This window comes from Vipera berus, assembly GCF_964194415.1.
Source record: "Vipera berus genome assembly, chromosome: 1".
NCBI lineage: Eukaryota > Metazoa > Chordata > Lepidosauria > Squamata > Viperidae > Vipera > Vipera berus.
Window position 1 is genome coordinate 121,586,995 of NC_138202.1, and position 288,358 is coordinate 121,875,352.

General features: G+C 42.8%; 5 protein-coding genes across 6 annotated transcripts in view; 1 reads left to right on the forward strand and 4 right to left on the reverse strand.

Moving 5' to 3' along the window:
• Window positions 1–48,736: 48,736 nt before the first annotated feature.
• Window positions 48,737–62,510, reverse strand: GMPPA (GDP-mannose pyrophosphorylase A). 2 transcript variants are annotated; one of them, XM_081341116.1, is made up of 13 exons: window positions 61,973–62,510; window positions 60,959–61,056; window positions 60,724–60,827; window positions 60,120–60,312; window positions 59,866–59,925; window positions 59,553–59,683; window positions 59,404–59,418; window positions 58,997–59,131; window positions 57,745–57,842; window positions 57,062–57,108; window positions 56,039–56,131; window positions 52,604–52,772; window positions 48,737–52,447 (listed from the first exon to the last, which is right to left on the reverse strand). In XM_081341116.1, the coding sequence occupies exons 1-13, from the start codon at window positions 62,010–62,012 to the stop codon at window positions 52,347–52,349; spliced, it is 1,284 nt and encodes a 427-aa protein (XP_081197242.1). In that variant the 5' UTR covers window positions 62,013–62,510; the 3' UTR covers window positions 48,737–52,346. The 2 variants fall into 2 exon arrangements, with proteins under 2 accessions (XP_081197242.1, XP_081197243.1); XM_081341117.1 differs by lacking the exon at window positions 59,404–59,418.
• Window positions 62,511–66,441: 3,931 nt separating this feature from the next.
• Window positions 66,442–73,195, reverse strand: SPEGNB (SPEG neighbor). Its single transcript, XM_081312511.1, has 5 exons — window positions 73,034–73,195; window positions 72,350–72,471; window positions 69,913–70,220; window positions 67,550–67,691; window positions 66,442–67,099 (listed from the first exon to the last, which is right to left on the reverse strand). Exons 2-5 carry the CDS (start codon window positions 72,469–72,471, stop codon window positions 66,961–66,963), a joined length of 711 nt encoding a protein of 236 aa, XP_081168637.1. The 5' UTR covers window positions 73,034–73,195; the 3' UTR covers window positions 66,442–66,960.
• Window positions 73,196–79,952: 6,757 nt separating this feature from the next.
• Window positions 79,953–219,224, reverse strand: SPEG (striated muscle enriched protein kinase). The gene is made up of 41 exons (XM_081343449.1): window positions 218,658–219,224; window positions 162,644–162,733; window positions 157,049–157,391; window positions 149,335–150,701; window positions 147,796–147,939; window positions 146,747–146,929; window positions 141,550–141,758; window positions 141,210–141,298; window positions 140,047–140,222; window positions 135,984–136,244; window positions 132,033–132,191; window positions 130,607–130,796; window positions 127,124–127,353; window positions 123,916–124,035; window positions 122,971–123,075; window positions 119,385–119,591; window positions 117,117–117,240; window positions 116,056–116,228; window positions 115,589–115,701; window positions 114,447–114,615; window positions 113,334–113,427; window positions 110,791–110,991; window positions 110,493–110,553; window positions 108,406–108,483; window positions 106,018–106,190; window positions 105,267–105,293; window positions 104,800–104,952; window positions 102,725–102,767; window positions 102,447–102,515; window positions 98,536–100,717; window positions 96,995–97,150; window positions 95,882–95,998; window positions 94,138–94,305; window positions 93,880–94,002; window positions 92,023–92,187; window positions 90,403–91,147; window positions 88,732–88,971; window positions 87,762–87,985; window positions 85,424–85,499; window positions 84,984–85,133; window positions 79,953–83,222 (listed from the first exon to the last, which is right to left on the reverse strand). The coding sequence occupies exons 1-41, from the start codon at window positions 219,088–219,090 to the stop codon at window positions 83,018–83,020; spliced, it is 10,335 nt and encodes a 3,444-aa protein (XP_081199575.1). The 5' UTR covers window positions 219,091–219,224; the 3' UTR covers window positions 79,953–83,017.
• An 8,873-nt stretch (window positions 219,225–228,097) lies between these two features.
• DES (desmin) lies at window positions 228,098–239,864 on the reverse strand. Its single transcript, XM_081313403.1, has 9 exons — window positions 239,249–239,864; window positions 235,578–235,638; window positions 234,198–234,293; window positions 233,194–233,355; window positions 232,938–233,063; window positions 232,279–232,499; window positions 231,617–231,660; window positions 229,941–230,023; window positions 228,098–229,569 (listed from the first exon to the last, which is right to left on the reverse strand). Exons 1-9 carry the CDS (start codon window positions 239,800–239,802, stop codon window positions 229,528–229,530), a joined length of 1,389 nt encoding a protein of 462 aa, XP_081169529.1. The 5' UTR covers window positions 239,803–239,864; the 3' UTR covers window positions 228,098–229,527.
• A 41,615-nt stretch (window positions 239,865–281,479) lies between these two features.
• The window catches only part of DNPEP (aspartyl aminopeptidase), a 25,334-nt gene continuing 18,455 nt past the window's right edge, over window positions 281,480–288,358 (forward strand). The window contains exons 1-5 of the mRNA XM_081315276.1: window positions 281,480–281,832; window positions 282,058–282,136; window positions 285,322–285,410; window positions 285,589–285,702; window positions 286,032–286,157. Coding sequence (XP_081171402.1) covers window positions 281,827–281,832; window positions 282,058–282,136; window positions 285,322–285,410; window positions 285,589–285,702; window positions 286,032–286,157 — 414 coding nt within the window. The 5' untranslated portion in view covers window positions 281,480–281,826. The remainder of the gene's footprint in view (window positions 281,833–282,057; window positions 282,137–285,321; window positions 285,411–285,588; window positions 285,703–286,031; window positions 286,158–288,358) is intronic.

Genomic DNA, 288,358 nt, shown 5'->3' on the forward strand with positions numbered 1-288,358 from the left:
GGCGCTGATCCTGGTGCTTCTGCTGACCCCTGACAGCACCAAAGAAGTGCCGATCAGCTGGAAAGCATCACTGATCCTGGTGCTTCCGTTGAGCCTGACAGCCCTGCAGCTCCAGCCGTCTCTCGCTCAGGTTTGTGCAGCGCTGCCACCAGTTCAGCTCATTCCCCTCCCCTGCTACCACTTTTCTAGGGTGGTTGCGTACCACCTGCCAGGTGCCAATGTACCACAGGTGGTATCCGTACCACTGGTTGAAAAGCCCTGGTCTAGTTGAATAATAATGCTGGTGTAATTCATTGCTATAGGAATCTTCCTGCTCCAGGTAGGGTGCACCATGGCTTCCACCTATCTGTCAAACAGTAAGCATGAGTCCAGGAGGACCCTGAAGCCACACATCTGCTCCAACAAGAGCACAATCACTTGACTAAGAAATAACACTGGAAATTATTGTGAATCCAGTAAACCAATACAACAGGTAGACCTCGTCTTACAACCATTCATTTACTAACTGTTTGAAGTTACAACAGAATTGAAAAAGTGTCTTAGTGACCGTTTTTCACACGTGCAACTGTTGCGGCATCCTCATGGTCACATGATCAAAATTCGGATGCTTGGCAACTGGCATGTAATCATGACAGCTGCAGTGTCCCAGGTCATGTGATCACCTTTTGTGAACTTCTGACAAGCAAAGTCAATGGGGAAGCCAGATTCACTTAACAACTGTGTTACTAACTTAACAACTGTGGCAAAAAAGGTTGCAAAATGGGGCAAAACTCACCGCAACTATCCTGCTTAGTAACTTAAATTTTGGGCTCTGTTGTGATTATAAGTCAAGGGCTACTTGTACTTTGTGTTGCTTGGCTTCAGTCTTAGTCAATTTCCAGATTCCATACAGCCTCCAGACCTCAAGAAGTCTTCCATGACATCACCAGCACGGTCCAAGGGGCACAGTACTGTAATGGAATATGGGAATCATTTGGGGGGGAATGGGAGAAGAGATGCTGCCTAGGAAACAATCAGACAAGACAAGCAGGAGCCCCCAAGGGCCTAATGGTCAGAGAAAGAAGCTTAGAAGAAATGAGCTGTGGTGGCAGTTCGATTCTCACCGGCTCAAGGTTGACTCAGCCTTCCACCCTTCCGAGGTTGGTAAAATGAGGACCCAGATAGTTGGGGGCAATATGTTGACTCTGTAAACCGCTTAGAGGGGCTGTAAAGAACTGTGAAGTGGTATATAAGTGTAAGTGCTCTTGCTCTTGTTATTAAGAAGGACTCACTCCACTGGCTCAAGCAATTAAAGCAGGTACTTTCAGACTTGCACAATTCTGTTAAGGTAGCCTTACAATACAGTAGCATTAGTTCATCTAGTTGTGTTTCTTGTTTACCCAGTACCTTACAGGTACTGATAATATCACACTCCAGTCTGATAGATGACCTCTCCTTGCAGCTTCATGAAACAGTTAATTGATGTATGTGGGTGGGTGTGGGTGTGGGTGTCCTCTGGCCCCATCAAGGTGCTGTCTACCACAGCCAGCACTGTTTCTATTCTATGCCCAAGCCTAGAGCTCTAACTGAAAAAGGTCTAGGTAAGCCACTTCTTCTAATTCATTCTATAACTACATCCCTACTATCCTCTCAACAGAAGAGAAATTTGGGATTTGTATGACAGTTGTCAAATATGGCCAAGGTGGGCTTCTTAAATTAAAGCTGTAGACATCGCTTCTCCTGCACAAAAATTCTTAAGTCTCTTAAGCCAGTTATGTCCCCAGGTTCCCACCTGATCTTTGAAGACGTTGGGGAGGGGGGGAGGAAGGACCAAATTCCATGTGGTAAAAGTGAAACTAGAGAGAAACCCAACCACTTCAAAATACAGAACAAAGCCAAGATAACATGGCAATATCTTGTCCATTATCCCAGACTTCTCACAAAGAGTCAAGGTTCTGTGAATGTGAGTGGTTCTGTCACATTGTGGTATTTTAATTTTGAAATAAGTCAAATAAACAGGGAATTATACCAAGTTTTCTTTTTTAAAGTACCCAAATGAAATGGAGAAAATAAACACCGAGAGATGTTATTCCCTCTCTTATAATAGTACAAACCCAAGCCTGTCCTGCAGAATTGATTGGCAATGTGTTCAGAAGAACCTGAAAAAAAAATTCATTCAAGTAATGGGACTCACTGCCACAGGATGTTGCAAAGGCCCAAAGCTGGTTGATTGGCTGGTTTCATTACTCACCCCTGCTGAACAACAATGACACCCAAGGTCAGTCTTAGTGTTTAGAAAATGCAGTTGTTCTGCGATTGAAGTGAAGCCCTGAAAGGCGTCTGGCCTCTGTGCAAGGCTTGAATAAATGTCCAACATATTCACCTGCTAAAAACTGATGGCCTGGAAATGCCATGAAATACATGAAGGGAAAAACTCCAAATAATAAAGGCTGTAGCTCAGCACAGGATAAGAACACTGAAATCTCATTGAAGCCAATGGCATTTTAGTATGCAGCACAGCAACCAAAAGCATTTTTCATGTCTTGGTGTGATAAGAGTTTCAGCAACCATTGAGATACTTGGGAGCTTCGGAAAAACAGCCTTAATCTATACAAGTTCCCGGGAATGTGATTTTTATCCCTTTTCTTTTGAAAAGGCTGAGATTTTCTGTTGACAGGTTGCGCTGGGCTATTCACTGTTTCCTCAAACTTTGCCCCTGTTTCTTCAACATTATTTTCATTTTTGTCATTCACATTTCATTTGATCCCTCCTTTAGCATCCTTTAATTATTCATTCCACCATTTCTTTGATATTAGTGTAACTCTTGTATTTCTTGATTCACTTAGTTTCTTTTACCTGCACTTAAGGCACACAAGAAGAGCCTTTGGGGCAGTTGCAGATGCCCCAGGTAAACCCATTTTTTGGGCAGGATTCACTCATTCTGCGCAGTTTCCTACCAAAATTTCACGCTCAAATAAATCCAGATTCTACACACACACATACAGAGGCAAAGCATCCTGTTTTTATTTTCTGAATTCCCCCTTTTCTTTGCCTCACAGCTTCAACAGAATGCCTGACATGAAGGTTAAGGAAGTATATGACATAAAAGTTTGTGACCTAGAATCTAGTGCGCAGCAGGACTGGGCCTGCCGTTGGATGACTGAGGCAACTGCAATATCCCATCCTTGGGGAAAATGGGAAACAAGTACCAGTACAAATTATTTTTGTACATTTATTGCTCCAGAGCTGAAAGGCATTTAGACTTGGTTGGTCTAAAGCAGGGGTTTGCAACTATGGCCCCTTTATGACTATGCTTGCTCAGGAATTTGGGAAGTTGAAGTCCACAGGTTGTAAAGGGGCCATAGTTGCCCACACCGGTCTAAAGTGTTTCATCCTTTGTTGTCTAGGGAGAAACATTTCTCACTTTTGCTTTAAGCAATCTAACCCCTCAAGTGAGCCTGTGCACCGCACACTGATATCCTATCATAAGAATAACTCAACTGCAGGTCCATCTACTCTAGCGTTCTGTGGACAACCTGTTGTATTCATGGAGGTCAGATTCCTAACCTGAAGGATGACAATCCTCTTTCACCTAGTAGATGGCATTGGAAAGACAATCATAGTACTGACACTGGCAATGAAGCCATCAAATCAACTTTTGCTTAGAGCAGGAGTCTAAATTAATTGATTGACAGCATACGTCTAGCCTCTCCTTCAAGGCAAGCTCACAGCTCTCTGTGCAATTCATTCCAATGTGGAACTGCTCCTATGGGTAGGAGCTTTTATTTTGTAATACTCCAATGGAATCTGAATATTGTAAAATAAAACACAATAACAACAAATACGGAACAACAAAGTAGAGGAGCTGGGCTTCTTTTCTGTGGCAGCCTTTCAGGAATCTGAAACATACTATCATATCTCTACACCACAAAAGTTTAAACAGTCCCATTCCCTTTCATCTCAATTCGTAGGAAGTAGTTGCTGGTTCCCTGATCATCCTTGTTGCCCTTCTAAGAAGTTGTTCCAATTCCTCTGAATCCTTCTTAAAATGTGCATCCAAAATTGGACATAATATATGAGTTGAGATCTGACCAATACAGAATCTATGAAGTTCTGGAAAACTATTATGATGCAGTCCAAAATTGCATTGGTCTGCACAACTATAGCACTATGCTAACTGATACTCAGTTATGAGTAACTGCTGCTTCAAAATCTTCTTCGTAAATCTTGTTACTATAGCTGTATATTTGATTTTGTTCTCTATGTGAGTTTGCATGTATCTTTACTAAATTTCATTCTGTTATGTATTTTCAGCCCATTTCTTTAACCTACAAATATTATTCTGGTATTATATACTGTATTTAAATAACATTAGGAATTAAATATCAGATACCACCTAGTCTGGAATTATTCCCTCCACTACTTCATCCAAGACCTTGACACCTCATTTCAGCTTAGGAAGGACCACCTATGAACATTCTAAGCATAATTTTCAAGCCATCTATGTATCCATTTAATTGTCTTCCTACTCAGTCTATATAACTAATACAATAATCAGAATCAAGGATACTTTATTAAATATTTTGCTGAAAATCAAGATATATTATATCTACATATAGCCACACTCTACTAAGGAAGTTAATTTAAGAACAGGTTTTGTATTGGACGAATCCATGCTAGCTTCCTGCAATAATAATAATAATAATAATAATAATAATAATAATAATAATAATAATAATAATAATAATTATTATTATTATTATTATTATTATTATTATTATTATTATTATTATTATTATTATTATTATTATTATTATTATTATTATTATTATTATTATCTGTTCTAATGTCTTTCCAGGTATTGGTGTATCAGCTTGGTTTATAGGCCTTTTGACCCTCCTTTCCTTCTTTTCAAAAATTTGCCATCCTCTAGTCATTTGGCACTGCATCCCTTCTCTGGGAGCTGTTAAAGATAATGGACCAACATTTGGACAACACATCAACAAGTTTCTTTAGTAGCCTAGGATGCAATTCATCTGGCCCTGGAGACTAAAACTCATTCAAAATAAATTGGTATTCCATTAACATGTTTCTATCAGTCTTGAGCTTCAACTCCATTCTTTGATTCTGCTATTCACAATTGCCTAGTGGAACAAATACATTCTGGTTGCAGAACACAGAATCAAAATAGGAGCTGAATAGTTGTGCTTTTTCTGTGATTCAGAATTTTGACAGTCCTCTCCATTAATTTGTTCTTGCCTTTTTAAAAGGGGTTTAAATTAGAGGCCATCACTACATTTGATGATAGCAAATTCCACCTTTTAGCAATGCATTGTGTAAAGAAGTAATTCCTTTTATCAGTCCTGTATCTCTCTGTGTTTAGGTTTAATAGAGTGCTAGCATTGTGCGGATGGGAGAAAACGTATCTTTATCCACATTTATCTATCTTTTCTATGCTGAGTTACAGGCAGCTTGGGAAAGCGTTTCCTGCATTTAATGAAGTGGATTTTAGCTGCTGAAAGCTCTTGCCATAATTATTTTGTTAGCCTTTAAGGTGCCACAATATTTTTTTTAGCATTCTGGCTGCAAGTGGATTGCCTCTGGACCTGATTAAGCATAGCTTTCTTTTCCTTATTTCTCAAAATAGGGAGCAAATGGCAAGCTGAAGATAGTGAAGCATATGGGCAGCTGAAAAGTTACTGAACGCAAGGGGTGGTCAGGAGATACCTGAACACGTCTCTTTTGAGTGCTTATCGGAAGAAATAGGCATGTGATGCTGGTGTGGGTAGCATCTATAGTCACACTTTAAACTTGTTTATACAGAAGTCCCACTGAGTTCAGTGGCAATTCCTTACCCAGCCAGTTCTGCTAAGACTGTTGTCTTCTTCTTCTTCTTCTTCTTCTTCTTCTTCTCATGTGGACCACTGATGTAAAATTTTCAAAAGGTTTAGTTCAGTTGCCTCAATTTTTCATGGAATTAATTTGCAAGAAAAGGCATATATGTTCTTGGTTCAGAGCTAATAAGCCTGTCTCTTATGAAGTATTAAACTAGAAATAGCAAGCTTTCTCCAAAATCAGAAAAGCCAGATTGGTAAAGCAGCATTTGAAATGAAAACAGCAGCATTTAAGTGCATTGTTTGTAATTAGAGTGAGAACAAAAGTTGCAGAAAGAAAAAAAGTGTTGTCCTAGCTTATGCTTTAGCAAAACAAGACTGCAAAAAAATGATTTGCTCCAAAGTATCAAAGCTAGCTTTGTACTTCTTCTCCCCCTCCCTAAACTCTTGGCAACTTATGGAAATTAATCATATTCTCATAGGATCAAAGACTGTATTAGCTTATCTAAATAATAGGACTAGCTAGTCAAATCTCAGTGTATTTTAATTTTCTTAAAGTGTATGTGTTGTGGGGTGGGTGGGTAGGGGGGGCAATGTATGCCATCCAAACCCCTTAGGTGCTGTAGAACACGATAGAAATTGGGCAAGCTTCAATTCAAAAATTGTTGAAGCTAGTACGGTGGCTTCACTGTTGTTAGAAAAGATTGTAGCTTCCTTCCCCCAACTAAAGCTCTCCAAAAATGCTCGTCTCCAATCAGCATTACCATGCAGGCAAAGGACAGGTTGCAATCCATAAAGATGTGCCAGTGGCTGCCCTAGATGAGGATGGGACATTGTCTTGATGTTTGACGTGAGCAGCAAAATATCTTGGCTTGAACCTGAGCTGGTTCAGGAAATGATATGTGCTGATAACAATAGCCATAGCACTTAGACGTATATACAGCTTGATAGTGCTTTACAGCCCTCTCTAAGAGGTTTATAGAGTCAGCATCTTGCCCCCAACAATCTGGGTCCTCATTTTACTGATCTCGGAAGGATGAAAAGCTGAGTCAATCTTGAGCCAGTCTGGATCGAAGTGCTGGCAGAGGGAATGCAGTTAGCCTGCAATACTGCATTCTAACACCTGCGCCACCCTGGCTTTTATCGCCACAATTCTGTTTACTCACATTGAAGGTAAAGTCAAAAGTGCTATTAGCCCACTTTTCAATGCTAAGAGTGCTTCAAGGAGAAACAGGATGAAGGGTTAGTGAAGTTAAGCATCTCCAACATTTGGTAAGATGGCATGTCTAAGAGACTTTGGGAAAGTGGAAAAGGAAGAAGGGCCACTTCAAAGACACTACAATCCAGCAAAAAGGGGGGGGGAGTGAGAATGAGACACAAAGTACGTGTACTTTCTATTTACATTAGGGATGAGTTGTGTGTTGTGCTTTAATAGACATATAATATCCTACCAGCAAGAAATACCTTTTCAAGTGTGTCTTATTTCCTGACTTTGCCAATCTCACATCTTTTACCTTAAACATACAGAAATTATTTTTCCTAAACTTCATCTGCAAAAGGCTAATAAAAATTGGTCTTCTGTTGTGTGCCCCCCAGAGTCACTTTGGGTAAGAGGGACAGTTGCAGTACATAAATTTAATTAACAAAAAGTAAAATAAAATAAATAAATAAAAAATATATAGTTAATTGGCTTTCATCCTAAGAGGTCTATATACTCCTGAAGTCAATAGTGATATTATCCCTTCACACACATACCCTTACTAGTTATATGTATCTTCTCAAACTATATCCTATAAATTCAGTGACAATCACTACATTTATAAGCATGTTTAAGACTAAATCATTCAGTCATGATGAAGTTGGAAAGTTTGCAAGAGAGGTAGCATTATTTATTTTCTTTTTCCTGTAATTGAGTTAGATTGGAGACCCAGAGAAGAGTGCACAATTGCAAGTGTGCCATATTAAGTGTCAGCTCTATAGACCTCTGGTCACTTCTATTGTCTTGTGTTATGTATGCAGGCACCTGCATAGCAACAGCCATCAGGGGGTGTTGGCCTGAACGGTTTTGGCGGGAAACCTAGTTTTGGCGGGAAACCTAGGGCCAAACCCATTGGCTGTCCGCCTACCTGGCTGGGTATTTAAGGAGGCCAGGTAACCCTCATTCTCCAGTACGCTACCCCCCCAATAAAGAGCTGAACACATACTCCGGCTGGTGTCTCTTCCTTGCGTCGGACCCACTACATTGCATCCTGAATTAATTTTCATCTTGATTTCTATGGTCTTGTGTTCTCTGCACTCTTGCGGTATGTCAGTCCTGCTGCCTTCCTGCTCCTTCTGCTGAGTGATATGGTTCTAGATATTTGCTCAGTGAAATGTAACAAATACAATGGATAAATCTGCAAAACTAAAATGATTGTGAGAATACCAGTAACAAATCTAAACACTCTTTCAAGTACTTGTGGGACCTTCCTTTTAATACAGATAGAAGATCATTTATATACAGTGTATACTATTTGATTAATGTACATTTTATCTTTCCACTCCAGTGGGTAGTCCAGGTGGCTAACAAGTTTTTTTTTAAGCAAAGCAATATAAATGCATAAATTAAAATGAACACTTCGGGGGATACTACTTTAGAGAAAGAGACCCTAAAAATGAAGAGAAGAGTCTCTTCTCACTGCAAAAATGCAGAGCCTTGAAGACTGTTTTGATGATGCTGGACTGAGAGGTTCACTCAAAATGCCTACCTTGTACCTTGACCAAAGCGACTCTTGCCAACCAAGCCAGGCTTTGAAGGAGACTTTAATTGATTATTCGAACCTAATCAGTTAACGTGGAACACTGATCCTGCTTTGATGTCTCCATTAAGAGTCCCAGATTAAGCAACATGTACAACCATTAATCCTTGGTTGCTTTAGGGGGGAAGGAACACAGCAGTAGAGAAGAAAAGACCAAAAGATGAATTTAGTCCCATTAAAAGGCTACTTTTTTTTCTTCCATTCTTTCTCTTTCTCCCAACAAAACACACACACACACACACACACACACATCTACCTACCTTCTTCATTGTACCACCTAGACAGATTGTTTTAGGAACAGAAGATTTGTTCTGATTCAGAGGCTTCAAAATCAGGGCCAAGTGCCCTTCACACAGAGACATTTCAGCCAGATGCAAACAGCTGGGCTCTTTCCCCTGTGAAAGAGCCTTGGTGGAGCAGTGGTCTAATGCCTCCTTAAGTAACACCAGCTGCCTGCAATTAGTGCAGGTTCGAGTCCCACCAGGCTCAAGGTTGACTCAGCCTTCCATCCTTCCGAGGTAGGTAAAATGAGGACCCAGATTGTTGGGGGCAATAAGCTGACTTTGTAATAATGCCGCTTGGGGTGTGTGTGAAAGCCCTAATAAGCAGGCATATACATAGAATGAAGGCTACTGCTAAGCTTGTAAGCCGCCCTGAGTCTTCGGAGAAGGGCGGGATATAAATGGAATTAAAATAAAAAATAAATAAAACTGCCTGTTTTGGAGCTGCCAAATCCAGGCAGAATTACTTTATCTAGGCTGTGCTTGTACTGTACTTGCCGCAGAAAGAGACTCTCACACATGCATGAAGGCCAGTCCAATGGGGCCACTAAGATGAAGATATTGCTTACTCTGCTCTGCTTTTCTCCCTTCAGATTCCATGTTTTCAGCTCCCTCTATGCAAAATGTCATCTGCAAACTGCTTTTCCATGTCCTGCTTTGATTAATTTCTTTGATACCAAGTTTGGACTGGAGCTTCTCGATCTGGTTATTTTTTCCATGCAGAAGTGTACCTCGTGTATGTGCCATTATTCATCCTATAAGGCAGTGTTTCTCAACCTCAGCAACTTTTAAGATGTGTGGACTTCAACTCCCAGAATTTCCTTCCCAGAAGAACAAGGACTCTGGGGATTGGGTATACTAGCTGTGAAGAAGTTCTGTCTAAAAGCTCATAAAAACTGGAGTCACCCTGAAGCTATGAAATTCAGGATCCAAAGAAAAGTCCATTTCAGTTCAAATTACAGACACAAAAAAACTAGACACATTTGTTTTTGTTCTGAATTTATGTTGCAATCAAGTCTGCAATTGCTCTAAAGACCCTGCTAGCAAGATCTGAGTAGGGATCAGCAATAAAGGAAGAAAGGGAGTTAGGATTTGCGCTGGGTTAACCAAGTGGGGCAGGAGACAACTGAGATGGCTAGTTGGCTATGGCCAAGACTGCATTAGCGATCTTCTTCCCCTTTCTCATCTAGTATTGCTCAACAGATACAACCATCTGGCCTGGAAAATGAGAGGGGTGAAATCCTAGTGGAGGGCGGCAGGTTTGACTGGGATAGAATGCAAGATGATAGAGCACCGAATGGCCTGCATTATCTTCAAGTGCAGAGATGGGAGGGGGAGAACCAAGTTACTGAATGCTGCCAGGTGCTAAAATCTCCTGGCAAATAGAAAGATAGAACAAGGGATTCATGACATGGCTGGAACCTTTCACATCAAGATGCTTATTTTCTATCTTATTTCCTATCTCCTATCTCATAGGGAAACATCAAAAAATGCACCCTTGGAAATCGGAAAGAACACTGTCAATTCTATTACTTGTTCTGCTATTTGCTGTGAATACTGTTACAAGTTGTCCTGTTCCTATATTTCTTTCAACACAGGTAGTCCTGTCTTAGTGACCATAATTGGGACTGGCAATGGTCACTAAGTAAAGCAGTCACTAAGTGAACCCCTGACTGTGCTTATGAACTTATGTCAGTTTTGCTTTGCTTTACAGACCTGCAAAGGTCTTTTCCATCACAGTCAAAACTGTGAATAATTGCTGTGTGAGGCAGTCTCTAAGCGAGGACTAGTTATATGGTCAGTATGTAAATGGAGGAGAATTGTGGCAACTGGTTACATCTCCTAATGTCCATGGATTTAACATAGATTGTATTCAACCCTGTCTGGCTTATGCACATGCAGAGACTCCTTTTGCGGACTCTGTGAAATGTCAGGATGTCAGGCTTCCTTTATTTGATGTTAGAACTTGAAGTTGCACAGGATACCAACCTCCAATAGATCAATTCATTGCAAGACAAGGAAAGCCATTAAGAAAGGAGAGCAGTGACTGCTAGGCATAACATAAAAGACTTATTTGTAGTGATTTCACGATTTAGTTATTTTCTCAGTGTAATGGGCTCTTGGAGCCCCATTTTTGGATAAAAGAAGGAGATCGGTACCTATCGTTTGTTACTGGAATGGACTTGACTGATTTCAGGCTGGTGTTTCTGATATTGCCAGACCCAGCTCTCTCAAGTCAACATCTTTAACTAAACAGTTCTTTTGGGTAGGATTCATATATTGAGCTAAACCATAATATACATTACTTGTTTGCAGTCCCCTGTGTTTTCAACTGGTTTGTAATTTGTGCATTTCATAGACTAATCATACTCTGGAGTAGCCAGTATAGAGAAGGAAATTAATCTCTTCAGCATCTCATACGGCCTTGGGAAGATTTATCTTCTGAAATGTATTTGCTTTGAAACTGGGAGAAATTGTAAATTGGCACAGAACCTTGGTGGTGAAAGGAAAACTCTTCTTCCAGTTCAAATGCTAGCTTTAGAAGAAGAGTTTTTTTGTAGGATCTCGATTGTTATTACTCCCTCCTCAATTGGACCTCATTCATATGTTTAATTATCTTCAGATGCCTTAACAATTCTATAGAGCTATCCGTAACAGCTAGTTACTATGGCTAAATTGTACCTCCAAGGGCAGAGGCAGTATACTACTTCACAAAACCATTTGGTTGGTAGAGCAGTGGGATAGAGAAAGGGCTGTCCCATTTGGGATCCTCCCAGGAGCATCTACCTCTCCAGGGTTAGAGCATAAGATGGCAAGACTATGCAAACTTCAGAAAACATCAGAATAGGTATTTTGGCTCCTCGCTCCCTGAGAGGTGAACACAGCACCTTGCTGAAGCCCAGGAGAAAAAAGAACAAAAAAGAACCGTAGGCTACTTTAATGAAGCAATTGGGAGATAAGTTGGGACTTAAGATTTTCCAGGGCAGAAATGAGGAAAATGTCAATAATCACCTGCCAGCTAGCATGAAAAACATAAAGTGGTGTGTCTGATCAGCCAAGAAAAAAAATGCCAAGTTTAAATCCAAGAGGATGCAGGCCTTCCTTATCAGGAAATAGGAGGGGTGATGCAAGAACTCCCACTGATAGGCCCTAAGACTGCCCAGAAGTCCTGAAAACTCACAGAATTCCAAAAGGAGAACCATTTTGCCTCAGTTTTAAGTTAATTAGTCAGAAATAAAGTAACTCAACCGGCTATGAGATTAAGCCAGTACACACCTGGAGGAAAGCTCTTATTAGTAATGAAATAGGCAATGTTTGATTTTTCCCAACCACAGCTCACAACCACGCTGAACTGAAAAAGGTCAGAGCAGATTTATGGATGAAAGGAGCGCAGGAGATAGAATTTGCATTTGAAAATTGGCCAAAGGAGATAATCAGTGACAAATGAGTCAAGAATGAATCTCTATATAGTTCCCAAGTTGGGGTACATATATCTAAAAGATTTTACAGTGCCCCCAACACTTGAATAAATGTTTATGTCTTTTACCTCCATGTGCGCTTCTTTGTCATGTTAATGAAAATAATTCCCAAGACCGATACTCATTGCCTGAACGCATAACACATAATTCCAGTTTCCTACCATTTGCTAAAATTAATGCATTTTTACCCCAGTGGGCCATTAATTAAGTATTAAGATGTGAGGATTGGTTTGCTAAAATTCAAAACATTGTTTCTTAGGCTCTGTACGAAGGCATCGTGAGGCTGTAATAATTGTCATTCAATTTAGGAAAAGAAGGTAAAGAAATTTCAATCTCAGAAAGGCAGCCTACAGCACTTCTGATATGAAGGAATGAACTGTTTTTTCAATCAATGAATACTTCTATTCAAAACCCAGCTTCTTCTGGACTTTTTGGGTGAGTTCTAGCTTTTTAGGCTCCTAACTTTTAAAATAAGAACTTCTGATTGAATTTGCATAACTTGTGAAACAAACTTGCCAAGAGGTTGACTATGGCTTGGGTCTACAATAGGCCAACTATTGCCAACACAAATATGTAAAATCAGAGTATCTTATATCCATGTCATCTTTTAACTAGTTGGCCTTCTTTTGCTTAGTTTTCCTGTTTATCCTGTTAAATGTCTTACAAAATAACCCATTTAAGAGTACCAGAAAAGGGTGTCAAAATTTAAAATGACCATTAGATGGCAGCAAAGCCAAAAACTTACAGAAAAACCAGACATTTCTGACATCTAGTGGTTATTGAGATTTTTGCAGTTTAGATCTAGATGCCATTAGGGCTTTTGTTTCTGCCGCTGGCCTCCTAGTTCAGGGGTCTCCAACCCCTGGTCCGTGGACCTGTACCGGGCTGCAGCATGCCAGCAACCGATCTGCACAAACAAGCAAAGCCCCATCTGCGGGATCCAGGCAGCACACAAAACCACGCACCCTCAGGTCCACAGAAAAACCTGTCCTCATGGAACTGGTCCCTGGTGCCCCAAAGGTTGGGTATCTCTCTCCTAGTTTCTGATATCTGGAGACAGCACTATGCTGACATGATCACACAGTATTGTGATTAGCTAGAAAACATGATTTTTATTACTTTTCTTGGAAACCCACCCATATCTTTCTTTTTCATCTCTGCTGTTTGATACATATGTGGCTTCATTGTAAATGGCTTGATATATATATATATATATATATATATATATATATATATATATATATATATATATATATATATATATATATATATATATATATATATATATATATATATATATATATATATATATATATATATATATATATATATATATATATATATATATATATATATATATATATATATATATATATATATATATATATATATATATATATATATATATATATATATATATATATATATATATATATATATATATATATATAAATGGAATGCAAAGTTTTTGCTTTGTAACTGGGAGACTTTTCATGCAAATCTATCAGTGGCGGGATTCACCCAGTTCGCACCACTTCAGCAGAACCGGTAGCTAATTTTTTGTTGCCCAGGCCCAGAATGGACTTCTGGAAGCAGCATCCACACAGAGAACCAGTTGTTCACATATCTGAATCCCACCTCTGAAATCTATGCTTATTGCAAACATTTTTTCCTCCACTGAGATCTTCCTGTTCTCTTGTGTTTATGGCTGGCTGTACATTGCTCAAGAAGTACTTGGGCTCCTGGGCAGCATGTGTTGGCTGGTCTTTGGGAAACACAGTTGGCTTTCATTTTACCTTTATTTCAGCTGACTGGTTGCTTAAACTACAAAGGACTCTCTCTAATTAGTCCATCTGTTACCTATGTGAGTTCACTTGGCCTGGTTTTATTGAGCACTCTCCTTATTACAACACTTCTTGGGCTCATCTGGCACCTAGTTTCCTGGAAAGAAGTGGAGTTATTACTCCCTCTTCAGCAAGAGGAGTTACAGTGAAATTAAACTGGCCATAGATTTAAGGCCCCAGGTGATAGCAAGGGCCTCTCCACGGCACTTGCCTTGGGAACTTCTTGAGGTGGAGAGACGTAACAACTCTGTGTAAATGCTACTGATGCCTCCAGATGACCAAGCTAACTGGTGTTCCACAACATCTGGATGGCCTAAGTTGGCTGTTAGCATCATGCATAAACCCTTTTGCTTAACTCTAACATAAAATACTACATACACTTTACAATCTGAAGCAAACAAACATATTCAAAATGAACAAGTATCAAATCATTTTTTTCTTGTTTCTCTCATACTTATACCCATCTCTCATTGTTCTATTGTTCTAAATTCAATGTTCTCCCTCTCTTTGGACAAATTTTTGACCTTATCCTTTTAATCCTTGATTTGTTTTTTGTCAAAATTTTTTGGGGGGTTAGGGAGGAGGGAGGGTTCTTTTCTTGGTTGTTTGGACGAGGGGGGCAGTCCAACTACCTTTGTTCAGGCTAGTGCTGAGGCTGATCGCGGAGGGGAGGAGCGGGGGTCGGCTGCTTCTGGGGCTTCAGGGCCAGTCGTGGGATTATCTATTCCCACGACGATAGGGAATGGCAGCAGGTGTAGGAACAGAGGGCCGTATCGATCTCAGGGAAGGCCTCTCCGCTGCTTACAAGCGGTGAGGCACTCCGACCCTCTGGTTCCGCCCCGAGGTCCCGGGAGTGAGGATGTGCAGCCTCCTGAGCTCCGGCTGGTGTATTTGAATGCCAGGTCAGTCGTTAACAAGGCCCCTCTCGTCCGAGACTTGGTCGAGGGGGAGCAGGCTGACCTGGCTTGCATCACGGAAACCTGGTTGGGCCCAGAGGGCGGTGTTCCTCTGGTTGATCTTTGCCCACCAGGTTTCCGGGTGCTGCACCGGCCTCGGGCTCAGGGTAGGGGTGGGGGAGTGGCTGTTGTTATGAGGGAGACCTTGTGTCCGCGGGAGGCCACCGTTCCCCAGATAGTCGGGTGTGAGTCTCTCTTTTTGAGATGCGGCCCTGGTGCGCAGTTGGGCTTGCTGCTGGTGTACCTTTCGCCTAGTCACGCAGCAGCAGCCCTGCCCGAGCTGCTCGATGCCCTCTCTGGGCTGGTGGTTGAGTTCCCGAAACTTATAGTTTTGGGGGACTTCAACCTACCATCTCTGGGAGGATCATCTGAGTTGGCTCGGGAGTTCATGGCTTCCATGACGGCCATGGACCTGACGCAAGTAATTTCGGGACCGACTCATGAGGGAGGCCACACCCTTGACCTTGTTTTCTTGTCTGGACGGTGGTTAGATGGTCTTGGTGGGGGCTCTCCAATTATTATGCCCCTGTCATGGACCGATCATCATCTCCTGCGGCTGGTCTTCCGCTTTGCCACCCCCCGCCGTGGGTGTTTGGAACCACTCAAATGGTACCGCCCCAGACGCTTAATGGATCCCCAGAGGTTCCAGGCGGCGCTGGGGTCCCCACCTGCCTCCCTTTCTCACAGCTCGGCCGAGGCCTTAGTGGAAGCCTGGGAAAGGACGGCCACTGAGGCCCTTGACCGAGTTGTACCCCTGCGGCCCCTGACCCGGTGCAGATCCCGTCGAGCTCCATGGTTCTCTGCGGAGCTCCGGGAGATGAAGCGTCGGAGACGGGGCCTAGAGAGCGGTTGGAGGTCCAGCCGATCCGAACCCGACCGATTGCGACTAAGAGCCTATATTAGGTCTTATCTCGCTGCAATTAGGGAGGCGAGGTCCAACCACTTCGCCACCCTTATTGCGTCCGCAGATAATCGCCCGGCTGCCCTGTTTAGGGTGACTCGCTCCCTCCTAAATCAGGAGGTGAGGGAGGATCCCTTGCAGGGACGTGCCGAGGAGTTTAACCAACATCTGTCGGACAAAATCGCTCGGATTCGGACCGGTCTGGACTCTGACTGGGCAGAGTCTGACGATCAGGACACGGGTGGTCTTGTCGATATCACCTGGGAGGAGTTTGATTCTGTGACTCCGGAGGAAGTGGACAGGATCATGGGGAGGCTGAGCACCACCACATGTTTACTGGACCCGTGCCCTTCCTGGCTGGTTTATGCAGCCCGGGAGAGGACACGCAGCTGGTTCCAGGCAGTTATATCGGCTTCTTTGAGTGAGGGTATCTTCCCCGCCGTCTTGAAGGAGGCGGTGGTGAGGCCTCTCCTCAAGAAGCCTGCCCTGGACCCGGCTGTATTGAACAACTTTCGTCCTGTCTCCAACCTCCGCTTTCTTGCGAAGGTTGTTGAGAGTGTGGTGGCGCATCAGCTCCCTCTGGTCCTGGATGAAGCGGATTATCTAGACCCGTACCAATCGGGTTTCAGGCCCGGGCACAGCACGGAGACGGCATTGGTCGCGCTGGTGAATGATCTCTGGAGGGCTCGGGACAGGGGGCATTCCTCTGTCCTAGTCCTATTAGACCTCTCGGCGGCTTTCGATACCATCGACCATGGTATCTTGCTGCGGCGTCTCAGGGGATTGGGAGTGGGAGGCACGGTTTTACAGTGGTTCTCCTCCTATCTCTTGGGACGTTCGCAGTCGGTGTTGGCAGGGGGGCAGAGGTCGACCGCCAGGTCTCTCATTTGTGGAGTTCCTCAGGGGTCGGTCCTCTCGCCTCTCCTGTTCAACATCTACATGAAGCCGCTGGGTGAGATCATTCGTGGCTTTGGAGTTGGGTATCATCAGTATGCTGATGATACCCAACTTTTCTTTTCGACCCCAAACCACCCCAGTGATGCCCTCACCGTGATGTCCCGTTGCCTGGAGGCGGTTCGGGTCTGGATGGGGAGGAACAGACTCCAGCTCAACCCCGACAAGACTGAGTGGCTTTGCATACCTTCATCCCGGGTTTATTCGGACATTCCACCTCTGGCTATGGGGGGTGAACTATTACCCCCCGTAGATAGGGCTCGCAACTTGGGGGTCCTCCTAGATTCACGGCTCACCTTAGAAGACCATATAGGAGCTGTGACTAGGGGGGCCTTCGCACAGGTTCGCCTGGTGCGTCAGTTGCGGCCCTATCTTAGCCGGGATGATCTATGCACGGTCACTCATGCGCTCGTGTCCTCTCGTCTGGACTACTGCAACGCTCTCTACATGGGGCTGCCCTTGAGGACCACCCGGAAGCTCCAACTGGTACAGAATGCAGCCGCGAGAGTGGTGTTGGGAGTCTCCCGATACTCCCACGTTACACCTCTGCTCCGTGAGCTGCATTGGTTGCCAGTTGTCTTCCGGGTGAGATTCAAGGTACTGGTAACAGTGTTCAAAGCACTCCATGGCATGGGACCGGAGTACCTCAGGGAACATCTGCTGCCGGCATCAAGCTCCCTGCGCCCTGTGCGTTCCCACAGAGAGGGCCTCCTCAGGGTGCCACCGATCAGAGAATGTCGATTGGTGGCCCCCAGGGGGAGATCCTTCTCTGTGGGCGCTCCGGAGCTGTGGAATCAGCTACCGGTAGAGCTCCGGATGGCGCCCGATCTTCGCTCCTTTCGCCGCGATCTTAAGACATTTCTGTTTGTACAAGCTGGCCTAGCCTGATGGGGATTGCTGGGGTTGTTTTATCTTTGGTCTTTTAATTTTTCTTGGGGTTTTTAGCACTGTATTTCCATTGTTTTTAACTAGGGCAATTGTTTAATCTTTTTTAATGTTTGTATTTGCTATTTTATTCTGCCCTGTGAACCGCCCTGAGTCCTTAGGGAGAAGGGCGGTATATAAATGTTATTAAATTAAATTAATTAAATTAATCCTTCTTCCAAACTTCATTCAAGTTTTCTATGCTTGATGACATTAAAGAGATCATTGTTGATTTCAGAAAATGCAGACACAGCCACACTTCTCTGTGCATAAATGATTCACCTGTGGAAATGGTTACCAGCATTAAATTCCTGGGTGTGCAGTTAACAAGTAGGCTGAGTTGGTTGCTCAACAGTGAGACACTGATGAAGCGGGCACAGCAGCGCCTGCATTTTCTGCATCGCATGAGAAAAGCACATCTTCCTTCTCCTATCCTTACCACTTTCTACAGGGGGACGATCGAGAGCAACCTGTCATACAGCATCACAGTCTGGTTTGGAAGCATCACTGCTTCAGACAGGAAGGTGGTGCAGAGAGTGGTGAGGATGGCCAAAAAGATCGTTGGCAGTTCCCTCCCTCCCATCCAGGACACAGCACAGAAGCGTTGCTTGAGCAGGGTCCATAAGAGTGTCTGGGACACTACACATCCTCTTCACAACCTGTTTTCCTTGCTATCTTCTGGGAGGAGGCTTCGTGGTATCCAAAACAGAACATCCAGATTCAGTCACAATTTAATTCCATACAGCATTAACCTTGTGAACTCTCAGGCTTCCTCCTTCCATTATATATTCAAGATGGACAGTGTTTAATATTCATATGTTATGTATATGTAGGGTGTCGGTCTACATATATGTTGTATATAGTATATATATGTTGTATATAGTAAGTTTAGGTGTGTGTCATATATCTGTTCATTTTGAGAGCAGGCAACTAAATTTCATTTTTGATGTGTGTCGCTGTGCTCACAGTAAACAAATGATAATAAAGTTATCTTATATTATCTTATTATTCTATTTGTACATATTACCCTCATCCACACTTTCCCTTTCCTCCCATTCTCTTATTAGTTTATTGTAAGATGCTTGGATTAAGAACCTACAGAGTTTCTTGGTTTTCTATTTTTATTTAGTTTTGTTTTAAATGTTTTAAAGTATCATTTGGTTTAAGCCAGCATACAAGTTTAATAAATAATGATAAATAAATAAATATTTGTCCATTTCATTTCTAGTGCCATTATAGTAATCATTTAATAATTTTTATTGAAATTTAAAATTATGTAGAAAAAAAACTAATACAAACCAAAGAGAATATAAATAAGAAAAAATAGAAAGTGGAAAAAGAGGGAAAAGGGGAGGGGAAAAGGGAAAACTACATAAAAGATAAAAATATATAAAAGAAATAATATAAGGGATGCCTTTAATATAAGGGATATAATATAAGTATACACATTTTCAATAGCTTAACACATCCTCTAATATTTCAACCAAACTCACTTCATCCATATCTCCTCTTTTATCTATTGCCAAATAATAAAACTTCATATTTCAATCTTAATCAGCAAAAGTCCATTAAGAGCTAACACACACACACACACACACATGTATGTATGTATGTATGTATGTATGTATATGTATATGTTTAGGGACGCGGTGGCTCAGTGGGTTAAGACGCTGAGCTTGTCGATCAGAAGGTCGGCAGTTTGGCGGGTCGAATCCCGAGTGCCGTGTAACAGAGTGAGCGCCTGTTACTCGTCCCAGCTTCTGTCAACCTAACAGTTCGAAAGCACATAAAAATGCAAGTAGAAAAATAGGGACCACTACGGTGGGAAGGTAACAGCGTTCCGTGCGCCTTTGGCGTCTAGTCATGCCGGCCACATGACCACGGAGACGTCCTCGGACAAGCGCTGGCTCTTCGGCTTTGAAACGGAGATGAGCACCGGCCCCTAGAGTCGGAAACTACTAGCACGCATGTGCGGGGGAACCTTTACCTTTACCTTATATGTATATGTATATACGTATAAACTTTAAACAAGTAAATCAGTTTTATAATTCTTTCCTGTAATTTACACTACCCCTTGTCACTTTCTCTAAAGCTCATTTTTCCATGTCTTATTCTTATATCTGAAAACCAATCTTTAAAACTTCATTTAAACTTAATCAAGAAAAATTCCATTAAGAGGTACTAGAAACACCAAATTGAAAATATTAATCCTTAATCCCTTCAAATTATGTCCCACAAATTATTTTCTTATCATCTTCTCTTGCTCTTCTCTCAATTATATCACTTTATCTAAAAATACAAAATTCTTTTTTCCCCATATCTTATTCATAAATATTTTTTTTAAACATTATTCAGTCCAAACAAGAAAAACCATAGAAAAACGAGGACTGTATACAGTTCAAGTTTGAACAGATATGCCCATTTTGTATACCTTAGTTTTAGCTTTAAGGGTCTTTATTATTCCTTTTTAGGTCATGCCCCCAAAACTAATTTCTTCTCCCTTTTGCTTTTCTCAGGAATTCCTTCAAACTTTAAAAACATCTCTTGTATAAATCCAAAGGAAGAAAATTGTCCAAATCACTTTTCTGAGTTAAGATCCATGTGTCCAAGTCATTCTCCTGGTTTATTATTTATGTGTCACTTAACTATTGAAATTCACCCATATTTCATTTGTAGATATAGTATTTGTCAATATCATTCTTATATCCTGTCAATTTAAAATCCATATTCAAATCCATATTCAAATTCTAATTTTCAGCTAAGAAATCTTTTTAAGCCCATTTTTTTGTATTCAACAGTCTAAATAGTAAATCCTGGATACCTTGCTGCCAAATATCCTTAAATTCTACCAGAGTTAAAATATTTTTCTCCATTCTGTATTAGTGAAAGTTCTTCTATAATTATAATCTTTAATTCTGGTTGACTCACGCAGCTTTCATGGTCTCTTCTGATTACATTTTTCTCTCATCCAGAACATTTCCCAGGAAGAAATCATTTTACACTTAAACTCAAAACTTACACATATTTAAATAGTATTTTAAGCAAATAAGAAATAATAACTTTTTAAAGACTTGTTTCCAATCAATCTGGCCCCTTAGTCTATTTAAAAACTTTCCAAAATCAGCATTCCAATCACACTTTTTGCTGCTTACTTCCAAATAAATAAAAGTTTTTCTTTAGCACCATCAGTTTTTAAACTTATATAAATCTTTCACTGAGGGTTGGAGGGAAATCACCTTATGTAATAAAACTTGTCTTTCTAGGGATTCTTAATGTCCAAAAAGCAATGTATAAGCCATTTCCAATAAAAGTGATTAAGAGGGGAAGTGGGTGAACCCACTGTCCTTATGAAAGACTCTAACTGCAGCTTGGTTAAAGCTATTTCTCCCAATTCCCAGAGCAATAAAACCCACTGGGGATTGCTACTTTTATGGTCCTGTCAAAAGGAACATCTGCAAGGAACACTCTGGGCGATCACAAGTCCTCTTCTTCTCCGGAGAGGAATTCAGGGAGCTGATTCTTTCAGCACTTCCCACTTGATTATTGGTTCTACTAAAAGCAAAGCTGTTTTAGTCTGCCATTACTCCCCATAGCCATCAATTTTTGGTTGATTAGTTGATTGATTGGTTATGTGCCATCAAGTGAATGTCAATTATTAGTGACTATATAGCTTTGATCCAAGATGATCTGTGCTCAACCTGATCTTTTATGTCTCTCAATGAGGCACCCATTGCTGGTCAGGCCCCAAACCAAGAATGGCATGTGGTGATTCTTCCAAGCTGAGTACTTTTTTTCTTTCTTTCACACCCATAGGCAAAATCTTACTAGACTGAGGATTCTACTATCTGCATCTACAATATACTCTGTGAACTATTAGGGAGGAACTGCTTCACCTCTTTCTCTCATATGCAACATCTGGACTGAGTTGCCTCTTACTCCTCTGGATTGCACCTCCTATCTCCTGGAAATCCATCTCCTCACTAATTCCATCACACTGTTGTCCTTATTGAGACCATCCACCTTGCTGCCAATCATCCTCTCTCTTTTCTTCCTTTCCCCCCATCATTAAGAGTTTTCTCCAGAAATATACGTAGCGCTACCCCTGAAAGGACCGCTGGAGTCTGGGTTCCCCTGGCCCTCTTGGTATGGCTGCTGGTCTACAGTGGTCCCTCACTTAGGCACCTCTGCTTGGCTGGAACATGTGATGAGGTGGTGGTCAGTCTCTCTCAGTAGACAGTTCATGTGCAGGGAAAGCATTCAGGTAGCTGGTTTCTTCTTCTTCTTCTTCTTCTTCTTCTTCTTCTTCTTCTTCTTCTTCTTCTTCTTCTCCTCCTCCTCCTCCTCCTCCTCCTCCTCCTCCTCCTCCTCCTCCTTCTTCTCTCTTGCTTGCCCCACAGAAGCCTCTCCTCTTCTATCTCCTTCTCTCCCTCAGGCTTACCTCATAAAAGCCTCTCCCTATTGTCGTCTCTCCCAGGCTTATCCCCCACAACCTGGGCCTCAGCAGAGCCTCCACTCTTCTCTGCCCTCTCTCTGACTCCTCCCCCAGGCATCTCCTAGCACTGCCTCTTCAGCTCACCCTACCCCTGCTACATATACATCTAAGAAAATAACAGTGGTTCATTTTAAGATTGCCCCAGTCTTTACGATTCTACAATCAAGGTGCAAATCTCTTCTATTTTGTTGGTACAAGCATCCACAATTCATTCTATCACAATAGTGCTATGAGGGATAGGGTGGGGCTGAGGATCGGCTTTTGCTACTACCTAATGCTTCCTTGCCACTCTTTTTTTTTTTTATTGAAAAAGTTTTAAAATACAATTTTCCTTTAAAAAACCCACCTTCCCCCTCCCTACTCCCCCCCTACCTCCCCCCAACCTCCCTCCCTCCTCCCCTCCCTCCATCCCCCCCTCCCCCCCCCGACTTCCCAGAGCTAAATACAAGGTATATATCTATAAAAAGGCAATCATAAGCATCCATATACTACCCACTATAAAATCTAAAATCCATTACTCTCTAGCTTATATAGGATAAGACACACCTTAACAATATTAACTATATATAAAAAACTAAAAGAAAAAAGAAAAAAAAACGAAAGAAGACTTATTCAAATGCTACATAAAACTTCTTAACCCTATACTTGTTCTGGATAAACTCAATCCATTTTCTCCATTCCATAATATAGCGTTCTTGCGAATGATCTTTCAAATAGGCCGAAATCTTCGCCATCTCTGCCAGGTCGGAAACCTTTAAAGTCCACTCTTCTATGGTCGGCAATTCCTCTTTCTTCCAATATTGGCCTATCAAAAGTCTTGCTGCCGTAATTAGGTTCAACATCAACTTAGTGTCCACAACTGTAGCGTCTGCAATTATTCCCAACAAAAAAAGCTGCGGACAAAACTTTATCCTCTGTTTAAAAATCTTCTGCATATTCCACCAGACTTTTATCCAAAAAGCCTTGACCTTCTTACATGTCCACCATATGTGAAAATATGTTGCATCTTCATCACCACACCTCCAACATTTAGGCTGGTAATTCGGATACATACTTGCAAGCTTTTTAGGATCTAAATGCCATCTATAAAACATTTTATAAAAGTTCTCTCTTAGATTTTGAGCTTGAGTAAATTTTACGTTCCTCACCCAAATCTTTTCCCACATGTCCATTGTGATAACTTCTTGGATGTTTTGGGCCCATTTTATCATACAATCCTTAACAAGCTCTGTCTCTGAATCAATCTCTATCAATGCAAGATATATCCGTTTGATATGTGCTGATCCCTGATTTCTAACTTGCTTTATCAAATTTTCATCAGTCATTGTAAAACCATTTTTCTGGTCTTCTTTCCACCTGGCCCGTAGCTGAATATATTGAAACCAATTTTGAACAACCTTCTCTTCTCGCAAGAGGCTATATGATTTCAAACACCAAACATTTCTTTCCAAAGTTAAAATCTCCTTGTACGTAGTCACATCATGTTTGAAGCCAGCATGAATATTTTCTATTGCGTGTTTTGGAATTGCCCACAATGGTATCTTGCAACTCAACTTATGTCTATACTTCTTCCAAACTCTCAGCAACGCCTGTCTTAAAATATGCACCCTAAACACATTGTCTACCTTCTTATCATACAACAAATATGCATGCCAGCCAAACCACAAATCATGGCCCTCAAGATTTAATAACCTCCCTTGCGTCAAATTAATCCAATCACTTATTCCTACTAATGCAGCAGCTTCATAGTATAATTTAAAATTAGGCAGTTTAAGACCACCTCTCTCACGAGTATCCTGCATAATCTTAAGTTTAACTCGTGGTTTTTTCCCTGCCCACACAAATTTATTGATACCACGCTGCCATTCCTCCAAATTAGAATCTTTCTTAAGGATCGGTATCATTTGAAACAAAAATAAAAATTTGGGCAGGACATTCATTTTCACTGCTGCAATCCGTCCCAACAAAGACAATTGCAATTTTTGCCAACTCTCCAATTCTTTTTGAATTTTCCCCCATAGTTTTTCATAATTATTTTTATATAGCTTTGTATTAGAGGGCGACAAAATCACCCCCAAATATTTAACCCTCTTAACAATCTCAAATCCATTTAATCCTTCTAAGAGAGCCTTCTGTGAAACTGTCATATTTTTAGCCAAAATTTTAGTTTTCTGTGTATTTACCTTAAATCCAGAAACCTTCCCATATTGTGTTATTATCTCCATCAGGTCCACAACAGAGTGCTCTGGCTGGGTCACTGTAACAACCAGATCATCTGCAAATGCTCTCAATCTATAATCCTGATCCCCAACTTGTATCCCCTTAATTTTTCCCGAACTCCGAATCTTAACCAATAATATCTCTAATGTTAACACAAATAACAAGGGCGATAACGGACACCCCTGCCTTGTGCCCTTCTCAATGTTACATGCTACTGTCAGGCTATTGTTAACTATGATTCGGGCAGTTTGTTTTTGATATAATGCCCTAATCGGCTGTAAGAAATTTTCCCCAAAATCCATTTTATCTAAAACTTTCAACAAAAATTGCCAATTCAATTGATCAAAGGCCTTTTCAGCATCTAAAAAAATTAGCGCTGCAGAGATCTGGTTGTGCCTTTCCAAAAACTCTAAAACATCAACTATATGTCTCACATTATTTTTCATTTGCCTACCACTAATAAACCCCGTTTGATCCCCATGAATCACCTGTTGCAGAACCCTCATCAGTCTATTAGCCAAAACCTTAGCAAATATCTTATAATCTGTGTTCAAAAGCGATATCGGTCTGTAATTTTTAACTTGAGTAGCATCCTGGTCTTCCTTCGGAATCAAAGAGATAAAAGCTGTTCTCCAAGACGGTGGCACCTTTCCCTCCCTCTGAATTGTCTGAAACAGTTCCTTTAACGGCTTTATCATCTCAAATTGTAAATTTTTATAATAGGCTGCAGTCAAGCCATCCGTACCTGGCGCTTTATCCAACTTCAATTCCTTAATTGCTGTAAGAATTTCTTCTTCTGTAATCAGTTGATTAATCCCCTCTTTTTGTACTTGCGTAAGAACTGGGATGCTAGCATTCTCCAAATATATATCAATATCTTTTACATTAATTTCCTCTTTAGTATATAATTTCGAATAAAAATCCACAAAAGCATCCTTAATAAGATTCTGTTGAAACACAACCCTTCCTTTATACTCAATCTTATCTATATTAGAGGCCCTTTGTTTTTTCCTCAGTCTATAAGCTAACCATCTGCCTGGCTTATTAGCGTTGCAAAAAGTATTATGCTTAGCAAACCGCAGATTGGTTGCCACTTGATCTGCCATTAATTTATCAAATTGTCCTCTTAGCAGTCTAATAGCCTCCTTAACCTTCACATCCTCTGGATTCAGAATCAAAGCCTTTTCTTTTTCCTTTATTTCATTCTCCAGTTCTTTCCTTCTAGTTTCCACTGCGCGTCTATGTCTATTATTCATATATATCAACACCCCTCTCATATATGCCTTGCTAGCATCCCAAACCATATCCATAGAGGTACCCTTATTCATATTAATCTCAAAAAAATCCTTCATCCGCTGTTTGCATTCTTCCACATTTCTCTGATTTCTAAACAAATTCTCATTTACACGCCATGAGCGCCTGTCTCTTTTCTCCTTATCAATCTCCAACCAAACTGGACTGTGGTCGGAAATAGTTCTTGCACAAATCTTCACCTTTTTAGTTCTCAAAAAAAAATCATTAGTCAACAAAATAAAATCAATCCTCGAAAAAGATTGGTGTCTATCAGAATAAAAAGTATAATCCTTCTCCTGCAAATGCCTCTCACGCCAAATATCTCTCAATTCCAGGTCGTCCTTCATTTCAAAAAAAGATTTAGGCAATCTAGCATGACTTGGAATGCGCTTAAAAGCTCCAGCCTTGTCCAACTGTGCATCCAAGACACCATTCCAGTCTCCCATAAGAATAAAAGATTTATAATCCAACTGGGTAAGCTTTGTGTGGAGTAAACTAAAAAAATCCGCTTGTTGTTGATTAGGTGCATATAATCCAACTAGAAGCGTCTTTTTGCCTTCTAACAACAGCTCAATCATAACATATCTTCCATGCTTATCTACTTCAATTAAGTCTGCTGTTAAGGCACTTTTAACATAAACAACCACTCCATTTTTCTTATTCTCTGCAGAGGCAACAAATTGCGTACCCAGTCTCGAGTTCAATAAATACTTTTGATCCAAAACTCTAATATGCGTTTCTTGCAAACATATAACATCTATCTTAAATTGTTTTAAATATTGAAAAACTTTCTTCCTCTTCTGCGGTGAATTTAGTCCATTAACATTCCAGGTTAGAAATTTAGTTGCCATGCATATCCTCCCAAAGCTCTTGGAGCACAGCTTTGATAGGGCTAATTTCTTTAGGCCGTGCTCCTCCCACAGCTTGCATACGTTGTGAAGAATCTGAAGACTTTTGCTGATCTTGTTCTTTTATTTTCTTTGCTCGTTTTAAAGCAGCACGCGTTACTCTTTGCTCTCTAGGATCATCCAAAGAAGTTGTATCTTGATCTACTCCAGGGCCACTTTCCTCTGTTTCATCCTCTTGATGTTCTCCTTCTCCCGATCCCTTTCCAGCTTCCAGAAGTGTTGATGGGGTTGCTTTTAAGACGTTATTGTAGAAATCACGCGCTTGCTTCACAGTAATCAGCCGATACCTTTTACCTTCATGCATCACCATCAGCCCATCTGGAATCTCCCATCTGAACCTTATGTCTCTTTGCTTAAGCTCATGCACGAGAAATGTATAGTCCTTCCTTCCCCTTAAAATCCTTGGAGGAATTTCTTTTAAAACCAAGACTTCTTGTTCAGCGATCACCACTTTAGCATCATAGGCAGCTTGTATAACTTGATCTCTAATCTCTCTTTTTGCAAAATAAACCACCACATCTCTAGGCAATTTTCTCTGTCTGGCAATCCATGAATTCACCCGAAACACTTTATCCATAGCTGCTCTTATTTCAGATGCTGGCTGGTTTAATACCACTTCAAGAGCCTCAGAAATCAGCTGCTTTAAATCTTCTTTAATGTTCTCTTTTAACCCTCTGATTCTAACAGCAAACTGCATCTGGTAATATTGAGCTAGGCTTAACTCCCTTTCCATTTTGTCTCTTGCATTTTCATTCTCCCGTGCTTTTACTTCTAATATAGCGTTCCTTTGAGCCAGATCATCCATTTTTTCATCTAATTCTTCCACACATCCCGCCACTTTATGCACTGAAGACAAAATGTCTACCTTCATCACGCTGTACTTCTGTTCCATCCTCTCTTCCATTCTCTCCTCCAATTTCTCCAATTTCTCCTCCATCTGTGCAAATTTATCACCGATTGATTGATTGATTGATTCCAAAAGTTTATCCAGAGCATCTCGTAAATCCTTCGGTGTCAGCACTTCAGAAGGGTGCAACGCCTGTAGTGATGATTGTTGCACCGGCGAGGATCCACCGCTCCGAAGAGTTTTAGGGGGAGGTTTCGCCGCCATCTTTTAGTCCTCAATTATGACGCACTTTCACTTAAAGTTTAAAAAGTCCAAAAAGCTAGAAAGTATAGTAAAATAATCCTCTTCACCTTTCCCTCTTGCACCGCTCTGCCTGCTCCTTTAAATCATAGTTCTTTCCTCAGGCAGGGATGGTTCGCAGACGCCTGGCTCTGCTCCAAGAAGTTCGGAGCAGAGACGCCGGCCAGCTGGGAGCAGCCCAGGCTTCGGGGGAGTTCAATCCTTCAGCCGCCCAAGCTCCAAGCTCAGGCGGCCCCGGAGAACTCTACCCCTACCTGAGACCTCACCCCCTCCTCTTCTCCCGAGGAGGGGGCTTCAATTTCGCCCGAACAGCTGATCGGCGCTGTTTCGGGCGAAAAAACAAACAGCTGAGCCGCGGGCAGCCCGGGAAGGCTGTCTTCGGCGCCGCGCCGCCACCGGAAGTCCTTCCTTGCCACTCTTATCTTGGGCTTGTACAGCTACAAGCAATCTCCCAATCTTGGCCCGATTTTCAGTGGTCCAATTAGGACATTTTAGACTTCATGGTCTTATGCAGCTTCCCCCTCTTGAGATGATAATTTGCATTACTTTTACAAATTTCACTGCATTACCTAATTTGCAGTACAGTCAGCCAGACCTGTTACACTTTGGATCCCTGCTGCTCATTCTCCTGAGTGAAACCATGGGTCTCTGTCCCAAAGCCCTCTTCCAAATCATTCACCACTGGGTCTGCAATGTTGTACGTAGCAGTCTTCTAAAATGCTAGATAAACCAGAAAGCCATCTTCATAAAAAATATACCCATGTTCTTATATCAATCAATGACAGCCCCTAAGTTAAACAGTTTTTCTATCACCTAGGTGCCTGACAGATGGAAAAAGGCCAGCCATTTTGTACTGGGCAATTCCTTTTATAAGTTTATTCTACTGCCCACACCATTGGAATAAGGAACTGGCCATTGTTCCAGCAGATGGAAGGATTGTAAGTGGACTTTTGTAAAAGAGCTGACAAAGGAACAGAATTAACTTGCAGGTGCAAGTGCAATGTTGATATTAAAACCATTAGAATAAATAATTGGGGGGAAAAACAAAGTTGATTATTCTCTGAGGCATAAATCTAAGCCAGTGACTCTGCACCAGTTGCTCTTTCTCGGCTTATCTATTGTATGGATAAAGACAGGAGACTGGTAGGTTTATTCATAGATGCAAACACATTCACATGTGTACACATCCCAAAGCAAATATGAGATTAAAGAAATCTTTCATAGAGATGTTCTAAATACATGGCACCACATTTCAACAGCATGGAGGAAAAGCTGAGCCAAGAACAGCTGCTAAGAATTGGTATGGTGTGCTTTATTTTGTCACAAATCTTTTATAGAAAAGATTATTTAATTGTAGGGACTCTGGCATGTTGCTAGCAGGCACACAGGTTTCCATAAAGGCTTCCCCAAATGCCCCCAAATAATAACACTGTGTTTGTTCTGCTCAGCAACTTTCCTACTCCCCTTTTCAAGGTATGAGGAACAAGTGATTTCAGCCTTGAAATCTAGAGCTGAGAGAGGAAATGAAAAAGAGGGAGGTTTTTTGTGGTTGTTCAGTCTGAGACTGATGCCTGAGCTAAAGCAACATAGATATTGTAATCTAAGTACTTACTATATTGGGGGGGGGAAGAGGTTAGTTAGTTAGGGGTAGTGTCAGGGCTGCCATCTTCAGCAAACTCTGCTTCACTGGCATCCTTCCATAAAATGAAAGGGAGGAGCAGGCAACTGGAAAAGTAAGAAATGGGCATGGGAATGAGCAGGAAAAGGGGAGGGGGTGACAGGGTGACAGGAACAAGAGGTGTCGATCTGGGCTAAACCGACAGATCAAGGATGAAGCCTGAGAATGGAATGCAAAACTACACCAATCTTCAAAGCCATTCCCAAAGCATCAAAAACAAATGCTATTGGACAAATGATAAACTGGTCAAGTGGGAGGGCCAGAGGAAGGGGAAAATTACAAACTTTGTGCGAGAATACTCAGATCCAGCTTTGCTTTTGCTGTAAGCACTTGACTTTAGTAAAAGTACCTTTCACTTCAAAGAATGGAGTCAAGGGTCTTTCTTCCCTAAATGTCTAAGTCGGGACAAGTCTGACATCAGGCTAGAAACTAGGAGACCATGAATTAAACTGCAGGGACTAATCCAGCCAGTTGCCAGGAGACAATACTGACTTGAAGGCACATATACATACAGGTGAAACTCGAAAAATTAGAATATCGTGCAAAAGTTCATTTATTTCAGTAATGCACCTTAAAAGGGGAAACTAATATATGAGATAGACTCATTACATGCAAAGCAAAATAGTTCAAGCCCTGATTTGTCATAATTGTGATGATTATGGCGTACAGCTCATGAAAACCCCAAATCCACAATCTCAGAAAATTAGAATATTACATGCAATCAATAAAACAAGGAGTGTACATAGAACAATATCGGACCTCTGAAAAGTATAAGTATGCATATGTACTCAGTACTTGGTTTGGGCCCCTTTTGCAGCAATTACTGCCTCAATGCAGTGTGGCATGGAAGCTATCAGCCTGTGGCACTGCTGAGGTGTTATGGAAGACCAGGATGCTTCAATAGCGGCCTTCAGCTCTTCTGCATTGTTCGGTCTCATGTCTCTCATCTTTCTCTTGGCAATGCCCCATAGATTCTCTATGGGGTTCAGGTCAGGCGAGTTTGCTGGCCAATCAAGCACAGTAATCCCACGGTCATTGAACCAGGTTTTGGTGCTTTTGGCAGTGTGGGCAAGTGCCAAGTCCTGCTGGAAAATGAAGTCAGCATCCCCATAAAGCTCGTCTGTGGAAGCAAGCATGAAGTGCTCCAAAATCTCCTAGTAGACAGCTGCATTGACCCTGGACTTAATGAAGCACAGTGGACCAACACCAGTCGGTGACATGGCTCCCCAAATCAACACAGACTGTGGAAACGTCACACTGGACTTCAAGCATCTTGCAGTGTGTGCCTCTCCATTCTTCCTCCAGACTCTGGGTCCTTGGTTTCCAAATGAGATGCAAAAGTTGTTCTCATCAGAAAAGAGGACTTTGGACCACTGAGCAACAGACAAGGTCTGTTTTTCTTTAGCCCAGGTGAGACGCTTCTGATGTTGTTTGTTGGTCAGGAGCGGCTTGACAAGAGGAATACGACATTTGAAGCCCATGTCCAGGATCCGTCTGTGTGTGGTGGCTCTTGATGCACTGACTCCAGCCTCAGTCCACTCCTTGTGAAAGTCCCCAACACTTTTGAATGACCTTTTCCTGACAATCCTCTCCAGGCTGCGGTCATCCCTGCTGCTTGTGCACCTTTTTCTTCCACACTTTTCCCTTCCACATAACTTTCTATTAATGTGCTTTGATACAGCACTTTGGGAACATCCAACTTCTTTTGCAATTACCTTTTGAGGCTTTCCCTCCTTATGGAGGGTGTCAGTGATGGTTTTCTGCACAACTGTCAGGTCAGCAGTCTTCCCCATGATTGTGATTCCTACTGAACCAGATTGAGAGACCATTTAAAGGCTCAGGAAACCTTTGCAGGTGTTATGGCTTAATTAGCTGATTAGAGTGGGACACTTTGAGCCTAGAATATTGTACCTTTTCACAATATTCTAATTTTCTGAGATTGTGGATTTGGGGTTTTCATGAGCTGTACGCCATAATCATCACAATTATGACAAATCAGGGCTTGAACTATCTTGCTTTGCATGTAATGAGTCTATCTCATATATTAGTTTCCCCTTTTAAGGTGCATTACTGAAATAAATGAACTTTTGCACGATATTCAAATTTTTCGAGTTTCACCTGTACATAACAAAAAAAATGCACTATAGAGATGTCTGACTAAAATACAGTTAAAAGAGAACAATATACAATATTGAAGTGACTAATATTGGGTTACAACAGAAATGGCCCTTTTCTTAATACTGCTCATGCAGTTTCAGATTGTAGCACTATTTTGGGCAGGATCTCTTAATTTCCCAAAGAAGCTGCTTAAAGTCAGAGAGCAAACTGGGGCCTCTTATAGCTGTTTGAAAGGCTGTCAGGACAGGGAAAGCAGGAGAGCAAATGGATTACTCCATGGTCAGCCAAAGTGGGGGTGAAGAATTGGTAATGGTAACAATAATTGACAACTTACCTCAGGGACTGAAGGAAAAGCAATATATATATATATATATATATATATATATATATATATATATATATATATATATATATATATATATATATATATATATATATATATATATATATATATATATATATATATATATATATATATATATATTATTTTATTTTAATCCCATTTATATCCCGCCCTTCTCCGAAGACTCAGGGCGGCTTACAATCTAAGCACAAGTCAAATGTGCTTAGCAATAGCCTTCATTCATATATTGTACTAATAGGATTGGTTCGGCTTGACTTAGCATGTTGTGTGAACCTAACCAGTTGTAGTTTGTTTAATAAACTATGGCTGAGCAAACTAGCATGATGTATGAACTCAGAGAGACCTCTCAAAAGGAAGATATTGAGTAATAATAGGATATTCATCAGCAAACATCTAGCAAATAGTATAAAATGTGATCATAGATCATCACTCAGACCTTGCTCCCAAAATTCCCATACACACCACCCAACAAAACATATTCAAATGCACAAGGACTTTCAAGTTATTACCTGACAAGTTGCCAAGACAGGAAGTTGATAATTTCCTGACTTTGCCTGTGACAAGCTGCAAGATGGGGATATTTAACCTCTGTATCTAATTAAAAAGTCATGCCTAGAATATGTCTTCTAACAATCTTTCTGATCTGTGGCCACATAAATCTAGATAACTTTTTCTTTCCATCTTATTTTTGAGCACACCCTTAATCAAAAAACAATCCTCTAGGATGGGGGAGACAACTCAGACCAGAGATGATGAACCTATGTATCAAAGAAGACACAGCATGATGTTTTGGGTTACATACCAGCAGACTCAAGTTAGGCATTTTCAGAATTTTTGACATGCCAGGCCCAAAAGTTCACCATCACTGACTTAGACTTGAATTTCAATCATCTCTAATTAGCATCATCAGTGGCTTTGTGTTGCAACCATTGCATAATACATCTGGTGAGTACCAATTTGCATATCATTGTTTTAAGGAAAAAAAGTACCAATTTGTCTATCTCTATCTTCCTAGTTTTACATCATTTTATACAGAGGGCATTTGAGGTATCTTGTTATTTAATCAGTACTTTCCTCAGCAAACAATTGGCTAAAGCCTTCACAGCCTTACCACCAATAGTGAATATGTTTAGCAAAATCTCTTTTTCCTCTAACATTATAAAGGATTGCTTTCTCTGGCTAACTGCAGGCTCCTGTGAAATTGAAACAACCTGTTTCCTGGATAGCAATAAAATAAATCGGATCCACCCTGTTGCTTCATGTCTACAGGCCAAATTAGACAAGGTGAATGAGAGTTACAATAGTCACTTCTGTTTCTTCATACATCTGTCTGCACTCACAAATTTGGATACCTTTGTATGATTTTTTTTCCTATGTTGCTACAAAGTGTATATAACCACATACAACAAATCAGAAATGGATCTCCCCCCTCCCCCCCTCCAGAATTCAATAACTGGATAAATAATGAAAGAGGTAAAAATACAGAGAGTAATGTCAGTAGTGTAGTCAATTTTCATGTCTTTTTCCTTGTTTGTTTCAGTCACTACTGTGGTGTTTTCCACTCTTGCATTCTTAGTGACGCCTGTATTTCAGATGGTAAGTCTCTGAAGGCCAGGGGACTGAAATTGCTCTCACATTCCTCACTCATCCTGATATACCAGTAGAATCATCAGTACTGACCTGATATACTTGCACTTTCTATGTTCATACGTCTCATTTGTCCCCTTGTTGACAGTACCATAAGTAGCAAACCAAGGGAAGGGCCAAACTGTTGGCCTTGAGAGATGATGTGGGGCAAGGTTCCATGAGCACTTTTCCCTTAACAAGTTTACACTTCTGGTTATTCACCATGGGAAAGCAATTCTCACACACCAAGGCTGGTGCCTGTGAAAGGGGCCTTAGTCCAGTCTTGAGAGAGAGGAAACATGCAGTGTTGCAAGAAAACAGGGAGCTCCTTCTTCTCATTCTCTCCTCACCCTCCCTCTGCCTCTGGCTGCCACTCCATTAACTCCACTGGGATCAGTCGATAGCAGCGTAATTGTTCCCTGCTAAAAACGCATTCCCGCTGTTTAGAAAGGCTAATCCAGAAGCTGCAAAGGTCAAGTGCTGACATTTCCCAGTGCGGTTCCTAATGCAGAAGCAGAGCCACTGGAGTGGGGGGAGGGAGCCCCAAAGGAATCAGTTCCACAGATGGGTGTCATAAGCATGCAGGCAATACTTTTCACTCCACAGTTTTGGGAGCAACAGCCTGCTTCTCTGACAGCCTCTGACAAAAGTTCTCTGTGTTCCAGGAAAGTGTTTCTCAATCTTGACAACTTTGAGCTGTGTGGACTTCAACTCCCAGAATTCCCCAGCCAACAATGACTGCATGAAGTTCCGGGTGAAGTTCAGAATGCTGGCTGAGGAATTCTGGGAGTTGGACATCCACGCAGCTCAAAGTTGCCAAGATTGAGAAATACTGCTCTAGGAAAATTGAGTTATGCTTGGTATTTGGCAATTTGGGTTACTAAAGAGATGATGATGATGGTGATGAAGAAGAAGAAGAAGAAGAAGAAGAAGAAGAAGAAGAAGAAGAAGAAGAAGAAGAAGAAGAAGAAGAAGAAGAAGAAGAAGAAGAAGAAGATGATGATGATGATGATGATGATGATGATGATGATGATGGGTCAAAGGATAAGCCTGGGTGTCTAAAATCTGCTCCTTTGTCTTAGGAATGCTTTGTTTACCCAATGTTCCTTCTAAACATATTGAAGGAAGATTGGCTGTGACTCCATCACATTTTACCATAAAGCTGGACAAATGAATGATCAGCCACACCTATAAATGCTATGGACTGCTTTGATTTCAAGAGCACATACTTTCCTGGCAATAATTGCAAGATCAGCTGCTCCATCAGTGCCACTGAAATGTTGCTTTTACAAATAACTATCATTTGGTAGACTGATTTGTTTGATAATTTAAGAAATTTATATAGCCATCTATCTACCCAAGGAACTCCAAGGGATGGACAAGACTCAGAATCATCTATAGGATCCATTAAAAGGAAACTTGACTGTGGCCCCTAAAAACCCGATTATTAATTCATCAAACAAACCACATCCACACCAGAGCTCTAGCAATATCCATCAACAATTTATCATTATCTCAGGTGACCCACAGGTGTCACTTCAGAGAAGTACAATCAGAAAATCAAGGGAAGTTACAATCCTGTATCCTCCTGGGATATTGTGCTGTTAAATTGCAGGTGGCTTGGTTATGGGTAAGCATCCATAGAATTGCATTGAAAGAGTCTCTGTGTATCAAGAGGTGAAGGCAGCTACTTATTTCTTCATCCACCCCTCCTCTGGCTTATCTCAGCTTCTGCTGAAACCTTTTGCTCTTAATGGAACAAGGAAGGGGAAGCCATCAGAGAGTGGATTTCTGCGCACCCCTTTCATAGCAGCTCTGCTTTGGGTCCCATGGCCAGAAGGGAGGAAGGCTGAATAATGGAACTGTCAGCCCCATCTTTTGAAAAGGCTCAAAACCTTCTTTGTACATAAAGTCTGAGTGCTTTTTGCAATATTTTTAAGCTGTTTTATTATTTTGGTGGGGACATTTCCCCCCCCCTTACTCTATCCTTGTTTCATGGCCCTCCATAAGCTCCATAAGAGCAAAACTGGGCTCCCTGCTGTTCCCATGTGGTTGAGGACAAGACTTGCTTGGCTTTGATTAATCCCTCCCACTTCAGCAGAGCCCTTCCTCTGCACCTCTAATCTGTGAGGTAGCCTATGTCTGGACACAAGTCCAGTGCTCTTTCAGAAGAGCGCTAAGCCTATGTTCAAAAATAGCGTGACTGGCAGGTCCTGTGCATTGCTAGCTGTTCAGCAACTTGACAGGTAGCAAAACAGGCCACTCCAAGTGCCCACCCATCCTTGCCCATCTTAACCTGGTCCACATTGGTGGAAACACTTGGTGTGAGGAAAAAGTGAAGCCGGGTAATGCACCAATCACTTCCTTTAATTCATTCCACATTTAAGCAGTAAGGATAGCATCGGTTGGAGCCCTTATTCCTGAGTCAATATAGGACTTGCAATTGGGGCAGCAAATTTATGTAGCTCGAGGACTGGTGAATTGCACTCTAACTCAGCCATCTGGCTGTTCCCTTATATTTCATGATTATACCAGGGATGATGAGAATCAATAAAGCTGCTTGTTCAGGGGTGAGAAGGAAAGCAAGTAGTACAGAATTTAACTGTGTTTTCTGCTCCTGTATAGCTTGCTATACACAAAAATAAATAATACAATATATCAAAATTTGAAAGGTGCTTTATCCATTCTTCACTTGATTTAATCAATGTCCATTTCAGTTCCTCCTTTGTAATGACTCTGCATTCATCTAACTCAGGTATGTGCAATAAAGAGGTTGTGGGCTATTTCTGTGAGCCCCAAAGCCCCCAACATGTTCTCTGTCCTCAATGAATTGAAGTGAAAGGTGCTACTGTTTGGGGGGGGGGAGTAAATCTAAAAAACAAAGAACACCCCCCCCCCCTTCAATCACTTGGAAATGCCAGCTTTGTGGCCTGCTCTCTCCTAATTTCAGGAGCAGCAGGATCATAGATGGCTATAATATGCTTCATGCACAACATAGAATATCTTTGAACAGTGTCTTCATTATGAAGACCTTCAGACATAAAGAATTTTCATGAAAACACAGATGAGGGGCCTTATAGGCCTGGAGTCAAATCTTCAGTCACGACACTTGCAAGGTTAGGTAAAGAGAGCCCTGGCTCGCCACCTCATTTATTCCACTGAATTGTTTTGAGTATGAAAAAGGAGGAGAAAAGTGTAGCTCTATATTCTTGGAATAAAAGTACTGTAGATATAAAGCTTCTTTTGAGCTGAATGTCACTAGTGGGGATTTCACAACACAGCCAAGTAAAGTTCTTGGCCACCAAGTTTAAATGGTTTGCCATTTCTTTTAGGAATTATTTCCCAAAAAGACTTCAAATTACAGTCTTCAAATTTCCCATTGCAGGACTGGGCTCTGTTTGAGCTTTTCAAAATCACCTCAGTCACTTTATAATGTAAAGTAATGTAGCTTCTTATCTCTGGAAGCTGCTTGTGTCCATATGGCTGGCTGATCATGGGTTAAAAAAAAAACACCTTTGTGTATTTGTGTTGGGGGGGGATGTGGGGAGAAATGGAATATAATTTGATGCTATTTGAAACCTCTGTGGTTGTCTGTATTAGTTATCGGTTTAAATGTTTATGGGATTCCATATACTATATTTATATTTGCTATGCAAAGCAAGAAGGGGGGAAAAAAGAACACCGGGTTTGTTTTTAAAATTATTAACCTATGACAAACATTTCCTCTCTGGAATGGCGGAGTGGGGAGTGGGGGGGGGCTGTAGACAAGGATGGCTTTTCCTCAGTATCGCTTTCCTTCTCTGCCTTTACTCCGGTATGAACTGACCATCTGAAGTATCAACACTGCAATACGTGGCGACAAAAACATAATGCCGGCTTGGGGAGGGGGGGACAGGGGGGTCATTGGGGGCCCTTTTCTTGCCCCTCCCCCGCACGCCTTGTCCCAGGCGCACCCTCTCCCCGTCGCCTGCGGCTCAGCCTCGAGGCGACGAGTCTCTACCGCACAAGAGCAGCCGCCGCTTCAGCAGGCTTCCCTGTTTTCCCTGTGGTTCCGTTTCTTCTAGGTCAGGGGTCAGGGGTAGGCAACCTCGGCTCTTTTATGACTCATGGACTTCAACTCCCAGAATTCCTGAGCCAGCTTGGCTGGCTCAGGAATTCTGGGAGTTGAAGTCCATGAGTCATAAAAGAGCCGAGGTTGCCTACCCCTGCTCTAGGTCCTTCTCAACTCTCCCCTTTTCCCTCCCAGTTGTTTGGCCAGCCCTGCCGGGCGACCTCCTCTCAACAGCCGAGAGAAGTCAGGCAGCTCAGGCGGAGGCGTCTGAAGCGAAAGGCTATCGGATAAGGAGTCCTGGGTTAGCTTGGTGCAGGGGACGACGTGAGCGAACTGGCGCCGCTTGAGATGGGCTGGCCTGAGCACGCTTGGGCGCTGTTAAATTTCGGAGAGGCTCCCTACTTCTCAAACGATCCCCCCCGAAAGACGCGCTGCTCTTCTAGGGAAGCCGTCGGAGAAGGAAGCCCCGGGCTTGTGTTGGCTTTTATATCCTGCCCAGCCTCTCCCCTTTTCCTCTGCCCTCCCCTTTGCTGTGAGATGCAAAGCACCGACCCACACACCGCACCCAGACCGCTGGGGCAATCCTGCTTCAAGGTCTCGGTGAGGTCATGCCCTCTGTACAATTGGAAAGGCTGACTCAGTTGCCCATCTCATTCCTAGATGGGGGCAAAGACGTCTGCCACTTGTGGGGACCTAGTCAAAATTTCTGCCACCCTTTCCAGTCCCCCCTCCCATAGGGACACATTGCAATCATTCTTGACTTGGATCCCAACTGGCACGTGCACTGCACAAAATCTCCTAGGGAGCATAGCTTATCCAGCAGGCAGAGACTGATGCCCCCTGCTTGCTGTCATGGCAACCAGCCTCTGTCAGCTTCGGGGTCAGTGGGGGCCTGGTGATCATTGTCCTGGTGATCATCTCTGGTAAACTATTGCTGGCAGAAGATCTGCCGCAAGCCACTCCATTCGTATCAGGAGCATTGTACATTCTTTTGGGTAGCCCAGGGGTAGGCAACCTTGGCTCTTTTATGACTCGTGGACTTCAATTCAGGCTGGCTCAGGAATTCTGGGAGTTGAAGTCCACGAGTCATAAAAGAGCCAAGGTTGCCTACCCCTGGGGTAGCCAAATCAAAGAGCCCCCCCTTCCCAATTCTCCAGGGAAGGCATTCTGCAGAGGCTAGAAAGCTGGGACATACCACTCCGTGGCGAGTCCACATTTCACTGAGCTGTTCTGGGAGGTGATTCCCAGCCCCTCACAACCAGTTCCCAAAGGGTTAACTTATCTGCACTGTGTGCCAAGCGCCAGCCAGGAATTTCACTTTTATGGGCTGAATTGGGCTTGGAAACTATTTGGGAGCAAATGTGAGCACCCCAATTATTCCTGGGGAGATAAACGCAGTGGCTGGTGCCTCATTAACATTCCCCAGCCTAGGCAGCTTTAGATGGGAGTCTGCTGGTGCAATGTACATTGATAAAAGAAAGCAGCTGGGAGACACAGCAGCCACTGCACTCCAAGCTTTGTAAACACATGCACATACACAATATAGCCACATGGATTAAGTCATGCTCATGTATCCACACCTATTGCTTAGTGCAAATGGACTCACACATCAGCCTTTTTCCCATATGTCTAGCTGAATCACGAGGAGAAGAGTACATAAGCATCTGTGGGGTGGGCAAATGGCAAACCATTTATGATGCAAATGTCATCTGCAAACACCTAATAGTGGTATTTGTGTGATGACATTCCATATGGGGGTTATTATGCTTAGCTGTGAATGTCACTGGAAGTATACAGTGAACAGCCTATCCCGTACATACTGTATGCCTGTGTGAAATCTTACCAAATCAGCAGTATTCTAAGTTCAGGCACTGGGGGCAGAAATTTAAAATCCCCCATTTTCAAAAGTGAAGTGATTGAACTTCTTCTCAGGAGCAGGGTACGGTAGCAGATTATGCACAAGCAGGAAAGGGTGGCTTCCTCCAGTCTGTGAAACGGCAGGCAGGACTCACTTGCCTGAAGGGTAAATTGGTTCTTCCCTTATGGCCCCCCTCGCTTCAATCTTTCTCTTCATCACTCTTCTTCTGCCTGCTGCTGCTTTGCTTGATTCCCTCCTCCAACCCGCTTCTTGACACTGCCATTTTTCCTGCCTCCACTCCACCCTCTGGTCACAGAAGTAGCCAAGAGGCTGGTTTGATTTGTTGTGACAGTGAAGCACCAAATTCTCAGTGGGGACCTGTGAGCCTCTGGCGTCTCCTTATATCTTGTCCCCACCATCAGTCTGGGTAAAGTCATGTTGGTCATGGGTGGAAGGCCAAGGTCCAGGATGACCCAGAGGTAGGAATGGCTTCTGAAGGGGCAGGGGCTGCTTGTTGCAAGGAGAAAAAGATGAGGTCCACAGTGGGGGAATCAACAAAGTGGACTGTGCTATTCTGCCTTCCAGATCCCCACCTTTATTCACAAGGGTAGCAAGCAAGGAGGAACGTTTGAACTAAAGAGGCTTCCCCCCCACACACACACACACACACCGAAAGATGCAGTACTCGGACAGGGTACTCAGCCTGGGCTATGGGGGACAGGAGCCCCACTGCTTCGCCACTCCTTCTGTTCCAGTTAGTGGTGGCCCAGTCTCCAGGGGCCAGCTAATGGATTCTGCTTTCCTGAGTACAGCCTATTGATCCAGCAGTAATTAAAGTTGCTCCAAATTCCTACTCAGATTCAACTTTACGCAGTTGGGATGTGTGCAAAACACACCTTGTCTAGGGGGGGCGGGGGAGAAAGCTGATCCTGTGTTTCCTTGGATCTGCAGGAAGCATGACCTAACTCTGTTCCTGCAACCCTTCTACAGCTCTTAGGTCGTAATTTCCAGAACGCTGGCTTTACGTCTGTGGATTTTATTCCAGAGTGAAGACTTTGGGAATTCTTTCCTGTCTGGAAGAGGTCAGCATGGTTCCTTATGTTCCTTGAACCCCATGGACTGGGAGAGATCCCCCTGCCCTGAACCCTGGTCTGATTCACATGCTATATATATTCACAAACATGCTGGAAGTAGGAAGATGTAAATCCTTACATAGATTTACCAGCCTGCAAAGTGTTTTGTGATTATTACAACCACAACCTCATTTTTTTTTCCTCTGAGGAGCTCACGGCTGTAAATGTTTCTCTTCACAATAACCCTGTGAGGTCGATTTGAAAAGGAATGATTTGCTGTGCCCGGGGGGGGCAAGCTGTCTTCCTATCGGAGAGCTGTTGCCAACTGCACAGCCCTGAAAAAGCCAACTATTTCAGGAAAATTGTGTTCCCTGATGCGGCCATTGCTTCTGCTGTTTCATATGAATGCTCCTGAAAACCCTTGGGGAAACCTGCCCATATGGAGCGGCTATGAAAGACAGCAACATGGAGCACCAGCTAAAAAAAGAGGTGACTTTTGACAAAAGGAACAAAGATGTCATGAATTTCATTCTAATAAGCATTAAGAAAAATAAGAGTTCTCCCGGAACAAAAGCAAGCTGACAGGAGGTGTCATGGATGGGGAACAGTTTGAGGAGAACCTCATCCAAAATTCTCCCAAGAGCCATTCTTTAAAATCTTAATTTGGAGTGAGTCATTGTGTCCTTAAGGCTTGTGTGGCAAAGTGTTTTCTCCAATGGGACAATTAAAGCCAACTGAGAGGGATACAATCCAAGAGCAGGCAAGGGATCCACAATTGAGGGATCAAATGGGTGCCTCAAAGGTGGGGCATTGTGTGTGTGTGTGTGTGTTGGGTGGGCTCTCTGGAATTGGCTCTTCATTGAAAGAGGAAAGGAGAAACCATGATTTATTACCTGTTTTGCAATGGGATAGGTTCCCCCTTTTTGCTGAGGTTGAAACCTTAAAGCAGGTGATAAAGTTAGTCCTCTCTAAGTTGTATAGAAACCCCACCACCACCCCCGCAGTCCTTTCTATTGTGGCCAAGACACATAATGTTTCTATCCACTATCTCCCCCCCCCAACACACACACACACACACACACACACACACACACACACACACACACACACACACAGTTTACTCTTCTTTCAGAATAAGGGGGATTGAAGTGAGAAGTATTTTGGCAGAGTAGAGCAAGGGGAATCTGAGGAATGTGAATGAAACTTGGAAGAGATGGAAGAGTCATACCTCACCATTCCCCAATATATACCCATCCTGTTCTACTGTCCCTTCACGCAACCACTTATCATGCAGAGGGATGCCTGTCCCAGAGATGCCAGCCTCATTGGGGGCAAGCACGCATTGTTTCTGTGTGGCAGCCAACACAGCACTCAGCTCCAAGGACGATGTCTCCTCCAGACACAAAGCAAGGGCATTTGTCTGGTTGCCTTCCATGATGGAACCTCCCTCCATGGGCCAGCTCTCTTCTAGGAGATCCTGGGGTTGGCCTAGATTCCCTCTGCTCCAATTCAGCAAGTGTCCTTTGTGCCCTCTGCTGCTTTTCCAGCCAAGCTGGAGCTTGAGGACTTTCCCTTCAGTTGGTTAGAGCAATGTTTCTCAACCTTGGTAACTTTTAAGATACGAAGACTTCAACTCCCAGAATTCATGCTGGCTGGGGAATTTTGGGAGTTGAAGTACATACATCTTCAAGTTGCGAAGGTTGAGAAATACTGAGTTAGTTAGAAGATGGAAAGAAGGGAGGGAGAGAGAGAGAAATTTTTTTTTTTTGAGGCTGGTCATGGATGGCTTCTCACTGTTCTCAACAGCTGGAAGACTGCAGGAAGCTTGTAATGACACAGCCCCACAGCTAGATGAGAATCAATTAATTGTTTGGATCCTTTTTGTGTGTGGGTGCAGTTAAAGGTGGGATTGGGGCAAACCATTCCCACTGTCACCCTGAACTACCTATTCCCTCTCCCCACCTCAAATTGTGCCGTCGAAAGTGTTGAGCATCATTCTGTTTTCCTCCATGGCAATTAATACCAGATGACTACTATCCTTGTGTGGTTTTGAGCTTACAATCACTCGCAGAGAGCCCAACTGGAGAAATACAGCCCTTGAGCTCTTCTTAATCATCTTGATTGTACAACAAGGCTGGTTAAAGTGTGTTAAGGAATAACTAATCTGTACTGGGAATTAGAGGGTGTGCCTAAGAAAGATGTCTGCTTCTATCCTTCACTCTCGAATAATATGTCCAAAGAAGGTTAGTTGTATAACCCCAGTTAAATTGTCATATAAACCAGGGACCAAGGAGAAACAAAATAGCATGTGGGGTTTGTGTGTGTTTGTGTGTATGTGTGTGGGGGAGGAGAAAGAGGGAGAGACAATGCACACAAGAGAAGCAGGGTGGTTGTGTTGTGCCATTGTGTAAGTAAAATTCAATACTCAACGAAAAATCTAATGTTTAGCGAATTGGCTAATAAAAATCTTAGTATGGCGATACTGCCCTCTGCTGGCACTTTGTAATATTGCCAATTCAAACCCGGTTTAGAAACTCATCTGGTACATAAAAGCAAAGGGAGAAAAGAAGCGAAATGAATTAGATGGGAAAGCATTTGCCTGTGAATTGAGGTGAATTTAATAGAATGGGGGAAAAATTCTTCTGATAAGCACAAAAGAAATTGCTGAAAACAAAGGAATGAGCAGATATTCTAAGTCGCTGCTGAAAAGCATAGATTAGCCTGAAAATTAGACATGGGGGTGGAGATGGGAGCTGCTTCTCAGATGAATTAATTCCTTTTTGTATCTCTTAAACAGATCTTCCCCCTCCCGTTGTCTTCCCTTTCCATTTACCAGTTCCCTTCTCCACCCAGTTTTCTCCTTTCTCTTTCCATCACTTTACAGAGCGGCTTTCATTTTCCTCCCTGCATCTCCACTTGGTTGGGTTTTGGTTTTTTTTCTCCTTCTCCTCCTCTTTGAGTGGTGTGCAAGCCAGAGTGTTTGGTTGGCTTATGGAGACGGGAATCGGTTGATTATGTAAATGGGGCATTTTATGTTGTAGGATATTCATTCTTTTTCTCTCCCCCTTTTTACAGCATATTCAGGCAAGAATACATGCATGCATACATGCACACGTGCAGACACAGTTACTTTCTATAGGATAGCTGGTTTTAGTTAAAGATGCTAACTTTAAGTCTGGTAAAGTGGGGAAGCTGGCCCTTGCTCACAAGATAGGAATGTTTGATAGATGAAAAGATCAACTTTCCATCTACTCTTCGTGGGGAGGGGGGCATCTTCCAGATAAATACTGCAAAGATAAATTAAGATGGCTGAGCGCTTAGTTTTTCAGAATTCCCTACTTTATTTGCTTTTCAATAAGTGTCCGTTAACCTGACATGATAGTCCTTAAAACATATCCAACTCTCCAGTTTTAGGATTCCTTGCCTAGCGTCATCTGATAAAAGAAAAAGAAACTATAGTAAGTAGGTGAAAGTTATACAAATTTATCTTTCACTATACTTTTTGTAGTTCAGAAAAAGTGATCCTTCCTTCCTTCCTTCCTTCCTTCCTTCCTTCCTTCCTTCCTTCCTTCCTTCCTTCCTTCCTTCCTTCCTTCCTCACACTCCAGAAGATGGCACTATAAGGCCAGAATATAAACCTTCCATATGGTTGGCAGTGACATGAGATTCACACACAGATTAAGTTATGAAACAGTTCTCTTCTGCACTGTTTTTATTGAGAAAGATAAATTTGCTCCTTCATATATATTAGAGCTCCAATGCCTTTAGCAGCTTCTCAAAATTTTGACATTCGAGACTGCAGTTTTCCCTAGCAGATGCATAGTACTGGAAGTTTCCCATCCTTGCTTTTTCCTATAGCTCTTGGACACAGCAAGGCAGTTCAATTATGCAGCAATATGTCATGTTATGCCATTCAGTTCCCAGTACAGAGACAATGTCAGGAGACAGACACTGACTCAGAACTGGACTGATGGTTTCTTGCAACCTAATGTGATTTTCTTGAGTTATGTTTACAAGAGAGAGAGAGAGAGAAAGAGAGAGATTCTGTGTTATACACAAGGGGAAATCCAAAGAAAGGAAGAAGAAATACTGCTTGGAATATCATGCATTGCTACCCCTGATCCTATCCTAGATTCCTACAATTCCCCTATCCCAGGGGTCTTCAAACTTGGCCCTTTTATGACTTGTGGACTTCAACTCCCAGAATTCCTCAGGCAGAGTGCCTGGCTGAGGAATTCTGGGAGTTGAAGTCCACAGGTCATAAAAGGGCCAAGTTTGAAGACCTCTGCCCTATCCCATTACAAATCAACAATACCCCCCCCCACCACCACCACAACTTTCTTTATAATGGTTGATTATGAAAAAGGGGAGGGCAAATGCCAAGACCTTTGTGTGGTTGTGGCCAAAGAATTCAAATTTTGTCTTAACATTTCAAAGTGTTTTTATTTCAAAATGTTTCAGCCTTACCAAGGTTTTTTCCTGCAAATTTAGACAATGACTGTTGAGGTTGGAGAAAGGGTTTCCTTCTGAAAATTTTTCCATGCAGATCACTGTGGTAGAAGCAACAACTTGTGGACAACCACTCCACTGCTAGCTGTGATTTACCGTATGAGTTCTGTTTTTGCTGATACAATCAGTTTGGGGGCAATTCTGCTAGATGTTTTTTCTCAGTCTTCAATCTATTGTCCAAAAGTCAGTGAAGAAACAAGCAGCAAAGAGGCTGGATGTTTCAGCAAGACAAGCAGGGCTTTTTTTGTCATAGAATGCTCAGAACGGAGTTCCGGCACCTTTTTCTGATGGAACCTTGTAGGGTAGGCAAGGCGGGTTGTATAACACGTGTGAGTTCCGGCACCTTTTTCTTTTACAAAAAAAGCACTGAAGACAAGTATTTACACCGTACCTCCAAATCAACCATGAAGTACGAGAACGATAAGGGCATGCAAGAGGAACTAAGAATCTCAAAGGTGCTTTTTCAAAAGGCAGCTGGAATTTGAAGATGTTTCACTTCCAAGAAGCTTCTTCAGTTCTGACCGACGATAACTGAGAATCTCCATAGGGCCTAAGAATATTTCTGAGCTAGGCAAGTTCTGCAAGGAAGAGTTGGAAAATGACCCAAAGCAAGGCTAGAATGACTCTCGCCTAGAAATACAAATCATTCGGAAATTATTGTTGTTTCAGCCAAAGGAAAGTGGTGACCTTCGAAGTGTCACAGCTGCTGTGCTGTGCTGTATTCACTGTTTTTTGTGTGCATTAAATGCACAAAAATCATCAAGTATGCATTCAAATTTACAGATAGATATTGAGATTAATTTTACTCAGTGGAAAAGTTGTGTGAGTTTCTGTTCACTTAGGGAGTCACTGGAATATACAAATCAATAAGGGGTACATAAACTGTTACATACCAGGGTGTGTCTGTCTCTGTGTGTGTGTGTCTGTCTGTCTGTCTGTCTTTCTGTGTGTAAACTCAAATCCATTTCAGAAGCTGCCCCCTTCTCCCCCACAGTGGAAAGAAGTGAGTGGAGGAAAATACAGTTGTTGGCAACTTTCCTTCCCTTATCCCTCTACCCTCTATCTAGGTTTTGTTTTCACAGAAAGCAAAGACAAAGCTGTTAGTTTTATTTGAAGGCTATTATTATTCGTTTATTTTTATTTCGCCCAGCTTCTTTGCAAATGCCTATGCTAGCTGGTCCTTTTTTTCAGGATGCTGGCAAATTGCCCCATCCTGATGGACTCTGGAATGAGCCATGGACTTAACTCTCTGTAAATACGCCTGGGACCAGAGCGCTGCTTTTCTTTTTATTAATGGACATGGCCAATTCTAAACACAGTAGCTGGAGCTATTCCCTCCTCCCCACCACCCGCCCCCATGCACTGTGCAGAATTTATCAACTCTGCATTTCATTATGCACTCTCCCACTGTTATAAGATCCCCATGGAACTCCTTACAATCTGCTTTAGATTTAACTATGCTGAATAATTTATCATCTGCAAATTTTGCTACATCCCTGCTCAATCCCTTTTCCAAGTCATTAATGAATGTGTTAAAAAAGCGCGGGTCCCATTATAGATCTCTGAGGCTCCCTACGGTTTATCTCTCTCTGCTGTGCAAATTGACCATTTATGCCTGCCTTCTATTTCCTATAATTCAGCCACTTGCTTATCCACAAAAGGATGTCTCCGCTTATGCCAGAACGACTTAACCTGATACAGGGGCCTCTGATGGCGGACTTTATAGCCTGCTTTATGAAAAGTCTAATTATACACATCTTTGCTCATGTATTCACTGACATTCGCTCAAGCTTTCAGCAAAGTTCTGAGCCACGTTCACCTCATTTCAACCCTGCTCTTTCCTCACTTGCTAGATTTTGCACCTGGAAATCAGTTTATATTAGTTTATAAAAATAATTGCTATTCCCTCCAGGTTTGGCCTACCCAGATAAGCCTTGGCCTGATTATCAGAAGCACCCAGAGAGCCTGGTGGGCACAACAAACCCTTCGCCACGTGGCCAGAGCTCAGAGCAGAGAGGGACTTGCCCACCCCAGCTCAATCCCTGGCATTTTATTTCTTTAATTCCTCCCCTCCCTGAGCCTTAGCGGTGTGTTAAGTACTTTATAATCCCCCTCCCCTCCAGTTTCACAGTCCAGCATTTTATAGAAGCCTGCATTTTAGGGAAGATAAAATTCACAATTCCATTAGCAGGGCAGAAGTGGCCAAGGATTAAAGCAGACCAGCTACCGAATAGGGCAGGGGTGGGCACTCATGAGGTGATAGGAAAGGGATGGGATGGGCTTGGGGAGGGTCAAAGGCCAAACTCACAACCAAGGACCCAAAGGCTCTGTCTGGGCAATGGGTGCAAGTAGGTCAACAGCTGCATTAGTCATTTCTGTCAAAATGCCTCTATGAGAAATAAAGGGGGAGGTGGTGGTTCCATATTCAAGGCCTCAACCAAGATACCCATAATGTTATCATTTGATCAAGGGTGATCTTCAGAGCTCCCTTCCTACACTTTCTCTTGCCAGCAACTACACTCCGTGACAATTACCCTGCAAGGTAGGCTGGGCTGAGAGTGCGACTGACCCAAATTCACCCAGTGATTTCTATGCAACCTGAAGCTGGCTCTCCCCGATGTCTGTCGACTTCATTACTGCTGATATTTAAGTCTTCGTATTGTTCCTTCTTCTATATTGAGTTATTACATTGAATGGCCTCTAATGATCGGAATGTGGGTAAGATAGGCTTGCACGTTATGTTCACGACGGCTGTTAGTGACAGGAACCATTCAGAAACTGGTTCTGAGTAACGTTTTGAGGGTGGGACCTCTGAGGGCGAATGGCAGGCCGAAGGCAGCTCCGTGTATGAAGCGGAGCTGATGATTGTGGCTGAAAGGAGGAGCCGATGGGTAGATCAACTCCTTTAACCATCTCTGATCAAAGAGGGGACTCGAGATCTCCCAGGCTGCACTTCATATGGTTGCTTCTCCTCAGGAGCCTGCACAGTAGGGGCTTCTGGGAAAACCAGGAGCCAAGGGAATTTGTCACATTTGCTCCATCCACAATCAGAGCCTTTCAAAGGACACCAAGCTTGCGCTTCCTTCGCTAATCACTTTTGGACATTGGTTATTAATTCTCTAAATAAGTTAGACACTTTCAAAATGGCAACCCTGAGTGCCTTCAATTCTTAATATAAACGCTGAGTGCCTTCAATTCTTAATATAAGAAAGTGAAACTATCTTCATAAGCTTTAAGAATTTAAAATAAACAACAAAATTCAAGTTACGTTTTTTGCTATAGAAAGTTTTAAGCGGGCGAAAGGCTCAGAAAAAATTAGAATATTTGATTTTGAATATTAAGACTTTGAAATTTTTTTAAAAAAATAAATGCATTTTTATGGGAAAGGAAAAAAAATAGTTTTGATATTGGAGACATAACAAGGTGACAAGTTCGGAGACATTTTTGAGAAATTGCATCAGGACCTTTAATCAATAATGTCAGCTGTGTTGTGTGTTCTTAGGGACGGTTTGTTCCCAGAAGAACTTGTTACAGAAAAAGATTTACAGCAATATTTATCTGAAAGCAACATGGACAACAATTTGTCATTACACATACAAAAAAAATCGGATGAGGCTTTAAAAATTAATACGAAATAAACATGCCAATCTCAAAGAGCAATTGGAAAGATTTCTTCTTGCTAGACCTATAAAAGAGGCTTTTTAACATTTTGGAAAAAATAAGAGACAAGGATCAATAATCTAAATGGACTAAAGAGTAAGATTATTTTACGCAAATGGAAAGAACAGAAACTTGGTTTATTTGATCAGGGTTAAAATGGGACATGTTATTTGGGGTGGGTGGTTTTTTTTTGGAATTTGCTGACATTTGGACTGGAAAAATGTTGTGTATTGAATTTGCTTACAATTGACATAGCACTTAGGCCTTTTCCTCTATACTGTAGTCATTTTATGTAATCTGATAGTATTTAAATTGCTTTATATCTAATGGTTGTTTTACTTAAAATATATGTGAGCTTGTTCTTCTTACAGGAGAATTTGTCCCTCTTGCTATCTTAAGTATCAATCTTTTGTTCATAGTAGGATACCGAGACCACTTTATGCCTTCTAAATGTGCATCTGCTGTTAAGATTTGAGATATGGTGAGAGTTATATCTGTTAATTAATGTTATCACTTTAGGGCAGTTTAGATTTTTTGCTAATACCCAGATTGGAGATGTTACTTATTGGATTTGCCTATAATTAAGAGTTATAGAATGAGGTGTTTTGTATCTGCTAATTAAGAGGAGTTGAAGAAATAATGAAATTGTTTATACTTGTCATGATTAAGGTGGGAAATCACTTTTTAAGGGGTTTTTTTCACCCTTTAATATTTTTTTGCCTTCTTGCACCTTTTATTCTATTTTTTTTTCTTTTCCTTTTTAGTTTGTATTATTATTATTATTACTATTGTAATTAAAACATCCTTAATAAAATAATTTTAAAAATGTTTTGAGGGTCACATTCCATTTTGATAAGGCCAAAGTTAAAGTAGCTAAGTATGTAGGTGTTATGTGTATGAATGCATTCGGAAATAATCAATAGAATTATTTGCATTTGCATGTCCTCTGCATGTCTACTCAGAAGTAAAAGCCAGGCCAGCCAGAAAAGTTCTGCAAACATATTCAAAATTCTTACTAGCTTCAGTGTGACTTCCAGTGAAGCAAGTTGTAACCTCTTTGTAGAAAGTAAACAAAAAACAAACCCTGGATGAATTATAAGCCACAGGTCTTTGTATCATTCCTTCTCCATTTTTCCATCCAGTACAAAGCTTCTATTTTCTTAGAGAAAATTTGGAGATATTGCTACTCAAACAATACAATCGATTTAGAGGTAAATCCAATTAAGTTGGATTATTATCACGTAAGAGAGTGGCAGGTTTTCTGCTTTCTTAAACAGAATTAAATAACACGAGCAGAATCGGAAAGCGCTGATTATATTTACAACTCTGATGCAGCTCCTGTAAAAAATAAATAAAAGCATCCTTCCCCACCATCTCCCCTTCTGACAACTGGCTTTACAACACAGCATCCTCGGGAATAACACATTAATGATGTGTGACTAATGCTGCAGGCATCAAGCCCTTCCCAAGGATTGCTAGGTTCATTTACCAATCGGCCTGTTCTATTTCTAGTCATTACTTAAGCTCTGAGGCCTCAGAGGCAAACAGAAGGCAAACAGGAACCTCATTCGAGTTGAGCCCGACTCCATCATGGGCTCCAGATAGCAGAAACTGCATTTCTTAAGGGATGTTTTTTGACATCCCAGTCTAGGCTTCCCAGGCACTTTCCAGGACTAACCAGACAAGACCTTGCTTAGCTTCAGAGCCCAAATGATATTCAGAGAGGTACTGCAGGTTGGAGGAGGGGAGCGATGAAAGATTACAGGAAGCAATTAGCTAAAGTTGCCAATTTACCATTATCGGGTTCCCTTTGCCATTAACCAACTATAAAGAAAATCGTGCTTCCAATAGTAGGAGAAAGATAAATTCTCTCTTGATAAATGGGTATCCGATGAACATGCCAGGGGCTCCGTAGTGGGACTCGAAGAAAAACCAGCAGAGATGGATCAGCCCAAACTGATCAAGGGACAGGTATTGATTTCAGCTGTTTGGGACCCAGGATTCTGTAGGGACAAGAGTTTGCTGAAAAACATCACTTTGAAAAATGCCACCTCAGAACATTTGGGCTGGTTAGTGGGCTTCGATTAGCTTATTACAGGGACTCAAAAAAGCCAGTCGACATTTGGTTAGCTTTAACCCAGAAAGAACTGAAGGTACAGGGTGAAACTAACCTCCCCCATCAGCCCTGACTTTCAACATGATGAGAGTTAAACCAGGGTGACCATTCATTCATATTCTCACTGCTAGCACAGAGATGATAACATGGAGAATCCTTGCAAAAACAGGGTTTTTTCTAGGCATGTTTGTTTCAACTTTCCTGCTTACAACATGGATAACACGGGGTGGGTGGGGGGGAAGGAAAGAGAGATACATTTCTCCCAACCCGCTATGTTTTTCAAAGGATATTTTTTCTCCAAATAATAATAAAAAAAGAAGACAGCTAGGTGCATTGCATTTGCAACCTCAGTTCTTTTATGGAAAGGTAAAACTGACGGGTAAGGACTTCTTTCTCCAGGGACACGAATGAAAGTTGGGCACAAAATGAATCTGTGTTGGGAGTCCCTATCTGCTTCCTTTCCCAAAAGCCTCTGAATAGTAGCAGCTCTTATTCCAGGCCTTATATGGGAAGCCATTCATTCCATTCACTGGGATGGAGGTAATATACCCAAAGCTTTCCACAATATAGGTTTATTATTGGTGACTTCTTACCAACACTTTCTCACTCATTTCAAAGTTTCAACTTGGCTTGCATTGTATTAGAACAGGGAAACAAATCAGTTCCTCCACCTTGTAAACAACCAGAGGCAGATAGAGGTCCGGCATCTGACAATTTCCTTAGTGCACAAGTTCACAAGGATGTGCGTGGGGGGGGGGGAGCGGGGGGAAGGGGACACAACATGGAAAGGAAGGGAGAATTGCAGGTCTTTTTGCCATGTGAGCTGCAATACTTGATCTGAAGCTGCCCCTAACTCTGTTTCATAGGTGGCATGAGGAATGAAGCTCTTGGGACCGATGGGATTTAACTGGAGGATGAACAAAGGCATTTGGCAGCCACGGAAGCCTGCAGAGATGCGTCCTCTCAGCTACACACCTTTCTCCGTCAATGGCCTTTAGTGAGGTAAAGTTCAGGCAGGCCTCTTCCTTGGAGAGGTTTACTGGCAGTCAAGTCAGGGGGAGAGGGGGTGAGTCAACTTCTTCCAGCCTTAGAAAGAGACTCATATTCATATTCCCATTCCCTGAAAAAGCCCAGAAGGACATTGCAGACGACACCAAAGCCATAGATCTTGGCCTACCCAGGTTGAATGAGGCTTGAGAGTAAGTCTGATGGTCACAAATTACACTATTATGACGCCCTTGAACTTTCTGTCTGGAAGTCACCAGTGGTGAATTCACGGCTCATTAAAGAATGATCTGATTCTTGAAGCTGCGGCTGAGTTCCTTGTGAGGAAGCACGATGGAGTTCAGGATGACCACTTCAGCGGGAATGGTCACATTGCATCCTGTTGGCGGGGTGGGGTGTGGGGAGAGGTTTAAAAAGGATTAGCTCAGAAAACAGGCTGGGGAGGAGCTGTAATCCCACAAGGGACTCCTGCTTAAAAAGGCAGGAGGGTCCCCACTGTTTATTGGGGAAGGGAGAAACAGGATGCAAAACTTACCCAGAATGGTGATAGATGGAGTCAGACGGCCATCTCGGAAGAGTGTCTCGCTGTTGATCTTTGCATAGGGATCGTTTGGATTGGGATCACTGGGGGTGCCCTCTACACGGGCCCAGCGTCCAATTGTGCTGTCCCAGCCGACAATGCTGTTAAGCACACATGTATGGTCCTATGGAAAAGAGAGTGGGGCATTCTATGGGGAGTCAGCCACACATTGCCCGGAGCTGCCAAAGTTCAGTTCTCCCACAAATCAGGCACACCGCAGCCCCTGCAACTTCTTTCCTTTTTGAAAGAACTGCAAACAACCGAAGCTTCCCAGGAAAGGCTACATCCCATGAAATTTCAGTGAACTTGTAGAAAAAAGCAAATTAAAAATCGGCTCCTTCCCAGCACTTGGGGCATTTTACAATTAATGCCTTATGTTACTGAACCACAGACTTTTGCTAGATCCAATAGAGATTATCCTTGGGTGCTGAAAAAGTAGTGCAGGGAACAACTCTCCAACAATTCAGTCCACGCATTTTAAAAAGAAACAGGCAAAAAGGACAGAGGCCAGAGGGGAAGAAAAAGGAGGAAAGACTTAGTTCATTGATACATCAGGCAGCTGGGAAGCAATTCAGCCTTTATGAATGCCCCCCCCACAGCCTGTGCAAAAGAGATTCCCGCCTCCAAAAGTGCAGTAGCAGACATTTTAAGGGCTTCAGTTCATTTCCTAAGACCCTTCATCTGATCCAGAGAATTGTAGGCCACAGAACCTGGGCCACTACATAGCGCTGCAGGCGATAGGCATCATCATCATCATCATCATCATCATCATCATCATCATAGTAATAGGCCCCTTGGGTGCAATCCCAAAACAACTAGAGCACCTCTTGGACACCATTGGCATTGACAAATTTACCATCAGTCAATTGCAAAAGGCAACCTTACTAGGAACAGCTTCCATTCTGCAACGATATCTATAATACTATCAATTCAAACATCCACATCTGCCTATCCCATGTCCTTGGTAAGGACTCGATTGCTAGACAAAAATGCTAAATCCAGTTTCAACATCTGGCTGACTGTGCAATGAATAATAATAATAATAATAATAATAATAATAATAATAATAATAATAATAATAATAATAATAATAATAATAATAATAATAATAATAATAATAATAATAATAATAATCTGTTAGCTTTGAAGAGGACCAACAAATCTCTTTGTTCATTCAGTGCAGTACTCTATTATAAACATTTACAGCACAGTAGCACCACCTGCTGGGCAGTAGAAAAATATGAAAAGCAAATACTCTAGATGCGGAATAGGACAACTTGCCACAAACAACTCACTATGGCCACCTCACCATGGCCAACTCACTGCGGGATAACCCATTGCAGGACAATTTATATCAGTGTAATTCTCATCCTGCAGTAAGTTGCCCTAGTTGTAGCAAGTCGCCTGTGACAAGTTGGCTGTGGTGAGTTGGCCTCAGCAAATTGTCATATAACCCTCTAGATGACTCGTTAGGAAAACCTGCTAGGTATAGCATTAATCCCAATGTAACATCCCCATGTGATACAAGGCAAGATTATCACTGTGTTACTGTATTAATACCCGATCTTTTCTTTGAGGTTTCAGGATACTGTAGGTTGTGATTCTCTCTTCATTTGTGCTTTTGAATAAGATTCCTCTCATTATGTGCTAACAACAACTTGTAGGTTGGACCAAGAAATAGGAACTGACCAAAAGACACCCAGCAGGTTTTATGGCTGAATGAGATTTGAACTAGGGTCTCCATGATTCCAGGCCATATTTCCAATGCTATGTTATATTGGTTCTGTGTATGGACCTGTCCAATTATAGTGGATTCCACCAATTCCAGGCAACATTGCTTACGGTTAGGAATGGCAACGGTTGCATCCAATACAAATAGTCCTCGTTTACTGACACTAATTAGGACCAGGAACTCCATTACTAAGTGATGTAGTCATGAGATGCAGGTTCATGTGACCATGCCAGCCTATGAAAGCATCTGTGGCAGTCCCAAGAGGCATTATTAGGCAAATCCTGTACGGCTGCAGCATCCCACGGTCATGTGATCACCTTTTGTGACTTCCTGCCAGCTTCCCCATTGACTTTGTTTGTCAGACGCCAGCAGCGAAGGACCCAAATGGCAAACATGTGATTGTGGGATGATGTGACACTGTAAACTGTGAGGCAGTTAACAGTACCAGATCGCAATCATATTTTAACTACAGGAATGCTGTGATAAAAGTAACTACTAGGACAAGTCTGGGTAAGTACCCCTCACCCAGTTCAGCCGTCGATTGCTGAACGAATGGATGTTAAACGAGTATGATCAGGCATGTAGTAGTCTGAGCAAAGCTGTGATCAAGAGTCTGGTGCAAAGCCTCTTATTAAATTTATTAATTTTTTTATGCCTCCAATCTCCCCTATAAGGCGGCTCTGGGCAGCTTACAGAACAAAACAAAAATAACTAAAATATTAAACCTACGCAGATTTAAGATGACAAAAACTATACTAAAACCAGAACTGAGAGAGGGACGGGACAACAATGCTCAGGAGGCATTTTTGTTGAGCCACCCTCGGTGCCTCCAGGTGGGACCATCTCAAAGCAGAATGTTCTAGCACTCGCAGCGCCATTTCACTCAACCTCTAACATATAAAGTGGGAGATGATGGATGATCTTTCCCCACATTTCTTAAACGGGACGCATGGAGAGGAAATGAAACTGGGGAAATGAAATTGCACTGTTTCGGAGAAGACAGGAGCTTTGTTTAATAACAGACCTGCCTTTCTTTTTTATCGTTTCGTAAGTGATCCAATATCTAAATCACCCCAGAACACTCACTAAGAAAACACACTAATATATATATATGCCTGATCATACTCCTTTAACATCCATTGGTTCAGCAATCGACGGCTGAACTGGGTGAGGGGTACTTACCCAGACTTGTCCTAGTAGTTACTTTTATCACAGAATTCCTATAGTTAAAATATGATTGCGATCTGGTACTGTTAACTGCCTCGCAGTTTACAGTGTCACATCATCCCACAATCACGTTTGCCATTTGGGTCCTTCGCTGCTGGCGTCTGACAAACAAAGTCAATGGAAAAGCTGGCAGGAAGTCACAAATATATATATATATTTAAGCATCAATGGGGCAACGCTTCTATAATCAGTGAAGACACGGCTATAAGTAAGAATTAGACTGAGGGGTTTGCCGTATGCTAAATAATAAATAAATAAATGAGGGATAAGGATTTAATTTTCCACAGATGACATGCCATTATTTGACTTGCAGGAAGTTTATGGGACGCCCAGCAACAATGATATAAAACGACTGCATAAATATCAATGCTAAAAATGCAAGTCATGCAAATGCCAGGTTCTGGCCCACGGGATTTTCAGAAAACACCTACCTGGAGAGACGCTCCGTGCAGAATGATGGATTCACGTACTCGCACTCCTGCACCAATGGTCACTCCTTTCCCAATGGAGACATTGGGGCCCAGCTACAGGAAAAAAAAACCATGGGAAAGACGCCAGTGGTCACTGACCTGGCAGGCAAGAGTCTCTCCTTAGCCCCCAGGCTTCTTCTGTCCTCAGGGGCAAAGACAGGGACTAAAACCTCTAAAACCCAGCCCGGCCCCACACATGCTAAAGTGAGGGTGGTGAGGGGGATTCTTTTTAAGAAGTCTCTAAGTGTCAGCTGAGGCTTAGCCCCCCACCCACCCACCCTTTAAACCCTCTACCAGTGCTTTTTAAAATCCTATTATTGGGAGGGGGAAAGGGAGGGGAAAGGAAAGACCAGTCATCACTTCCTGTCAGCACTTTTGAGGTAATCAAGGCAAGAAACCAAAACCACGAGTACTAATACCTTTATTGCGGACCTGGCCAGTCTGAAAGCACTTCTTCCTTTCCCTCCCTTTTACTACTTTCCAGAGAACTAGGAAGCTCCCTTCTGAGGCGCTTTCCCTGCCGGTTCCTTCTGTGAGCTGAGATAGTTTTGGTCTGAGTTTGCCTACACTCCTCTTCCTCATGTCTGCCAAGGTTATACTCTATTACACTCACACCCTCCCTCCCCAATCCCCTCAAAGCATCCTTCCCTTAATACTGCAATTAAGCTTGAGGGGAAAGAACTAATTTGTTTATACCAGGGGTAGGCAACCTTGGCTCTTTTATGACTCGTGGACTTCAACTCCCAGAATTCCTGAGCCAGCTGTGCTAGCTTAGGAACTCTGGGAGTTGAAGTCCACAAGTCATAAAAGAGCCAAGGTTGCCTACTCCTGGTTTATACCCATGCAAGCACACACAGCTGTAAATAACCTATTTGAGCACGGGGTGGGGGGGTGGAGGGAATGGCAGGCCTACCAAGACACTGTGACCCTGGGTCCTCATTCTTTTGTGGGAAGCAGCAGGTATCACCCAACCCACAGACTTACCACAGCACTGGCATCCACCGAGGCCGTTGGATGAATATAGACATTCCCTGTATGGAAAAGCAGCAGCAATTACTTCTGCTCTCCTCTCTCCTCCATGAGACATTTCCATTCTTCCGAAGGCTTTGCTAGAGGAGGTCACCTGCTTTACAATAGGGGCTTTCCAGCTCTAGCACTGAGTTATTTGGTGATCCCCTGGACACACACCTCTCAACATCACTTCTGAATGCCTTTCCCCACACAGGGATCAGCCGCTAAAATTACCTCACTACTGAAACTTGTAGCAAAGCAAGGAAGGTTCTTGCCAGAATGCTCAAGATTTTGGAACCAATTATATGGGGAAAAGCGAGACAATTCTCCAACTTAGGTAAAAAAAAAAACACTTTCAAAAACATTTCATCCAAAACAATCCAAACAACAATGTAGTATTAATAAATGAAACCCCCTCTGATCCCCCCAGGATCTGAGGAAAATATGCCAGACATTTTGGAGTCCTAGGACAGATATGATAGCTTAAGAAACTGATCTGCTATTATGGTCCCTCCAGCAAGACATCTACAGGACTGATGGAGCTGGATGAGAGGACAGCTTTACCCATAGGGACGACCAAAAGTGTGTGCCTTATTCCCGCCAACGGAATGTATTGCTGTTTTTGCCTCACAGTGTAATGTGGAAGGAGGAGATACCTCGGATGGTGGGCCCACCAGGATGGTTCTGGGCAAGTCTCTCCGGATGACACTGGCTGTAGCAGCTCAGATAAAGACGATTGGCATAGATGGCAGAGCTGGCAAAAAGAACATGGGAGCTATTATGTTTGGCCCCCAATTCTCAAACATCACACTTTACCTGTATTGCCAGCCTCATGTAGACAAAACAAGAAATCAAATGACTCTGATCAGGAACGAACACACACACACACTCAGTTATAAGAAAATGACATTCTACCTGGCACAGTATCCATATTTATATTCAAAAATTCAGATTTTCTTTCTTTTATGCTGGGGTCCTGCCATTTATCTGACAAGCCACAGATCTAAACCTGATGGATGCTAACCTACAAAACCAAGGCTTCAGTTAAAGTGATGCACATCTTAATTCATTTGGATGCTCTTCCTTTTCTACAGAAGATTTAGACAAGAAGCAAGAGAGAGATTTACAGGGGCAATATACAGCCCAGGAAACAAAATGAGCAGCCAGGCTCACCGTCTCTCATCTGCTCTGACTTGCTACTTCAAACAAAGGGAATGGTTTCTCTTACCACTGCAACACATATTTTTCATGGGCGCATTCTGAAGTCTCTCCCTCATTTGCATTATCTGCATATTTGCTCAAGGAAGAAATAGTTCAGTTTTATAAAACCCAAAGTTGTGTACAAGGCAGCTGAGTCAACCCTGTGTTCACAGATACACTCGGCTCCAATTTGCAACCACTGCCTGTCCACTTCATGTGCCACTGAATACAGGGAATCCTTAACTGATAACTACAGTTAGGACCAGAATTTCTGTCGCTGGGCAAGGTGGTTGTTAAGTAAGTCGCACCCAATTTTTACAACTTTTTTTTCCGCTTGCCATAGTTGTTAAGCAAATCACTGCAAAGGTTAACTGAATCGTGCAGTTGTTAAGCAAATCCAGCTTCCTCCATTGACCTTGTTTATTGGAAGCCAGCTGGGAAGGTTACAAACGACAAACACGTGACCCCAGAACACTGCAGCCATTGTAAATACACGCCCATTGCCAAGCGCCTGAATTCTGATCACGTAAGGGTGGGGATACTGTGTCGGTTGTAAATGCAGGGACTGGTTTAAGCCACTGTTTTCAGTACCACTGTAAAACTTCAAATGGTTGCTAAATGAATGGTTATAAGTTGAGGACGACCTTGTATGAGTCTGGGAACCGCTACCCCCTTGGGTGTCAAATAAAGCCCCTCCCTCTTCCTCACCCAGCAGATTTGATCTGGCTCCAGAATCCTTCCGTCCTGTAGGCAAAGAGGCGCCCCTGCCCAGCAAGGCCTGTAAAGATGTCTTGCTCCAGCCGGATGGCTTCAGCCCTTTGCCAACCGTTTGTGTTCTCCTCTCTGTGGGAATGAGACAAAGACAAGCTGAGGGGCAGCATATTGCTTCCTAGGAAGAGAGAGAGAGAGAGAGAGAGTACATATGCAACCAGAAAATGAAGCTCTCAAGCCATAGGAAGAATGAATTTGGGAGCAGCACAACTTCCTCCAGCAATTGGGAAACTGAAAAAAAAACACAACTAGATTTCTACCTAGTGTAAGTTCTACGGAACCAAAATGAACATCAATGACTCTTGAAAAATGCACATGCAGGATGAAGGGAGATGGACACTTACCCAAGGTACGAATACCTGCATGAGGGCAAAGGTTGGCAGGAAGAGGAGATGAACAGAAAGAGAGAGAGAGAGAGAGAGATGGTAGATGAGTGACCTGCCGTTATGCAGAGCAGGAAGGACCCAAACGTAACACTGGAAAGGACACTCACAAGAGCAGCTCCTGCTGGCTACGTTGGAAGACTTCCCCAATGTGATGGAAGATGGCTGGGGTAAATAGGTAGATGCCACAGTTGATGAGCTCGCTCACAAAAGTGCTGGGCTTCTCCACATAGTGCAAGACCTGGAAAAGGGGACATAGGTGGAAGTGACAAGAGCCTTGCCAATGTTGTGCACAGTGCTGAAAAAGATTCCTGGGATCTGGCATGCGGAAGGCAGGCCTTCCCTTTTCGGCTCACTAGTGGGCCCTGCCTCCTTCCCAGCCACCCCCCCCCCCCGCTTCTGCCTGGCTTCCTACCTTCATACCTCGTGTGTGTCAGCATTTGCCACAATACAGCCATAGTTCAGAGACTGCTTCCTATTGGCCTGCAGAAAAGAAGATTGGCATGGATGCACTGAGGGGACAGAAACATCGGAAGCTTCTGGGAGGTTTAAAAGAGGATCTTAAGGCCCCAGGCTCTCCTGCCTGGTACCCTGGGATTCCCCAGTTAACTGAGCCTCAGTCTCCCAACCACTCCCTCATGATTGACCCAGTTTGGGAAGGCAGGACTGTCTCCTACCGTGGTACCCAGCATGAGGAAGCTGTCGGAACTGCCACGCTGACGATGGAAGGCAAGCATCTCTTCGAGCGGGAATTCAGAGCAGACGTCAGCATTGAGCACAAAGAAGGCTGCAGGATTACCTGAAAGGATCTGGTCACGGAAGTGGTAGATACCCCCACCTGTGCCAAGTGCTGCATATTCCTGGAGATACCTACAGAAATTAGAAATGAGATGGCCATCGGAGCCTCCTACTTTCAAATACTGGAAGCTTATAGACTGACTACTTTTTATTTCAGGATAATCTTTCAAATACTACATCTATTTCATCTAACATGAGGCACAGTCCTCAGTCCTTAGGGGAAATTACATATGGATACATCCAAAGGAATGAAAAACTTGGAATCAACTGGTAAAACAAAATTCAGCTCCTGAGAGTGATCTGGCCTAGCATATCTGGAAAGGCTTAAGACAAGACAGATTGAATTACAGCTGTTTGCAAATAAGATAACAATGTATTGGCCAATGCAACAGGGCATTTTTTTAAAAGGCCAGACTATGCAGAACCGGTATGTGAGCACTGGATTTTTTACATTTTTCTTTACAATAACCACTGGCCACCCACCTGATAGGGATTTTGAACTCTTGCTGGGCAGACACCAGGAAGTGGTTGAGTGCCTCATTAGGTTGATAGAAACCAATCAGAAGAATCTCCTTCATGTTGGGTACCTGTTAGAAATGACATAGCTGACTTCACTTTCCTGCGTGCTTCATTGCCTGACTATGTTTGCTTAAGGTAAGGCAACAAACTGACAGGTGCTGCCCTGCCCTTCCAAGTTTAATCGGAATAACCCCCTTACCTTAGTGCATGCCTCAATGTGATGCTGTATCATGGGTACCCCTGCCACTGGGAACAAGGGTTTGGGCACTTCAAAGGACAAGGGCCGAAAGCGGGTCCCTGAAAAAGCAAGGCAATTCCACAATCAGGAGCCAACTCTCCCCAGAATTTGCCCTTCTTTTGGCCTGGCAATCTTCTGCCAGAAGCAGAGAACAGACAGTAAAACACCAAGGGGATTACAAAGTGGGAAAGGCATCATTGCTGGAAAAATATATATGCATCTTTTAGGTAGTTCTCAAAGAAACACGGACAGGATTGTGGAAATCAGTTCTGCACTCCACAGATTGCCCAGCATTTTAGGGAGCCCGTTAACCAAGGGGAGCCTATCCAGCCAAAACTGTGAAGAAGGGTTGAAGAAGCTGGGAATGTTTAGCCTGGCACAAAGAAGGTTCGGGGGAGACATTACAGCCATCTGAAGGGAGGTCCTTCCGAAGAAGAGGCCCAGTTGCCCTGGACAGGAGGAAAATCAGGGAAGAATAATAATAATAATAATAATAATAATAATAATAATAATAATAATAATAATAATAATAATGAGGATGATGATGATGATGATGATGATGATGATGATGATGATGGAAGGGACCTTGGAGGTCATCCAGTCCAACCCCCTGCTCAGGCAGGAAACCCTATACCATTTAAGACAAATGGCTGTCCAGTATCTTCTTAAAACTTCCAGTGTTGGAGCATTCACAGCTTCTGGAGGCAGGTTGTTGCCCTGATAAAGGGTTGGGGGATACCGGAGGCAGAAGTCAGCTAAGGGTCAAGTATACTCTTACACGTAAAAGCAGCTGGCTAAAGGAACACGTCAAACCCGCACATCGTAGGCTTGTTTTTTGGGGGCGCGGGGGGGGGGGCAGGAGAAGAGATTTCAGCAAATTGTGGACTCGCTTTTATTTCTGCAAAGGGGCTGCTCTACCGCCTCTAGCCCAAATGGGCATCAGCTTCCGGACGATGTCGAGGGGTATCAGCTCACCTTTCTGGGGACCCCCGATTAGGATCACGGCTTTCAGCATGGCCCACTTGGGTCTGGGGGGCGAAAAAGACGGTGTCAGATAGGCTCCTCGGCACTATCCCTAAGGCAAGACCCGCGAAGCGAGTTCACCCCGCTGGGACACGGCCTTCTGCTTCCGAGCACGTGAGAACGCCACGTCACCGGTTCCACCTCCTCACGGATCTAAGCTCAGACTCCGGGCGGAGTCGCAACCTTAAAGCCGCAGGAGAAGAGGCGCGGAGAGGGAGAATCGGGATTCTCCAGCCGAAATGCTAGGAAAGCGCAAAGCCTCCGCCTCTTTTCCCGCTCGCCGCCGCCGCCGCATCCCGCCTTTGCATTCACGTCCCCGCGAAGTACCGGGGCCGCGGCGCGACTCAGCCCGAAGCCCCTGCCACGACTCCAGATGACCCAAAATGCAGTGCGGGCACTGGCTTCGTTTCCACTACTAGCCGTTTTCGGGTTTTATTCCCTTTGGCCTCGACTCCTGGAAACTCAATAAACAATAACCCGGGACTACGTAGGTTTTGCCTGTTTCTGACTTCTCGTCTAGCCTGTCGATTTGGGGCTTGTCGGTGATTCCCCATCCCAAACATGTATCAGGAATAACCCTACTTAAAATGTTTTGGACTCAGCCAAAATAAGGTAGATGATGATGATGATGATGATGATAATAATAATAATAATAATAATAATAATAATAATAATAATAATAATAATAATAATAATAATAATAATAATAATAATAATAATAAAAAGTTGGAAGGGACTTTGGAGGTCATCTAGTCCAACCCCCTGCTCAGGCAGGAAACCCTATATCATTTCAGACAAATGACTGGCCAGTCTCTTCTTAAAAACTTCCAGTGTTGGAGCATTCACCACTTCTGGAGGCAGGTTGTTCCACTGGTTAATTGTTCTAACTGTCAGGAAGTTTCTCCTTAGTTCTAGGTTGCTTCTCTCCTTGACTAGTTTCCATCCGTTGCTTCTTGTCCTGCTTTCAGGTGCTTTGGAGAATAGCTTGGCTCCCTCTTCTTTGGGGCAGCCCCTGAGATATTGGAACACTGCTATCATGTCACCCCTCACCCTTCTCTTCGTTAAACTAGACATACCCAATTCCAGCAACCGTTCCCTATATGTTTTAGCCTCCAGCCCCCTAATGATGCCACCTGCTGTAGATTCCCCGTTCAAGAGGACTGATCAGGTTGACCTGGATCAAAGATGACACTGTTGGGTTTGGGCAGATTTATTTATTTACTTTATATCCTACCTTTATTATTTCTATAAATAACTCAAAGCCACGAAGTTATCTAATTACTTCTTCCTTCCTTTCTTCTTCTTCCTCCTCCCCTTCCTTCCTATTTTCCCCACAACAGCGACAACAACCCTATGAGGTGAGTTGGGCTGAAAGAGAATGACTAGCTGAAAGCCAGCTGGTGCTGATTTCTGTTGCTGAACTGGGGAGCACAATGAAGAATTGCTTTTCCCTGGATTGACTTCTCAGCCTTACAAGGTCAGGAAGACATAATAGTTTCCAAGCATGTGCAAATGGCTTTTCCTTCCCATGTTTAGCACTGAAGACAGATAACTGCCACATGTGAGATTGGGGGAAAGAGGAGAGGCCTGCAGCAGTTCTAGATGTGAGTCTGCTGTGTCCTTTTTCTAGGGTGTTTCTTGCCAAACTCTTATACACACACTCACACACACACACACACACACCCCAATAATTTGTCCATCAGCATTCTAAGGATATTTTCAGTTCTCAATGTTCTTGAGCTACCTCACTTTATCCCCAAGTCTTTAGCGGCTTGGAATGATGGTGAAATATTTGGGTTTCAGTGGGCTTCCTACTACAGTGGTGGTCAAAATTGTGGAAACCTTTTGGGAAAAGTGTACAGTAGAAATTTATTTATTTATTTAATTGAATTTCTATACCGCCCTTCTTCCGAAGGACTCAGGGCGGTGTACAGGGCAATAAAAGCACTACATACAAATGCCACCTTTGGTTAAGTTTCCACCAATTTTTCTTCTAATTTCTTTATAACTGTAGCCTTATTCACTTAATAATACTATTTTACATTGCTTTCTGGGCAACCAGTCAACTCTTTGCACCATTACTTTAATTTTATTACATTTTACAAGCTCACTAAATGAAAGAACACAAAAAACCCAAACAACTTGATAGCGATCACATAACACATTGACAAATGTCCTCCTCTCAGCTTCAATACATGACATCAATAACTGAATCCTACTGTGGCTCATTGCCAAAACAAGATGACACCTGATTGGCTCTCTTAAACACTCATGCTCATTGGCTACAATCAGATGAAGGAAAGCTACCTGATATCAACCTAAGCAAGTTGTGCTTCCTTTTTTCTGGCTATTTGGCTATAACCTTTCATAGAGTACAGTACAGATAATTGAACAAACTATGTTGCATTACATTCTTGATTAAATTATCTTTCCATTGATAAAAAGGGTTTTCACAATTTTGGCCACTACTGTACATTATTTAATGAATTGTTTGTAAGTTTTCGCATCCAGAGAAGACTAGCTTTGAATGGATATTCCAAGGCATCTAGGGTGTCCTGCAAGACAGATCACGTGATGTCAAGAACCATGAAGAAAAAGCTTGCAAGAGGACAAGGAAGAAATGTGCTATTCTGCCTATCCTGAAATGTCAGAAATAAATTCAAGGTGCTGAGGCTAGAGCCTTCTTTAAAACCTACCTTTAGTCTTTTCCCAACTGATTTATCTCCAAGACTTGGCAGGGCTTATCTGTAATAGATCATCCACTGGATAGTAACACAATCTAAAGTGTGTCATGAACGTTAAATCCCACTCTGCTAAGAGTCCTATAAAGCTTCATGAGTATGAGAGAAGTTGCTAAGTCTTTTCAGATGAGGCTTTTATTATGCAATTATCACTTTGCAAAATCAGGAATTTTTTGAAGTGTGCGAAGGGTTCTCCACTGCTAACTGTATGTTCTTGGTTCTGTGCTGGCTACATGAAATCTTTTAAGTAGGGAAAGCAGGAGAAGCTTTGCGTTGTCTTTGAATTAACAGCATTAAGAAACTATCTGTCAGGAAATCTGCTTCCGGATGCAAGTCAAGATCCTGGTTATCACTTTTAAAACTCTACATGGCTGGGGGCCAGGTTATCTGAAGGAACGCCTCCTTATTGCATCTACCTGATCCACCAGGGTAAGAAGGCAAGGCATATCACGGGTCTCATATAAAAGGGATTGTCATTTGATGGGACCATGAAAAAGAGCCTTCTTGGTGGTGGCCCCTTGATTGTGGAACATCATCCCCCCACCAAAGGGCCCCCACCCTACTTTTCCAAAAAGCCCTTAAAAAAGTGGTTTTGTCAGCTGGCCCCAAAACCCACTGGTGGAGATGGAGCTGATCAAATAGCTGATTTGATTGCGTTGCTGCCATGGGGGTGGGTGAGATGGGGTGTTTGTTTTTTTTAATGAGTTTGTATTATATACATTTTATATCAATGTGTTTAATAAAGAAAGAAAATAGATATGCACTCTTTGAAGCCAAGCTTTGTCAAGGAGCACTCATAACATGATTTGGAAGGAATAGAGTTCGTCTGCTCCACTTCCCCTCATTTCAGTCCTGTCAGGTGGACCAGATGACGAGGAAAAGTTGGAGACTGAAACAATGCCCAATATGGTCAGGAAGAGAGTTATTTATATCTCCAGAGCAGCTGACTGGAAAAGGGATCCTGCAGTGCTTCTGAGCAACGGCAGGAGGCAACATTGCCAAGAAAAAGAGGGTAGCCCCCCAGAAGGTGCCTTCTTCACTGAGAAGTCCCAAATGCTTTTGGTCTTCAGGAGCCTGCTGTAATCCACAGCCCTTTGCCCTAGATATTCTAGGGCTGCAACTCCCATCACCCCCAGCAAATACATACTAAGTGCACAGGTAGGGAAGGTCATAGAACATGGACTCGGAAGAAGTGTAAAATGTTCTGATGAATCTGCTGAAGTTGCTTATCCACAATGTAGGTTAAAATCTCAGCTAATATCATGGGCAACCATGAAGCATTTATGCAGAGTATTAATCCTAATTGATTCCTACAATACACTAAAATACACAAAACCCTGGTTTTCAAGCCACATTACATTACATAAAGCCAAGTCAAACCATTTCATAGCTCAGGGCAACATGGAAAACCAGTCCCAGCTATTAGGTTATTAGTAGCAGAGCGGATCCAATTCCAAAGCTAAGGAGGTGTACCAGTTCTTATCCATGGCAAAAGTTTTGTCAGGAAAAAAGGAAAAAACACTACAGCACTGGAACAGCTAAGGATGACTTCAGGTTGCCAGAGGTGTGGACTTGGACTGAGAAAAAAAAGTTATGAGGAAATGTTTAATGATAATAATGACTTGGTAGGCGGACAAAAATGCCAAATCCAGTAACATCTGGCTGACTGCAATGAATCATCGTCATCAAAACTCTCAAGACAGTATAAAGTCATTTGGTTTTATTTGTCAAGCAAGAAAATGGGCCCAGAAGAATATGGAGGCTTCTGGGATGGCTGACCTATCTTGTCAGCTCTGGGGAAAGACCACTGGTGTGTAATCTGCACTGCCCCTTTCATACCCCCACCTAGATGGCTTTTCAGTGAACATTGCTTATGACGTACTGATGGCAAAGCTATTGATAAGCTGATAGCCCTGCCTGCCCAAGAAATGGATTGAGTCCTGGAGCAAAGTGTGTGTGTGGTGGGGGGAGAGTTCTTGCCAGCAAGTCGGGGAAAGGTTGTACCCTTATTGAAGGTGTCCTGTCTGAGTGAGAGACCTAAAGCATCAGTGAGAGGTGTAGCTGGGCTCTGGGCTATTTCAGGGGAACAAAATATCCCTATTGCTCCAGTTTGTTTGTTTTTAATTGCATTCCCCCAGCTGTGAAAGCTGGGTTCAGGAGAGTTTCTTTGGGGGCGGATCAGACTGAGGCGACAGGAGCTCAGTTCACATCGAGGCGCGCAAAGGACTGATCCATGCCCAGGCTGTTCTCCACAAAGATCTCATACTTCCCAGCATCAGCTGGCGTCACTTTCTTGATGGTGAGAGTTGTTGAGTCACTGCCAATGTTATAGTACACTCTGCAGAGGAAGGAAAGGGAATCAGGACCCATTTTAAGACCTACAGTAGATAGAAATTTCTTCCTGACTTAATCAACAGCATATAAGAGTGCTTGCTTCTAGGGAATCAGCAGTTATCTGGACTAGGTTACCATCTCCTTCATGCCCTGTCAATGCAAAGGATCCTAAACTAAAGGTAACAAGCTCTTTTTAACCTGACAATCACTAGAGAAAGAACTGGAGAAGGAGGAGGAATAATGATCATACTATTGGAAGTTCACATTATACACTGTACTATACACTTTTAAGCTACGGCATCATCTATGCTTTTTCTCCGTGCCTAAACGTTACCGGTAAGGGCTTGTATGATGAAGGAAAGAAGATCAGAAGTTCTTATTATATCTCCATTCTAACTCGATTGCCTCTGATCTGAGGCTACCCATCCAGTACCCAGGGCTGGGCTTCACTCACCGATCATCCTCTTCAATATCCTCCCCATCCTTGGCCCAGCCAACATCAGGGGCTGGCTGCCCACTGATGTGAGCTGTCAAATTGACCGTGCTGCCTTTCTTGGCTTTCAAATTGTCCGGGCCTTTCTGTATCTTGGCAGGTACTGAAAGAGAGGGAAAAAAAGGTAGGATCAGAGCTGGGCCCTTTCACCAGACATCTACCTGGAGAGAACTTATCCTGGGACCCAGCACTCTAAAGCTGTGTGATGTGAGTCTTCTTCCACATGTTGGCGTTGCTTTTCTTGTAATGGTTGTTAACTGCTGAGTAATTGCAACTTAGCATCGACAGATCTCGTTAGGGATTGTATTGCAAAGAGAGCCACCATAGCCACTTCTCAGTGCATCAATCCGAAAAGATTTCTGCATACTTTGAGCTAATTACTTAGTATTTCCTCTCTCTTCCCTGAAGATGACAGTGGCTCTGGGCACAGAAAAAGGTGATAATCCACTTGTTGCCTGTGTAGTCTTCTTTTAAAAACAATTTAACTTGCATTCTAGAAGTGTGAAATAACCCTATTCAATACAACTCCCTTTATGAATTCTTCTGTCACTCTTATCTAAAACATAATAGAGTGGAACTGCTATAAAATACATTTGTCAAATGGTGCTTCTATTGCTAGTCTTTTCCGATAAATTGTTAAAAAAGTAAAAGGGAGAAGTAAGAGGTTGGCTGATAATTAACAAAATGCAATATTTTTGAACGTCCCTGTGACATTACTGAAAGAAACTATTGCCAGTTCGTATTAAGACCCATCCAAAAGAAATCCTGAGATTATTGAGATTGTGGGAAATAACTGCTAAGCTTTTCCTGGGGGTGAAAGAGTTCCTCTTTAGAGCATGGCTAGCCTTTCCTAAAGATAAGGCAGGATAGGAATCCTGCTCTGGGGTTGCTGCTTTCCCCACTAAGTGTTCCTGAAGGACACTTCCTAACAGTGAGAGCAATTAACCAGTGGAATGACTTGCCTCCAGAAGTTGTGGGTGCTTCACAACTCATCACTGGAGGTTTTTAAGAAGAGACTGGACAGCCACTTGTTGGAATGGTATAGGGCAGGGGTAGGCAACCTCGGCTCTTTTATGAGTCATGGACTTCAACTCCCAGAATTCCTGAGTCAGCTATGCTGACTCAGGAATTCTGGGAGTTGAAGTCCATGACTCATAAAAGAGCCGAGGTTGCCTACCCCTGGTATAGGGTCTCCTGCTTGAGCAGTGGGTTGGACTAGAAGACCTCCAAGGTCCCTTCCGACTCTGTTATTCTGACACAATGGAGGGAAGTAAATTACAATAGTAAATCTTATTTTCATTTTTTTCTACAATGTTTTAGGGGAGACCTGGGTTACCTTGGTCCACTCTGCAGACTTGAATTAGTCTGCAGCTATTCTGAGTTATCTGGCTGCTTAAAAAGATGGATTATGCAGTCCCTTTGTCTAACTCTATTTCTTCTCTCCATTGCTCTCTCTGTTCATCCAACCATTGCAACAGACAGGTGAATGATTATGGAGAAACTATTCTTGGGACTTATACTGTAGTTAGAACACCCTAGAATTTAGGATACCTTCTTGAGATTATCACTCCATTTTGCTTGGTCATATTCTTTTCCTAAGTAATAAAAACTCCCATTGAATTGTTGATGTATCCACCAAGGAGCTTTCAAGACTTCAGGTTCAGTGCAATAATATAGAAGAAGTAACACCGGAGTTAGTTGCCTTCTCTTCTTCTGTCGCATCTGGGCAACATTTAGTCATGTAGCACTCAAGGTATGACCACACAGCAGTTTCTTTAGTTAATTCAGAGTTGGAAAAGCAGGATATTACAGGATCTACATGCTTTGTAAGTATCAGCTTGTATAAATAAATACATACCTGTTTTGTTTGTAACGTTCCCTTCTGACTTAAGAATGATAGGTCATGTAAATCAAGACCTGACTGGAATATCAGTCTCAAAAACCAGCCTCTTCCCTTGGTGACTGAACTATTCCGAGAATTCAACAGCGAATTCTCCCACTGCCTATGCTGCATCTCAACAGGACCATGAATAGCTAGACAAACAACATAACTTTATTAGAGGGGAGGGGGTGAAAGGAGGGAAGAAGGAAGGCAGACAGGCTCTGTCTTGGCAGAGGCAGGGCTAGAGTTAGGAGTTGGCTTTTTGCATTATGATTAGACAGACCTGGCCTATGAATAGAAAATGGGTAGGGCTACAACTTGAAGCAGTAGAGTAGACAGTGAAGGATGCCAAAGTGACAGACTTTCTTAGAGAAGGTCTTCAATGCCCAGGGGATGCATGGCTCTATGTTTAGCAGGGAATGTGGGAAGAGAGTCGCATTACCTTCTATGAGGAGTCGAGCTGAGTCAGAGCACTCTCCAAAGGGATTCTTCACAGAGATGGTGTACTTGCCCAGGTCAGGAAGGCCTCCATCACGCACCACCAGGGCCACAATGTCAGGATCCTCAAAGATGTAGCGGTACTTGGGCCCGTCCTTGAGTTCCACACCATCTTTAGACCAGCGGATAAAGGGGTCAGGGAAGGCACTGATGCGACATTCTAACTTGGCCGCGCTCCCTTCTATCAGCATCACATCTTTGAGGTTCTGTAGTACCCGTGGAGGGCCTTTGTCTTTCAGTTCCTTGCGAGACCTGAGAGTGGAGAAGAGGAACTGGAACAAGCAAGCATGCAGAACTTTGCTCACAATCTTATAGCTCCATGTTTCCCCAGTCCAGTGGTCTCTGAATAAGTTAAAATTGCATCTCTCAGAATTTCCACGTAGCATGTTCATCTATTCTGTTGACTAGGAATTCTGGGAGTTGTAGTCTCAACAGATCTAAAGAATAACCTGCTGCCAAACTGTGTTCTCATTTCTCGTTCTCATGAATAGTGCAATAGCAAAGTGTCATGAAGAGTGATCTGCAAAAAAGGCAAATGATAACAGTTCCCGGGCAAAACAAATTATGTGGCCTTATGTGTGTGTGTGTTATATATATATATATATATATGTGTGTGTGTGTGTGTGTGTGTGTGTGTGTGTGTGTGTGTGTGTGTGTGTGAAATGCTTGTTAACTATTTGTTAGCAATCTAAAAAAAATTTATACACACACATACACACACACATATATATATGAATATTTGGAGGGGGTGAATTGAACACTTAGACAGCAACTTGTCTCTGCACTTAAAAATTAGCATTATTAAACTGCAGTTAATTGAGCAACATTATTTTGACACCGAATGCTTTGGATATAAGTGGGCAAAACCCAACTAATTATAAATCCTCTTGTTATATACCTGTTCTTCTCTGTTCCAGAGAATTAACACTAATAAAATTATGGGGGTAAATATTATTAATGAAGATTAGCTTAAATTTTGTTGGAGTTTGAGCTTACTCTTGAAATGGAATGGCCCAGTTTGTTTATTTTCTATGGATAAATCTAAGCCTGTAAGAGTGTTCAACAGTTATGTTGGGTGCTTAATTGTAAACAACTAAAACACTGGGTTGTGCAGAGGGATTGGGTGTGTGATGATAAGAGCTGGTCCTAAGGCTTCATCAAGGTGCTGCATTATAAATAAAGTATTCAGTCTAAATGCTGAGGCAAACTCTTCAAGGAAGCAAAGTCTGTGTAATCCTCTCTCGAGGTGATCGCTCTATAACAGGAAAAAATTAGGATCTTTATGTTGTTGAATCCCAGATTTTGGAGAATACACTGAATTGGATTCCTATCAGATTCCTATCCTTCATGTCATATCTCTAACACTAGACATAACATCACAGAATTGGGGGAAAAATGGAAAGGGTTTTGGAAATAATCCACTCTAATCCTTTGCTCATGGCAGGAATTGAGGTAATTCCTTTCTCTGAAAAATCTTCTTCTGTTACTACTACTTCTCTAGCAGCCCTTCCCCATCCATTTCATGACCACCACCTCTTTGTAGTCCTTCAACATCCAGTCACGACTTACCACAATTTTCCAATTATTTCCAAGCTATCTTTGTCATATACTAAGTCTCTCTCTTTCCTAGCTGAACTACTGAGGATAATATGTTCAGCTTCCCATACTGCATTCTCTCATCAAAATATACAAAAGACACTTTCGTCAAAACATCAAGAGATATAGCAGGCTATCAATCTTTCTTCTAAATTTCCCTTTCATGTGCCTTGTATTTGTTGATCTTCTTTTCCAAATGACTTTTGAGTCCAAAAGTATAATTCATACAAAGACAACAGTAGTCAATGATTAAAAAAAACTAATAATAGCATGAAAAAGCAAGGACTGCAAAGGGATCACTGATATAAATATCTTTCTCCAGAGTCTGAAAGTCTACAAAATGAGCAAGGGTGTAAGCAATGGGCTGGAATGCTTCACATTTGGAATGCCTCCTTTGAGAAGATTCCCTTTTTGGTTGTAAATTGCAAGAGGAGGAGGAACACTGAATTACAAGCTAACACAGAGGCAGGCAAAGCTGGAGGCAAGTCATCCCAAACTCTGGAGAATGATGACATTAAGAAGCAGCACCAACCTTGTCCTGGAATTGTTTCTTCATTTCTAAAATACTTATGTACCACCCTGTAGCCCAGAAATATATGTTATGGTTGCTGTAATTTTTAAAATGTGTGTGTGTGTGTGTGTGTGTGTGTGTGTGTTAAGAGAGAGAGAGAGAGAGAGAGACAGACAGACAGACAGACAGACAAAGTCCTCCCAGACTAATTTTTCAAGAACCCCTTTTCTTACTACCAGTGAAGATGTCATCTTTCACTGGCTACCTGCCTCACCTGTGTCCACGATAGGAGGACTGGATGCGAATGGCGGCATTCTGCACCTGAGGATCATTAATGTCCAGGGAGCATCCTGGTGGGGGAAGGGCTGCTGCTTTCTTGGGTGCAGCTTTTGACATCTACAGTGCAAAGGGGAGAGGAGGAGGAGGAGGAGGAGGAGGAGGAGGAGGAGGAGGAGGAGGAGGAGGAATGACATGTTAACATGGGAGAGAAAATCCCCATTGCCAAATGGTACAAACTCCAGCCCTCTCTTTGCTTCCATCACCGCTGACCCCTTCTGACTGTCTAGGGAGGACATTACATTTCCAAATATGTATCATCCCTGCACTGCCAAGAAATTCCAGTGGGTGCTGCCTTCCCAGATCCAGAGTCTTCCAAAAACATCAAACTGGAAGGGAGTGACCTTCCAGGTTAGAGAGCTTCCTTTTGACATTAATACTGCAAACTTAGCATAAATTTCCATGAGGCAAGGCTGGTGAGGATCCCATCTATCTCTGACATCATGAGGGCAAAATTTCCTTTTGAAGGAAGGAAGAAGGATAAGACAAGGCTCCATCCGGACCCCCAATTGGAGAGGAAGGTTCTCAGGTAGGCTAATGTTTGGGGGAGAGAGTCATTAAATTGGGGCAGAAGTCCTAATGATCTATTCTTTTTTCCACAAGAAAAGTTGGAATCTCTTACCGTCAATTCTACCAGTGTAGCTCTGCTGGGATGGAAAAGGCCACAAGCCTCTCATCCCACTCAAATTTATATCTCTGGAGGGGAGATCTCAAGTCTGTTCATGCCCCCAACTGCATTCCTGCCCAGGCATCTCCTTCTTTGGCTGGGGTGGGGGGTGGCAAGTGTGCCCCCTGCTCAGAGGGGAATCTTGGCACTCCCTTATATAGTCTGCTGCCAGGTACCTGTGAGAATTGGGGCCGCGCTGATTGCAACCCAGTGCTGTGTAATCACATTGACCAGCCCAGAGAGACTGGAGCAGCTGTACCATTCCCGTCCTTTGCTGAGAGACAGAGAAGAGGAGTGGCAGACTGACAAATACACACCCACTCCGGGTTGCTACCAATACATGCTGCTGTTGGAGGACCAAAAACACCGGACAGGAGCGAGCTCCAGTATTAGGATCAAGGGCTAGTCAAACAGCTTGTAAAAGTGAAGAGATCTACTCCAATGCACATATTTGATCCAGAAAAGTGATTGAAATGTGCCTTTCACAGATAAAATAAATGTCAATCTGCATTCATCACACTGAATTATTTCATTGGACAAGTCAGCCTCAACAAGTGGTAATAATTATGTTATTGCAACTCTCCCAGTTATGTACTGAAATATGAAGCTCTCAAATGGAGGGTGTTTCCATACAGTATCTTTGCATATTCAGGGTCAGTTCTCATGAGCCAGTTAGATCCAAAAGGGGATACTTTATTGCTGGCTCAGATGCTGGAGTCTGCCATTTTGGGGGAAAAAACTACTGTTTTTCCCTGAAGCCTTGCAGTTCAATAGAACATTGGGGCAATCTCTTCTCTCCTTGAGGGAAATTCTTGCTTCATTCTACATCCTGGCCTCTGCTTCCTCACAGAAATCAACCTGTGATAGCATTATTTTCACCTTTTTCAAAGTTGTTGGGGGAAAGGCTACCTTTGAAGGATTATGGAGCAGAAATAGTGATGACATAGTGGAATGACATAGGAGAGGCATGTGTGGTCAAAGGGTCTATCATGCAGAGCTTCAATATGTCTGTCCTTACATTTTATTCATTTATTCAATTTCTATAGCCACCCAATTCAACCACATGACACTTGGTTGCTTACAGTTCTAAAACTATAAAACAATTATATCATAAAAACATAAAAAACATACAGCAGCCAAGATAATTAACCAAGAAAAGTACCATAAACAGTAAAGCCAAGAAATGGGACCCTTAACACACCTGAACCCCAGGCCCAAGTACATAGCCAAGTTTTAAAGCCTTGAGAAAAACTAACAAGGTTGGGGCCATTCTAATCTCTAAGGAAAGGATATTCCACAAGGTAGGCTAGAGCAGAGAAGGGCTGTCTGCTGGTTCCCATCAGTCAATACCTTTGACTGATGGGATCTGCAGCATGTCCAATCTGCTAGATTGAATTGGATGTGTCTACATAGGGACACGGTGGCTCAGTGGGTTAGGACGCTGAGCTTGTCGATCAGAAGGTCGGCAGTTTGGCGGGTCAAATCCCGAGTGCCACGTAGCAGAGTGAGCGCCTGTTACTTGTCCCAGCTTCTGCCAACCTAGCAGTTCGAAAGCACATAAAAATGCAAGTAGAAAAATAGGGACCACTACGGTGGGAAGGTAACAGCGTTCTGTGTGCCTTTGGCGTCTAGTCATGCCGGCCACATGACCACGGAGATGTCCTCGGACAAACGCTGGCTCCTCGGCTTTGAAACGGAGATGAGCACCGGCCCCTAGAGTCGGAAACGACTAGCACGCATGTGCGGGGGAACCTTTACCTTTACATGGTCTACACATGGAAAAAGATGGTCCTCAGGTAACACAGTCCCAAACCATGTAGGGCTTAAAGATGACAACCAACATCTTGAATTGCACCTGGAAACACACTGGAAACCAGTACGATTCATGTAGTTATATTTAGGCAAGAAAAAACAAATGCACAGGTATACAATAGGTGATATCTGGCTCAATAGTAGTAACTGTGAGAGGGATCTTGGACTCCTAGTGGGCAATCACTTAAATATCAGCCAGCAATGTGGTGTAGCTGCCAAAAAAGCTAAAACAGTCCTAGGCTGCATTAACAGAGGGATAGAATCAAGATTATATGAAGTGTTAGTACCATTTTACAGTATAATGCCCTTGTAAGATCACACTGGGAATATTGCATCCAATTTTGGTTGCTACAATATAAAAAGATTTTAAGACTTTAGAGAAGAGTAACAAAGATGATTAGGGGACTGGAGGCTAAAACATACGAATAATAGTTGCAGGAATTTGGTATGTCTAGTTTAATGAAGAGAAGGACGAGGGGTGACATGATAGCAGTGTTCTAATATCTCAGAAGCTGCCACAAAGGAGAGGGGATCAACCTGTTCTCCAAAGCACCTGAAGGCAAGACAAGAAGCAATAGATGAAAACTAATCAAGGAGACAACCAACCTAGAACTAAGGAGAAATTTCCTGACAGTTAGAACAATTAATCAGTGGAATGACTTTGTGGGTGTTCCAACACTGGAAGTTTTTAAGAAGAGATTGGACAATCATTTGTCTGAAATGTTACAGGGTTTCCTACTTGAGCACAGGGTTGGACTAGAAGATCTCTAAGGTCCCTTCCAAATCTGTTATTCTATTATTCTGTTAGTAGTGGTATTACATGTGCTGTGTATGTGGCACCATTTACTATATCTGCAGTCACCTTCTGCACCATTTGAAGTTTTCAAATACTCTTCAAGGGCGGCCCCATGTAAAGCATGTTGCAGTAATCTAAGGGCATTGGGTGAAAATGAACAGGGCCTTCTGGTCCAGGAATGGATGCAACTGGCGCACCACCTGAAGTTGTGCAAAGGCTCTCCTAGACACAGTTGCCACCTATGTCTTGAGTAGGAGCTGTGAGAATAGGAGAACCTCCAGATTATATACTAGAGCTGCATATACAAGTAGTGCTACCCCATCCAGACTTAGAAATGGAAGCACCTTGTCTCCAAAGAGTCCAAATACCTGAGTTACTCAGTTTTGCTAGGGTTGGGTTAGAGCCCGTTTTGTCCCCTTTAGACCTGAAGAAACACCAGGCACTGGGATAGGATATCCACAGCATCACTCAAGGGGCCTGCAGTAGAGATATAAAGCTGGGTGTCATCCACATTAAAAAACAACAAAACAAATCAAAAGGCCTGAGTCTACACATCAGATTAAAAAATTAGCCAAGGGTAAAACTGAGCAAGCTTCTGTGCAAATGCATCCACTATTGTTTAAAAACCAGCTTGGCTAATTTTATTGTGTGACATGTGGCCAACATATTTAAAAACTAATATCTATTTTGCCATCAAGTGAAGTATTGAAAAACAGACACTAAAGGTGCCTTTTGAAAGATAAGTAAATTATGAAACTATATTTATTTATCTAACTTTATTGATAAAACTATATCATAGTGTGTGTGTGTGTTTTCATTGATTCATCATTGATTGATTGATTGATTGATTGATTCATTCATTCATTCATTCATTCATTCATTCATTCATTCATTCATTCATTCCTGGATATTTATGTCCCTGAACAATGGATCTACTGACTTATCTACACATTTCCAGCCCTCTCCCATTTTACCATCATCGTAGATAAGAGAACACTCCATTGTCAGTCCATCATAGAGGGCGATTCTAATCCAAGAAATCCAATGTCATTATAAATGTATCGGCTTTTAGGATGCTAAAACACTTTGTTGAAGTTCCGGCAACATGGTTAATATGATTATGGAATTAACCATTGGGGTATGGGAGTTTCACAGCATGTTGAACCACAGTATAATCGTACACGTTGAGTTCACCCAATTTACAAAATCAGGAAAAAAGAAAAGAAAAACTGAAGACTAACCAAGCTGAGCATGTTGTGTGCAATCTCCACCTTTGATCAACCGACTCACATAAGCTTGTTATGCAAGCCCATCCTTTGCTTCACCATGCAACAACAGATGAAGGAAACAGTTCTTCTGAAGTAACTACTGTATGAGCTCTGGGGCTGTTTTTCAATTAATTCTGTTTTTTAATTAAAAAGATAAAATAATGTGACTTGTTTAAGAAAACTTTTTCACTAGTTTGCAGTTTCAGTATAGCTTGTCTGATACTTTCTGGTATGTTCATTGGTTTAAAAGTAAATGTAAAGGAGATACAATGGTTCAAATGTCTTAAAGGTGTTTGAGAAGTGTTGAGTGTACCAGATTTCCAGAATGGCATCTAAGCCACATTCCATCTGTCCTTGCAGATACAGCTTCAAAGACTTGGAAGGCTACCTCTGATTTACTCATGTGAGTAGGAGAGTGGGCATGGGTGTCAGAATGAGTTAGAGGTTTGAGTCATCTAGTTAGTACTGAACTTTCCTGATTAGCAATTCTTAACATAGTAATAAAGACAGTTCCTAGCATAATAATACATTGCCCTGCCTTCTTTGCTCCCATCTGCTTTGCTGATTCCTTTTGTGGTACAGAAAACAACAGGATAATGTTAAGGAAATGATGGCTGGAAAGGGAGACAGGACCGGGTCAAGGGAATATGGCAAAAATTGGGAACTCCATTAGTGTAAATGGAGTGTAAACCAAAGGCAATAGGCTCATTGCCTACTACACTAACTACAGTAATCAAACCTCTCCAGGATTTTAAATGGAAATTTAAGGCCCAAGTCTGTCTGGAGTACTGTAAAGATTAACCTTGAGAACTTCCACATGCTAAAGGTGAAATCTCTAATACTGTGATGGAATGTGCACTGAAGACTCAGTGGAAGCAAACCTAGGCAGCTCAGAACTTTTCAAGAGGAGGCAGTACATTCCCTCCAAGAGAAGCCTGAATTAAGAGACTTTGCAGTTCAGAACTGAATGGGGAAGAGGAGCTGGATGGGGTCAGTTTAGCCACATCCTAGAATCTCAGGATATACAGTATCTGGTAGTTAGAGGGTTATAACTTGAGTTTGGAAAGACTCTGTCCCTTAGGTGTAAACAAATAAAGGATTTCTTAGACTTTATGGGATTTACCCACAGAAGAAAAGACTATGTGAATGCTAGCCCATGAAATACCTTTTCTCTTTCCCTTGGCATGTCTGAAACAAGCTTGAGTACTGTGAAGAAGAGCCCATAATACGTTCTTGGGGTCCACTCAGAAACTAAGTCCAGAGCACAGGCTGATCCTACATCACAACAGTATTCAATTAATTAGTCCTATATCTTCAGCCTCCATAGGATTCCCCTGGATTTCTAGTGGCATCTTGAGGAAAAGTAGGAGCCCTTGCCAGATGAAACTTAGAAAATGTGTACTAGGAAGATGATTCAGAACTCTGTGCTAGCAGAGCAGTGTAACTTTCTTACTTATTCATCCAGAGTCTATGAGAAATTAACAATGCAAAGAGTATTTGTTTCACTATAGTACCTTTTAAAATAAGTTCTTGGATTACTGTACATCTAAATCTGACTTGGATTATAGCTAATAACTGATTTTTTAAAACCAGTTTTGCGCTGATCTGACAAATGAAGGATTCTGTTAGGGCCCAGGGGTGTCAAACTCAATTTCATTGAGGGCCGCATCAGCATTGCGGTTGCCCTCAGGGGGCCGGGTGGGTATGGCCAGGGTGGGCGTGGCCTACTGGGTGGGCGTGGCTAGAGTACATATGGCCTACTGGGTGGGCGTGGCCAGCTCTACATCGTTCGCATCAGGTGCCTATGGGGGCCTGGGCAGGAGTGGGACAGATCTGAGGGTCTCTGGGCCCTCACTGTTTCTAGGATGGCTTCGCGAGCCGCATGAAACCACTTTGCAGGCCGGATCCGGCCCCCGGGCCTTGTGTTTGACATGTCTGAGTTAGGGAATACTTTGCCAGACCAATTTACATAAGGTAGTGAGTGTGTAGTCCAGTTCTGTTCCTTACTTGCCTGTTTGGTCCCGGCACAGAACCTAATTTCAAAAGCCCTCCTTCCATAGGAGCCAGCCAGTTTAAGGTCACCATGCTTCATCCGATAAAAACCTCATACAAAATTGTTTAATTATTGAAATGTGTAACAAAATAATTGCCAACTGAGTTGTTTCCATCTATTCTGGAGCCTGAACTACTGAGAATCATGGAAGAAGTGTAGTATGAGGACTGGGCCATACCTTGCAATTGTGTAAATATTGTCACTTGTGCGAGATCCTTTTGCATGTGGGTGATGCTCAGCAAGTTCAAGGAAAGGAGAGGGTGAGGAGAAAAAGAATGCGGTGAGGAACAAATATATTCCACAGGCTATGAAACCAGGAGACTATTAGAAAGCGTGTGAAACTGTTTAGGGGTAGTAAGCTAATCTAAATTTAATGAATGGTTAAGAACAAATGGAGCTGCCTTCATCCCCTGCACACACACCATTACTCCTACCACCATCCACTCCTCACCCACACTCACCCGCACACATGTACCACCTTCTACTTATGGTGATGAACAAGTTTCTCAAGAATCAGTTGAAGTTTTTCATAACAGGTCAAAGACACCAATTTTGGTTCTCTTTTTAAGTCCAGCATTACTGTGGACTATCTAAGTTTTGTCTCTATCTTTTTCGAAGGGTTCATCCTGTGGGTTGAATCCAGCCTCACTTCCAGGTTGCAGAATAAAAACTTGTTTTGCTTCCTTCCTCCCCATTAGTCACAGTGTGAATTTGTGTGTGCATTTTTTTTGGTATGTACTTAAAGTACCCTTTGTATTTATGGAATTAAAGTTAATTTAATACTACTGTATGTAGCCCTTGGTCAATTCTTTGATGATGCATTCTGAGAAAACGTGCTGCACTTTCCCCCCCCCCCTAAATTTGTACCTAAAGGGGAAACAATGCGTATCAGATCAAAAATAATTCCATGGCAACTCCACTCGTTTTTGTTTTTCTTTTTTATGACGCAGGGGTGTCAAACTGCCGGCCCGCGGGCTGGATGCGTCATGAAGAAACCACGCCCACCCCATTGCTGGCAATGGCAAAAAAGCTCCGATATATCGTGCGATGTCACATGATGTCACGAGTTTGACATGTCTGCTTTAATGTCTTTATTCCAAGTGGAGTCGGGGCTCATCTTCGCAACAGATATTCTTCTTTGTACCCTGGGAGAAAATATCTGCCACTGCCTAGGATTGAACTCTCAACCTTTCAAGTGGGAGGTGAGCTTCTTCATCTCTAGGCCACTGTGCTGCTGCTCAGCAATTCCACTCATATTTTTAGATAAATCCAGTGCTTTTTTGGTAAAAGAAAAAGGTGCCGGAACTCACACGGGTCATACAACCCGCCTTGCCTACCCTACAAGGTTCCATCCAAAAAAGGTGCCGGAACTCCGTTCTGAGCGTTTTATGGCAAAAAAAAGCCCTGGATAAATCCAAACACATTCCGAGGGGTCTCTATTGGCATTCATCCTTGTCTTTGATAGAACACCTTGATTAACCAGCTCAATATTTTTACTAAGAGAAAATGCAAAATATGTACCTTTCTTTTGTAAGCTTCCATTTTCTCCATGAATCACATCAAACCACTGAAATTATTCTCTGTCTTTATTTTTACTGGTGAACTGCTTCCACACAAGGCATTTATTGCAGATTTCCCCCTTTTCACTCACCCTTTGGGAAGGAATTCAAACATTTGTAACTTTTTCATGTTTCCCACTATTGTTTCTCTCTCTCTCTCTCTCTCTCCTTTCTTTCTTTCTCTTTTCTTTCTCTTTCTTTCTTTCTGAAAAAAGACTAGCACAATCTCAAAATGTATAGAGGGTGTTTTTTCTTTTTGAGGCCTATCTTCAGTTTGTGTAATAGGGTATTGGAAAAGCTGTACCCCTGAAATCTCAGCATACTTTTAATATAAACTGCGTGGTAAGCATCCATTTGTAAACCTTGTTTTTTAAAAATTAGTGCCAAAATGCTTTTCCAATTATATATTTTAAAAGTGTTAAAATACCACTATAATACTAATTTTAAAAAGAAAAGCCTTTCCAAACTTTTTTGACATGTAAGTAGCACTTAACACTAACAAACGATTTCTTTTAATAAAAAAAGGTTACTAGGATATCCCACCCCATGATTGCTCAGGTGAATATATATATATTTTTCCTTTCCATCTACAGCATTTATGCTGTTGCTTTGGATAGACCTAGAAAAGAGTGAGAGGAGTTTACAGGAAGACTGCAATATCCATGATAATGTGGAAAGTCATGTGTGGTTCCATTTATAGTTGCAGCAGAAGAAGAGTGATTGATTTGTGATAAACCATCCACCTGGAAGAGGTTTGTTGTTTTGCGTTTCCTGTGCAAGAGGGGAAATGTGCATCGTCTCCACATTTAAAATACATTGGACAGGGTGAGAAATGAACTTGAGGGAATCAAGAGGCATGGATTTACATACCCCAAGGCAAGACAGGATAGTTGCATTTATGCACTAGATGCCTGGGTTTGGTTTTCTCTTCTGATCAACCGTCAACATCTTATTTCCACTATCCTACCCAATCTAGGTTTGTAAACTCCTCTCTACCCCAATACATCAGCGATTCTGCAGATTTGAGAACCTGTAGATTCTATTGCTCAGAATGGCTTCCATCCTTTTCAGTAAGACCTGAAAGATTGATTCCTATGGACACTATACAGGCCAGGCAGGGTAGAAAACGGACGGCCTGCGACTTCATTCCTTGGGAAGGGAGACGGCTATAAATATTCTCCTGACTATGTAAGTGGCTTCATTAGTGAGTTTCTACCACAGCAGAGATAGAGTCAGCCACCTTCACCACAGCAAGGCTAACAGGTAAAAGGGCTGGGATGAGCTCAGAGGCCGTTGCATTTCCCTCCTTAACAATAAAACCAACACACCATGTTGTATATCCTGAGAAAGCCTACTGCAGAAGAAAAAACTGCACAAAAGTGGAAGCTCTCTGCCTGTTTGGCCAGGTGTTCTGCAGGTTGCAAGATGTACTTTGGCGAAAGAGCATTAAGGAAAGAGTCTTGTGTAAATGTAAATACTTTGAGGAGGTGGAGTTGTGTAGAAAGTACTGTATATACTTGATTCATGAAAGTGGGCAGGAAGACAAAGTGTCTTCTGCATGAGTTCTGAAGGGGAAAAAAAAGGATTATACTTTCAGAAAAGCATGTGCAAAATGCAAAGGAGAGATTCTGGTGAAAGTTTGAAGATGAAAGATCTTCTAATGGCTGTCTAATATCAGTGTTTCTCAACTTTGGCAACTTTTAAGATGTGTGGATTTCAACTGACATTGGGTTGCTGTAAAATCCTAAGACCATAACGTTGGAAGAGGCCACTGAAACCCTTGAATCCAACCCGACTCAGTGCAGAAACACAAATTAAAGTTTAACAGATGTAGACTTAATGCATGCCCCTCCTTTCCTATTCCCTCCCTTGGGAAACAGACACACCCATGATGATGACAACAAATTATTCCACGGCTGCACTGCATATCAGTTACACGGGTGGCGGACAAAGTTTTCCCTTCCTGTTGTGCCTTCACACAAACCTAATCTAGCAGGGCTGATCCATCTTTCTCTTTCCCAGCTCAGGTTACTTTGCAAAACAAAACCACGGGCCACTCCTCAGGGCTATGTCCCAAGGAACGGAGGCCATCCATTAGACACAATGCAGAAGGAGTCATCTGAATCTTCCCCAAGGAACTTTCTTCTGACGAGGAGAGGTCCCGGCTTTTGCCTCTTCAAAGCCCTTCTCAGATTTCCCAGAGCACATCACCCCTTTGTGAACCAACCCCACAGTCGCAAGTCTCGTCACCAGGCACTGTTTCATTCCCTCTAAACCAGCTTGCCCTGCTGTGAGGATTGTGGGAGAAGGGGAAGATCAGCAGCCAGTGCTGATGACTCTTTGTCATCCATGAGGTATATCAACCGGTCCCACCCTGGCTGGGAGGACAGGTACTTGGCCCGTTACGCCCCCTGCTGGAATGTTTTGTGGCTCCTCCGGCAGGGCAGGCGGCTAGGGCACGTGGCTGCTAGCGCCATGGTAGGAGCGCAATAAGACCTTGTGCTTGGTAGCCACTTCATTGCGCCGACGCTGGTGCTCCACCAAGAACTCTTTCAGGCGACTCGTGGTGAAAGTGAGGGTCTGACGCCGCAACTTCATGAGATAGGCATCCTGGAGCCATGGATTGGCAAAGCAATCCTTGAGAGTGGGACGGCTCCTGCAAGAGATAGATTTATTAGGAGGAGCTTTCCAGAACCCTTGTTATATTCAGGATGGAAATAAAACCCCAGACTGAAAGTCAGGTGGAATGTAAAATGCACAGGGTGCCATATTACACTAAGGCAGGCCCCTGGGTTTTCATCTCGTCCTTGACACTGACGGGTTGCTGCAGTGCTCCAGAGTTTCCAACAAGAACTTTTCTCAGCCTTACCGGGAGATATCTCAGGCTGTACTTGAAACCTGATTTGTATAAATCATGCACTCTGATATTGAACCCAGACACGATCTATCCAGAATTTGCAACAGAAATAAGGCACAACTAATGCAGTTCCAACATCTTCCACCTCTAAAGCCATCCCACTCCCATTCCACAAAACCACTGGTGAAAGGTACACGTGATGGATTATAATTGCAGGAAAGGATATTTGGAATTATGCTGCTGATGGGATTTTATTTGCAGGAAAGGATATTTGGAATTATGCTGCTGATCACGTCTAATGACTGTTCTAATATTTGCCATGAATTACCCTGACCCTAGTGGTCTTCTGTAAGGTGCTAAAGATCAGGTTTTCTCTTAAGCATCGGGACTGGAAACACTGTTGGTTGGTTTGCCTGCTGCTTGTCTCTTTGCTATTGATTTGTAAGATGGAAGGATTTTGCTGGCCGTCTGGGACATGACAGATTGATTGTTGCCATAGCTTCTTTCATTTTTTAAAAAACAAACAAACATTGGATTCTTTACACTTTTTAATGGTCTTAGTTCATTGTTAGCTGCTAAGTACCAGTGGCAAGGTGGGCAGCCATACACATTGTTTAAGTAAGCATACAAACAAACAATTATTTGCTTCCTCTTGCAATCCTCCAAGCAAAGCCTTGTGAATATCCTAAAGCAGGGCTTTTCAACCTTTTCACCCATTGTACCACTTTTAGGATATGGCAACATCCGAGTACCACCAGTCGCCTAACAAGGTGTCAAAAACTTGATGACAAAAAAAGGAAAAAAAAGTGATGAAGTACAGGTAGTCCTCGACTTACAACAGTTCGCTTAGTGACTGTTCGAAGTTACAATGGCACTGAAAAAAGTGCCCCCCCAAGCCACAGTCAAGCAAGACACCTGCCTGCCTGCCCGGCGGCGCTCTTCCTCCTGTCTTCTTCCTCATTGTTATGAGCATTTCTGTTGAGGATTGGCAGCGGGGGTGGGGGTGTTTGTTTTTTATTTCCCCCCCTCTGCTGGGTGGTTGCAGCAGGTTTTGGTCACTTCACATGACCCTGGGACACTGTGACCATCATAAATATGAATCAGTTGCCAAGCATCTGAATGTAAATCACAAGACCCTGGAGATGCTGCAACATTCCAGTTTGATTGGCGCCTCTTCTGGGCTCAGCAGAAGTGCCAGGATCAGCGCCGAGCTCCAGCTGGAGCCTGGCGCTCATCCTGGCGCTTCCGCTGAGCCCTGACAGCCCTGCAGCTCCATCCGTCTCTCGCTCAGGCTTGTGCGGTGCTGCCACCGATTCAACCTAACCCTCCCCCACTACTTTTCTCGGATGGTCACATACCACCTGCCAGGTGCCAATGTACCACAGGTGGTACCTGTACCACTGGTTGAAAAGCCCTGTCCTAAAGCTTATAGTATGTTTAATAACCTTCACACTTACACTATGATGGTGCTATTTGGAGCTTCAGATGCTGCTCAACTAGGCTGACAAAACCTATGCTGCTCCCAGGTTCTGTTATTTTCTTTCCCCACAATTTACTCACCATGGATGAGCAGAGAGGACTTTGCGGATGAAAAGTGCAGCACTCTGGGAGACGTTAGGGTAGAGCTTGAAGGCATCATAACGCCCTGCAAGGATCCTGCTCTCTATCTCCAAGGTATCTGCTTCAAAGAACGGTGAGCGACCACTGAGCCTGATGGGAACAATGGAGAATGGGAGCAATGGACAACATAAACGATCCGCTTGTCTATGGAGCTAACATTCCACAGTGAGGTGTCGTTGTGTGAGCATTGTTATTAGAGGTTTCTATAAGACGTTGGTGCTTTACAGAGCATGTTATTGCCCAGGTCAGCAGAATATCAAGGAAACAGAACTATAGGCTCCAATTTGGTATACTATTGCAGGACATTAATCAGAGTTAAGACTTTTAATTCTACTTGACACACTCAACTTCCTGCCATCGCTCATCTCATCCATACTTACATAATATACGTGAGCACTCCTATGCCCCAGATGTCAGCTGCTGAGCCAATGGGATCCCCCTTCACCATTTCTGGAGCTGCAAAGAAAAGAAAGGACTATACTTCTTTCTTCCTTGCAGATGACATGCAAGGCCAAATTCCATATTGTGCCCAGAAGGGCTTCCACTTAATATACCGAAGAAAGCCGAGGAAACCCATGGGAGGGAGGGAGGGAGGGAGGGAGAGAGAGAGAGGATGAGAGTTCAGAACAAAAATATTTGCTCAGACCCATCAGAGACAGAGTAAAAAGGACTATAACCAAGTAAAATGTGGTCACAAAAAGGCTGATACAATGTTTTTGCACAATTATTCGGGCAATCTTCAAAGGAGTATCATTCCACTGATTATTTATTTTTTAGATTCATATCCGGCTTTTTTGCGTAGGTGCTCCAGCTGGTGTGTGTAGTGTTCTCTCCTCCCGATTTTCTTCACAACAGCAGACCTGTGTAGTAGTTGGGGTGAGAGAGAGCAACTGCCCAAAGTTATCCAGTGAACCTCTTTGGCTGAAAGGGGACTTGAACCTGGATCTCTCCACTCCTAGTCCAGCACTTAACCATTACTCCTCACTAGCTCTTAGTTATTCATGGTCAAATATTGCAAGCTGTCCAGAGTCGTGAGATGAGCGGCATATGCATTAATTAAATAATCAATCAATCAATCAGAAAGGCAAGATGTCTGTATGAATTGTGGGATTTTCCATGCCTCGAGATTTCTGGCTACGAGAAGATATCTAAAACCTTAGCAGGAAGGTATTTGGCTGGCAGCACAAGTAAAGTCCTTCCTCCACCTCCCAATGAAAACCATGCAAAAGAAAAGCATTTTTACCTCTAGAGTTAGGGTCTCACCAAGTGCTCTGTAGCTAATTTTTATAGTTCTTTCCTTCCTGCTCTGCTTTCAGGCTCCTTAGCAGTGTTGTGATTCAGGGTCAGCCTGTGGGTTCGGCAGTTGGGTCGGACGACTCAGAGGAGGAGGGGGATGTTGAAGAGCTTGCTGATGAGAGCCCTTAGCCAGGCCCCTCCCACCTGGTCACGACGGAGACCCAGCTGTGTGAGCCTGACAGCGTGGATGAAGATGACCCACAGCTGGCCCTGTTCAAGGACGCCCGACGCAGGAGGCAGTCAATCAGGAGTAAACAGAGGAAGGCAATGGGGCACCTCGGAAGGAGGCAGAGAGAAGCCACGCCCTGAACTGTATAAAAGGGGAATGCGTGGGAGGGCTGGTTTGCTGAAGGCAACCGCTTGAATAGTTCCTGTTTCATAGCTCCTGTTTCATGGTTGGTGTCTTGTTTTGCTCTGTTTTATGTTAATAAATTTGGCAGGCTTAATTCCAGCCTCTTGCCGTTTGTAAAGGGGTTGTCCCTGCCTTTTCTGCAGGGCCGGTAGCAGGCTGGTACAGAACAAGCAATTTGATTGTCTATATATATGTATATGTGTATGTGTATGTGTGTGTGCCGGTGCTGATCTACGTTTCAAAGCCGAAGAGCCAGCGCTTGTTCGAGGATGTCTCCGTGGTCATGTGGCCAGCATGACTAGACGCCAAAGGGGCACGGAACGCTGTTACCTTCCCACTGTAGTGGTCCCTATTTTTCTACTTGCATTTTTACGTGCTTTCGAACTGCTAGGTTGGCAGAAGATGGGACGAATAACAGGCGCTCACTCTGCTACGCGGCACTCGGGATTCGACCCGCCAAACTGCCGACCTTCTGATTGACAAGCTCAGCGTCCTAACGCACTGAGCCACCGCATCCCTATATATATATATATATATATATATATATATATATATATATATATATATATATATATATATATATATGTATATATATATATATATATATGTATATATATATATATATATGTATGTATATATATATATATATATGTATGTATATATATATATATATATATGTATATATATATATATATATATGTGTATATATATATATATATATATATGTATATATATATATATATATATATATATATATATATATATATATATATATATATATATATATATATATATATATATATATATATATATAGAATACCTTGCTAGGCCCCAAATACGGGGCAAATCTTATTTCCTGTTTCAACCTAACCCAAGGCCATCCACAGGCTGTAGTCACAACAGTGACAGCTCATATTTGTGTAAATTTTTTGGATTGATAACAAAGAACTAAAGGGAGGCTGATATGGCCATTTCAAACTCATTTGTTCTCATCAGTCAGTCATACCCTTCTGAGATTCGAACCTGGGCCGACTGCATCTTAAGCTTATATATATATAAGAAAGACTCACCCATGTATTCTAAAGTGCCAACACGACGCCCTAGCTGTCGCAAAACTATTGGATTGTATGTCTGGGCACTACCAAAGTCAATAATTTTTACTACGTTTGTGGTGGAAACAATGATGTTTTCAGGCTTCAGGTCAAGGTGAACGATATGTCGTCCATGAAGATATTCTAGACCTTGAAGGATCTGCATTATATACCCCACCACATCATCCTCTGAGTATCGGAACCTATGGGCATAGAAATGAAGTTAAAGGATGGTTGGGAATTCAAAAATCAATTCCAGATGCATGTCCTAGTATAATTGTACCATACTTCCTATTTGAAAACAATTAGCCCTAAATAAGCACATTGGAGATTTTTGCTAGCCTTCATCCACCCTTCAAGTATACTGAGAATACAGCTCCTAAAATTCCCAATCTGTGGCCCCTTCTGGAGGGCCTTTATTTGGGAAAGCTTACCATAATGTTGTTCAATCATGGTCATTGTATTACAGTATAATTTGTCATCATCATATTATATAGCTATTTTAAGATAAATGTAATGCTCCTTCCTGCCTTGCTAAAGTGAGATTTTCATTTTTCAAATTTTGACCTTGCTAGTATTCTGCTTGACATCAGCTTAACCAGTTTATGTTTACATAGTTGGATCAAGCAGAAATTTCCCTTTTCACCCGCAATTCAGTGGCTGAGAGGTATAAGCTTTGTACTGAATAACCTTGCCTTGAATAAATGATAATCTCCACTATCAATTTCCCTGGTAATTAAATCTGGTTCAGGTTGCAAAGGATTTGTTGGGATTAGCCAACACGTTGTGACCATATTCTTTCAAAGCTCTTTAACCTTGGCCTGATATATTTCCTTATGGAATTCTCTGCTTGCTGTCTAAATCCTGCAGATTCCTGTTTGCCTCTCTTGGACACAAAGACCTTTCTAACCATCTGAAGTCTCATTCTCACCATTTGCCCCCAACAAACCTGTCAACAAGGTGGAAGAGGATCTCTTTCCCAGTGCAATATTCTGCTATCAGCACCAGATAGCGAGGAGTAATGTAGGCTTCGTGGAGGGTCATGATGCGTTCGTGGTGCAGACCCTTAAGGATCTCGTACTCCTGCAGGACATTTTGCTTGCCTTCTGCCTCATAGGGTACAATTTTGGCCAGAAAACGCTTGCCTGTGGCATTCTCCTTACATTCCCGGATCACTCCAAAACGGCCTCTGCACAGAAACATATAATATACATTTAGTGCATGGCTGGGTGCTGTTTAGTGCAATCTAGAACCGCCTTCACCTGCAAAATCGATCAATCAAGAGACCGGGGCCATTCCATGTAAAAACCTGGTGAATCCGTATTGACTAGCTGTACTTATAACTGACATTACAACTTGCTAGAGAAACAAGAAGGGTGAATTATGTAACCTGTTTATCACACTTTTTTTCTTTTTGATGTCCTAACATGTGTAATCCCACAGAGCTCATCAAAGGGATGGAGATAAAATAATTATGTTTCGGACATTACAAAGGATAATACAAAATGGGAAACAGGAAATGCAAACCACTGTTTTTGGTCTCTCTCCTACAAAACACATCTGAAGTTGTTTTGAGCATTACAGCTTAAGGACAATGTTGAAAATGCTTAGTTAAAGAAAAGGGCAGGGCTTTTTTTGTCATAGAACGGAGTTCCGGCACCTTTTTTGGCTAGAACCTTGTAGGGTAGGCAAGGGGGGTTGTATGACGTGTGTGAGTTCCGGCACCTTTTTTTTTTTTTAGAAAAAAAGCACTGGAAAAGGGTGATTGTGCAGCATATCATACAAGCTCCTTGCAAACTGATTTTTGTAATACAGAACTATAGGTCAAGAATCCCTACAAAATTTGAGAGATTAGCAACAGGTTTCACACGGTTACTCATAAGCTCCCTGAGAGCTTGGGAGCTGTAGTCTTATAAATATTCCTAATGAGGAAACTAGGTATATTCATCCTTAAAAGGCCTGAATAGAGGTGTGAGAATGCTCTTCAAGTACCTGAAAGGATGTCAGAAGGAAGTTCTGCCTTCCTGAAGCGCAGGGTATGAAAATCATGGTAAGTTATAAAATAGCAAATTCCCACCGAATATTAAGAGAAATGGGCGAAGCAATTTCATCAGTGAACCCAATTATCCACTGAGGGGTTGAGTTGCCCTTTGCTGGATTTGTTCAAGAAGCTGGATAACTTCTGTCAGACATTCTAATCCGGATTCCTGCATTTACTAAGGGGCTGAACATGACAAACCAAATGATCTTTGACTAATCCATGAAATAAACTAAGAGGAGAAACTTCTCTGGAGTTCAGTTCACAGTATTGCAAAGATCCAGGAGCTGCAACATCTATTCAACTCAATCAGCCCCACTGTGGCAATGGTGCAAAACCCTCTGTTGTTATTTACAAAGGTCTGAGGCTGCACACCATCTAAAACACCACATTGCAGAAATAACTCCATGGAAGATTTCAGTCTCAGTCTCTGACATCTCTGGCCGAAAAGCTCCAGGGGAAAGGAAAAAATGTCATCTCATGAGCCTGTTGGACAACTCACGTGCATGTAGAACGCCGGGCTAAATGGCCCAAGGTATGATTCAGTCTAAGGCAGCTTTGTTATTGATACGAATAGCTTACCTGGCTTTCTCATCCAAGAAGGTGTATGGCTTTTGAGGCACTCCTTGGCGCAAAGCGGATTCATCTTTTGAAGTAAGACTGCCCCGGGCTCCACTACTAGTATCCTTACTGGAGGTGACGATCCGCCTTAGAAAACGTGTGTGTGAAGGTATTTCTTCTGTGGTGGGGGAGACTGAGGGGCTGGGGGCGACTGAGGGGCTGGGGGCATCATCTGCTGTGACAGGTGGTCTTGGTGGGATGGAGACAAAAGAGGTGGCAACATATGGCACGGTTTTAGGAGAGATGGTCCCTGGTGAGTCCACTGTGGAAGTTGGAAGTGCAGGCTGGACTGGGGAGAACTGGGAGACAGAAGAACCAGGGGATGACGCTGGGGTCGGCAAACCCTTGGTGGTAGTCGGGACATTATGAGTGCTGAGAGAAGAGGCTGTCCTGGAAGGCTTTAATGTTGATTCTGGGAAAGGAGCCTTGATCATGGATGGACCTTCCAAAGTGGGGGAATCTTGGGTGGATGGAAGGAGGGCTGCAATTGGGAGCTTTTCTTTCTCTGAAGCCACAGATATCTCCTCACTGGCTTGAATCACTTGTGGCACAGCAGGAACCTGTCCTAAAACTGGCTCAGGGGTCGACGGAGGACCAGTGCTTTTCGTCATTGGTTGGGGAGTCTGATGAGGAAGCGTCTGAGTAGATCTGGTTGAAGCTGTTCTGTTCTTCTTGGCAGGAAGACCAAAATGGGCAGCTGTGGGTTCTGAATGGGAAGAAAAACACAAAAGGGAAAGTTTCTAGGCTCACTTTCCTTCCAAAAGCCAGTGAGAATGCTGAGTTGACTCCTCTCCAAAACAGGAAAGCCAACTGTGATAGAACGGGATGAAGGAAGAAACATTCTCTGTTTTGCTACCATGGGATGGATTTACAGCCAGCTGAAGGCACAATCCAGAATGTGGAACTAGGTGGCAAGCACTAGCCACACAGGCTGGAACAAGGGGTTGGCTGCTATAAGAAGCAAGCTTGATGAGATGCCACCAAACAACCTCTCCTGGTGTTTGCCTCCTGCTTTCTGAATTACTCACAGGAGGACTTCTCAAGAACTGCATCACTCTGAAGTGGGGAGGTAAGAATGTGGACTAAGCTTAAAACCTAAAGGTATTGCCGCCTTGCAGCCTAGACGGCAAGCACATTTAATAAATAAGTAAAATAAATAAAAAGGTATTATGTTAACAACAGAAGAGAAAATGCCAGTTCAGAAAGATAGAAGCAGGGCAAATCTTATTTTTAATGTGAGTAGAATCAAATATAGAATAAGAAAATTCCCATCCATCCAGATAACTATCTCATCATGTTTCCCCCCTCCCTCTCAGTCCTTTTTGATAGTCACCTTTTTGACCAGGGGGGGTCTTAAAACATGGCAATTTTAAGACTTGTGGACTTCAACTCCCAGAATTCTGGAAGTTGAAGTCCACAAGTCTTAAAGTTGCCAAGTTTGAAGACCCCTGCTTTTGACTGTAAATTGGAGCATAAGGACTATTTTATTATGGATACTTGTAAATGGTTCTGGGAATTTTATTTCCCTGAAGAAATAATGTAAGCTAACATAATTTAATACGAGGCTTTCCTCCTTCTCACCTGCAGACTCAATGAACACTTTCCCTGAAGGGTTACTGTACGGGCCTTGTCCAGCTTTGTTGGCACAGGCAACACGGAACTTGACGGTGTTTCCTACGGGAAGATCCGTTGCGTTGAAGTAACAGTCAGCAATGCCTGAGCTGATTGTTTTCCAATCATGTTCTCCTGAGGGGGAGAAAAAAGGAGTTAGGTTGTTGTTGTTGTTTTTTTTAAAAAAAAGCAGATCCCATGAATGATCTTGACTGTCATGTTTTATTTTCAACCTCATCTAATTTGCTTTGCAAATCTAATGTAAATACGTATATTGGTGGGCAAAGGGAAGTGACGAGGCTGTGCCAAACAAGAAAATATTTCTAGCCTCAAGAAACTTCCAGCATTCCAGAGAGTTGGATTTTGTTTTTGGCCACTGGTCAAAATCTGCTCTTCATACTTGGACTTAGTCCATTGAATCAGAGATGATAACCCACAACCCCAGAGTTCCTTCTGTCACCAAATTTCAGAAGCACGATTGCTAAAAATGGACAGCGTGGTTTTCTCCCATTCTGAAGCAGAAAATACCTCAGTTATCAACGTAACAGACAGTCAGCTAACACTTTGATTTAAACTGCAAAGAGCCACATCCCAAGAGCGGAGAACCCACCCCTTCCAATACAGGACCATTTTGTGACACTGCTCTTTTCACTGTTGCTTCTCACACCCCTCCCCCCCAAAATGGTACGAATTCCAGCCAACAAAGAGTTGCACAACAGATGAGTTGTGAGGTGCTCCAAAAGTTTTGGGGCGTTAAGATTGCTGATTAATTTTTAGATTAGAATGTCAATGGAGTAAAATTATTATAGAGGAGAAAGAAGGGTTTTTTTTCCTTTTCTTTTTGTTAATATTTTACACAATTTAAGATTGCTTGCTAGAAAAGTATATTAGGGTAATGGACTTAAAGTATGTGTTGAACTAAGAATGGGTATGTAAGCTCCTAATTAACAACAAGTTGTCTTAGAGATTGCCTAAATCTTTTTTTATATATATATTCTTTGTATTTGAACTTTTATTTGAACTTAAGGATGATTTGGAACTGCGAGACATTTGGTGTGATACATGCAAGAACTATTTTTGATCGTAGTTTAGTTTGGTTGGAGATTATTAAGATTAACAGAGATAGGCGCTTTTGGCGTGTAACAGAGTTTGTTTGGAAATTAGAGAAAGGTGGGAGAATGCAAATAGCAGGTGAAAGATTTTTTTTCTGTTTTTTTTTCTTTTCTTTTTTCTTTTTTGAAATTAATATGAATAAGGACTGGGATTAAGAAAATTTATTTTGAGTAAAGCTCTTTTTCTGTTTTCCTCTTTTTTTCTCTACTTTATTTGTAATGTTAATATTGTTTGTATTCATTTTATATGAGCTAGAGAGAGAATTTATAGTTTATTGTTGATAACATAGGGGTGTTTATGTTTGTTTTTTGATTTTATGCCCTGTATTTAGCTCTGGGAAGTCGGGGGGGGGGAGGGAGTGGGGGAGAGGGATAGGGAGGGTTGGATAGGGGTGGGGGAGGGGGGGATTAAAGTTAAAATGTATTGTAAAACTTTTTAAATAAAAAAACAACAGATGAGTTTTACTGAATGCAAAGAGCTAGAGAAGGGAGACCATCCTCTCTTCTTTGCGTTGCACCACCAGTAGTTTGGGAAAGAAGAGAAAAATCAAATCAGACAGGAGGGGGCAAGCAACTAGTGACAGACTCATTAGAAAGAAACAGAATTCTTCAAATAAAAAATGCAAGGATACTTCAGGTAGCTGTTCAGGAGAACAGCTGCTCTTGAGAATCTCTGCAGCAGATACACACTCTGCCACATCCAATAGGTACATACCATCTATCTTGCGTTCCAGTGTGTATGTGCAGGGCGCCTGAGTGTCTGCTGGCCTCCACAACACCAGGACTGTGTTTCTGTATTTTTGTGGAATTTCTGGAGTGCCTGGTCTCCCAGGAAGACCTGTTCCAAATGGGTTTTAAAAAGAGAATGAACTGAGGGACACAAACAGCAACTATATATATGGCAGAAATACCAATATTGATTCGAGGGGGGGGGGGAAGGGGAATTTTTTAGAAAACCTTTGTTTATTCTTACGTGCCACAGCAATGGTGCAGGAACTAGTTGCAGTGCCCAAGGCATTTGTAGCATTACATTCATACAGGCCTGCATCCTTCTTGGAGACTTTGGAAATGGTAAGTAGCTGACGGCCATCCTTACATGCCACAATATTAAGAAGTCCCTCTGAAACCAGGGCACGTTTATCTGTGGAAGACAGAAAATAGTCAGTTCAACCAAACTAGAGACATTGATGATTCAGACTGCTCTTCATCAGACTTTCACATTTATGCTCCTTTGCTATGGCTTCCCACATCTGATAACAATGTATTCAAACACATAATTTTGATACAAAGCTGAAACTTGTCCCTCCCCTTACTCTCCAATTTCTGCTTCTGAGTTTGCCAGGTGGATTTGGTCTAACACTGAGTGACTGCAGAAGTGACATGTTAAGCTAGATCAGGATCAGTCCTCCCAAGTTACTGGTTTTAAGCAATCCCAGGAAACTAGTCTTAAATTAACTAGTTTATATCATATGAAAGGGATGGGGTGGCTCAGTGGGTTAGGACGCTGAGCTTGTCGATCAGAAGGTCGGCAGTTTGGCGGGTCGAAGCCCGAGTGCCGTGTAGCAGAGTGAGCACCTGTTACTTGTCCCAGCTTCTGCCAACCTAGCAGTTCGAAAGCACGTAAAAATGCAAGTAGAAAAATAGGGACCACTACGGTGGGAATGTAACAGCGTTCCGTGCGCCTTTGGCGTCTAGTCATGCCAGCCACATGACCACGGAGACGTCCTCGGACAAGCGCTGGCTCTTCAGCTTTGATACGGAGATGAGCACCGGCCCCTAGAGTCGGAAACGACTAGCACGCACGTGCGGGGGAACCTTTACCTATATCATATGAACTCAGAAGACTGGTTGATTGAGTTGATTCTCCTGTCCACCACATGGAGTTAGAAGCCTTGTGGCCTTATAGAATGGACTTTTTTTTTACTGTTTCTTTAGTTGCTTTTGTTTTTAATCCCATATATGCACACATTTTTAATTACATACAGGTGCGTGAACCCAGACAGAGGGGTATCAAATTACAGGAAGGAAGGAAGGAAGGAAGGAAGGAAGGAAGGAAGGAAGGAAGGAAGGAAGGAAGGAAGGAAGGAAGGAAGGAAGGAAGGAAGGAAGATAGATTATAAATAGCATAAAAGAGACAAGGACATTGGGCAAGATGACCATTGTCCATATAACAAAGGCTATTTACATTCAACTGATCATGTGCCACGTCACAGAAAAAACCAGGAGTCACGGAGGCTGAGTCAGTTGTGTCATGTAAACACACCCAGAAAGTTGGATTTAACTGAAAGGGCTTGTTGTTTTTGATGCAATTTAATTCTGAATTCCAACTCTTTGCAGTCACTGGGATGGCAGTTCAAGCCAAGGATTTAAGACTTTGTGCCATAAGATTCTAACTGAGCCACTTCATCTATTTGGGCTACAGTTATGTCCCCTTTCTGATAAATTTCAGTTCAGTGATGAAGTTTCAAGGCTGAATATTACTCAGCTCGGCCAGCACTGCTCTCACCTGCAGCCACCACCACCAGTGGCAGAGCTTGCAGAGGATGATGGGAGTTGCGTACTCCCACACGAGATTGGAGAAGGATAGTATAGTCCTCGCAAGGAGACTCAGAATGAATCAGGTTCCCTCTTTCTTGACCTTGCAAGATCTAGGTAGCTCCTTGGCCTATCACAGCCCACATGTAGGAGGCATGTTCTCCTTGTGGTGCAGAACTTACCTTTCATCCACAGAATACAAGGGGCGGGGCTGGCGGCAGGGAGGCAGCAAAGTTGCACTGCCTCTCCCTCCAACAATACCTGGTCCTTTAATTTTATGTGGAAAACAGGAGGGAAATCTGGTAGGAAAACAGATAAGAGGCATTCATTGGAAAAGGCTGCGAAATGCCACCCGGTTGGTACTAAAGGATTTGGCAGGAATCTAATTCTTATTACTGGGATAGGAATAATTCCCTCTAGTGAAGGCAGGTGATTTACAATCCTGAGCCCCTTTCTTGACCCCCTTCCTGAGCTGCCGCCATAAAATTAAGTGGCAAATCATACAAAATTGCAATGCCGCTTCCAGCCAATTTCTGATGGGAAAACCTAAAGTGGCAAAGTGTGCTGGGCTGAACTTAGTGCACCTAAAATAGAACAGAAACAATAAAAAAAAATATCCTTAAAGTTTGAAGTAAGAAAAGCAAAACAAACATGGTTCCTTCCTCTTACGTGACACCTTACCATAACCTGACCACTCTGCCCCTCCCCTGGTGAAAAAAACAACAACAACCCATGTTTTCAAGAAGTGCAGGTCCCAGTTGCAAGCAAGCAAACAAAAAGTCACCTGTACAATTTCAGGTGACAAAAAAAAAAGTGTGAAAAAAGCACCTCGAGCTGGAGCCTTCAATATCGAGGGGCTTCCCGCAAGTGTGAAAACTTTGTAACAGAGCAAAATAGAAGTGAACAGATCCAGCGCTCTCCCTCCCTGACACTAAATGGCATATACTTACCCCAGACATGTCAAACACAAGGCCCGGGGGCCGGATCTGGCCCGCGAAGTGGTTTCATGTGGCCCGCAAAGCCATCCTGGAAAGAGTGAGGGAACGGCCCCCACTGCCTTGGCCCTGGCCCAGAGACCCTCCTCCTGCCAGAGACCCTCAGATCTGTCCCACTCCTAACCAGGCCTCCATAGGCACCCTTGATGCGAACGATGCCCACCCAGTAGGCCATACGCACTCTAGCCACGCCCACCCAGTAGGCCACGCCCACCCAGACCACACCCACCCGGCCCCCTGAGGGCAACCGCAATGCCGATGCGGCCCTCAATGAAATTGAGTTTGACACCCCTGACTTACCCGATTCACTCAGCATGTAAGGTTGATTGACAATAACAACACCTTCCCCTCTCAGGCTGGCAGGGAGGTTGGGCTGAGAGGCCACCTTGTCCTTCTTGGCACGGGATAAACTCCAGAGATCCCAACGAGAGCTGCGTCGGTGGCCATCGCTGGAAACTGTAGGGGCAACAAATATGGGCTGGCTCTTTCCTGACCAGAACGACAGAATTAATGCCTTTGGAGGAGGGCAAGTCTGTTTGTCTGAAACCTGGCTTTCCCCATGGTGAATGTATAAAATCAAGGGTTACACACACTTGCTACCGGTGCTCTGCTCCACTGTGGCTGTACTTTTATCTTTTGTATACCCAGCCCTTCACTTTTGCCCTTCAGCCCTTCACTTTTGCCCTAACATCACAACACAGGAGGTGCTACTCATAATCTTCCTTGGGGTGTCACAGTCTCTTCTGGGCTTTTACTTAATTGCATACTGTGGCCATCATTCCCAAAGAGCAGAAAGCCTGGGGAATATTTTCTCACATTTTTCTTATCGTGAATTGTGCCCTTCCAAATTTTTGGGACCGAATAACACTTGACTAGGGATGCGGTGGCTCAGTGGGTTGGGACGCTGAGCTTGTCGATCAGAAGGTCGGCAGTTTGGCGGGTCGAAGCCCGAGTGCCGCATAACAGAGTGAGCGCCTGTTACTCGTCCCAGCTTCTGCCCACCTAGCAGTTCAAAAGCACGTAAAAATGCAAGTAGAAAAATAGGGACCACTACGGTGGGAAGGTAACAGCGTTCTGTGCGCCTTTGGCGTCTAGTCATGCCGGCCACGTGACCACGGAGATGTCCTCGGACAAACGCTGGCTCCTCGGCTTTGAAACGGAGATGAGCACCGGCCCCTAGAGTCGGAAACGACTAGCACGCATGTGCGGGGGAACCTTTACCTTTACTTTTAACGCTTGACTATATTTTGTGCTAGTTGAAACTTATGGGGTAGAGTGCAAAACACATGGAGGCTTCACATGGAGGCTCCAGGTGGCAAAAACAAAGTAAAACAAAGCATCTATTCAGGTCAGGTGAAGGCTTATCACACTGCATTTGAACACTATGCTGAGTGTGTTAGTATTTACTATGGCTACTTTTGTAAACCACCAACAGCCATTAGAATTTATGGTTTAGACTTTAGAGTATTATGTGAAACCCCCCCCCAAAAAAAAACAATAGTTAATTCAGCAGTCATTGTGCACCAAGATACAATGTTGGTTGCTAGACTACATCATTTCAGTCTGCAAGGATATATATGGCTGGGGAATATTTGAATGTGGTCACAAAGAGTGCCTATACCTGCAAAATTAACATGTTGAGTACGTTTGCTCTTCCCTGACAGGTCTTCAGGAACAAAGACTATTTGAATAGGGTGAAAGATGTGAACCTTATCAAATGCATCTTCCAAAATACAGAAGGCAGCAGCAACAGCACTTAGGCAGAGGTGTGCCTGGCCATAAGTTCCACTTGCAGTCCTTCCTCTTTCCCTTCCCCTCCCCGGTAATGACTTGTAGCTCACCATTGCCTGTGGACGACTCGGACTGGAACGATTCTGTGGAGGGGACCTTAGCAGACTGGGCTGCCAGCTGGTTCTGTGGGATGCCCGCCTGGAGCAGGTTTTCACCCTCAGAGGTTGCACGGCGTATCTGAGAGAGAAAGGGAGCTCTCTTCTCATGCTGCCTGACACGGTCACCAGTAGCAACAGGACGGTCGTCACCAGCCTGTTGCTGTGAGTGGCTACGCAGATGTGTGGAGAGGCGGCCTACTGTACTTCCAATCTTCCGGCGTACGGCCATCACGGGGGATTTACTGGAGCCAGGCTCGGATTGTTGGCTCCCTGTGTCCTTTTTGCCCTTGGAAGCCAAGCCCCAGGAAGGTCTACGCCCCTGGCCCATACTCCCTGCGTCCCCCTCCTTGACCTTCTTTCTCTCAGCAGGGGGAGTCCGACGCAGGCGCATTGACATCCTGCGAATGAAGCCTCCTTCCTTCTCCACTTCGTGCAGGTCCTGTACTGAACGGGAGCGTGCTCCTAGCTGCTTGGGGGCCGTAGACTTGGAAAATTCTAGTGGAGCACCCGCTGGTCCTGGCCGATAAATGCCTTCTTCCTGCACCAGGGGCCTGGCCAGGTGTCGCTCCTCAGATCTGGAGATTAGCTTATAGCCTCTGCTGAAGGAGCCTTCCCTGCCTCTCTTGAATTTGGCTTCAAAGACTTCTTCAGAGTCAATGTCCGCAATGCGTTCAGCTGAGGAGGGAAGTTCTTTCTCTTGGCTGGAGACCACAGCAGAGGGTGGCATTTCTGGGGGGGATTGCTGAGGCACACCTTCAGGAGCAGCAATGGAAGCTTCAGCGCTCTCCCTCTGAGGGCTTTGGGGAGATTCACCAGCCAGGGACTTCATGACATCAGCGTAAGCAGAACATTTTGGAGCAGAGCCGCCGGGGATGGGTGAGATTTGCCTGGATGGTATGGATTCCCGTTTGGAGCTCATGGCTTTCCCAGCCATTGGAGTATCAAGTTTAGAAAATCTGGCTGATGGCTTCTCCTCAGACTGTCTAGGGATAGGTCTCCTCAGGCTAGACCTAGTGAGGGACTTAGTTCCTACCTCCATCTCAAGGCTGGGCACTTTGGAGAGAGTTTCATGCGGTGTGTGAGGCCGGGACTCATTCAATGCTGAGAGGGAAGGGGTCTCTTTTAATCTCTGAGTCTCTGCCTGTGCCAAGGGGATTTCCAATGGTGCCCCAGAGCGCCGGTGCAGGGTGACAGGCTCCCCGTCACCCTGGCTGAAGGAGCTACTTTTTTGGAGGAGGCGTCCCTCTGGGGGCAAGTGCTGTGGGGCTGTCTCGCTAGAAGCTGCACGCACCATTTTATGCCCTGGGGACATCTGTTTTTCTAACCGGGGAGGCCTCGGGACCTTCTTCTCAAGGCCCAGGGTCTCCAGCAGGGGCCCCCGCAAGCCACTCAGTTTGCCATCCACAGGACTGCCTCGCAGTAAGCGCTGACGCATGAGCTCCAGGCGCTGAGCATATTCTTCCTCGGGGAGGCCACCTTTCCTACGATACAATGTGCCAGGGCTGGGGCTGCGACGGGGCAGCTCCATGGAGGCCGCTTTGGTCAAGATTGGGCGGGAACGGGACTCCGCTTCATCTGAGGGAAGGTTGAGCAAAAGGGCGCTATCTGCAGAACTGCCTCGGCGCAGCCCTCCCTTCTGTGAGGCTTTGTCAGATGCATCTGGAGAGTCCAGACTGGAGCCTTTCTTCAGTGCCCTCCTTTTCTCTGGCCTTTTCTGGATGTCACTAGTCTCCTCTTCCAAAGATCCCAGGGCGTCAGCCTCCGTGGAACGTTTTTGGGGCTTCCTCACGGATGACTCTACGTCTTCCTTTCTCTTGGGAGCCACAGTACCTCCCTGCTCTTCATCCTGCCAATCCATGGATGTATCCTCCTCCGTTGGAGCCCCATCTGGACCCACAGACTCCTCCTCTGTGGGAATCTCGGTGAGGGACACGCGGGAACCCGAAAACTCAGGCTGGTGGGGCATAGGAACGTAGGGCAGCTCCTCAGGGTCATCAGAATCCGAAGAGGAGGACAGGACTGATGTTTCCTTTAGGAGACGTGGCACAGCGATAGACAAGTGGGTGGATGTGTCCTCTAGAAGCTCAGGGATCGGTCGTGGCACCATGTTACACTTGTAGCTAATCTGGGAGCGCTGTGTAAAAAAAGCGTAGGAAGGACAGAGAGAAAAAGTGAGCTGGGATTCAGGGAAAAACGTAGAAATCTCCCATCTCTTCCACCTTATAGGTTTGGTGGTTGTTGTTGTTGTTGTTGTTGTTGTTGTTTTTATTATTATTATTATTATTATTATTATTATTATTATTATTATTATTATTATTATTATTATTAATTTTATTTGTATACCGCCCTTCTCCCGAAGGACTCAGGGCGGTGAACAGGGCAAGCATATAAAATACAAAAATACAAAAGTTAAAAAAGAATTAAACAAAATGCCCAAGCTACAACAATAAATTAAATACATTTAAAATAACAATAAAATCCCAACCCATCCCCCATCAGGCCAGGCCGGCTTGTTCGAACAAATAAGTCTTCAGATCGCGTTGGAAGGAGCGAAGGTCGGGCGCCATCCGGAGCTCAACCGGCAACCGATTCCATAAATCCGGGGCGCCCACAGAGAAGGCCCTCCCCCTGGGGGCCACCAGACGACATTCTCTGACCGGTGGCACCCTGAGGAGGCCCTCTCTGTGGGAACGCACAGGGCGGAGGGAAGTTGACGCCGGCAGCAGGTGATCCCTAAGGTACTCCGGACCCATGCCATGTAGGGCCTTGAAAACCATTACCAGAACCTTGAATCATTACCAGAACCTTGAATTACTGTGCCTATCCAGTAATACCATCCCCCACCCTGTTCTGTACAGTACTTAAGCAGGCAAAATATTTGCTAGGCTAAAATATTTTTTCCAAGACCCATTTAAATAGAATAAGCAGCCCCTCTTTAAAACAACACAATTTTGGTCAGCCTTGGAAAAAGCAAATATGTCTTCTACAAACATGTAAAACCACGTTTGTACTTTTTCTGCATTAACGTTTTCTAAAGAGGTCCATGAAAAACACATGAAAAGTGTGATATATAATAGAGAATAAAAAGTACATGACCCGTGGTTATCAGAAGTTAGATTTGCAATTAAAGGGTCATTGACCGGCTAACAGTGCAATTCTCTATTTTGATCTTTTCTAATAAGTGGCTATCCACTACTTTTCTAATTCACTGTTTTATAGTATTTAATATCAAATTTAGCTACTTCTAATGTATGTTACTCTGAATGCTGTCACCACATACGGTACTTTAAATATATATAAAATACAATTCAGAATTTTGTTTTGCTGTATTTAATGGGGCTTATTCCTACAACATCAGGGTATGAATGAAAAATTGTGTTGGGAGAGAGGAAAAGTGGGTTTTTACCTCTGTGATGCCACGCATTAATAATAAATTTGTAAACGAACACAAGGATTACAAATCATTGCAATTTACTGGGATTTCTCAGTTTTCCCATTTCCCTGTATGAATTTTTCTAAAGTACAGCATGGATGTCAGAAATGGAATTCATATTTTTTTTCTTGAAGAGCAGCTGTGAGCTGCTGGGATTATGCCTAGCACAGGGGTAGGCAACCTCGGCTCTTTTATGACTCATGGACTTCAACTCCCAGAATTCCTGAGTCAGCTATGTTGACTCAGGAATTCTGGGAGTTGAAGTCCATGAGTCATAAAAGAGCTGAGGCTGCCTACCCCTGGCCTAGCAGAACCTCTCTGTCTCCTTCCTTCCTTCCCCATTATTTTTGGCTAAGCAAAATGGCACACCCTCCCAGTCAAACCACCAAAGAACTGCCGCCACATCGCTAGGAGATATTTTTTTCTTTACCTGCCACTTCCTGCGAGATATGAACAGCTTGAGATGATCTGTGCTGATACTCTTGCCCTTGGCCAGCGTCTGGAAGAGAAAATGGGCGGTAAAGAGTGAAGCAATTGGACACAGTGAGTTTTGTTCTCAGTGTTTATGGGAGAAGCCCAAGCCTGCTGGGCTTCTGAGGGAGAGAGGGAGAGGGGGAGGGGGAGGGAGAGAGAGAGAGCTCAAAACCCCAAATAGGCTCCCCAGTTCTTTCCCAAGAGAGGCAGGCAGCTTATTTTAATAGGACTCACCTTGAACCAGGGATGTTCCAGGATCTGCTCCGCATTAGGCCTCCTATTTGGAAAAGGTAAGAAGGGTTAATGTGCAGATTAAGTGGCGTTCATTAGCACAGGGAAATGACAAAGTTGGAGTTGGCTGCATTCCAGCAAATAAGATTATGTTCTTCCCAATTTGGCCATCCCCAGCTGAATATCTTCTTTGTTTTATCAAAAGAATTTCTCCTCGTACAACTTTCCAGGGGTCGGAAAGACATTGTATTATTTCTCACTGGACTGTGACTTTCTTTAATGTCATATGTTATAACCCTGGTTAATGCATGGTTTTAAATGTTGTGACATTGTTTGCTAAAATATGAAGGAAAAATCTGTAAAATGTTTGCAAGAATATGCATCTGAGGTAAGACTGCTTGCATTACTGTTTGTTTGTTTGTTTGTTTAAACCTGTATGGCACCCATCTCACCAGAGGCCACTCTAGGCAGCTTACACTCAATTAAAATGCACTGTCAAATACTAAAACAATCACGAGGGATCTTCAATTTTAAATTCAGTTAAAATAAAACTGATACGGATGGAGAGGGAGGGAGCAAAGTATGCACAAGGAGGAGGTGGTTTGTTATATACTTATTAGCCATCTCCGAAATGCCACATCCCCGTGCAGGAACACCTGCTGCCGGCATCAAGTTCCCTTCGTCCTGTGCGCTCCCACAGGGAGGGCCTTCTCAGGGTGCCGCCGGCAAAGGATTGCCGGCAGGCAACGCCCAGGGGGAGGGCCTTCTCTGTGGGCGCGCCTGCCCTCTGGAACCAGTTACCCGTAGAGCTTAGGACTGCCCCTGATTTTCGTTCGTTCCGCCGGGACCTGAAGACCTGGCTCTTTGAGCTTTCCGGCCAGGACTGAGAATTTTTAATTTTTAACTTATTGTAATTGGGTTTTTAATCAGAGTTATAGGGGTTTTAGATTTTAATTAAGGATAATTTAATCTATTTTAATTGTTATTAATTTTTGTATTGTGATGTTGTTTTAATTGCCTTGTGAACCGCCCTGGGTCCTGCGGGAGAAGGGTGGTATATAAGTTTAATAAATAATAATAATAATAATAATAATAATAATAATAATTAATAATAATAATAATAATAATAATATATTTGGGGAAATATTCACTGAACTTCATACAAAATTTAGCAAAAATTATTTTAAAAGATCAAGGCCAATGAACTGAAGTCAACAGTATGCAAAAGAGTGAAAAACTGAGAGAAAACAAAGTTCATAAACTCATCCAATCCTTCCTGAGGCTCCAACCAACTGACTTTATGAAAAGTTCTCAACCTTTTTAAGGCACTTGAAAGTCCCAAAGTTTGGGATGATTGTAATAAATCTCGCTTAAAAACCTTGAATTTTGATTTTTTGTTTTATTAATAGACAAGATCAAATGGCAATAAAGGTAAAAGTAAAGGATTCTTCTGTCCATTTGTATCCGATTCTAAGAGACGGTGCTCATCTCAATTGCTTAGCCAGCATTCTCCAAAGACGCTTCTGGAATTATGTGGCCAACCTGACTTTCGGTATATGCTGAGGTGCACGGAATGCTGTTTTCCTTCCCACCAAAGTGGTACCTATTTATCTACTTGCATTTGACTGCTTTTGAACTGCTGGGTGGGCAGAAACCAGGGCAAGTAATGGGAGCTCACCCCATAACACAGTGTCTTGAACCCGGGCTGTCAGCTTTCAAGTTGACAAGCTCAGCATCTTTAACCGCTGAGCCATCACACCCCTTAAATGACAATAAATAAGTATGTAAATACTTTAAGTACTGATACACACAGAGAGAGTTAATGGGTGGCCAAAGAAATTGCAGTGAAAGTATCAGTTGTCAATACACTTGTTTTCTTTAGGATTTTAACTCTAAATTATCTGTAATGCATGTCTGGATTTTGTTTTCTCCCTATTCAGAGCTTTTTTCACCTGTGGCACTGTGACTTTGGGAGAAGTTTCCTTTCAGCCCGTCTATTAGTATGGGGAAGTGGTGCAATTTACAAACCCGCCCCCGCCCCACAGACCACCATATCCCCTGTAGCAACTATTACTTACAGGCGATCATTAACCAGCACCTTGATAACAAAGCCTTTGGCCTCCCTGGTCAATCCGGTGAACATGCTCTCCTCAAAAGCCACATTGTAGTTGCGGATGTTCATGAGTGTGGTCTTGTCATTTTCACCCACAAAAGGGGAGATCCCTGTGAGACTAGGAGAGGGAACAGTCAGCAAATCCTTAGCAGCCACTCAAAAGGCATTGGTGGGATAAAGTCTGGGGCTTCCTTATCTGCTCACTGTGTACAGTAAACAATTCTAGAGTGGAGCCAATGAATTGTAGTAGCTTTTCTAGGTTTCCCCAAGGCATAATCTGCAGCATGAGAATGCTCCAAAGAGAAAGGAATGCCAGGCCAGACTATAATCAGGTGAACAAAGAAAACCCCACTTAAGTGCCACTTATTCACTATTATATGGGAAGTGGAAAGGTTCTGAGTGCTGGATTAACTCCCCAAACTTGGGGCTTACCATAGATATGTCATGACTCCCACAGGCCTGTAAAGAGAGATGAGAGAGAGAATTTCACTGCTTTGATACGGCCATCTAGTAATGGCATCTATACCTGGAAAATCAATATAAATTCAGAAGTCCTGGGTTCTGAGTCCCTGGGATTTTTTTTTGAAAGGTTTTGAAGGGGAAAAAAATCCAACTCTTAATTCAAACAAGCACACTTTAGCATGGTGAAGAATGTTGTGAAGCATGATCTCATTCCGCAATCTTGTCTCACATTTCCTAGGGTGGTTTCAGTTCTGACATAAAAACCTGATCTATGTCACCCCGAAGGCAAAATTATGAATCCTAAATAATCTGTGGTGCTGAGACATTTGGCATTTTCTCCTGTCACCTCCGTCCCCCAGGCTCTTCATGAAGCTAGCGATCTTAAGCAGAAATACAAAAACATTGCCCTAAGGCAGCAGTCATCACCCTAGAACCATTTTTGAGCTGTGGTTGTTTTCCAATATCTTAAAACCTCTAGATCAGGGGTGTCAAACTCGCAACATCATGTGACGTGTCCTTCAAAAGCTTTCAAAAAAAATATTGTGACTTTTTTGCCATTGCCGGCAATGGGTGGGTGCAGTTTCGCCATGACGCATCTGGCCCACGGGCCGGCAGTTTGACAACCCTGCTCTAGATGATACTCTTTAAGTCCCTTCTCCACATCTACATTCAGGGATGTGTCCAAAGATAACATCATGATGTGTAAGTTGCTCCAATTTACCAGACATCGGTGACCACGGACACGGGACTCTGGCTGACAATCTCAGGACCAACAAATTCAGGGGTGCCATACTTGCAGTACTGTGGTTCATCTGGCGTCAGTTCCTGGGCGTTGCCAAAGTCACAGATTCTCACCTGATCACTGCCTGGTTCAGCCAGCAATAGGTTTTCAGGCTACGGGGGGAAACAAAAAGGAAATAATTTTAAAAAGTTAAAATAGCATTCCAGTCAAAACCAGACCTTAAGATTCCTGTTAGCTGACCAGAGGTTACCACAGTTACTTCCTTCTCCAGAAGATTTCCTACAACTTCTTTGCATTATTCAGCCCATGGACACTGATAAAAGTGCATTTCTTAATGTCTATTTCTGATCAAAATTGGAGAAAGTAATAGAAGTTATCATCAATTTTGTTTCTTCCATATCTTCCTTAAAACTTTTAATGCCAAACCTTCTTTTACTAGAAAATCTCAGAAACTCCCTTGTCAAGCAACTTTTCATTTTCCCCCAGTATGCTGAACAATCCAAACTCCTGCAATTTGACAAAAATGCTTTTGAACTATTAGCTTTCCTTGCTTCAGGGCTAATTAACCATTCCAAATCCACGCTACCATTTCCATTTCTGATATCACAAAAATCTGATAATGGGAAAGAAAAGAGGAGGCCAAAACTGAATTGTGCCATAGACAAGGAAACCTGGAAAAAAATGTAACGTAGGTAGGAGAAAAAACCCTCGTTTCTTTCCCCAAAGAAAACTATTTATGATTGGCCATTTTTATATGTCAACCATTTGTGTGATTAATTCTACAATCTGCTCTTGAAATTCCAAATGTGTAATATTAGCTCAAAATGTTGGTGCACTTCTTTTTCTACTGGTTATATTCCACCTTCATGATTTCTGTTTTTTTCCAGAACTCCCTGAAATTTTGCCAGTAAATGCAAATTACTGCCTACTTGCCACAGGAGGTGTAATTCATATAACAGCTGAAATACTATTTCTATGTTATCCTGTTCTCTTAGAAACATTTATAGGAAGAAAAAAAAATGGTGACTCCATTTCAGTTCTACCATTCATCAAATAGCAGCCAAACCAGCAAACTATACTTCAGTTCTTCCTACATATCCATTTAGCTTTTCTCTGCAACCTTTAGCAATGTAATTTGAGGCAATAGTTCTTGAAATGAGAAAAAGTATTGCAATGCCTGTGTTCCTGAAGGCCCACTTTGTTCTGTTTGATAGACATGAGGCAAAATTTCAATAAGGTTTATTTTAAAAGCAAAAGCTTACACAATAGCAGCTAATTTTTTCAGCCATTCAAGACCTGTTCCTTTTTGTTCTATTCAAATTACACCTCCCAAGAAGCATTGTGCCCAGTGCCCTATTAAAAGGACAGGCCAGGGGTGCAGAATTTCTAATCCTCTCTGCTTAATTTAAGACGCCACTGCCAGGAATCGGCTTGTATATCTAGCCGTAGGAGTAATGTTGCTTCCCCACTAATTCATAAGAGGAGATGAAAAAGCTCCAAAGGAAAAGAATGTCAGAAAATGAACAAATGATAAAAACCATCCAGTTTGGGTTTTGTTTGTGCCTTTTCTCACTCTCTCATACTATATCTGAGGCAATATAGCCCTAGAAATAAGGAGAGAGAGGAGAAACAGAAAATCATTATTATTATTTATATACAATTGTTTTTTCAAAGGTGAAGTCTCATCATTAGCTTTGGAACCTTTTTTTCCCCAGAAAGCAAGTTAACATTAACTTCAGTTGGCTTTTACTTCCTATGTTGATCAGAACTTTTTTACAGACCATTCATTAGCCGAGTAATCCTCAATTTTACCAACTTTAAGATATGTGGACTTCAACTCTCAAGATCCCCCAGCCTGCATCCTGGGGTCCACGCTTAAAAGTTCTGAGGATGAGAAATACTGCATTAACCTACTGCACTCAGATCTGGTGGAAAAGTGACATGTCCCCAACTGAGAGTAAATCCAGCCTACTTCTTCCTTTTGCTGAACAATGAAGAGTAAGAGAAACCACCCCAGATCCAAAGCTTAGGAAAGCAATAAGATTTTCCAGATACTCCTAAGCAACTGAATCCTTTATGGACTTGCCATGCATGACTGCTAGACGGTAGCTAGCATCATGGAACATTAAGGCATGCCCATTTGGACATATGGTTTCTCCGTGCGTGTGCTAAAGATGCTAGCCAACCCAAAGTAAGATTTAGCTGGTAATTTCCACTGTCACTGCAGAGAGGAGAACTGCATTCACTGAATTCTTATACAACATGCAGTGAATGTGTTAGCTAGCCAGAGTATTATACTTTCATGCCAAAATAGGTTAAACGTTCAGAAAACCAAGTGAGGCTGCAAACATGCTGGAGCAGATTCACCTTAATGTCAAGATGCAAGATGCCATTGCGGTGGAGGTAACAAATTCCCTCCAGGACCTGCCTCACGTAGCAGCGGATCTGCATCGGGGAAAAAGAAACCAATGGCATTAGAGGTGTCCATACAATCAAATGTAATTCCATGTTCACTGTCAAGCAAACAGGTGCTTCCTCTTCCCATCCCTCACTCATCCAATACTTTGTGCTGAGACTGGTGCTGAATTTACTTTGGTTGCCTAGCTGAAACCCTTTCCTTGAGGAGGAGGAGAAGAACAAGTGTTGCTTGTTTCCCCCCCCCCCCAAGCTTTCTGCATTATTATCCTTTTGGATAACCTGTTTGCAGTTGGAGCAGGAACACCGTTCTAGTTTTGGTTTGTCTGGAGAGACCTTTCCAAAATTAGTGCCAATGGAGTGCTGTTCTGCCCCAAATTCAAAACGAGGCATCCTCAGTTCTTCTAAATATCGCCATCTCTAAATTTCCATTCATAGGATGCAATTCATATGAAGTCACCTAAGGTTGAACGACTGTTGGGGATTAGCCATAGAGGCAAATAACAAGCAAACCAATCCTTAATCACGACAAGGCAGAGGTTATGGTAGTAGCGGGAGCTTCACCCAGCATGAGAAATGGCACCGCAATCTCTCTGACCACATTTGTAATCTTGAACAAGAGCGGATATGGGGCCTAGCTGTGCAGAGACAGCTTAAATGCTTAAGTTCCAATAACGTTTTTTTAATTTATTTTTGCAATATGTATTACGAGTTTTTAAAAGCCATTTTGATGTAATGGTTAAGGGCACTGGATGTTCTGTACCAGCCTGCTACCGGCCCTGCAGAAAAGGCAGGGGCAACCCCTTTTACAAGAAGGCAAGAGGCTGGAACTAAGCCTGCCAAATTTATTAACATAAAACAGAGCAAACAGAGCAAACAGAGCAAACACAAACCATGAAACAAGAGCTATTCAAGCGGTTGCCTTCAGCAAACCAGCCCTCCCACACATTCCCCTTTTAAACAGTTCAGGGCGTGGCTTCTCTCTGCCTCCTTCCGAGGTGCCCCATTGCCTTCCTCTGTTTACTCCTGATTGACTGCCTCCTGCGTCGGGCGTCCTTGAACAGGGCCAGCTGTGGGTCATCTTCATCCACGCTGTCAGGCTCACACAGCTGGGTCTGCGTCGTAACCAGGTGGGAGGGGCCTGGCTGAGGGCTCTCATCAGCAAGCTCTCCAACACCCTCAGCAACCTCTCCAACACCCCCCTCCTCCTCCTCTGAATCGTCTGACCCAAATGCCGAACCCACAGGCTGACCCTGAATCACAACACTGGACTAGAAACCAGGAGACTGGCTGACTTTAGGCCAGCCACTTCTCTCTCAGTCTTGGGAAGAGGAAATGGCAAATCGCTTTAAAAAAGGTTGAGGGAATATTGCACAGGCAGTCACCAGAAGTAAAGACTGAGTTGAAGGAGCGAGGGAGGCAGGTGTGAGAGAACAACAATTTCAAGGGCTTCTGATCCATTCCCAAACAAAACCTAAGACTTTAATGACTCTGGATACTTAAAAGCCACCTGGCTTTTGACCAGGTCTTCCTAGCACTGAAAGTAGAGCAGATGCAGTGGTGGGATTCAGCCAGTTTGCACCAGTTTGGCAGAAAGGGTAGCTAATTTTTTTGTTGTCCAGGCCCAGAATGGACTTCCGGATGCGGCATCCACACAGAGAACCGGTTGTTCACATATTTGAATCCCACCACTGAGCAGACGGTGTTCTGAGCTACATGCAATAGAGTGATACACCTAGTATTTTCTTTGCCCTCTCTTTTTTTTGCACAAGATTAAACATCTTTTTAATTTACTAATTGCTGATTAGATCTATTAATCCTGAATATAATCTAACACAGGAAGATGATCTGCACGGTTTATATTGTGTTTTGGCACAAAGGCTCTTTCGCATTTTCAATTTAGTGTCAACTACTTGGGATGCTTTATTGGTAAAGACTGGGGTAATTTGTTTCTTTTTAAAAAATTAATAAATTCCAGGACAATGAACAAGTCGAAATGCTTCGGAGAACCTATATTGATTATTTGAGCTGGCACTTACTTCAGATTCGCTCACAGAGGACTTCCTCGCCATGCGCTCAAGCAGTTCTTCTCCAGTGCAGCTAAAGAGTCCATTCAAGGAAACAGTGGCTTTAAAAAGCTAGTGGCTTCCTATAGAAGTGACCCCACATAGTAAGTTTCCCTTGGCCGTGTCCTAACGTATAGATGCTTAGAACTGTCAGGACCAGAAACAGCATATCCAGGGGCATACCCACATACTCTTACCCCAATGATACCAAAACAGGCTATTGCCCAGATCACTGCACTGTCCACAGAGCCCTACGAATGAAAGAGGATACAGTTCTGTAATGATGATGAGGGCATTCCTCTTCTCAAAGGCATCATGGAAGTAAACAATACGTTCATGGTCCAACTGAGCTAAAATGCCAAGCTCACGACGGGCTGATTTTTTGGCTTTGGCCCGGCATGGGATGAACTTTGCAGCAAAAGCCAAGCCGGTGCTTTTCTGGGTCACTCGCCGCACGTATGAGAAGGCTCCCCTGGAAAACAAGACATCGTGAAACATCAGGCAACTACGCTCCTTATTGCTGTGCTCGTTTTGATAAGCCATGTCACTCTGCTCTGGCTCCAGGCCAATGAAGTGGAAGATGGAGTGAAAAGGTGGGGAAGTTGAGCAAAAGGTTACATTCAATTTGGATGGAGATCTGATACAGAAATGTGGAGCACTGCTTAGAAGAGCACAAAATCCAGGTTATCCAGCCCTCACTAAGAAACGTCTGAACTGAAGGATTCCACATAAATATTTTTCTCCCCAGTGTGTCACATTCATTAATAGGTCAAATGACATTGCATAGGGGTTGAGCTACGAAGCATTGCCACTGTAGAAATAGTTCTAGAAAATGAAATGCTGTCCAACTTTCCTTTATTTTAGCCTATATTGATTAAAACTATACTATACTATAAATTTAATTAACGGAACAACCTGCCTCCAGAAGTTGTAAATGCTCCAACACGGGCAGTTTTTAAGAAGAGATTGGACAACCATTTGTCTGAAATGGTATAAGGTTTTCTGCCTAAGCAGGGGGTTGGACTAGATGACCTCCAAGGTCCCTTCCAACTGTTATTCTATTCTATTCTGTTCTGTTCTAATATTATTAGTCATGATTCCTGGTGACAACTAGGACGTGTTCAATACATTTTCAGAAAGGGTTTGCCTTTGCCTTGTTCTAAGGGCTGAGAGAGGGTGACTGTGCCCAAGGTAATTCAGCTGGTTCCGTGCCTAAGGCAGGACTAGAACTCATGGTCTCCTGGTTTGTAGTCTGCAATCTTAACCTCTACACCACACTGGCCATCCCCATCATTGATCCCTATTCTGCCTCTATTGGCTCTGTTTTAAGTCACGCAAAACACCCGACTCCCCTCCAAAGCCATGGATGTGAAAGCCTGGCAGGTGTGATGTACCTTGAAGCTGACTTAAATGGTGTAACAAGAAGGGGGAAGATACCAGGGGTAGACCTCACTTAGCAACCACAATTGTGTCCAGCAACTTGGTTGCTAAAGGACACTGCGCTAAGGGAAACATCGCGTGATCCTGACACGCTGACCACCTTACTTTGCCTTCAGCTATTTTTTTAAAAAAATGCCACAGTCATTAACTGACATGTCATCTGACTGCAACTTATGGTTTTATTTCTGCCTTCTCTATTTGCTTGTTATGAAGTTCCCAAATGGTGATCCCATGACTGTGAAATGCTGCAACAGTCGTAAAGGAAAGGAATTGCTGCATTAAACAAGGCAGCCAGTAAGTGAGGACTAACTGTATCTTAACATGAAGGCAGTTATAGGTAGTCCTCAACTTACAACCATTCATGTAGTGACCGTTCGAAGTTACAACAGCACTGAAAAAAGTGGCTTGTGACCGCTTTTCACACTTCTGATCACTGCAACATCCCCATGGTCAGGTGATCAAAATTTGGACGGTTGACAACTGGCATGTGTTTATGACAGATGCAAGTGTCCTGGAATCATGCGATTCCCCTTTTGTGACCTTCTGACAAGCAAATGTCAATGGGGAAGCCAGATTCACTTTACAGCTGTTTTGCTAACTTTTAAGTAAGTTTTAAGTACTAACTATTTTTTTTATATCCCATCCTTCTCCGAAGACTCAGGGCGGCTTACAATCTAAGCACAAATCAATGTGCTTAGCAATAGCCTTCATTCTATGTATATGCCTGCTTTATTAGGGCTTTGCCCCCCCCCCAAGCGGCATTATTACAAAGTCAGCTTAATTGCCTCCAACAATCTGGGTCCTCATTTTACCTACCTCGGAAGGATGGAAGGCTGAGTCAACCTTGAGCCTGGTGGGACGCGAACCTGCACTAATTGCAGGCAGCTGGTGTTACTTAAGGAGGCATTAGCCCACTGCTCCACCAAGGCTCTAAGTATGACTAGGGAAAAACTTACAACTATTGTTCAGAAATCAAGTGGGAATCCAGGTAAAACCCAGTTTTTCTGAGTAACCTTATGCTTGAAGATGAGAAATATCAATTCAGATTCACCATGTATGTCTGAACCTACACTACTGGAAAAGAGAAATGGATCTCACATTATTACTATCCAGTGCTAGCTCAGGAGAATGGGACACTCCCAAGCCACACTGATTGACAGCTCTGCCAGCCACTGATTCATGTTTTTAGAATGATTTGGAAGGAGGGGGGGTTGTTGACACCCCACCCCCAGCTTTAGAGTCCTAGGCCAGTGACTACTCAGCCTTAGCCTAAACCTGTCCCCATCTGCATCCCCAATAAAAAAAGTCCCAACCCAACAAGGCAGAGTTGATGCCTATCTGAGCTTCCTCCGCTTCTTTCCCTCTTTCTCTCACCTGCTGATCTCCTCGTGGACATCATAATAGTCAGCAAGACGGCGGGCTGTGTGTGATTCTTCTTCTGCTCGTGCAGCCTCCGAGTCTGGTATGGCTGGAGATCAATAAGACGTCAAAGTGGTAAAGGAGAGATGGACGGAGGAGAGGAAGACAAGAATATTTATGACAAAAGCCCAGGGCTTTTCCCTCCAACTTCTTTTTAAGTTCTCTTCGGCCTCTTTAACTCTTTACTACAGGATTACAGGCGCATTCATTTGAATTCCAGCCTTCCTAAACCACATGCAGCTGACAAGTTACGAACGGGATAGGGATGACATGAATCCTCTACAGCAGGGGTGTCAAACTCAATTTCATTGAGGGCTGCATCAGTATTGCGGTTGCCCTCAGGGGGCCGGGTGGGTGTGGCCAGGGTGGGTGTGGCCTGCTGGGTGGGCGTGGCTAAAGTGCGTATGGCCTGCTGGGTGGGCGTGGCCAGCTCTACATCATTCGCATCAAGGGTGCCTATGGGGGCCCGGGCAGGAGTGGGACAGATCTGAGGGTCTCTGGCAGGAGGAGGGTCTCTGGGCCAGGGCCAAGGCAGTGGGGGCTGTACCCTCACTGTTTCCAGGATGGCTTCGTGGGCCGCATGAAACCACTTTGCGGGCCGGATCTGGCCCCCGGGCCTTGTGTTTGACATGTCTGCTCTACAGGGTATCAGTGACTTGGCTGTAGAACTAGGAATCTTGTCACTTGCTTAAAGTTCAGCGAGAAAACCCACTATTTGATGTCTCAGTCGGGCTAGAAAGAATGACCTCTGATATGCAAGAGAGCTGTCATCGGTCACTCTGCAGGTAAAACTAAGATATCTAGGTGTTTCCACATTAATCTAATCTTCTGCCCTTAATAAAAAAATAATTGGAACTTTTGCCCTCCAAATTCCGGTCTTGAGCCTTTCAATAACTGACCTCAAAAACGCTGGGTTCGATTAGAGCAGCAAAAATCTTAAGACTTTCCTGATATCTACCAAGCTCCAGGAGCACCTAGGAAACAAGGCTATTTGCCTATTCTTGATGTCCAGGGCTTCCGACGAGCTAACATTTGGATGCTCGTCCCTGCTAGTACGACATCACATACCTGCACGAACCACAAGTTCAGCCTTGCAAGACACTTCTCCAGCCAGATTGCGTGCAGTACATGTGTAGACTCCACTGTCCTGCTCTGTTGTGTTCAGCACAACTAAAGAGCATTCACTTTCTTCGTACACGAAGCTCAGGTGGTTACTTTCAGTCAGGAGCACCTCATTCTAGATAGATTTGGGGGAACAAAGGACCTGTTAAAAAATAAGTCTGGAAGGCCGAACTCTTACATCGTTTTACTTTGCTCTCCCACATCCACCTGTTGTGATTCAGGGTCAGCCTGTGGGTTCGGCAGTTGGGTCGGACGACTCAGAGGAGGAGGGGGGTGTTGAAGACCTTGCTGAGGGGGTTGAAGATCTTGCTGATGATAGCCCTCAGCCAGGCCCCTCCCACTTGGTCACCATGGAGACCCAGCTGTGTGAGCCTGACAGTGTGGATGAAGATGACCCACAGCTGGCCCTGTTCAAGGATGCCCGACGCAGGAGGCAGTCAATTAGGAGTAAACAGAGGAAGGCAATGGGGCTTCTCGGAAGGAGGCAGAGAGAAGCCACGCCCTGAACTCTATATAAGGGGAATGTCTGGGAGGGCTGGTTTGCTGAAGGCAACCGCTCGGATGGTTCATGTTTCTTTAAGCTTCTGTTTCTTGGTTCGTGTCTTGTTTTTGTTGCAATAAATTTGGCAGGCGTAATTCCAGCCTCTTGCCGTTTGTGGAGGGGTTGTCCCTGCCTTTTCTGCAGGGCCGGTAGCAGGCTGGTACAGAACACCACCCTTCTTTAGGAAGGTGCAGGAAATGGGTTCCTTGAATCCCACTGTCTAAAGGCTTTCTCAACTTTTGCTCCCCTGTTTTCTCCCTTGAAAGATCTGGATCTTTGGGTTAATGTTTCATTATTCCCATTACAGGGGAGAAGGGTATTAAGAAATCAACCAAATAACTTTTCCTCTATGTTGGTGTTTTGATATGTGATGAAATTTCTCAGCCTGGCTGTTAACATCTAAACTGTGCTAATCCAAGAAAATCTAGTAGGAAACAGACCCTACTAGTTAATACTGAGAAGCACCGTCGAGAACTTCTTAAAATCTGAGAACATTCTGCAGGTATTCTTAACCCAAGAATCTCCTCAAAATTAGACACGTACTCACCTTGTACCACATTATATCTGGAAGTGGTTTGCCCTCTACCACCACTGCAAACTGTGGTGTTTCACCTATTCCAACTTCAATGTCTTCCATGATTGATTCAAAACGTGGTGCCTCTGGAAACAGAAAATGCACACTCAGTTGGAGCAGGGAGAAGTGGACTCAGCTCTTTGATTAAGCAAAAAATAATAATCTTCCAATGAAGTTTGCCAGAAAAGTTGTCACACCCTTCCATGGGGAGTATTATCCTGCAATGTGAGAAAGTTTAGGGCTTTATTAACCAACTGGATCAGGAATCTCTCACAGTTGGCTACTCTGTACTTGTGACATGAGATTGCAGGGTGTGCACTTGCCATAACCCTACTTATGCATTACAGAATATTTTGGAAAAACAGCCATCTCCTAATAACTAGATAAAGAAGGACATGGGACAGTCTTCAGATGGAGTGAAGTGGGATGATCTCCCATACCTGCCAGCTCCATGCTGACGAAGCCATGGTCATATCCATGCTGGTTGCTCACCTCGCAGGTTATTTCCCCCACATCCCCCCTTCCCACCCGGAGGAATCGCAAGGTGTGCTGATCATCATCAGGCATGCTCATCTCACAGTTGGGATCACCATCCTTGAGCATCGTGCCAGCCCTGGGAGAAATAAGGAAGAAGAGTTTTTGATAGAAAGCGAATGTGTTCAGCATGTGTCCTGTTGTTGAGCCTCTTCCATAAGCAGCAGGCTTCCACCAATGTGCTTTGTCAACAAGTGTCATCACTTGACTTTAGGGTCTGGAGCCTATTTGTAACTTCTCCTTTCACATGTCCCAAAACAGGCAAGGTTCCCAATCACCTTGGAAAGCCTGTCTAATTAATTCCACAACTAACTTGGTCCATGCTCCTGGAGAAACACTGCACAATAGCTTCACAGAACTTCCCTGGAGCTGTAGGATGGAGTTGCTTCCGATTGGCAGAAAGTCTTGCCTTACCCTGTCTCCTCTCCTTGGGATTCTACTCTCTGTCCAGAAGCCAGGGGACCATGGTACCTTGACTGGGGGAACGCGGAACCCCATTTCTGTGCCAAACAGAGGAGTAGTGACAGTGGTGGGCTTTTCCCCACTTCCTTCCCATAAAAAGCTAACAAAGGAGGTAAAGTGTAAAAACAGAGATGGGGTGTAGCTAGCTCCACCTTTTGGGAATCTACCTTTGACTGGCTAAATAAAGTGCTGGCTTCTATGTGAAGGGGAAGACGAAGGGGGGGGGCAATTGCTAATCAATGATAGTAAACATCAGTGTGGAAGAGACTTGAAGCTTCGTATGTATGAAAGGTCAGCAGTAAGAACACAATTCTCGATTCTTCTACATTTTAAGACCCTAAAAAGCACCCTTACTACTGCACCATCTTTCCCTGGATCTTTGCCGCCCTTCCGCAAAGATGCATAACAGTTGCTCTGTCATCTCTAGCAGCCTCTGAGTCTCCTGCACACCTCACCAGGGCAAGTGTGAAGTAGAGTTAAAAGTACATTGGGTGGCTGGACCTACCTCCTCCAGGTGACAGCAGCTTCAACGTGGTTGAGAGTTATAGTAATGGAAGCCGGCTGTGCCTCTACTGCATACACCACATCTGGCTTGTCCAAGATGATAGGGGCCTCTGCCATATACGGACCTGGAAACACAGCCCATCGCATTAGAGCCCCAGCACAGATCCAAGAAATTCTACCCTATCTCTGCAGGGAGAGATTTCATGCTTCTCAGTTCACTGGGCTAAATTTCCTTGAACTATATTAAACAGGAGTAAAGTTCATCCCTGCACACCCCTTCCATATACAGGTAGTCCTTGACTTATGATCACAGCTGAGCCCAAAATTTCTGTTATTAAGTGAGACATTTGTTACACGGGCTTTGCCCCATTTCTTGCCACGGTTGTTAAATGAATCACTGCAGTTGTTAAGTTAGGAACATGAATCTGCCTTCCCCATTGACTTTGCTTGTCAGAAGGCCGTAAAAAGGGGATCACACGATCCCTGGACTCTGCAACCATCATAAATACGAACCAGTTGCCAAGCATTCAAATTCTGAACACGTGACCATGGGGATGCTGCCGTGGTCATAAGTGTGGAAAATGGTCACGTCACTTTTTTCAGTGCGGTTTTAACTTTGAACAGTCACTAAATGAACTGTTGCAAGTCGAGGGTTACCTGTATTTCCTTTTTCTTAGCCCCTGGGCCCGAATTATCTTTCTTACATCAGATTGTACCAAAGGTATCCTTAGATAGCATCTCAGTCAAATACTGCATTGGGGGAGACTTCTTACAGTTCTTACATAAAACTTGCATTGTAAGAAGAATGTGCTTCACAACTTTTTCTAACACGACACATTCCAGATGTGAAGAGGACACTGGCTAGGAATTCTGGGAGGTGTAGTCCAATACAATTGAAAGGTGCCACTTGGAATCTCCGATTTTAGGAAAACATTTTCAAAGGTCCATTTGAAAAGCAATATGATATATATTTCTGACAGAATTCTAGAAACAATGGACTACTACTGTACTAAAAAGCTCCTGCTGATAATTTAGTATTCAGCTACCAGCAGGAATAAATTCCACAAATAGAAATAATCCACCTTCCCAGCTAGGAAAGAAAACTTTCCATCCTCAAACAGACAATTGGATCAACCCGAGGCAAGGCAGACATATTTTTTTATTGCTTATGGTGCAATAAGAGCCTTCAGTTACTAATAATTTTTTCTATAAAACCAAGGTTCTCAGATGGCAAGAGTTCTCAAAATATTTGAGTACTGTCATCAGCTTCATATTTCAACGAAGGAACAAAGAGCAAGTTTCTCTGAAGAAGGTGTTCAGAGTCTTTTGTATGAAACCTGAATTAACTGTGAATTCTTCTGAACTGGAACTTGTTCGAAATCTTTTAGGCTAGCTACAAACACATCTAAGAAAAAAATGAAGAAGTAGAAACATACATTTTTCTTCAATTCTTATAAATGCCTTTGATCCTCCTGGTTCTAAAAATACATTTATTGGGTAATCATTAGAGTGTAAGGAGCTGTGATTCCTGAGTTCAAATCCTCTTCCTAGCCAACAGTACGTAATTTACTGTTAGTCATAATTCTGGCGACAGAATCCTTCCGAGGTAGGTAAAATGAGGACCCAGATTGTTGGGGGCAATAAGCTGACTTTGTAAAAATGCCGTGGGGGGGAGGGGGCGAAAGCCCTAATAAGCAGGCATATACATAGAATGAAGGCTATTGCTAAGCACATTGGTTTGTGCTTTTTAGATTGTAAGCCGCCCTGAGTCTTCGGAGAAGGGCGGGATATAAATGGAATTTAAAAAAAAAGACACCTCTTCTTCCTCCCAATTCCATTCTTGACCATCTCTTCCCCTTCTCCTTCCTCTCCCCCACATTTTGCTCCTCTTCCACAGACTTACTCTGGGGCAGAAAAGGGACAATTTCCTTTTGCCAAATGGTCCCATTTCTTTTTTTATCTTGGGCTCCCCTGTTACTTCAGCACGGGCCATGAATCGTTGGATTGTTTTCTTTCCTTTATGAACTTGGGCCGATTCCTGCCTGTGTGTGGACTTTTTAAAGGTTGCACTGCTTGGAAAAGGGTGAGGATTTGAGAAAAGGAGCCGGATAAGGAAAGAGGTGACTGAGGATGCTTGTTTTTTGTTCATTGCATTTTCTTAGCTCAGCTGTCTTGGCTTCCAGGAGAAAGTGGGAGTACTTCTAGTAGGGTTTTATTCTATAACGAAAAATAGCCATTTACTTGCCCCTTTATTCCTTTGGTGCCTTACCATGATCAAGGAGCTGCACCGGTTCTGTGGGTGGAGAAGGCTTGCTGTTAGCCTTAGCCGTTGCTGTAAGTACGCGGAACATATAGTAAATGTTTTTCTTTAGAGCCAGAATGGTGTGGCTGGTTTGATGCAAGCCTGTAGTAACAACAGTCCAGTGGCTGGATCCCAGGATCTGCTGCTGGAGAATATAGGTGACAGAGGCAGGGTCTAAGAATAGAGGAAGGAAAATGCCAGTGAGCTGTGACTCGTAAATGAGAGCATTCTGGACTAGATCACAGGACACACAACATTTCATGAGTAGGAACCTGCCACAGTCTGCAATATGGCAGTGCATGAGAGAAACTATAAAATGCATATTCTGTATAAAGCATTTCCCTTCCCCTAATGAGCACCCTTAGATCATTACGAACCCCAGCTTTTGGTAAAATAAGAAGTTTATACTACAGACTATAAAGGTATGTTTAGAAATATGTAAATGCCTACTGAAATATTAGGATAGCTGAACAAGATTTCTGGTCATAAGACTTATTAGCCAGTCCTACCCATTCCTGTAACAAGCAGAACCTAAATAAATAATGGACAACAGTGTTAACTGCAGAAAAATGTATGAAATAATATAAATATTGCAAATGGACTTAATTTAGTACAGGCCACAAATTTCATAGCAAGGTAAGGAAGGCCTCCTGGATTAGCCCAATTGCTGTCTAGTGCAGAAAACTAAGGTACCACCGACAGTCCAATCCACAAAGGATTTGTCCAGTTCCCTTTTAAAACTATCTAAATATCTGATGGCAGTGAATTCCAGTTCAGCTACACGTGATGTATAATAAGAATTGTTGGTCCTGAAACTCCCTACCGTTCAGTTTTAATGGGAGATTCTCACTTCTATCGTTACGAAAGAGGGGCAAAACTATCCATATACGTTATGCTTTTCCATGATTTTTTTTAAAATATATCTATCGTATTTCCCTTAGACATCTGTTCTCTGAGAGGGACGTCAGCCAGCTGGATCTATGGAAATAACTGAGGCATACCATCTTTGCTTGGTTATCTTGGCGAAGTTTCAGCTGGCTGGTCCTGAGGAAGTGAGTAGGGTCCACAGACAGCGAGCTTGGCCACCTGCGCTCTCTACCCGTGCTATCTTGGCTGGTCAAGGCCTTCTGAGATGTGGCATGTGGTTGGATGCAAGTGGCGGTTAACGCCTCTTTGGGAGAGGGGCTGATTCTTCACGTCTTGAAGAAAGCAGTGGTCTGCCCCCTTCTCCAGAGGCCTTTCTTTAACCCAACTGTACTGCACTTGTGTAATTTTCATCCAGTTTCCAACCTTCCCTTTTTAGAGAAAGTTTACTCACTCCAAAGAGGAAGAAGATTTTCTGGATTCTTTTCAGTCAGGGCTCACGTCAGGTTATAGTACACTGTGATAGGATATCTATGTGGATGAGTTTTGGGAACAGCGGGGTGGAAGCGGTGCACAGACCTTGGCCCTGCTGGATCTCTCAGTGGCCTTGCTGCCTATCTCAAACCAGTGTTTCTAAGTGGTGAACAAATGTAAAAGCCATGGTATATTTTTGGATCAGCTTAGGGGGCTGGGAACAGGAAGTGCTGGCCTGGGGTCGTTCTACTTTCTCTGTAGTCATGCCCAGTTGGCTTTGGTGGTGGTGAAATATCTAGGCCTGGTGTCAACACTGCTAACATCGAATGTTATTGCTTGACATGAGATGAAGAAGTAGCTATTTCATATGTTAGACTCGTGTGTTGTTTTAGTTTAAAATTGGTGGGAGGGAAGAGTAGGAATGCACTTTGAAGGCCATTTGTCTCTCTAAAGAAGATAAGACTTTGGCGGTTCTTCTAACGGAAGGGAAGCTGATTCTTTAAATTAATTGGAGAATATGATTAACGACAAAATTAGAAAGGTGGAGAATTGTGTTTAATTATATTGTGCAAGGGGCGGAGATTTCAGATTCCAGCTTCCTTCGAGCAAGCATTTGCCGGTGTATTAGGCTAATAAAGGACTTTTAAGGTAAACAATGCCTCAGAGTCACTTAAAAAGCCCATACCTCGGAAAGGTGACACCTGGGTTTTAACCACTGATCATTCTGTGTGTTGTTTCTTTTTGTACTTTTCCAATTACGGTAAGTAAGGCGGCAGGAACTTCATCTAAGGCAGTGCTGCTCTACATTAAAGAAGAGCAATGCTCTCTTGGCTGCCTTATATGCATTCCCAGGGCTTTTTTTGTCATAGAACGCTCAGAATGGAGGAGTTCCGGCACCTTTTTTTGGATGGAACCTTGTAGGGTAGGCAAGGCAGGTTGTATGACATGTGTGAGTTCCGGCACCTTTTTCTTTTACAAAAAAAGCCCTGTGCATTCCTCTTAATCATTCTAAGCAGGGAGTTTGTGTTTTTCTGAAAGCATCCTTACACAAGGCAGACATTTTCTACTCTGATTCCCAGAATCCTTTTCCTGATCAGTCAGGGACAGTTCACATCCCATTAATATATCCAGGAAGTTTGATTTATTTTTTTCTTCCCACCAATACGTACTCCTTGGCACTTTTTTTAACGTTGAACTGTTTTTGTTATTTTGATGTGCATTTCTCAACCTTAGAGAAAGCCTTCAGACATTGTTTGCAATCCTGCTTTGATTTTATTATGCTGAATGGTTTTGTTTCCTTAGCAAACCTGACTGTTGTGCTACTCAACTTCTAATTTCAGTCCATTTCTAAGCAAATTATATAGCTACCAATATATATCCTGTCCTTGTAAGCCGTGACTGCTGCTGAATCTGAAAGGAACCCTTGGTGATGAACCTTATCAAAAGCTTTTTCTAAGTCCAAATGCACAGGATCCGTTAGATCACCCTCGCCCACAAATTTCTTGAAAGGTTCACGTCTAGCAAAGGCTAGACTATTCACAAGATTTTACTTTGCATAAGGCATGATTTTGGAGAGCAAACACCACTCACTGCTGATATGGATATATTTGCCAATTTAATGCTGCTCAGTAATGCCCTTTCCCTAAAGGTAAAGGTAAAGGTTCCCCCGCACATGCGTGCTAGTCGTTTCCGACTCTAGGGGCCGGTGCTCATCTCCGTTTCATAGCCGAAGAGCCAGCGTTTGTCCGAGGACGTCTCCGTGGTCATGTGGCTGGCATGACTAGACGCCAAAGGCGCACGGAACGCTGTTACCTTCCCACCATAGTGGTCCCTATTTTTCTACTTGCATTTTTACGTGCTTTCAAACTGCTAGGTGGGCAGAAGCTGGGACGAGTAACAGGCGCTCACTCTGTTACGCGGCACTCGGGATTCGACCCGCCAAACTGCCGACCTTCTGATCGACAAGCTCAGCGTCCTAACCCACTGAGCCTCCCTATCCCTATTCAAAACACACCTCAATGGCAGCTATCAATTAGTGGGGGACCTTTGTCACAAAGAATACCACAGATTGGGCACACAAGAGCCCAGGAACAACCACCTGTTTCCTCAGCATATTTTATGGCCTGTCTCTGAAAATCCACCAGACTCTAGAACAGTAGAATCTGGGAGTAAAATTTTCCCTTTGCATCCCCGTTGTCTTCCTGTCCCTGCCTACCAATAGCTGAATCCAGCCACTTTGGCGGCTTCCATTTCAGTGTGACACCTCTGCCAGTGACAGCTGCTATGGTGGGTGGGCCATCAGGAGGTGTGGGTACCACATCTGTAAAAGACAAACATAGGGAAAGGGGTGGGTGGGTGAAATAGTGCTTTACTTTCTAATCAGAATTACCTTTCATCGCTCCCCCTTCATCAGCTACATCAGAATGCTATGGTTTCATTGCTGAGTCACTTCAACTATTTACTCTGCCCGTGTACTGTATATTGGGTGATTTTCTACAAAGATGAATCGAGAAATAGAGAGCTAGGCAGAATCTCATGTGCTTTAGGAAGGTAATCTCTGCTAGGGTTACAAACCTCTGGCAGAAGGAGGAGATGTCCTCCTTTTCTCCATCTGGGAGGCATAGCCTTAAAATCAAATGGGTGTAGCCTAGCATACTGAAGGGGAAAGAAATTCAGAAGAAGGGACAGGAATTCAGACCTGAGTCGATAGAGAGCTTTGAACCAGCCAGGCAGCCTCGTCTCCAGAAAAAGAACCCCCGTGAGCACTGCCCGCTGAACTTTTATTCACCTCCAACATTACAAAAAACTCCATCCCTCTCATACAACATAGCATACATAGATAATTGGATATACAGAGAGAATTTCTCAGGTGCCTCTGAGATCATACAAAAACAAGGTACTAAAAGATGTATGTGAAAGCTTTATCATAGCGTTTCCCAAACCTCCCACATGCCAGCCTGCCCATGAGCCAGGAGAGTTTGCTCTCACTGTAACTCAAGTGAAGGCCAGTTAAGGGGGGTTGGAAAAGCAGAAGGGTGAGAAACCAAATTCTTGGGAAGCCAATTCTGGCCGTTCCCACAGCATACCTGGAATGCATAAGCAGAATCTTGTCAAAAAAATGAATAGGAACCTCTTCCCACGTCCCAACGTCTTTCCTTACCCGTGACATAGAGGTGCGCATAGCAGGTAGCTTTGCCCACTCTGTTGGCAATAACACTTTTGTAAACTCCAGCATGGGCATGACTGACAGAGTGGAAGACCAAACGGTGTACATCCTTATCTGCAAAGGGGAAAGAAAGATGGAGAGGTGAAGGGGGGAAAGGAACACAGAATGAGATTATGATATTTGTAGGAGTTGGGCACAAATTTTTTTTAGGAGCAGGCAGCCAACATAACAGATACAGAGGTAGGAAAATACTGCTGAGGAAATAGTACAAAGACTATACAGGGCAAGCTGGCAAGAAAGGAGTATTTCCAGGGCTATTTTAAGAGCATTCTTCCTTACAAATTTGGAAGCTGAACCATAGAGTCAGGCGATAACAGAGCTGTGAGTTAAGTTACTCGGCCAGCTATCCCTCATCCAATCCTGAAGCAAGTTGCAGCAAGGAACAAACTCAAGGCAATGAATTGGGAATACCACGAATAGGAGCAAAAAATGAATAAATAAAAAATTAAGGATACTTCCACATTCATCAACGCTTCCATTCTTCATCCCTCCAAAGTAGCTTGAACCTTACCTGCGGTCATTTTCATTGTGGCCAGTTCTTAATATTTTCAAAGCACCTTTAACCAGTCAATATTCCCTCCAACTGACCAGTCAGAGAATAGCATTCGTCCTCCAACCCCCTCCCATCTGTTTTTATTTTCCGTTGTATACAGTTTGGTTTGAGTTTGGAAGTCACTAGGCAAAATGTATAAAGCTGACTGGAATTTTCCTTCCTATTAGCAGGGAATGCTGCATATGACTGAGGTGCAGCTAAGACTGAAAATCTAGACGAGTGTTTCTTAACCTTGGCAACTTGAAGATGCATGGACTTCAATTCCCAGAATTCCCCAGTACAATTTTTATATGGTGAGCGCCATGCTGGTAAAATAGTAAATTTCTATTAGGAGAAAAACCATAGCATATGCAAGATTGTGACCAACTTGGAAAGCTAGAGGACTCATGGCTCAGTTTGGAAGATCATATAGGAGCCGTGGCCAGGGGGGCTTTTGCCCAGGTTTGCCTGGTGTGCCAGTTGCGGCCCTATTTGGACCGAGACGCTCTATGTACAGTCACTCATGTGCTTGTGACCTCCCGCATAGACTACTGCAATGCTCTCTACATGGGGCTGCCCTTGAGGACCACTCGGAGGCTTCAGCTGGTGCAGAATGCGGCCGCGCGAGTTGTGATGGGGGTTTCCCGATACTCCCATGTAATGCCTCTTCTCCGCGAGCTGCATTGGCTTCCAGTTGCCCTCCGGGTGAGATTCAAGGTGCTGGTGATGACCTATAGAGCCCTAAATGGCATGGGTCCGGACTATCTTCGGGAGCACCTGCTGCCAGCATCAACTTCCCATCGTCCTGTGCGCTCCGACAGGGAAGGCCTCCTCAGGGTGCCGCCGGTCAGGGAGTGCTGGCTGGCGGCCCCCAGGGGGAGAGCGTTCTTGGTGGGCGCGCCTGCCCTTTGGAATCAGCTGCCTGTGGAACTGGCCCCCGACCTTCGCTCGTTTCGCCGGGACCTAAAAACTTGGCTATTCAAGCTTGCCGGCCTGGACTGAGGGTTTTGGGTTAAGGTTTTAATTTTTAATTATTTTGGGGCTATTTAATTTTATTTTAACCTGTATATATTGTACTGTTTTAATTTGCCATGTAAACCGCCCTGAGTCCCTTGGGAAAAGGGCGGTATATAAATCTAAATAAATAAATAAATAAATAAATAAATAAATAAATGTTAAAGAATTAATTAATTAATTGATGAACTAGAACAGACATGTCAAACACAAGGCCCGGGGGCCGGATCCGGCCCGTGAAGTGGTTTCATGCGGCCCGTGAAGCCATCCTGGAAACAGTCAGGGAATGGCCCCCACTGCCTTGGCCCTGGCCCAGAGACCCTCCTTCTGCCAGAGACCCTCATATCTGTCCCACTCCTGCCCAGGCCCCCATAGGCACCCTTGATGCGAATGATGTAGAGCTGGCCACGCCCACCCAGTAAGCCATACGCACTCTAGCCACGCCCACCCAGTAGGCCACACCCACCCTGGCCATACCCACCCGGCCCCCTGAGGGCAACCACAATGCTGATGCGGCCCTCAATGAAATTGAGTTTGACACCCCTGAACTAGAAGGAAAGAAAATAGATATTTGCTATATCTGTGCAACAAGAGAAATAAGTAGGATGTAATAGATATGAATGAATTGATATGAATCTTGTAAAATGGGGCTGATGGATATATATACAGGAAAGTTAAGCCATAGATTTAATTACGAATGAAGGAGCTAAATTATGTCAGGTGATATGAACTGATATCACCTAATGTTGGGAAGATGCATATAAAAATAGGGATTCATAGGTTGGGGATAATTGTTTGTTAAACTCCCAGTGAACAGTGATAATTAAATGTATGCAGTATTTAGATCCACGTAGGCCAGGTTAATTTGAATCTAGCGTGGGCACCCTAACTATAATTGGATGCTCTAAAGGAGCCAGGTCTTTCACTAGGTTTACAAAGGAACCACATGGGATCAGGAACATATATTTGAATTAGGGGACTGATGACAAGACGGTGACTGCCACCACCTCTTTACTGCCTTCTAACTCAGAAGGTGACCTTGACAAGTACTCAGGAGATGTGTTGAGGCTATGACAGAGGCCAATTACAAAAGTCACTGAAGGAGAACCCCAGCTCCTGAATGCTGCATACAATCTGATCCAGTGCCAGCATTTTGTCAAAGGCCACCCATGTCCATGCAGAATGGGATCAAGTGTCACCCTCCTCAAATTTCCCAGCAATCCCTCAAAGGGGTACAACTCACTAGTTTGAGGACCAGAAGCAAGAACGTATACAAAAATTGCAGAAGTATCAGTCCATAGGACGTACAAAAAAAATGGTAATATGAAGAAAGAAGCAGCTGCTACATAAGCCTAAATGCTATTGCTATTTCTACTGCTTGTTCATTCACATCCAATCAGCTGGCAAAGAAGGAGTAGAGCTCAGGGCTAGAAGTAAACAAAAAAAAATCTGATGGCTATTGCTGACAAAGATGGCAGAGCCCTTGGGAGGTTGCTTGCCCAAGGCCCTCCCCCAAAACCTGGAACTGACTATTTCATATAGGAATTCCCTGGTGTGCAAAAAAACAAACAAACAACCCTATAGGATGGAACATACACTGTGTCATTCGACGGTCCTCAGAGCTCTCAATGCGCCGCCCATTGTGGAACCAGGTAATGGCTGGATAAGGAAGGCCAGCCACCTGACACTCCAGCCCAGCTTCTTTAGATTCCACCACATCCAGATCATGCAGAGGTCGCAAGAAGTCCGGCATGGTGAAGCGTTCAACTTCACTCTCCCCTTGTTCTGGTTCTTCGGGGATCGACGGCATCTTCTCCAGCTTGGAACTGTGAGAGAAAGGAAGAAGGGAAATCCCTCAAATGCATCCGCCAATCCAGCTACTGGGCCGCTTGCATAGGTATCTTATTTATCTGTCGCTTAAATATAAATAAAAACTTTTCAGTGGTAAGATCTCTACAGCCATGGTACAGTCTACCTATGGAGGAAATGGTTCTCCATTCTGGGAGGCTTTTGAGAAGAGGCTGGATAGCCAGCTCTTATGGATATTTCGAATAGTTCCTTGCACACTGTAGAACAGGGGTGCCAAACTCAATTTCATTGAGGGCCGCATCAGCATTGTGGTTGCCCTCAGGGGGCCGGGTGGGTATGGCCTGGGTGGGTGTGGCCTACTGGGTGGGTGTGGCTAGAGTGCGTATGGCCTACTGGGTGGGCGTGGCCAGTTCTACATCGTTCGCATCAAGGGTGCCTATGGGGGCCTGGGCAGGAGTGGGACAGATCTGAGGGTCTCTGGCAGGAGGAGGGTCTCTGGGCCAGGGCCAGGGCAGTGGGGGCCGTTCCCTCACTGTTTCCAGGATGGCTTCGGGGCCACATGAAACCACTTCGCAGGCCGGATCTGGCCCCCGGGCCTTGTGTTTGACATGTCTGCTGTAGAAGGTTGGACAAGAGGATCCTTGGGGTCATTTCCAACTCTGTGGCTTCAGGTACAGGTGTGATGTTCCCTTTCCCTTTTGAGCAAAGAGAAAACCACTTCCTATGGACAAGCCATAACTATGCCTCAGAGGAACAAATATGGGAAAGGCAAATATCTATTTCTAAAATACATCATACAAAGAAGAAGAAGAAGAAGAAGAAGAAGAAGAAGAAGAAGAAGAAGAAGAAGAAGAAGAAGAAGAAGAAGAAGAAGAAGAAGAAGAAGAAGAAGAAGAAGAAGAAGAAGAAGAAGAAGAAGAAGAAGAAGAAGAAGAAGAAGAAGAAGAAGAAGAAGAAGAAGAAGAAGAAGAAGAAGAAGAAGAAGAAGAAGAAGAAGAAGAAGAAACAACACAGGGAAAACTGTTGCAAACATTCCCCAAGGAGAAAAAGTATGAAGAGAAAAGAAATTGAGAGACTTTTCATGGTTAATGGAAACTCAAGCAATCCCAAAGGGACTGAGTACGAGCCAAATAAACGTGGGTTATGACATTGTCGTACGGAAAATATGCTGGATCAATCCCGTCCTTTAGTTGGAGCATAAAGGCCTGGCTTTTCTCCCAACCTCTGGGTTAGATGCAGGATGTGTCCCCCGTGTGTCATTATGTGTTCTGTTGGATATATTGGTTCCCTGGTTATCACCTTTTTAAATTTGTTTTGTTTTGTTTTGTAAGTTTTAAACTTGTATGCTGTCCAGAATTACTGTGAATTGGGTGGCTTTATAAATATGATTTATCAACCAATACATTTTATCCTGTTTGACTATGTGGGGATGGGATAGGGAACATGAATCCACTGATTTATTTGGCAGTGTATGTATAAAGATATACAGAAATAAAAGAAAAACCAACCAAGTTTGGGATTATATATTAATGTATGTTAGGAGATTGATAGGAAAATCTTTAAGTGTTAAAAGATATTGATGTAATGTTGAATTCTGTACCACAGCTGTGGAATTTGACTGTTTATCAAAAACTGTAGTTATATTGAGCATGGAAGGGGGAAGATGGCAAAACTAATTATATTAAGAAATTGGAAAAGTGATATTATTCTAGATGTCAAGGAATGGTTGTAGGCACTGTCTCATCTGTTTTGGAAACATCAACATTTCCTACCAATCAAAGGATGCAGCAATATGTAATATAATGGCAAAAGATTTGTCGTATTTTACAGTAATATCTTGTATTGTTTATATTATTAGTGAATTCATTGGTTAACCAATGATCATTGATAAGTATAAATTATAAGACAGACTTTTTCCTGCTTAGTTTGTATCTTTAATTTTTTTTTAAGTTTGAAAGTTTTTTTTTGTATAATTATTGTTTGTTACAAAAAAACAAAGAAAAAAACAAGCAGGTAAAATCAATGCTGGTGCTCCTCTCAAGCAACTCTTTAAAAAAAGGGAAATTATAGTATTTTAAGATAGGAAAAAGTGGTCAGCATCTCCATATTTTCCTGGAACTATGGATAACATATAGCTAGTGAAGCTGCTTTCAATAGCCACAAGAGAGTCTTCAACTGCATTCAGTACATGGATCCTATGACATCGAAATGATTTGATTGTTGTCCACATTGGAAAGAGGAACCATAGTCAATCAAAAATATTTGTTTTTAATACAAGATAAGGAGATTGCCCAACCAGATTGATTTCTTGATTATCTGACTAAAACTTTCCATTATGCATGATACCTAGAAAACCTCAGCAGTGGCAAGGACATTCTTGGAGACAACTGATTCACTCTTCAGGGCTCTTTTTTATATTACATGTAATTGGTTCAATTGGCCTTAATAGAAAATGTCTCTATTTTGTCTTGATAAATCTCCCTGGTCTCAAGCAGGCTAATTATAGTTTGCTGATGCATCAGACGCTCTGTGCTCTGAAGCATCTATAAAATCTGGAACTGGAAAACAGGAAGGGAATCCTCTGAGAAAGCTTGTAAAATCCACAAGCAAAACTGGTTCCCACAACTTCCGTCTGTCTGTCTGTCTTGGGGTTTATGTGTGCATTTAAAAGCTACACACAGTATTTTAAGGCAAGCAGCTAGGCCATGTTGAAGTCCATCTTCCAGAACTGCACATAAGGCTGTGTTAATCAGAACAGTAGCCCAATCTGGTTCCCAGATTTGAGTACAGAGTGATTCCCAAATTTAAGAACTCTGTTTTCAAGAGTTGTTATTAATTCCTTCATGGGCATGACGAGAGGGAAAAGTCCATCGTTGGTTTTATACCTGTCAACACAACAGCCTATTTTAATGCATGAGCCTTCCTATGGTTCATTGGCTATTGGAAAGGCAGAGATGGAGCAAAAATATCACTGGGTCAAAACAGAAACCCAGTAAAACAAAGTACACTCATCTTTTACCTAAGATGATTTAAAATAACCAAAGGGAATGAGAGCCCCATGACTGGGGATCAGGTCATAAATGCATTGGCATAACTAAGGATGCTCAGTTGACTTTCTGACAATGTCATATTCAATTGCACACAAGTTTCTAGGATTTTCCTATATCTTCATTGGATGTTTCCATAAGCAATCCCCTTTCAGCCCGTTTTCCTCCTCCTCCTCCTCCTCCTCCTCCTCCTCCTCCACCTCCTCCTCCTCCTCCCACTCACATCTGGGAGCTAGCTGCTGGCCGCGGCTCCTCCACATACAGCTCTGCGGTGCACTCAGCTCGGCCGTGCTTGTTGCTGGCACTCACCCCGTACTGACCCTCATCCTCGGAGCTCACATGCAGGATGACCAGAGAGTGGAGTCCTCCATCTTGCTGTATACGCATGGCTTCCCCCTCTTGTACAGGCTGGCCTACATCAGACACATGACAGTCAGAGTCTGACCCAAAAGGGAGGAGGAGAAGAAACAGATGGGTACCAATTTATATGAAAGTTAAAACCTAGCATTCAGGGCCCATGGGGGAAAGATAATAAAATATAGCTCTCTAGGTCTTGGACCATAATTAAGACCATTGGCAGAATACAGCAAAAAGAATCTTCTTCTTCTCTTTCCACAACCTTGAGGGATAAAGAGCTATATTAAACCTTATGGCATGGCAGCAACCATATTTTTTCGGCAACTACTGTCGTAGTCAGTGAGTGAACATGTTCTCATTACCAACTAGTAGATTAACAGGTGACTTAGCACCCCAGAATAGGGGCCAGGCTTTGCTGAGAAATGGCTATGCCGAAAGGCCACTGCAAAGAGACATGTCAACAGTGAAGGGAAGGCTGCAAGATGTGGATAAGGATAGTATGGAGACTTGTGATTTTAGTAGATTCTGCGGGGATTCAGGCTCAATGATGTCTGTTTACTGAAGCCAGGGCATTTTTTTTCTTAACAGATACATTTGATCACTAGGAGACCAAAAACTGATTTCTGATGTGGCAGCTTATTGCAAGTCTGGCTGTTCTACAGATGTTCCCACAGTCTTTTGAAAGAGAATGATAAGATTTTGGCCTCCTGCCTCTTTACCACCATGCCTGGCCCAAGTAAATGGACAACAATCCATATATATTGGAAGAAGGATAGTTTGCCCACTATAGAAGAATGGGTGTTTAAAGTTTCGAATCTTGCAGAAATGTCTAAGATTTCTGCTTATTTGAAAGATCATTCACAGGAAAGATATATTTCAGTTTGGAGGAGATGGATAAATTATATTCAGAACAAATATGGGACTAAAAAGTTCCATTTAGCTTATGAGTAGATTTTAGTGGGATATTGTTATTGGTACTTGTTTGTAGTTATGTTAAAGGGGAGTTAAAGCACATTATGAATTTGGTTAATTGTATATTATGCATAATTTTTATTTAGAATATGATTATTGTAACTATAATCCTGTATTTAGCTCTGGGAAGTGGGGGGGGAAGTGGGCGGGTTTGGGGTGGGAGGGATTTGGGGATATATTGTAAAATTTTGTTTTTGTAAAACTCTTTAATTAAAAAAAGAACAATCCATATATATTGACACTCCCTCCGTAGCCATGCTGCCTGATCTTAGAATATCTTGTAATCCAGTGTCTCTGAACTGCAGGGTGGAGACAATTACCAAAATGGGTCCAAACGATGGTTGGTGGGGGTTCTCCACTGATCTTGCAGTCAAGCCGTGCTGTTCGTCCTTCCACCACAGCCACAGATTCCAGTTTGCGGGTGAAGAGGGGATGGCGCGAAGGCCACACTGTTAGCTTGGCACTGCAGGTCAGCTCATCTGCAAGTGAACAGTGGACAGTCAACAAAGAATCCACAGGAATTCATCTTTTCCTTGCCTTTAAAAGCTTTGGAACCTAGCAAGACTATAGGGCAAGGAAAGCAGCTTGCTATGCAGTTGGCTTTTCCTGGTCTTGAGATATATGAGTAAGCATGGAAAGATATTAGGAGGAAAAAAAGAGCCAGTTTGGTGTAGTGCTGAAGGTGCTGGCCTAGAAACCAGGAGACAATGAGTTTTAGTCCCATATTAGGTATGAAAGCCAGCTGGGTGACTTTGGGCCAGTCACTCTCTCTCAGCTCAACTCACCTCACAGAGGTTTATTGTGGAGAAAAAGAGGAAGAGGAAGGAGTATTATGTATTTTCATCACCTTGAGTTATTTGTTAAAGATATGAAATGAACCTTTTACCCTTTCTGTACCCTTCTTAAATGTTGTTTCTTCCTCTGAATCCCAAATTCTTCTTGCAAATGGAACTCTAGAGATTGGCATTTGGCTATGGGCCCACTCTTGTATTTTAAGTTACACTTTACCTGACACACGAAGTGAATTATCTGATAAATGTTGGCATGGCAGATTGTTAGTAAGGCCAGATCAGAACTAATTTCATGGCAAACCTGCCTGGAGCGTTTCTCCCAATTCAGAGCAACTCTGCCTCCATTTCCACAGTAACAGAATCCATTCATCCAGTTGTATAGACAGGCATAAAATTTGCCAGATCCCTTCCAGCTTTCTGCATTACAGGATTTCCCCCCTCAGTCTGGGAATCAAATGTAAATAATGTGTAAATTTTCTCCCTCTAAGAATGTTATAGCTGCCACTACCAAAGCAAGCTTGTTTATTTAAATGGTTTCATAATATTAGTTTAATATGTAATCCCTAGCTGGATGTACGGTATGTATACCTGGGGTGGTCTGCATCAAAGTATAATGTTACAATAAAAATCAACCTGCTATAAAGCTGCTATATAGCTTGTCACAAGATGAAGGAACTTTGAAATACGGTTTTTAGTATTTGCCTTGTTTTCTCATGCTGTATTGCTCCAATAATCTGTGAAACATATTTGGCCAGGGGCAAAATCAGCATGGAATGTAATATTGCTTTCAAACCATTTTGAACTTCCTATAAAATCTACAGGTGCCCTTCAGTTTGAAAAGCTCTGGGTGAAATCACACCTCTGCAATACACTAAGTAGCTACACAGGAGATAAAGATTCCTAAGAGGCAATTTAGATGGTAATTTTTTTTAGTATTTTGTTTTATTATTGATCTGAACTTCTGTGAGTATGTGCCATGTATCAGACTAGAAGACACGTGAAGACAAGCTTTTTCAGTGGTGACCTACATATTTATGGACACCTCTGCTTCCCAAAGGAATGTACATTTGATTCCAATCTTGTTTTCAATCCATTTAATTGTTTGGTGCATTTCATTTAGGCTGTTTAGCTAAGCTAAATGTTTTATACTGCTGCTTTAGTTCATGACCTTACATAGAATGTGTGCATGTACATTTTAGTATACTTGATTGTAAGTTGCCTTATGATGATTTCGGCTTCTAAAAGGGGGAATAAAAGGTAAAGGTTCCCCCGCACATGCATGCTAGTCGTTTCCAACTCTAGGGGCCGGTGCTCATCTCCGTTTCAAAGCCGAAGAGCCAGCGCTTGTCCGAGGACGTCTCCATGGTCATGTGGCCGGCATGACTAGACGCCAAAGGCGCATGGAACGCTGTTACCTTCCCACCGGAGTGGTCCCTATTTTTCTACTTGCATTTTTACGTGCTTTCGAAATGCTAGGTTGTCAGAAGCTGGGATGAGTAACAGGCGCTCACTCTGTTACGTGGCACTCGGGATTCGACCCGCCAAACTGCCGACCTTCAGATCGACAAGCTCAGCGTCCTAATCCACTGAGCCACCGCGTCCCTCAAAAGGGGGAATAATGGTTTTTTTAAAAAGCAGAAATAAGCAAGAGTGCAAAATCATTTCAAAATAGTGCTTTCACTCCAACATTTTCCAATGAAATAAAAAGTTGCCAGAAAAATACACTTTGAGAGCTCCTAATCAAGATGTTCTATCTACTTTTTGCTTCCCAACTGATTTACTGGCAGGAAGGAGAGATACATCATTTCCTTGACTGAGGGGAGGAAGTTGGGCGTCTTTCATATGTATATTTGTTTTTAGCTAGATTTGGGCATGGGAGCATTGGAAGACCAAAATACAGTCAGCACAAACTCTAGATTCTGATAATAGCAGCAACTGATTGGTCTTGGCTATTTTTTTTTTAAATCCCAGGGTTGTGAACTAGAATGGGAAGGAGTGTGGAAGGAGGAGACAGCAAGCTACTTTCACATTAAGAAAATGATAGATGTGATCCTGGAATCACTAAGACGTAAGCACAGCTCAAAAGGGGCACTGTTTTACCTTCAGTGTAAGCCAGTTAACTACTAAAGTCAAATGATTCCTTGTACAAATATGAGCTCAGGAATTTAGTCTCAGAAATAATCATCTAAACTTCAATTAATAAATTTAGTTCTGGCTAGGGGAATCATTTTACTTTTCTCTTTTTTTCAGTTTAACCCCTTTTTTCATTTTGTAAACAAATGTCAAGGACTACCTGTATCACAAAGATGGGGCTTTCCAGCTGTGACTAAACTGTGCCCAGCTCCAATTCCCCACCCTTGCAACACAAGCTTTCATAATGTCCCCTGTCTACATCCGTCAAACCACGGGTCAAATACTGTAAGCTAAGAAGGATGCGGTGGCTCAGTGGGTTAGGACGCTGAGCTTGTCGATCAGAAGGTCGGCAGTTTGGCGGGTCGAATCCCGAGTGCCGCGTAACAGAGTGAGCGCCTGTTACTCGTCCCAGCTTCTGCCCACCTAGCAGTTCGAAAGCACGTAAAAATGCAAGTAGAAAAATAGGGACCACTCCGGTGGGAAGGTAACAGCGTTCCGTGCGCCTTTGGCGTCTAGTCATGCCGGCCACATGACCACGGAGACGTCCTCGGACAAACGCTGGCTCTTCGGCTATGAAACGGAGATGAGCACCGGCCCCTAGAGTCGGAAACGACTAGCACGCATGTGCGGGGAAACCTTTACCTTTACCTTTTAAGAAGGATGGAATTATATGCTCCAGCATGACTGGAGGGGATTTGGTTCTTTACCAGCCCACCCGCTGATTGAGCTTCTCTCTTTGCCCACGCTCACAAGCTGCTTCTCCTCTGCAGCCCTTGCTACTTATTATTGGCATTCCAAAGCTGATGTTTGTATCTGTGGGTGTGTTTTAGACCATCACTATTGCCACCTGGGAGTAAGTTTGCTATTTGACAGAAAGGGGAGAGAAACAAACCAGCCTGGCTTGCTCTTATGCTTTTATAATGGGAATTTGAAGTGGAAAATCATCATCGACACTTTTTAAAAATAAAATTAAAAAACAACATTGGTTTATCAGACAGATGGAAAAGACAGGTTTAGTGACTAGATGAGAAGTTAACAGCTCAACCCCCAAGTGTTCCATTTATGGCTTATTTTAGGGACAGGATTAATATCTCAAAGTTGCAGGGTTGTTGGGGTTTTGCTTAGTATGTTATGTGAACACAGTCGCCGATTTGTAAACTATGATTTGTGACTCACAAGAATTATGCATTGAAGAGGCACAACCTCAGTTACCTTTATTGTGTGAACCCAGTCAATGATTGCTTAACAAATTGTGATTAAGTCAGTTTGCCTTAGTTCAGCGTGTGAACCCAGATCCTTTCTCCTATGTCTTGACCTCTGTTTCTACAGCATTTCCACCCTCCTTACCTTTAGCTGTGCTTAGCTTGCATGTGTAGATACCACTATCATCTTCATGCACAGAGGTAAGCAGCAGCTTGCACTTGCGCCCGTCAAAATGCATCTTGCACTGGAGCAGGGCAGGCTGCAGAAGGCGCCCCCGCCACAGCCAGTCCACATCTACATCCGGTGGGCCAGAAACCAGGCATTCGAAGATCGCTGCATCCCCAGCCCCCACCACCACGTCCTGCAGCGGGGTCAGCACTGCCAGGGAGTGTGTCTCAGGGTGCACTGGGAAGAAGGAGGGAACAGGAAGAGGAAATGGAAAAAGAGAGAAAGAGATGCGTCTCTGAGCAATGGAACAAAACAATGGGACAGGATGCAAAGGATAAGGTGTGGAAAGCATGCAGTGGGTATTTTATGGTTAAATTAAATTGCCATGTTGCTACAATCTTGTTGATCTGCGAAGTTGGATTACCCTACCCTAGCTGGCAACTGTTACACACTGCTCTCATAAAGAAGTTAAATGCAAATCTGAATTTCAGAATTACTCTCTGGCCTCAGGTGCAGATAACTCACTTGCCACATTTCCAGGAATTCTGAATGTCTGTTCCTCAAAACCATAAGGGAGACAGACATTTATGATCCTGCATTCTTCCAAGGCATGGAAAACAACTGTCATTCCCCCGCTTTGTGGATTACCTTAGATGTTCAAAATGCAAAGGAGCAGGAAGCATGTACAACCTGGCAGGCCCTTTCCTTCCTACATCCTAAATATCAAAGCTACCATTCCATTCTGTGGTTGGATGGAAAAATCCAACCATCATATAGGATTCCTGCAACCTCATCCAATAACTAAGTCTACCTCACAGAAGGAAAATGTTATCAGCGTTCCAGTGAAGCCTTTTCTGAGCGAAGAGGGAACAACTAACTTACAAATTTCAAAACTGGAAGATTTAGAGCAAAACAGAGCAACATTTTACCTGTGTATGTACTCAGTTAAATATCTCAGTTAAATGCTATAAGCAAGGCTTGTTTTTCCCTTTCTAAAAATGAACAGATTGTTCAGCTGTGGAAAAGCAGCAGAGTTATTTATTTAGATCAATATCTCTACCCCACACTTCAGATGCAAACAGACCAGTTAGAATGGTTTTCTCCCAGTATAGCTGGCAACTCATTAAACACTGCAACAAAACATGGAGACAAAGCAATCATAATCCAAGGCAAACTCAATCTGAATGGGAAATCATGATGAGGTATGGAGAACACAAGAGCATGATATGGAGTAAGAGAGGGACACGGGGAGAAGGGAAACAAGGATCTATGCTAAGAACAAACCACACAGTACTTTTACCAAACAAACAGACTTTATTTCATCTACAAAAAAAAAGGATTCTCTATAGCCCAGTTCCTGTGAGATACTACCAGAGTGGGAGCAGAATGATGGGAAGAGACAGCATCCTTGGCCTCCACTGAAGATATCTGGAGACCAAAGTCTAGTGGCCTCCCATTATTTCCAAAACCCCTTTCCATTCTACATAGTACTGGGCAAAAGGGTCTTTCCTGGTCACTTTTACGTTCCCCAGAGGTCGTGGTTGGATCAAGATGCTGAACTAAGTGGCCTTCTAACTGAGGGGCCTCGGAGCTGAGGCATAACAATGTCCAGATGTGGCCCGTTCATTTCAAAGCTACCTCATTTCAATGTGTTGGCTCCATGGATGAGCAGAAGCCTCTTGAGAGACCAGCAAGGAGAGGACAAGCTAGCATTCTGCTCTAAGCCCCCAGGAAGAAGAGTGGGCAAAGGCAGAGGAGGCAAGGAGACACGGACACATGAAGAAAACAGCACCACACACTGGCCATAGTGTAGGCCAGACAGCAGTGAAGGGCCAGCATGGGCACTGTGCACCATCAGCACCTGGGTGGGAAATGCCTGTTACGCAGGCATGCTGACCACTTCTGAGATTCTGTGCCTAGCACAGACCCTATGGAGATCCATCTGGAAAAAAGCTCCCTGCCCAAACACTAAGGAGGTGCCACAGATCAGTTCAGCTCATGTAGCCATAGGGAGCTCAGAACTGCTCAAAGGGAGTCCCCCCAACTACTTTCCCACCCGCTGTGTCCCATTCCCCTAGCTGCAACCAAGCTCTGCATCCAAGGTGAGTCTCAGCGCTGGCCATCCAGAAGCCAAGCCTTGCCAGCCTGGTTTGTTCAGTCGTGCCGGGAGTAGAGGCAACTGCCCAGGTTGTCTGGCTAGAGTGGCTCAGGGGCCAGGAGTACCTTAGCTCACTCTCCCTGTACAGACAAAAACACAGTCAGCAAGCGAAGGATTAGTGTAGCATGATGGACATAAAACAAAGCACAGACAAATTCATACATGCTCAGTCTAAGCAAAAGATGTTCACCACAGCACAAATACATTTGTAAATACTGGCCGACAAAAGCAAATGCGTCAACACAAAGCAGTTGCACACTTAAAACTCTCACACCTATCTCATAGTATCATCTTCTTCATAAAAATCAACCCCAAACTGAAGCTGGGCAAAACAGCAGATTCCCCTATTGCTAGCTTGGAAAACATGTCGTTTAGAAACTTTCTGCAGATGCAAATAGCGGGCCCAGTAAGCACTTTAGTTGAGATATTTGTAAGAGAGCCTGCTTCTATTCCCCCAAGAGTGATGCAATGAATCAGAGCAATGGGCTGTTACTCAGCAAAAGAAGACAGCAAGAAAACAGGTTAAAACAGAGCAGGGAAATCCTCAAAGGGCAGCAGTTAATTTAATGTAGGAACAGTTTCTACTTATTTATATTTCTATCCCACATTTTTCATTTGGTTAACGACTCCAAAATGGAGATAGTGCGAACACACCAAATTTTCTTAATTGCTAGAAGACTGCAGATCCAGCTCCTTTCGTGTTACACTGCTGTGGATCAGAGCTAAACCAAAAATAGGATCGGGCAACTGAACCAACCTTTTTTTTACTAGAAGCGATGAGAAAAGACAGGCCTATGGTAGCTATGCATCATCCATTCCACCCAATTTGGGGGTCCTGGCTCCCTTGCCGGATGAAGATGATGCTTTATGAGGAGGACGGAAACATACTTAAGCACCTGATTCCTAAGGAGTATTAACTGGAAGGAAGGAGGCAAACCTGACATCCATCTCAGAAATGAATAAATAAATAAGTTGAACAGGGAAAAAAAAATCCTGCTTAAGTCGTGGGAAAATATGATGGGGATATGAGGTCAGGCAGATTATTATGTACACTACTTCTTTTTGCAAATGGAGCTCACTGATGTAGAAGGCATTATCAAAAGAGTCAATTAAAACGGGGAGACTATGAGTTCTAATCCTGCTTTATGCTTGAAGCCATTAAAACTGCAGGGGCTATCCAGGCAGTTGGCAGAAGTCAAAATCCGACTCGAAGGCACACACCCAAATGTTACATTACACGTGTAACAAATATAGAAATTGACCTCTGAATTAAGTAATTCTTGCTTCAAATTTCCCTGTTGGTAGCGAGCACAAACTCTTATGGAAAAAAAAAGAAGCTAGTACCTCTTATACCTCCAAGTGCAATACGAGGATGATCCTGAGCATTCTTCAAGGCTGTTGTGAAGATTGCCAAAAGCTATTTTATCAAAGACCCTGAATATTCAAAAATGTTTTATAAAATGCAATTACTTTTGTTACTCCTGAGTGTTTTCTTGTTTTCATGTGTTCCCCATACTTGCCCTCAAGATGGCTTTAGTCCAGGGGTATCCAACCTTGGCAACTTTTAAGACTTGTGGACTTCAAGTCCCAGAATTCCTCAGCCAGCCAGGCTGGCTGAGGAATTCTGGGAGTTGAAGTCCACAAGTCTTAAAGTTGCCAAGGTTGGGGAGCTCTGCTTTAGTCAAGGGCCATGAAGCAGCTACTGGTGGCTAGAGAGATAGTACCAGGATTATGAGCAAACTGCAAGCATGTTCACATTGGGGGAGCAGGATGGTTGATGAGTGGAAGAAAGAAGCAGACATGCAGGTGGGATCTCTGAGATCATCACATGACTGGCAAAGCATTACTGTAATTCTCATGCTCGGGAGTTCCCAAAGATACCTTGTATATCAAGCTTGGCTTCACACTGTTTGGTGCCATATTCATTTATGGCCTTGCAGGCATAATAGCCAGCATCTGTGCATTCCACCATGCGGATATGGAGGCAGAATGATCCATCCTCTTCTTCCACAGCAGAAATGCGCCGTCCGTATTTTACCGGATGCCTGTTCTTCAACCTAGAGTTCAGAACAGAGAGTCTGAAAGCTTGCAGCGCTTAACATCACCCAACTTCAAGAGATAATTCACATACTTGCTTCTCCATCACTGCATACCCAGAAGAATAACTGCATATTTTGGTTCTGCCATTATCCCTGTTTTGTTAAATTTTGTTCTTATACTTCATTCAGGGCAATTCAAGCCAGAAGACTAAATGTTCATTTCTTTCTATTTCTTCTAGCCAACTTAATATATATCAGAGCTGAGACCACTATTTTAAAAAAACAGGGTTAGGGTACCATTTATGCCCCTTCTGGTAGCAGTCCAGTTTCACATTTTTCCAGGAGCACAAAACATTCACACCCTTTCCATCCACCTACTGCATCTCACAAACACAGAGCAAAAGAGAAGGACCTCATTATGCTTCCCTTATAAGCAACAATGGAAGTGATGGTTTTGGCTTCTTTGATAGGGTGAAGGGGGGAAGAAAACAAATCAGATACCTGCATTTCTGCTTTTGCTGGTAGTGGAAATGCAACAAATTTGAATGCTAAAATGACTTTTTTGTGGCATTTTAGCACCACTGCTGAATGTTACTGGCAACAGGGATCCAAGATTACACTTTCTCAGGTTTATTCCTGTTCTAAAGTTACTCCAAATCTTTTTTTCCTTTTACATTTCCAGCACACAGAGATAAATTAACCTTTCCCATTGTGAATTAGTGCCTTCTGGGAATGAAAAACCAATAACACAATTCTACAAGCCTTTTAAAATATCACTTCAACTGACACATTATATAACGGTTAATTAGTTGTGAAACACTGATGGATAGGTTGGGAGGGGGGGAAAAAAGTATAAAGCCTTGCTTGGCTAAATGCCTGAAGGCAGCTGTTGTTTTGCAGGACTGGAGATACTCCCATCGCTGCCATCTTATCCATTAAGAAGGGTGTCTGGAAGACAAGACAGGAATGCCTTTAAAATCATACTGAAACATATGACCCACTTACCAGTGCACAATAGGTTTGGGCTCTCCTTGCACCCGAATGCGCAGGACCACATCTTGTCCTTCCAGTACTGTCTGGTCATTTAGTGCTATCTAGAAAAGAGAGCACCCAAGATCATGACAATTGACAAAGGGAGTTCAAAAACTTCCTCCCTCCCATCCTTCTGGTGGAATATAAGAGGCTACAGCTTGTTTCTTGCCGCATGCAGCAAACAGACCCAGATTCTACTCTACTCACAATCCAAAGTATTGCTTACAGCCTTACACCCTTGGATGATTATTATCCAAGTAGGTCAAAGCTGATGGCTTCTTCTCTGTGCTCTCATGCCATTTTCTAACCTCACCTCAAAACATGGTGCAGCCTTGAAGTTAACGTCTGCATGTGCTGCGGTCAGGCCACTCTCAGAGCGGGGTTGAACTTTCATAACAGGATGGTGCTGAGGGGTGACCGACTCGGGGAACTCTTCCAAGGGGCTCAGGTACTCTTCATCCGAGGTGACAGGGCTGATGACTTCACGGCGGGGCATCAATCGGCTGTGGATCTCTGGGGGAGCTGGACAAAATCAGAAGAATGTAACAGTACAGATTGGGCAGAGCCCAGCAAAATAGGAGAAAACAAAGAGAGCCCAAACTAATAGCAGGCAACTGAGTCAGCCACATATAACAAGCAAAAACTGACTTCTTAAATGATATCCCACAGTATTATTCTCCCCCATCCCATAGTTCTGAGAATTAAGGTATCTTCCTGCCTTATTTTATCTTATAATTTAATTTAACTGTATCTCATGATTTATGATTATTGTATTTTAGGATTATGATCATGATTTATGCACCGGAGACAAATTCCTTGTGTGTCCAAACACACTCGGTCAATAAAGAATTCTATTCTAAAGAATTCTATTACTAAAACAGCATGCTTGGGAATGCAAATAAAGCAAATGAGGGACTATTTGCCTGCCTGGACTCTTTTTGAAGTAACAAAAGTAATAATGTTTCCACACAGAAACAGGAATTCATCATATCAAGGATGGTTACTTGCTTATATCATCATTAATGATTAATCAGAAAGGGCAAATCTCTTCCTCTTTGTTAAAGAAGTACTACCCTTCACAAAGCTTTCCTCACTACTCAGTTAATGCTCCCCACTTTGTCAGAAAATTATACCAGGGTGAAATTTGCTGCACCTATTGCTGATCTATATCTTGTCACTACTGCTTCTGTCTCAAGGCACTTACAATCACCTGACTTCCCTCCATGAATAAAGGATTTTGCATACTGTGAGCCTATTGTACGGCAATGCTAGAATAAGGAGGGAAATACTATTGAGCTTCAATACAGCTAAAGACAGCTTAAGGTTGTCTCATTCATGAAATCTGGATTTCAAAAGAGTTTCAAGGGGGCATGCCAAGAAAAAAAATATGTTGCTAGGGAACGTTTTCTTCAGGGCATGTGGGGAAAGCCCATAGTCATACATACGAACAGGTTCTTCAAAAGTGTATTTTTCTTCAACCATAAGAAAATTAAGGCATAATCTGCTCAGGTCTCATGCAGTGTCTTATTATATAAAAAGTAAAATTGTGTGTCCTCCATAGTTCCCTACTTTACTCTGTGGGATACAACTATATTATTCACTCTTCCCACATGAATTTCCCTACTTGACTATTTACCAGAGAGTTGTAATTGAGAGAAAGTCAGGAAGGCAGCCACAGTATACTGTTACAATCCCTCTTAACACAAACATTGGCCCGAAGAGCCTAGGCTAGACTGGCTTTGTTGCTTTTACTCTGTCCCTTTCCCAGGATCTTAGCTGTCTATTATTTTTTTTACCTCTATTCAAGCCCCATGGCAATTGTTCCCTTTCTTTCCTTTGAACTATTCCATTGGGTTTTAGGATCAGTTGAGTACGCTGTAAGAAAAATGCCCATCTTCAAGCATCCCCACAGGCTACAGAACTCAGCTACAGAACTGTAGCTACTGCTACAGAAAACATTATCTCAACAAGACTATTTTCATTTCTATTAAAAGAAGTCTACTGGTTGATGTGAAGCAGAACAACAAAATCAGAAATGTTATACAATATGCAATCCTCCCAGGCCTGGATGTTTCATAGTTGAGATGCTCACCTGTTGAAATGCCACCTCACTGGAAAAGTAATCTTATCACATATGTACAAAATTATATTTCAGATAAAAAGCGAAAGCTAAACGGCCTCTCCTAAATATACCAGTATTTCACAAACAGGGTTTTGCTAGACTATGGCAGTACATTTAAACATGTCATTTCCTCCATCTAGATCCTTAAGTGATTACTGTAACATTTCCTAGTAAGACCTTTGTCTGAAGTGATGAAGACCTTATGCAGACTTCATCCACATCACTTCAAATTTATCAATTCATTTTTTGTAAACAAATGCACACTCTCGTCCAATTACTGACAGTTCAGAATACTAGTTAACAACCAGGAAGTCTCTTTAACAAGTCAAACTTCCTCAATCAGACCTAATTTGGTCAGCAGATGTGAGGACTACCAAGTATTGGGAAAAAGACCAATGTCCTAAATTCTTCGAAGCAATGTATTCGGGGAAGTGCACAATACTATCATCTATTTTTACACATCACTTCAGACTTCACACCAGCAGAGGTGACCCACACTCAGTAGCCAACTGCAGAAGTTTCAAATACATGAGTTTTTTAAAAAGATTTTTTATCTCACCTTTATTATTTTTTATGAATAACTCAAGGTGGCAAACATACCTAATACTCCTTCATCCTGTTTTTCCCACAACAACATTATAAAATGTTGGGCTAAAGAGAGTGACAGGCCCAAGGTTACCCTGTTGGCTTTCAGGCCTAAGGCAGGACTAGAACTCAGTCTCCTGGTTTCTAAGCCAGCACCTTAATCATTACACCAAACTGGCTTTATTTTTTTTAGTGTATACAAAATAAACCAGATAGCTTAGTATAAAGTATAGGGATCAAGTATGTATTTGTGTATGTGTCTGGAGAGAGAGAGAGAGAGAGAGAGAGAGAGAGAGAGAGAGAGAGAGAGAGAGAGAGAGAGAGAGAGAGAGAGAGAGAGGTGTCGGAGACAGGGTTTAAATCGTAGGCCCTTTTTCCCTACCTTTTTGCATTGTATTTTAGCTGTTATTTTATCAACTCAGGAGGTCAACATCCACAACAGTCTTTTATCTAGCCATAGTCCAGGCCTTGTTGGAGTCAGTCCTTATGTATGGGTATAAAATGAGAAACAACTTCTAATGTAAATCTGATGTGGCTATAACGTCATGTGAAAATGTCATCCTTTCAGAGCTACGTATATGAATTAGACAACAGAATCTAATGTGATCAAATTACAATTTGGTATAAAAGTAGTTTAGAACAAATGAAAAAATATGTAATTACAGAACTTGCCATAAGGCCTTCGCTAAGCAAGAAACAACATAAGCACTGTCAACAATACTTTCTTGTAAAATATTTCAAATGATACTACAGCCAATGCTTTCAGAGGTTTCCATTATTCATGGTTGGGTGGCGGAAAGAATTATGGCCAATCCATATCATCAAAGAAAAAGATATCAGCCAAGAATAGGGCACTCCAATCTTGGATAACTAACATTATCTGTTCATGCTGGCAGCAGCATTTTTGGCGTGCCGTCCCTGAAAAGGGCCAAGGTGACATTAATAGTTTGGACAATGAAAGCTTGTACTAAACTGGTAGGGCAGAGGAGGAATAGTTCTGAACCAGAACTTGATGGGAGAATCCAGTATAATGGATATAGTTGGGGGCATCAGACAAGGAGAAAGCAGAATATCATGATACTCCATGGTACTACTATCCAATGCTGCCCTATAAAAACAATAGGGAATTATTTAAAACAAATATTATTTATGGGGGCAGAGGAACAAGGAGGAGCAATATACTGATTCTACCTAAGATCCAAAAACTATATGACTTCTCAACTCTTCATTAAAACTGACTAGAAATCAGAGTATTTTCCTCAGATTACCCCCTTGTGACTTGTGCTGTAATTTACTTCATCCCCAACTCATCACTATAAGGTAAAAAGATTGGACAGCAAATCTCTCACAATCTGATGTACCCCAGCAGCAGGTGAAGATAATCAGTTCACAAATCAAACCAAACCCTAAACGTGAGATAAATAAGAAACCATAATTCATCTAATACGCCTTGCCCACAAAAAGTATATCTTGGCTTAACCTGACAGCCATGTTTAAACAACAATATACTAAGGTAACAGATTCTGTTCCAAAACCCTAGCCTACTTTAGCTATGTGGTGTTCTAGGTCAAATATACTGCCTTATTATTGAAGGCTTTGGAAATTCACTACGGTGGGTTTTTGCTTATAGGATATGCGTTTTGCTACCACACATTCCTTCCAATTCCCCTTCCTCCAGATGACTACAAAGGTACAACGAAAACAAAATAAATCTTCCTTCGCTCCTTCCCCTGACTTCCTAAATCCACTTTCGCTGAATAAATTCCAGCTCCAAATTAAGCTCACGATTGCCATGCTATGTAAACATACCTGAAGTTAAACGCCCTTTAACCCAGCGGACCTTACTTTTGTGAAAACGAGCACAGGATTGCGTTGCGGCACGAGCATCGGAAAGGGACGGCGCGTCCTTCCTGCGCCTGCCATCCCCCGCAGCAAACGGACTCTTGCAGACATCGCGATTGCTTTCGACTGGAGCCCCGCTTCGAGCTGAAACCCCGGCTCTCTTTATAGGGGATCTCCGCCAAGAGGGGAGAAACGGATCCGGCTAACAGGGTGGAGAGACGCCAGAACCGGGCCAGCAGCCAGCGCGCAACCCCTTCCCCTTTGCTCCTCAGCCGAGGGCGGCGTCCGCGCTCCACACAAGCAGCCCAGCCCCGCTAGTTCCCCTCTCTCACGTTTCAGACCAATCCATGGAAGGGCTGATTTGCATCCTTTCACAAAGTTTACTCGCACGTGCCCAGAAACCGTAACTCTCCGCCCTGAACTGTAGAATTGGCGGGTCAGGAGCTATAAAGACGCAGGCCAAGATAGAGCGATCGCCGCCCCTCCCGATCCCGCCACTTCTGCTCTGGTGGAGCCGGTCGTCTCTTCCTTCTCTCTTCCAAGCCTGCTGGCTGTTCGTCAGACAGGCTGGCCTAAACCGAGCCTTGTAGGGTAAAGGCAGCCTCATGCCTCGTTATTCAGCGGGAGCAGAAATGCTGGCCTAAGCGCCCCCCCATCCAGGACACTGAGAATCGAGCCTGACGCTGCTTCTCACATGCTGATGTGAGAATATGAACCTCTAACTCAGGGGTCTTCAAACTTGGCCCTTTTATGACTTGTGGACTTCAGCTCCCAGAATTCCTCAGCCAGCATTGCTGGCTGAGGAATTCTGGGAGCTGAAGTCCACAAGTCATAAAAGGGCCAAGTTTGAAGACCCCTGCTCTAACTCCTCTGGCCTTAAGGCACCGTCCTGGCTGCAGCCTCCAGGGCAGACTGGCTGCTCTGGCACCTTCCTTTCCCCCCCCCCAGCCTTTGCCCTTACCTGGCCGCACAGTTAAGATGGCACTGCAACAGGTCTCGGCCACCTCGTTGGTAGCACAGACGGTATAGAGACCGGCATCAGCCATGCGGGCGCTCCTAACCAGCAGAGTGTGGCGTTCGCCCTCCGCTTTGATGGGACGAGTGGTGCTGCTCCGAAAGGGGATGCCATCTTTTCGCCAAGACACTGCAGAAAAGACCATAGTCGGGGGAGATGTGGTATAAGTGAAATCTAGTGATTATTCTGCATTTGTCAAACAGTATTAGTTGTGGAAGAACTGTTGGTTTTGAAATCACATATAGTTCTGCCTTCCCTACATTTCATCAAGAGACAAGACTAGGTTTATCTTCTGTCTTTTTCTTAGAACATTTCCATGTCCTCATGAAGGTGGTGTCACGACATAATTTTTGTCGAGGGCCACGTGTAGACTTGGTGGACAAATGCGGAAAGCTGAACTTGAATGAGGCAAGTGGTAAAGTAAAATGATCAAAACATAAAGTATTTATTTATTTATTTATTTTATTGGATTTGTATACTGCCCTATTCCCGTAGGACTCAGTAAGGGTGCAAGAATATAAAACATGTTTTAATCCATTTTTCATAAGTTCATAAACTGCTAAGTTTAATAGATATCAACAACAGTAGCGTATTGCCACAGGTTTGGGTATGCGCTTCTCTCAGCAGATTACTTTTTTATTTTATTAATTTTTATTTTGAGGAAAAGCTAAGTATTCCAGGAATGAAGCCCAACAGACAAAAGTCTGGTATTTTCCATATGTAAGGTGAAGCATTATTAGAAGTAGATCAGAAATGTAGGTAAAATAAAAATTGAAAAACAAAGAACTTGGTTGGATCACCTTGTGCCATGTTCCTAAGCAGGATTTTATCAATGCAAATTGGACAATATAAAAATCATGATTGAATTAATATAGTATTTGTTATACCTATTGGGAAGAGACACTTCTGGGCATGAAACAATCAGAGAGCTATGAGTCTCCAGACTCCACAGATTCTCACGATTTGCTCTGCGTGTGGTACCCCTATGCATTTACCTTGTGGAGAAGGGTTGCCCGTGACGATGCATTTGAACAGCACCTCAGTCCCAGCTATGACCATTACATCATGGATGGGGATTTCAAAGATGGGAGCCTCAAGGGGATCTTCACCCGCTGAAATGTAGGAGTCATCAGAAGATTCTGCACAAAATGATGGAGAAACAGCAATTATTAGAAGACCTGCAAGGAGGAGGGCTAAGAGTCTGCAGACAGATCTTGCACTCCCCTTGCATGAGGAATGTATTAAACCGTAGCATCTTTTCAGAACAAGGAAGATAAAGGACTGCTTCCAAAATAAAATCCTGAGGGAATCCTTATTTTGGCTGGCATAGATGCTCAAAGTCCTTAATCTCCTTCAATATGTCTCCAATTTTTAAAGCATAGTTCTTGATATGATGCTATCCTTCTGTAACCACTAAGTCCTCAAAAGTAATAAAGCTGGCTTATCACATTCTAAGATACATATCACTTTTAATTATGTGGAAAGGCATACAATCATTTTCAGTGCTATATATTAGTGCAGGGATGTCAAACTGCCAGCTCATGGACCGGATGCGTCACACTAAAACCGCGCCCACCCCATTGCTGGCAATGGGGGAAAAGTCACGATATATGGTGACACATTACGTGACGTCACGAGTTTGACACCTGTGTATTAGTGTATAAAATAGAGAAGAAGGCAAAGAAAATGATTCAGTCTGGAAATATAAAATTACTGATCTATAATATTGTTACCGTATTTCTTGAAGCCAATTGATTCACAGTGGCTACACCTCTATACTGTACAGCAACGGACCCCAACCTTTGTGGCTTGGTGGCCCAACTGGGGGGGGGGGAGGAGAGGGGAACTGGGCCATGCACACGCTCTGGCCAGCCACTCATGCGACCCGATTCTGAGTAGGCCATGGCCTGGTAGTGGGCCCACAGCCTGGGAGTTGGGGACCAATGCTGTACAGTACTTTCCCCCCCTGCTTTTGCTTCCACCCCCCACCCCACCCACCCCCCACCCACAATTGATGAGTTGTGTTCCGATTCAGAACTCTTAGTCCTCTTACCATTTTGCGCAACAATTTCTACTATTTTCCTAAATCTGAATTATAATTAGCAATAACAGGAAATAACTAAAAGAACCTAGCATGACACAAACTTTTTCACCTTCTCTCACACAAGGACATTAAGAGGCTTGCCATCAAAACTCTCTTTTTAAAACAAACAGCTGAAGTGCAGTTGGACTCGAGCTTAACATAAGCAGCTAAAAACAAGGGAGTATTGTTTAAGTATACAAATCTATATAGAGAACCCAAAGAGGTAGACAGATAGGAAAGTGAAAAGAATGAGGGAGGGAAGAGATGAGAACATGTCCTCAGCATTTACTAATTCTTTTCGCAAATGCATCCTAGGTACCTAGGATGCCGTGAATTCAGTCTGTGCACAACCCAGGGCCTCTTCATGTTGTGTGGGAAGATGAGCCGTAGAGCATTTCTGCATGGCTTTGTCAGGTTCTTTCCCAATAGACCCACAAAACGTATTCCCTACCTGGTTCTGGTGACATTTGTCGGGACCGTCGGCCTTTGCCTCTGCTCCGTGCACTCTTCCCTTCTTGAGGTTGCAATGCATTGTCTTTTTTTTCTGTCGCTTTTCCAATCTTTCTGTCGAATTCTCTGCTTGTACCATGGATCCCTGCTTTGCTTCTGTCTGGGCCAGTTTCTGTCTTGGCCCAAGGTAGAGAATGTCCATCCTGTCCTGATTCCCGTTTCCGGCCATGTGAGGCTTCACTTAGGCCCTTTGATTCATAGCTGACTTTTGCTGCATTCAGAGGCCCTTTATCTGTGCTATCCTGGCTATTTAAAGCTGATACATGCAGCAAGTTTTTCCTTCCCCCTGGAGCAGCATGGGAGAGTGGACACTGCTCCACTTTCTGCCGCAGATCTTGGCCATTCAGTTCTGGTTCCTTTTGACCTCTGTTCTGTTCTCCTACCTCCTCAGTCATGGCTGCACTCCTCAACAGAATCCTTTGGGGGTTTTTGGGCTCATCCCTAGGTCCCACTAATCCCATGCTGGACAGAACCAGCTGCTGTACACCATGTGCATTTTCTGTAGCTGGGAAAACTTTCATTGGTTTAAGTTTGCGTGGCGGTGGAACCTTGGGGACAGATGACTCTATGGAGGTAATTGCAGTGGGTGACTTGAACAGTTCTTGGGATCGCCGCAGCTGCTGTTGAGACACGGTGCGTTTGATGCGCCCCAGTTCCTCAGTAAACTTTTGTTCCAGATCATGCACATGACTGGAGAAGCGGCCGCGCTCATCCAAAGAGGCTGCTTTCTGATGGAAGATATGACGCCGAGAAAATACATCTCCAAGTTCTGAACGAGTATCCTCTTGAAGGTCTTCATGAGAGCCAACCGAGAGGAAGGGACTGGCATTATCAAAAGCAGCCTGATCAAAAGAACGTGACTTGCGTAAGGGTTGCCATGTGTGACCTGCAAAAGGATTGTCATTCTGCTCCAGACTTTTCTGCCGCTCTTCAAAAAATTTGAGCTTGTCAACAATCTTGGAGCCCGACCGTGGCAGCTTGGGGGATGGGCGAAGGATGGACACGCGACTGGAAGCCTCACTCAGTGGTGTCTGGGGCCGTGACTCTCCTGTACCAACCTGAGAGTGGCCAGATGATTTAGGGCGCTTCAACTTCTCATCAAATTCCTCAGATGCCGTGTCCTGGAATTCATTGGGCATCAAGAGTTTTCTTCGAGGAGCCACAGGTGGTGTGGTACCATGGCTAGTTCCAGGTGGCTGGACTGGGCATTGCCCTGCTCTGGGGGTTACTGGGTGTTGGAGAATATCTGTGCTGGTTTTGCTGCTGCTATTGACACCATCCCTTCGATATCCACCATGGGGGAGGCTGCTGTGGTTGGAAAATAAGATAAGGTAAAGTTTGCTAAGGCAGGAGATCCTAAGAAATCGAGGGAAATGAGCACAAAGGATCAGACACTTATAGGAACATGAACTGTGATCATGAGGATCAGGGCTTGCAGTGACACCTGAGTTCAAATTACCTAGATGAAAGAGAAAAAGGGCAAGGAAATTGTCACTTCATTGAGAAGAAAAAGAGCTGTGACTATATCTTACCTGAATACATTAACCTAAACTGAAATGTTACTTCTGTGAGAATTTGTTTTTTACAGCATCAGTGTGCCTTTGGAATCATTTAAATGTTAAATTTTTGCTTCAGATTCAGTTCTGTAAAGCTGCTTTGGTGCACAGGAAGAGGTGAATTCAGTATCTGTCTGCAACTCTTTAAAAGAACTGTCTTTTCCTAACTGATGATTCCAGAAAAAGATGCAATAGATTTAACAAATTTCAGGCAGATGCCTGTACCTTTACCCATGCCTTTTTAGAACACTACACAGCCCTAATAAGTATGTATAAAAAAGGACACACTTATCTGGCTTCTTCTATATCACGTAGTTTAGCTAGGTATGTGAGTCTCCAAGGTCTATTCCTTCCACATTTAAAGGTAAAGGTAAAGGTAAAGGTTCCCCCGCACATGTGTGCTAGTCGTTTCCGACTCTAGGGGCCGGTGCTCATCTCCGTTTCAAAGCCGAAGAGCCAGCGCTTGTCCGAGGACATCTCCGTGGTCATGTGGCCGGCATGACTAGACGCCAAAGGCGCACGGAACGCTGTTACCTTCCCACCGGAGTGGTCCCTATTTTTCTACTTGCATTTTTACGTGCTTTCGAACTGCTAGGTGGGCAGAAGCTGGGACGAGTAACAGGCGCTCACTCTGCTACGCGGCACTCGGGATTCGACCCACCAAACTGCCGACCTTCCGATCGACAAGCTCAGCGTCCTAACCCACTGAGCCACCGCGTCCCTTAATTCCTTCCACATTTAACATCCTGTAATTTGTATTAAAGATAGGTTATACTTTCTAACCAAAGTTTTTGTTCCCTTTGAACAATATCATTCTATGAGTAAACCAGGGAGAATCCATCTGTCAATCTTATTTGATAAATGTGATGCATCCAGTTAGTATCCAAGTTGGAAAAAAATATGGAAATCAGCCAGTTCAGCAGTGATATATCAAGCTATTGGGAGTAAGGCTGGGTTGAGTTGTTTGGAAAGAGGGGAGATATAGGGAAGCCCTTGCACACTTAGAAAGTCAACAGAAGGGAGGAGAATACACAGCTGCATCCTTTTCAAACATGGTTTTTTCTACAGACACAGTTAATTCAATGGTTCATACAAACAGGCATTCATTGCAATGTCATCTTAATATGTTCCAAGAAACGTACGTACATTCAGATATGTACACAGAGTCAAACAAACCAGGACAATGGTGCATGTGTCTATGGTATCACAGCCTTTTCTTCACTTTGTTATAGCAGGCAGGCTGTATTGATAAGCACGAGGAAAAGGTGGGGAAGGCAACCTTAGGAAGGAAGAAGTGGCAAATGAAGGAGTCTTTAAGCATCACTTGTTCTTCTAGACACATCACTTAGTTCTATCCACAATTAGATTCTAACTGTATTTTCACTGCTTCTGCAATTCATCAGCTTTACTGCCATTTTCAGTATCCACTGAATCTTATTTTTCATTTTTAAGGAAAACAACTGGCCACTTAGTTTCTTATTATAACAGAGCATTGAAGAATAAAATCTGTGGGCAGCACATGCTAATAGCTCAGACGTTAGAGGGAATCTTGAGGGGGAAAAATTAGGCCATCATACATACATACATACATACATACATACATACATACATACATACATACATATATATATATATATATATATATATATATATATATATATATATATGCAGTATATATATATTGTTTTACCTAGTTTATTTATTTGTATCCTGCCTTTATTATTTTTACAAATAACCCAAGATGGCAAACGTATCCAATACACCTTCCTCCTTCTACTTTTCCCCACAACAAGGGCCCTGTGATGTGAGTGGGGGGTGAGAGAGTGACTGGTTCAAGGTCACCCAGCTGGCTTTCATGGCTAAGGTGGGACTTGAACTCATGGTCTGCCACTTTCTTGCCTGTTGCCTTAACCACTAGACCAGGACCCCTGCACTAAACCAAACTAGCTCACACAACTAACCTATGCTAACAATACTAAAATATCATGACTATTCAGGTTCATTGAGTCACATCTCTTAACTACCAGTAGCCAAACACTTCCTCATGCTGACATTTTTGGGAAAAAGTGATGAGAGTCTACTTAGCTTAAGTTCATAAAAGACTTCCTTCTCAAAAGTTTATAGAATTTTCTCTTGATTTCATTTAAGCCAAGGGTAGGCAATATGGTGTTTTCTGAGTGTTTTGACTAGAACTCTCATCATACCTCAGTACTATACATACATCGATGCTTCTGGAAATGTAGTCCAAAATATCTAATGGCCACTGCTCTCCAGGTCCATGAATCTTGTAAGTCTGCAGTAACCTCTGTTTTTTTACTTAGCTCAATAGAGCTCCTGACAGCATTGGGAAAATTCTGAAAACCCTGAATAAGCAATTTTTTTGTTTTTGTACCTCAGTATTCAGCACAAATGTAAGCAGTTTCCCACAATATATTATCCAGTCAAAATTGGCCTTTCTAATCATATAAATGCAGCGTCTTTAAAAGTGGAGCTCAAACCATTCAATTACTTTCTGATTTGCTGGTATGAACATTGACACTCGAAATGGAAGTTGGCATATTAATCAGCAAAGCAACAGTAAGAATTGCTTTTATGATGTCAGATCCCGACAATGTTGTTTCATTCTCTCTGAGGTCTATATCTGACCATGAAATCTGAAAGCCAATCTTTAATATTGCTGTTAAGTGGTATTTAGAGAGCCAGTTTGGTGTAGCGATTAAGGCATCAGGCTAAAAAGTGGGAGGATATGAATCCTAGTCCCACTTTAGACATGAAGTCACCTGGATGATCTTGAGCCAGTCATTATCTCTGAACCCTAGGAAATAAGCAATGGTAAACTACTTCTGAATGTTGCCAAGAAAACTACAGGGACTGGTCTAGGCAGTTACCAGGAGTCATCACTCTCTCACAGGTATCCCCCTCCCTGCAAAAGGTATTTATTTTCTTGGTTTTTATGTAGAATTATATGTCTGCAATTGTTGCATTTCATGTTTTCTCCCTTCTTTTTATAAGTAGACAATATGATCATACTGTTTTAAAAAAGCATTTCTCACTGTTACCATTCTTAAATGCAGGCTGGCATGACAAAATGTATTGTTAAATTGTTATGAATTTTGTTTCAGATTAATTTCTGCACTTTGTGAGCTAAGGGCAAGAGGAGTCAATAGTTCTCTGATAAACCTCCAAGTGGCCTCAACGACTCTCAGAAAGAATACTAATGATCAGATGACTGCAAGGAATATAAATCCTTCCATTCCCCCCCATTCAGTCAGAACTGAAGAAGCTTCTTGGATAAGAAGCAAAACTTCTTGAAGGGAAAACCAAAAAAGTCCAGTTGCCTTTTGAAAAAGCACTTTTGGTGCAATGTACAGAGGAGGCTGGCCTGCTATGATAATTATAATTTGGGGAACAAGTCTTCCTAAATAGGAACCCCTTGGTTAGCAAATGTCATCTCTTCTCCTAGTCCTGTAACATTCCAGTTTACCTCTTTCAAGGAAATGCTGCTTTATGCTTGATTTGAATATTCCATTCTACCACACAGTAGAAAAATCCATGCGAGCTGCAGGAGACATTATGTGGCTCATCTGATGCCAGCTGCAAAGCACAGGCAATTTGCTGCAAACTATCAAGAACTCCAGGCAGCTGGTCACCCTTCGTAAAACAGGATTAGCCTTCTCCTGGTACTTCAAGAATATTTGTTGGTCCATCCTTGTATTTGTAGGGCAGAGTAGCTACATGCTGAAAGCCCAAAAAAGTTCATATCTCTCCACCATGCAATGAGAAAAATGTGTTTGTGTGTGTGTGTGTTTTCTTACAAAGTTCTCTGTCCTTCCTTTCCCATCTCAGTCCAAAAACAGTCATCTCTATTGAAGTGTGATTTTGCCAGAAGGAAACATGGATTTATAATAACTTTTATTTGCAGTGTCCTGGGTATATGCTCAGAATCAGCCGGGTTGTGGGAGTGTAAGGCTCGTGAATTCTATAAAATGATTTGATCGTGGATGAGAGGGCTGACCCTATTATCAAAATCTGCTTGGGCATGTGGGGTGCACGTGGGGATGCTTGCAATCAGGCTGCATTCATGTCTCTTGTAAAGCAACCTGGTTTAAAAGTAACTCTAGGAGATGAAACAATACAACAGATATGTAGAACATTGCTGGTGGAAAACAACGAGCAAATGCACTCCAACATAGGAGACAGCCTTTATTAGAAATTATTTTGTGGCAGTAAGAGCAACAAAGAGGCCTTATTTCCCTTATTGCATCCACAAATAGCCAGCTAAGGGTCCTGTTTCAAGTGACCAGGTCCTTGTAGAAAGGGACCAGGAGAACCCTTGTGGGGCTGCTGTGAGAGTTATTCTAAGCATCTTTTGGATGCTTAGATAAAGTCACTTGGACTTTGCTTTGAGTTGGACTCAAGTTGGATGGATCCTAAGGGAATGACTTAGGCATGTCTTTACTTAATTATCTAGGCAGAGGTTCAGCCAGTTGGTGCTGAGAAAGTAGATAGGTTCCTTGAAATTCTGAGCTCTCTCCCCCGCATCCTGAATCAATGACCCTCCTTTTTGGTCAAGGCCTCCTAGGAGATGACATGTGGCTGGGTTCAAGTGGTGCTTAATGCCACTTTGTGGAAGTGGGAGAGGGAGGGTACATGTGTTCTGCCTACTGGAAAGAGGTGGTGTTTCACTACTTCCTTCTCAAGAGGTCAGCCATGAACTCAGTTGTATCAAATCCATTCTTTTTAAGAAAGGTTGTTGAGAAAGTGTTTTTTTTAATTTCATGCAGGATCCAATATGGGTCAGTCACTGGGACTAGAGATTTAGTCCCCCGAGCTTTCAGACTTGTGCTAAACCCTTCTTTTTAATTTCATGTTTTTTTATTAATTGTGTATCTGTATAGTATATCCCAGGATGGTCACAAAGGATTATTTTATATAATACAGGCAGCCATATAAAATTTTCTAATGAATAAATAAAATTTGAGTCTGAATGACCAAGAACTGGCAAAGAAAGATCAGTGATGGAAATTATCCAAAGAATCAGTGCCAACGCTAGGCAGTTCAAGAATCGTGAATACTATATTGGAAACCTTTAATATTAAATAAAAGAAATGCATAGCAAATGATATCTCTTTTTGTTTCTTTTCCTATTTGTGGATTTTTATTCCCTGACAGATATAATCTGATTTCATGCCTGATTTTAGTTGGGAATTCTGACTTATCATACATTGTAATTTGTCGGTACAGTAATTTTGTGACCTCTTGATGTTTTGGACTTCCATTAACCTCAGCCAGTATGATCCATAATCTCAAATCATTATATTTGCAATTCAAAATACCTGTTGGGCCCCAGTCCTTAATCTAGAGCTTTTAAGGAATGCAGAAGAAAAGATGAAACAAAGCTTTAATCCTTAATACTTTAAACAAGTAACCTATGTGTGCTTAATTTGGCCTGGGATACAAACTGATATTGTCTGTTTGTTCATGAGCAAAGATACCCACACATTTGTAGATTGAAATGGCTCATTTAGTCATAGCAATGTTTTTGTTGGCTCCCTCTACTATTATCAGGCATGTTAAGATTAATAACCACGCTTGAATTCAAACCAGAATATAGCATCACAGTTTTATACATATCTGGATTTCTTTTCTTTTTAGTTTAGAATGTGAGGTTCAATGAAAATAATGCAGGAACTAAACTACAAGAGCGAAGGAGGAGAGCTAGGTTGGGACTGATATGGGAGGTGACAGGATTGCAAGTGGGTGGGTGGAATGGTAATACCTACCTCTGTAATTTTTTTTGCCTCACAACCACAATCTTTAAGAGTGATAGCAGGACTGTAGGGGTAAAGAAAGAGACTGCAACAAAGGAGGGTGTAGCAGAATAAATGAGTGTAGGAAGCTTCAATGGGTTGAGAGTGCAGTCAGGGCTGTGAAAGGAAGGCGCTATGAAGTGGGGGAGGGTGAGATTGGGATTAGGATGAAGGGGCTCAGGAGGGATTTAGTGGTGCATAATTGGGGATTATGACTGGGGATTAGGGAAAATGATGGTCCCAGCACAATGGCCCCTGCACCCCACTCCATGGCCCCGTGGCTACTTACACGTGCAGGGAGAGGGCACGGCCCCGGTACAGGCTGAAGGCACTGCCGTAGGGGTCGCTCCCCAGAGACAGGCTGTCCTCGGTCCCCGGGGCCACACCAATCAGCTCCGCCCGTGACGCCCGTACCAGCGGCTCCACCCCCAGGTGCCGGGCCTCGGCAGGTGCTTGCCTTGGAATGCTGGGGTGTAGGTAAGGTCCTCCCACTGGGAGCCCAGCCTCTGGATCCTTTTCCAATACTGTGGTCTGGCTCTCTGACCAGCTGGCCTGCTCATCTGGCTGGGACAGACCTGGCGCCGAGGTCGGCGTTGTCTTCATGGAGGCATCCACCAGCGTGTCCGACTCCCCTGTTGGAAAGACAATCAAGACCTGATCAAAGAGGCTGGAAACTGCCTTTCCCCTGAGGAACAATGCAGCTTTGGGCTAGAATTGGGAAGCCTCGAGAATCATAGATGGAGGAGAGGAGCTAGCACTGAACTGCACTGATAGATAGAGCAGCAAGAATGAGGAGATAAGGGCTTTTGTTTTTTCCCAGAAGGGACCTGGGATATTTCATGATTTCACACGTGTTGTTGCTTCATTCAGAATGCCTATTATTTCCTACTGGAACACAGCACCAGTGCCAAGTTAAGCCCCTGGCATTAAAGTAAGTATTATTGTAATGCTTGAGAGACACTGATCTCAAAACAGAGATGAGAAGAGCATGAAACAAAGTGCTAAGAACAAGAAAGTAATGGCTGCACTGAAGGTTGACTAGAGATCAGAAGGGAGGAAGCCCACCCAGAACACACAAGACATTCCAAATACCTCTGCATTTCACCCCCTCATTAATGGGTGTAAAGCTTAGGTTGTTCCTATAGGGATTGGAGGGGGGGAAATAAGGGCAAAGTTGTAGGTCCAAAGGGAAGAGGTGATATTAGGAGGGCAAGACTGTGCTGTGAACCAATTACTGAGTTCCTTATTGCTTCCTGAATAAGCCTGCAGTGTGCTGCCACCACGTGGCTGTTTTGGGGAAATTATAATATGCTATCTTATCTGGGTAGCCAACTCCTCCTTCCCTATGACATATTTCCTCCTTCTCTTGATCATGTGCCTTACACCCCTCCCCTTTCTGGGATGGACTTCCTCCTTCTTCTCGCTGAGGGCTCTCCTCCTCCATAACCGGCAGATACGCATGCAGACACTGGGAGTCGTAACTGTCTTTTGACCTTGAATTACCATCTACACATCATCTGTCTACACCTTGTCTGCTGTAATCTCATCTGCATGCAAATAAAGGTATTTCTGGATGATCAAGGTATTTCATGAGTTCTGCTATCTGGAAAAGAGCTGTTAACAGTGATAACATCTGCTTATACAGACCAGCACAGGGGTCTTAACAAAGGGATCAATCACAATACAGCAGCTTGATCCAGAATATGCAGTAATCTCACTTACTGAGAGTGCCTTACCAACATTATCTATTTTGGCTAAGTGCAGGTAGTCCTCAATTTATGATCACAACTGAGCCCAAAATTTATTTTGCTAAGTGAGAAATTTGTTAAATGAGTTTTGCCCCATTTTATGACTTTTTTTGCCACATTTGTTAAGTGAATCACTGCAGTTGTTAAATCAGTAACACTGTTGTTAAGTGAATCTGGCTTCCCCATTGACTTTGCTTATGTGAAGGTCACAAAAGGTTATCGGGTAGCCATGGGACATTGCAACCGTCATAAATATGAACCACTTATCAAGCATCCGAATGTAAACGATGTGACCTTGGGGATGCTGCAATGGCCGTAAGTGTGAAAAATGGTTATAAGTCACTTTTTTCAGTGCTGTTGCAACTTCAAACAGTCATTAAGTGAACTGTTGTAAGGCGAGGACTATCTGCAGAGAGTTGAATTCAGCAAGGAGGAACCCTCAATCCCCATATACAGTAAATCACACAGCACTAGGCTTTGGAGGTTATTTTACAAAGTATCCGTGTTTTTTAATGGCACAGAAATGATGAAAAGAATGGCAGAATCTCTCTTATAACCGATTATGGCTCAGTAAAAAGAATCCTGAGAAAGCACAGAAAGTATCATCTTCAAAATATTTCAAGGGGACTGATCCAGAAATAGGGAAGGAACTATTCTTAGAAGAAACCTTGAAAGAAATACGGTAGATGGCTTACCTTGCCAATTAGTTCATTTAGGAAATTCCACTATCACAGAGTTGCTACTAAGAACATCTGCATTATTTTGCTTTTTGAATGCATAACTAAAGGCATTTAAGACTTTAAAGAAATGAATCTATCATGCTGCGTTAAAAAGCAGCAGTAAATATGCTTGCCAAAAGATATTCTTAACCAGTCATTTCTGGTTGATTAGCCTATGCTTAGGATGACATCCTATAGAAATATGTGCTCTGGTTTCCAAATCTCAGAGCAAAGTCCTTATGCGATTTTATGTGTTAATGCTATCAGTGAGGGAGCTCACTGTCTCTCCCCCCCCCCCCCCGTGACCAGCAAAACAAGAATTAAGTTTCCATTTCTTGGCTGTACTGACAATTATTATGATAATTTGTGCAGCTGCTGTATATATTAATTTTTCTACTGTTTTTAAGTTTTCACCACCCAGAGTCACTGAGTTGAGATGATCAACAGTAGAAAAATAATTAATTAGCTCAGTAAAATAATAACAGTAGGAGGACCCCCTGCAGGTTTATTAAGGATGCAGAATTTTGAATTTCTGAGTGTAGATTAAAACATACAGTAGATAAGAGTAAGAAGGACTATTTCTACAATAGACTATTTGTTCATCTAGACCATGATTTCTCCTCCATTGGCAATAGCTTTCCAGAATCTCAGGTAGAAATTCTCTTCCATCCTTTGGTATTTAATCCTTTTGAATGAAAATGTAATGAAAAATGAAAAGATCAAAATTTAGTAAAACAAATTAGAGATTTAAATTGTGCACATATAAAGAGGATATATAATGCTTTAATTGAATTGGATTCGGAAACGGAACTGGTTAAAGACTGTATGATAAAGTGGGCACAAAATATTCAGGAACCAATTTTGTTGGACACCTGGGAGATAATTTGGGTCAGAAATGTTAAATTTACTCAGGCTCAAAACTTAAGAGAAAATTTTTATAAAATGTTTTATAGATGGCATCTGGATCCCAAGAAGTTGTCCAACATGTAACCTAATTTACAGTCTAAATGTTGGAGATGTGGTAGTTTAGAAGCTACCTATTTTCACATGTGGTGGACTTGTAGAAATATAAAAGCTTTTTGGATCAAAATTTGGTGGAACATTCAAAAGATTTTTAAGAGAAAGATAAAGTTTTCTCCGCAATTGTTTTTATTGGGTATTGTTGTAGATTGTGATGTTAAAGAAACTAACTTGATGTTGAACATGATAACAGCAGCACGGTTACTGGTGGGACAATATTGGAAGAAGGATAGTTTGCCCACTATAGAAGAATGGGTGTTTAAAGTTTCGAATCTTGCAGAAATGTCTAAGATTTCTGCTTATTTGAAAGATCATTCACAGGAAAGATATATTTCAGTTTGGAGGAGATGGATAAATTATATTCAGAACAAATACTAAAAAGTTCCATTTAGCTTATGAGTAGATTTTAGTGGGATATTGTTATTGGTACTTTGTTTGTAGTTATGTTAAAGGGGAGTTAAAGCACATTATGAATTTGGTTAATTGTATATTATGCATAATTTTTATTTAGAATATGATTATTGTAACTATAATCCTGTATTTAGCTCTGGGAAGTGGGGGGGGGGAAGTGGGCGGGTTTGGGGTGGGAGGGATTTGGGGATATATTGTAAAATTTTGTTTTTGTAAAACTCTTTAATAAAAAAAAGAATGAGAATGTAAGGAAGCGAAAGAGGAATTTTCTCCATGCAATAACATGTTCGGTCCCTGGCTGTGGTCTTTCTTGTTGATGAAAGTCACAACAGTAGCTCACTTACACTGTTTACATATGCGTTATATGCAGTGGTGGGATTCAGCCAGTTCGCACCACTTCGGCAGAACTGGTAGCTCATTTTTTGTTGCCCAGGCCAAGAATGGACTTCCGGAAGTGGCATCCACACAGAGAACCGGTTGTTCACATATTTGAATCCCACCACTGGTTATATGTCACCTCTCTTTATCCAGAACAGTTTGATGCCTCATGCTTGATTTTCCAGTTTTAGGAAACCACAAACTCTGTAAGGATAGTACTGTTACTTTCCTTAGAATAATGAATGGAGATCATTCACTCAGTTGTATGGGTATACAGTATCTACAGGAACACTGAATTGGCAGCTAAGTTTAATAACTGACTGGTGATCTCAGCCCTTGATAACAAACCAGATTCTATCTGTGAAACCTTGTCCCTTAAGATGGCATGTTGGAGCAGGCTAGAACTTGTGTATGTTCTAAGGAACAATATTTTCTAACTGATGACAGTTCAAACTTTCTCAAAGCTCACAAGCAGATCATGATCATTTTAGTTCCCATGAACTTACATAATTCCTTTTTTCATAATTACAAACTTCCTATATCAAATTACTTCCTTCTATCAATCCTAAAATCTCCATTGGATGATTCTGGGTTTCCCCATATTATGAAAATGAGGGGAAAAAATCTCAGAAATTCTTCACATTTCAAACCAGTCAAAGAGACTGCCTTAATTAATTCACTAAAAAGGGGGTGGGAAATTTATCTTTCAGTTGTCAACATTTTGTGTTTATGTCAGACTAGCCTTAAAGATACTTTTCTGAAATTGGTGTAGTTCCTGCTTCCTTGATCTTGCCCACCTCTGTGAGGTTTGACAATTGGCTTAATTCAAAACAGAAGTCTGTTTAAAAATAAATTCCTCTCTGGGATGTGTAATTATCTTTCTAATATGTTGGAGACGTATGTGAAGTAATAGTAATAGTATTCTGCAGGGAATGCAAAGAAGCTATACTGTGATCTTCCCTTTTGAGTTCTGCAAAATCCATATGGTTTGATATAAAATCACCTTATTTATTAAAGTTCTATGTTGGTCAGTGTGCCCTGGCTCTGAGGGAAGATGTTACAAGCGAGTAGTCTCACAGGGATGCAGTAACTCTCACTAGTGACCAGCAAGAGGCTGAACAGAGGCTTATGGTCAAAGAAACCCAGATACTAGGGACAAAAGTAGGTCAGAATAACATGGTTTTCACATCCTTTTTGCCTGTGGTGGACAAGTCAAACATGTATGGTTTCTCTGTATAGACACTGTGTAGCCTGTAATATCTATGTAAGGTTCCATCTCCCAGGAGTTCAAGAAAAAGATTTTAGACAAGGAATGGAAATTTGGATGGAAACCAGAGATTCCCAGAGCTGCCTACAGAACTGTAACCCCTTTTTTGTGTGTGTGATTGTTACTGATGAAAATAAGTGTCGGTGTCTCACTTCATTTTGAGGTGGGAATCACATCAAAACTGTTATGCAAATCATAAGGGAACAATAACAGGAAAGTTGCAGGCTGGAATTACAGTGGCAGGCAGCCTGGGACATCAGCACAAATGTCTTCAAGGGGTTGAGATATACTTTTAGTTCTGCTCATAATACTTTGCAACTCCCTGCCTGGCTTCTGCTCACCTGTAGGGGAGCTGTAGGTTGTTTCATCCTGGAGATGGCTGCGTTGGGTCACCTGTGTACTGCTGGCATCATCTTCTCCCGGCTCCGAGTCTAAGCAAGAGAAAGAACAAAGTGAATAGAGAACCTTAATGGGGAAGTTGAGCATGTCTTTATCCTGGGTGCTCCATCAGATTTATCAGAACTAGACAAAACAGCTATAAAGAGAGTCCATTTGACTCAGATGTCCTTGATAAGATTTTGAAAGTCCAGCTTTTAACACCTGGAAAAATGAAAGGATAAGACAAATTTCTAATTCTGCGTATAAGTAAAATATGTATGACAAACATTAATTTGAAAGATCCAAGCATCTGCTGGCAAAACATAATTCTTAGATTTCATAACACTTTTTGCTTACGGGATTCTTTTAAATAATTATTTAGGATTTCAATGGTAACAGTTTTCAGCTAGCCAGCTTTTGATTAAGGTGGCATACAAAACATTTAATATAAATTAGATATACATGATTTTTTTTCCATTTACAATATACTGCCAATGATAAAAGACCTTTTGGGGGCAAGCTTCCTTCTTAGTTGTTATAGGATTAATGTTAAATTATCCCATAATTTCTCATCTTAATTCTGTTCGGAAATTCTGATATCAATCCAACAAGCTCAACTAAAACTATTTTGGAATCTAGTGGTCACAGCTGAAATGTTGGCAGCAAAAATGTCTGCCTTTATAAAAAATGTCTAGCTAAATATTGGGAAGCTGACAGAAAAGTCAAAACGTATGGAGAATGTTCAATTAAGAATTAGCAATCAACATTAATTGAATTAAATTGTCTCCTTTATTGATTTTATGTAGGGAAGACACATTTTCAAGGCCAATTATATATAATTGTTTTTCATTATTATAAACGAACGTTCATATTATTTATTTGGAGTGTCTTTTCTATTTTCTCTAAGAGTATTAATGAATTATTGAGTAGCATCAGAAAGGAAAGTCGTCCTGGGAAACAAACCCCCATATAAAATAGTGTCAGGTAGCTCAGCACTCAGGATCTGATTTAGAAAATCCAAAACTGCCTCTAGAAAGGCTTTTTTTTAGAAGGGAGAAAATGGCATCATTTTCCATTTGTAAATGTTCCATGTCCGCTTCTTCATCAGATGATCTTCTTTAATGAGGGAAAGACAGGGTAGGTGCAATACTTTTGGAATGGTAGCGGCAGGAGCTTTTCGTTGTCTATGCACCCAAACAGGAGTTGACCTCCGCTCTTTTCCACTGTGGTGTTTCCATTTTTATTTTAAATTTGCCCATTTTGAAACATGTTGATGAACAGCCACCTTGGCATTCTCCATAAAGAGGGAAAGGGGCTTAGAACATGAACGGTGGTCTTACATTTCATGCTCCAACTCTCAACAACTTGTCCCCTGCTAGGATCTTTGCATCTCAAATTGACTAGGGAGTGAAACTAGAAAATTAAGCGGCAAGAAGCGTAGGGGCTCCTCTCTCCTTGGCAAGTATCCTCAGAAGAAAGTGTGTGACGCACATCTCTTGCAGAATTCCAAAACCGTGTATGCACATTAAACAAAAATTTAAAATACCAAAAGCAGCAGGAAGAAAGTTATTAGAAGGAAATCTCTAGCAAGAGAAGGCTTAGTCATTTCCTTTCTTCCTGCCTCTGTTCAGATCCAAATCGTTACCTTTTAAAGGTTTTTCACAAGGTCGGAGCTACTGCGGTCCAGACTAGAGATTTGCATAACATCTCACGTCTGGAATAAACTGAATCAGAGGACCAGCGGGCGATTTAAAAGGCAGTTTTCTCTGCTGTTTTTCAGTTCAGATCCACACCAAAGTTCTTACCTCCGTATCAGGGGACGGAGGAAACGAAGGGCCGTACACTTTTTTCCATGCAATGTATTTTGGGGTTTGTTTCATTTCGGGGATAGAAAAAGTAAGGAGCAGGAATTGGATGAAGTTCTCTCTCCAACCAGTTTTCCTCCATTTCATTTGTCTCTTTTGTGATATTTTTTTTCAATTACATAAAAAAGTCAGAAGAAAATGACCCGGAACATATGGCTTGCTCTTTAGATAAGCAGCGATCTCAGAAAACATAAGTCCATAAAAAGCCCTGGTGGGATCCGGTCAACAATCAGTCTAGCCCAGCGTGCTGTGTCACATGTTGCAATCCAGATGAACACAAAGAAGCACAGGAAGGGAGTAGCTGTCCTCCAGTGTTCTTTGTGGTATTTATTTATTTATTTATTTATTTATTTATTTATTTATTTATTTATTTAAGGACTCAGGGCGGTGAACAGGGCAGTGCATATTAAAAGACAAAATACAAAAATTAAAAAAGATTAAACAAAATGCCCACGAATAAGTTAAAACACATTAAAAAAGTAGGTTAATGGCATGACTAGCAAGGTAAAAGAGCGTATTTGTTCTTTTGTTTTCCATTTCCTTAATAATTGCAGGTCTTTTCAGGGGTTATGTACCACGTTTTCAGTGACCTACCAGTCCTGATTCTGGGACCCCTTTCTTCATCTGTGCAGGTCAATTGTATTAATATATGTGTATGTGGCAATAATTTGGGAGGCGGATTAACACACTTCTCTTGATACTTGCTTGGACTAAATTCCATTTGCTACTTTGACAGCTATTAACCCAGTTAGAGAGATATTTTTGGAGTCTCAGAATCCCCCTTTGATTTTATCACCCTGAACTGTTTTATATGAAGAGAAAATCTAGCCTGTTCGCAGCTCACTGCTGATTCCTAATTTGTTTCTACACAAACTAAAAAGTAAGTTAAGTTTATTGAATTTATATACCGCCCTTTTCCCATAGGACTCAGGAAGGAACCCAACTCTAATTCTAGATGAATTCCACTTGGAACTTTTTCCTACTTTGATAGTTATCTATTTAATGCTACTCAATGCTTTCAGTAAACAGTACATAAAAACTCCTGTCCCCCCTATCTTGAATGTGTTCAGAAGCCCTTATAAGAGGCTTTGTCAAAGTTGAACCATATACTTATTCAGTGCTTTTTTTGTAAAAGAAAAAGGTGCCGGAACTCACACATGTCATACAACCCACCTTGCCTACCCTACAAGGTTCCATCCAAAAAAGGTGCCGGAACTCCGTTCTGAGCGTTCTATGAGGAAAAAAGCCCTGTACTTATTATATAATGCCATTCTTGTTGATTTCATCCTCCTCTCCATCTCAAAAAATCTAGAAGGAGATTCAGCGCATTCTTTAAAAGCGTTTCCTTTCCAAATTCAAGTTCGGGGGAAAAAAAAGACTACTGCAGATTTCCAGAGAAGAGCCAGAAGAATTATTAAAGCACTGAACTCCAAAGTTGAAAAAACGTTTGCAGGTGAGTAAGCAGCAGTGTCCCGGTATCCATTTTTTACACAATACTTTCGTATTGTACAAAAATACGATACATTTTTCTGGCAACTGCAGCCTTTCACTGTGTTTTTACTGAGTAACGAGAATTCACAATGGGAAAGTTTAAATAACTGACAGGGAAGGTGGCAGATGATTGCTCATCAGCCAAAGAAGCCACAGAAGTAAACAGTAATCAGATCAAGAACTGAGCATTTATGATACATATAACAAAGAATTGGAAGAAAAAAAATATATATGTCAAGTTGTTCTGGCAACCTTTTCCTCTCAAAACCTGAATTTTGTTGATAAAAGAAATTTAAAAGTAATGCCACATACTTTGGCCTTACTGGCAGCATTTTCACAAGTTGCTTACCCATTGCTTATACAACCAAGCATTCACGTGGAACCATAAACTACCCATGTGAGCTGGATCTGCATAATACACTAAATAAAAATGTAGTTGCTTTATTTGCAATTAAGAGTATCATGCAAACATAGCATTCATTCATTCATCTCTATTGCTGATAGAACCATCAGCCTTAAATAATGAAAATTTTTAATGAGGAATTGATGCCAAAAAGGTTGGCTGTATGTTTACATAAACAGTCTATTATCATAGCTTCTTCAGCATAAGAATCTTTCTCTCCACACATTCCAAAGAATGCATTCAAAACATAATAAAATACTATAAAACGGCAAATTAGGAAAATGGCATGATTCCTACCGTAACTTTGCTTTCTGCAGGAGCGGAAAACTTCGCTTCCATAGGGGCAGCAAGAAAGAGAGACACACGTCAATGAAGTGTGATTGCCAAACCAGCCCAGGCTTAGAATATCCCAAAATATTATGGAATGCAACATATATGTACATAAACCTCAAAACAATCTGTAATGCTATATGCAGGGAACATTATTAGACCAGCAATGCATATAAATATAGCAAGAGAAGGCTCGGATGCAATATGTAAAACCCCAAACATCTATTCATATAAGAGTACATATCTGAAAAATAGAATCTGATAGCTATGCTAATTTCCGAGAAAGCAAAACAAAGAAGCCGATGGTCCAAAAGGCATGGGTTGAAAGAAGGGGAAGTTTGAAAGTCATGTCCTTAAGAATTTAATGAATGCTTTAGAGAGCCTATTCAAACATACCTATAGAAGTTGGATATTCTTCCCTCCCTCACACCATTTCCACCTCTCCCACAGATTGCACTTTCCCTTTTCAGGAAAGTGTCATGCAAATAAAGTAAATACCACTCTTGAAGGGGTGCTTGCCTCCACATTATTTGACTAATGGAATATTTTAGGTGCCGGCTCAGAAATAAGTTTCACTGATTCAGTGAGACTCTTTGCGAATGGGGGTAGGATAACAGCCTAAACTTATTAGGTCAAGCCAGAATTCTCCTGTAATATTTCATTTTCAAAACTGGCTAACCATACACTATGATGAAATTCAGAGAGAGAGAGAGAGAGAGAGAGAGAGAGAGAGAGAGAGAGAGAGAGAGAGAGAGAGAGAGAGAGAGAGAGAGAGAGAGAGAGAGAGAGAGAGAGAGAGAGAGAGAGAGAGAAGCAACCTCTGTATTTTATCCCCAACAACTAATAATGTAAATTGCACTGATTCTGATGACGTGGCTTCTATTTTTAGTTATCATAGCTAATAACCAGCGCTCTCTCTCTCTCTCTTCAAAACTGTCTAACCTAAAAGTGGGAAATCTTTGGCCCTCCGGACAAATTTTGGGGAGTAGTAATGTATCTACAGAATTACACATGTCAACTTTGTCTAGAAGTTGGATATGGAAGCTAATGTCACTCTGCGTAGAAATAAAAAGCAATCATTTTGCTCATAACACACACACACGGTCCAATTTCTATAGTGTGGAATACCTTTATTAAGACTCAGATTCTGGAGAATTCAAAGACTTACTATTTTATTACAATTGGAGTGGTCCTATTAGACCAATGTTTTTCTAATTGTGATCCGTGAAACACTTGGGTCCTGCTGAAGCTAAACAGATATTTCTATTTGTCCTAGATAAATTTGCATGCTGAAGCATCACTTTATCATGCCACAAACTAACACATAGTTAAAAAGGATTTACTGAATTAATTCAATTAATTAACCCATGGATTAACCAATGGATTTATACACACATACTAAACTACAAAGCAATTACCTTTGGACTGGGGTGAAAATGGGTGTGACTTCTTTTGCAAACACAACCAATGCGGATTGCTAAGGGAAGATATTTCAGAGCCTTAAAACCCACCTAGACTCTTCCTAGCCAATCTCTTCCATTAAGAAACACAGGTATTAAGAAGAAGAGAGGCCTTGACTTGTAATGGCGGTGCAGTAAATACAAGTGACATGTTACATTGTGTCTGCACAGACATGTAAAGGTGCAAAACTGCATCTGGCCCCTGGCCACCCATCTGTTTTCCTCATCCACCCCAAAAGGGACCGAAGGGCAGAAGTAATGCAACGCACCATGCGTGAAGCGTCCAAAACGCCGTGAGTGACCGCTTTTCTGCAAAGGAAAAAGAAGAAACAGTGGCATTACCTCAGGATGGGCAAATTGAGCTGAAGAGACAAACTGGAAGTGAGGTGACACAGGAAGGTTCACCCCCCAAAATAGCCCATTCCCAATGAGAGCCAAATTCAAGTATAAGGGCAACCTCAGAGAAAGATCAAACAGAGTCAGTTCTGCTTCTATATTACTTCTATATCACTATATCACTTCAGGGTCCCTTCCACATAACAAGTGGAGCTGCTCTCTAGGCCCTGGATGAAGCCTTCTTAGACCTCTTTTTGCTACCATCTTGATGCGCTCTGGCCAGCCTTGAGCAGCTGAGAGCTTGCCTCGGTGGACTTCCCAAGACTCAGCAGACTCATCCCAAACTCAGGAAGCGTGACTTTCCCCCAAAGTCCCCCAAAGTCTTTCTAGGCACCATAACAGACATTCTGCACACAACATCAGGCTTCCCCTGGTAAGAATCGCTGCTCCTTCCAATCGCCAGGAAGTTCTCCAAGGGATCTCCATGCAGGAAGCAAGAATGCCAGGCTTCCTTTGGAAAAGAATTTCAGCCCTGGCTAGCAACTCCATGGGACTGCTCAAAGGACAAACCATTGGTACTTTCCATCAGGAAAAGGGCAGATTTTGTAATGCAGGAATAGTGATGGAACAGCATGTATGTGGTTGTAAACACATATTCATATGCACACACGCAGAGCAGCTCAGGCACAAAGCCACCCACTCCCCAGCTTTCCTGCTGTTCCATCTTCAGCAAATCTGCTCACTAACTTGATTTTCCTATGATACTAATGTTGAACTGAAATACTCCAAGCAATGGTGAATACAATAAAAGTGACAGCATCAGTCGGTGAGACGTGAGAGATAGGATACTGATGTCACAGAGAAAGGAACATCCACCTTGCACCCATTATACAGTGTCTAGTTTCCTCTCTTTTGCATTGGAGTCCATTGGATTCGAAATTGTAGGAGAGCTGTCTATGGTGACAAAAAAATAAATAAATCAGGAGTTCAGTAGATGTCCGACTAGCATATTTTATTACAAGGCATAAGCTCACAAAAGCTCTGTTCATCAGCAAAAGTATAACCAAGCTCCTGATTTATTGGATTAGAAAATCTCCAATTCATGAAACTCCAACCCTAAGAACGAACTACTCCCAGGATGCAGATGGAATGTCTGATCAGCTCCCCTTGGATCTGTATTCTGGTCAAGCCAGTTTGCCCCCATTGTGACTGGTGCTGGCTGACAGCCCATGTGCCACGCCAGGAAGATATATGAACAGACAAGCTCTGGTGTCGATGGATAATTCCTCCATCAAGAAATGAAAATGCAATCAACAGCCATTAACAGATATCTGGCTAGCATCCCCATGAGTCAGGCACATGGCAGGAAGCACAGTCTGGCTTCAAAATTATATACAAGTGATGCTGCTGGCAATTCAAATACTGGAACATTAGAAAATGAGGCATCTGGGCAGTAAACGTAAATCCATTCCATGGGAAACAGTTGCCCCCAAAATTAAGGCGGCTATCTTCATATTCCAGGGAACCTGCTCAACTAAGGCAATACTAAAATGAAATAAAGCAGGGGAAAAACTGGCTTGATGGGTGAATAAAGAAAGGTGTCATCATCACCAAAGACAGAAGTGCTTGAGACACATGTAGGCGGGGTCTTCGCTGACCTTGCTTAGTGTGAAAATTCCCAGGATTCTGAACCCTGGACATATCTACCAGCAGTGACCACATCCCTTTCTTCGGAAAGTGACAATGACCTCAAATAATATAGTTTGCTCTTTTACCTAGTAGTCGGGATCAATCCCTTTTCTGCATGATGGTTTGGGGATGCCATCAATCTCAGCATTTCTTGAGATTAGCAGCACCTCAGCCCCGTCTGGCTATAGTATAGACCAGGGGTCTTCAAACTTGGCCCTTTTATGACTTGTGGACTTCAACTCAATGAGGACCCAGATTGTTGGGGGCAATTAAGCTGACTTTGTAATAATGCCGCTTGGGGTGTGTGTGAAAGCCCTAATAAGCAGGCATATACATAGAATGAAGGCTACTGCTAAGCTTGTAAGCCGCCCTGAGTCTTCGGAGAAGGGCGGGATATAAATGGGATTAAAATAAATAAATAAAATAAAACTCCCAGAATTCCTCAACCAGGCATGCTGGCTGAGGAATTCTGGGATTTGAAGTGCTCAAGTCATAAAAGGGCCAAGTTTGAAGACCCCTGGTATAGACGGTTTCTGTTCCTGGATCACCCTTCTCAAACTCCAGGCACATCGGGTAAAAAGATCTACTCATTTTAGGATGTCTAACGGCCAAACAGGCGCTTTGGGGGAAACTCATAAGACCAGCGTTTCCCAACCTTAGGAACTTGAAGATGCGTGGACTTCAACTCCCAGAATTCCCCAGCCAGCTATGCTGGCTGGGGAATTCTGGGAGTTGAAGTCCACGCATCTTCAAGTTCCTAAGGTTGGGAAACGCGGCATAAGACCAAGGCAAACGGCCACTCCCGGCGCCCTGGCATCCCCAGCGCCCCTCTGAAGAGCAGGAGCAGCCAAGGAGCTCGGAAAGGGCAGGAGAACAAGAGGTGAACTAAACTGAAGGCCAAGGGGGCGGGGGTGGGCATGTCCCCACGGCGCCTGGTTTGCCTGTTCGATTCCCACCTCAGGAGCAACAGGGAGCGACCCCTCCGCCCGGCTCGGAGGCCCCGAGTGACGTCCACGCCCCGAGAAGCCGCGCTCCCGCCAGGTGCTGACGCACGGGACCCGATGACGCAGGTGCTCAGCCTCCGTAACCCCCGGGCTTTGGGCCGGGAGCGGGACGGCCTGCCCTGCCTCCTCCGCTTTGGGCATCTGAGGTGAAGAGCCGGGTCCCCTCTCCAGGCTCCGGCTTCCTTCCATGCTCTCCAGACCCAGATCCAACCCCCACCCCGCCCGCCTAGCAGCTGGGCCAGTGGCGCTTCTGGCGGACGGGCAGAGTGCTACAGCCCCCTCCCTGACACAAACACACACACACACACACACACACACACACACACGCACACGGGCGCATGTTGTGGCGAACCCCACTCATCAGCGAGGCAGCGGAGAAGCAAGCCCGGCAGGGAAAGCGGCGAGCATCGCACCTTGGGAACCGGCCCAGCGGATCCACCTTGAGCCTGGCTCGGGCTCCGTTGCTTCCCCTCCCCGGGACGGGCACCTCCTATGACCTCCGTCTAAAATCCCCGGGGATGCCCCGGTGACCCGCCCGCCCCCCTTCTCCCCCGGGGTGGGCTTCGTTACCTGGAGACGTTTCTTCACCCAGATCTTCTTCATCTCCCCCAACTCGCGCGTCCCGGGCGGCTCCCGCCCCAAGATCAGCGCGATGCGACCGCCACGCGGTTAACGGGCCCGGAGCAGCAGGCGGGTGGCTGGAGCAAGAGGCGCATCCTTCGCACGAGCGGCGGACCCCGGCTCGGTCCTTTGCCTCCCACGGACCCGGGCGCGGAAGGACCAGCCAGCCCGGAGCCTCGCCCGCCGAGACAATGACAGCGCAGGCGGAGAGGTGGGGTGCCGAGGAGAAGGAGGGGCCGGAGGGAGGGCTTGGAAGGAGGAGCCGGGGTGGAGAGGTTAGAAGGGGTGATGGCTGCCTCTCCCCCCGCCGGCAAGGTACCCCTTCGGAGCCATTCGCCCTCTACTCCCCTTCCTGGAAGGCGAGAGTGGGAAGAAAGCGGTCTCGTGACACCTGCGCAAGGAAACACCCGGAGATCCAGCAGGCAGCACCACCTTGTCCTGCGCCTGCCTTTTCCAAAGCTCACCTGGGAAAGCAGGACCTTAATAAAGGCATCTCCGGATCCGGAGGCAATATAGCCCTTCCCTGAATACTTTGGACGAAGAGGAGGGGAAACTGTTTAGAAGCATCTCACAGACCCTGTTAACAATTGTTAGGAAACAGCAGTTCTCTGAAGGGATCTGCGGGTGGCCTTGGGAAAGGGAAGGAGGGAGGGGAAGCTGTGGTTCAGCCCTGGGAAAATAAAAAGGATGAGAAAGAGACTTGGTAGTAGGAGATCCAGGGGACTTTTTGGACAGAATCGCTTGTTCCTTTCTTGCCCACCAAAAAGTGTCTGTCCACAAACATCCTTGAAGACATTCTACGTGATACAGCTGTCCTATATTCGCGTAATTGAGTAATATTAGTTTGTAGAACCTGCACCTGCAAATTTATCTGCTATTGGGAAAAACGTTTTGGTTTGAGATTTTATTGATAGTAGCAGGCAAAAAGAGAACAGGAAAAAAAGTCTGGACGGACTTTCAAAGTTTGGTTATTTTATCTGATTATAATAAAAAACATTTTCATTGAAGAAAGCCACCAACGTAAGTTAATAGTGCAGACATGCCCAGAACATTGGGATTAAGTAAAGTCCTCCTGGCAGTATAGTCAGATGAAGACGACTTTGGGGTAATCCGCCTTCCCTTTTCTTCCATGAAAAGAAAACAGCTTATGCAGACTTCTTCTTGTGCAAGAAACTTAGTTTGCACTGCACACTCTTGTAAGGTATCTTAGCTAGAGTGAACATCCTCAAAATAACTTTTATCCCCAAAGTAATTTTTAACTAGAAAGTAACAAGCTAAGTCAGTTGCTCACATATGAAAAGCCACTCAAGAAGGTATACGCCATGGTTCCTGCCTTCAGACTAAAACAGCATTATCATAACCAAATATAGTATAAATGAGATGCTGATGACGAATAATTGAAGTGAAAAACTAATATAAAACAGATCCAGAAAAGAATATATGAGTCAGGAATGTTATATAAGTACAGAAAAAGGACCTATCTTTGTGGGAGAGAGAAACTGAGGAGTGACTCGTATAAATTCATATAAGACATAAATATATTTGCTTAACTTTGGATAGGAGTTCCTCATGCGCTTATACCAGCCTCCCAGAGGGTAAAAGGAATTTACCATTTTACAAAGTACATGAAGTGTTCTTATTTTAAATCAATCCAGGATCTGGCCACTTGACTTAAGCCAGCTCTAATGTGAACTACCATCCAAGTTACCGTCTAAGCTAAGGACAAAGTCAGTTATCTGCTTCATTGCTTTCTTTCTGTCACAGGTATTTCTTATACACTGTACTATTATAAATCTTGACTCTCTTTACTACATATGTAAATATTCTCGCAGCCACCCTCATGCGTATTCACTTAAAAATTACAATAAGTCCTTTGGAGTTAAACCGTCTTCATTCCTAATTAAGTATATCAATGATTGAGGTGCCTACAATTAAGAAGAGAATAATCTGCCAGTGGTTCATTATTTAACATGATTGTGTTATTATAATCATGACAGAAAGAGCCAATAATTGGGGTTTCTGTCTCAGGTGCCAAAATAACATAGCTGGCATTCAGTGAAGGGAGCATAGGACGCCATTTGCTGCTAGGCCTTGCAAAATATTATGGGCTGGTTTTCATAAGCTTGTTCATGCTAAGAGCCACAGTATTGCTTACATGGAATGTTATTGAGGATAAATGATCAGCAGCTCTTCCTCGGTTATACTTTTATGAAGGAACATAGACATCAAGCCAAATTGGGCATCTTGGAATCCTCCTGAAATACTGATCTCAACTACCATACAGTATTTTCCAACCATCTTGCTGGATATGATTGCTGTTTATCATTCAAACCAGATTGGCAAAGGTAAAGATCATGCATATACTAGTGATGCTGGCGAATGGTGCATTGTAATTTATTCAGAGGTCCCAAAGTTGTTTTTTTTTCCCCAAAAGGCAACTGGACTTCCTTTCTTCTTTTCTTTCTTTGAAAACATTTCATTTCTCATCCAAGAAGCTTCTTCAGTTCAACTTCAAGTGAAGCGTTTTCAAAGAAAGAAAAGAAAAAAATGAAGTCAAGTTGCCTTTTGGAAAAAAAGCACCTTTGGGATAACCATGAGTGGGATGATTTAAAATCTCCATAGATAATTTATTCAGAGGTCCAAACCAGGTGACGATCTGAAGAGGACTCTAGATGTCAATGTTTCTTCTTAGAAAAGACACCAATATGTCGGAATGGGCTTTATAAAGAACCAGAAGAGGCTCCAGTTAAAGGGAAGTTTTATGATTTTGTGCATGAATGCAGTGAAACTCTAAATCTTCCATAAGTTACTACATCCACTCAGTGCTGATGACATCATCACCGTTATCTCTCTGCCATCACTGAATTTTCTGAGATGATGGAGATAACAGCAATGACCTGGTCATTTTGGGAAAAATGTAATGGATTGTAGTGCTTCTAGAATGGGTCGTAGTGATCCCAAAGATGCCTTTTCAAAAGGCAACTGGAATTTCTTGGTTTTTCCTTGAAGACGTTTCGCTTCTCATCTTGAGAAGAATGCCCAGTTGTCTTTTGAAAAAGCACCTTTGGGACAACCATGACCTGAATGATTGAGAATCTCCATAAACATTTGAGATGTGGTGGGTTTTTCATTCTCAATAGCCTTGATGGTGTCCACGGTTCATTCATTTTATTTGGAGTCTGCTACTTCATACAAGATGGACATTATCTAAAATCATAGCATGGCTTATTTTTTAAGTTAAAGTGACACCTGAAAGCAGCCATTTTAGTCTGTAAATTATTCATTTCTTAATTTAATGTGTGAACCTAATCAGCTTATCCAACAAAATATGGTTGAGCACAAAGTATGTATCCAGTCACAGACTTCACAATAAGATTGCAACAAATAGAAATATGGTCACGCACACAGATACACACATATACTATCCATATCTGTATTATACACACACACACACATCATATGTGAGTCATCTCTAAAGGGAAAATCAGGAAGTGTCAGATTGTACAGATTACATACATTGGATATGAGAGAAGTCCCCCCCCCTGCACAAGTGATCTTCTTGATTATTATTGTTTTATTTCAGGATAACCCCATTCCAGGCTGATTGTTAAAGTGGGCACTGTTTTGATGTTAGAAATATTTTAAATGGGAGAAATAATGACAAACAGAATCAGGCACGTCAGCTGACTATGGTCTTGTTTACAGAAAACTTCTCAAAGTCGCTCACTTCACAGTCCATCACTTTTCGTAACAGCATAACAAATTGACTTGATAAGAAAAAATGTATCCATGCAGGCTGAAAAGCTTTCAGAGGCACTTCCACAAGACATTTTTATAGGGTCCCCAGAGAAATGTGGGTTAGACAAAACTGCCATCGGTCGAGTGCTCAGCTGGCTGAAAACAGCACTTCTCGAGCCTGTGTTAAGAGGATAATGGCAATCAATATTTATCGTCCTAATTGTTTCTCCTCATAATACTCCGTGCTCATTCAAGCAACACATCAGATTCAAGCAACATCACCCCTTTCTTGTATTACTCAGCATTCATGAACAAAAAAAGAGGTATATTCTCATTAGGCATTTTTTTTTCTCAGACCAAAACTCCCTGCGGTCAAGCTCAATTCCTAGTGACTGCAGAGACATGTTGTTTTCTTGACTACAGTGTGGGTTTTCTTGTTTCTTCTGATTTTTTTTTTACTTCTTCCCCATCTAGCCCACGGTGCTAGGGTGTTGTAATGGTCTGATAAATAAAATAACAATAACACTGTTCTGTACCAGCCTGCTACCGGCCCTGCAGAAAAGGCAGGGACAACCCCTTTTACAAGAAGGCAAGAGGCTGGAATTACGCCTGCCAAATTTATTGCTACAAAAACAAATAGAACAAGACACAAACCAAGAAACAGGAGCTTTTCAAGCGGTTGCCTTCAGCAAACCAGCCCTCCCACGCATTCCCCCTTAAATACAGTTCAGGGCGTGGCTTCTCTCTGCCTCCTTCCGAGGAGCCCCATTGCCTTCCTCTGTCTACTCCTGATTGACTGCCTCCTGTGTCGGGCGTCCTTGAACAGGGCCAGCTGTGGGTCATCTTCATCCACGCTGTCAGGCTCACACAGCTGGGTCTGCGTCATGACCAGATGAGAGGGGCCTGGCTGGGGGCTCTCATCAAGCTGTCCAATCCCCTCAGCAAGCTCTTCAACACCCCCCTCCTCCTCCTCTGAGTCGTCCGACCCAACTGCCGAACCCACAGGCTGACCCTGAATCACAACAAACACATTTTGCTAACTTAACTAGGTAGTTGTAGAAGAAACAGTTTATAGTCTTTTTGGTGCCAGACTTCCATGGGAATTCACTTACCTGTTTAATCTTTATTAAGTGAATTCCCATGGATTTTTTAAATCCATTTTTAACAGATAGTCCTTGTTTAGTGACTGTCTTGTTTAGCAACCATTTGCAGTTACGACTGATGAAAAAGTAACTTTCTGACCAATCCTTGCATTTACAACCTTTGCAAATCTGTAAAACTGAACTAAGGTCATAAGCACAGTCGCAGTTTCACTTAGCAACCACTTTACTTAACAACTGAATTGCCAGTCCCAATTGTGGTTGCTAAACAAGGAGTATCTGTATTTAGCTATCAAATATTTCTCAGTTACAGAATACAATATAATTACACAGTATAATTATCCATGGTACACTTAAAAACAGCATTAACATCAACTCCTCCACCAATGGAAACCATAAAGAAATAACAAACAAAACATATAAGAAGTAAAAGATGGCGCAGTACTTAACTTATAAGAATGCCCTCCAAAATAACTCTATTTTCTAGAAGGCCACTTGTAATGGGATATGCGAATAACCTTGGGAGACAGGAGAGGTTTTGATTTCCTGCCTGGACTACCTCAAAGAGCTGATATCACTAGAAACAGCTCTAGCCTGATCCCTATGGAGAGGTATTCCAAAACATTGACCGTGCCACAGAGCAACATTTGTACACTATGTTTGTACTATGGCTGGATAAAAGCCCAGGCTGGGGAATTCTGACTGGGGAATTCTATGCTGGCTGGGGAATTCTGGGACTTGAAGTCCACAAGTCTTAAAGTTGCCAGGTTTGGAGAGCCCTGACTTAGCCTTTCCTCCAATGAAGCAGCAGAGCCATCTTTTCTCCTCTGGAGAAGGTTTTGGGTGGGATGCCAGAGAAGCAGTGCTGAGAAGACGATGGGAAGAACCACTGGCATTGGATGTAGCCAATTATTTATGTATTTTTGTCCCTTGAATTTGCACATGTATTTGCATGTGTGCAATCTGGAGACAAAGTGTACCTATCTGAGGAAGGGACTGATTTGATAAATTACCATAGGATCAGCTCACAAAGTTCCTTGTCCTAGTAGAAATATTAGTTAAAGTAACACACCTAGGATGGTAGTAATAATCAAGAACTGCTGCTATAAAGGATCCTAAGCTTTGGAGAGAATTTTAGATAAGTAGCTCTTTTTATTCCATGCCACCAACATAGTTCCATAGTTCTCCCCATATTCTCTGCTCATATCCAGCTAGGGATAACTGTTCATACCTCAGGGAGTAGGTGTTGATCCATGAATGCTGATGCTATTTTAAAAGCAGGTTTGGTCTTTGGGTACTAAAAACCAGTGAGGGGTAGTGATTATGATTTCAATAGTGCCAGGGAGACTTAGACTGAAGTCCACCCACATGCCAAGTCCATCCAAATGACAAGAAATAGTCATTATTTCTTGGCTTAACTTATCTCACACAGCAAGAACTGGAAGAAGGAGTGTAACGCATGCTACCTTGAGGCTTTGGAGAAAATGAGGGGTAGAGATTTAATCAATCAATCGTATTGTTTAAGCAACACCTAACTTTTTTTTCAAAATACGGACCATTATTTATTGGGGAGAAAACATGAATTAAGGACTTGAGGAATATGATTCTCCTGTATTCAGGGAAACTGGCTCATTTTTCTCTAAATTAACAGCAGTTTTAAGGGATTTCAAATAGAAGGAACTTCTAGTATGTTCAAATATGAGCCTTCCGTACTATGATTTCAAGACTCATTGGGGCTGCAGTTTCAACTTATGGTAGAGCCAGCATGAGGCGGATTTCTTTATTATATGTTCTTGAGAAAATGCTCAACCTATCGGGGGGTTATTTTTTCTATCTGGCTCTTGTGAGAAGGATCTATCAGGCAGCAACTATGAAGCCCTAAGAAACCACTAGCTGCAAGTGCAAACCACCAGTCCTCTTTGACCCTCTGGATTCTTGTTCACTCACCTAATAACAAGACTTATTCAAGATGGGCTTCCTTATGGTGCATCCTTATTAGGATTTCATTACCTTTGGGGCCCATCCCAGAGAGGGGTAAAAGTTTCACTACTAAAAAAAAAACCCACCACAATATAATAGGGGAGCTACATTTATGGTATGGCATTGGAGGAGATGGCTTCTACATAGTCTCTACTTTCTTTTATAGGTATAATATAAATTACATGGGAGCCAGAGTTTGGCACTTTGAACGTATCTCTCTCAATGTACCTAAGTGACTTCAGGCAACAGCATTTCCTATCATGCTATCTTTCAGGTTTCCATCAATTCTCCCTTAGCTTTACATGTATTTAAAGCCAAGAGAGGATTGACCAAACATGAAAGGTTTCAGTTTCTCATTCCAAATTTCATGCATCATTTGAGATTCATTCTTGCCTCATTGTCAAGGTTTGGGGTGACATCATCAAACTGCCCTTCAAAAACCAACTACCGTGGCAAGCTCTACTAATGCAGAAGAGTACTGAAAAGATTGCTGTTTACCATCACTAGCCTTCTGCGGGATGTTCTGTACCTCTCAGCTAACTTTTGCCCTTTTTTCCCATGGAGAAAGAAATACATTTTGAGACGATGCACTGGGCTGCAGTTTATTTTCTAGGAGTGTCTATGATACAAATCTTAAGGGAACAATAACCAGGGAGACTGCTAACTGGGGTCACGCTAGAATCACAGAGCAAGAGGTTACCAGCACAAACTTATTCAGGTGGTTACAATATAAATTACATTCTGTTCATATTCTGAAATGCCCTGCCTGGCTTCCACTGATTTGTAAAGGAGCTACAGTTCATGTCTCATCCTGGATATGGGAAGACACAGAGCAAAACTGACACTGTGGGCTGGCCCTCTGTTATCAGCATGCTGGCTTCTCATTTAATTTATTTAAAATCATGATAATGTTTAAACCATTAGTCAAGTGGGCAAGGAGCTTTGTTGATGCCACATTCTTTGCAGACACGCCGGTGCCAGCAGTAACAATCCACGATGATGCCAAAATAATAAAACAGACAATGACATCATTATACAAATGTTGCAATTATATTATGACTCAGATATCTAAGTCATGGCATTTGTAAATGTCATTACACATACGTTGTCCTTTGCCCCCTCACCCTGAATGCCCATAATTGGTGCCTATAACACAAGAAACATGCGTTGTTTCACATAAAATTCTATTCTCTTTTTTTGTGTCACTAATGCCAGATTACAGGTGGACCATTTTAAAATACACTACATGTATTTTAACATATTTATATGTTAAAATATGTTTAACATGTTTATACTACATGTTTATATGAAGATAAACTGAATAATAGGTGTGTTTCTTCATCACAGTGGAAGTAATGGGGGGGGGGAAACGCACGATGCATCAGCATTTGTCAAGAGACGAAGCTAGAAACAGCTTGTTGTCCTGCTGCTGCTTTTACATGACCGAAGGCATAAATGTGCCACATAAAGTCGTTTACTTTTGCTTCTGGCAGAAGGTCCTGAAATAGCTACATCTAAGACAGGAGTTCTCCCAAGCACTCTATCTCTATCCCATACCTGCTGCTGTATTTACTGGCTGCCATGCAACAATCAAAATCATTGTTGGGCCAAAAGAAACCTAAAACAAAACTGGCCAATCCTAATCCCAACGTAGCTCCCTTGGCGATGAACTTTTAGAGGCATTGCACACAGAAAGCGACAATCCTGGGTTCTATGGCAGGATGAAGAACCATTTTATTCCCAGGGACCCACTCGGTTCCCTAGTCCTCATGGAAATGGTGCTTAGAATGAAAGCCACCTTCTTTCTGCTTCTTCTCTTTTCTTTCACATACCCAGGCGCTGCCTTTCCATCATCTTTTCTCATTTTTTCTCGTCAGTCTTCTCCCCCCCTCCCCCATGCACACACCCCTTTTTTTGCCTTCTTTGCTTCAGAGCTGCCAGCCCTCCCTGTTTCATTATTAGTTAAGCCACCTGCAACTGAAAGGAATTGGACTTCATCCATATCACGATGGCCACTCACCCTGCAGGCATCCCCTAGGTTTTGAGGCATGTTCTTCCAAGCCCCACCTCTATGGCCAGGGTATGAATTGGGGACCTCTGCGAACCTGGTCACATGGTGCCTCCTGGTGGTCAGTGTAGTTGATGATGATGCCACCCAAGTTTAAATAATAATAATAGAGCAATTCCCCTCCCTTCAACAGGGAATGTATTTATTTATTTATTTATTAGTTGAATTTATATACCGCCCTATTCCCGAAGGACTCAGGGCGGTTCACAGGGCAAGTTAAAAACAATACAAAAGAGAGAATAAAATTAAATTAAATTAATACAGCCCACAATTAAGATAACAAAATTAAAAATAATTAAAAATTAAAAATTAAAAATAATTAAAAATTAAAAATAATTAAAAATTGAAAATTGAAAATAATTTAATTATTTAATTATTTAATTTAATTTAATTTAATTTAATTTAATTTAATTTAATTATTTAATTTAATTTAATTTAATTTAATTTAATTTAATTTAATTTAATTTAATTTAATTTAATTTAATTTAATTTAATTTATATAACTTAAAATCCCTCAGTCCAGGCCAGACAATTCAAACAACCAAGTTTTTAAATCTCAGTGAAACGAGCGAAGGTCGGGGGCAGTCCGAAGCTCCATCAGCAGTTCGTTCCAAAGGGCGGGCACACTCACAGAGAACGCCCTCCCCCTGGGAAGTATGGAAGTCGAGTAAAATTCCCATACATGGGACCATGATGTAATGTAATATCAATACTTATCCTTTCTGAGAACTTAAGACAGTGTTTCTCAGGCTTGGCAACTTGAAGGTGTGTGGATTTCATCTCCCAGAATTGCCGAACCAGCCCTGCTTGAAGATTTGTACATTTCAACTCCCAGAATTGCCCAGTTGCCAAATTTGAGAAACATTGATTAAACTGTTGTAAGCGGCAGCTCCAATACCTTCAGAGGTAATTCAGACTAATTCACAGAGCACCACAAGCAATCAAACAAACATCCTTCTCCTTACAACTTTCAATCATGCCCACTTCAATCTGATTTTCTTTTCATCTTTGGAACAATGATATTAATTTTAAGTGTGCAATTAAGTGCTCTGCCTATATTACATTATGCCAGTGGGAGTACTAATTCAGATCTAACTGCTTTAAAGACCATTCCCACTGCTGAGTTAAAGTGCTAACTACCCATCCTTGAGTTGGCAGAAAGCCCTACTGGCATGAAATTTGCTTCTCCTACCCTGCAGTTACTACATCTTTTCTGAGACATCGCCAAAAGATGCTGTTCTGATTTTGCACTTGCAACATATGACAACCAGAGCAATTTGTTCACTTGTCTGGCTTGGCTGTCCTCTTCTTCTGCACTTCACCAACTGGAAGGGAAAACCTGACAATCAGAGCACTGCAGAAACAATGGGCAGAGTTTGACTACTAACTGATAGGAACATTATAATGCATATTTTGCATTGCCCTTCTTGGAGAGTTTTATCACCCTAGAGACACCCTTACAGTTTTATTTTGCACCAGGTTAGAAAAGCAATTGATGGATTATGCTCACCCATCAAATATCACTAGCCAATGAGAAAAGCTTCCACCAATTTCTTTTCTTAATTCGAGAGTCAGTGGGGCTGAGGAACGGACACATTTCCACACATGGCTAGGCCAGTAGATTTAATCACCTTGCTTTGATAGTTGTGGATGCTCCAGAATGTAGTTTCCACCCCCCTTCCATTCAGTCATGTCCAATTCCCAGAAAATGCCTGGATAAGTCCCTCTAAAAGTTTTCGACATGGTTTTTCAGAAGTGGTTTGCCATTGGCTCCTTCCTTGGGATGAGAGAAAGTGACTGGCCCTAGGTCACTCAGCTAGCTTCATGGGCAAGGGGAACTGCAACTCATGTTCCCCAGTTTGTAGCATGATGCCTTAACCACAACACCAAACTGGCTCTACATGGCTATTCAAGAACAGCCATACATCTGTTTGAAAGTTACTGAAAAACTGGCTGATGTGAGTGAGAACTGCAAGTTGAAATGTGAAGGATCATTCAGTGGGGTGGATGAAGTGTTGCTTAGTAAATTTCAGTGGTCAAAAAATGCAGACTGCTTTAAAAAAAGAAGTGATAAAATGAATGAAGAATGAGATAGTATAATACTGACAAACCCTACGAAGGGGGTATGGTGGGCATGTGTGCATGCTCTTCCTCTGCATTTAAATGTACGGATTGGCTGTTCCCTTCCCCTTTGGTGTTGGCATGGAAATAATTCAGAATGGATTTCAACTTTGGGGAGGGGGAGAGCTTTTTCTCTGGTCAGTTTCTCTGCTTGGCTAACACACAAGCACTCAGATTTCCCAAGAGATTATTACTCCTGTTTTGCAAAGAAAGGCTACTTTTTGTTTTTCCAAAAGATGGTAAACATAGGTTTACACATAGTACTTATTTAGCAACTGTTATAGGATACACAACTGCAGTCACTAAGTGAAAAATCACATAACCCCAATGGTTTTTACAATTTTACACAGAATAACACAGATGAACTGATGGTAAAGGCACATGTGGAACTGAGAAAGAGATGCTGAAAGGTCATAAATGTAGGCATTGGTTGCAAAGTTAATTTTTCATCACTTCATAACTGCAAATAGTTGCTGTCCAAGGAAGTCACTAGGTGACGATCCCAAATAATACAAGTGTTCCATGATTATACCTGCATATACTTCCACAGGAACCAGACATTTGGCTTCTTCCTCAGCCTAAACCAAAATGTTTATTTGCCACATAACCAGAGGAGAGAAACTGTGTCCAAACCAGCCTAAAGTAGCCAACAGAAGGTAGACAGATTCCAGTCCCTAAAATGATCATCACTACCATAATTGATAGTGTTTCTTAGATCACGTCAGTGGTGGGATTCAGCCAGTTTGCACAACTTCGGTAGAACTGGTAGCTAATTTTTTGTTGCCCAGGCCCAGAATGGGCTTCCGGAAGTGGCATCCACACAGAGAACCAGTTGTTCACATATTTGAATCCCACCACTGGATTTGAGTCAGGGGAAGAAGGAAACACTACTTTTAAGCTGAATAGCTGAAGACTAATGTATGTGGCCTCTATGGTTGGCTGGGGATGAAATGAGGTGTCAGGACAGGAGGTCCTTTGAGAACAATTACTGGTGCATCTTTACGCCATAGTTAGAGGGATGCGAGAAGGAGCCTTCTGTCTATCATCTCTCAGCATTCCTATGTCCCTTATCCTATGCTTCATTTTGTCATATGCCAAGTTACATGCAAACATTCATAAATACGTACATATTCAGAGTTACAAAGGGAGCTGAGTCACAAGATAGCACTTTCAGTTAGGATTTCTTTTCTTTTTATTTTATTTACAGGAAATGAAATTCTATATTCCTCTGCTTGAGAAGCAACCCTGGGATCAGTCACATCATTCCATTGCTTGGCTATTTCATCCTTAAGAAAAATTGGTAACAACCATAGCTAAGCCAATACAGTACTGAGCTGAGTAATCTAGTGCTATCGTGCAACTCTGATAGACCATCAGCACAGCACAGGCCTTTAGAGAGATAACAGTAGAAGGAGACCCTATGAGGCTGACCAAAGAGGAGAAAATAGCCTATGAACCTGCCCTACTCTGTTCTCACCTACTCCTAGCAATAACTTCACCTGTTGTCTAACAAATGGCAAGACCCATTTGGATCTGTCAACTTAAGTAAGACAATAGTATCTGAGTATCTTCTTAGCACAGCTAAGAACCATTAAGGTTGTCTCACTCTGGGCCTGGGGATGAGGTGAAATCAAGAAAAAAAATGTTGCTAGGGAAAATCTGGGTTAGTTGCAAAGAGGAAAGATGCTGTCAACTTTTGCCTCAAACAATTGCCACAAAGCTCATAATATGGCCAGTTTGTATATTTAGCGTAATCAAATGACAAAGGATTATTTTGTGGAAGGAACAGCTAGAAGTGGTGAATTTACGCATTTGGATATTCTTCCAGTGGAAATATTCTCAGCCTGTATACTCATAATATTAACATTCAAAGGGAAAGTTTTGATTCAGTGTTTTCACTGAATTTTGCTTTTTTTAGTGTGCAGTAGTTTCCCCGACCCTTAGAAAGAATATTTAAATATATAACTACTGTACACACCTATAATAGTACCATCTGGGAAAAATATTTGCTACTTTTGTTATTCTTTTTATTATGAAGCAATTAGGACACAAAAACAAAATAAATTACAAATTGCATTTTAGTACATGAGTCCTCCATTTGATGAACATTCCAATTATGCTTCCTATTCTCTCCTAGTTGTTGATCACATTTTTAAAAAGTCTCTAATGTTTTTCTGGTTGTTCCTGCCAGCCAGGAAGGAATGACATAACATCTGTGCTATGGAACCTTCTTAGCCCCTGGCAGCTCCCCAATGCCTCTGAGTTTATGATTTTTTAAAACCATGTTCTTTTAAATAAAACATCCCCACCACCACCAAAACAGGAAACTCCCATGCTGCAAAGGAAAATGGTATCTACCTTAATTCAGAGAATACTATGGACATGCACATACCGTGCACATCCTTATAAAGGTGGGGGCAGTTGCAGTTCAGTGTTTTGTATAAAACTGTCCTCCCTTGTTTAGGGAGAAAGTCTGGGGTTAAAAGGTCACAACATCTCAGAAAAATGAGGCAGAGCAATCTCACTAATCTGCCTGGGCTAAATGGCTGGGCTGTACTCTCCACAGCAGCCATTTTTTAAACAGGCAAGCTTTCCACTCCCCACTGTGAGATACACAGTAAATGTACATGTTATAATTTTTCATTTCTGCTAAACGAATAGTCACATAGAGGCACTTAGCTAAGGTATTTTTTAGGAAAGGAGATGTAGTAAGCTGGAGGAATAGAGAGGAACTATATACACTGACTTAAAGCATATTTTTAGAATAGAGCACACTGTTGTAGAATAGCATATAGCTTATGAATAACATTATTCATTTTATATAAGGTTTATTCTTTATAAAAACTGTCTAGAGTTAGTATTTTAAAGTATAACTATGAACCAAAGTGCAACCATGTTTAACCAAAGCACGAACTCTGTTACAAATATAGCTTTTAGATGAAAAGCAGGCACTCTTATAGATAAACAAGGGAAGACATAAATCCTTTATGATTGCATTTATCCAGTTTGGGTAACAGTTCATCTTGTAGATAAAGCTACACCCTTAGTTAGCAGGATGTTACAAATCAAGGGAGGGGAGATAAGATAGGAACAAAAGGGGCTTTAGATCTAATAATTGGAGGGTTGGGTAATTGTAATGGTTGGTAGGCGATCTGAAAAGCATGTAACCAATTGAAACCTATTAACTGGGTTTCAGCTGGAAGGATCTGGCGTGATGCATGGGATAGGGTATAAAAACCGATGCAGAAATTCATTCAGTGTGGCTCTTTATTTGCATATAGAAGGGTACACCAGCTTTTGCAAAAGCTTTAATAAAACTTGTTTTGTTTTCCAACACCTTTTGAGTTGAATTTTTATTCCTCACACCACCATGGGAGCCATTTGTGAAAGCAGCCATGACACATTTGTAACATTCCTAATAAGTCTTCTGACTTAAAAGGTGTTCTAGTTTCTCTCTTAAAGGAGCCTTGCCCCTCACTTTCCCCTCCCCAGCCTTTGCTTCTGCTGATGGCATTCACAATCACCAGGATGGAGAGGAAAGATGTCACTTGGTCTAACAAAGCCAAATGACAGACCCACGGCAATCCCTTTCGACTTCTGAGGTGTCTCTGGTGCTATTCTTAGAAGTGTCCAAATATTGAACTATAAGAGTTCTATCTATTAAGTTCTAACTAGAAGAGTCAGAAACTCGTTTGAGGATGAAAAAAGAAAGGCAGCAAAGAATTCTGTGCTCAGCTTCATGTTTTGTTGACGGCCTAGACTCATTCCTGACTGTAGGCATTAACATATGTTGCGATGGAGGAGGAAAAGCATTAGTGATTCTGTGTAAACATCTTGCTTCTGTTTACATTTTACATTTGCACATTGGAGTTGAAGAAATTGGGAGTCGTGTTTGGTTTACTGACCCTGAATTTCCTAAGCTGCTACCATTTCCACCATTTTGCATCTGAGTTTGAAAACGGATCAGAAGGCCTGCTTGCAAAAACCTTGCTCCTTTCCCAAGGGTTGAGTTTTCCGCCCTGTTCTCACACATCGCTTCTAAAGTGCAACAACACAGAGAATACCAAAGTTGTCATTCTTGCAAATGTTCTGTGCTTTGAGGTTATTCAAATATCCTCAGATGCCCAGAAGGGACTACCCTTTTCCAAGGCTGGAGTTTATTTTAGCACTACATATGTATCTCTGGGCAGCTGGACTATCAGGACCAGAAGCCCTAATTCGTTTCTCCTTGACAGAGAGAAAGGCATGACCTTCTTTTGCTACTCCTGACAAAAGAAGCACCAAAACTTTCTATTACATTTATTTATTTAATTAAATTTCTATACCGCCCTATTCCCGAAGGACTCAGGACATGTAGTCCTTGACTTACAACCATTCATTTACTAACCTTTAGAAGTTACCGCGGCATTGAAAAAGGTGACTTATGACTGTTTTTCTCATTTACGACCTTGGCAGCATCCCAGTAGTCACATGATCAAAATTCAGACACTTGAAAACTGACTCGTATTTTTGACGGTTGCAGTGCCCCAGGCTCACGTGATCCTCTTTTGCAACCTTCTGACAAGCAAAGTCAATGGGGAAGGCACATTCACTTAACAACCGTGTTACTAACTTAACTGCAGTGGCAAGAAATGTTGCAAAATGGGACAACATTCACCTGACGACTGTCTCACTTAGCAACAGAAATTTTGGGCTCATCTGTGGTCATAAGTTGAGGACTACCTGTATTTACGTACTTGAGGGGATGAGCATTTTCCCCATAATTGCTGAGTAGCATTTGCAAAGTGCAGTTCAAATACAGAATCTATCAGTGGCTTCTTCTGAGTGCAACCTCATTTTGCTGGCCCCAACGCTTTCAGCGCAACCCCCACAGACCTCTTTTCACGTCTCAATAATACAGATCTGAGTTTTCTCTAAAGAGGCCTAATGTTTCAGTTCCCATTTGTTTTTCTGTCATTCTGCCTCTTGATACAAGAGAGTAGGATACCATCTTACTGTGGCTACCTGCCAGGTTCTGCTAGATGTAGAGACAGATGCAAAGATATTTCTTCTCCTACGACTGAAAGTACCAAAATGGTGACAAGAACATAGTCAAGGGCAAGGAGGATAGAGGAGAGGGCAGCCAGATCTTTTCTCAGACAGGGCCCTTAGAGAAAAGCCAAGATGCCTGAAGACCCAGTACAATGTTGCAATGTAAGCTCTATATTTATTCCCCTTGTAGACCTGATACTTGCTCTCCGCCTGATGTGTAACACAAGACCTGATGGCCCTGCTAGAATCTAAAGGACTGGCACATTCCATGGCAAAAATAACCACCTAAATCCAAGTGAGAGGCTGACTGACTGGACAGCTGTACCAGGCACACTCCTCAGAGGGAAAGTGGGACCCACAAGGCCTTTGGTATCTCCTAACACCCCATCCAGAGGGCAACTCCTTACCTTTTCTGCCTATTGCTAGCCAAGCAGGAGAGGTCTCCTCAGGGACACCACCAAAAGATCTCCATTTTATCCCTTATGCTCCAGGATCATTCTAGAGAATCTTTAGTCAAACCCCATATTTGTTCATGTGAAAAAGAGGAGGAGGAGGCCTCCCAATGATGTGAATAAATGAAGTTTGAAAATGTCAGGACATTACATAAAGTATTTTATCCATGTTTTGGCCTTGAAGCACAGTCTTTTCATTAGAACTCTGAGGTTTAGCAGAAGGGCAACTGAAATGGATTGTATGGCCTACTAGATCGAAATAAGGAGGCATACTGAACCTTGTTCCCCAGTCAGTCACACACACATTGGCAGAGGAAAGGGGCTGTAAATAAAGTTTTATTAATCACTGTTTAATCTAAAATTGGTTTCTCTGTACTTGAATCATAGAATCATGGAACTGGAGAGGGTACAAAAGTCTTCTAGTCTAATCTTCTGCCTAAGGCAAAAAATCCTCATAGCATCCCAGATGAATGGCTGTCTAAGCTTTGCTTGAAAACCTCCAGTAATAAAGTCCTCATGAGTTCAGGAAGAAAGCTGTCCCACTGCTTAAGAGCATTCATGATCAGGAAGTTCCTCCTTATTTTCACTTTGGATCTACCTCTGTAAAGCTACCATGCATTGGTTCTTGTCCTCCCCTCTGGAGTTCTGGAAAATAAATTCACACTCGTTTCCTTGTGATAGTCCTTCAAAATTGAAAGACTATTATCATGTCTCCCCTTAGCCTTTTCTATTTTAGCCTAAACATACCTAGATCCTTTAATCATTCATTCTTCCTCTAGCTTCCAAGTCCTTCAGTATCTTCATAACTCTTCTCTTCACTTTTTCCAGTTCTTCAGCATCATTGTGGCAACCAGAAGTGGACATAGGATTCCAGATATAGTCTGACCAGTGCAATGCAGAGTGGAACTATCAATTATTGAGTCCACAATACTAGTGTTTAATCAAAATATAATGATGCCAGCAGTATACTTAATAGCCCAGGACAGTTCTCTGAAATACTCCATTGGATCCTCTTTCCATGCTGGACAAAGAATCATTAAGGACTACGTGTTGGGCATGATTGCTCAGCCAGCTGGAAATCCATCTACCTGTGGGTTATCAATCCCACATTGTTCCATTTTATTAAGAAAAGGACTATGGTCAACCAAATGCCTTACTGAAATCTAAATACAGCACATCCATAACATTCCTTTGGTCTATAAATCTAGTTACTCTGTTAAAAAAAATGCACTAAGATTTATTTGGCATAATGAGTTTGTAACAAGTCTATGCTGGAATCTAGTAATCACTTTGCTCCGCTTTAAGTATTTTTAAACCCACTGTTTGATTTTCTTTCCCAAGATTTTCCCAAGTATTGAAGTTAGTAGTTTTTTGGGACTATTTTTTCAAAGATTGGAACATTAGGTCTTCTCCAGTCTTCCAGCACTTTCTATGTTCTTTAGATGTTGCAGTCAATGACTCTAAGATCACATTTTCATTTTCTTTAGATCACTTTTTCCTTATACAAATAGAGACACAAAATAGGAATTATGCAATTGAGCCTTCTCTTTGTTGCTCAGCACCATCTCAGCATCTTTTCCAACTAACTGCTCCCTTGATTTTCCACTTGTTCTACACATATGCTAAGAATGCTTTTTTACTGTTCTTATTTTTGGTGTTCATTGCAATCTTCAGGCCATACTGAGCCTTAATTTTCCTAATGTGATCCTTACAGATTCAGCTATTCTGCCCCTCCTTCCTTTTTTAAAAGATGTCCTTTTTTGTTTTTCAGTTTATCAGAGAGTTCTTTGTGCAACAATGCTGGTTTAATTCATAAGCACCCATTTTTCTTTCTCTTTAATACCATGTGTGTTTGGGCCTTAATTAACATATTTTTCAGAATTACTCAATCCTTCTTCCTTCTCAATCCTTCCTTCATGAAATTCATATTTTCCCTTGGCTTACTGAAGTCAGCTGTCTTGAACTCTAGAATACTATTCTGACTTCCTTCAGTTCTCTCTGCCTGTAATATGGTGATTTCCAGACTAGGTATGGTGACTGTCCCTCAAGGCCCCTTCAAATTCCATGTCCTCAATCTGTTAGTAAGGATTAAGTCCAGTATAGCTGATCTCCTAGTCCTTCCTCCATCTTTTAGATGATGTCTGCAAGGCATGTCAAGAACCTGTTGGTCCTCTCTCTTGCTACACAGCTTGATTCCCAGTTGATGACATCATGAATGTGTGTGTGTGTGTGTGTATGCATACACATGCACACACCTTGTCTTTTGCTGTTTTTTTCTTTTCTTTTAAGTAGATTATATTGTTCTGGTACTATATCTTGAGTTCCATCCCACATGCTTTGACCAAAAATGTCATATTTGCCCCCTAGGTTAGGATTTCAAGTTTTTCCTGTTTGGTCCCCATGCTTTGGATATTAGGGTACAGGCATCACTGCCCTTCAGCATGCTCTTCTAAGTTTGCCTACTGCATTTCCTGGATATTTCTGAGCACCCCTTCTTTTCTTCTTTTGGGCTTGTTTTTGAGTGTGGTTCTGTACAGTGGTCTCCCTTTCCTGCCCTTTCAGATCAGTTTTAAAACCTACCAAACAAACTGAGCAAAAGAATTAGACCAAAATTAAAGAAAAATAAATAATTAAACCAAAACCATTTTGGCGCTTTGAATGCTAATTTAATTTGTTAATTGCATAACCCCGTTTTGACTTATTGATTCATTTCGTTTTAAATATATATATATTATTAAGCTGTAGTATAAACCATTTTTTGCACTGTAGTATAAAGGTTTATGACAAACATGGAGTTATTCCCCTTTATCTTCATATCGAACCTATGAGGCAGATAGACCAAGAAAGTTCATTCAGGTACATCTTAGTGCAGAACTTTGAATAGAGATCTCTGTGATTAGTACCCTGCACTCCACTGCTATGGCTAACTTGATATATTACTGTATTATAATGACACTTTTTTCATTATTTCTCTACCACTGCATTTACAAATTAAATTTTCAGAGATGGGCAACTAGATCAATCTGTAACCCAATTTCTTTGGGGAAAAAAGAGATGAAATGTTAGACACATTTAGCCTGGATAAAGTTAAAATGAGACACAGTGACTATTTCTGAATATTTGTAGAACCACTGTATGGCATGCTGCAAATCATGTCTAAAAACTAATGTACTTTTTTGTTCAGAAAGACAGAAGAGGGAGGGCATGTTAACAGCTGCAGGGAAAATCTATTGAATATCGCACAAAACTTTCTGCAAGTTGTTTGATAATGAAACAAGCTACATTCGCAGATTTTATTTACTTAAAATATGCATCTGGCTGTCCATCTTGAGAGCACAATTTTGAGACTTTCACAACAACACTAAAAGCCGCCCCCCAAAAAACAATTAAAACAATGAAACTAAAAACAGAAACCTGGAGCTCCAGCCATCCTCCATGGATGCATCCTATCTGTATGCTCTTATCTGACATATCCAGAACTTGGGGGAAGACCCAACTCTTTACTTGAAGGGTAAAAGATTAGGGGATCTCTTGCTGGATCCCAGGGAGAAAAGTTGATGAGACTTTCTAGAGTCTTAAAAGATGTTGAGACTCAAGTCTAGAAAGAGTATAGGGAAGAGCAACAAAGATGATTAGGCGATGAGAGGCTGGAACATATACAAAAGAGTTGATGGAATTGGGTATGTTTAGTTTAATGAAGAGAAGAACTAGGGGATGACATGATAGCAGTGTTCCAATATCTTAGAGGGTACCACAAAGAAGAGGGAGTCAAGGGCAGAAGAAGAAGCAATCGATGGAAGCTAATCAAGGAGAGAAGCAACCTAGAAGAAGGAAAAATTTCCTGACAGAACAATTAATCAGAGGAACGACTTGTCTTCAGAAGTCGTGGATGCTGCAACACTGTAAGTGTTTTGAAGAAGAGATTGGATAACCATTTGTCTTAAATGGTATAGGGTTTCCTGCCTAAGCCGGAGATTGACCTAGGAGACCTCCAAGGTCCTTCCAAGTCTGTTATTCTGTTATTCTGAGTGTTGCACAGGACAGGGGCTGCTATGAGAAAGGCATGTTTCTTAGGTGCAATCACTAGATGGCGACTTGTAAGGGAAGACTGTGCCCATTTTATCCATTCTGGTGGGGTGGGCAAATACCCTCAGGAGGAGGAAGTCCTGCATATAACTTCATCCTGGTCCATGCTGGACTTTAAATATGATAGCCAGCACTTTGAATTTCACCCAGAAGGAAGCTGGGAGCCAGTGCAGCTCAAGCAACAGCCAGGGGTGCCAAACTCTGCATGCACAAACACATGCCTTCTGGATGGGCTTCCTAATGATCTCCCAAGTGGTTGATTTATCCCTTGGAGCTCCTCAATACACAATAGTACTCTGTGAGATCTGTGGCCATAGAGAATCCTCATGGATATGATGGGTCCATTCCAAGCTGTGTCAAGGGCCTTGGCTGAATTGTTCACCAGAGTTTTGGGAAAAACCTGGAGGTTCCTTCACATCAGCCATCAGGTTCTCTCCCACACCAATCCTCAGCATCTTTTTTGCATCCCTGTGTGGTACCTCACTTTTCTCTTCTTGAGACAGCCTGTGTTCTCTCTCCTTAAGTTGGCAGATGCCAACTTGGCAGTTGGCAGGAGAGTGTAGAGAATCACAGAGGATATATGTCCCTGATTAGCTACTTCTTGAAAACCCTCTGGTTGATGGAGGGAAAAGGTTGGCAAGATGAAATGGTGCTTTATCACATGCCAGGTGAGAAGAAAATTCCTGTTGGGAAGAGGACAATGTTGGTGCCCTGCCAATGTAAACACCTGTCTTTTGCTCTGCAGGAAATGTTGCAACATTTCTTCTGGAACACTACTAAATCAAAACATGGCTGAGTTTCTAAAACTCACAGAAAACACACAGTATAGGAACATATGGAGAATCTGGAGGATGGCACTGTGAATAAAAGGGTCAGATGCTCCTATGTGGGACTCAGAAATATTTAAGCAGAGAATTGACAGTCACTTATCAGACATGTTATGGTTCCATCCTATGGTGCTGATTTTGCCTTGAACAGCGGTTGGACTCAAAGATCCCTCCCAACTACAGTACATTCTTAATAAAAAAAATTATAGATACAGATGACATACTGTGTTTATCTATAAGGAAGACAACCATGAATTTAAAATGAATCTTTTGCAAATGGAAGATTAGTCAGAAAGAAATTATCTGCCTCCAGTATGGTATTCTCACAAAACTAATATGATTTTTAAAAGTAAATTATTTAGGAAAAATCATTATTTTTCTTTCAAGTAAGTTATTAGTAAAATATCTAAAGATGGAGTTTGGATTATTGCAGATACACAGTCTTAATAAATTTGCTAATGTTGGTTTCTGAAATCATGTATACCAATGTGAATTTATTGCAGAGATAAAATTTACCATATTAAACAATGAAAAATGATATATTACAATAGGTACAATAACTGGGGGGGGCGTTTTTGTCATAGAATGCTCAGAACGGAGTTCCGGCACCTTTTTTGGATGGAACCTTGTAGGGTAGGCAAGGCGGGTTGTATGACATGTGTGAGTTCCGGCACCTTTTTCTTTTACAAAAAAGCACTGGGTACAAAGATAAGGAATGAGAATCTAACAGTTGAAAAACACTCTCCATGGTGAAATATTTAATTTGTAGGCCAAAGAGGCAAATAAAAGAAAGCCTGATCTTAAACTGTTACCTATTGAGCAGCTTCATAAGAATTAATTTTTTATTTGATCAGCTCTGGAGTCTAGCCCAGAGGTCCCCAACCTGTTGGGCACCAGGGACTGGTTCCATGGAAAAAGGTTTTTCCAAGGACTGTAAAGTGCATGGTTTTGTGTGCTGCCTGCATCCCACAGATGGGGCTTTGCTTGTTCGTGTTGCTGGCATGCCACGGACTGGTACTGGTCCACGGACTGGGGGTTGTGGACCCCTGGTCTAGCCTCTAATATTATAAGAAATAATAAAGAACACATATTTAACCATGCAACCATTCTCTTGCTATGAAACAGTCATAATAAAACTACATATTTCTAGGATTAGATGATAGAATTTACTGGGCAAAGAGTATCTATAAACAATTTAACACCACCAACTCTTACGTGGGTAAGAGAATCAGCATCAACACTTTCGTTTCTTCCTAATTATACCTATTTTTCCTTTTTTTTAGACGCATGCACATAAAACTTCCTCACATTCTTGTGCAAGAATGCTGAGCACATATGCCAGTGCACCCACGCATAAACATATGTTAGTCACACACGACATACACATTTATTGAAACCCAGAGTTCTGTTACATGAGGTCTCTTGATGGGAATCAAGTTAAAATTTCATCATGCCTTCTTGGTCTTAAATGTTTGCGTACAATTCGGAAGGTTTTGTTGAGTTCAGCTAAGGCAGCTGTCAGCCCTTGCAGAGCCCGAAGCCAAATTCTTAATTGCTACTTGTACTTCTTTGCCTGTCTATAAGGGAAGAAGAGGACATTATAGGTAGCCCTCGACATAAACCACAATGGAGCCCAAAATTTCCGGTGCTAAGCGAGACAGTTGTTAAGTGAGTTTTGCCCCATTTTACAACCTTTCTTGCCACAGTTGTTAAGTGAATAGCAGGTGTTAAGTTAATAAGACAGTTGTTAACTGAATCTGGCTTCCCCATTGACTTTGCTTGTCAGAAGGTAGCAAAAGGTGATCACATGACTTTGGGACACCACAGCCATCATGATTACATCCCAGTTGCCAAGCATCCAAATTTTGATCATGTGACCACGAGATGCTGCAACAGTAGTACGTGTGAAAAATGGCCATAAGGTTACTTTTTTTCAACGCCATTGCACCTGTGAACATCACTAATGGTTGTTATGCTGAGGATTACCTGTTTGGACATGGTTTCAGATTTGTGCAGTGTGACACTGTGGCTATCTTCACCTACCAATTTCTCATGTTAGGCACTAGCTTCCACCTGCAGTCACTGGCACAAACCTTTGCCCACGTACCAGCTAGAGGCCAGGAGCTAGCACAATGCTACTGACAGGTGGGTGATCAGGTCCCCACAGTTCTTTTCTATACTTATAATACTTATAAGTATTATAAATGCCCTCCATTTCCTATTCTTCTTCTATAGATAAACAGATGAGTATAACTGAAGATTACAAACTTGGTTTAAGATTTTTGGATATCCCAACTGTTGTCTTTGTTGAGTTAAGAAAAACCTCCAAACTAGTTAAATAGAAATTTAGAAAATATGGCAAAATCTCCTGGATAATCCCCAGGAAAATTATCAACTGGTTGGTGAGGCTGCAACTCATTTCCCAAGAGAATCTGAAGAGATTTCATAATTGAAATCTTGAGAAATCTATTAATCCCATAACTAATTGTTTCCCTTTGGTGTAATGATGGGATTTGTCAACCTGTTTGATAGACTGATTGAGATAAAGATATATAATCTCTTTAGGGAGTGTATTTTCCACATATAATAGCATGCATTTGGAATCAAGGGATTTTGCTAAATCAATTACAAATTAGTGACTGTATTTGTACAATATTTGAAGTTTGGTTATTTCATTGCTCAACATATTGTATGAACACAGGTTAAGCATATTGTGTGAATGCAGTTATAAATCCAATTGGTTTAGAGGGAGTTCCTGAGATAGATTTGAGTAATTTGAAATTAGCAGACTGGTTTACTGTACCATGCAGTTTTCTAGTAACCTATTTCCAGAAAAAGAATAAGGATGCTCTGTCAATAGGCCTTTTAAGTCAGAATACATCAACCCTTCCAAAGCCCAAAGATACTTCCTGATGTCTTCCCAATAAACATCTCACTGGCCAATGTTTTTCAACCTTGGCAACTTTAAGAACTATCATGCTGACTGGGGAATTCTGGGAATTGAAGTTCACACATCTTAAAGTTGCCAAGGTTAAGAAATAGTGCTCTACCCAGTAGGGCACAGAGTAAATAATGAGTTCCTGTTAAAATCTCAGATCAAGAGCAAAGCTGAACAGGCTAACAGTGAAATCTGAGGACCTACTGTATTTTTTTTGTGTGTGAAAATGTACTATCTTTCGGTCAAGCAACTTTATTGGCTTTTTGACCTGAATACTACATTCATTAAATCATAATATCTCCTCCCTAGACCAAGTTAAATCCAAAAACACTAGGCAATTCCTGGAAGGTTGGCATTCAGACAAGTCAGCCATCAATAGACACATAGAAATAAATCACTTTTATGGACTTTTCAAAAGAGACATAAAAAACATAAGGAAACAAAAAGACTAGAACACATTCTCACAGAAACCAACACCCAGATAAGTAGAAATTAATACCAATACTAAATTAATTCTAAACAAGCAGAAAATAATACCCTAGTCAAGAAACTACCAAGGAAAAAAACTACACCCCCACCAGCACTGGCAAACTACAGTATAAAAACAGGAAGAAACTTCAGACCAGCGCTGATGATGTTACCTAGTTGGGTAATGATGAGCAAACATGCTCAGAGAGTGTCAAGGACTACACAACTATAATATGGTTATGGTTTCTGCCTTAATGTATCACCTAAACCATGTGCTTTATTCATGCTTATGCTGGTATTTTCTTTTGCTATTTTTTTTTAAACAAGACGTTTGGAGGCAGAAACCCCACTAGCAGAAACCTTTGCCTCACTCCATCACTTCGACCTGAAATCAGTGTAACCATTAGTCTGTTCTCTTACCCTCATTCTTCAATTGTTTTTTTGTTTTGTAATGTATTTCTGGCAGTTTTTCAACAACAATTTTAAGAGCATCAAATTGGCTGGTTCCCTGCTGCAGAAGAGAAAAATTGCGAGGCTCTGCAAAGTTTCAGAAGGCCTGGATCAATTCTGGCAACATTCCCCCACTTCTGCTGCTGCAGCAACAAACATCTGCATTTAGACGTATTGTGAAAAATCACCTGGCTGCAAAAATGACGACACATTCTCCTTCTGTTTGCTGTTTGTTCTCTTTTTAAACAGAAGGAAAAGTATATTTGCAGCTGGGTAGGTTCCCCTCATAGTAACCACTCAGAATGTTTGCAAGTGGAGTTAACATTTACTAAAAATGAGGGGGTGGCATTACCCCCCCCTTTTTATGCTGCATGGGAATGGGAAGTCTTTTGTTACTAATATTGTAGGAACTGCAGCAGTTGGAAATAGTGATTGAGTGTCACTTTTTGTATTTTCCTGTCAGCTTGAGGGAATGCCTTGGGGCCTACATTGTCCTATGCTTGTTCTCAGCACTTTTAAGACCAGTCAAAGACCAGATGTTCAGACAATTGGTTTCAAATTATCTTTGAGGGACTGTGGAATTATGTTGCATGACACAGAAGTGCATACGTATATAGCTGCAAATAATTTTGACTTGTTAGTGATGGATTTGCTTCTCTCACTGGAGGTGTTCTTGGCTCACCTCACCTCTCTGTTCCTGGGGCTCCATCTGTGCTGACAGGAATGACACCAGCGAGCAATTGGCATCTGAAAGGCAACAAAGGTTTGCAACCAAGGAAAAACCCAGAAACAAGAGACAATATTAAATTGTATTTTAAATTATTAAATATTAAATATTTTGTCTTCTATTATTGGATGAAGAGGGGGGGAAAGGCAGTGGTGGGCTTCAGCTGGTTCGCACCAATTCGGCAGAACTGGTAGCTACTTTTTTGTTGCCCAAGCCCAGAATGGACTTCCAGAAGCGGTACCCACATAGAGAACCGGTTGTTCAATATTTGAATCCCATCACTGGGAAAAGGTATTTATAAGTAGGCTCACAAACCTGAGAAATCAGGACGAGGCACTCAGTTATTGGCCCACAAGCAAGGTCTGATGGACAGATAGTTCTCTGCAATGAACTCTGAGCTGGAAAGTGCAAGCACTTATTTGTTGGTATTCTCTAAAGCTCTGTGGACCTGGTATTGTTGCAAAGTATCCCCCGCTCATAGAATCCCAATGTCTAAACAGATTGAATGTAATTATAATAGTACAGATCCATCATCAGCACATTCAAAGCAGAATTCAGAAAGACTGGGAGACAGAAAGACTGGTTGTTTGGATGTGTCCATGGTGTGGGATGCTTAAAGTGGGATCTCGCTTTTTAAAATTAAGTATTTTAAAGCAGTAATGGAGGGAGGTATTTTTTATCAGAGCAGGGAAAGACAGACAGACATATGTTCATTTAGATCCCATCTCCCCAACTCTTAGCTAAATTGCTTATCCTAATGAGAAAAAAACCCTTGCATATGCAATTGTGTATATATTTACATATTGTGAATGTCTCTGTGTTTGTTTTATCCCTTGCTTACAGCAAGCGGAAATCTGCAGGATATATTATGCTGGCAGTTGTCCACAACATGGCAACTGTCCAGTTATATATTTTTCATTTATGATTGTGGAGCCATTGGAGGCAGACAAATTACTGAACTCCAGGGTTGGGCTCTAAAAATTCTCTCTCCCTTTCCTTCATTACTGAACCTGAAAAATCCAGATGGAGAAAGTGATTTTCCCCACACAGTACACACCGACACACACATACCAACACACCCATAGACAGGGAGAGAAGGAGAGGGAGAGGGAGAGATTATAAGACAATGGCAATAAGGAGACCGACTGAGGTTTGATATGGAAACTCTTCATCCTGCCAGAAATAGGGCCATTGTGCCTTATAAGATTACAAAACCATGTGTTTTCCCATGGATAGGTATGCTAGGAACGACTATGGTCCTGAGTGCAGAATTAAGGAAACATACATGGAAGCTCCTTCTTGCCACTCTTCTTCAACTAAGCCAGTGAAGAATGAAGGTGGAGAGGACTCCGTCTGGAAGTAGGTGTTTCTGCAGTGTTTCCTATTAGGATGGTACTTTAATGGATAGTTCCAATGGCTAGGTGCCAAGTTGAAGGGCAAAAATAAAAGTCAGGTGTGTTCTTAGAAAAAGGAAAAAGCAGAGAGGCAAAATGAGGACATCAGTGATTGCTGGAAGCTCAGCAAGTAGAAATAGATTGGTGAGAGGCTCAGTACACGTATACAAAAGATAGAAAGAGCTTAAAAATATTGATATAATAAAAGAATCCTGCTCACAATTCCATTAAAATGAATAGGTGTAGAGAACTACAATACCACAGAAGGCCTCCCACAACTTGCTTTTCACCCCAAGCAAGATGATTAGAGAGGGACGCGGTGGCTCAGTGGGTTAGGACGCTGAGCTTGTCGATCAGATGGTCGGCAGTTTGGCGGGTCAAATCCCGAGTGCCGCGTAACAGAGTGAGCGCCTGTTACTCGTCCCAGCTTCTGCCAACCTAGCAGTTCGAAAGCACGTAAAAATGCAAGTAGAAAAATAGGGACCACTACGGTGGGAAGGTAACAGCGTTCCGTGCGCCTTCGGCGTCTAGTCATGCCGGCCACATGACCACGGAGACGTCCTCGGACAAGCGCTGGCTCTTCGGCTTTGAAACGGAGATGAGCACCGGCCCCTAGAGTCGGAAACGACTAGCACGCATGTGCGGGGGAACCTTTACCTTTTAAGATGATTAGGGGACTGGAGGCTAAAACATAATAAGAATGGTCACAGGAATTGAGTATGTTTATGAAGAGAAGGACTGGGGGGGGGGTGACATGATAGCAGTGTTCCAATATCTAAGGAGCTGCCACAAAGGAGAGGGGATCAACCTATTCTCCAAAGCACCTAAAGAAAGGACAAGAGGCAATGGATGGAAACGAATCAAAAAGAGAACCAACCTAGAAATAAGGAGAAATTTCCTGACAGCTAGAACAATTAATCAGTGGAACAGCTTGCCTTCAGAAGTTGTGGGTGCTCCATCACTAGAGTTTTTTAAGAGATTGGACAGCCATTTGCCTGAAATTTATTTATTTATTTTATTTTTATTACATTTATATCCCGCCCTTCTCCGAAGACTCAGGGCGGCTTACAATTTAAGCACAAACCAATGTGCTTAGCAATAGCCTTCATTCTATGTATATGCCTGCTTGTTAGGGCTTTTACACACACCCCCAAGCGGCATTATTACAAAGTCAGCTTATTGCCCCCAACAATCTGGGTCCTCATTTTACCTACCTCGGAAGGATGGAAGGCTGAGTCAACCTTGAGCCTGGTGGGATGTGAACCTGCACTAATTGCAGGCAGCTGGTGTTACTTAAGGAGGCATTAGCCCACTGCTCCACCAAATGGTATAGGTCTCTTGCTTGAGCAGCAAGTTGGATTAGAAAATCTCCAAGGTCCCTTCCAAATCTGATCTTCTGGTAATTCTGTTAATTTCTTTAGATTATCTAATTATTGAAAGGAATACAACACAAGAGCCTTGGTGGAGGCTCTTGAATAGAATACAAGAGCCTTGGTGGAGCAGTGGGCTAATGCCTCCTTAAGTAACACCAGCTGCCTGCAATTAGTGCAGGTTCGCATCCCACCAGGCTCAAGGTTGACTCAGCCTTCCATCCTTCCGAGGTAGGTAAAATGAGGACCCAGATTGTTGGGGGCAATAAGCTGACTTTGTAATAATGCCGCTTGGGGGGGGGGAGCCCTAATAAGCAGGCATATACATAGAATGAATGCTATTGCTAAGCACATTGATTTGTGCTTTAGATTGTAAGCCACCCTGAGTCTTCGGAGAAGGGCGGGATATAAATGGGATTAAAAAAATAAACAAATAAATTATAGTTACGGGCTCAATGAGCCAATACCTTATCTACATTATGAACCTTCCACCTGTTTTGTTTCCAGTTTAATAGTCTGCACAGATTTTCGTCTAAAAGACTCTGGTGATGATGGAGGAAAAAGAAGAGTTAAATTTCTGCTGCACACATCCTGTAGTCCTAATGACAACACCCTCTTTCCACTACCGAGTGTTATATTTAATAAACTGCAGTATGGTTACTAACCGCACGGTTAAGTCATATTTGTTTTGCTGTGATAATGCAGCTGAATTGCATGTGGGAAGTCCCACTTTCAATCTGATGTTATCTCAAGATTAAAAAAAAAAATCTGTGAGGAGAAAGGCTTTGCACCTCAATCAGAATCCATCAGAGTAGAGCCGGAAGGGACCTTGGAGGTCTTCTAATCCAAACCCCTGCTCAAGCAGAAGACCCTATACCACAGGTCTGCAACCCGTGGCTCCGGAGCCGCATGCGGCTCTTTCAACCGTCTCCTGCGGCTCCCAGTCCTCTGCCATGTGTAGTCCAAAAAAAAAAGTGGGACTAAAAAAGTTCAACCAATCAATTCAAATATGCAGGGTAGGTGCATATCTCGCCTTGGCTCCACTCTTCAGTCAAACCCTGTTCTGCACATGCGCGCATGTACGCACATGCGCACACATTTTTTGCGGCTCCCAGTTTTTCCTTTTGTGAGGGAACTGGTTCCGAGTGGCTCTTTCACTGTTTCAGGTTGCTGACCCCTGACCTATACTATTTCAGACAGGTGGCTGTCCAGTCTTTTTTTAAAAAACAAAACAAAAACAAACCATTCAGTGATGAAGCACCCACAACTTCTGAAGACAAGCTGTTCCACTGGTTAATTGTCCTCACTGTTAGGAAGTTTCTCCTTAATTCCAAGTTGCTTCTCTTCTTGATTAGTTTTCATCCATTGTTTCTTGTCTTTCCTTCTGGTGTTTTGGAAAATAAATTGACCTCCTCTTCTTTGTGGCAGCCCCTCAAATAATGGAATACTGCTACCATGTCACCCCTTGTCTTTCTTTTCTCTAGACTGGCCATACCCAATTCCTGCAACCGTTCTTCATATGTTTTTGTCTCTAGGCGCTTAATCTTCTTAGTTGCTCTTCTTTGCACTTTTCCCAAAGTCTCAACATCTTTTTTTTAATGTGGATATTAAAACTGGATGCCCTGTTCCAGGTCTTACTAAGGCTTTATAAAGCGGTACTAATACTTTATGTGATTTTGATTCTAAGCCTCTGTTTATGCAACCAAGGATTGTATTAGCTTTTTTGGCTGCTGCCGCACACTACTGGCTCATGTTTAAGTGATCGTCAACTGGGACTCCAAGGTCCCTCTCACAGTTACTGTTTTTGAGCAAAGTTTTGCCTAATCTGTACTTGTACCTTTGGTTTTTCCTGCCTAGAAGTAAAACCTTGCTTTTCTTTATACTAAATTTCATGTTATTGAATTAAATTTCATTGTTCAAGTCTGTCAGGATCTTTTTGGATCCTGACCCTCACCTGGAGACACTGTCACTCAGAGAAGATAATAATGGGATGGCCTGACAATGAGTCTGTATAAGTATGTGCAAAATTGAATGTTCCAAGAATTCTGGAATATTCCATTCCTCCTCCAAACCATCCAATCTGGATGTTCTGGGTTGGTTTCTTCATCTGAAGAACTCAATTCTCTGAACCCCAACTGTTCAGATGAAATAACCCTATTTTAACACTGGATCGTATCTGGAATGCCAATTCTGATTCAGTGGGTTAATTTCTGAAAAACTGCTGGATTAGCTCAGGACAGCTGAATTGGCATAGTCTGGAGGAGGAAGAGAATGTCCCAAATCCTTCAGAACATTCCATTCCCTCAACATAATTTATACACATCCTCATGTTGTCTATATGGCATCTTTCTATATTCATTAAACTACTCCCCCTCAAACCTGTAATAAGCTGATTATAAGAATTGTTAAGTAACTGAAATGGTCTGATTTCTTTAAATGTTAGAAAAAAATATGATTAAACACATGGTCTCTGTGAATATTGTATCTTTATTCATTATGTGTGAAGGAGGACAGGATCCCCGACTATAAATAAAGCAGACACTGAGTTGACTAAAGTCACAGGGCACTTCCACACTGCCCTAGTTTCCAGTGTACAATCCTTGTTAAGCTTTTTGAAGGCAACCATCTGCACTGCTGCTGATTTTGAAATGTTGAAAATAAGACCTCCGCTGCTCTTTCCAGCTGACCAATAAGAAATTGCAAAACACATCTTTAGTTAGTGCCCCCTTCCTATCTGTATTTTTTTTTAAGTTTACGTGGTATGTGTTTGTCTATTTTCTCCACTACTTCTCAAAGGCCTAAGAAATAATAGCATCTCACAATGTCTACGGAAGAGGCGTGGGCAAGACTAGATTCAGCCCAAGGCAAGGTAAAAGTCCTTGCCAAAGAGGAAAAAGGTGCCCCATCACCTCAGTAAAGTGTCAACATTTCAGACAGATTTTCTTTAGTGCAATTACAGAGACATCACAGCTAAGCCAGAAATAAATGAGTATGGCAGCTGAAACAGAAGAGGATATATTGGGCCAACTTGGCAAATCTTAAATGATGCTTGTAAAACTAGTCTATGTGGATCAGAAAAACTATAAAGCCTGAGAGTTTGAGGGTCACACTTTCCAACCCAAGTTCAGAGATATTTCTGGAGTAGTACAAAGGTCCTATGTGGAAATGGTCTTTTCCCCTTCACAGGGCCACAATTCTTCCTTCTCTTGGCCCTAAATGGTTCACATCTTGTTGCCTTCTTTGTGTTTAACTATAACTCATCCGGAGCTTATCTAATCTTCATTCCCAATGTACATGTAATCTGGACTATGTGGATATCATTATGAACCTTGGGGTGACATCTATAACACTACATATTATAACAGTTAGGCTGAATTCATTCCCATAAAATAAATTGCTCACAGTGAAAGATGGCACAAGAATTTCCAGCACGGCACCCACGGATACCAAGGCCATCCCTGAGGATTTCTATAGTGCCTGCCATGCCAGTTGCTTCCCTTAAAAGGTAAAGGTTCCCCCGCATGTGCATGCTAGTTGTTTCCGACTCTAGGGGCTGGTGCTCATCTCCGTTTCAAAGCCGAAGAGCCAGCGCTTGTCCGAGGACGTCTCCGTGGTCATGTGGCCGGCATGACTAGACACCAAAGGCGCACGGAACGCTGTTACCTTCCCACGGTAGTGGTCCCTATTTTTCTACTTGCATTTTTACGTGCTTTCGAACTGTTAGGTTGGCAGAAGCTGGGACGAGTAACAGGCACTCACTCTGTTACGCGGCACTGGGGATTTGACCCGCCAAACTGCCGATCTTTTGATCGACAAGCTCAGCGTCCTTCCCTTAGCACCATGTTATTTGTGTAAATCAATATTTTAAATGTATGAGCATGATCTTTCCAGTTTCTGCTACTCGTATGCAGGGAATGTAAAAAAAAAAAAGGAGTAAGACATGGAAGGAAGAGTAAAAGAAAGAGAGAGAATAGGAGGGAGCAGAGATCCATTGTGAAAAGGATGCTACATTAGGTGTACCACTGGGAGGGAGAGAACATAGTGGCTATGGGGTAAAAGGGAGAACCCAGATGAAAGGACAAAAGAGATCTGAGAAGGAAGAAGTTGGTAGGGGACATTTAATTTTCCCAGAGGTCCCATTCCTTCTCTGCTGTTGAAAGCCTTTTTTTTTCCCCAGAAAGGCCACGCGCTAAGATGTTTGACAATGCTCTTGAGCAGTGATTGGTGAGAATGCTTGCAACTGTTTTTTAAACATACTTCCACATAATGCTGGTTAGTTTTTATACTTCTTGCATTCTGTTGGCTTTTACTGAGTTTTCAGTGTAACCCATTGTAAGTGTTTCCAATTGGATGGCCATACAAGTCAAATCAACAAATAACCCATTGTAAGTGTTTCCAATTGGATGGCCATACAAGTCAAATCAACAAATAACCCATTGTAAGTGTTTCCAATTGGATGGCCATACAAGTCAAATCAACAAATAACCCATTGTAAGTCTTTCCAATTGGATGGCCATACAAGTCAAATCAACAAATAACCCATTGTAAGTCTTTCCAATTGGATGGCCATACAAGTCAAATCAACAGATAGAAAGAGAAATGAGAAGCTCAGTTGCCTGGCTCACAGGTTCACACAAAGAGAGCAGTGATTGGTGAGAATGGCTGTAGCTGTTTTTTAAACATACTTCCACATAATGCTGGTTAGTTTTTATACCTCTTGCATTCTGTTGGCTTTTACTGTGTTTTCAGTGTAACCCATTGTAAGTCTTTCCAATTGGATGGCCATACAAGTCAAATCAACAAATAACCCATTGTAAGTCTTTCCAATTGGATGGCCATACAAGTCAAATCAACAGATAGAAAGAGAAATTAGAAACTCAGTTGCCTGGCTCGCAGGCTCACACAAAGAAGAAATAACTGTGGTGAATTGACTGGTCTTCTGGGAGAACATTGGACTGTCACAGGGGAAAGAAAGATGGGGAGATTATTTCTCTAAAGGAGATGGCCAAGTTCACACAACACAGATGATCTAACCTGGCTTGAGCCAAAGTAAGTCACTTATCCCATTATTTGGTGTCAGATGATCTGGGAAGTTAAATGTTAAATATAAGCCTAGATTCTGAGGCTACAACTATCCCAGTTAAGAGTGTTGTGCAAACACAGCCACAATTTTGTGACATATAGTATTTTTTATTATGAGGATTAGGATTACATATATACATTTATAGTGTTTTTTTAAAAAAATGAAAAGCTAAAAAGTTATTTTCTTATTTTTTTTAATCCTATCCTTTTTTCTCATGAATGTAGGGATAGTTGCATTTTATTAGAAAAAAAGAGTTTATTGTTAATAATAATTATATATCAGAATTATGAGATTTCTAACAGATAAAGTATTGCAGCTTTCACTCTTCCTTGGGATACCCAAGAAATATTCTCTCTTTCCCTAATGGGACAACCCTGTCCCATTCACAACAGCAGAAGAGGCCTGCTATGGATCCTGTCTGCAAAGGAAATGAAGCAGGCGAGGTCAAGGAGAAGAGCCTTCTCCATTGTGGCCCCACCCTTCTAGAACATTCTACCTCCAGGGTTGAGAACGGCCCCCTCCCTTTTGGCCTTCGGGAAGGGTATAAAAACCTGGCTTTGCCAGTTGGCTGGGGGCCCTGAGAGGGGCCCTTGCCACTGTAGGTGATTGATGGGATAAGAAGACCTCATCCCTATCCCGTCCATCTCTTCGCTCTCTTAGTTACAGTTTTAGTGTAGTTTCATATTTTCATATTTTAATTAATTTTTTTACTTGTTTTACAATCTTGTAAGCCACCCAGAGCCACCTTGTGGGGAAAATGGGTGACATAAAAATAATAAAAATAAATAAATATTAATAACTAGGAATTAATAGATTATTGGCCATTAATATTAATGAGATAATAGGAGATAATAGCTGAAGGTTGAATTTTTCACAGATTATGTTTTCTTTATTCCTCTGGGTTATAAGGAGTAATGTGCAATAGCAACTAGTTATTTTTCTCTGTTGAAGTGGAATCAGAGTATCCTCTGCTGAAAATGAATTTGCCATGCTGGACTAAATGTTCTTGATTTAGAAAGTAATTGTTACACTTGGATAAATGATGTGCTGCTGCACAATCAATGAACCTTCAGGATCACCTCTGTGTTATCAGTGTAAGCCAGGTTTCTGCCTGCAGTTGGAGGAATAATATTAGTTTTCCACTGAACAGTTTTTCTAAATAAAGTAGGCTGGCATGAGATGGAGAATTATTCAAACCCCAGGATATTTTTTTACGCAAAACACACCACCACACTAGTTAAAACAAGGCCTCCTCATTTCACACTCCCCCAGAGTTGAAGGGTTTTAAGAAATGTAATTTACGTATGAAGTTATGAGAAAATGTGTAAACCTTATAAAGAAGTCTTTTCAAAATTCATCTGATCACAGAGTATTCTGGAGCTTTGAATATATTGTTGGAATGGATATGTTAGTACAGAGAAAGACTTTTATATTCAGGCACCCACCCAAAATTATCAGTTGCCAGGCAACCGAGCAATCAATTAACTTTTTCACAGAGCACTTATCCAGCTCTTGCAGAATCATGATTCTCCGCAGAATCAGTGTTTGGGGCTCATGATCTATGTATTTCCCTGACTGACAGATGTTTATTAGACTTTGGGAAGATCAAATATGAAGAAGAGAGGAATCTCTTCCCCACGAGGGGGGAAACACGCCCGACCTTATTTTTATCTCCGGGCAGTGGCTTAATGGTCTGGGTGGGGTTTCTCCATCTACTCAACCCCTCTCATGGACAGATCATTATCTCCTGAGGCTGGGCCTCCATCATGCCACCTCCCACTGCTGGGAGGCGGAACTGACCAGGTGGTTCCGCCCCAGACGCCTGATGGACCCAGAAGGGTTTCAGATGGCGCTTGGACTGATTCCTGCCTCCCTTTCCCACAGCCCGGTCGAGACCTTGGTTGATGCCTGGCAACGGGCTGCTTCTGAGGCTCTTGACCGTGTTGTGCCTTTGCGGCCTCTTACCCGGCGCAGGTCCCGGTTGGCCCCTTGGTTTTCCATGGACCTTCGGGAGATGAAGCGCCGGAAGAGGGGCCTAGAGAGCATTTGGAGATCCAGTTGGTCCGAATCTGACCGAACACAGTTAAGATCTTTCACCAGATCTTACCTTGTGCCAATGGAGGTGGCGAAGCGTGCTTACTTCGCCACCCTCATTGCGTCCGCAGATAATCACCCGGCTGCCCTGTTTAGGGTGATCCGTTCCCTTTTAAATCAGGGGACAGGGGAAGATCCCTTGCGGGGACAGGCTGAGGAGTTTAGTCAGCATCTGCTGGACAAAGTCGCTCAGATTTGGACCAGTCTGGACTCTGACTGGGCAATATCGGATGAGGGGGAAACGATGGGTCTGGCCGATATTATTTGGGAGGAATTTGACCCTGTGACTCCGGATGAAGTGGACAGGATCATGGGTAGATTGAGTGCCACCACGTGCTTGTTGGACCTGTGTCCCTCCTGGCTGGTTTATGCGGCTCGGGAGGTCACACGAGGCTGGCTCCAGGCAGGGATTAATGCTTCTCTGAGTGAGGGGTGCTTCCCTGCCACCTTGAAAGAGGCAGTGGTGAGGCCCCTCCTCAAGAAACCTGCCCTGGACCCAGCCATTTTGAATAACTTTCATCCTGTCTCCAGCCTTCGCTTTCTTGCGAAGGTTGTTGAGAGTGTGGTGGCACGGCAACTCCCGTTGGTCCTGGAGGAAACTGAGTATCTGGATCCATACCAATCGGGTTTCAGGCCCGGGTACAGCATGGAGACGGCATTGGTCACGCTGGTGGATGATCTCTGGCGGGCTCAGGATAGGGGTTATTCCTCTGTCCTAGTCCTATTAGATGTCTCAGCGGCTTTTGATACCATCGACCATGGTATCCTGCTGCGACATCTCCGGGGGTTGGGAGTGGGAGGCACCGTTTTATGGTGGTTCTCCTCCTACCTCTCGGGCCATTCGCAGATGGTGTTGGCAGGAGGACAGAGGTCAACCCCGAGGCCCCTTGATTGTGGGGTGCCTCAGGGGTCGGTCCTCTCTCCCCTCCTGTTCAACATCTATAGGAAGCCACTGGGCAAGATCATCCGTGGTTTCAGGGTGAGGTATCATCAATATGCAGATGATACCCAGCTTTTCATCTCCACCCTGAACCAACCCAGTGATGCCCTCGACGTGATGTCTGGAAGCAGTACGATGCCTGGAAGCAGTACGAATCTGGATGGGGAAGAACAGGCTCCAGCTCAACCCGGCCAAGACCAAGTGGCTTTATGTATCGGTATCTCGTGTAGTCCAAGATCTTCCATCTTTGGTTATGGGGGGAGAGGTGTTGCCTCCCGTTGATAGGGAGTGCAACTTAGGCATCCTCCTGGATGCACAACTCAGTTTAGAAGATCATATTGGAGTCGTGGCCAGGGGGGCATTTGCACAGGTTCGCCTGGTACACCAGTTGCGACCCTATCTGGACCGAGATGCTTTACGTACGGTCACTCATGCGCTCGTCACCTCCCGGGTGGATTACTGCAATGCTCTCTACATGGGGCTGCCCTTGAAGACCACCCGGAGGCTTCAGCTGGTGCAGAATGTGGCCGCGCGGGTTGTGATGGGAGCATCCCAATACTCCCATATTACACCCCTCCTGTGTGAGCTGCATTGGCTACCGGTTGCCCTCCGGGTGAGATTCAGGGTGCTGGTTCTTACCTATAAAGCCCTACATGGCTTAGGTCCGGGATATTTGCAGGACCGTCTGCTGCCAGGAATGTTTTCCCATCGCCCTGTGCGCTCACACAGAGAGGGCCTCCTCAGGGTGCCGTCGGCCAGACAATGTCGGCTGGCGACCCCCAGGGGGTGGGCCTTCTCTGTTGGGGCACCTGCTTGGTGGAATCAATTCCCCCGGGAGCTCCGGATGGCCCCAGACCTTCAGTCCTTTCGCCGTGACCTTAAGACATATCTTTTCCAACAGGCCGACCTGGACTAATGATAATGGGGTTTTTAATTATGATTTTAAATGTTTTTATTGGTTTTAGTGGGACTTTGATACAATTTAATTCTTTTTTAATATTTGTATTCATTTGTATTTTATTGTTGTTAGCTGCCCTGAGTCCTTCGGGAGATAGGGTGGCATACAAGTCTCATTATAAATAAATAAATAAAAATAATGATGGGAAGAGTGGCAGGAGAGCACTTCATCGTCTCTATGATCCTTGCAAAGTGATTCAAATCACGGATCCTCTGGAATAGGATCATGAGATTTGGGGCTACAAAAATAGTTGGATCATCACATAGTTGGAAACATTATCTGGTAGCAAGAACAGATAGTGTAGTCTTCTGCTAAAGGTCAAGGAAGCCCAAACTCTTAAACATGATTATTTGATAATGTTAATTTATGGAGTAGGGTGTGCGTTCCTATTGCATGTTCTCTGTGTAGAGATCAAGGAGAAGCGGAAATTATGAATGCCCTAAAAAAGGCACTTGGCAGTTTCTGTATAAATTAATCTCCTACATATCTAGAACTGCACATGGCAAGAAGCTGTGTAGGCATTGCCATATGTGAATGTGTTTTCAGAATAATCTATGTTGCGGTGGCCATGGGGTTTGGGGCTTTTGCCTACGCACTTTGCAAAACAGAAAGCTGAGCCTTTATTTCCATGTGCGGTGTTGTAGAGAAGCAATTTCTTTCACAGATGCAATCACCTAAATAAAGCAAGCCATGTGTGAAGCAGTAGCTATTAGTTAGGGTACTATATTAAATAGAAAATACACAAAACCAAATTGGGAGTCCCAGTGGCCTTCAGTAATCTGTCTTAATGGCTTTGGGGTGTTTAATGAAGATGCTGGAATCAGCATAAAAGAAATGTCAGCCAAGGAACCATGGAGTTATAGCAATAAGACTGGGAAGAAGGACTATCCTTCACAACCCGAAAGCAGAAAGTGAGTCTGTTAGTCTATTCACTCCTACCTTGCCAAGCAGGAACATAATTTGTTGAGCACTCACCTCCACTCCTCATTCTGCAAACTTCACCTAATAAACTGCAGCCTTCATTACTTTACCTACCATAGGAACGTAGAATTCAATGGGCAAGGTGGGTGTAGGTACATCATTAACATTACAGCTCCACAAGGCAATTATAGTTATAATGAGGATAATAGAGTAAGGCATAGAGGACAGATTAATATCACTGGATCTTATCTTTCATCTCTCCCCTGAGAGTTCTCAAGTTCTTATCTGAGCATTAGTTTATCTGAACTGTCCACTGATCTGAAGTAGCTTTCCCTTTGAAATAATAAGGCTACTATGTGAGCCAAGGAGGGCCAGTTTAGTGTACTGGTTAAGGCTGGAAACTGGGAGCGTGTGAATTTAGTCCCAGATTAGGCATGAACCTAGCTGGGTGACCTTGGGCCAGACATTCTCTCCCACCCTAGGAAAAAGGCATTGCAAATCACTTCCAAAAACCCTTGGCAAGAAAATTGCAGGGACTTATCCAGGTAATCTCTCGGAGTCAGCACTGACAATAAGGAGGAGGAGGACACAAGTGGGGGTGGAGATAGGAGGGGATAGGATGCAAGATGGATAGAGGATAAACCTGAAAGCAGTCCATTTACTTTTGCCCCTTGTATTCTTCCTTTTTCTGTGTAGCTGACTTTGAAGATCCTTGTTTTCATGGTCTACTGTAAATACTGATTCAGATATTCTACATGCACTGATCCCCTCATTGTTTCTATGGAGGCCTTGAGGGGCATTGTACATGGATATGTGGATTGTGCAGCCTCTCATAATTACAGTCAAACTCCAACAGGTACCATTGCACGATAAAGGCCGGTTGATTTTGTTTTCAATGAACTGTGATGTGGACTTGCTGCTCCATCATCTAACTTTACAAATGTCCTGTCCTTTAGCCTTGTTGCCTCTAAGCCTTCCAATTCCATTCAGTGTCCCACTCAACTGTTTTGAGACTGTTTGGGCAATTGGAAAGCTACAAGAATGAGGCAAATTTGCATGCAGGGAACCAGCAGCCAATCAGTCCTAAAGGGTCTTTCCCCTGTAGTAGCTGAGAACAAAGGAGTGGCACTCAATCAGTCCTTGTCTGTCATGCAGAAATTGACTACATTGTTCTGTTCCCACAGGTTTGTGGCTCTGTCCTTTTCCTCTCATTTGAGAAATAAAAAAAAAGTATGCTCTTAATACCCTTGTGTCACCTTCTGAAATGAACCTGGATGAATCCATCTTTGTCATTCTAAGTTGCCACATAGTTTGGGGGAAGGGGAGGAAATGAAAGTATTGTTAGACAAAGCATGGAGCTAACACTTGGAATTTTAGAGTTGGTTTTACTTTTGACCATGCCGATATTATGTATCCAATAAACATGTGCTTTGAGGAAACTTCAAGCCACTATACATCAAGCTAAAAAATAATCCCTCAGCCCCGACTGTAGTCTGACCCATAAACTTAGAACCGAACTGAAATCTGACCCTGATTCAGAGACAACAGGTAATTATTGACATACAGAGATGAATTAGCATGGAAAGGTTCCAAATTGTACCTTCCTGGCACTCTCAGGGTCCAAGGCTTTCAACGAAGCCATGATGCCAAGCAGGCTGGTCACTTTGGATTTTTAAGGATTTTACATGTAATAAGACGACAGTTCTGGTGGTCCAGAATGAAAGAGGACATTGAAAGCTAAGAGCTGAACAATCTGTGCCACCATGAAAAAAAGACCAGGAAAACTTCCTGGGCTGTTACAGCAGGTAATGGAACCATCCCAACCCAAGGGAGGAAATCACAATGGACTTCATTGTAGAGCTCCCTGAAAGTAGCAGCAATACCGTAATTTGTTGTTGACCTTTTCTCAAAGCAGGCTCATTTTATAGCCTGCCCTGGTCTTCCTTCTGCCAAAAAGCTTGTGAAACTGTTTCTAAAACACATCTACTGACTCCACGGAACACCCAGGAGAATTATATCAGACCGAGGTATCCAGTTCACCACAAAATTCTGGAGGGAGTTCATGAAGCTGATCAGATCCACCCAGGGGCTCAGCTCAGCTTTTCATCCGAGTATGAATGGAGCTGCTGAATGAGTGAACACAATGGTAGAACAATACCTGAGATGCTATGTTAACTATCAGCAAACTAACTGGGCAGATCTCCTGCCTTTTGCTGAAGTGGTATACAACAACACTGTGCACAACAGTACTGGACTTACTCCTTTTAAAATAGCTACAGGCAGGGAGTTTGTTCCCATACCTGAATACTCTCAAGAGCCTCCCTCCTCACAAACACTGACCAAATGGTTAAACTCACTGCAGAACGCTTGGGTAAACGTCAAACGTGCCTTAGCTAAAGCTGCAAGGATTCAAAAGGAGCAAGCTGATAAGCGATGATCCCCCCAGAAACCCTTCCATATAGGAGAGAAAGTCTACCTCTCAACCAAATACCTAAGGTTAAAACTACCATGTAAAAAGCTGGGTCCTAAATTTATTGGTCCTTTCCCCATCGTAAAAATCATAAACCCTGTCACAGTGGAGCTACAACTCTTGGGGAAAATACATTCAATTTTTCATTGCAGTTCACTGAAACCAGTAATAGAATCAACAATGAGGCCAGTACCTCGAACTGCCCCAGGTCCCATTATGGTAGAGGGTGATACCCATTATGAGATAAAATGAATTCTAGATTATATAAAGGAAAGTTACAGTATCTAGTTCAGTAGAGGGGGTATCCTTTGTCAGAAGTCACATGGGTGAAGAGTAGAGATGTAAAGGCAGAGAGATTAATTTGGAAGTTTCATGATAAACATCCCCGAAAGCCTAGGGAACCTTCAGACGATAGAAAAGGAGACTAGCAAAACACTAATGTGTATCTATGCTTGTTTTATTTCAGAAACTGCTTTCTCTTTAGGGGAGTCTGACTGTCAACTTCTGAAATGAACTGGGCTGAAGCCATCTTTTTGTTCTAAGTTGCCACACAGTTTGGGGGAAAGGGGGAAAAATGAAACAATCCCAGAACAATCCCGTGGGAACCAAGGTCATTGCCACAGGAGCTGAAAGGTGGAAAGAAGAAGTGTCATGGAGCCTACCAATTGCTCTCATTGGGTAGTGTGGGGAGGAGAACTGTTCCATTTGGTTACCTTGAATCCCTGGGGGAAGTCACTTCAAGTCTTGGAGTTCTGATTTATTTGGTTTAATTAGTAGGAACCTTGACACCTTGACTGTTTCCAAACTTCTTAAAACTTCAGATAGTTGCATGCCAGGATTACTTCATGCTTGGTTCCTTTATCCTAGGTTTCTCAACTTCAGCACCTATAAGATGGGTGGACTTCAACTCCCAGAATTCTCCAGCCAGCATGCTGGCTGGGGTATTCTGGGAGTTGAAGTCCACCCATCTTAAAGTTGCTAATGTTGGGAAATATTGCTATTGCTAGATTAGCCAATGCATGGTACGCAAACTCTAGGAACCTCTTCTATCCCCCCAAGTTAAGGAGCAGGAAAGTCCAGACATCACAGGGCAAGATCAGAATGTCATACTTTCAATTACAATATCTGTGGTGTCCTTGGTGCACTCTGAGTTTGGTTGCAGAAGCAAACCACCAGGCTCAGAAAGCACCAAGACCCCACAGTTCAACCTTGAGCTACAAATATTCCCTTCTATTAATTACAACATCATTAAGGGATGCAGAGAAAAAAAATCAACATGGTCCCTTGTTGATTCTGCATTTCTGTCTGGAAGCCACTGTAGCCTTTTGTCTACCAGAACCAAAGCATACAGGGAGCAGAACTATCACCTTAACCTTTGCTTCTTCATTTGCAGATTAGTCACTGGCAAAAAAAATAATCATGCTCACATAAATTAATCCAAGAGCAATTTTCACACTAGAAAGCAAAAAATACAAAACCCAGGAACTTCTGTCTCCATTGGTAGCAAAATAGGCTTCAGAGAAATAAATATTTCTAATTATATAAACACGCATTCATGGGTGGTATTTGTATCATGTGTACCACAGCAGAGTTCATTAAAGTGTTTTTTTTTAAAAAAGTGAGAGATATTACTTGCTTTCTAATGTATCTAGTATGTTAACTTCCATCTTCTTGACTTACTTTCTGTCAGGTTGCCAGAGGACTTCTCTATCTTAAGTGCAACGTGTTCTTACATTACTTCACCACTTTGAGCCTTTGAATTATCCCAAACACTAGAGCTACCACATCCGAACTGCAAAAATCCAGATAACCGCTAGAGGGCAACAATGAGAGCATATCAGTTCGATGCCGTCTGATGGTTGTTCAGCTTTTTACAGCTTTTAGTCATACTGATGACTTTTTTTATGAACCAAGAGTGCAGCAACTCTGCCTTGCATCGCATTTCCCAAATCCACAATCATGTTAATGAAATGGTCTCATGCTTTCTTCTATCACACATGAAAAGGACAGGGTTTGCATGCTGGTTCATATTTTCTATTGGTTTACTGTAACTCCACACGCTTCTTGGGTGCTTCATAACATAATTCTTTCATTCTGTTCTAAGCAGTATCCGTATCACCTTTCTTACTTCCATTCTGCGTTCATTCCATTCAGACAACAATCAATCTTTTACTATTTTTTCCATACAGGACTCATTTTTTTTCTTCCTGCGGTTGTATGATTTTCACTATAGTTACGTTCATCTCTTTTTCTCCCTTGTCCAATTTTTCCCAAGACTCACTCTTAATACAATCCAAAATCATCTGCCCTAAAGTCATGACTTTCCATTAGGCATTTATCCTGCTTCACTGATGTTCTGTCTTTCAGCATAAGCAATTGTGCTGTTATTTCAGCAACACAAATTTAGGAAAAGAGGCAGCTGCAGGATTGGAGTCTTTTGTCCAAATGATGAAAGTAGTAGTGCAACACAAACCCCACCCCTTCCATGTGTTCATGTGATATATTACTGCATACAGGTAATCCTCATTTAGTAACCAGAGTTGAGACTGGCAACTCAGCGGCAAAGCAAAGGAATTGCTAAGTGAAATCACCTCTTACTTCTTTCTTTCCTTTGCTTTACAGACTTGCAAAAGTCATAAATGTAAAGACTCGTCATAAAACTACTTTTTCGTCATTGCCATAATTGAAAACGATTTTTGATTGAGGCAGTTGCTATACAAGGCCTATCTGTATACAAATGGGACACAACTTTGTTTTCATCACTGATTCATTAGCCCCTTGACCCCACAGATACCTCTGTCAAGAAATTGGGGTGGGGAGGCAGGGGTGGAATACAGGCTTCCCACCAAACAACAAAGAAACTATTGCTGCCCTGATTGGCTACTATACCATGAATTCATCAGACAGGATCATATATTAAATACATGGAGGATGCAAGATACAGCTGAAGAGTTAAAAGGCTCTTCCTTTCCTACAATAACAGGACTTCCATTAGGCTCTCAGATCTGGGCTGCAGAATTAGGAGGACCATAAGATGGCAACCAAGAGAAGAATTTCCTGTCTCTTTGCTGCCATCTGCTGACCACCTGAATTTCTACAGCCTGGATCTGGTAGTCCTATAATCTGCACAATGTTTCTCTCTTTAGTGGAAACAATTGAGTACACTGGGCTTTCTGTAGATTACTGTCATTACATTATACATGTGGTAGTGTTTATGATAGATGAGAACTTCCAGATTCTGATTAGATGGCCATCTGTGTATGATTGCCCTCTCCTCCAAGTTTTGGACATACGTACACATAAAAGTTGGGTTTGAAAAGCCACCTGCAATGTTAAACTTCCCACAAACATAAAGCAATGAGGATTTGAACTTTGCTTACTTTAAGGTTCTGAGACAACATGAGAATTCTCAGATTTTACAGTGGTTATCTTCGCAAATACTAAACATAGATTAGATTTGTACGATTCTCATGTAGATACACTCATAATATCATTAGAAACAGCCTTCTGAAACCTATTGGCTGTGTTCACACAACATAATATCCCTTGTTAATGTGTTAGTCTAGCTGTAGTTCAGCTTATCATGCAAATACGGTCCTTAGAACTGGCAGGGTTTTCTAGTTCTAACCTTTTTGCATCCATATAGGATATGACCTTCATCTGCTTGACTAAATGACTGTCAGTTCCATTTTGGGGAAAAAAATGCTGCCATGTGATTCTCTGGTTCATTGGACCATGCTCAGAGAAATACAATCTTGAGTGGGTGCTAAATCCAAATGCATTACAACACATATTGTAGATTTATCTCTGGAAAGGGACAGAATACACTAAGGTGGCCAACTTGGAATGGCTTTGCCAAACAGATCAAAATTAGACTCATTGAACTTACAAGAGTTCTTCTGTCTTGGAGACATTTCAACCTAAATGTCTTCTTCTCTTGTTTTATATGTGGAAATATTTTTTGCTTCTATTTAGTTAATGATTCAAGAAAGAGGAACTCCTTCTGGCTGTCAGTCTCATAATCTGCAATTAGTGCAGGTTCGCATCCCACCAGGCTCAAGGTTGACTCAGCCTTCCATCCTTCCGAGGTAGGTAAAATGAGGACCCAGATTGTTGGGGGCAATTAAGCTGACTTTGTAATAATGCCGCTTGGGGGGTGTATGAAAGCCCTAATAAGCAGGCATATACATAGAATGAAGGCTACTGCTAAGCTTGTAAGCCACCCTGAGTCTTTGGAGAAGGGCGGGATATAAATGGAATAAAAATAAAAATAAAAATAATAAATAATCTAGCACTAGGAGGTTGTCAAAGCTGTAGTGCAGGGTACTATAGCCTCCCTGCTGCATCTCTTTAGACCATGCTGAATTAGGAGTGACTTTACAATTTGTCCCTTTCAACAGAAGCTTCCACCATACTGTGCACAATGACAAACACATTTGAAGTACTGTAGGTAGGAAAAGGGCCGTTGGTGAGTTGGTAGCAGTTTCTATCACACCCTCAGCACCGAGAAGAACCAGATCATACGGAAGCTATGTAGGAAGGGGATGATTCAGATGACGAAGTGAGAAGCAGCCACAGTGGCAGTGTGCTGGCCAGACAGGAGGTGGTTTAATTTCCTGAAAGAGCTCAGGTTGCAGATGTTAAATGATTGCTGCCCTAACTTGGGAAGGAGGGAAGAATGGGTCTGGCTGTTGTCCCTCAGAGTTGCCCACAAAAAAAGAGGTGCTTTGCTATCCGCTACATTATGTAATTCCCGTCCTGTTTCTAAGGGCTCCAAAAGCCTCACCCAGCTTTCCCTAACTTCAAAATGGAGATGACTCCCTGATCCAATTTAGCTTTCAAGGTGCTTTACCCTGAGGCTAATTAAGCAACTGTGATTCTGCTAGATGGGGGTGTTATTCTCCTCCTCCTTGTTAATGTTTAATTCTTATTCTCTCATGAAAGAGAAGCGGTGAGATTAAGGGTACAGATTTTCAGGCTATGTCTTCCTCTGAATTAAGCCCAGGAACCGCATGCATTTGGGTTTTCCTTTTCCTCCCAGTTCTGTTCATGCCACAAAGTCCAAGGACTGGAAGAACCATGCTTAAATAAGGACAGGTGTTCAGTCAAGTAGCATCTAAAGAAGTCTCCATTCCTGCCCTACGCTGTGACCCAGAGGGCTGTTTGGTTTACGCCAGGGATTGATTTCTAGAAGAAAAACGTACCAGAGCTAAGTCTAAGGACCAAACACCCTGCAACAGGAAAACCTGGCTCTCTGATTCACTGGGAGAAGCCATATTTGCTTATTGATAAGGGTTATGATTTTGATACACAATCAGACGCACTCGGTTATTGTTTTTCCAGGCTGGCGCTGGATTATAAACCCTGCTCTTTTGCAGCGCTGCTCAATATGAATCTGATGTGCTTGAGCTGAAGAACTGGGACTCTTGGAAAAGCAGGGCTGATTGTTCCCCCTTGGGAAGCTTAGTGGTCACTGCTAATGCAGCAACTGCTCTGCCCAGGTAGGGGTCAGGTATTGCAGCCCCTCCCCCCCAGATAACCCCCCTCCCACTTTATCCATACCTTCCATATCGGTGACTGTCACGGTGGCTGTGCTGACGGCTTCACCATGCTTGTTCTTGGCCACACAGCTGTAGACTCCAGCATCAGCCACCTTGCTGTTGAGGATCTGGAGGCTGCCATAGTCCTCTTCTTCTTCTTCCTCTTTGCCCTTCTTGTTGGAAGCAAGAGGTACCTTCTCCTTGTACCAGGTCAGGTGTGGCTGGGGGTTGCCGGTCACAACCACCTTCAGCAGGAAGTCATGGCCAATGCTAACAGCTGTGTCTTTCAGCTCCTGCAGAAAAATTGGAGCCGCAGGGCCTCCCTGCTCTGCTGTGACTTTGGCTCTCTTAGGAGGGATGGCAGGGCTTGGAGGAGTTCTGCCGGGGCCCCGTCCTGTCTGCCCAGCTTCTTCTGTGCCATGGATGAAAATATTCTGCTCCTGAGCTTTCTGCATGGTTTAGGGCCTCACTGACTTTTACACGGTCTTTAGTTGCAGTGATGTTGCATAAGACACCCACCTACCCCCCCAACCTAGGATTCTGCAATCTCTCCGTCAGATAGGGCCCCGTGCAGCCCCCCGGGAGCTCTTTCCCTTCCTTGATGTTCACCCTCTCTGTGTGAGACCCCCCAATTGCTGGGCATCTGCCAGGGGGCACTGACGCTGCTCCAGGTGCCTGCCCACCCAGCCTGACAAGTCCCAGAAGGTTGCTAAGCTGCCAGGCAGGGGGTTATTTTTAGGATGGTCTCAGGTTGCAGCCAGCCCATCCCAACACACTGAGGGAGCTAGACTCGTTGCAAAAGGCACAATCCTGCCAGTTCACACAACACCCATGCCCTCATTCTGAAACTCCTAACATCTTTACTGTCTTTTTGCGGTCCCACTACTCCTCATTCCACTGAATTACCTCCCCCCTCTTTTAGAGAAAGGGAAATCCAGAATGAAAAAGCCTCCCGCTCCTGTTTAGTTCCTCCCTCCCTCGCTTCCTCCCAAGTAGCAGCTGTTTTCTGACATGTCACATTCCTTGACCGAAGCTGAGAAGAGCAGAGTGTATGACTGGAGTAGCTTAGCTTCTCTAGCAAAGATAACAGTGGGTGGGTACAGTTTGCCAAATCGGGACTGAGGGACATAGCGGGCCTCTTTGGCCCAGCCAATTTCTAGACAATTCACACTGGGCACACTTCAAATGCAGGATGGAGATACAGTGTTCCCTTCTACGATCCCAGGGGAAATATTTGAAGAAATGATCTCTTCCCGAATTCTAAACAAAAGCCCATTTCCCCCTCTATATTCACTTTTTAAAAAATTGCTAGATTTATATATCCCACTTTTTGTAAGAGGAATTGCAGACTGTACATAGTGCTCTGTCCTCCTATTTTTCCCTACAACAACCCTGTGGATTGAGGAGAGGGATGGAGGGAGGGAGAGGGAGGGAGAGAGAGAGAGCAGCTGACACCCCCCCAATCACCCTATGAGCTTCCATGGTTAAGGGCAGACTAAAACCTGGGTCTCCTTATTCCTAGGCCTTAACCACTACACATTACACTGGCTCACTCACACACAGTTGTGCCAAATATTCTCCGTGGTCTATAGGGTGCAGTAAAGAGGATCTAGGGCAGACATGTCAAACACAAGGCCTGGGGGCCGGATCTGGCTCGCGAAGTGGTTTCATGTGGCCCGCGAAGCCATCCTGGAAACAGTGAGGGAACGGCCCCCACTACCTTGGCCCTGGCCCAGAGACCCTCATTCTGCCAGAGACCCTCAGATCTGTCCCACTCCTGCCCAAGCCCCCATAGGCACCCTTGATGCGAACGATGTAGAGCTGGCCACGCCCACCCAGTAGGCCATACGCACTCTGCCCACGCCCACCCAGTAGGCCACGCCCACCCTGGCCATACCTACCCGGCCCCCTGAGGGCAAGCGCAATGCTGATGCGGCCCTCAATGAAATTGAGTTTGACGCCCCTGATCTAGGGGCTTTAGGTCACAAAGAGAAGTATGATCCGATCTGTGCAGCTTTCTATTGGGCAAATGGAGCATTGAGAATCCTGCCAGCTGCACTGGATGGAGACTTTCTAGATAGCAGAGGTCTGGTGTTCTGCTGAAGAAAGAGGCAGGATGATAGGGTCTAAAGCAGAGCTCTTCAAACTTGGCCCTTTTATGACTCATGGACTTCAACTCCCAGAATTCCTCAGCTAGGCACGCTGGGTGAGGAATTCTGGGAGTTGAAGTCCATGAGTCATAAAAGGGCTGAGTTTGAAGACCCCTGGTCTAAAGCCAAAAGTATAAAGGTGGCCTTGGCTCAATATTTGTGTAGAAGAGAGGAGAAGATAGGAAAGTGATCACCATCACCTCCATCGCTGAGGAAAAAGACATTGGGCCACCTATGCATAGAAGCAGAAGGATGCAAAACCACAGTTGGCCATGAAGTTCCCTGGATCACAAGCACTAAATGTAGCTCTTTGGAGCAGCAGCACACTTATAACATGTAAGAAAAAAGCAAGTACCGTATATACTTGAGTATAAGCCGACTCGAGTATAAGCCGAGACCCCCAATTTCACCCCCAAAAACTGGAAAAAGTTATTGACTCGAGTATAAGCCGATCCGCCGTTCTGCAAGCCTCTGCCGCCAGCAGAGGCTCGATCCGCCATTTTGCAAGCCTGAATACACAGGAATACCCTGTGTGGCCAAGGCTCGTCGGCAGGTCTCCGTTCCTCCTGCCGACCTTTGGGGAGGTTTGGGCGCCTAACCAAACCTCCCCAAACGTCGGCAGGTCTCCGTTCCTCCTGCCGACCTTTGGGGAGGTTTGGGCGCCTCCCCAAACCTCCCCAAACCTCGGCAGGTCTCCGTTCCTCCTGCCGACCTTTGGGGAGGTTTGGGCGCCTCCCCAAACCTCCCCAAACCTCGGCAGGTCTCCGTTCCTCCGCGCAGACCTGCCGACCTTTGGGGAGGTTTGGGCGCCTCCCCAAACCTCCCCAGGTCTCCGTTCCTGTTTGGGGAGGTTTGGGCGCCTCCCCAAACCTCCCCAAACCTCGGCAGGTCTCCGTTCCTCCTGCCGACCTTTGGGGAGGTTTGGGCGCCTCCCCAAACCTCGGCAGGTCTCCGTTCCTCCTGCCGACCTTTGGGGAGGTTTGGGCGCCTCCCCAAACCTCGGCAGGTCTCCGTTCCTCCTGCCGACCTTTGGGGAGGTTTGGGCGCCTCCCCAAACCTCCCCAAACCTCTGCAGGTCTCCGTTCCTCCGCGCAGACCTGCCGACCTTTGGGGAGGTTTGGGCGCCTCCCCAAACCTCCCCAGGTCTCCGTTCCTGTTTGGGGAGGTTTGGGCGCCTCCCCAAACCTCCCCAAACCTCGGCAGGTCTCCGTTCCTCCTGCCGACCTTTGGGGAGGTTTGGGCGCCTCCCCAAACCTCGGCAGGTCTCCGTTCCTCCGCGCAGACCTGCCGACCTTTGGGGAGGTTTGGGCGCCTCCCCAAACCTCCCCAAACCTCGGCAGGTCTCCGTTCCTGTTTGGGGAGGTTTGGGCGCCTCCCCAAACCTCCCCAAACCTCGGCAGGTCTCCGTTCCTCCGCGCAGACCTGCCGACGTTTGGGGAGGTTTGGGGAGGCGCCCAAACCTCCCCAAAGGTCGGCAGGAAGAACGGAGACCTGCCGAGGTTTGGGGAGGTTTGGGGAGGCGCCCAAACCTCCCCAAAGGTCGGCAGGTCTGCGCGGAGGAACGGAGACCTGCCGAGGTTTGGGGAGGTTTGGGGAGGCGCCCAAACCTCCCCAAACAGGAACGGAGACCTGCCGAGGTTTGGGGACGTTTGGGGAGGCGCCCAAACCTCCCCAAAGGTCGGCAGGTCTGCGCGGAGGAACGGAGACCTGCCGAGGTTTGGGGAGGTTTGGGGAGGCGCCCAAACCTCCCCAAACAGGAACGGAGACCTGCCGAGGTTTGGGGAGGTTTGGGGAGGCGCCCAAAGCTCCCCAAACGTCGGCAGGTCTGCGCGGAGGAACGGAGACCTGCCGAGGTTTGGGGAGGTTTGGGGAGGCGCCCAAACCTCCCCAAACAGGAACGGAGACCTGCCGAGGTTTGGGGACGTTTGGGGAGGCGCCCAAACCTCCCCAAAGGTCGGCAGGTCTGCGCGGAGGAACGGAGACCTGCCGAGGTTTGGGGAGGTTTGGGGAGGCGCCCAAACCTCCCCAAACAGGAACGGAGACCTGCCGAGGTTTGGGGACGTTTGGGGAGGCGCCCAAACCTCCCCAAAGGTCGGCAGGTCTGTGCGGAGGAACGGAGACCTGCCGAGGTTTGGGGAGGTTTGGGGAGGTGCCCAAACCTCCCCAAAGGTCGGCAGGTCTGCGCGGAGGAACGGAGACCTGCCGAGGTTTGGGGAGGTTTGGGGAGGCGCCCAAACCTCCCCAAACAGGAACGGAGACCTGCCGAGGTTTGGGGACGTTTGGGGAGGCGCCCAAACCTCCCCAAAGGTCGGCAGGTCTGCGCGGAGGAACGGAGACCTGCCGAGGTTTGGGGAGGTTTGGGGAGGCGCCCAAACCTCCCCAAACAGGAACGGAGACCTGCCGAGGTTTGGGGAGGTTTGGGGAGGCGCCCAAAGCTCCCCAAACGTCGGCAGGTCTGCGCGGAGGAACGGAGACCTGCCGAGGTTTGGGGAGGTTTGGGGAGGCGCCCAAACCTCCCCAAACAGGAACGGAGACCTGCCGAGGTTTGGGGACGTTTGGGGAGGCGCCCAAACCTCCCCAAAGGTCGGCAGGTCTGCGCGGAGGAACGGAGACCTGCCGAGGTTTGGGGAGGTTTGGGGAGGCGCCCAAACCTCCCCAAACAGGAACGGAGACCTGCCGAGGTTTGGGGACGTTTGGGGAGGCGCCCAAACCTCCCCAAAGGTCGGCAGGTCTGCGCGGAGGAACGGAGACCTGCCGAGGTTTGGGGAGGTTTGGGGAGGCGCCCAAACCTCCCCAAAGGTCGGCAGGTCTGCGCGGAGGAACGGAGACCTGCCGAGGTTTGGGGAGGTTTGGGGAGGCGCCCAAACCTCCCCAAACAGGAACGGAGACCTGCCGAGGTTTGGGGACGTTTGGGGAGGCGCCCAAACCTCCCCAAAGGTCGGCAGGTCTGCGCGGAGGAACGGAGACCTGCCGAGGTTTGGGGAGGCGCCCAAACCTCCCCAAACGTCGGCAAGTCTCCGTTCCTCCGCGCCCTGCCTGCCTGCTTCTTTCCGCTGCGGAAAGAAGCAGGCAGGCAAGGCGCGGAGTTTGGGGAGGTGCGCGCGCACCTCCCCAAACCTCCCCAAACTTCGGCAGGTCTCGGACGGCGGTGGCTTGGGAGAGGTGCGGGCGATCCCGGAAGCACCAAAGCCTCGGCCGCGCACAAGTCCTCGGTAAGTTTTTTTGTTGACTGGAGTATAAGCCGAAGTGGAATTTTTCAGCCCAAAAAGTGGGCTGAAAAATTCGGCTTATACTCAAGTATATACGGTAAGATCTGGGAGAGATGGGTAGTTTGGCAGATTCCAAGCTAGTGAAACTGAAGAAAAGGATAAACACAGTATGAGAAATGTCTGCTAGAACTGGCTGAAAAAGAATTGACCTAAAATTAAAACAGGGAAGACGCTCATATCACACAAAGGATGAGCTGTAAGAACCCTGGCATAATGACACAATAACAAATTTCCAGTCCTGGGCTTTGTGCTCTGTACCGCAAACCCTTAAGAGCCGAGAGACTTATGAATTACTCAGGGAAAAAAACATTTTGACATTATTCATTTAAAAGACAAACTAAAAGGAATTACAGCCTAGAGCTGTAACAAGGGCTACCTGGCCTCCTTATATACCTGGCCAGGTAGGCGGCTAGCCAATGGGGTTGGCCCTAGGTTTCCCGCCAAAACTGGGTTTCCCGCCAAAACCGTCCAGGCCAACGCCCCCTAGTGGCCGCTGCTATGCAGATGCCTGCACCTGGATACATAACCCACTACATTACAGCAGGGGTCTTCAAACTTGGCATGCCTGGCTAAGGAATTCTGGGAGTTGAAGTCCAGAAGTCATAAAAGGGCCAAGTTTGAAGACCCCTGGCCTAGAGAAAGGTTGCTTTATCTCTAGAGCTGCGGTGGCAAACCTATGGGACGCGTGCCACAGGTGGCACGCAGAGCCCTCTCTGTGGGCACGTGTGCCGTCGCCTCAGTCCTAGCTAGGCATAAAACCTTTTCGCTTTAGGCCTCTGTCGCCGTGTGCAAAAAAAAAAAGGTTCAATCAATCAATCAATTTCAACTTCTCGCAGGAAAAAAAAAGATCTCACAAAGTTGGAACTAATTAATTGAACTTTTTAGTCCCACCCAGTCTGCTGTTACCACCACAGCCACGCCCACCCAATGGGCCATGCCCACCCAATTGGCCACACCCAGACAATGGGCCACACCCACCCGGCACCCAACAATACATAAGTGGGTTTTGGGTTGCAGTTTGGGCCCTCGGTCTCTAAAAGGTTGCCATAACTGCTCTAGAGCATGTAAAAAATTGAATGATGCTGCCACCTGCTGGAGAGGAGAAATTTTGCTTTTCAAGTGGCTGAATAGAGCTGAGGAAAGCTTTACTGCAGGGGTCCCCAACCATGGACCAGTACCGGGCTGCGGCATGCTAGCAACCGGTCCGCACAAAGAAGCAAAGCCCCATCCGTGGGATGCAGGCAGCACACAAAACCACACACTCTCCAGTTCGTGGAAAAACCTTTCTGCATGGAACCGGTCCCTGGTGCCCAAAAGGTTGGGGACATCTGGGTTACTGTACTCAAGTATTGCACACAGACAAGGACGCGTAAAGTTGGTGAAATAAAATGCATCAGATAAATTACAAACCATAGCCAGTGCACTAATATCTCTGCACTGGTTATCAGTTTGGATCCTAGGCACAAAATTGAATTTATACATCATAAAAGGTAATGGTAAAAGTTTCCCCTGTCCAGTCATGTCTGTCTCTAGTCTATGGGATGGTGCTCATCTCTGTTTCTTAGCTGAGGGAGCCAGTATTGTCCAAAGACACTTCCGTTGTCATGTGGCCAGACTGATTATATGCCGAGGTGCACAAAGTGGTACCAATTTATCTACTCGCATTGGCATTCTTTTGAACTGCTGGTGGTCAGCCCTTGGGGCAAAGATGGGTGCTCACCCAATCATACTACGCTCTGGTGTTAAACCCAGGCTATCAGCTTTCCAACTGACAAGCTCAGCGTCTTTAACTGCTGAGCCATCTTGCCCCCTTTATACATCATACTAAGCCGTAATGTGGTTTGATTTTGGTTTAATATTAAACCCGTCCATTGCAATTTGCAAACACTGCTTTATAGCTTAGCATGTGATACTACATTTATTCAGCAAACTGCAGTTAAACAAGCCTGATGTGGTTTGCTGATATCATTACCAAGTAGTGTCAACCTGGCTATTTTATTTTTAAATCATGGTTTATGACTCTAATGTACAATATTGTGCAATGCCAGTTTATTTAAATAAAATGTGATGTGTGAAATCAAACAATATATTCAAAATACTTTCAAGGCTCTCTATGAATGCTAATATTATTATATCTTGTCGAAGGAAATGGTGCAGTAAATTTTAAACAAAGAACAGAACAGAACAGAACAGAACAGAATAGAGCTGGAAGGGACCTTGGAGGTCTTCTAGTCCAGCTCCCTGCTCAAGCAGGAGGACCTATACCATCTCAGACAGGTGATTGTCCAGTCTCTTTTTAAAAACTTCCAGCAATTTCTGGGGCCAAGCTGTTCCACTGGTTGATTGTCATCACTGTCAGGAAGTTTCTCCTTAATTCCAGGTTGCTTCTCTCTCTGATCAGCTTCCAACCATTGTTCCTTGTCCTTCCCTCTGGTGCTCTGGTGAACAACCTGGCCCCCTCTGTCTTGTGGCAGCACTGCTATCATGTCTCCCTTATTTCCTCTTTTCTTTAGACTAGCCAAACCCAAGTCCCACAGCCGTTCTTTATGTTTTAGTCTCCAGGCCTTTGATCATCTTAGTTGCTCTTCTCTGAATTTTTTCCAGACTCTCAACATCTTTTTTGTGATATGGTGACCAAAATTGGATGCAGTATTCGAGGTGTGGTTTTATTAGGGCTTTATAAAGTGGTACTAGTACTTCACGTGATCTTGATTCTATGCCTCGGTTTATACAACCCAGGATGGTATTAGCTTTTTTGGCGGCTGCTGCACACTGCTGGTTCATGGTTAAGTGACTGTCCACCAGGACTCCAAGGTCCCTCTCACAGTTGCCGCCTCCAAGCCAGGCCTCGCCCAATTTGTATTTGTTCCTTTCGTTTTTCCTGCCTAAGTGTAGGATTTTGCTTTTCTCCACATTGAAACTTATTTTGTTGGATAGGGCCCATTGTTCGAGTTTGTGAAGATCTTTTTGAATCCTGAGTTTGTCTTCTGGGGTGTTGGCTACTCCTGAACAGTTTGGTGTCATCTGCAAATTTGATGAGTTCCCCTTCAATTCCCTCATCTAAGTTGTTTATGAAGATATTAAAGAGTACTGGGCTAAGAAAACTAAGGGAAAATATAAAGACATACATTTCCTTTAATTTAATTCTGTGGGTTTACAATAAATTCTTCTTAAATTGAAAATGCCTTTGAAAAAAATCACCTAATCCCATTTTTAAAGTTTTTTAGTGCCTTCATGTCAGTACTTGCCTGAACTATCCTGCAGTTTTCTTGGCAAAATTTCGGATGTGGCTTGCCATTGCCTCCATCCTAGGGCTGAGAGGGAGTGACTGGCTTAAAATCATCTGGCTATTTTGTGCCCAAGGCGGGACTGGAACTCATAGTCTCCCTGTTTCTAATCTGGTACCTTACACCTTATTCCAAACTGAGTAATCCCATAGCAAATGAAATAAACAGAGAATACATAACTCTGCTTTGAAAATCCAGACAACCACTAGATGGCAAAGTGATATTTTAGTTGGATTAATGACATAATTAGTCACACAGAAGTCAGGCTTCATATCTGTCCAGAAGTCAAAATAACCATGCAGGGCAGTGGCCTGCAAGTAGAGGGGGCAGGATGTCATTATTGTATCCAATAGGAGCTGGGCAGACACCTGCTTCTGACTCATTTTCTTCAATCATGCTGTCTGAACACTAGATATCATCCATGAAATAAGACGTATGTCAGGAGAAGGTGGAAACCACTTTTCCACCTGGTTGAGGAATTCTGGGAGTTGAAGTCCACAAGTCATAAAAGGGCCAAGTTTGAAGACCCCTGACATAGAGTACAGCGAATAGGAGGGTGCCTGGGAATAATGAAAACCATGCCACCAAAATGGAAGAGAAGCAGGACACATTAGAAATGCTTCTGCTGTACAAAGCACGGATGTCTCTTTGACTTCTGAATCTCCTTCTCCATTCTCCTTTCTCCTCAGTGTGCGATTAAATTGAATCAGTTTTATTCTGCAGCAGCCAGCAAAAGAAGAGCATATACACAACCAGTTTTGTGCTGCATAGTTTATTTATTTCTTTGCAGGACCAGTACGTGTTGGGGTATAGGGCTAGGAGTATTCATTCTCTCTCCATGTCCTCTCTCTCCATTCATTCACAATAACAGACTGTTCTCTGCTGGCTCTCGCTCCCGCTCCCTCTCCCTCTCCATCACCTGATCACCTGCCAGTTCCTTCTCTTCTCTTCTCCAATCTTTTGCAGGCTTTTCAGCAGTCCCCGTGGGACGGATTTGGGATGTGGCAAGGGATCATGCTCCAGGCAGGGAAGCTTGCATGTGTGGGTGCATTGCTCCTGGCATCTTGCTCCTCTCCCTGGCGGCCATGATATCCAACCTCCCAAATTAGGAGCTTCACTTCACAGCAGGCATGGGGGAGGCCTTGTCCCCTTCTGGGCCCAAGTCTTCTCCTCTCAGAGGCCTCACTCACTTTCTCCTTTAGAAATCCTAATTCTCCTAGCACTCTAGCCCAGAGGTAGGCAACCTCGGCTCTTTTATGACTCATGGACTTCAACTCCCAGAATTCCTGAGCTGACTCAGGAATGCTGGGAGTTGAAGTCCATGGGTCATAAAAGAGCCGAGGTTGCCTAGCCCTGCTCTAGCCTACGCTTGTAGGAAAAACCCCAAGACAGGAAGGGGAAAACCTTGTCCAAAAAGAGCTTCAGTAGCATAGCAAAAGGGACAGACAATTACTGAGCTTAGAGATGCGTCACCCATCCGCTCGCCCACAAGCAAGGAGTCCTGCTCCCTTGAGGGTAGGGGCAACTCTGTGGCTTTGGTCCCGGAGGCAAGACTGGGCAGGTGACTCAGCCTCATTCTCTGGGCTATGCTCACACATGCCCCCCCCCCACTCTTTTCCTCTGTCTGTGCATGGCCTGCAGGTAGCTCTCATTACTGCTGCAGCAGAAGGATCCAGAAGGGGCAGGTAGCCACACTCAGGTTGGGAGTATAACTACACATGGCTATCAGAGCACACGTATGTGACTCAGGGCACCTGTCACCATGTAACGGCAGATGAGAGTTTTCTTTTCAGGCAACAGTCAGACCCCATACAGGGGCAGGAAGCCTCACCTCTAACACATGCATACATGCATGCAACACACACACACACACACACACACACACACACACACACACACACACAGCTGCAACTCTCTTTCTGCCCTCCTCCCGCCAAAGGGCAGGAAAAGAATAGAACAGAAAAGAAGAAAAGAAAAGGAAGTGCAGAAAGGGAGCCGAAGGAGGGAGGCTTTGGGGAACACAGAAGGCCTCTTGTACATTCAGTTCAGCAGGTGAGGTTGTCCAGTGGTGCTCTTACAAAAGGGGTGTGTGTGGGAGAAGGTGTGGGAACTGGCATCCCCTGATTTTTGCACATGGGAAGGGTTGAGGGTTGAGATGGGCCAAGTCGCTCTGGGAGTTACAAGACCTACAGCATTTCATGCTGTTGCTGCGTGGCTTCGCTGACCACCTGAAGAAAGACAGAGATTTCAGTTAGGGAAAGCCCTATAGGCCCACCCTCCTGGCCTTCTCCCCAATCAGGTGGGGCGCCTTTGCTCATTCCCACCATTGGCTTCCCTATTTCTGCTTTATAGGGACAGAAGAAAAAGGAAGACAACTGCGTCCAACTGTGTTCCTTCAGATGCATCTCCCATTCCTTATTCTCAGCCTCACATCAACAGGGTGAGCGGTTCTCAACTTAGAACGTTCCCCCTGCTCCATAATAGGAAGGAATGATACACTCAAGACTGCCTTCATTGACTTTTCGTTGGGGTTTTCTACTGGGCAGCAGGGTCGCTAACCCTTCTGAATTTCATCAACGCCCACAGCCTGTCAGCTTACCTCCCCATCACGTGTCTCGATGGTTTTGATGGTCACTGTCTTTTTGGTGTGGACCTCAGAGCTCCTCTGCTCCGGGCTGGTCTCTGTGGAACAGAAAGAGGCAACAGTTGGTAATGGCTGCACTCTGGCATGCATTTCATGGGAGAGTCCCATGAAGAACTTGGAGTCCAGAGAATTTGGAGGGTGGGGTCTGTGGCTAGGGATGTTTTCTTCCAAGCACAACCTCACTGTTCTCCATGACTTGCTCACACCAAGACTTAAGAGGAGATGGGTACCGTTTTCACTTCATGTCCCTGACACACACACGCCCCACACCGGCTCTTGCCAGCCTAACTGAACAGTGTATGTAATGCAATAAACATTTATGCCAAAACAAAACAATCTTCCAAGCTCTTATTCAGTTCTACTAAATTTGGCCGCAGCATCAAAACAGATCTTGAATTCAGAACTAGAATTACTGCAGCTTTGATATTCCGGCTTGATTGCCCTTATCTTTTAGCCTTCATAAGACCCTTTTTGGACACAACGGAAGAGTTTATCCTTGTTCTGATGCAATGCCGAGAAAGTAGTAGCTATCCTGTTTGGTTTTGTTAGTGGTATGTATGTTTGTAGTATTCATCATGCTTCATTTCTTACTACAGTCGTCTTTGTTTACGGTGTCTCACCAAGAAACATGTTAGAAAGAAACTTAAGAGGAGAGATGGATCCCTTCAGCTCATTTATACATTTCTGGATAGAACTATATATTATTATGCCTGGTCCCAACCCCCCACCCACAAAGAACCAACTGTAGAGAGAAACAGCTCTAGGTGAGACTGGGTTTGAGTGGAAGGTAGGCTGGGATGTATAATCCTTTCTTTGTCTGAGTGTTTTGTTCTGAACCTGACCCTCCTCCTTGCAGAGTTGAGGGTGTTCAGATACATTTGTCTTTGCAGGCCCATTTCAGGAACTCCAGGTCTAGAGGGGGGAGTTAGAGAGGGAGAGTTATAATTGCAGAGAGTGACTCTGTAAGTGGTTTCTAAGTTCGATAAATATTTTTATTTTTATTTTATTTTATTTTAATTCCATTTATATCCCGCCCTTCTCCAAAGACTCAGGGTGGCTTACAAGCTTAGCAGTAGCCTTCATTCTATGTATATGCCTGCTTATTAGGGCTTTCATACACCCCCCAAGTGGCATTATTACAAAGTCAGCTTAATTGCCCCCAACAATCTGGGTCCTCATTTTACCTACCTCGGAGGGATGGAAGGCTGAGTCAACCTTGAGCCTGGTGGGACTCGAACCTGCACTAATTGCAGGCAGCTGGTGTTACTTAAGGAGGCATTAGCCCACTGCACCACCAAGGCTATATATATATAGATAATATATAGATATATATATATAGATAAATATAGGGAAGGGCGCTATTTTTAATTGAAAAGCAATCTCTTTCTCCCCTGCCTCTAAATGCCATCCTTTAAAAACCAAAAAAAGGTTTTAGTCGGGAATAAGCAGAACAGATTATGATAGGCATGAAACACCTAATTCCATCCTCATTTCAATCGCTCTTCTAAAACGAACCTTGGAGATGGGCTTTTGTCCGTTTCTGCTCCATTTTTAGCATTACAAAATAACCCAAGCGATTTGCATGCCCAAAGATCCCTTTTAACCACATAGACCAGATCCAGGTCACTTACCTCGGAAGTTGATGGCAGAAAAAGTTTGAATGGGCAGTGAAATTCTGTAAAGAAGGGAAAGGAAAGGGAGATTAAAATAGCCTTGTCTTTCTTTCTTGTTTTCAGATTTCCTATGTTCTACAGCAGCCTCCCCAACAACCATCATTATCCCTTATGGTCCTTTTAGAAGGGGGGGGGGAAGAACACTTAAATCTGAACTAATTGTATTCTTCTGGCTTGCATGCTGAAGTGTTGTTTCCAGTCTAAAACTGAATCTTCATGCAAATTCAGCATTATTATAAAATGCAAGTCCCACTAATCCAAACTGCTCAGCTAAAAGAAAAAGTAACATTTGGCTTCAAGAGATTCACTGTCTATTTCTTTCCTAAGAGAAAATTAATGTCATCAACTGTCACAACAGAAGGATGCATTTCCTTCTTTGTTATCCTTTGCTGTCACCAAGCACAAAGGCAGAGTTCAGATACTGTGATAAGCCACGCCTCTTTTACTCGGTCCAGAATTGCAGTAGATTCTTGTGTAGCAGTAATACACTGACACTTCACAATCGGTGTACAAACCTACTACCATTCCATCAGAACAAAACCCACCCCGGACACATCATCTACCAACTTTAATGGACCTAAGCTACCTTCACAGGACACGCAGAGGCAGATAGTGCTCACCTGCTCTCTTCACCCTCCAGCAGCTTGCGGTAAGTGGCAATCTCAACGTCAAGAGCCATCTTGACATTGAGCAGGTCCTGGTACTCGCGCAGGTGCCGTGCCATCTCATCCTTCAAATGCCTGATCTCCTCTTCAAGCCTCTGGATTGTGTCCTGGTAATTGCCAGCCTCACCAGCATAGCGCTCCTCCATCTCCCTCATCTGCCTCATCAGAGAGTCATTCTGGAAGTCAAAAAGAGGAAAGCAGTGAGGAGAAAGGAAAGGGGAGATTTCTACCCCCTTTCTTTGTTGAATATAAAAAAGAGGGGGGCCCTCCCCCATCCATTCAAGGGACATGCTGTAAGAGATTGTCGATTGGGACCATCAGCTGAGATTTTACCAGTCAGCCTATATGAGGATCTTCAGCTGGCCACAGAACTTTCTCTACATTGAACAGATTTCCTGTCAGTCTCCCTCAGAGATTATGAATGACCTCTCCATCTGACAGCTGTGCAAAGCTACATCTGCCTGAGCAGTTTGCTTTCTCCATGCTTCCCTTGCATTTGCGTAGAGAAATGGGCGTAGGGAAGAGGAAAAACATTCCTCCCTAAAATGCTTCAATGCAAGGTACAGTATTCTGAATTTGACTCCATGATTAATCTGGCGTGGCAGCTCACTCACCGTGCCCTTGAGAGCATCAATCTCACAGGTGAATGATTGGATTTGATGCCGGTACTCCATCATCTCCTGCTTGGCTTGGCGAAGGGCATCATTGTTTTTATTTGCTGTCTGAGTCAGGTCAGTCACCTGTAGATGGGGGGGGGTGGAGGAGCAAATAGAGCACACACATGGATTAACAGGAGCGAATCCCATGAGTGAAAACTAACTCCCATCATCCCTAGTCTTTTAGCCAAGTGAAGCTGCTCTTTCTCCCTACCTTGGACTTGTACCACTCTTCTGCTTCAGAGATGTTCTTTGCAGCAATGTTCTCATACTGGGCACGGATGTCACGCAGTGCTGCGGTCAGATCTGGCTTTGACACGTCCATCTCCACCTGGACTTGTTGTTCCTGCAGCTGGGATTGCATTTCTCTAATTTCCTGGAGAAGCCACAAAGAGTGTACCATCAGGCCAGTGCAGTAGGGAGAGGCTTACTAGCCACCTCCCCTAATCCATACTGGTTAGGCAGAGAAATCCTTGCACTCAAAAATATTGGGAACCATCGAAATGAAAGGCGGCTTTCAGTTGTGACAAAACCTTCTCCAACATGATCTTTCAAGAAGATGTAAACTATCTCTCACTAATGTATGGTGGATTAAACCATTGGGTTACTAAATTAAGCCAGTTCCCAGCCAAGAAGGACATTCAGCAAGAGTTCACTTCTTTATTTGCTTACACACAATAGGCAGAATCTTGACAGACTAAACCCTTACTACCCTTAATTGATACACCCTGGGAGATTCTAGGGAGTGGCTAGCCTTACTCTCTCCTATTCAGCTCTGGGCTGTGCTACCTTTTGTCTCCTCCCCACCACCCTTTTTGAAATGTGTTCCCTCCCTTCCTTCCTTCTTTGGAAACTGCTGTTTCACTGTAATCCATCACATCAGCTCCCCCTCCATAGGCATCATCTCTTACAGAACCCCAAACTAACAACACTAGCTTGGTTTACATCACAGGTTGGTAGGGTTTGCCCAACATGTTAGGAAACATTGTGCCACCGTACCAAAATGTGGTGCAAACTAGCAGGAGAAGGCTGGTCTGGTGACATGGAACTTTTGATACCTGATACCATCTTCCTTTTTTAAAAAAAATTAAAGCTGCTATTATAGCTAAATTCTGGGCTTGATTTTCACCATCCCCTTCAACAGCCTCACCCCTCCTTCCATTCTAGAAGCCATCATTTTGAGAACTACTAAGACACATGCACAAGACAGCTGCTTACTTCTTCATGCACTTTTTTGAGGAAAGCAATTTCTTCCTGCAATGATTCGATACGCCTCTCCAAGTCAATACGGGCCAGAGTGGCTGCATCAACATCCTGTAATGGCAGAGAAAAGAGGAGCATGACCTCAGCAGTAATAATAGACCCAAGAGGTTGGTCCTCTTTAAAAGAGCATAAACTCACTAAATAGGGAAATGAACTCAGCTGCCATTTAACTCTGTGCTCCTGAAAAGGCCAAGAGGTTATGTCCACCCCACTCTGATTTTCGACTGAATCATCTGGGAATCTGACCAATGAAAACAATACTGGAAATTCTGGAAGCCCAGGAAATGAATGGGAAGGACCCCAACTGAACCAATTCACATGATCCTTGAACAAAAGGGCTACTAACATTTTCTAACTTCACTCCAGATTCTGGCAATATTGACAATGGCAAGGTAGTTCCCTGCATCTCAATTCCAAATTCCTTGAAATTCAGGGCAAATGCTGCTCCACTGTACTGTATTTATCCCCGAAGGAGTACTTACACTATTCCCTGTGGCTTATTGATTCTAATACTATAAATGATTCAAAACATTGTATCATTTAGAATATTCTAAATATTCTAATAACGTGTTAAAAGTTCACAGGCACCTAGGTTGCACAATGTTGTAGACAAAACAATAGGGGGCGTTGCGTTTATTCAAAAGGGGCTACACAGTATAGAACAGTGATGGCGAACCTTTTAGAGACCGAGTGCCCAAAAACCGCCCCAACCCTACCTCACCTGCCCGCAGGGCCACCCACTGCCTCCACGGCCCACCACATATCGCCCAAGCGGCCCAGCAACACCATGGTGGCCACGGCCTCCACCCATGCCCCGCAGCATCATCTGTGCGCAACGGGGTGCAAGGACAGAGTCGTCCTTGCTGCCTGGCTGCCATGTCCTTGGCTGCGCTGTTCTGTGCGGGCCGCACCCAAGGGTGACTCTCCTCCGGGGGGCTGCTGGTGAGGAGGGGCCATGGGGGGAGGCGGGGCTGGGGCGACAGTGTGTGTGCCCACAGAGAGGGCTCTGAGTGCCTCCTCTGGCATGTGTGCCATAGGTTCGCCACCACTGGTATAGAAGGCTGGCAACTTGATGTTCTCCAGAAATCTTGTCTTAACTATAATCCTGATAATTCCTTATATTTTGAAATCCAAATACCAATTGTCTACCTCTACCATTTTGGGAAAGATCTGAGAAAGTGCTAATAGGTGGGGGGAAAGGCACATCTTTTCTCAGAAATGAAGGGGCAAAAAATAATGCAACTTTTAAGTATGCAAAGTGATATTCCCTTTGTGCTGTTTCACAAATCTTTTCCTCATTTTCCCAGACACGCTGGGGAAAACATTTGAACTTACAGCTCTGAAAGCAGCTAAGTTGTTTTCTGCTTCTTCTTTAAGATGAATCTCCTCTTGCAACCTGTGAAAAAGGGGCAGAAAAATGAGCAGTTGGGAAGACTGGGAAATCACTGACTGGTCTATATAAACAGCATTGCCTTTCTCATGCTTTAGAAGTCAAGGCCAGTGCTTCACCCTAAACCTCTGACATGCTACCAATCCACTTTAGTAAGATATGCATCAGGAACGGGCAATTCTCCTACATTCCAAAGGGAAGGGGTGGGATCTGGCTGGTGGCCAGGCTGGGAATGGAGCAAGAACATGTCCTCTCATTGCCTGTTTTAGTCAAAGCCTTAAGCACAAAGGCATGAGCTCACTGATGGATAATGCTAACTCCCCCTTCCCTTTTAGGGTAGCACAGCCTTGCTCTACTGAGAAAAGCTGAAGCAGGAGCCAGAGACTTGCAAAGAAGCAGCATGCAAACTCTTGGGATGACCCTCAGCCTGGGATTCTGGAGATGACCCTATATGAAAGATACACAAGGTGTTGGGAGACAGGTGGAAGGCTACCAAGATGCTGAAATTCAAGATCTGTCTTCCAGGTATTTTGACATGGGATTGGTGTAGCATCACCCAAGTCCACTTTTCCTCACATATATTCAGAATTTGGGATTATAAGCTCTTATCACAATCAGCCAGGACGGTCATTGTTCATAATGGCTGAAGAAATTGAAACTGTAATCTAACATTTCTGTGGGGTTTGAGATTGGGAAAGGCTCAGCTTCAGGATTTGGACACTAAAGTTAGTGAATCATGGCCCTGGAGTTCTAGTTTCCATATTCTCAATTATTGTATCCATATTTGTGTATTTTTATGTTTACAAACACAGCACCCTCAAACCTTCAGTTCTAAATTGTCCAAGTTCCTGACATCTTAAACTACAATTTGAATAGTTGTTAGTTGCAGCTGTTGTTATATAGTGATAAGGCTTGCAGAGGCGGTCTTCTGAATAAGATTCTTGCATCAGCTTGACCCTATCTCACTCCTCCTGATGCTGGCATGGACGCTGGGAGATGTGGTCCCCCAGATCTTAAGGACGCCAAGTTAGGAAAGGCTGTTTGGTAGCCACTTCTATTTCTTTTTATGTGGTTTGGTGGGGAAAGAGCACAAGAAAAGGACAAGTGATACCATTTGCCACCTTGTTATAAGTCTTGGACATTCAATTTGCTACAATCCAAATGAGAAAAAAAAGTTCTTTTTTGCTTCTCCACAGCAGTAAACACTCAAGCCAAAGATCACAGTTGGTGCATGCTATAAAGAACAAATAAAACGACGACCCCCAAATTCAGTGCACATCTGCTCACAGAACCAGGAGAACATTTGAATGGTATATACTGTTCAAAAAAATAAAGGGAACAGAAAATAAGACATCCTACTATTAAATACAGTACATTGTGTTGTTTAAGTGTTCCCTTTATTTTTTTGAGCAGTATATTTATGTTTTTATTGTACTGTAAGCTACTCAGGGTCACTTTGGCTAATGAGATGAGATTAATTTAATTAATAAATAAAATACATATCTGATTGAAAGACATTGACCCCTGGATTTCTTTGCCTAAATTTCCCCCTCTCTTATTTATATGCACTTCCTGTCAACATGCTCAACCTTGCTATCTGGCTGTTGCTTTCTTCTGGCAGGGTCCACTTGTGCCCTGTCAATCACAAGAGAGTTAAATCTGGAGGAAAAGAGAAAGCTTCCAAGAGGATTGGCCACAGAATAAGGGCCTAGGGATTAGCCTTCCAGAAGCAGGATATGAAGGGCCCTTCTACTGAACAGCCCAGTTTCCCCCAAAAAGTATTGTATTATTTTCATCTCTCTCCTGTTGTTATAGCATTAACCCATTCCGTTGCTAGTACAAGGTGTGCCAGCACACATCCTGTGAACTCAGCTATTGAACCTTCGAGAGAAAGCAAATCATGACTTAGCATGATTTGTGAGCCCAGCTATTAGGTAAATCCAGCTGAGCAACAATCATTAGGGCTGCAAAAGCTGTAATTATACTGGTACAAACTGTAGGGGGTTATGAAGAATCCGCTGACATACAATGAAGAGCAATATCAGATAAGTTCCTGGGAGTCACTTTTCCTAATAAACTGAAACTGGATTTTTTCCCCCTTGTGAGTAGAAGAGAAATTCTAGAACAGGAGTCTTCAGACTTGGCCCTTTTATGACTTTGGACTTTTCAATTTCCAGAATTCCTCAGCCAGGCACGCCTGTGTGCCTGGCTGAGGAATTCTGGGAGCTGAAGTCCACAAGTCATAAAAGGGCCAAGTTTGAGACCTCTGTTCTAGAACAAAGATTTATAGACTTGGAAGATGTGTTGGGTAACATGGAATCTTGACCATCTGCACCCGCTTCAGTTCTGTAATGTACATTTTTTAAAACAATAATGGCACTGTCAAAGAGGGATTCTGTTACTACACCACTAATATATTTAATGTGCAACCCCAGAAGAAAATTGGTTTCTGGCTCTCACATGCAACTAATTAATTTAAAAGTTTTAAATCCACCCTATTTCTAATCTTCAGAATATCATTTCTTTTATTTCAACTCTTAAAAAACTCGTAGAAATAGATCATCAACATATCCTTGTGGCACATATATCCTGAGCTAGTCAAGGTCTTACTTAGTTGGGACATAAATAGACAATTTACATCATGCAGGGGGAAAAAAAAAATCAGAGCTACCTCATGGAAAGAGGCAACCATCAGTCATCCTCACCCTACCGAAAGGAGTCAAGAGTTGATCTGACAAGAACTTGTAACAATTGTTTAGAGTATCACACCTCTCACTTCCACCCCATCCCCTGTACAACTGAAAAGGAAAAAGCAGACCTAACTGGTGTGGAATTAAACTAAAGAGATCCCCCATTAAAAACCAAACCTCAGTGTTTGATAAGGAAGAATTATCCACTCCCTGCATAAATAAAATTACATGTGTAATTTTTTCACAAAGTCAAATCCAAACAAAATGTTTCACAAATATAATTTAGTCTTTTCATCCAATTTTTCTAAAAAGGCAGGAACTGGTGACCTTACTACTGATTTCTGAACCAGCACGGATCCCTGTGCCAAAATAAATCTCACAAATATTTTCTCAGCAGATTTAAATATTGTGCTAGGGTTTTTTTTAGATATTAGCCTTTCTCTTCAGGATGAAGACTTTAGCCCTCAAAAGCTTTCTTAAGTTTCCAAAGATGGAAAGGTTTATAAGGAGAGGGTGGTATGTCAGGAACGTCACTGGACACATTCTGAGCCTTATTCAAAGAATACATTTTCTTGGGCCCAGTGAGATAGATTGTCTCTTATTAGTTATGATGGCAATTTCAGATTAGAGCACAGGAAATTTGCAACTTCAAGGTGAATGTTGCTCAGTGCCATTTACCCAGGGCCTGGCAAATATGACATTTGCTCAGAGAGCTTTGGCATTGCTGTTGGAAGGTCAGAGCTGGAAGGCCACTCACCCTGGCTGTGATTTGCATTACCCTTTCCTGTTTAATCCATCTCTGGCCAGAGAAGCATTGTACCTGTTCGTCACTAGGAAGAAACCTTAAATTTACAGATCAACATAAATAGACAGGGATGAACTTAGAGAAAAAAACCATGGTAGCAAGTCATGGGCCTCAGTCTCACCTCTGCTTCAGCTTCTGGAGATCATCCAGCAGATTGTCCCTCTCCACATCCACCCGTGCTCGCTGGTTGGTCAGCAGCTCCACCTGGCGCCTCAGCTCCCTCAGCTCTTCCTCATACATCTCGGCGATGCGCGTGGGCTCCTTGCCCTTGAGCCGATTGACTTCAGCCACCATGAGGGCATTCTGCTGCTCCAGGAAACGGACCTTCTCAATGTAATTGGCGAAGCGGTCGTTGAGTTCCTGCAACTCCACTTTCTCATTTGTACGGGTTTGCAGGAATTCCTGGTTCATGGCATCAGCTAGGGAGAAGTCAAGGACCTCGCCGGCGCCTTGATAGGCAGAACGCAGCGGGGCTGAGTAGCTTGCACGGAAGCTAGAAAGGGTGGGCACCGCAGCACTACGGGACACTTGGTATACCCGAGAGGAGATGGAGCTGGAAGAAGAGCCCTTGGTGCCGAAGGAAGCCCGTGGGAAGGAAGGGGATGAGAAGGAAGGGCCAGCTGTCCCGCCGAAGGTACGGCGATACGAGGAGACCCTCTGGTTGGAGAAGCTCATGGTGGCAGCTTGGTGGGACAGGCAGGAAGGAAGGCAGCAGCTAGTCTGGGTGAGAAGACAGAGCCGGGATGACAGCCGGAGCTCTGCCTATTTGTATCCCTGAGTCTTGACATCATCATCCAACAGCCCCCTCCTTCTCCTCTCCCAGTTTGGAACAGCTGTGGATTCCTCTGTTGAGCAAGGGAGGAGGGAGATAGATGGCAGCAGCCAGCAAATAATTACTGGACTCGAGTCATTTTTTTGGTTCTGCTTGGCAACCGCAGCTGGTCCTTTCCCCAGGAGCAGGCCTAGAAATTGACTCAGAACTCCAGAGAGGATGATGATGGTTAAGAGATATGAAATAGAAGCGAGGAGGGGATATAGAAAGTGGAAGGGATATATGGAAAGTGGAAAGGGAGTGGATTGCTGTACAAGACAGAAGAGAGCAGGAGATGTATTAGGGGGCATTTATGGTCCTCCAAAGCCAAATAAATAAACCTCTGTACAATCCACACACACACACACGTGCACAGATACAAAGATATCCCAGGCCAACAAGCTCTCCCAGACTGGGATGAAGTCAATCTGAGAAGCATTTATAAAAGGCAATGCGTAAAGTTTTCCCAGAAAAGTGAAATCTCAGTGAAGCTACACACGGCACAAGTCTACAGAATGGAGCACAGGGGCTCTGCAGCCATCTCCCAATTACAAAGTGATGACAGCTAGTGCCTGTCCTGTCCTGGAGCCACTTCTATTACCTTTTAAACCACGGTTGAAACAGCTTTTTCCAGCAAGCAGAAGACGAAAAGCCTACCCATCCCCAGGCCTCCTTTGTAAGTGTTATTTGAAATGGAGCAATTTCAGAGAAGCTGAATCACTGACAATTACCCAGCAAGATCATTGCAGAGTGAGGTGGGTCACCCTGTTTATCCATGCATCCAGAATGGAGCCTGACAACTAGCAGTCAGAAGTTCCTGACTCGCCTCCTCTTTGCATTCTCCCAGGTAGTAGCTACAAGACCTAAATAGCTCTGCCTCTGTGAGCTGTCAGAGCCTATTCAGAGCCAGGAGGAAGGAGCAGTGTTAACTCTTTCTGCTCTTGGCTCATAGGAGGACTCAGGATGCCATCTCTTCAGCCCTGACAGCTACTCAGCTTGCTGAGGTTCAGGCATTCATGCATCTCCCTTCACAGCATGCGCTCCCATTTTTCTCTCTGACTCCCAACATCATGCTGCCCTTATTTCCCACTTAAACCCACTCGTGGGATATGAAGCAAAAGGGCCTTCTATGTGATAGCTGCAATACAGCCTTGTAGATGTTCAGGTATTCTAAGTATAAATATTAGGGATTCATTGGCCAGAAGAACATATGCCCAAATAACAAACTAAATCATAACATAATGTTCAAATTCTTATGCAAAAAGATTAGATGAAATAAAAACGCTTCCCTCTTTCTCACACTTAACTTTATCTATACAAAATCCAATAATATGCACAGGCATATTGAGACTTTAATGCAGAGTTTAGATTTCACAAGGTTCCATACAATGCAGTATACATTGCCTCTCTTCAGAGGTGGCTGTAACTTCCTTTCCAGGTGATGACCTATCTTGACCTGAGTAACATCATATAGCCTTTTATTCTTTTCCCAAATTAAGAACTCCATTCCATCTCATCCCATACTTGTCCCTAGCTTTTATGGCATTAAAGCATAACCTGGTACTTGGAAATCTAAAATCTTGAAAATTATAGGTAAATGGATTAGGTTCATCAAGGTGGGTGAATTGTTGGGGGCAATTAAGATTGTTGGGGGCAATTAAGCTGACTTTGTAATAATGCCGCTTGGGGGGGGGGTGAAAGCCCTAATAAGCAGGCATATACATAGAATGAAGGCTACTGCTAAGCTTGTAAGCCGCCCTGAGTCTTCAGAGAAGGGCGGGATATAAATGGAATAAAAATAAAAATAAAATAAATAAGCTACTCAAGGTCTTAAGAAACAAAATAAGAACAAGGTCACTTGACACCTTAATTTGGTTGAGCAATCCTGATTGTGCTTTGTAAATATAGCATATTCTAATGGTTGTGTAGTAATTGTAATAGAAGATAGTAGATAAGAGCATGTTGAAAGAAAAATCTTCATCAGGGTCCAGTCCAAACTGGGGATAAAAAAAAATGGAGACTGCTTTGGAAAGAAGGTTGCAGTTTATTGAAGAGGAGAGCCAGACAGAAAGATGGTTCTGGGAAAAACTGACCACATGTAGCTGGGAGTGGTGGGTTTTTATACCTTCTGGGGCTTTTGAGGTTGTTTCCTGTTCCTGTTTGAGGCTTTGTATTTCCTATGTCATGTACTTTGACCTTAGCCTGAGTGTGCCCTTTTGGTATTGGTGGGTTAATCGTATTATGTTTCCTGTCCTTGGAATTTGGATGGGGTATGTAGATTTTAGGGGTCTGTCTTCCTAATTTCTTCAGTTTCTAGCTGAAAGGATAATTGAATTTGCATTTCTAAAAGCTTGCCTCTGCCTAGGGACTGGGGCTGATTTCTAGGGACTGGTTTCCGTCTTTATTTTTTTTAAAGATCTTCTCCATTATTCCTTTGGGGAAATATATTTTGCCTTTTTACTATTTCCCAAAATATTTCTTTCTCTGGATTCTTCCCACAAACATAAAGAAAAAACAATGTTGATATAGATAAAGAGTTGCTAATTTGCAGCCTGCAACCTCCTCTTTATACCATCTGACAGCACTCTACAACCATACTATGGAGATTTATGGTCAAAATGACTGAATTTAAGCAACATGGGTTTTGTTTTGCTTGACTTCACAAAATCAAGGGTAAAAATAAGGAAGTAGGAACATTTCCACCTTTAAACTACTCCCAAGGTCTTCAAAATGAGTTGAAATCATTATTTTTCAGGACAATTTCAGCCGGAAGGGTAGAATGGGTCAGCCCTCCCAGGTAAGCCAGATAGGAAGCATGACTAGATGCACTACTTCTACTTTATTGTAAGGCCACATTAGCAGAATCTTGCAAGTCTGAAAGTGAAAATTTCCTGCTGCTACTTTTACCTGTTTGATCAATTAGAGTGGATCCTTCTTGAATTTTTTTGTCTGGCCCTTTAGCCACTGGCCTCCTGCCTCTCTTGTCTGATTGCTTCCTAGGCAGCATTTCTTCCCCCATTTCCCCAAGGTCATCTCCGTGTTCCATTACAGCTGAGTTCCCCAACCTTTCCGGCTTTGCAGACCGATGGGGGTGGGGTGGGGATGGTTCTGCATGAGTAGCAGGCAAATGCGTGTATGCACACAGCTCCCTTTCCATGACTGGTGGGTGCACACACCTGCCGCTTGTGCAAATGGAGCATGTGCACACGGGCTTGCCCATTGCTTGTGCAAGTGGGGATGCACGTGCGCTCACCCTCTACTTCCACAGCCCAGTTTCGAACAGCTCAAGGCCCGGTAGTGAGCCGCAGCCTGGGGTTTGGGGACCCGAAACCATTCCCACCCCTTTGCCGGCAATGGGGAAAATGTTGCGATACGTCACATGACATCACGTGACATCGCGAGTTTGACATTCCTGTGTTACAGAATAGAAGCTCCCTTTCTCATAACTAACTGCCCCCAAATCACTGAAAAAACGCTTCTCCTTCTGATAATATAACCATATCAACCGGTATCCTGGGCCTATCCAGGCAGAAAAGGGCCTTTGATGCTCTCAAACATTGCCTGGCTCACTTCTTAAGCATCAAGGCCAAATCTTCCACTAAATAAATTCATGCTAGTACAATGAAAGCTTGGATCATTGGTCTTTCCACACACACAGTATTCCCATATTTTATTTTTTATTGCTGGATCAAATAAAAATCCTTCTTAAGTTTCTGAACCCACAGTTATGGTTATTCTATATATATGAAGACTGAAATAGTTGTTGAGGAGGATGTGGAGCAGAAACACTACTATGTGGAAGTATTCTGTATACTTGTCTATATTTGTGATGTACAATGACTTGTTCAGTTCCTCACTTTCTGAAGAAGGTAATTATTCAAGAAAACATGTTCAAAACTGGCAATTTGAGTAAAATGGTTTAGGGTTGCTTACTTGGGAGGCATTCCTCACTCATCTGTCCAACAAAAACCAAGAAAAGACTACAATATAGTTGCAAAGAAACCATCTGTTAGCAAATATTTTGTACGATTTGCTAATGTAGCCCTGGATTAATCTTCCATATTACATTTTCACAAAGAAGAACTGTGGAGGTAGAGTGTTGTGCATCAGCCCAGCCTCTGTAGCATATTTTACATTCTCCATCACATCTAAAGCCGTGACCGAAAAGACAATGACACTTTGCTAATTGCCTCCTTACATCCTTGAGTCGTTTAGTCAACTAGAGCACCTCCAAAGAAAGGCTAAGGCTAAGCTCATCCCCCTGGGGCAGTCTGTGCTCTCTTTCTTACTGTAAAAGGGAAGGTATTTCCTAATGAGGATTGCCTCATTCCAACGTTGTATGTGAGGAGGAAAGAATGGAGACGAAGACAAGATGCTATCATGAACACTCCTGCCCTTCCATTCACCCTTGATCTTTTCTTTTTTTCTTTCTTTCCTTCCTTCCTTCCTTCCTTCCTTCCTTCCTTCCTTCCTTCCTTCCTTCCTTCCTTCCTTCCTTCCTTCCTTCCTTCCTTTGTTTTCTTTCTTTCTTTCTTTCCTTCCTTCCTTCCTTCCTTCCTTCCTTCCTTCCTTCCTTCCTTCCTTCCTTCCTTCCTTCCTGTCTCTTTTCTTTTCTTGTCTTTTCCTTCAAGCTTTGTCCTTTGGCTAAAACTATCACCTTTCCTTTATCCTGTTTTCTTCTTCTAGAATACAATAAAGAAGGCCCTCTAATTAAAAAGAAAAATCACAGGTCTGATATTCCATATAGCCATTGTTTTCAACACAGCTTTCACAACTAAATCTTTCAGGGGGAAAAATAAAAGCTATGACACTAATTAAACATGAGAAAATGCATCCTTATATAGTTATCAGCAATCGTGCTCTTAGTGTTTTTCATGCTGCAAAAGCAAAGAGATGCAACTAAACAAGGCAATATTATTGATATATGGTAATTAATTCGTGAGTTGCAGTTCTTACTATGATTTATGTTCTGGTTAAGTTGTATAGTCATAGATTCCTCTGATGTTGCTGAATGCCACTATGAATAACTCAGCAACTCATTCTGGATATTTTCAATGATTTAACAACATTTAAATGTTAAGGCAACCCCCCCTCCCCCGTCTAACCTAGAAAAGAAGAACAAAAAGAAGTTGTTTAATTGTAAATAAAGCATTTTATGTACATGAAAGGAGATTCTGACCTGATTTCTTGGAATTAATTTTGTTGCCTTTTATGGACTTTTAACAGTTGTCTCTTTTAAACAGATTGCTCTTTTATCATTTAGTTTTCTTAAGCTGTATTTTAAAGATTTTCTTGTTTGATTATATTATCCCCCCCATTCAGTGGTTGAATTCTAAACATTATGTTGACAGGATAAGTTTGGGCAGAGTGATTTGTACTGGAGTATTATTGGAAGGCTGGTTGATGGTTCCTATTTTCCGTTATGTTCCTATATGCAATTTGCACCATACGTTACTGCTTGGTAGTAATTACATTCCTGGCTCAGAGGTCCAAGAAATGTTTGCAAAGGTGTTGTGTTAAGAGCTAGTGAAGCAAAAACATGCAGAGACTGTGATGCCAATCAAGTAATTCTTCAACCCATGAATGAAGGTAGCCTTAAAATGTCACTCTGTAAATCTTCCCTTTGATCCACTGCTATTGCTTTTTTGAAATTTTGCATCTATTTTATCATACAGTTTTTTAATTTGTTCTGTCTCTGTATCATATTTAAATAGCAATTTGTAGATATATCCTAATACATTATCTTGATTCTGTATATGTAGATCGAGAACTACCAGAAGTACAGGCAGGATTTCGAAGAGGCAGAGGAACTAGAGATCAAATTGCCCCCATACGCTGGATCATGGAGAAAGCTAGGGAGTTCCAGAAAAACATCTACTTCTGCTTCATTGACTATGCTAAAACATAGTATTTTACATTCTGTCATCTTCCTCATGCTCCCTCCTTCTTCTTTAAGATTGTTTTGTATTTTTCCAGTTATTAGCCAATACATTAACCATGGCAGATTTCTTCCTTCACTGAGCAATTTTTGTGGTTAATCTATGTCTTGTATCCAGATGCATCACGTCGGCATATGTAATCCAATCTTTCTGACTATAATTACCTTAGAAAACATTTGATGGTGATGCTAGTGGTGAAATAATTGGACTTATCCTTGCTTTTAGGGAATCCCAATTCTTTAATCAACTTCCTCTTACATGTCCCTTCTGATTCTTATGATCGTTGTTTTCTTTACATGATGAGTATCTATGTAGCCCATTGGCTAAACCTGCTCCTTTTATAGATCCTATTCTGTTATTAGAAAATATTGTCCATACTGATATCCATAATAAACAATTTGCTCTAAAACTACATCAGCATGGACTTCCCTGCCTCTGTTGCACCATTTCTGCACTGCCCATAGGGCTACCTGAGTATGCATGCACAGTCCATGATAAGCAGGGCAGATGGTTGTTTCCTCCAGCATTGTTGCCTCTCCTGTTCAGCACTCAATTCATCAGTGAATGAGACAGAGGCAGGACAGGGGTTGGCAAAGGGAACAGTGCATTTATTTTGGTTTATTCTGGTCCAAGGAGGAGCTGAGAGCAGGAACTCTATTATAGTGAGGAAAGCACCCTTCTTTCCAAGCCAAAACAATCTCTACCTGCAAAATGGGGTAATAATGCAAAATGTTGTGAACTGTTATATAAATTCAAAGTATTTTGTATCACTCAACACAGCACTGGGGGTGGGAAAGATTTAATCCTGAATATATCTAAAAATATGTAATGGACCTTCTCTGTGAATTTCCCCATTCTTAGCCCATGCTCTAAAATAAAGTATAGCATTAACATTATCTTAGCCCTGATTTAAAATGGGATTAGATTATCTTGGACCATTTAGGTAGAGGCCAGTGACGGATAGTCACCATTTTTATTGTTTTGCTGTCTTTCACAGATGGCATGACTGTCTTTAAACAGGACAGAACGTCCTGTCCTTTAAGACAAGCGAAAGTTCATGGGTGTGTCAGAATCCCAAGAGGCAAGAAGGGATACTGGGGGAGATAGATGGAAGTAAACCCCCTTATATAATTCTATTTTTGTTCCCAAAAGAAGCTGGGGAAAGTAGACATGTCAGGAAGTGTGAAAGGGCTGTCTATGAGAAGTGGGAAAGAGGGAGGCTTGAAATGAGAACCTAGGAGCAATCCTATTCCTTCCATCAGCAGATCTCAGGGCCAGGCTGGAAGGTTGCTCTCAATTAGGGATGGAGTATGAATTATGGGAAAGGATTAGGGTTAATCTGTCGATCTTGGGAATGGTATCAAAGGACGACAGCCATCAAATCCTGCAAGAAGTGTAGTTGCTGCTAGCAGTGGCATATCTTAAGGAACCCTATGGCCATGATTTCAGGCCTCAGGCTCCTCAGAGCTGCCACCTAGGTCAGGGGTAGGCAACCTTGGCTCTTTTATGACTCGTGGACGTCAACTCCCAGAATTCCTGAGCCAGCCTGGCTCAGGAATTCTGGGAGCTGACGTCCATGAGCCATAAAAGAGCCAAGGTTGCCTACCCCTGACCTAGGGGGATTAAGAGCTGCATCTAGGAGGGAGATATGGAAGAATTGTGATGCACCTGCAAAATATGCAAGTAAATATATAACTATTTCTTCTTTCGTCTTACAGAATAAACACGTCTTTGTCTAAGCTTGCTGGAGAACTAACAGATGGGAGATGCATGTAAACGTAAATGGATTACCACTCTATTAGCAAAGAGTGAATCACTAGAATCAAGCTTGACCCCCCCCCCAGTGATGTCATGGGCATGTTTATGGTAAGTTTTTTGGCAACAGGATGGAAGCAGTGCACTGCTGCCTTCTTGGAAGATGTTTTTCAGCTCCTCAATGTGATTTACAGCTCTGGGGTCCATGGTGATCTCTCGGCAAAGTAAAAACCGAGTCTGACTTTGCTTAGCTTTTTCAAGATCAACCAAGATTGGCAAGGAGTGATGCCATTACAGGTAATCCTCAATTTGCGATAACAATTAAGCCCAAAATTTCCATTGCTAAGCAATACGTTGTTGAGTGAGCTTTGCCCCGTTTTACAATCTTCCTTGCCACACTTTAAGCAAATGGTTGCATTATTAAATTAGTAACACGGTTGCTAAGTAAATCTGGCTTCCCCATTGACTTGTCGGAAGTTGTGAAAGGTTGTCACATGACCCCGGGACATTGCAACCATTATAAACACATGCCAGTTGCCAAGTATCCAAATTTCATTCATGTGACGATGGGGAATCTGCAACAGTTGTTAAGTGTGAAAGTCATAAATCACTTTTTTTAGGGTGGTTGTAATTGCCAACATTCACTAAATGAGCGGTTGTAAGTTGGGGTCTACTGATATTCTATTACCCCATGGCAAAGTTGTAATCGTAAGAAGAGGTGACAGAGGGATTTTAGCTTCTGGCCATGTGGAGTGAGGGTTGGTATTTGCAACATATTTGTAAGGCACAAGATTGGGGAAAGTGGGTCTAAAATATTATTCGATCTGCTGCATAGCACTCTTAGTATACACTTAACAGTTCATATTTCACAGTCCTTTACATGAGCTCAACCACAGCCTCTAGCAGCAGCTGTTTTTTAAAATCCACTTTATAGACATTATTATCATAGGTAGTCCTCAACGTACAACAGTTCATTTAGTGACCATTCAAATTACAGTGGTACTGAAAAACGTGACTTATGACCGTTTTTCACACTTACAACCTTTGGGGCATCCCCAGGATCAGGTGATCAAAATCCAGATGCTTGGTAACTGGTTCATATTTATGACCATTGCAGCGTCCCGGGGTCATGTTATTACTTTTTGCAACTGTTTGACAAGCAAAGTCAATGGGGAGGCCAGATTCACTTAGCAACCAGGTTACTAATTTATTAACAGTGCGGTGATTCCCTGAACAGATGTGGCAAGAAATGTCATAAAATGGGACAAAACTCACTTAACAAATGTCTCACATAACAACAGAAATTTTGAGCTCAATTGTGGTCGTAGGTCGAGGACTGCCTGTATACTCTTCCCATCATTTGGTTTGACCTCTAAATATACCACCATCAAAGTGAGTGAATATAATATTTAATATGCATAAAATCTTTCTCCTTGCCAGATCATTCAAAACAGCATGTAGCATAGATGGATCGACAGCTGTCCAAAGAGGGGGCAAATGATGAAAGCAGAGCTGTCCTATCATTATACAAGCTCCACTTTGTCATATAGCATACAAAAAGGATGGAACTCACGGCATGACATTGCCTTTGTCATTTTGATTACAATCCTGTAAATGCCTCTGGACGACTCCAACCATTAAATCAATGAGAAAAAAGCAAAATACATATGATCATCAATCCTGCTGTTTTTCCTCCCCCTGTAGGAAGGCAATGTGTAGTCACCTATTCATTCAATACAAGAGGAGAGTATTCTTTGTGAAAACTCGCAAGGAACAATGGTTGGGAAACGTTCTCCCATCCCTGCTCTGGCTTCAGAGACTCTCACGTATAGACAATAATGAGGAGAGAACAAGGCAGCAGAGACATTTCCAACTTAGGGAAATGTTAATGGTTCCTTTCATGTCTCTAAAAGGAATGAGAACCAGGGGTTGAAAAGGAGTCAAGTTGGAAGACAGCAGACCGATCTTCCATCTTTTTCAAATGATGCGTGCAGCTTGGATAAGCCAAAGGAAGCATCATTCTTGTCAGGGAGCATGGCAGGGTTTGAAATACTAGCCTTTAGATCATTGTGGCTGCCTCTCATGTGAGAAAGAAAATGGTCAAAAGCCAGAAAGGGGTGTTATGAACCAAAGAATCTTGGAATGGAAGGGTTAGAAAGAGACTTGAGGATCCTCTGCTCCAGTGTTTCTTAAACATTTTTTTTCTCTGAGGGCCACTTCCCTCCTTTAAAAAATATGGAGGACTACAAAAGAGCTTCCCCCCCTCTTTTTGGGGGGCTATATTTATTCACCATAATGAAAATTAAAATAGACCCCTTCATAGAATATTTATTTTTAAAAAAATATTTTAAAGTGGTGTAATATGGGCAGATGTAACAGTACGTGGGAGTGACCTTGGGAGACAGAAAGAAGATTCACAGTCTCTAGACAACCATCATGCAAGGGGTATCTCAGCCCACAGAACCAGAAGGGGCAGGGGAAATGCCTCAGGAGGGATCCTTCCCAGTTTTTTGTTTTTGTTTTTGGAAAGTAGAAGCAGAGGAGAGGAGAAATTTTGGGTTGCAGTTTGGGCACTCGGTCTCTAAAAGGTTCGCCATCCCTGCTGTAGCCTAATAATAAAGGTAGCATTAGAATCCATGATTTGTGCTTCTTCTCTGGACCATCTCAAAGGGCTGGCAGCAAATGTGAAATACCCATACTGCTTCCACCTCACAACCTCCCCCTCAACCTCCTCACCTCCTTCCATCCCCAAACTAAAAGAGCCCATCCTCCACCCAACCATAAACAACAGGGCATGGATCAGACCCACCCAGTTTACCTATGCTTCTGAAACCATTCTTTGACGGTCAGCTTTCCTTTCACCACTAACTCTTCCAAACATAATTGCTTTCTCCTGTACGACATGGCCAAAGTAAGTGAGATGCAGTTTTGTGATGTTGCCTTCCAGTGACTCGTCTGGTGTTACGTGTTCCACTACTTGCTTGTTAGTCACCTTTGCTATCTACAGAATATGCAGGAGCCTTCTCCAGCACCACAGCTCAAATGAGTCGATTTTCTTCCTGCTTTGCTTTTTTTAAGGTCCAGCTTTCACAACCATAGGAAGCCAAAGGGAACACAATAGAGCAGATCATCCTACACTTGGTTGCCAGACTGATGTCCCAGCTTTTCCATATTTGCTCATGTTCATCACTGCTGTGTGACCCAGTACAATCTGGCATTTTATTTCTGTGCTGCATTCTTCACTTTGAGCTATCCTAGGAAAGTGAATTTTTCCATGCATTCTATCTCTTCGCCGTCAATTTCCATTTTGATGTTTCCATTCCTTGAAGTGGTCATGAGCTTGGTAATTTTGATATTCAGAAAGAGATGAAAACTCTCACTTTCTTCTTTGATTTTCTTGATCAGACTTCCCAAGCCTCCTTTGGTTTCTGTGAGGAGACTTGTATCATCAGCATATCAAAGACTGTGGATGTTTCTTTCACCAATCTTTATCCTGATTTTTGATTCTTCAAGATCTAGCTTCCTAGTGATCATTTTGGCATATAGGTTAAATGAGAAAGGGGAGAGATCTCAACCTTGTTGACTTCTCTATCTTAAATCAATCGGTGTCTCAATATGGCCTTCTCACAGTGGCTTTCTGATTTGTGTATGGTGATTTCACCAATTTGACCAGATGTGCTGGTATCCCCAGGTCATGTAGGGCTCTCCATAGCTTCTCATGATCAACACAATTGAAGATTTTCTTGCAGTTGATGAACCATATGTAAATGATCTTTTGATATTAACAATATTTTCCATGATCCAGCACAAATTTGCAATAAAGTCACATGTACCATGACCTCTACAGAAGCCAGGTTGGACATCTGGTGATTCCCTTTCGATGGTTGCTACTAGATGTTGTTGTATAATTTTAAGCAGAATCTTGTTGATGAGAGCAACTGTGCAATAATTAGAGCGGTTTTTAGAGTCACCCTTTTTCAGCAGTGGAATGAACACAGAGCATTTCCAATCCTAAGGTCATGTGTTGGTTTGCCAAATTTTCTGGCACAGATCATGGGTGGTGAGGTCTCAGTAATTTCCAGGGACAGTGTCAACACCTGGAGCAGGGGTAGGCAACCTTGGTTCTTTTATGACTCATGGACTTCAATTCCCAGAATTCTGGGAGTTGAAGTCCAAGAGTCATAAAAGAGCCAAAGTTGCCTACCCCTGACCTGGAGTCTTTTGGTTTGGTAGTTGGCTCATTGTCCATATGATCTCTTCCTCAAGGATGGCCAGTTCTACTTTCTATCCTTGCCTTGTAGGTCAGATAGTTCTTTTCCTTGTTCATTTTTAATGATGACTTTACAAGCAATAAATGGTGCTTGGATCTTTTTGGCTTGCTTAAATGCATTCCTGGTGTGTCCGTTCATGTAGTCCACTTCAAATGGTTTACATTGTTCGTCCCAGTAAACTTCATTATCTTTCCTTCCTCCCTTCTGGAAAGCTGCACCTCAGTCTTCTTATAATTCACAGAAGACATACTGTAGAAGAAGATACATGTCTTTGCAAACAGCAGTTATTCTAAAACCATGTTGACAATCCTGTTAAATCCAGCCTGAAATATGACCAGAATAGACAAATCCAAATTCATCTGTGCAAGTTAATGTTCCATCTCCCAAACTACATCCTTAAGAACAAGAGCTGTAGTGCCAATGCACAAGATCTGTAGTGCCAATGCATTTTTACTGTACAGTACAACACTAGTATTTAGCACTGTGGTGGCGAACCTATGGCACACGTGCCACAGGTGGCACGCAGAGCCCTCTCTGTGGGCACACTTGCTGTCACCCCAGTCCTAGGCCTTCAACTGGGTTTTATAAAAACTTTTCACTTTAGGCCTCCACCGCCATGTGCAAAAAAAAAAAGGTTCAGTCAATCAATCAATTTCAACTTCTCACGGGAAAAAAAAGATCTTGCAAAGTTGGAATTGATTGATTGAACTTTTTAGTCCCACCCAGTCTGCCGTTACCACCACAGCCATGGCCACACCCAATTGGCCACAACCACCCAATGGGCCACACCCACCTGGCACCCAATGATAATAAGTGGGTTTTGGGTTACAGTTTGGGCACTCGGTCTCTAAAAGGTTCGCCATCACTGATTTAGCAGACTGAATGTTTCTTTCAGTGCTTGATTTAGAAAAAAAAATTATTCCCACAAGAGGATGTTTCTAGAGCTTTTTTTCTACTGGCACTTCATCAGCATAAACATGCCCTGGAAACCTTTTTTCTGTGCAATATCACTATCTGGTCTTCAGCTCATAGAAAAGGTAGCTTCAAGTTCTTAGCTGTTCTGGTTTTAAAATAGTGTTTTCCCTCTTATTCTGATACTATTTGTCTGTAATACTTCAATGGCATAGGTGATTCGACCAATTAGCCATTTTAGGTCAAGTGGCATCCTCCTTTCCTGTGGTCCCTGGGCATTGTGTTCCAAGAACATTCTGGTTAAGTCAACCAGGACAGTCCAGTTTCTTTCCATCTAGTCTCTCTCTTAACACCTGCCAGGTCTCCATGCCAATCCCCAGTTCAGTCTGTATGGTAGCTGACCAGCAGAGCGGTGGGGCTGCACAGTGAAATGCACATCAGCCGTTGTTTGGGCTGCTTCTGAAGATGGATTTAGTATTCCATTAGAAGTACTAGTTAATGTCCCTCTGAACACACTCATGCAAAACCTTCCTGCAAAACCAGAGTAAATCTTGACAAATGTCTAAACCCACTAGTCTTGCCAAGTGGTCAAAACTCACCTCCTGCCCTTGACCCATCCCACATAAAGGAGAGTGACTGGTGAATGTTTTCACTCTGTCTGATAGAGAAACAAATCTCTGGAGCCCCCCCAGTTCCTGTCCTTAACATGCCTTGTACTGTATAACATAAATAAGGAGAACATCTTTTGTTAGCATCATCTTGGCGATGGCATATGAATCACCAAAGGAGGCAGCAAACTTTTATACTATAATATTTTTTGTTGGAGATAATATTTTAACCTGGCTGTGATAAAGAGCCTCTGGATAACATTTCTATTTTGCAATCATCCAGCCTCAAATACAGAAACCAGATAATAGTCCAGACAATATCTGCCTTTTATATCCTTTATTGTTCACTTACCTCTTCATCCCTCTTCTTTCTAACCAGGAAACAAGCTTTCAAGGAGAAAGAGCAAACCACAGAATTATGATATGGTAGTGCTAAGAACCATTGACCTGAAAGCAACCTGTTTATTGGAAATGTGTTCTGACTGTTTATGAAATACCTAATTTCATGAGATCTTCTGGGCTTGCCATTTTGTCTGGAAGAATTATAAATTTTCGCCCTGTGTCATTCGAAGGCCTTATTCTTGAAGTATCAAATGACCGACAACTCATGTAATACCTCTGCTGTGATATGGAAAACTCTGTTTCATTTCTAGCCACAGATGGATTCTGTACGATTGACTCATTGAGTTATGTTTCTGAAGAAACTATTATGGATAACGAAACTGAAATCCTATGCCATGGAAAATGTAACTTGATTATCACGTGGCATGAAGCCAACTAAGAAGGCATTTGAATTTCTATGTCTGCTAACCTAGAACAACTGTGACAGACATATGTCCAAATCAGAATGTGTCTAGATTGCTCCAAAGCAGGACTGATGAGTTTTAAAGTATAGCACTCTAATAGTGAATAATAAATAGCTATTTAAATTCTGCCTTTCTTTTAGAGAGCTATAAAATGGGAAATTAGTTCCATATGAAAGAAGAAAATGGCTGAAAGAGAATGGTTTTAGCTATTGGATATTCTGGAGAATATTCTGCATAATTTGGTTATTATTTTCCCCTCTGTGTGTGTGTGTGTGTGGATATGTAATATGTATATGTATGTATATGTATATGTATATGTATATGTATATGTATATGTATATGTATATGTATATGTATATGTATATGTATATGTATATGTATATGTATATGTATATGTATATACAGTGCTTTTTTTGTAAAAAAAAAAAAAGTGCCAGAACTCACACACATCATATAACCCGCCTTGCCTATCCTACAAGGTTCCATCCAAAAAACGTGCTGGAACTCCATTCTGGGCCTTCTATGACAAAAAAGCCGTGTGTGTGTGTGTGTGTGTGTGTGTGTGTGTGTGTGTGTGTGTGTATGTATATGTGTGTATGTATGTGTGTGTGTGTGTGTGTGTGTGTGTGTGTAGGGAGTGTGAGAGAGTAACAGAAAATGTGAAAGAGAGGTAAAAAAGGGTGTCTTGTGTTTTTCTTTAGATCCGTAGAATCTGTGTTGCAGAAAGCTAGATGATGATTGGCTGGCAGCAAAGAAATACAGAAAAGATCAACACCTTTTGAAATTAAGCTTATCCATTATTAGGGTTCATTCTTGATTAGGCTCCTATTGGATACAGTGTGATGCTGTTTGAGTGCTGAATGTGATCTGAGATTCTGTTGGGAAAAAGTAGCCATAGGCTATAATAAGGAAACATCACACTTCTGCAGTTACTTTACCTGCGGGACAAAATCAGATGTAAATAACAATGATAGACACTTTACAAATATTCCCTATCGATCCCTTTTAAGGCAAAGATAGTAAGAATGAGGGGGGGGGGGGAAACCCAGCACACCTACCTCCAAATTGTCCAACAAAGCCCAAAGTGTCCAAATTAAAATAAAAAGTAAACATGTTTGAAATTTGTAAAAAGTAGGAAAAAAACACAAAAAAAACCAATTTGCTGGGGGTGGATAGGCTTACTTGAGCAAATGCTTTGTTACTTCTGATCACTGGGTTTTGTGATATACCAGAATGGCTAGCATAACTATCACTCGGTGGGTGCAGGGCTCAGTTAGAGTTGTGGCTAGGGTTGTAGCTTGCATTATGCTAGGCTAGTGAGTTGGTCGAGATGAAAAGAGCCAAAACAGACTGGCACAGCCTTACTGCTCAATATTCCTCATTCTTAAGTAATTACAACCTGCCCAAATATTCAGAATGTCTAAGCAGATATAATGGTATGTGAGAATGACTGTGGGAGACAGGGAGAAGAGACACAGGCAGGGGAACAATTGGACAAGAGGCAGCTTAGCCTGCAAAAGGAAAGTGAGCACCGCAAAGGTCTCAGAAGGGACCTCTGCCTTGTTTCTTGGACTGTAAAGATGACAGGGGAAATTCTGTTAATGTAACCTAACAGTAAAGCGGAATTAGTCCATCTGTTCCTGCTTCCTGTCCAGACTACCTTACTAGGCTAACAGTAGCAGAGGGAAGAGGGGGTAAGATTCCATATTCAGATAGAACAACTGAGGCTGCTTTGTGTGCCTTTTTATATGAATTGCATTATCTGTGCTCCAATTAAATGCTTCTGCTCTCAATAAGCCACCTGGGATGGTGTGGAATATCTTATCTTGCTTGATTGGATGAGATTGGATCTGATATTTTGATCTTTGATAAAAGAGAGGAAAAGAGATAAAATGGTAAGGTTTGACCCAAAATCAAACTTTTAAAAACTGAGTTGTTTTGGAGGACCACTCCTTGAGTCTGAACATGATACCATCTAGTTTTCTGTTTCTTATTTTACTCTTTGTTGTAACTTTTCTGTCCTTAAGTTAGGACTGAATGTGGTTATCATTATCGTTGTTATGATTGGTCCCTAAAATTCCCTGTGGATCTTTTAATGTGTTTACAAAGCCTGTAAGCTGCTGAAGGTCATTGGATTGCAGCAGGGTAAAAGTACAATAAATAAAATTAAATAAAATTGGATATTGTACTGGTGAATCTTGAGCCTGTATTCAGTGCTGAGAGAAAAGGTGAACACCCAACTGGGCTGCCAGGACCTTCTCAGAACTGTCCCATTAGCACAACAGAGGGCATTTAAGAAGTTGCAAGTTGAAAAAAAATGAATGAAACCAGTGGTGGGATTCAAATATGTGAACAACCGGTTCTCTGTGTGGATGCTGCTTCCAGAAGTCCATTCTGGGCCTGGGCAAAAAAAAAATTAGCTACCGGTTCTGCCAAAGTGGTGCGAACTGGCTGAATCCCACCCATCACTAAATGAAACCCAAAGTAATGTCAGCCTTTGCACCCCAAAACAGCCAGAGGCAGAGAGTTCAGTGAAATGCTAAACAAATTGGCTTCTGGCTGCTCACATCATTGAGAGCCCACTGCATCTGCAACCTCTCCTTCCTTGGTGAAAGTGAAGCTGCAACAGTTGGGCATTGTCTGCTATAACTCCAGAAGCTCCACAAAAGCCACCAGATGTGAAGTGCCGTACAGCTACTTGGTTCAAGCATATCCTGATTAAGTCTGCAAACCACTTTGACCACATCTTCAGAAAAAGTTGTATTTTATCTCTTACTGGAATTCACCTGGATCAGATTCTCTGACCTTTCACCCTCCAGGACTCGGGGCTGGGATTCAGCCGGTTTGCACCACTTCGGCAGAACCGGTAGCTAATTTTTTGTCGCCCAGGCCCAGAATGGACTTCCGGAAGCGGCATCCACACAGAGAACCGGTTGTTCGCATATCTGAATCCCACCACTGCCAGGACCACATAACTTATATTGTTTTAGTAAAATTAGTTGCTGTTCCCTGATGTGATAAAGTCCTTGTATTCTGGAATTTAAGGGGCATTAAAATTTAAGGAGCATTAAAAAAGAGCCTTGGTGGAGCAGTGGGCTAATGCCTCCTTAAGTAACACCAGCTGCCTGCAATTAGTGCAGGTTCGCATCCCACCAGGCTCAAGGTTGACTCAGCCTTCCATCCTTCCGAGGTAGGTAAAATGAGGACCCAGATTGTTGGGGGCAATAAGCTGACTTTGTAATAATGCCGCTTGGGGGGGGGAAAGCCCTAATAATGCTAAACACATTGATTTGTGCTTTAGATTGTAAGCCGCCCTGAGTCTTCGGAGAAGGGCGGGATATAAATGGGATTAAAAAAAAAATTCACTGACTTAACTGGTTATTTCAAGAGAGCTGATTCCATGATATCAATCAGTCCTAAATATTTCTGCTGTACCAATCAATGTTACCAGCAGGAAAACCACAATTTGAACCAGAAAACATTGTGAATGAAGGTAAATAATAGATGTCCCAGGAAATTTTTGTAGAAACTTTTGTCCCAATGACTGGTTCAGATAGGATCCTGTGGAAGAGGTTGTCTGCTTCATTGGGAGAGGGGACTTTGATATCCAGAGACATATATGTGGGGCTCACCAGTGCCATCTGAGGTAGGGAGAAAAGAATATATTCTTCTTTCAGACGGATGAAAGAGATGAAAAAATCCAGGAGAAGGAAGGGACTGAGCAGGGAGGCAAGTAGGCAGCAGAAGGATAGACAATTTTTTTACAAAACCCGCACACATTTCTCTTTCCAAATTAAATCTGGGAATAGCTGATAACACTGTCAGCAAACGTCCAGGGGTGATGAATGAGTTATCCAAAATATCTTTCTAGCCCTGGGCTGGGAAGTTCTCCATGAGGCAATAAAAAAATTGAAACGAGCAAGCAAGGAAAGATAATCTGAAAAGAGAAGATTCTTTTCGGAGGATGGGGGAGCAGGAGAAGGCATTCCTGGAAGCAATTTTTGTTTAACTGTCTGTGGTAGAAGCAATAAAAGTTGGACATCAAGGGCATAGAGAAGTCGGTTGCTATGTGAGGTGATAGCTGTGTTTTGGAAACTGGTGTGTAAGTCTTGTATGTATGTGCACATTTCACTGCTGAGGTTGCCAGATACCTTTTATCTTCCTGATGAACAGGTGTCCCTTATTTTATCACTTTCATAGAGCAGGCTGGACACCCACCCACCCCCACACCCTCATTTTGTTTCAAATACTACTATTCTAAAATGTCCCTCTGGATAGTTAGCTTTTCAGATCCCAGTAGGGGTCTGTAGATTACTCGGGACTAGTGACAGATAGGGGACAGCCGTGGATGGTGGAGGTGAGAGTTCTGTTTTTGGCAGCTTCTCCGCCTTTGCCTTAAAATAGCTGCCAGGGCAGGGCTGCAGCAGCTGCTGCCAATCACGCCTGGGCAGTAGAGTCCCGGAAAAAGAATTTCCCTTTGGGATTGATATACTTGGAAATCAGCAAGTCATTGAACAGACATTCAGAGCCAGACTAGGAATTCCCTCAAAGAACCATCACCCACCCAGATAATCCTCCCCTCCAATCCCTCATTGCCAGGCATTTTCAACTGGTTTGGATGCCTTGACCAAGACTCAGAAATCAGATTCAAGTAATCCTTGAGTTATGAGGGTAATTGGAAACAGGATTGCCGTCACTAAGAAATGCAGTTAGAAAGGACTATGACAAGAGACTACATGCTTAGCACAGCAATCCCAGCAGCCTCGGTTGCCATTGTAACTCCAATATAGTATTAGATCCCTGGGATCCGCAGGGGGCTCTTAAAAAAAAGAAAAACAATTTACTGGGGCAAGTTGTGACTTTTCCTGCTTGCTTCCCCATCGACTTTGCAGGGAAGGTCACAAGTGAGAATCACATGACATGACTCACTACAATGTTGTAATTGCAAGTTGAACATATGAGTGTCTGGATCATGATCATGAGATGGCCCAAATTTCAAGGGCCAGTCATTAAGTCCATTATTTCAGGATCACCATTGAAGAATTGCTGAATAAATAGATGTAAGCAAACCCATTGCAGTGAATACAAAAGAAATACATCACAGGCTCAGAAAATTCCATATCATTATAATGTCTGTTAAAATTAAAAGCGTTCCAAACAGATGTTTCACAGAATGAACAAACCATCTTTCTTTCAAGCATTAAAATAACCACCTTGTAGGAAATGACCAGGCTGTGGCTGAGGGAGAGATCAAATGCATCATCGGTCTCAAGTCCCTTCATGCTGGCAAAAGATGTATGTCCAGCCCACCTGGAGTTCCATTGACTCTTCTCTATCTCCAATTTGCTTTGACTGTTAGTAGTTCAGATTCTTGTAGAGACCGGAAGCTTGCAATAAACCTATATATTTATATTAACTGCCTGGACTTCTGATTTCCCACGCTTGACACACATCCTTTGCAAAGATGCCGCAGCTGCTTTGAAGATTGTCCCTGACTGTCTGCACAGTGTATCCATGCCCAGCTTTTTCTTGCTCTGCTAGTATCAATGGAAAGAGTGTTATGTATGCAGGCACCTGCATAGCAACAGCCACCAGGGGGCGTTGGCCTGAACGGTTTTGGCGGGAAACCCAGTTTCGGCGGGAAACCTAGGGCCAACCCCATTGGCTGTCAGCTTACCTGGCTAGGTATTTAAGGAGGCCAGGTAACCCTCATTCCTCAGTTCGCTACCCCTCTCCAATAAAGAGCTGAACTCACACACCGGCTGGCGTCTCTTCCTTGCGTCAGACCCACTACACAATAAAGAGTGTCAATGGAGATGATCAGGGACATCCTTCAAGGGAGCTTCATAGATTTTCAAAGGATACTGCTGCTTTAATACTTCAGAACTAGGTACTTAGTTCACCATAATGCATTTTGCAAACCACCTTTTCCAAGCATTTTGAACAATGCTAAGTATCAATTTGTACCGTATTTGCCTTTTAGATCCCACCCTGTTTCTCTTAAAAGAGCCTCTAAAAAGTCTGTCTTGCCAATGATTTGCGACATTATCAACATTTCCCTGAGATAGGTAGAGTTTCCTGCAAGCTAAAAGATGGTGACGGAGAGGACTTTACAGCACTCAAAAGCAGCTTTGGATGCAGCCAATTTGTTTGTTTGTTTGTTTGTTTTATTTAATTTATATACCGCCCTTCTCCCTGGGGACTCAGGGCGGTTCACAGGGCATATAAATAAAAATACAATACTATACAAAAGTTAAAACAAAGATTAAATCAGTGCCCAATTAAAAAACAATAATGCAATCTAAAATGACAATTTAAAACACAGCTCCCCCATCAGGCCAGACCGGCCAATTCAAACAAATGGGTCTTCAGACCACGACGGAAAGTTCGGAGGTCCGATGCCGTCCGGAGCTCCACCGGCAGTTGGTTCCACAAAGCCGGGAATATATTTGAGCAACTATAGGCTGGTATCCAATATTCTTTTTTTTTATTGAAAAGTTTTAGAATACATTTTGTCTTTAACAATCCCCCCTCCCCCCACCTCTACCTATCCCTCCCTACCCCTCCCCACCATTCCCCCCTCCCCCCCCCGACTTCCCAGAACTAAGTACAAGGTATAAAAAACAAAGAACAATCATAAACCTCCATATGCTAACAATAAACTCTTAAATCTATCACTCTCTAGCTCATATAGGATAACTACAAACAATATTAATATTACATATATATAAAAAAAGAAAAAAGAAAAAAGAAAGGAAGACTTATTCAAATGCTAAATGAAACTTTTTAGTTCCATATTTGTTCTGGATATAATCAATCCATTTTTTCCACTCCATAATATAACGTTCTTGCGAATGATCTTTCAAGTAAGCCGAGATCTTTGCCATTTCCACCAGGTCAGAAACCTTTAGAGTCCATTCTTCTATAGTCGGCAGATCCTCCTTCTTCCAATATTGACCTATTAAAAGTCTTCCTGCTGTAATTAAGTTCAACATCAACTTAGTGTCCACAACAGTAGCATCTGTAATTATGCCCAACAAAAACAATTGCGGGCAAAACTTTATCCTTTGCTTGAAGATCTTCTGCATATTCCACCAAATTTTTATCCAAAAAGCCTTAACCTTTTTGCAGGTCCACCATATGTGAAAATATGTTGCATCTTCGCCACCACACCTCCAACATTTTGGCTGATAGTTCGGATACATACTTGCAAGCTTTTTAGGATCTAAATGCCATCTATAAAACATTTTATAAAAGTTCTCTCTTAGGTTTTGAGCTTGTGTAAATTTAACGTTCCTCACCCAGATCTTTTCCCACGTGTCCATTGTAATAACTTCTTGGATATTCTGGGCCCATTTTATCATACAATCCTTAACAAGTTCTGTTTCTGAATCAATTTCTATCAATGCAAGATATATCCGTTTGATATGTGCTGGACCCTGATTTCTAATTTGCTTTATCAAATTTTCATCAGTCATTGCAAAACCAATTTTCTGATCTTCTTTCCACCTGGCCCGTAACTGAGTATATTGAAACCAAGTTTGAACAATCTTCTCATCTCGCAAGACGTTGTATGGCTTTAAACACCAGACATTTCTTTCCAAGCTTAAAATCTCCTTATACGTAGTCACATCATGTTTGAAACCAACATTTATGTTTTCTATTGCATGTTTTGGAATTGCCCACAACGGTATCTTGTAATCTAACTTATGTCTATACTTCTTCCAAACTCTCAACAATGCCTGTCTTAAAATATGCACTTTAAACACATTATCTACCTTCTTATCATACAACAAATATGCATGCCAGCCAAATAACAAGTCATGGCCCTCAAGATTTAATAATCTCTCTTGTGTCAAATTCATCCAGTCACTTATTCCTGATAACGCAGCAGCTTCATAATATAATTTAAGATTAGGCATTTTAAGACCACCTCTTTCACGAGTATCCTGCATAATGTTAAGTTTAACTCGTGGCCTTTTCCCTGCCCAAACAAATTTATTGATACCCCGTTGCCATTCTTCCAAATTAGAATATTTTTTAAGAACCGGTATCATTTGAAATAAAAATAAAAATTTAGGCAGGACATTCATTTTCACTGCTGCAATTCTTCCCAACAAGGACAATTGCAATTTTTCCCAGCTCTCCATTTCTTTTTGAATTTTCCCCCATAGCTTTTCATAGTTATTTTTATATAACTTTGTATTAGAGGGTGACAAAATCACCCCCAAATATTTGACCCTTTTAACAATCTCAAATCCAGTTAATCCTTCTAAAAGGGCCTTTTGCGATACTGTCATATTTTTGGCCAGAATTTTAGTTTTTTGTGCATTAACTTTAAATCCAGAAACCTTCCCATATTGCATTATTATCTCCATCAGGTCCACAACAGAGTTTTCTGGCTGGGTCACCGTAACAACCAGATCATCTGCGAACGCTCTCAGTCTATAATCCTGATCTCTAATTTGTATACCCTTAATTCTTTCCGAATTCCGTATTTTAACCAATAATAACTCCAATGTTAAGACAAATAATAAAGGTGATAACGGACACCCTTGTCTTGTGCCCTTCTCAATATTACATACTTCAGTCAAACTATTGTTAACTATTATTCGGGCCGTTTGTTTTTGATATAATGCCCTAATTGGTCGCAAAAATTTATCCCCAAAATTCATTTTATCTAAAACTTTCATCAAAAATTGCCAATTCAATTGATCAAAAGCTTTTTCAGCATCTAGAAAAATTAGCGCCGCAGGGATCTGGTTGTTCCTTTCCAAACACTCCATCACATCAACTATATGCCTCACATTATTTTTCATTTGCCTACCACTAATAAACCCAGTTTGATCCCCATGAATCACCTGTTGCAGAACCCTCATCAATCTATTAGCTAACACCTTGGCAAATATCTTGTAATCTGTATTTAAAAGTGATATCGGTCTATAGTTTTTTACTTGAGTAGCATCTTGATCTTCCTTCGGTATCAAAGAAATAAAAGCAGTTCTCCAAGACGGAGGCACCTTTCCCCCTCTCTGAATTGTCTGGAACAGTTCCTTTAACGGCTTTATCAACTCCAATTGTAAGTTTTTGTAGTAAGCCGCAGTTAAACCATCCGTGCCTGGCGCTTTATCCACCTTCAGTTCCTTAATTGCTATAAGAATTTCTTCTTCTGTTATCAATTGATTAATCTCCTCCTTTTGTGCTTGCGTTAGAACCGGGATGCTAGCATTCTCCAAATATACATCAATATCTTTTTCATTAATCTTCTCCTTAGCGTATAATTTAGAATAAAAATCCACAAAAGCTTCCTTAATAAGATCCTGTTGAAACACAACCTTTCCTTTATATTCAATTTTATCTATATTAGAAGCCCTTTGCTTTTTCCTTAACCTATAAGTTAGCCATCTACCTGGCTTATTAGCATTGCAAAAAGTATTATGCCTAGCAAACCGTAAATTGGTTGCCACTTGATCAGCCATCAACTTATCAAATTGTCCTCTTAATAGGTTAATAACCTCCTTAATCTTCACATCCAATGGGTTCAAAATTAAGGCCTTTTCTTTTTCCCTAATTTCATTCTCCAGTTCTTTCCTTCTAACTTCCAAAGTGCGTCTGTATTTATTATTCATATATATCAACACCCCTCTCATGTAGGCCTTGCTAGCATCCCAGACCATGTCCATAGAGGTATCCTTATTCATATTAATTTCAAAGAAATCCTTCATCTGCTGTTTACATTCTTCCACATTTTTCTGATTTCTAAACAAATTGTCATTTACACGCCACGAGCACCTATCCCTATTGTCCTTATTGATCTCTAACCAAACTGGGCTATGGTCAGAAATAGTTCTTGCACAGATCTTTACCTTCTTAATCCTAGAAAAAAAGTCATTAGTCAACAAAATAAAATCAATCCTGGAAAAAGATTGATGTCTGTCAGAGAAAAAAGTATAATCCTTTTCATGTAGATGTGTATCACGCCAAATATCTCGCAGTTCCAAATCGTCCTTCAATTCAAAAAAAGATTTAGGCAATCTAGCATGACTCGGAACACGCTTAAAAGAACCAGCCTTGTCCATCTGTACGTCTAAAACACCATTCCAGTCCCCCATAAAAATAAACGATTTATAATCCAATTGGGTAACCTTTGTGTGAAGTAAACTAAAAAAATCAGCTTGTTGTTGATTAGGAGCATATAATCCAATTAAAAGCGTTTTTTTTACCTTCTAGCAGCAAATCTATCATGACATATCTTCCTTGCTTATCTACTCCAATTAGTTCCGCTGTTAGAGTACTTTTAACGTAGACAACCACTCCATTTTTCTTGTTCATCACAGAAGCAACAAATTGCATACCCAACCTTGAGTTCGATAAGTACTTTTGGTCCATAACCCTAATATGCGTTTCTTGCAAACAAATAACATCAGTCTTAAATTGTTTTAAATATTGAAAAACTTTCTTTCTCTTCTGTGGTGAATTTAATCCATTAACGTTCCAGGTTAGAAATTTAGTCGCCATGCTTGGCGTCCCGAAGCTTTTGGAGCACATCTTCAATGGCCCCTGTAATTTCCTTGGGCCGCGCCCCTCCCACAGCTTCACTGTAAGTACGCTTTGGAAGTTCCATAACTTTCTGCTGGTCTTGCTCTTGTACTTGTCTTGCTCGTCTTAAAGCGGCACGCGTCAACCTCTGCTCTCCAACAGCAGTCGATGAAACTGTAACTTGATCCCCTCCAGCACCATTCTCCTCTATCTGACCACCTTCCGCCTCTTGAGGTTTTCCCTCTCCAAATCCCTTTACAGCTTCCAGGAGTGGTAGAGGGGTTGCTTTTAAAACATTGCTGTAGAAATCACGTGCCTGAGTCACTGTAACCAGGCGATATCTTTTACCTTCATACATCACCACCAATCCGACTGGAATCTCCCATCTAAACTTAATATCACATTTCTTAAGTTCCTGTGCAAGGAATGCAAAATCTTTCCTTCTTCTTAAAATCTTTGGAGGAATCTCTTTTAGAACCAAGACTTCTTGCTCAGCAACCACAAATTTAGTATCATAAGCAGCTTGAATGACTTCATCTCTAGTTGCTCTCTTTGTAAAATAGACCACCACATCTCTAGGTAGCTTCCTCTGCCTTGCAATCCAAGAATTTACACAAAAGATTTTATCCATATTTCCCTCTATTTCAGATGCTGGCTGGCCCAATACTGCTTCCAAAGCCTCAGAGATCAGCTGCTTTAAGTCTTCTTTAGGATTCTCTTTTAAGCCCCTAATTCTAATAGCATACTGCATCTGGTGGTACTGAACAAGACTCAATTCTCCATCCATTTTATCCCTTATATTTTCATTTTCTAGTACCTTTACTTCTAATATGGAATTCTTTTGACTAAGATCCTCCACTTTTTCATCCAAATGTTGCACACATTCAGCCACGCTTTCAATTGTAGACAAAATGTCTACCCTCATTGCACTAAACTTCTCTTCCATCCTCTCCTCCAGTTTCTCCAATTTCTCCTCCAGCTTTGCCATCTTATCATCCATCATATCTGACATTACCTGGGACTGCTTTGCAAAAGCATCTTGTAAGTCCTTAAGCGTCAATGCCAGAGGAGGTGCAGGAGGAAGCAGAGCTTGTAACGAAGTCTGTTGCACCGGGGAAGTCCCCGCGCTCCGAAGAACTTTAGAGGAAGATTTAGCCGCCATCTTTCCCACTTTCACTTGTTGCGTACTTTCACTTTAAAACTATAAAATCCACTGAGCTAGGGAGTAAAAATAAAAGTCCACTTCACCTTGGCCTCTTGTACCGCTCTGCCTGCACCTTGTTACTCGAAAGTCTTTCCTTCTGGCAGGGGTGGTTGCTAGCGCCTGGCTCTGCTCCAAAAATCACGGAGCAGAGACGCTGCGCAGCTCGGAGCTACCCAGGCTTCGGGGGGGCTCAATCCTTCAGCCGCCCAAACTTTCAGCTCAGGCGGCCCCGGAGAGCTCAACCCCTACCTGGGGCCTCACCCCCTCCTCTTCTCCCGAGGAGGGGGCTTCGAATCCACCTAAACAGCTGATCGGCGCTGTTTTAGGTGGATAAACACAGCTGCGGAGCGGACAGCCCGGAGACGGCTGTCTTCGGCGCCGCGTCGCCACCGGAAGCCCCGCTGGTATCCAATATTCTATATTTAGCCAAGCTGATGGTAAAGGAACTGGCACAGAAGCTTCAGGAACTGAATTATCTAGACCCTCTTCAGATGGAGACTTGGCAGATAGACAGTTGTGGGGCTTTTGTCCATGCAGCCTTCAGCCACTTGTCTCCCATGCTTAAACTGACAGGAAATGACGCCAATTTATGAAATCCTTTTCTGGATTTCAAATCTTTCCTCCACTTTTGTCCATAGTAATGGCTATGTGTTCTGGCCAGAAAACATGTCCCCCAGTTGCTGGATTACTCTGTATCCTTTCCCTTCTCTTCCCATCCATGCCAGGAAAGCAAGTGCAAATTGCTTTCCATTCTGTGGATATGCCTCTCAATGACCAGTAAAAACAACAGCAATAGTTCTATATTAGGTTAGAAGGGGAACCTTGGCAGAACTTTTGCCAATTTCACTGTGTGTGTTTTTTAAAAAAAACAAAAACAAACACACACACACACACACACACACACACACACACACACACAAAGAGAGCAACAGTCAGCATTTCACCTTTCTGCTACTGAATCTTGGGAGAAAATGTCTACCCTTTCATGGCAGACACCCAGCAGCTCCATATGAAATCGCAATGGAGGGCAAAGATCCAGGACGGGGTGGGTCATGCCAACAGAGCATAAACAAGCCAATTGGTAGGGAGGCACATGACATAACATGGAAAGGAATGAAGAGCAGCCAGCAGACCAGGCTGTTCTCATTATGCTGGCAGAAAAAAGAAAAATCCATTTCACTTTCTGATGAAAACTCAGATGCAGGTCCCCTTATCTGTTCCTGCTCTCCCAAAATGGTAGAGGGTCCATCCTCACACTGGGCAACCAGGAAGATGGTTCAGTTCTTGGTCATCCTGATGGATGACGAGTATGGTGAGCAAGAAAGAGAGACAGAGGAGCAAGAACCTGTTGGTACTTCTGGATCTCTCAGTGGTTTTTAATACCACTGATCATAGGGACAGCTCAAATAATTGAGAGCAAGATATGCTATTTTGCAGTGGTTCCATTTTTGTGTCTTTGGATGGAGTGGAGTGGAGTGGAGTGGAGTGGAGTGGAATGGAATAGAATAGAATAGAATAGAATAGAATAGAATAGAATAGAATAGAATAGAATAGAATAGAATAGAATAGAATAGAATAGAATAGAATAGAATAGAATAGAATAGAATAGAATAGAATAGAATAGAATAGAATAGAATAGAATAGAATAGAATAATTTATTGGCCAAGTGTGATTAGTCACACAAGGAATTTGGTTCCAGTGCATAAAATCTCAATGTACCTGCAAACAACAAATAATAATATTATCAAAGATAACATACTTAATAAGACAAAACTGTGGGCATTAAGTGTTCAGCAAAATGATGGCATGATTGATAGGAGTGATGGCACTCCTAATCTATCAATTTATCAAAAAATGATGACATGATTGATAGGACACAGCACCAAGAATGTCATCAGGTTTTCAATTATTTTTTTTAGGCTTCAGACTTTATTTATGAAAATAATTTGTCTGCGGTGCATAAGCTCTCAGTATACAAGCAACGAAGTGGTAAATCATAAATTAAAAATAAATCATGTTAGAAGGTGATAGTGAGAAGCATCAGTTCAAGGTCCCAGAACCCTAACAAGATTCCCTCTTCTCTCATAGGTTACCTACAGTCTACATAAAGCTGCTGGCAAGGATCATTTACAGATCTGGAGCTATTTGCTATCTGTACACTGATGATATTCATTTGTATTTCTTTCTGTGAGATCAGGATTGGATGTTTCAAGACCAAACACATGCTTCCAGATTGCTAAGGACTGGGTGCAAGAGAACAAGTTGAAGCTGATTTGGACAAGAATGATAGCTGATTTGGACTTCAGGTTTCAGGTAAGTAGATAGGCTGACTTCCCCTTAAATAACAGCTGCATAGTCTGGGGATCTTCCTGGATCTAGCACTGATACAGGATAATCACATAACAACGTCAGGAGTTGTTGACCAGCATTGGCTTACCTGGAGGAGAACTACCTAATTTCACTCAAACATGCACTGGTAAACTTATGGCTGGTTTACTGATGCCAGCCCTCCTGGGTGAACCAGACAGGGAACAGAACTAGATGGAGTAATTTTACTTTTATTGTAAGGCTGCATTAACAGAATATCACAAGTCTGAAAATACAAACTTTTCCCTTGCCGCTTTTAACGGCCTGATCCATTAGGGTGGGTCCTTTCTCAGTTTCTTTCTGTGACTGTTAAGCAATTGTGGGTTCCTGAGTCTCTTGTATGATTGTTTCCCAAGCAACATCTCTCCTTCTCTTTCCACAAGTGTTTCCACTGCATTCCATCTCAGCTGAAATGCACTTTTCATGGGTCAGCCTTTGAAGATAGGCCGGAAAAGGAAGATGGCTTGGAATGTGCCAGCCTGGATGGTGAGTGGTATATTGTCTCCATGTTGAAATGGCTGGTTGTTCTCTGAGCCCCATTCAAGGTCCACAATTGGGTATATAAAACCTTACATTACATGCAGGACCAAGAATATCTGCTGTCTCCTCACACTCTTAGGTTCTCAGGCTTGGCCATAGTTAAATGTAACATAAGCAACAAAATCAGTTTTTTTTCTACAGTGGGGAACCCACAGAATAAATAGCTGTTGGGGTTGAAGTACCCCTTTCCCTTTGGGAAGATGATTGAGCCTGTTCTTTTTTCATCTAGGACTTTTAGAGTTATAAAGTCTTTGGATTTTGTAGTGTTTAGCTAAAACACTAAAATTATACTATAATTTGTTGCAGAATTTTTAAATATATTATAAGGGTTACATAGAGAGCTGTGAAGAGACACTGAAGGGGGGGCATATAAATCTATAACTGAGTAAATAAGAAACATTATTTACAGTTATTAATGCCAAAAGCAAAAATTATGAGACATTTGCATAATTTAAAGCAAAGATTATTCTGTACCCTTTATTTGTTATTCAGCTATTCCCCTGCTTATGGCAAAGTAGCCAAACTACGCTTCCGCGCTCCCTAAAAAAAAAAGGCATCAGCAAACAGGGAATAACCCTGAGGCCAACAGAAGAATGATAAAGAAAGGAAGCTCATTTTATTATTTAATTATGTATCACATTTTTTGCACTGCTGTAATCTATTAAGGACTCCTGATGATTCACAACAATAAAAAATTTACATAATAAAACATCCATGATACAGATTTAAAACTTCCACAATAAGTACACAAAATCAATTAAAAACAATAAAACTCTAAAGTATAAAATGAAGCCACTGTTCAAAACAGTATAATATAGATCTTACCGGCAGTGCCACCATCAATTCTCTAATGCTTTGCGGAAGAGCTAATTTTCTTTCTCACTTGGGGCTGATGTAGCTGCTCCTTATCCCTCACAATTTATAATTCCCTCTTCCGCTCTTCTGCAGGGTATTAAAGCTTACACTGAACCTGGAGGTTTTGCCATCTTCTCTCCTGGTTAGGACCGTTGCTTATCCTCAATTTACAATCGTTAGTCAACAAATACTGTTACACTCTAGCTCATCTAACAATGAATTTGGGAAAAGAGTTCTGGAAGAGAAAATCCAAAAACTCACACATGAAGAATTAGAAAGGGGCAACTTTATTGTCTACTGAGCTTAAAGAATATTAACCAGAACACTAGGGGAGCTTCAGCCTCAGCTTTATGGGGCCATAAGAAAGATAGTCTAAGCTCAAAATGTAGAGCAACTCGCATGCACAGGAGTTCCTAGGTTCAATCTGCAATATTGACACACACAAATGTTTCACTTATGTCCATGTGGGAGACTATGGCAGAATAAAGGAGCCTTGGTGGAGCAGTGGGCTAATGCCTCATTAAGTAACACCAGCTGCTTGCAATTAGTGCAGGTTCGCATCCCACCAGGCTCAAGGTTGACTCAGCCTTCCATCCTTCCAAGGTAGGTAAAATGAGGACCCAGATTGTTGGGGGCAATTAAGCTGACTTTGTAATAATGCCACTTGGGGTGTGTGTGAAAGCCCTAATAAGCAGGCATATACATAGAATGAAGGCTATTGCTAAGCACTTTGTTTTGTGCTTAAATTGTAAGCCACCCTGAGTCTTCGGAAAAGGGCGGGATATAAATGGGATTAAAATTAAAATAAAAAAAATAAAGAGGATCCAACACAGTGATATAATCCAGTGCTGGGATTCAGCCAGTTCGCACCACTTCAGCAGAACTGGTAGCTAAATTTTTGTTGCCCAGGCCCAGAATGAACTTCCAGAAGTGGCATCCACACAGAGAACTGGTTGTTCACATATTTAAATCCCACCACTGATATAGTCCCTTCTACTTGCTCCTACCACACAGGTGGTAGGCTGCCTTGGACTCAGACAATCTAGTGGTGGATTAATATTCAAAACCTGACATGTATTGCTAAGTTGAGATGGGGAAGTGGGCCTAGTGAAGATTGGCTGCCTCAGTTTTCAGATCCTGCGGCAGTTACAACACCAATTTAATTTAATTTAAAACCCAACATAACTTCTCTTGACTTATATTGGTCACCAGAGGTCAGGTTGCTGGAATAAAGGCCTCTCTGGATGAAGGAGAAAAACTGTCATTATATCTGATACATAATAAAATTTTCCACTGCTAGGAAAAGTCAGTAGAGAGAACTGACTGTAGAGAGCCACAAAGATGACCTTGAGAAAATAAGCAGAAGCAAAAATATTCAAAAATCAAATATCAAAGTATGCTTTAAGCCTGAGAAACAGAGAAACGGTTAGAAAGAAGCTCAAACTGGTTCTCCCCCAGTTTACTAGGTTATTAGTCAAAGACATCTTCCAGTTGTGCCGTCAATTTTCACCCAATCTTTAGCACTTTGTGTATCACTGTACATTCCTATAGGAATGGCATAAAAAAGGCTTGCACTGTTCTTAGCATCTCTTGTACAACAACTCAGAGGTTATGTGACTGGAGCAAGAGGGAAGGCCTGCTTCTTCACCATCAGTCCTAGCCATATGATTTAGGTCCCTCGTAATCTGCCGTTCTTGCCTTCCTCTTCTTCAGAAGGAAAGAGCCCACTGGTTTCTGCTTGGGCAATGAATGGCAATATGGCCTATTTCTGTCTCTTTGATGTTTGTCCGGGTTGTCTTTGGTTGTCATGGAGATCTAAGCAGCTGAAATGACATCCTGAGTGGCAGCAGAGGATGTCCCATGGAATGAAAGCTGGTGGGCATAACATGTATGTGTGTGTCTCCAGCATCTGATGAAAGACTTCTCTGCTTGAAATGGATTGGATTTCAGGGTTGGTCCGCTATTCTGAGTCCTTCAAAGAGTGGCACTTTGCCCTCTGCTCCACTCCTGATTTAAATGTAGCATTGCTTTTTGAGAATTATAAAGGGTGACATCTATTATAGCTGAGATAGCTTAAGACACCCTTTGCATGGACAGATAACAGAAAGTTAATGAGGTGGATACTCTTGGAACTGAAATGTGTGAATTCCAGGTCAACATCCTACTTTTTCTTCTGTATTGCCTTCTTTAATCCCATTAGACAATTGAAAATCAAGAAGCAAATGAATACTATATAGGCTTTTATTCACCCACTGTCTATAGCAGGGATGTCAAACTGCCAGCCCATGGGCCGGCTGCATCATATGGAGGCCGCGCCCACCCCAGCTCCGGCAATGCAAAAAAAGTTGTGATATGTCATGACACATCACGTGATGTGGTGAGTTTGCCATCCATGGTCTATAGGATATTGGATGGGTGAATGAGTCAATCTTTGAAGTCCTGAAAAATATGACTAGTTCTCTGTGAATTCACCCAGATATTAGATCCAGGTTAGAGGGTGTAAATTCTCCACAATTTCCAGTACTCCTTTCCCAATTATCATTTGTCTGAGAGAACTCTTGATAGCAAAACCTGTTGCGCATGCTGTTGTTTAAACGTTGAAAGTTGAACTTGGCATTTGATGGGCTAACATTTGTGGCATGAGAGTTTTAGCGATTGAAAAAGCTCATGTGACTCTGTTCTAGTTTTTCTAGGTTATTGTTAAAGCAAAGTTTCCTCTGAGAGAAACTTTGAGTCTTTCTGTACTTACTGTATTATTTGTACCAAACTCATGTCAATGCTATACAAACCATTGTGTCTCACAACATTTTAGCTGTGGCTCATCTCAATTTACAAAGGTTCTCTTTAGCAAGATACAGTGCTGTGTGGCAGGGGTCCCCAACCCCTGGTCCGTGGACCAGAACTGGGCCGCGGCATGCCAGCAACCGGTCCGCACAAACAAGGAAAGCCCCATCCACAGGATGTAGGCAGCACACAAAACCACTCCCCCTCCAATCCACATAACCGGTCCCTGCTGCCCAAAAGGTTGGGGGGGGGGACCTCTGCTCTATGGAATTGGGACATGGGTGTCCAGACAGATGGGAATTGATGTCATGAGCATCATGGTATCATCATGCAAAAGATTCAATTGTATAATTTGAATCAATTGTGGAATGTGTTTGGTGCAAATCCAATAAACGTATCATAAAGTTACAGCAATTTCTAATGGATACCTATGGCTTGGAGGCAGGTTGTTTTTCCATTAGCTGGCACTCTTGTCTTACCCTAGTGTTTCTGGTACCTGAATTTAGATTTCTTTAGGAGATTCCATAGTTAAATTTATCATCAGCTATTATTATTTAAAAAACAATGACAACTTGGGGCAGTTTACAACAATAAAATGTACGGTTAAAGCAGTTAAAAATACAAGAACAAAATGAAACAGTCTGCACTAAAAGGCAGCCATAACAATATAAAGACACAACTAATACACTACCTCTGATCTGGGATCAGAAATAGGTCTTAAGGGCCTTCTAGAATTCCATAATAGTGGACGGTACAAGTGGTCCTCCTTTAGCAACCACAATTAGGACCAGTAATTCATTCATATAGCCAAGTAGTTGCTAAACAAAGCTGCAATGATGCTTATGAACTTACTTCAGCTTCTTGCAAAAGTCAAACATCTGAGGATTGGTTGCCAAGATTTTTCATCATTTTCATATCTGTGAATGGTCATTGTCTGAAGCAATTACTAAACAGGGGTGAGGAAGAAAATATGGGGCAACTATTTGTCTGAGATGGTATGAGGACTCCTACCTAAGGTAGCGGGTTGGATAAAAAGACCCCAAGATCCCTTACGACCCTATGATCTGATGGTTTTTGTCACTACCTATATAGGTGTCCCTGAGGGATGTTGCTCCAGAGGATGGGATAGCTAACTTTAGCCTTTATAAATCAGTTTCACAATCCCTATTAAAATCTACCTGACTTGGTTTTCTCTTCTTAAAACATCTTGCAGCCTTTGGTCTCATTTCTCTATACTACCATCCATGTAGTGTAAAGGCTGTACACGGCAACCTAAAGCCATGACTGTAGCTGTTGGGGGGGGGGATGGGGGGGAATGCTGGCTGCAGTACTGTGGTGATGCATCATCCTTGCAGCATTTAGTGGGAATTTATATGCAGAAAGAATGGCAGATTGATGACCAGACAGGCCTCCCATCATACCAACAGCTTAGATTTCTTGGAAAACTGCCAAACACACACACATGCGCGTGAGTGCATGCACGTACACACACACACACACACAGACAAGCTCATATAGTTAGTCCTTGATTTATGAACATAATGGAACCTGCCAATTACGGTTGCAATTTGTGACAATCATAATGCGGTTCGTCATGTGAATGATCCAATTTTATGATTTGGGCAGTGGTTGTTAAATGAAGGCTACAGTAAAGATTGTAAAATGATTGCCATGGTCATTAAGCAAACACCACAGTCATTAAGCAAACCCATGGTTTACTGGGTCATGGACAACTTACTGCAACCAACTCACCATGTCCAACTTACTGTGGCCTATTTGCCGCAGGACAATTCAAAGTATTCATTGTTTCATTCAGGTATTTTTAATTTACTTATTTTTTATTAATAATAATTAATAAATATTTATTATTGGTGACCACAATTTTTGTCAAAATTATTGTAATTCTTGCATTTCTGGATTGACATTATTTTATAATTATTGGCCATGTTTCTGACAAAATTAATTTAACTTTTGTATTGGTTGAATTGTCCAGCAGTGAGTTGTCCTGCTACTAATTCCCATGACAAGTTGGCCGTGCTGAGTTGTTCCCTTCCATGGTTTACTACAGGACATTTTGTGCCGAAAACTGAAAGTAAATGCTGGTTTTCAGCAAAAATGCTGTGAATTACAATCAAATTACTACAAACAGCTATAAATGCAGGCAGGTTGTTGAGTGCCCAAAATGGGGTTACTTGACCACAGGGGATGGGGGTGCATGGATAGCCACTGGAACTTCAGAATTGGGTTTTGGGGAAGAGGGAGCATCCGCCATAACTTTGAATGGTTGCTACGTGATCTGTCATAAGTCAAGGACTACCTGTACTTTTCCCCAGGAATGAGGGATTTTTGGTTTGTTTGTTTGTTATTTCTACAGCTGAAATAGCTCAGAGAGTGTGGCACTACTAAATTTCTATTCGTCGATCCTTCTATTGGTATGCTGAAACAAGATTTCAGGACATCAGGAGTGGAGACCAAAGTAGGCTAGTTTAGAACAGTCTGGTGACCTTCACAAATAGACAGAATGCTTTACAAAATGGCCTTATCCTGTAACAACTACTCACTTACTCATTGCTAGGGGAAATAGGGTTGCAAAATTTAAATGCTACACTTTGATGTTGGGAATGTACACGGAAGAGAGGCGATTCTTGAGAAGAAACAATGGAAAGGTTGGAATTTATGCTTTTTACAACTTTTTCTCTCTGGGTCACATGTTCTGATTATTGATTTTTCTTCGCCATATAAATTGTCAAAATCTGTTTGTTTGTGCCAGTAAAGTATCCAAAATCAAAGTTAGGTCAATATGAAGAACATGCAGAAATGTTAGTTTCCTAGAATTTACGACTAGGAAAAATTATTGTTGCAACAGCAGCTCCCCCAAGTGGGCACTAAAGCCAGCCTCAGGGAACAAGAAGCAATTCTTAATTTTTCCTTAATTTATTATATTTTTTAAACTGTCCAGTAACCAAAGTTATTGAGAAAATGGTTTCTTAAACAGCTTTTTAGAATATCTGTAGCTTCGCAGTTTGCTTGATCCAGAACTGAATGTATCCCTCATTTACTACCTTCCCAAAGTTGCCATGGAATTGTATTTTCAATGGGATAAAAAGAGAAAATGAATTAACATGCATGGAGCCATCATGCTGTATTTTATGAGTTAAAATTAAATTGAAGTTGCTTCATTAATCCAAATTTAGGTTTTGGAAGCATCTTCCCTGTGCATGTGTCTGCTGCTGTGTAGGTTACTTTTCCCAAGGACTGAAGACAACATATGCAGATCCTAGACCTAGACCAAGATATATATTGTTAAGAATTAAAATAGCCAAAAAATAATCTATTATCTCTACTGGTATATTCTGCTTAGTTTTGTAGGTCAGCAGGTAGGAGTTGCCTTTTAGTGGTTGTGATAATGTGATTTGAATTCTTTTCTTTTGCCCTCACTGCTGCTGCTATTGGTTTGAACATGCAAATCCCGAAGTGAGGGAAAGTCATGTACCTTCTTTTAGTGGGGGAGGGCTAGCAGATCTGATCTGCAAGAATCCGGTTAGCCACTAGATGGCAGCAGAGTTAGACATTTCAGTAGCTCTAGCCCTAGATTCAGTATATTGTTTCTTTTTTGACCAACCTTTTTTTTCTTGCTTAAAAAAGTCACTTTCTTATTGTTCTGTTCCAGCCTATGACCGGCCCTGTTTGAATGTCAGGGACAACCCCTTTTTATAGTCAACAGGCTGGAAAAAACCCAACCAAATTTATTTACAAAGAAATCAAAAGTTCAAACAAGAGTTACACCAAAAGTTCAAACAAGAGTTAAACAGGAATAACAGACCAGGACTCTAGCAGAAGATCTTCAAACGGTTGCCTTCAGCAACCAGCACCTCCCACACCTTCCCCTTTTATCAGCAGTCCCAAGGCGTGGCTTCTCATTGCCTTCTTCTCCTCTCACCGAGTTGCCTCATTGCCTTTCTCTGTTCTACTCTGCTGGATTGCCTCCTGCTCCTAGCGTCCCTGAATAGATTCAGCTATGAATCATCTACGTCCAATACCTCGTGCTCACACGGCTGAGTCTGATGAGGAACATGATGGGAGGGGCCAGGCTGAGAGTCCTGCAGTGCATCAGAGCCTCCCTCTGACACCAAAGGCTCTCCAAACCCCTCCTCCTCCTCCTCTTCAGAATCATCAGATGCAGCTGCCGGTATCACAGGCTGACGCTGAATCACAACACTTACGGTATACACAATTTACTATCAAACTATACACAGGATTTCTAAATCAAATTGTTATCATGAGGGCCACATGAGGACTAGTTCATTAGTATGAGAGCTGCAATACTGAGACTTTCTTTACATTCACACAAATGTCCTTAGTGAGTCAGAAATGAAGAGAATTATGATATACCATTCAACATACATTTATTTCGCTTTAAAAATATTACTACAAAACTTTCCTGTGAAATTGTGCCATTTCCTTTGGGCCACATGGATGCCAGTGTTTTTCATCAATCAGAACACCAATATTGAGCTTCATTACTGGATTAATAGATAATTTTTTTTCAAGATCATATCTAAGATGATCCATCAACAATTATGCTATGCTGATGACACTACCTTGAAAGTTGAAAATGGAAATGATGTTCACACTTTAATAAAGAAAGTGAAGGAGCACAGTGAAAAAAAAGATTGATTTTAAGATGGATTATAAAAAAGATCAAAACAAAGACAGAACAGCAACAGAATTGCATTTTGGAATGATTATCAGTAATAAAGGAACCAGAAGTCAGATATATGTCATAGATTCACATATTAGAAACAATACTCAGATGTTGTGATATTGTGAAAAAAGATTTATTCAGGCAACGGTTGTCCTTAGGACTCTCTATGAAAGCAAAATTTGGATTCTGAATAAGCAAGATAGGAAGTTTGATGTTGGAGAAGACTCCTGAGTATAGGGTGGCCTTCCAAAACAAGCAAACAAATGGCTCATAGATATTTCAGAATGAGGCATAAATGACCAGGCTGAAATTATCTGTCTTCCACAGAACACTGTCTCTGAAAATCTTCTGCCAACAAGTGGCATTCTAATTGCTAGGCCCCCACCCAGTGGTAGGACCTTTTCAATTCATACTTATTGGGGAGGACTATTTTAATATTCAAAGCTCTATTTGCATAGTTTGATACTTCAGGCTCAGTTGACTGTGAATGCAAAGGAAGGCAAGTTCCATGGATCTTTTGATTTTTATCTTTGTTGTCGATCTATAATTCTGCTTATTTCCAGAGTGAAATGTTAGCACCAAGTACTTGTATAAAGTTACAAGCCAAGATTAAATTAAGACAGATGCTGCTTTTTATAAATGAATCAAGCCCACTGCTCAAGACAGAAAAGAATAAGATAAGCTGACAGCATGGACAAAGTAGAATGCTAGATGGGTGGAAAGATTCAATGAACTATTCCATAATAATTGCCAGCCCCTAAAACTACACTTTATGGATATCACTTGAATCAATCCAGATTGTTAAGTGTGAAAATTTTGAAAGCTAAATATTGTATGGTTATATGTTAGAACTTAGGCAGAAAAAATATTTGGGCAGCTGATCAAGAAAAGATCCACAGATGAGGCAATTCTCTGGTAGCCTCTAAAAACTATGACTGGCATAGCGGTAGTGCTTCTCTCCCCCCCCTCCCCCCACCCCCCAGGCAATTTTGTATAGAATGGCTTTCATCTTTTTATCAGTATCTCTATTCCAGATTTCCCTGAAATGTGCTGCCACTGCTGTGTTTTTACCTACGCTGTTGGGTGCTCAAATAATAGGCTTTTAACAAAGAGGCTCAAGACGTGTTGCCCAGACATATGTTGTTTTTGCATATTGTATTTTATATACTGTTGTTTATTTTAAATTGTGACCTATCCAGAGTCCCTCTGGAGTGGGATAGTGTCTAAATCTAAAGAAAGAAAGAAATTAGAAGAAAAAATGCTATTATGGTGAAACGTTCATAAAAGGAAATTCAGGTCACTCCTTTCTCCTACAGGCTCTCTTGTTCCCTTGGCTTACAGGCTTGGGGCGCAGAAGTATTTTTGTAGTCTTAACTTGTTTGTTCCATTTGATGAGAATGGGACTGACTAATTTGATTTCCAGTACAAGCGTGACTGCAAATGAAGCAATGATGACCTGTTGTTATCATATCTACAGAGGAGAAAATGCTGATTTTCTACAGGAAACCGAGGCACAAGTGCTGGATGTGATTGACTGTTCAAGTGTTTCCATGTGTGCTATTCCCCCCTTCACATAAGAATGCATATACATAAGCCAGTTCTTCCTTATTCGGCATTAGCACTCGGCAGCAAACATGTTGCCCTAGTCCAGGGGTCGGCAACCTAAAAAAGAAAAAGAGCCACTGGGAACTGGTTCCATCACAAATTAAAAAAAGAGGGAGCCGCGTGCGTGTGTCCATGCACGCGCATGCGCAAAAAGGTTTTTTGCGCATGCGCGGACGCACGCGGCTGCCATTTTTTTAAAAATGAGATGGAACCGGTTCCCGGTTGCCCGACGGCGACGGCCCGTCTGCAAAGCTGCCGCTTTCGGCAGCTTTGCAGATGGGCCGTGGCAGCTTCCTCAAAGAGCGGCGCCCCTGCCCATTCCGAGAGGTGCGCGCGCACCTCTCCGAACGACCGGAGGTGCGCGCGTACCTCCGCGCGAATGGGCAGCGGTGCCGCTCTTTGAGGAAGCTGCCGCGGCCCGTCTGTCAAGCTGCCGAAAGCGGCAGCTTAGCAGACGGGCCGCGGCAGCTTCCTCAAAGAGCGGCGCCCCTGCCCATTCCGAGAGGTGCACGCGCACCTCTCCGAACGACCGGAGGTGCGCGCGTACCTCCGCGCGAATGGGCAGCGGTGCCGCTCTTTGAGGAAGCTGCCGCGGCCCGTCTGTGAAGCTGCCGAAAGCGGCAGCTTAGCAGACGGGCCGCGGCAGCTTCCTCAAAGAGCGGCGCCCCTGCCCATTCCGAGAGGTGCGCGCGCACCTCTCCGAACGACCGGAGTTGCGCGCGCACCTCCCCAAACCTTTGGGGAGGTGCGCGCGTACCTCCGTGCGAAGGGGCAGCGGCGCCGCTCTTTGAGGAAGCTGCCGAAAGCGGCAGCTTCCTCAAAGAGCGGCACCGCTGCCCGTTCGCGCGGAGGTACGCGCGCACCTCCCCAAAGGTTTGGGGAGGTGCGCGTGCAACTCCGGTCGTTCGGAGAGGTGCGCGCGCACCTCTCGGAATGGGCAGGGGCGCCGCTCTTTGAGGAAGCTGCCGCGGCCCGTCTGCTAAGCTGCAGCTTCCTCAAAGAGCGGCACCGCTGCCCGTTCGCGCGGAGGTACGCGCGCACCTCCCCAAACCTTTGGGGAGGTGCGCGCGCAACTCCGGTCGTTCGGAGAGGTGCGCGCGCACCTCTCGGAATGGGCAGGGGCGCCGCTCTTTGAGGAAGCTGCCGCGGCCCGTCTGCTAAGCTGCCGCTTTCGGCAGCTTCACAGACAGGCCGCGGGAGCTTCCTCAAAGAGCGGCACCGCTGCCCATTCGCGCGGAGGTACGCGCGCACCTCCGGTCGTTCGGAGAGGTGCACGCGCACCTCTCGGAATGGGCAGGGGCGCCGCTCTTTGAGGAAGCTGCCACGGCCCGTCTGCTAAGCTGCCGCTTTCGGCAGCTTCACAGACGGGCCGCGGCAGCTTCCTCAAAGAGCGGCACCGCTGCCCATTCGCGCGGAGGTACGCGCACACCTCTCCAAAGGTTTGGGGAGGTGCGCGCGCACCTCCGCCCATTCGGGGAGGTGCGCGTGCACCTCTCCAAACGGGCGGTGCCACTCTCCATTTGGAGAGGTGCGCGCGCACCACTGCCCGTTGGAAGAGGTGCGCGCGCACCGGGCGGCTGGGAGCCGCAAGAGACGGCTCAAAGAGCCGCATGCGGCTCCGGAGCCGCAGGTTGCCGACCTGTGCCCTAGTCCTAGATGATAGATTTGGGGGTATGTGAGTGGACAAACTGCTCTGAAACAAAACAGTGTCACAGTTGCCTTTTAAAATGCAGAAAATGCCAAAATCGAGTTGTGAATATGGAGGTAAAATTTACACTGCCTAGAAAAAATTACTGTTCTGACTTAATTACTATATACCAAGACGTCTGCTTCTTCTATTTTACCCTCCAATTCAAATACATTAACTATTTTTATTAGTGAACTACGGTACTTTTTTAACCCATTCTTCCTTTTTTATGTGAGCAATCTTTATTAAAGCTTAGAAACATTACTAATAAAAATTATCATCTTGGGTAACCTAGGCTTTTACAATTGCCCATATTCTGACTCAGTGCAAATAATGTAAGCATTTTTTATAATTTCTGGAAGGATAGTATGGTAATCTACTGCAGAAAGCAAAATTTCGTAGTGCTGTGAAGGTTTAACCATTCATAATAAATAATTCCCTATGCTAATTAATGTCATGAAATAATTATTACATTTGTTTCAACTGGGAAAAGAGAGGGAGAGGGGAGAATCTATCCTCTAGGACAGGGGTCAGCAACCTGAAACAGTGAAAGAGCCACTTGGAACCGGTTGCCTCACAAAAGGAAAAACTGGGAGCCGCAAAAAATGTGTGTGCATGCACGTACATGCGCGCATACGCAGAACAGGGTTTGACTGAAGAGTGGAGCCAAGGCGAGATATGCACCTATCCTGCATATTTGAATTGATTGGTTGAACTTTTTTGGTCCTACTTTTTTTTTTTTTGGACTGCACATGGCAGAGGACTGGGAGCCGCAGGAGACAGCTGAAAGAGCCGCATGCGGCTCCGGAGCCGCGGGTTGCAGACCTGTGCTCTAGGAACTCAAGAGTAGGATGGAGGTGAAAACTGTCCTGTAAATATCTCTTGAGTCAAGTGTAATTCCTTGTGGCTTCATATAGCTTTGGTGCCAGAATATTCCACTACTTTCCCACTGCCTTTCATCCTGGTTGTCTCCCATCCGAATTCACACCAGATCTGACTCGCATAGCTCTTTCGAAACCAGCCGAGATCGGCCAGCTTCTGTAACCTTACACCGAAACCAGTCGTACGTCAGGAATCAGACGCGCTTAGAAGAAGATGGGCCTTAGCTTCGTGAATCTCCTTCCTTGGTTAAATCTGATAGCCCTCGGTCGTACCAAGGGACACCTGCAGAGGGCTCCGACCCACAGCTTCCCTTCCGAAGCCCCCAGCAGGCCGAGCGGTGTGGGGTGGAGCCCATCGCACTCTTTCCGAGGCGGGGTGGCCCGGACAGCGGCGTCCTATTCGGTTGGGGGGTTGTAGAAGCGGGAGAACATGCAGGTAGAGGAGAACCGAGAAGCGCATTTCGCGCCCCCCGGCTCTTCCGTCAGACCGTTCGCTGCGGGAAATAGCGGGCGCTCGGAAGACCTCGGAGGGCGGGCTCCGTCTGGGGGGGGGGGCGATCCGTCGGGTCGCGTAGTTCAGCCGAGAGGCGCCGAAGACCCGTTTGGAGGGACCGGGATGGGGCGAGTTCCCACCTAATTCGGCTGTGTTTTTCCTTTCCAGACCGGCTCCAAGCAAGCGGTGCAGGCGGCGGCGCAAGAGCTGCTGAAGTTTGTGCACCGCAGCCCGTCCCCTTACCACGGTAAGAAAGAGGGATTCGGCGAAATCGGGAGCTTTGCCGCCGACTTCGGTGTCACCAGAGGCCTTTCCGGGGTGGCTTGCACCCTTGCCCGGCTGTTGCCGGCCTTATTATGCCTTTTCTTGAATCGTAGGCCTGGCCTCACAGTTAACATGTAAAAAAAAAAAACCTGTCTAGGCTTGATTTTTAAACATTGCCCCTTTTTTTAGATTTTTACCCAGCATTGGAATAGTCACTCAGGACACAGATAGTGCAATAGAAGTTCTTTTTTTAAAAAATGTGCTAAAAGCAAGTCGAATGAGGATGTTTCTGCGTTTGATTTGCCAATATACTTACATTTCTTTTTCTTACTCCTGTGTTTTTTCCCCTACTATTGTCTTTCTCCACCTCCCAAAGTAATGTTTTTTTAGTGTCCCAATTCTTCTGTGTCACTGCAGTGTGAGAAATTGTTAACTTTTATTATACTTGGTGAGCGTAGGTAGACTAAAAGATAACATTCCTATTTTCTTAGTTTCCTAAGTTTCCTATCTTCCTGAGCCTTCATAATCTTTTTGCAGAACTTTGCTCCCTGTCTTATCTGCAAACTATGATTTGCATAATTTGATATTGTTGAATCATTAAACAGCACTTTAATTACTTCTTTGAAGCAGAAGCTCACCCTTTTGTAATATACAGAGACAGCAAATACAATTTTAATGTCCTTAATCTTCTCTTCCATACCCCTGTAGGATTACTTTGATTTAATAGTAGACTTAACAGTCCATATTTAGGATGATACTTGTTGACAAACAACAAATTATCTTAACTATTTAAATAAAATTCATAATTTTGCCCAATTCATTGCTTTTTTCTGTCTCCTTTCTGTTTTAAAAAAGTTAGAAATTATATGTGCATTTTGCTGACAGATCTTAGTATTCCTATCTTTTGCTAATAGAATGTACTCGTGTACTTTCAATATTAATTTTTGTACCTCCATCAGAATTACAGAAGTGTAACCTCTGAGGCAAAATAACACCATTTTCAATGGCCAAACATAAGTTGCATATTATACAGGTATTGTGGGCAGGAGCATCTGCAAGGGAGGTCAAAAAGGTTAGATGATGTAAGCATTGTGCAGCATATTCCCCCCCCCCCTTTTGTATGTGTATTGTACCATCACAATGTATGAAAAGGGCCAAGCTTGCAGTAAAACACCTACTTTCATCATTTTGACAAAAGTATCAGATTCTGCAGACTCTTCTGACTGCAGGCACATTCACACAAAAGATTAAGTTACTCAGGCTGTGTAACATGAGCATGTGCCATGGATACAAATTCCAACTAATGTTAATCAGAAATGGTGGCTGCTTCAAAATAGAAGAAGCTTAACACAAAAGCCACAAATTGGTGTTAAGGAGTTATGTGGCAATGATCCTAAAAAGGTAAAGGTAAAGGTTCCCCCGCACATGCGTGCTAGTCGTTTCCGACTCTAGGGGCCGGTGCTCATCTCCGTTTCAAAGCCGAAGAGCCAGCGCTTGTCTGAGGACGTCTCCGTGGTCATGTGGCCGGCATGACTGAACGCCAAAGGCGCACGGAACGCTGTTACCTTCCCACCGGAGTGGTCCCTATTTTTCTACTTGCATTTTTACGTGCTTTCGAACTGCTAGGTTGGCAGAAGCTGGGACGAGTAACAGGCGCTCACTCTGCTACGCGGCACTCGGGATTCGACCCGCCAAACTGCCGACCTTCCGATCGACAAGCTCAGCGTCCTAACCCACTGAGCCACCGCGTCCCCGGCAATGATCCTAGATGTTCATATTAAATAACTGGTTTACCAATATTTGCATCCATGTTTAGCATCCAGTGGTATTGGTTAAGGTCCTCTCCCCTATATTAAAATGTCATTTTTTTATTTATTAAACCTGTATGCCACCCATCTCACCAGCAGCAACTCTAGGTAGCTTATAGACATTCAACTAAAATGCACTATAAAATATTAAGACAATAAATAAGGCCCACAAATTTTAAATTCAAATAAAATTAAATTCAAATGAATTTGAATCCAATTAAAATTAAATTTAAATAAAACTAATTGGGATGGAGAAGGAGGGAGCAAAATGTACACAGGGAGGAGGTGGGGTGTTACCTACTCCATTAGCCACCTCCAAAGTACTATATCCCCATTGGGACCCCAGGCTAGTTGGCATAGCCATATCTTCAAGGCCTTTTGGAAGGCCAAAACAATCCACTTCAGGAAGCCATAGTGGAAAAGGCTCTTCTTCTGGGCCTTGCCAGCCCCAAATCCTTGGCTGGCAGGGTCCGAAGCATGCCGCTTCTGCTAGTGCGACTGGGGTGGACTACTCCCATCAGGATTATACTTCACACTCTTTTTAAAGCATGGCTTCAGAGAGTCATTAAAATATAAAAAGCTCTGTTCTTAGAATTTGTAAAAAAAGAATCTTGGATTAGGGTACTGGAATTATGTGGGGGAAATTTGGGAGGAACTTTTAGCAATACATTCTCTTAACACGGGCACAGAGTAAATATTCAGATTCCATGCTGATGAGGATATATTTAGAAATCTATGTACAAAATGCATCATGTTTGCACTATATGTATATGCATTACTTGCATGCACACACATATTTCTGATGTAACAGCTTTGTTTCTGTCTAACCTCTTTTCTTCTTAAATAATTATCTTATTTCCTCGTGTAAGCATCTTGTACATTCTGTCTTGATCTGTAATCCAAAGTGTAATAAACCAAAAGTAAGTGCTGAGGAAGATCAGATCTTGAGGCCTTAGGGCCAAAGTTATGTTGACAGTCTCAGGGCAACCTTCCTAATAATTATAACCCTAAAATTGCTGTTTGGTTTTATTGACCTCCAACTTTGTTGGGAGGGCAACTTTCAGAATTCTCAAGTAGCTTGGCCAAAAGCTGAAGGACAATTTGAGAAATTGCAGTCCCAGCCCAAGTGGGGGAAAACTGCGTGAGGGTAGCCAGGATAAGATCACCATCACATCATCTGTTCCTGGGGTGTGTCAAACAATTCTGATAGCCTGATGAGCATCGGTAGAGTTGCATCGCATCCTGTTAATTTGGAGGTCACTCAGGATTGTGGATCTCTGGAGGAATTTTATAGCAAGCTTTCTTGCCAGGTGCCTTTGCTGTTTCCTTTTGTGATTGCTTCTGCTCTTCCCTCCTGCAGTGGTTGCTGAATGTCGGAACCGCCTGCTTCAGGCTGGTTTCCAGGAACTGAAAGAAACTGAACACTGGGATATCAAGCCTGACAGAAAGGTGAGGAGGAGGATGATGAACGTAACGACATTTCTGTACCTTGCTTCTGATTTATAGTTGTGTTGCCTTTATCTTGAAAGAGATGGAGGGTGGGGTGGAAGTACCTCCAGATATTTCCCTGAGAGACAATGCAAAATATTGATGTCTCCCATTTTTCTGTACTCTTTTTTGGCCTCAGTATTTTGTGACCCGAAACTTTTCAACGTTGGTTGCTTTTGCTGTGGGGGGAAAATTCCAGCCAGGTAATGGCTTCACATTGGTTGGAGCTCACACTGACAGTCCCTGTTTGCGGGTAAGCAATGATATAATCTTTGTCTGATATTTTTGCTCTTGGCCAGATTTTTCTTTCCTGCTTCTACTAATTATCTTAATTTCCCCTGCTATCACATTCCTAAGCTATCACTTTCCTAAGCACATTTGTCTGGTTCAACCAGTAGAGCTTCGTCCTCTTCTTCTGTTCCCAGCTACAATTTCCTATATGTTGGCACTATTTCTTATACTTTTTGGAAGGATTTCTGTTTTTGTATTCACAGCCTATTTCTTTTAAAAATGACAAAGTTCCACATAGTAATTGAACATGACTCTTGGGGAGATATGAGGTTATGGTTATGTCTCTTCCAGGTGAAACGGTCTTCAACATGTAATCAGGAAGGTACAGTCCAGGTGGCTGTGGAAACATATGGAGGGGGTATCTGGAATACCTGGTTTGACCGTGATCTCTCTGTGGCTGGAAGAGTAATTTTCAAGGTCAGTCCTGCCTGAATTACTCTCCTTCTACATTCTTAGATTCATACAATTGGAAAAGAACTTGAGACTCATTTCTTTCTCCATCTAGTATTATATAAGGATGTCACAAAAAGATCTACTTTTGTATTACTTCAATGCATGGCCACAACTGTAATGGATTTCTCCCCATGGACCCCAAGAAAACATAAGAAAAAAATAGATATTCCATCGCAAAAAGTTAACAGGGCATTTTCCCATCTAATTGCTGGTAATGACCTATAAAGCTCTCAATGGCTTGGGTCCGGATTATCTAAGGGAACACCTGCTGCCGGCATCAACTTCCCATCATCCCGTGCGCTCCCACAGGGAGGGCCTTCTTAGGGTACCGCCGGTCAAGGAATGCCGGCGGCTTATCCCCAGGGGAAGGGCATTCTCTGTGGGCACGCCGGCCCTTTGGAACCATCTTCCCACGGAGCTTAGGACTGCCCCCGACCTTCGCTCATTTCGCAGGGATTTGAAAACTTGGCTTTTTGAGCTGTCTGGCCCAGACTGAGGGGTTTTAATTATTTATTAATGGGGTTTTAGTTTAAATTCAGGGACTTAATTTAATTTAAGTTTTAATCGATTTTAAGTTTGTATGTATGTATTTTTAATTTTTCCCTGTAAACCGCCCTGAGTCCTACGGGAATAGGGCGGTATACAAGTTTAAATAATAAATAAATAAATAAATAAATAAATAAATAAATAAATAAATAAATAAATAAATAAATAAATAAATAATTAATTGAGATGGTTAAGTAATCTGATTTACAAAACCAGAAACGACTCCTCATGATTTTTAGTCAACTTTTTGGCAGTTGCCTTGTGAAACAGTCACTGTTCTCTGGGACTGAAGATGTTGGAGTATTAAATGCAAACGTGTATAAATGTGTGTTGGCATTTAATCCAAATGTCAATGTTTGTGTTGTAAAATAGATTTCCAGGGCCTTGTGTAGAATTTGTTGTTGTTGTTAGTTGCGAAGTCGTGTCCGACCCATCGCGACCCTATGGACAATGTTCCTCCAGGCTTTCCTGTCCTCTACCATCTTCTGGAGTCCATTTAAGCTCACGCCTACTGCTTCAGTGACTCCATCCAGCCACCTCATTCTCTGTCGTCCCCTTCTTCTCTTGCCCTCAATCTTTCCCAGCATTAGGCTCTTCTCCAGTGAGTCCTTCCTCCTCATTAGGTGGCCAAAGTATTTGAGTTTTAGCTTCAGGATCTGGCCTTCTAAAGAGCAGTCAGGGTTGATCTCCTCTAGGACTGACCGGTTTGATCGCCTTGCAGTCCAAGGGACTCGCAGGAGTCTTCTCCAGCACCAGAGTTCAAAGGCCTCAATTCTTTTGCGCTCAGCCTTTCTTATGGTCCAACTTTCACTGCCATACATTGCAACTGGGAAGACCATAGCCTTGACTATACGCACTTTTGTTGACAGGGTGATGTCTCTGCTTTTTAGTGTGCTGTCTAGATTTGCCATGGCTTTCCTCCCGAGGAGCAAGCGTCTTTTAATTTCTTGACTACAGTCCCCATCTGCAGTGATCTTGGAGCCCAGGAAAATAAAATCTGTCACTACCTCCATTTCTTCCCCATCTATTTGCCAGGAATTGAGAGGGCCGGATGCCATGATCTTGGTTTTCTTAATGTTTAGTTTCAACCCAACTTTTGCACTCTCCTTCTTCACTCGCAACAAGAGACTCTTCAGTTCCTCTTCACTTTCTGCCATTAGAGTGGTATCATCTGCATATCTTAGGTTGTTGATATTTCTTCCAGCAATCTTAATTCCAACTTTTGATTCATCTAGCCCTGCCTTTCTCATGATGTGCTCTGCATATAAGTTAAATAGGCAAGGCGACAGTATACAGCCTTGCCGGACTCCTTTCCCAATTTTGAACCAATCAGTGGTTCCGTGTCCAGTTCTCACTGTTGCTTCTTGGCCCGCATATAGGTTTCTCAAGAGACAAATAAGATGTTCTGGTACTCCCATCTCTTTAAGAACTTGCCACAGTTTGTTATGATCCACACAATCAAAGGCTTTAGCATAGTCAATGAAGCAGAAGTAGATGTTTTTCTGGAACTCTCTAGCTTTCTCCATGATCCAGCGTATGTTGGCTATTTGATCTCTAGTTCCTCTGCCTCTTCGAAATCCTGCCTGTACTTCTGGTAGTTCTCTATCCACATACTGCTG

Coding starts and splice junctions, on each gene's coding strand:
- GMPPA (XM_081341116.1), bottom strand. CDS start 62,012: ATGCTGAAAGCCGTGATCCTAATCGGGGGTCCCCAGAAAG. Junction 57,843..58,996: donor AGCCAGATCAAATCTGCTGG/GTGAGGAAGAGG, acceptor TCTTTTTGCCAG/CTCTGCCATCTATGCCAATC. Junction 52,448..52,603: donor TCCATCTATCACCATTCTGG/GTAAGTTTTGCA, acceptor CCCCGCCAACAG/GATGCAATGTGACCATTCCC.
- SPEGNB (XM_081312511.1), bottom strand. CDS start 72,471: ATGTCAAAAGCTGCACCCAAGAAAGCAGCAGCCCTTCCCCCACCAGGA. Junction 70,221..72,349: donor TCCTCCTATCGTGGACACAG/GTGAGGCAGGTA, acceptor CTCCACTCTCAG/GTCTCGCAAGGAACTGAAAG. Junction 67,100..67,549: donor GATATTGAAGAGGATGATCG/GTGAGTGAAGCC, acceptor CTTCCTCTGCAG/AGTGTACTATAACATTGGCA.
- DES (XM_081313403.1), bottom strand. CDS start 239,802: ATGAGCTTCTCCAACCAGAGGGTCTCCTCGTATCGCCGTACCTTCGGC. Junction 235,639..239,248: donor CTCCAGAAGCTGAAGCAGAG/GTGAGACTGAGG, acceptor CCTTTTTCACAG/GTTGCAAGAGGAGATTCATC. Junction 230,024..231,616: donor TTCTGCCATCAACTTCCGAG/GTAAGTGACCTG, acceptor TCTGTTCCACAG/AGACCAGCCCGGAGCAGAGG.
- SPEG (XM_081343449.1), bottom strand. CDS start 219,090: ATGCAGAAAGCTCAGGAGCAGAATATTTTCATCCATGGCACAGAAGAA. Junction 100,718..102,446: donor TATCTCGCAGGAAGTGGCAG/GTAAAGAAAAAA, acceptor TTTTTTACACAG/CGCTCCCAGATTAGCTACAA. Junction 91,148..92,022: donor AGTGTTCATTGAGTCTGCAG/GTGAGAAGGAGG, acceptor CTTCCCATTCAG/AACCCACAGCTGCCCATTTT.